Source organism: Macaca mulatta, chromosome 13, assembly GCF_049350105.2.
Source record: "Macaca mulatta isolate MMU2019108-1 chromosome 13, T2T-MMU8v2.0, whole genome shotgun sequence".
In the NCBI taxonomy this organism is placed as follows: Eukaryota; Metazoa; Chordata; class Mammalia; order Primates; family Cercopithecidae; genus Macaca; species Macaca mulatta.
The window spans coordinates 104992289-105280646 of record NC_133418.1 but is presented as its reverse complement, the minus strand read 5'-3'; the positions used below and the strand labels follow the sequence as shown (position 1 = coordinate 105280646).

At 42.3% G+C, this 288358-nt stretch overlaps 4 protein-coding genes, 1 long non-coding RNA gene and 1 pseudogene across 10 annotated transcripts; 1 reads left to right on the top strand and 5 right to left on the bottom strand.

Moving 5' to 3' along the window:
* Positions 1 to 71080: 71080 nt before the first annotated feature.
* LOC106992323 (CDGSH iron-sulfur domain-containing protein 1 pseudogene) lies at positions 71081 to 71406 on the top strand (annotated as a pseudogene).
* Positions 71407 to 141727: 70321 nt separating this feature from the next.
* Positions 141728 to 146833, bottom strand: TTC32 (tetratricopeptide repeat domain 32). Its single transcript, NM_001257581.1, has 3 exons — positions 146567 to 146833; positions 142851 to 143017; positions 141728 to 142108 (listed from the first exon to the last, which is right to left on the bottom strand). Exons 1-3 carry the CDS (start codon positions 146716 to 146718, stop codon positions 141969 to 141971), a joined length of 459 nt encoding a protein of 152 aa, NP_001244510.1. The 5' UTR covers positions 146719 to 146833; the 3' UTR covers positions 141728 to 141968.
* A 7091-nt stretch (positions 146834 to 153924) lies between these two features.
* Positions 153925 to 223579, bottom strand: WDR35 (WD repeat domain 35). Of its 6 annotated transcripts, XM_015111777.3 has the most exons (29): positions 223420 to 223579; positions 222591 to 222708; positions 215101 to 215172; positions 213325 to 213417; positions 211031 to 211159; positions 207799 to 207932; positions 206747 to 206912; positions 205828 to 205973; positions 201812 to 201937; positions 199112 to 199297; positions 195317 to 195349; positions 193595 to 193655; positions 187640 to 187784; positions 185369 to 185438; positions 182079 to 182132; positions 180406 to 180515; positions 179733 to 179943; positions 174596 to 174676; positions 171132 to 171268; positions 170290 to 170493; positions 168772 to 168918; positions 167994 to 168126; positions 165922 to 166032; positions 164799 to 164963; positions 163785 to 163925; positions 162914 to 163070; positions 157737 to 157977; positions 157238 to 157402; positions 153925 to 154876 (listed from the first exon to the last, which is right to left on the bottom strand). In XM_015111777.3, exons 1-28 carry the CDS (start codon positions 223441 to 223443, stop codon positions 157252 to 157254), a joined length of 3546 nt encoding a protein of 1181 aa, XP_014967263.1. In that variant the 5' UTR covers positions 223444 to 223579; the 3' UTR covers positions 153925 to 154876; positions 157238 to 157251. The 6 variants fall into 6 exon arrangements, 5 of the variants coding, with proteins under 5 accessions (XP_014967263.1, XP_077816229.1, XP_077816228.1 ...); XM_077960103.1 differs by lacking the exon at positions 195317 to 195349; XM_077960102.1 differs by lacking the exon at positions 153925 to 154876 and having other exon boundaries at positions 156939 to 157402.
* Positions 223580 to 225546: 1967 nt separating this feature from the next.
* On the bottom strand, positions 225547 to 247349 carry MATN3 (matrilin 3). Its single transcript, XM_077960105.1, has 8 exons — positions 246502 to 247349; positions 239769 to 240335; positions 237189 to 237314; positions 235979 to 236104; positions 233789 to 233914; positions 230526 to 230651; positions 227706 to 227814; positions 225547 to 226604 (listed from the first exon to the last, which is right to left on the bottom strand). The coding sequence occupies exons 1-8, from the start codon at positions 246725 to 246727 to the stop codon at positions 226547 to 226549; spliced, it is 1464 nt and encodes a 487-aa protein (XP_077816231.1). The 5' UTR covers positions 246728 to 247349; the 3' UTR covers positions 225547 to 226546.
* A 4576-nt stretch (positions 247350 to 251925) lies between these two features.
* LOC106992856 (uncharacterized) lies at positions 251926 to 254971 on the bottom strand. The gene is made up of 2 exons (XR_001438947.3): positions 253379 to 254971; positions 251926 to 252900 (listed from the first exon to the last, which is right to left on the bottom strand). It is a non-coding gene; the product is annotated as an uncharacterized LOC106992856 (long non-coding RNA).
* An 11070-nt stretch (positions 254972 to 266041) lies between these two features.
* LAPTM4A (lysosomal protein transmembrane 4 alpha) lies at positions 266042 to 284391 on the bottom strand. The gene is given in 7 exon segments (NM_001261172.1): positions 266042 to 266544; positions 267597 to 267695; positions 268248 to 268343; positions 270569 to 270691; positions 270792 to 270868; positions 274123 to 274243; positions 284129 to 284391. Coding segments are annotated over 7 exon segments (702 nt in total). The 5' UTR covers positions 284240 to 284391; the 3' UTR covers positions 266042 to 266469.
* Between the last annotated feature and the right edge of the window lie 3967 nt (positions 284392 to 288358).

Genomic DNA, 288358 nt, shown 5'->3' with positions numbered 1-288358 from the left:
GCTACATGGAGAGCCTGCCCTCTCTGTGGCCTAATAAGGTTGTTGTTTTTTTTCCTGTGCTCCAAAGGGCAAAGCCAGGTGGCAGCCCCAAAAACAACACCTCTTCTCTTCCCAAGACCCTTGGTTTAATGTGGGCAGCTCCAGGTGCCTGAGTTTGGGCCACTGCCTCATGTGCCTGATTCACCATCTCTGACATGTGGTTTCTCTGTCTATTCAGAGGATTGGCTGGGCTGTCCCAGGGAGCCTGGGCCATACTTAACTCTGTGGTGAAAGGCGCAGCAGACATGCCTTGAATAAGCCCCCACAAGTCACGGACCATGTTAAACACTTCATATATATTGTCTCATTTGATCTTCACAAATTCCTACAAAGTAATAGATCTTATCCCCATTTTAAGGGTGAAAAAACTGAGGCTTAAAAAACACACCATTTCCATCTTACCACAGCTGCCTCCCTGTGTGAAAAGAGAGCTACATAAATTATTTAAGAAAATTAAGATTCATGGATTTCAGAGCTGAAAGAAACTTCAAATAACATCTTTTCCAATTTATTTACTATACAGTTGGTGAACTCGAAGTCAAAAGAGAAAAACTGACTTGCCCAAAGTTGCACAGAACTAGGAAAGAATGCTATTGTGTGCATTCTGGGCTCCAGCCCATCATAATTTGGAGGCATTTTAAACAAAGGCAAGATTAACAATAAAGAAGGGGCTGTTCCTAACAGTGATGTACATGGCTAACTGGGGAAAAAGCCCCCAGCTCCCTACTCCTGCATGCCTCAAACTCCTGGGTGGTTTCCATGAACATGAAAAGGATGCTGCTACTTGCAGGTAATGAGTAAACTCTTGTGTGGTGTCCACATATCTGTCATGTTGAGACCTGGGTTTCATCAACATGTCACCCATTGAAGGCCCAACCTTTGCTTTCTTCACTCTGCACAACCCAATGCCAAGCATGCAGAGAACACACTGGCCACGGTCAAGAAACGAAAGGACTTTGCTAAAACTGGAATGTAAATTAGGAATTATAAACAGAATGTCAGCTTGGATAAACTCTTTCAACTTACCAGCAGACCTTGTCCACAATGTCAATTAGGAGGAAAATAAAAGGAAATTAGGAGAAACAATGAGAAAAAAGGAACAGAGGAGCAAAGAAAGGACAGACAGTGAATTAAAAAAAGACCTCAGAGGGTGTCACTCAGTGATAACCTGGTACCCAAAGTCTGGTCAATGGCTCTTTATGATGAAATCCCAAACATACCCCATCTCCGGTGAACCATTAAACCTGGAGAGAGGGCTTGATGAGAAGCTGAACCAGCAGCAATGTTTCAAGGCCAATGATGTTAGACCCTCTGATCCCCCAACTCTCCATCCAGCTCCTATCAGTCTACAGGCACTCAAAGCCCTAAAAACCATCCAACTTAAGGTTGACAAGCCTAGGCCCTAACCAATAAGAAGCAGATTAGGGCTGGGAGCGGTAGCTCATGCCTGTAATCCCAGCACTTTGGGAGGCTGAGGCGGGCAGATCATGAAGTCAGGAGATTAAGACCAGTCTGGCCAACATGGTGAAACCCCGCCTCTACTAAAAATACAAAAATTAGCTGGGTGTGGCAGCGTGTGCCTGTAGTCTCAGCTACTCAGGAGGCTAAGGCAGGACCATCGCTTGAACCTGGGAGGCGGAGGTTACAGTGAGCCGAGATGGTGCCATGGCACTCTACCCTGGCAACAGAGTAAGACACTGTCTCAAAAAAAAGAAGAAAAAGAAGAAGTATGAAACCCCATATACTCCATCAAAAGGGGAGGTCATTCTAACCTAAGCCCAGTATCCTGTGGGTCTGGGTGTGCCCATGATTTCAAATATCCATCAGGATAAAAATAAAGTGTATACAGAGAATAGCATAATGCCTGGCACATAGTAGGAACTTGTAATAGTAGTTATGACTATTTACAGTCTATGCCAGGCATGGCAGAGACTAATGTACTAAATATATTTTCTTTTCCTCTTGGGCACACAGACCATACACCAGCCTCCTCTGCAGTGAGGCATGCCCACGTGTTTGAGTGCTGGCCCATGGACTGTGGGCAGAAGTGCTGCACTCCACTTCTAGGTCTAGTCCATTAAAACCTTCCATGTGTCATTCTCCTTTTCCCGCATCTGTCAGCCAGACACAGAAACCCGGCACAGCAATCCACAGCCCCAGGGTAAGGCAAAGCCACAGACGGAAGGAGCCAATGTCCCTAAATGAACATATCTAATGCCACCTGGAGAGACACCAGGAACATCATATTGGACTCTGTGTGAGTGGGAAATAAGCTTTCTGCTATATTAAGCCACTGAGATTTGGGGATTTGTTTGTTATAACCATGCAAACACTAACATTACTTACCCTAACGTAGACCTTAAGCTTGGTTTCCTGAAAAGACTCCACAAGGATTGAAGCCCTACTCTTTCTGAGTGACAATTCTGATGAAGCTCTGGCCTTCTGTCAGGCCCCTGGAAGCTTCTCTGTGAGACCTGATTACCGCCAGAAGTCCTTTTTCCACTGAGACAGACCTGTCTGACACTACTTCTGTAACTCCTGCCAATCCAAGAGCTATCTGCCCAAAGACAGGCTGGCACATCCTCAGCTCACCCTGCTCTACACCTGCCAGGCTTAGCTGGCTTCTAGAAATGCCTCACAGCTGAGTTAGGGGTAAGAACAAGGTTTATGCCTTGACTCTTAAGGGGTGGCAAGAAGTAATAAAGAGACCACTAGGTACAGTGCCAGTCAAAATCAAAAGGAAAAATGCCAAGCCATGTGTTATAATGTTATAATGTGGAAGCATAGGTCATAGTCCAAGAGCAGAGCTGTAGACACATTCATTACATGTTTATTCATTCAAAAATGTATACAGCAACTGCTGTGGGGTAGGTACAAATCACCAATGAGTGTTATTCATTGAGTCAAAGACGTATTTGCCATTGTAGCTCTGCCCATTTGTACTTCCTTTCCTTCTCTTCCCAGTACAGTTGTTCTTGGATCACACATCTACTACTTCTAATTGGCCTTGGTTATCCATACATGGTTAGTCTATGGATTAATTTGAATTGGAGAATGCAATGCAGCAAATGGAAAACCTTATTACATGTGAATTCTTCTTTAAAATCCTCATTTTCTTTTATACCACACACTATGAACATTCAATGACTCAATCTTCTACTCCTGTGAATTTTCCCTGACCCTTTAATGCTGGCATTTGAATGGCTGCCGTGTGCCTTCTTAGGAAAAAATGTGTCACCTGCAACTTGTTTTTTTCTAAAGGAGGCTCTGTTTATTTACTGCACACGAATGCCACTATATTCCTCAGCACCTCCTGGATTTCACCAGTCAGCATCTACGGGCACAAATGACAACTTTGACTAACATTATTTGACTCCTTCTTATCTCTCACCTTCTGATGGAACCATTGAGCTCAATGCAATGTTATTTTCATTCAGAACACAGCTTAGGACAATGTGGAGTAACAGCTACAAGCATAACTCTTGCATTCAAAAATCAACTTTGGCCAGGCGCGATGGCTCACACATTTTGAGAGGCTGGGGCGGGCAGATCACCTGAGATCAGGAGTTCAAGACCAGCCTGGCCAACATGGTGAAACCCTGTCTCTACTAAAAATACAAAAAGTAGCTAGGCATGATGGCAGGCACCTGTAATCCCAGCTACTGGGGAGGCTGAGGCAGGAGAAATGCTTGAACGCAGGAGGTGGAGGTTGCAGTGAGCTGAGATTGCACCACCGCACTCCAGCCCAGGTGGCAGAACAAGACCCTGTCTGAAAAAAAAAAAAAAAAACTCAACTTTAACTTGGCAATTCACCAACAATCCCTGTATGATGGCAGGAAGTCTCACTCTGCTTCAGATTGTCAGCTGTTGGGGGCTCATGGTTAAGTTAGTTAACCTATCTGAGCTTCCTTTTTTGTTTCATGTTGTGTTGTGTTTTCATTTGAAAAATGGGGACGAGTATATTCTTTGCATATCTACTCATGTTGTTTTGATGATCAAAGAAGATAAAATGGGACAGGATGGGGCTATCATTCAGTTGCTCCCTAAGCCAAATATGCCCCTCAATACGTTCTCACAGATGCTCGTAGTTCCTATCTCTTGTGCAAAACCCAGTACAGACTAATTTTCCCCTTTTCTAAATATTAACCTAGTGGTCCATTTGTTTACTCTTCTCTAGCTGTAAGGACTGCACAGTTTAGCACTTTATCTCTAAAGCATTTTATGCACTAAATTCCTGTTGGCTAATTGGGGTGTGTGTGGGTGTGTGTGTGGATGTGTATGTGTGTGGCCGACGGGCCTTCCACACTAAACTGGCAAGGACTATCTCATACTCATCTGAGTCGTTTCCCCAGTATATGTGCATGTGTGGCCCTTAACTGGGGTCCACATAGAAAGGGCATCTAAATAAACCTTTGGAGTGAGGGAAACTAGGAAACTTCATAAAGCGTATGTTGCCTGAGTTAAATCTCAAAAGATGAAAAGACATTAGCCAAACAAGGAACAGCATATGAAAAGACCAGGAAGCTCAGAGCAACTCAAGAGCTGATGCTCAGTAAGGGTGGGCAGTGAGGGCCAAGCCTCAACAGAGTAGGCTGATGGTAGAGAAGAGTAGAGACCTACAGATGGGCAGGTGCAGGAGGCCAATGGCTACAGCTGCCACTGACCAAGAATGGAGGAAGAATCTGGAAAACACGTGATCTTCAGCATAGGCTACAGCCTTTTTACATTCTGAATCCTGTTATTCTGCTCCTCTTTGTCCCCATGGTGGTAACTCAGAAAGCCCCTCAATACCACCCCAAGCTTCTCACATCCGGCATCCAGCCCAGACATAGGAATTAGACCAGCAGAGGCCCAGGGCAGAGGTGGGTGCCCAGGCTAACCAGTGGGTACCCCCTTCTTGAGTGTACTCTGTATCCCTGCCAGCCAGAGGAGAGCCCCACATTACTTCAGCCCCTGCCTTCTTTGTGTTCCATATTCATATTTTCTTGACACAAACCATACAAAGTTTCAACACTTGGAGACTGCAAAGTAAACCATTTGTACATACCAGGTCTGGTAACACTTTAAATAATAGGGCAGTTAGTTAATGCTGCACTACAATAAAAATTCCTGTCCAAGTACACATTATGTCCTCATTAATGCCAAGTGAGTTCAGAGTGATTAATGTTATGACAATAAATAACTGGGAAATCATTATGACCACCAGACTGCAGCACAGTGGGGCCCAGAGCAGCCTAGGCTTCTGCTACTCTCTGAACACACTAGGGTGCTGCCTGCCCCTCCATCAGGCACACTCAAGCCCCTCCAAAGCACAGCTCCAGTGAGCATGGGGCTGTGCCAGAGAGCTGAGGCTAGTGAGCCCTACTCATGAGGCCAATCTTGAGTTACCGGGGAAGAGAGGACAAGATTATCAGAACATGCCCTCTCCTCCAATGGAAAGAGAGCATGTGTTGGAAGCTGGAAACCAGGCCCTCAGTTCCATGGGCAGAAAGGCTCTCATCAACCTCCTGGTAGAGACCAAGGGAGGGAAAGCTGGGCCAGCTCTAGCTGCACTGGGCACCATCAGGAGGGGCTCAGAGAAGTGGGTAGGTCTCTCATGAGGGACAGTGGAGGGTGTGGCCAAGGAAAAGGAGACTCACAGCCCAAGAAGTTCAGGTAGAGACAGAGGACCTTGTCTTCAGGAAGTTTCTCTCAGGGCAGTAAATGAAAACTGGCTTTGTGGTTGGTCAAAGAAATAGGGCAGTTGTGCTCTTTCCCAGCATCTAAGGCACGTGGGGGCTGGTCCCTGGAATAGGAGATAAACTGGTACTCACTCAGTATCCTTGAAGTTGGAGATGCCAGGCTAGCAAATAAAATGCTGACAACAGGGGATGAGAACCAGATTAGAAAAAAAAAAAAAGATAACTTTACAAACCATAGAAACTGGCATCTGAGCCTTTAGGGTATAGAGAAGGCTTGATAACCCAAAGAGCAGCTTCAGCTCCTCTCCAGCTCATCCCACAAAGCCCACTTTGCACCCTTTGCCTAAATGGCTATGGACTCTGTCTTGGTCTATGGGAGGCCTTAGGCTGCTGGCATATGCCAGACCTTATAGGAGTTCTTATTTTTGGCTTTTGTCCTTCTCAGTTTCTCTGAAGCGGGTTTGATCTGGCCTGCTATGAGCTCCTCTAGCCTTTGGGGATTTTGTGACTAGCACAGTACCTGAAATATAGTAGATACTCAGCACATGATGGAATCGGGCTCTGGGTAGAAGGCCAGAACTCCCCAGCCTGTCTTTCATTGAATGGACCACCACCTCCAACATTGCTGACCCTCTACTTACCCCTGCCCAGCGTCTTCTCAAAGCACAGCCCCTCAGGAGTGGGCATTTAGGCTAAGACTGGAGCCCCAGATGGACATGGGGGTGAGGAAGGGTGGGCTTACTCCAAAGTGGGAAAGTCCAGCTCAGAGTTTCCACTCAGTCATCAAAAGTCAACCCTATTGATTAATGAAGATGCTGGGTTGATGAAGAAGTGAGGACAGAAGTGGCTAGAAGTCAGTGTTGACTTTTCAAACAACCATAAATTCCATAAGGGTGACAAAAGAGCCTGCTCTGTAATCTTGTTCATTATTTACACTAAAACCTAATTAAAGTCATTATGTTTTTTGTTCATTAAACAAACTTACAATTACAGACACCAAGACACCAAGCTGAGAGCCTCAGGCTCAGCCAGAGCCCAACATCCAACCATCTTTTGAGTCAAACTTTCCCTGGAAAGAAAGACTGCAGAGAAACAGAATAGGACAAGAAGCTGGGACAAGAAAAGTATCACAAAACTCCCCTGAAGTACCTGTCTCCTCTATTCTGCCTCTTTCTACAAAGCAAGAACAAAGAATTCCTTTCCAAGTCCCATTTCATTTCAAGGGAACTGGATCCATATCAAGATGAACACAAAGTAAATGGAAACCTGCTTTGTGGTTGGTCAAAAAAATAGGCAGCTGTGCTCTCTCTCAGCAACTCAAAGCCATGTGGGGGCTGATCCACGGGATAGGACTAAGCATAAGAGTCCATTTAACTGACCAACATTTCTAGATGCATCCCATGAACAGTGTCCAATGGAGAGCCTGGGGGTGGAGCGGAAAAATTAGATCTATCTCTAAAGTCACTGGCACTCTACTAAGGGTAACGGGAAGGTAATCTAGTTATAAGGCCAATTGTGAACAAGAGACCAAAAAGGACATTATATATTAAAGTGTCAATTCAAAAAATGCAGTGGCTCACGCCTGTAATTCCAGCACTTTGGGAGACCAAGGTGGTCAGATCATGAGGTCAGAAGTTCAAGTCCAGCCTGGCCAACATAGTGAAACCCCATCTCTACTAAAAAATACAAAAAACAAAAATAAGCCAGGCATGGTGGCATGCACCTGTAGTCCCGGTTACTCGGGAGGCTGAGGCAGGAGAATTGCTTGAACCTGGGAGGCAGAGGTTGTGGTGAGCCAAGATCGTACCACTGCACTCCAGCCTGGGCAACAGTTGAAGTTGTCTCAAAAACAAAAAAAAACGTAACACTTATAAACATGTATGCACTAAACATCAGAGCTCCCATATTTGAAAGGCAAAATAAACAGTTCCATAAAAATAGTTAGATAACTTTAAATACCTTATTTTCAATAATGGATAGAATACCTAGACAGAGGATCAATGCAGAAATAGGAAACTTTAACAATATGTAAGAGCACTAAGATCTGTTTCTCAAAGCACAGTTGCTCAGGAATGGGAATCCAGGCTGAGACTGGAGCCTCAAATGGACATGGTAGTGAGAAAGGGTGAGCTCTTACTCTAAGGTAGGAAAGACCAGCTTAGAGTTTCCATTTTGGCATTAGAAGTCAATCCTATTGATTAATGAACATGCTGTGTAGATATACCATTGATACAGAACATTCCACCCAAAATTAGCAAAATGAATGCACAGTCTTCTCAAATGCACATGGAACATTCTCAAGGAGAGACCACATGTTAGGCCACAAAATGAGTCTCAATAAATTTTAAAATATTGAAATCATACAAATGATGATTCTTCTTACCACAAAGGAATAAATCTAGAAATCAATAACAGAAGAAAATCTAGAAAGTTCACAAATATGTGGAGATTAAAGAATATACTTCTTTTAAAACGAATTGTATTATGCATATATAATACAACATGTTATAAGATGCATATATAAATAGTAAAATGGATACTATAGCGAAACATACTAATATGTCCACATCTCCTATAAGCACCCATTTTCCTCCCTATGGCAAGAGCATCTGTAATCTACTCATTTAGCAAAAACCCTAAATACAATACATTATTATCAACCATAGTCCTCATGTTGCACATTCAATTTTTCAGTTTCTTCATCCTACATCCTTTGACCTATATCTCCCCATTTCTTTCCCCCACCAGTCCCTGCTCAACCCTGATAACCACTGTTTTATTCTATGTATATATTTAACTTTTTAGGGTCCACATATAAGTGGGATCATGGAATATTTTTCTTTCTGTGTGTAGCTTATTTCACTGAGCATAATGTGCTCCAGAACCATCCATGTTGTGGCAAATGACAATAGCTAAAATATGGAAACAATATATCCTTAAACAAGCAATGGGTCAAAGAAGAAATCACAATGGAAATTAGAGTACGCATAGAGATGAACGGGGAAAATGCACAACATATCAAAACATGGGATACAATGGGGCAGTGCTCAGAAGAAAATTGATAGCACCTATATTAGAAAATTTAAAAAAAATCTTAAATGAGTAAGCTAACTTTACACCTTAAGGAACTAGAAAAAGATGAGCAAATCAAATCTATAGTTAGCCAAAGGATTAGCAGAGCAGAAATAAATAGAAAAACAATAGAGAGAATCAATAAAAGCAAAAGTTGGTTCTTTGAAAAGATCAACAAAATTGGCAAACCTTTAGGTAGACTAATGAAAAAAAAGAGAGAATATGCAAATAAAGTCAGAAATGAAAGTAAGAACATGATCATCAACCCTAACAAAATAGAAAAGATTATAAGAATACTATGAGCAATAGAAAAGATTTAAGAATACTATGAGCAATTGTATGCCAACAAATTAGATAACCTGGATGAAATGGACAAATTCCTAGAAACACATAAATTACCAAAACTCACTCAAGAAAAAGCAGAAAATCTGAACAGACCTACAACAAGAAATTGAGCGGGCTTTTAAGATAGTTGATTAGAGGCATCTCTTACTCACTTCCTTCACTAGGAAGAACCAAAATAGTGAGTAATTACACTTGGAATAGATCACCCAAGAGAGGGCACTGGAATACAACAGGAAAGTGACAGGAAACATGTAAAGCAAGGAAGGAGAGGAAAGTGAGGCAACCTGCTTGGCCAGGATCAGCTGGGAGCCGGGAGAGACTCCTGAATGTAGGAAAAGGGTAAATGAGAGACACTCACCTCAACTCGCAGCCAGGTGTCCATAGCCAGGGGAGAGCTCTTTGACCCTAGCAGAACCTGACACCAACATAGGGAGCTCCCAGGAAACCACATGGAGGTATTGCTCCAGAAAGAGAGCTTACACTGGATCACACAAACCCCTAAATCTTAAGCAGTAGCAGCATGGTACCATTTTGAGTGTCCAGCCCACACCAGACTGCATCCTTGACTGCAGCGTGTGCTGAGGTGAGAGCCATGGGCAACAATCCTACCTGCTGCCCTGCAAAGGGTGGCCACCCGCCTTGGCCTCCCAAAGTGCTGGGATTACAGGCATAAGCCACCAAGCCCAGCCACTATCACTTTCTCAATCTACTTTTGATCAATAAAGTTGGCAAGACATCAAGAAGAGAAACACAAATCTCAAAAAAGAGAGAGAGAGATTGAATCAGTAACCAAAAACCTTCCAACAAAGGAAATCCCTGGGCCACATAACTTCACTGGTGAATTTTACCAAATATTTAAAGTGAAATTAACACCAATTCTTCTTGAAGTCTTCCAAAAAGTAGAAGAGGAAGGAATGCTACCTAACTAATTCTATGAGGCCAGCATTTCCCTGGTACTAAAGCCAGATATAGACATCACATGAAAAGAAAATCACATACCAATATCTCTTATGAATACAGATGCAAAAATATTCAACAAAACACTAGTAAATTGAACGCAGCAGCACATTAAAAAGGAGTAAATACCATGACTAAGTGGGATTTATCCCAGGAATGCAAGGAATGGCTCAACATAAGAAAATAAGAAAATGTAATGTACCACATTATTAGAAGGAAGAATAAAACCACAGTTGCCTCCATTGATGCACAAAAGGCATTTGACAAAATCCAACACCCTTTTCTTATTTAAAAAAAAAAAATGCAGAAAGCTAAGAATAGAGGGGAACTTCTCTAATATAATAAATATCATTTACTGAAAACTCGTTAACATTATGTTTAGTGGTGAAAGACTGAAAAATTTCAGTCTTAGAAATGAGACAAGAATGCCCACTTTCAGCACTGCTAGTCAACATCACGCTGGAATTTCTACCTAGAGAAAATAGGCAAGAAAAAAATGAATAAAAGGCATCCAAATTGGAATAAAAGAAGTAAAACTCTCTTTTTCCATAGATTATATGATCTCATGTAAAGAAAAATCCCAAAGATTTCACAAGAAGCTACTAGAGCTAGTATATAAATTCCATAAAGTTGCAGGGGACGAAATCAACCTACAAAAAATTGACTGTGTTTCTGTACACCAGCAATGAACAATCTGAAATGGAAATTAAGGAAATAATTCCATTTACAATAGTATCCAGAAGAATAGAATACCTAGGAACAAACTTGACAAAGGAGGTAAAAGACTTTTACACAGAAAACTACAAAGCGTTGCTGAAATTAAAGGAGACCTAAGTAAATGGAAAGACATTCTGTGCTCATGGTTCAGAAGATGTAATATTGTTAAAGTGTCAGTACTACTCAAAGAAATCTACATATTCAATACAATCCCCATCAAAATTCCAATGGCCTTTTTTGCATAATGGGAAATTCAATCCTTAAATTCATATGAAATTTCAAGGGGCTCCAAATAGTCAAAACCATCTTGAAAAAGAAGAAAGTTGGAGGACTGACTCTTGCCTATTTCAAAACTTACTATAAAACTATAGTAATCAAGACAGGGTGGTACCGGCATAAGGATAGACACATAGACTTATAGAATAGAGAATCCAGAAATAATCCTATAATTCTATCACTGACTTTTATTTTTAACAACAGTTTCAAGATCATTCAATGGGGAAAGAATATTCACTCCAACTAATGGTTCTGAAACAACTGAATATCCACATGCAAATGAGTCTCATTAGACCCTATCTTATACCATGTACAAAAATTAACTCAAAAGAGATCAATGGCTTACATACATCACCTAAACCTACAAAATTCTTTGAAGAAAACCTAAGCGTAAATCTTCGTGACTGTTGATTTGGCAATGGATTCTTAGTTATGCTTAGATATCTAAGAATAAGCAACAAAAGAAAAAATAAATACATTAGACCTTGTCAAAATTTAAAAAAAAAAAAGTTGTGGATCAAAGAAAGAACATTATCAAGAAAGTAAAAGAAAAACCTACAGAATAAGAGGATATATTTGCAAATCACGTATCTGATAAGGCTCAAAAAGACAAACAATTCAAATAAAAATGGGCAATGGACTTGAATAAACATTCCTCTAAAGAAGATATACGAATGGCCAAACACACATGAAAAGATGTTCAACATCTTAGTCATTAGATAAATGCAAATCAAAATCATGACGAAGTACCACTTCCCAACCACTGGGTGGCAATAATCAAAAGATGAAAAATAACATATTTGCAAGGATATAGATAAATTGGAACCCTCATATGTTGCTGATGAGAATGTAAAATAGTTTAACTGCTGTAAAAAACAGTTTGACAGTTCCTCAAAAAGTTAAATAGAATTGCCATATGACTGCAATTCCACTCCTAGGTGTATACCCAAAGGAATAACAAACAGGGGCTCAAATAAGTACACATACACACATGTTCATGGCAGCATATTCACACAGCCAAAAGGTGGAAACAGCCTAAATGTCCATCAATGGAGGAATGAATAAACAAATTATGACATATACCTACAATGGAATATATGAATTATTCAGCCATAAAAAGAAATGAAGTACTGATGCATGCTATAATGCTGATAAATCTAGAAAACATTATGGTAAGTGAAAGAAACCAGACATGAAAAGTCACATATTGTGTGACTCTATTAATGTGAAATATCCAGAATAGATAAATCCTTAAGGACACAACACAGATTAGTGGATTGGTGGTTTCCAGGAGCTGGAGGTATTGAGTATAATATTAGTTGGATTCTGCAGAGAAACAGTATGTGTGTGTATATATATCCAATGATTTTATACATATATATATATGGGGGAAGAAAGAGTCATTTTAAGAAATTGGCTCACATGATTGTTGACGCTCCCAAGTCTGAATCTGCAGGGCAGGATAGGCTGGAGATTCAGTGAAAAGTTGATATTGCAATCTGAAGACAGTCCAGAGGCAGAATTTCCTCTTCCACAATGTATTAGTCCATTTTCACACTGCTATAAAGAACTTTCCTGAGACTGGGTAATTTATAAAGAAAAAAGGTTTTATTGACTCACAGTTCCACATAGCTGGAAAGGCCTCAGGAAACTCACAATCATGGTGGAAGGCAAAGGAAAAGCAAGTACCTTCTTCACAAGGTGGCAGGAAAGAGAGAGAGTGAGAAGGAGGAACTGTCAAACACTTACAAAACCATCATGTCTTGTGAGAACTCACTCACTATCAAAAGAACAGCATGGGGGAAACCACTCTCATGATCCTATCACCTCTTACCAGGTCCCTCCCTTGACATGCAGGGATTATGGGGATTACAGTTTGAAGTAAGATTTGGATGGGGACAAGGAACCAAACTATATCACTCAGGGTACATCACTCTTTTTCCTGTTAAAGTCTTCAACTTGGATTGATTGGATGGTGCACACCCACATTATAAAGGGCCATTTGCTTGACTCAAAATCTACTGATTTAAATGTTCATCAGATCTTAAACTAATACCTTCACAACAACATCTAAACTGGTGTTTGACCAAAGACTAGGTACCATAGCTTAGCCAAGTTGACACATAAAAGTAACCATCACAGAAGAAATGGGAAAAAAACTATTTAATGGGCATTTCCTTCCCTAGGGTTACCATAACAAAATTCTGCAAACTGGGCAGCTTAAATAGCAGAAATGGATTGGCTTATAATTCTGGGAGCTAGAAGTCTGAGATGGAGGTCTTGGCAAGATTGGTTCCTTCTGAGGGATGTGAGGGTGAAACTGTTCCATGCCTCTCCCCCAGCTTCTGGTGGTTTGCTGACAGTCTTTGGTGTCCCTGTCTTCAGTTGTATCACCTCAATCTCTGCCTTCATTGTCACATGCTTTTCTCCCTATGTGCATGGCTCTGCATCCAAATTTCCTCTTTTAATAAAGACACCAGTCATATTAGATTAAGGCCCATCCCAATGACCTCTTCTTCACTCAGTGCTTCTGAAAGGACCCTATTTCCAAGAAAGGACACTTTCTGATTTACAGGGGGTTGACACTTCAACATCTGAATTCTGGGGGAACGCAATTCAACCCATAACAATGAATAAGGGGATTTGCTTTGGAGCGATAGAAATGTTCTGGGACCAGAAAGAGGTGGACAAAGTTATAAATGTCCTCAATGCCATAAAATTGCTCAATTGAAAATGATGAATTTTATATTGAGTGAATTTTATCTCAATCAATTATTTCAGAAAAGGAAGTGGTGCTTTCAATGGAGCTTGAATGATGGGTGACATCACAGAGACCCAGGTGTTACAGGTGGAAAATGTGGAATAAGCACATATATGAAGAAAGGACACTGCAAGACATAGTCATAGTCAGAGTGCAGAACAGCTGGAGGGTGGGCTTGGCATTGTTCATCACCATATTAACATCCCAAATGGATCACATTACCTGAGAAAGTCGAGAGATATCATCTTCACCTGAGAAGCCACTGCCCTGACCAAGACACATTCTCAAGGGGCTGGCTACTTGTCTAGTCATCCAGGAAAATCATGACTACAAATATATGGGCCTGTTGGCATCTTTGGCTCTTGTAGCTCTCTCTCCTGGGCATAACTGAAGGAGCTACTTTTCTCTTTGAACTTGACAAATCCCCAAAGGAAAATGCAAATCCATGTAATATGTAAAACACATAATGATGCATCTTATGAGGGTGGCAGCAGAGGATAGGAGGGTCTATAATCATCATATAACGTGAAAATTTAAAAGTTTAAATAGTTTATCTCGACCGGCTGCAGTGGCTCATGCCTGTAATCCCAGCACTTTGGGAGGCCAAGGCAGGCAGACCACTTGAGGCCAGGAGTTCAAGACCAGCCTGGGCAACGTGGCAAAACCCCATCTCTACTAAAAATGCAAAACTTAGCTGCACATGATGGCATACACCTGTAATCCCAGCTACTTAGGAGGTTGAGGCATGAGAATCAATTGAACCCGGGAGGTGTGGGTTGCAGTGAGCCGAGATTGCGCCACTGTACTCCAGCCTGGAAGACAGAGTGAGACTCTATCTCAAAAATAAATAAATAAACAGTTTATCTCAATTTTGCTCAAAGTAGCCAGCCCATGAGCTGCTTACTACTACTGGTTTATAATGATGTAAGAAACTTGTGCCAGTAGCTAAATCAATATAATGCTTTGTTCATTGAGAAAGTCTTGCTATGAAAAATTAAAATGTTAGGTATAATAAAGAGTTAGACAGTTGATTTACATTTACATTTTACATTTGCATTTACTAAAGACAGCTGATTTACATCCTGATACAAGGTCCTTATCCCCTTGGAGACAAGTAACAGCCGGTTCCCACACCAGCAGTGGTCTGCAAATTACACCGAAAGTGGTACTGACCTAAATTACCCTTAAAGAGTCCATAAAGTACAGTATTCATGATTTTGTGTATATATGAACATTTTGTGTATATATGAACTGAAATGTTTCTTTGAGAAAGATTGATCTAAAGATCTAGAGCAAAAAAAGAAAAAAGAACAAAAGGAAAGTGACTATCCAAAGATACAGGGCATTTGGAACTTCCTGCCCATCCGTGAGAACTATAAACTGGAAGCCACTCAAATGCCATCAACAGTAGAATAAATAAATTCTGACATATGCATAGAACAAAGATAAAATTAATGAGCTACTATTCGCATCATACAACATGGACGAATCTCACAAATGGAATGCTAAGCAGAAGAAAGATGGCACAAAAGAGCCCATACTTTATTTACATAAAGTTCAAAATCAGTCCAACAGATCTATGATATTAAGGGTAGTGATATTGGTTCCACTTGGGGAGAGAGTGACTGGGAGGAATCTAAGGATTTTAATGTTCTTTTTCTTAACCTGAGTGGAGTGAGGAGAATTCCCTTTGTAAAAATCCATCACACCATGCACTTGTGATGTTCACTCTTCTGTATGTATGTTACACTTCAATAAAAAGTTGTTAAAACATCCTGTCTTTAAGATAACCCTCACATTCCTACCAGTAATTGGAACTTGCATAGAGAGCACCTGCTTTTCTGGAAAGTCCCTGCCACTCTGTCTCTAAGCTTCCAACTATAACCATGATGCATGTCAATAGTGCTGTTTGTTGCGTTGAGGTCTGAAGGCAATGGTGAAGTTGTATCTTAAGTTGTGATTAATGTCTAAAGTCAGCATGTAACATAAATGCACATAAAATGAAAGTCCACTATATACACTCTGAAGCCAAGTGAATTTGTCCATACACATGCACACATCTGTACATATCATAACAGTAGGACTTTGTAAATAACATTTCAGTATTCCCAGAAACCTTCAGCAATCCACAAATATACAAATGCAGACATTTTGGAACAGGCTCCTGGCTTTCTCCTGTATTATATTTTGGAAGAGAGCTCATATTTTCTATGCCCTAGCTTGACACCACAGTTAACAGTCTTTTTGACTTTCACTGGAGTTTTATCTCTCTGTTGATGAGAGACAAGTTTTCTCACTAGTTGGAGCATTCTCAGCAAGAGCCTCCCAAATTCCTTTTCTATTCCCCAGATAAAATATGTAATGAACTCTTCCACATCACAGAGCCAAGTCAGTGCTAAGCTCAACAGTCTAATCTTCAAATTTTTCAAAACTTTGATTTTTTTGGCTGTCAGAGCTGCTATGTGCAGCTGTGCAGGTTGTGTACTACACAATTCTAGGAGGGGCCATTCATTTAGAATACTATGAATGGTGTGCCTCCTTCCCCTTCATCTCTCTCTCTCTCTCACACACACACACACACACACACACACACACACAGTTACAGTGTTGTGAGAAGTGGAGAACAACAGTGTACACGGAGATATGAGGGCAGGAGGCCAGTTCAGCTTTGTCTGACCAAATCATTCATGGTCCATTCCAGCATTGCAGTGAGTCCCATTCAAACTCTTCTCTCAACAGGATTGTAAATAACCACAAGCTTTGGGCCTCTAGTCAAAACTGTAACTGTTAAATTTACAAGAGCATGCTGTAATCCCCAGGAGGTTAATCACCAATTCCCCCTCCCTAGGGCACAAGTGAAAGTCATAGGTCAGGCAGGGTGAAGGTGCTATCTCTCTCTCTGCCCAGGCCTGCTCCTCCTCATTCATTCTGTGGCTCCTCTGCCATCTGTGATCTCCTTTATCCCCTCTGGATCCATGCAGGACCTTGTCCCATTTTACTCTGTCTCATGCTGGTCCATGTCCCTGAGTGTGTCACTTCATTGTATCAGGATTGATAGAATTATTGGACTAAATTCTCAGTCTGTTATTTCTCTGAGTTCAGTTTTGAAAGCACAAAGCCTTTGTTTTCCCAACCCAGCCTGCTACATTGCATTTCTACTGTTACAGTTGTCTGTAACCAGATACTAATCCCTGCTGTCCAAATTCACATAGAGCAAGGAATTCTATAGGTGTGGCCCAGTGCAAACTTATTGTACTCATGCCCCTGCAAGAAAAGCTTCTGGGATTCATCTTGCCTGAAACCTCTCTCCAGGCTCCCATTCCTCCAGAGTTGCTCTCCCTTTCACACATCCAGACACCCCTTCTGCCACTGAAGGATGCGCACTTAGAGCCAGGTGCTGCCTCATTCAGGGTTTTTCTGTAGGATCATGTCACTTACGCAATTACATTATGAACTTCTCCCTTCCCTTAAAGGGGAGGAAAGTTAAAGAAGATGCAAACATCAACTGTAAATGTCGCTGATTGTCCGCCACTGAGCTCCCATTTCAGGGCCGGCTAACGGGGTGGGCTGGAGGCTGCCTTTGAGGGCCAGGTAAAGGGTCCAAGCCATGTGCTCCGGGGCAGCTTAGAAATCCCCCTGGGAGAACTCACCCAAGTATGAGTTGTGCTCTCTAAGTGTCACCTGTATTAAATAGCCTCTGCTGAGGCCCAACAGCCCTGTCTCCAGCAGCCCTGCTCTCCTGGCCCTAGAGAAGCCCACCTGGGCACTGGCAGCCCCAGTGTTGTGGCCAGGCTAAACCATGAGCAGCAAAGACAGAGTCCCTCCGGAGAGTGGTCCCTCTGGGAACTCAGGCTGTTTGGATCCAAAGCAGAGCAGACTGGCTCTGTGATGTCTTCAGAGAAGAATTTGAGGGCCTTGAGCATGCCAAGACCTGCCTTCTACATGCTGTGATGGGACCCAAGTGTCCTCTAGAAGCCATGAAAAGAGCCAACTCAGCCCCTGTTTTCTAGTATGGAGCTCGGGGAAAACTTCTATGTGCTGTCTTCCCATCACAAGCACCTGGGATGGAAGATGCATATCCCCTAGGCCTTCTAGCAAAGAATTAAAAGCTGTTTGGAAGACTGTCTGCAAAAATGTCTGATGTTTAAGTCTAGTGGGTAGAGCCTGAGACTATGGCCTGTCCCTAGGAAGAAGCACTTGGGATTTGAGGAAAGCACTGCTTCCACATTCAGGAATGCTAGGACGAGTCTTGCCACTTGCAGAGAATCTGAGTCATGACCTTTTCCTTCCTAAGATGTCATCCCTTCATTTAAAAAAGGAGAGGATGATCCAAATTGGCAGTTCATAAACAGCATGCATTAGAATCTACTTGGGAGCTTTTTAAATGCCTAAGCCAGGCCCCCACCTCCAGCATATCTTAGGTGGCCTAGGCATGGGAAGTTAAAAAATTTCTGCAGCTGACTCTGACGTGTCCCCAACAACCTGTAGTTCCATGAACAGAACTTAACATTCTACTCAAGCAAATGTGGCCATGGCATGATATTGTAGTTAGGTCAATTTCCTGACATCAGCCTAGTTAAGGTACTTTGGTTATGCCCAAGTAAAAGCTGCACATTAGAGACAAAACCACATCCCCAAGGCTGAGCTTGAAGATCACAGGACATTGATGAGGCCACAGCCATCTCCGCACAGGCCAGCACAGCTAGGTTCAAAACAAAAGTATCCCTTACCTGTCTCTCCTTCCATGACTCCCAAGATCCCTGCTCTCATCCCTTCCCCAACCTGGTGCAGTCCTCTCTTCCCATCACTCAATGGGGAAGGAGAGGCTGTGTTTCTTCCACTATAGTGGCACCACTTGCTATCCAGTTACCCAGGTTTGAAATCTCTAAGTCTCCTCGGCCTTCACCCTCCGTGAATTCTATTTCAAGCCTCTCCATCTCAATGCCACTGTATTTCTGGGTCAACTTCTCCCTTGCCAGGAATAAAACAAAAGCCCACAGATAGATGTCCTTCCAGCCACTCTCCCAATCTGTCCTCTGGGATGAACTTTTCAAACTGGGGTTCTGACTTCAGGGATCCCTGCTCTGGCATGTAAAACACCGTGGGAGGGAGTATATTTGTACATTTTTACAGAGGATCCACTGCTTTCATCAGACTCTCAAAAGAGTTTCTGGCCTCACAAAAACAGATGAAAGTATCTACCAGGCTGCACCCCACTCTGTGTTCTGACCAAGGAGGTCTTGAAGGCAGGAACCACATCTTCACCATCTCTGTTTCCCTGTGGTCTGGCACAGTGTCTAGCACCAAGGAGGAAGTTCCAGGGGTATTGAATTGAATTACTAGCCACAGCCCAGCATGATTTCAGCAACATAGGAGTAATGCCTTAAAGAACTCTCCCTTGTGGGCTGGAAACACACAGAAAACTCTTGGCCCTCTCCTAGCAAGATAACAGCCTTTAACTCTGAAGGAAACATTCCATGTGCATCAGCTTTGCCAATGAAAGTGAGCCAAGCAAAGGTGTCTCCAGCCCGTAGAAGAGCCTTGAGGACACCGTGCCAGCTGCAGCAGGTGATCCACTCTCAGACATGACTGAGCACCATAGCAGTGCCAAACCACCTGCCCATTCAACAAGCTACAGAATCCCAGGCCTCCTGTTGGATCAGTGGGTCAGATCCAAAACTCCCCACCAGCCCCAAAGCTATCTGCCAATCATTACTCCAGTCTTGTGCTCCCCTACAGACGCCAAGCTGTATGCGTCTTGTTCAGAGATGTTTATAGCTCAAGTTCCAGAGACAACTTGGAGGGCTCTCAGGCTGTAATCTACTTAAGACAAAAATCCATGACATCTCCTTGGAATCCTGCAGCTTCCCAAGGGACATTCCAACTGTACATAAGAATATTTGATTTTCCTGCATGTTATACTTCCAGGTAAGAAATCATAAAGGTAGAACAGAAGATGGCTGGACATGATAAGAATGCAAAACATGTATTTGCTAAGGGGGAAACAAGAGTCATGGAATCCTAATTCCTCAGGTTGATTCCAGCACTGCAAGCCAAGTACAAAGAGATTTACAGAGGAACCAAAGTTTGCCTCATCTACGTGGTGTCTTCCCCCAGACAACAGGCGGTCAAAGCCAATTGCTCAGCCCATAGCATGGCTATTACCTTCAATGCCCAGGATCCCTGAACTTAGCCTCTTCTGGACTGCAATGGTGAATAGCAAGGGTCCCAGCTGAAGCCTATGTGGGAATCCAGACATGTTCAGGGCAGAATTCCCAGAACTCTAACGGCCTAAAGAGCCGAATTTCCTTCAGGGAGAGAATTCATCCTAAGGCAAGACTCAGCAATGGAGACTCAGATATGAAATTTCCACATCTTAGCAAAGGAGTGATTCTGAATGTACTCTGGTTCTGATCCTCAGATCTCTTCCCCATCTAGTCCTATAGATTTATATCTGTTGTCTTTAAACTTTTTAAGACAAGCTGGTAACTGGAAAGGGCACAGACCAGCCTTCAGTTTCAGGCTAGGAGGGCCCCTGCACATCAGTGCTGCAGCTAGCAAGGACCACAGTTCCTGATGAGAGGAGCCAGGTAGCAGGAGTGACCACAGGAAGCTGTGGAGCCCACATAAGATGACAACAGAGTCCAAAGCCATGTTCGGGTGGCATGCCAGGACCCCATGATGAGAGGGAAACTCAGTGAGGGGGAGGCAGTTCCTGGAAGAAACAGAAGCACAAAGTAGCTACTAGACATGCTCAGGAGCACACCAGAGACATCCAGGGGAATCCAGAAATATTCACTGGAAACTTTGCAAGAGAGTCAAGAACCTATAAACAGACAGGAAGGGTAGTAAAATTCCAATTGTTGTTATTAATATGAATTTCTCTGTATGCACAGGTTAGAAAATTGATAGAATCTCAAGTCATAATAGAAAAACCACGGTTGATGGACTTACTCTTTTGACAGCCTACATGGGCCTTCTGTGGCCTTACTTTCCTAATACAAAGGTGGGAATCACTGTTTGAAAACAGGTGAATACAGGCTCAGCCACTTCTCCGTAAGCCACTTGTAGTGAGCCCTTGACCCCTGAATCATTTGGGTAATTCAGCATCTGGGCTGCAGGTGAAGAGGGACTTTGGTGAGAGTACCTAGATGCCATTTCCATCACAGGGTACTAAAGGGGTCTTTAGGGGTCTGTGTGGGCTAGAGCCCTAGTGCCTTCCTGCTGAGCAATGGAAAGTTATTTGTGATCACTGTCTCCTGAGCCATCATCCTCAACCTTCAGCTCCTCCTTCCCCTGCCCACACAATCTTGGGATATGAGAGAAGGATCATGTTGATCACAGAATGGTAGCAGAGCACCATTCATTCATTCAATCACTCACTATTTAGTAAATATGTCCCACATGTCAGGCACTAACCAGGCTCCAACTCACACACAAACGATACAGTTGTACTCCCTGCCATCAGGGAGCTTACAGTCTAGTGGGGCAGACAGGCATTAAACAAGAAGACACAAAAGAACCACAAAGTGTGATGAGGATTTCAAAGGAAAAGAACAGGTCTCTATAGGAGAGGACAGCAACAGAAAAACTGCTCAGGATTAGGGTGTCATGGAAGTCCCTTGCAGAAATGCTACTTATCCTGAGATGTGAAGATAAGTAGGGTCGGTGTGGGGGAAAGCATGCCTCAAGGCAAAAGGCCCTTGAAGCCAAAAGGAGGATCCTGCCCCTGAAAGGAGACATGGAACAAAGCATCATTTGCAAAGAGAAGAGCAGCAAGAGAGGGGGTCAAAGGGGAGTCTGGACCACCGGAATGAGGCCTTGGAGGCCATAGCAAGAGCTGCGCATTTTGTCCTTACGCAAAGGGAAGTCAACACAGAGAAGTTACATGACAATTTATTCATATAAGCATCAGTCTGGCTGCTTGGGGATGGTAGGTTGGATGGGGCTCTAAAATAGAACCAAGGAGATCAGTAAGTTGCAAAGAAGTTCAAGAGAGAGATGATGGCGGCCAGGCCAAGGTAGAGACCATAGTAAAGAAATGGATAAGTTTGAAAATATTTGAAGATAGCATCAACAGAATTAGTGGTGAATTGGCATGGGGACAACCAAGGGGGAAGCAGGAAGGATGATGCCTCAGTTTCCCAGTGGACTAGCTGGGCAATTAGAGATGTCATGTATTGAGACTGAGACTGAGGTGGAGCAGGTTTGAGAGAGAACATCAGGTTCTTCCTTTGGGGCCTCTTCAGTTTGAGCCTGTGAGACTTCCAAGTGGAGGGGCTAAGAAGGCAATTGTCGTGCGAGTTTCAAGTTCAGAAACTGGAAGAATTTAGGAGTTGCTGGCACATAGTTGGACCCTGGGGCATGGGAGGCCTGTTCAAACTTTCAAGGTATTTTCCCAGTTCACAATTACCCAACCTCACAGCGACGCCTGCAGGTAAGAAGGCACAGCGCCACTGCCCTCAGCCCACACCTTTTCACTTTTATCACCCTCTCCTTATAGGCCTCCATGATTCCTTGTCACCCAGAAGATAAAGTTCAAATATCTTAGCCTGCAATTCAAGGCCCTCTGGGATCTGGCCTCCACCTTCCTTATCTCCCTATTGCCTTACATGTGTCTCTGCACCAGCAAACTGGCCTCTTGACTGTTCCTGACACACCAATCCCTTCCAGCCCTTTGCTCACAGGGGCCTTTGCTCACAGGGGCCCTTACCTGGGCTTCCCTCCTCCCTATGCTACAGTCAAATACTACTGAGGTAGAAACACAAGATATGGGATAAGCTTCAGTCTAGAGGAGGCTGCAGCAAAGGACAGGGCATCGGACCCCTGGTCCACCTCTGTGAGCACAGAAAGGATTCAAGGCAACATGACTCTCTTTACCCATCCATAAAATGGAGCTGAATCAGGCTAGTTTTTCTAGGCAAAAAACAGGTCACAAAATGTCCAATTTTAAGATTATTCTTGATGTCTCTTTGCCAGGTTACCCTTATCTGAGAAACAAAATTCACTTCCAAAATCAACTCTCCATAAATTGCATTTGGGAGAAACTCTTACATAACTTAAGATATAATTAAGGGGAAAACAAAAAATGGGGGTGGTGGGCAAAAGGGTATGGATAAGCTGATTGTACCCATAGATTGAAAGGATTCTATTGATAAATTAAAAGCTGGCTTTTGGCCTTATTTAAAAAAAAAAAAAATTCTTCCCATTAGGGTGCTTGAGATGCCTAGAGATAGGGTTGGAGATAAATCTGGTACTTTCCATGACAGGCTGGCCCTGTAGACAGATTCTGCTTCATGACTTCAGGCCCAGTAGGTGGGGAGCCCAAGGCAATGCCCATGCCAACAGATCACCTGTGCATTTAGGCAGTAGCTTTTTGTCTTTGTCTTTGGTGCTCACTGCCAGCTGGCATTACCTTCATGGGCTCTACTTTCTGATGGGGACTGGAATGGAGCAGAGGGCTTCCCATAGGATAAAGTATTCTCTGCCTATATCTCCAGCTTCACATAGACCACTCTCTCCCTAGCCCCCAGAGCTCCAGCTGTGTAAACCTCTCAGTTTCTTGAACTCACCATGCCTGTTCTTGTCCAGGCACGTTTGCTCTGCTGTTCCCATTGCTGCAAAACATTCTGCCCCTTTTCTGGGCTCCCTGGTGACATGCTATCCTTTCATGACCTCCTGGATTAGGTTACGGGTCCTCTTCAGGTCTCTGGCCTCAGCCTACACTCTCGCACCCTGCTTCTCACTCCTCCAGGCTGCTGACCTTGCCACACCTCAGGCTTATAGAGAGAAGGCCTGTGTCTGCCTGGGGCACGGTGGCCTCCGTGGTGCCTAGACATGGTGATACTTCCTGCATATTTACTGATAAACATGTGAAGGAGAGTGCAAACTGCACTCAGCTCTTCTCTCATTCTAAAGAGCCACAGGAAAAGGCCAAGGCTCTGAGATTAACCGGGTGAGCCTCAGAAGTCATTGGATTCGTCAAGATCTAGAAGTGGAGGATTATCACATGAGAAATGAGAGTCATGGAAGTTAGTTGCGAAACTTTGCAAACTTTTTGTACTAGCAGATTCAGTCTTCCCATCAGGATGGAGGTGTCTTTGTGGTGGACTGTCTCTTCCTGCTTGTACCTCTCCCAGGATATGGTAATAACATGGTTTGGCTGTGTCCCCACCCAAGCCTCATATTGAATTGTATTCCCATAATTCCCACATGTTGTGGGAGGGACCCAATGAGAGATAATTTGAATCATGGGGGCAGTTTCCCCATACTGTTCTCATGGTAGTGAATAAGTCTCACGAGATCTGATGGATGTATCAGGGGTTTCTGCTTTTGCATCCTCCTCCTTTTCTCTTGCTGCTGCCATGTAAGAAGTGCCTTTTGCCCCTGAGCCCCTCCATGATTCTGCGGCCTCCCTAGCCATGTGGAACTGTAAGTCCAATTAAACCTCTTTTTCTTCCCAGTCTCTAGTATGTCTTTATCAGAAGACATAAACAGACTAATACAGTAAATTGGTACCAGTAGAGTGGGGTGTTGCTGAAAAGATACCTGAAAATGTGGAAGCAACTTCGGAACTGGGTAACAGGCAGAGATTGGAACAATTTGGAGGGCTCAGAAGAAGACATGAAAATGTGGGAAAGTTTGGAACTTCCTAGAGACTTGTTGAATGGCTCTGACAAAAATGCTGATAGTGATATGAACAATAAGGTCCAGACTGAGGTGGTCTCAGATGGAGATGAGGAACTTGTTGGGAAGAGTCACCTATGCTCTTTTAGCAAAGAGACTGGTGACAAGTGTTAACATAGTTGACAAGAGTCACCTATGCTCTTTTAGCAGAGACTGGTAGCATTTTGCCCCTGCCCTAGAGATTTGTGGAACTTCAAACTTGAGAGAGATAATTTAGGGTACCTGGCAGAAGAAATCTCTAAGCAGTAAAGCATTCAAGAGATGACTTGGGTGCTGTTAAAAGCGTTCGATTTTAAAAGGGAAGCAGAGCATCAAAGCTTGGAAAATTTGTATCCTGACAATGCAACAGAAAAGAAAACCCCATTTTCTGAGGAGAGATTCAAGCCTGCTGCAGAAATTTGCATAAGTAACGAAGAGCCCAATGTTAATCCCTGAAACAATAGGGAAACTGTCTCCGGGGTATGTCAGAGGTCTTCAAGGAAGCCCCTCCCATCACAGGCAAAGAGGCCTAGAAGAAAATGGTTTCCTGGGCCAGGCCCAGGGTCCCTTTGCTGTATGCAGCTTAGGGACTTGGTTCCCTGTGTCACAGCTGCTCCAGCCATGACTGAAAGGGGCCAACATGGGGCTCGGGCCATGACTTCAGAGGGTGCAAGCCCCAAGCCTTGGCAGCTTCCACGTGATGTCGAGCCTGCCAGTGCACCGAAGTAAAGAATTGGGGTGAGGGAACCTCTGCCAAGATTTCACAGGATGTATGAAAATGCCTGGATGTCAGGAAGAAGTCTGTTGCAGGGGCGGGGCTCTCATGGAGTACCTCTGCTAGGGCAGTGCAGAGGGGAAATGTGAGGTTGGAGCCCCCACACAGAGTCCTTACTGGGGCACCACCTAGTGGAACTCTGAGAAGAGGACCACCATCCTCCAAACCCGGAATGGTAGATGCACCTACAGCTTGCACCACGTGCCCAGAAAAGCCACAGACACTCAACACCAGCTCATAAAAGAAGCTGGGAGGGAGGTTGCACCAGGGGGGCCAAGCTGCCCAAGACCATGGGAAACCACGTCTTGCATCAGCGTGACCTGGATGTGAGACATGGAGTCACAGGAGATCATTTTGGAGCTCTGAGATATGACTGCCCTGCTGGATTTTAGGCTTGCGTGGGCCCTGTAGCCCCTTTGTTTTGGCCAATTTCTCCCATCTGGAACAGCTGTATTCACCCAGTACCTGTACCTTCATTGTATCTAGGAAGTAACTAGCTTGTTTTTGATTTTATAGGCTCATAAGCAGAAGGGACTTGCCTTGTCTCAGATGAAACTTTGGACTGTGGACTTTTGGGTTAATGCTGAAATGAGTTAAGACTTTGGGGGACTGTTGGGAAGGCATGATTGGTTTTGAAATGTGAGGACATGAGATTTGGAGGGGCCAGGGGCAGAATATGGTTCAGCTCTGTGTCCCCACCCAAATCTCATCTTGAATTGTATTTCCATAATTCCCACGTGTTGTGGGAGGGATCTGGTGGGAGATAATTTGAGTCATGGGGGCAGTTTCCCCCATACTGTTCTTGTGGTAATGAATAAGTCTCACAAGATCTGATGGTTTTATCATCTGCCTCATTTTCTCTTGCTGCTGCCATGTAAGAAGTGCCTTTCACCTCCTGCCGTGATTCTGAGGCCTCCCCAGCCGTGTGGAACTGTAAGTCCAATTAAAACTCTTTTTCTTCCCATGCTCGGGTATGTCTTTATCAGCAGTGAGAAAACAGACTAATACAAGGAAGCACACAGCACTGCAAAGCTTGGCAAATGCCATGAAAGCACGAGGCTCATGTGGGACTGTCACAGGCAGACTTCTCTTGGGGGTCATTTGAAACTTTTTCTGAACCCACAATTCCCATCGGTGAGAATATTCACAAACATATACATATATATACACATATATCCAATGTATATCTCATATATGAAATATATAACTTTAGTATCATTCCATTATAATTGCTATAAATATCACCTCCTCTTTTTCTGCCCCCACGAGTTCCTATTTCTCTGATTCTCCAAGCCTCATGCCAATCCCATTTGCCTCTGTTCTCTTATTTCCATGCTGCAGCAGATGTTTGGGGTCAGATCACTGTCTTTGGAAGGCAGTGTTTGGAGGAAAAGTATTCGCCAAAAGACCTGGCTCTACTGCTACAATGGGCAGCCAGGCACCTGCAGAGGGCTTGGTCAGGACAACAGCAGCTCACCTCCCTGGCATGGACTCCTAACAGGCCCCTCAGTGTCAGCCAGATGCAGCCCCAGCCATTTGCCTTTCCTGCCCCCGCTGCCCCCACACCTTCCCTTGTCCCCATCTACTACCCTGCCTGCTGAGAATGCTCACGCAAAATCCACCCCCACTGCAGGAAGCCTTCCCTAATCACTATCCTTCAAAACACACACACACACACACACACACACACCCCATATACACACTGCAGACTAACACATACCAGACACACACCATACACACACTGTAAACACATACCACACACACAACCCACACTACAAACACATACCACACATACACACCATATGCACACTACAAACACATACCACACACACATGGTATGTGGGGCCAGGGGCAGAATGATGTGGTTCGGCTCTGTGTCCCCACCCAAATCTCATCTTGAATTGTACTCCCATAATTCCCACGTGTTGTGGGAGGGACCTGGTGGGAGAATTTGAGTCATGGGGGCACTACAAACACATATCACACACACACCCCATATACACACTACAAACACATACCACACACACACACTCCATACACACACTACAAACTACGAACACATACCACACACACACACCCCACACTACAAACACATACCACACATACACCCCACACTACACACACCACACACACCCCCCACACTATGAACACATACCACACACACACCCCACACTACAAACACATACCACACACACACCCCACACTACAAACACATACCACACACACACCCCACACTACACACATCACACACACCCCCCACACTACAAACACATACCACACACACACCCCACACTACACACACCACACACACCGCCCACACTACAAACACATACCACACACACACCGCATACACACACTACAAACACACACCACACACGCACCCCATATGCACACTACAAACACATACCACACACACACCCCATACACACACTACAAACACACACCACACACACACCCCATATGCACACTACAAACACATACCACACACACACACCCCACACTACAAACACAGACCACACACACATACTCCACACTACAAACACAGACCACACATACACACCCCACACTGCAAACACATACCACACACACACCCCACACTAAAAACACACACCACACACACACCCCATACACACACTACGAACTATGAACACATACCACACACACCCTACACACTACAAACACACACCACACACACCCCATACACACACTACGAACACATACCACACACACACACCCCACACTGCAAACACATACCACACACACACCCCACACTACAAACACACACCACACACACACCCCATATGCACACTGCAAGCACATACCACACACACACACCCCACACTACACACACCACACACACACCCCACACTACAAATACATACCACACACACACACTATATGCACACTACAAACACACACCACACACACCCCGCACTACAAATACATACCACACACACACCTCATACACACACTACAAACACATACCACACACACCCCCCACACTACACACACCACACACACACCCCACACTACACACCACATACACACACCCCATACAAACACTACAAACACATACCACACACACACCTCATATGCAAACTATAAACACATACCACACACACACACCATATGCACACTACACATACGACACACACCATACACACAACACACACACTATACACGCATACACTGCACAACCACAACAGATAAATACACCCCACACATACCATATCCACACTACACACACACCATACTGCATACAAACATACCAAGTATACCATGTACACACTGCACACAAATACATACCATATACACATTATACACAAATCACATACATGCAGTATACACACCACACACCTAACACACAAAGCACATGCAATACATACAGTACAAACACCATGAAAACGTATACACGACACACACACTATACACAAATACACCCCACAGTCACATACCACACATATACATATACATACTACACACATTGTAAGCACCATACACACATTACATGCCACACACATGCTACCACATACACACACACACACACACACACACACATCCCTCCCACCATCCAGGCAACGATGGCTTCCCTTTTTCCCAAAATCTGACCACACTAACTGCGGCTCTCCATGGAAAGCACCCGGAATAGTACCTGGCAAACGTGGCCTTCTCTTTCCCCACCTGGGGCCTGAACACACCTGGTCTGTAGCCGGGGTTGCCCTACCTCTCCACAGAGCAAGAACCTGAGGGGCTTAGGTGGAGAGTGAGTTGACAACCACATTCAGATAACCAGGAAAATACCCAAGAGCGGGCAGGCCACACTCGGGGATGGTTTGAGGATGATATGCAGATGACGCCACTCACCCCTGCAATGCTGCTTCACTCTTCAGAACCAGCACGGCCCCAACTTATCAACAGTATTTCATCCAAGCAAATGAGAGGCAGATTCCTTAATAAAGAAACAAAACAAAAGAGACCCGTGCACTGGGAGTAGGATGCTGGTTCTGACCTGACTCTGCCATGAACTCCCTGAATGACCTTGGACAAATCACTTGAGCTGCCCGGACCTCAGTTTGCACCATATGTAAAAGAGGAATCGTTTTTCCCTGGGCCCTCTCCCAGGATGGCTGTGATTACCCACGGAACAAGCAACAACTAAAGGCTTGCAAAGTTAAAGTGCCAAACAGAAATCTTCCTGGGAGAGGCTGCAACTTCCTCAACCCCTGAGAGGTGACAAGGTAGATACCAGCAATCAGACTTACCTCCCAATCTAAGTCCAGGCATATGGTTCCCCCAATGCCATAAAGGGAAAGATAGGAAATTACTTTTTCCCTAAGGACACTGAACTAGGCAGATAGCCAACCTATTGTTATTCAATATCAGAATCAAAAATCCTGAGAGACCTCGATACCCCTCCTAACAGTGTCAAAACTGGAACAATCTTAACATGCACACACACACATACACACACACACACAATGCTTTCACTTTCATCATCCCTGGGCATCCCACTCAGGGCATAAAGCATGCCTGGGAACAAGAATCACAGGTTTCCTACCTCACTGGAGACTTCACAATGACCCAGAGCCCCTAAGAGTTCCAAATACAGTCCAGGCTCCCAGAGCCAAGGCAGTGACTGGCCAGAGCCTCCCCATTTAGGGGTACTGACCTGAGTGCCATCTACCCGTCAAAGTGCTTGAGACCACAACAGCAACCCCTGAAGGTGAGGCTGATTAAAGAGGGTTACGTGAACTGCCGAATTAAGCCATCCAAAATTGGATAAAGCGATTGCGAAATCTGTTTTGAGTCAACCTATACATGTCTCATTGCAGGAAAATGTCTCGGTAAGAGTTCATGGAGAAAAAAAGTCTGGCAACTCATTGTTGGCTGACCTTCCTGGGCTCCTAATATTTAGTTCCCCAAAAGGCATCTTAGCCATGTAATTTCCAATATGGGAACAATTTGAGTTGCAATTAGGCAAATCTCTGAAGGTTCTGCCACTGATTTGTTCATTCTCTCAATATTATTCTATAGGACACACTAAAATACTGCACCAGGTTCACGCAGAGGACAATTAGGACTGCTGCATGTCAGGTTACAGAGGCTGGGTAAACACATCCACATCGCTGTTCAGGAATGGTGTCGTTAGGCCTGCAGAGCTGGGCACGGGGCCCTCTACCCCAAAGGACACCTACTAATGGCTCTGTGGGGGACAGAGGCTGTTAGCAACCCAGAGCTTTGGGCTGCGGCGATGGCAGGTCCAGAGCAAGTGGAGAGGGGGTCAGGGTAGCTAGCAGCTGGAATGCAACCCTGGAGATTGTAGATGAAGCAAAGCTAACGGACAACCCCTGGCAGTAACATTAGATTTTGTTAAAAGCCACATTTTCACTGAGCACCTCCTCTGCATCAGGCTCAAGTCAGGCCCCAGGGACACTGAGATGAAAAAGACATAGCTCTTGACCTCAAGAAGCCCAGTGGGAGGGCATATCAGCAAGCCCAATTATGATAAAAGATAAATTACAATCAAGATACTATTTTCAAAAGTGCCAAGAAAGCACAGAAAAGGAAGAGTTTGATTCTGCTTGCAGGGTGAGAATAAGCTTCCCACAGAAGGACATATTTGAGCAGGCCTCGATGCAAGGCTAAGAGTACGGCAGGTAGAGAGGAGAGAAATGGCCATTTTACAGGAGCATTTTCCATGCCTAGTTGGGATGAGTTGGCACTTTCTGAGCTGTAAGTGCCTCCCAAGGACTGAGTCATGTTCCTCTTCGGTCTTCAGTTTGTCTCAGACCTCCAGGGAGAAGAAACTGTCATTCCAGCCCCCTTTGAGGCATATTTGGCTTTCCCTGGACTCCTGTTATGATCTGCTCTTTGTCCCCAGGTGACTAGTTTACCTCCAGCGAAAAGGAATGTCTGGATTCTCCTCTAAGTCCTTTGCACAAACTGCAGAAGCTGTGTCATCCCATCCTGATGAAGCCCATGCCTCTGACCAGATTCTTCTAGAACTCAAGCATAGGTGAGGGCAAAGTCAGCCTTGACTGGGGACCTGCAGAGCAAGGCCTGAGTCAGGTTTATCTTTGTTTTTCCTTTGCCCCGACGCCTACTCACACCCAGCTCTCAGGATCAAGTGTATGGGTGAGTGAAGAAGCCCAAGTCAATAGCATGGCAGAGCCTGGATGGTTAAGGGAGCATTCAAGTCTCAACCTTGGGATCTGGTTAAGGGGCTAAATCACAAGCAGGAGAGATAGGGAAAATGGGCAATTAGTCTCAGGAACGAAAGGCAGAGGTGAGTTGTGTCAGGGCCATGTGTGGAGAGAGATTCAGGGACCATGTGGATCTGGAAGCCAGGAAGGAGAGTGGGTCACAACCGGGCAAACCCAGCTTCCCAGAGCAGGAGCCCCTTAGGAAGTGTGCAGGGCGACTGCGGAGGCAGAATCAGCAACTCAGCACGGCTCTGCGTGGTGGGCTCCTGCTAAGAACCACCTTCCCAGCCTCCCTGACTGCTATAGGCACCATGGGATCACACTGGGAGTCAATGTGCACTTTGTAAACAAAGTTCCCTTCCCCAACGCAGGAGTACCTCTTCCTCCACGAATTTCCTTTGGCATCTTCCTGCAGGTGACATGGACAGGCAGCTGCCACTTTCCGCCCATGAAGAAACCCTGAGGAGGAGGAAAACTACCCAGGAACACTGCATGACAACTGCAGCAGCCCCACCCTCCACCCCTGGGCCTCTTGCTTAACTGAGAAATATAAGCCCTATTTGTTTAAACCAACTATTCCACTTTTTTTTTTCATGCAGCCAAATTCACTCCCTGATACACCTGACACTGGGCAGGTACTTGGTAAATGCGCATGGATGCTCCTGAGTCATCAGATAGCAGGGAAGATGCAGATGATATCTGTGGATGAAATGCGTTGCCTTGGCTTCCAGCTGCGTGATGCTGTTCGAACCTCAAATCAGCCTCACAGGCACCCCTTCTCCTCCTCTTTCTCCTTCACACACACACATCTCCTCTGAGCGCAAAGAGGCTACCATTCCTGCAAGAGAATCTGCCTTCCAATCGCAAGGTCACTCATCAGGGTACCGCCTAAACCCGGGATTATCTCTCAATGATGTTCTAGGAGGGACAAAGCAAGAGCTCTCACTCACCTATACGTCCCTGAGCCAGGCCCTTTGTGCCTCCCTGTCCCAGTCTCCTCATCTGGTAAATGGGGTTAAAATTATTCCATAAGTTTTAGATGGAAAAAAAATGCTCCTTTTGGAAGTAAGAGTTTATTTCTGTCATGGTTAGGATTTTCTCATTTGTTTCTGGCTGAATGAAAGGTCTGCTGCTTCTTAATGATACTCCCGGTGCTAGGCATGGTGGCTCATGCCTGTAATCCCAGCACTTTGGGAGGCCAAGGCAGGTGGATCACTTGAGCCCAGGAATTTGAGACCAGCCTGGGCAACATAGCAAGACCCCCCCTACAAAAATAAGAATAAAACAATTAGCTGATATGGGGGTGCACACCTGTAGTCCTAGCTACTCTGGAGACTAAGGCAGGAGGATCACTTGAGCCCAGGAGTTTGAGGTCACAGTGAGCTATGATCCTGCCACTACACTCCAGCCTAGGTGACAGAGTAAGACCCTATCTCTAAAAATAAATTTAAAAGAAAATTAAGGATACTCCCAGATCATAAAATTATTCTGCCAAGATGCTTGTGGCTTCGCTTAGGGATACAGGTACCCCAAAGCAGACAGTCACTTGTCCGGTATCTCCTGAGTCACTACCAACACACAGCCCAACCCCATCCAGACGGTAACCAGACCTGTGCCTTCCTAACCCAAATACAGGATCTGAGGGTTAGCTGGGGGTGAGGATAGGAGCCTGAGCCTTCTTGCAGGTCTCACTGACCAGTGCCCCAGCCCTCCAAGGTCTCCCCTTGACAGGCCTCAAAATGAAAACGCCTAATCCTACACAGGGTACAAGACACATCACAAGCCACGCAGATGTCACTGGCCATTTTCAAAAGCCCATGTTGGACATGGCTGTACCCAGAAAGCCTAAGGACTCCAAGAAATACCACTGGGGACTGATCACATCTGATTCTCTCAGTGACCCACTGACCCTAAGTACAGTGTCCAGTGTCTATAATGGTGCCTAGAGTTGGGCTGTCCTTCCCCCAAGGAGGCCTGCTCAGTGGGTGGGTCAGTACACAAATAACTGGGCACAGAAAGAGCCTGAAAGTCAGGCCCACCCATGCTGGGGGAAAGGCCCAGAGCAGGGAGAAAGCACTTTTTCCAGGAAATCAGGAAGACCATCATGAAGATTTCCACAGCACGGATCATTCTGAAGGAGGCAACAGCATGAGCAAGGGTGGGAAGCAGGAAAACAAGCAGCATCAGCAAGAAATGGAGGGCTCAGTCCCAGAACCCCTAGTGCTGATGGTGAGCAAGGAGAGTGGGTGAGGAAGGCACACTGGGGTCCACGGAGGGCCAGAAGTTGGCCTATGTCAGGAGATGACATTGATGCAGGGGGACATGCCAAAGATGGTCCTTGACAAGATGGATCTGGTAGAGGATAGAAAGGGAGGGTGGAAGCAGGGGTCAGAGAGAGCTTTGGGGTCATCCTGCTGGGCTCTGAGCTAGGATGCTGACAGCAGAAACAGATGGGAGAGAGGTCTTATGGTGGGAGAATTGATCAGCCAGAGCCGCACTCTGAAAATGGGGAGTGGCACAAAGAAAATAGAGAATACCCAGCATTTGGTTTGGGTGCCTAAGCGCATAGTGGTTCAACGAAAACCCTCAGGAGCTAAAGAAAATATCAAGTTAGGGAGACGATGGTGAGCCGTGCAGAGGGAGCAGCCCCTCCTGCAGCACCACACTTTCCCAAGGGTACAGACCACACTCTCCTCCATGTTGGAGCTATTTGAGACCACATCTGTCCCCCCTCCAGGTGTCACGCAGAGCTTCCCCCATCCCTCAACTCTGGTCCAATGCCTGTTACAGCCTTTGACAGGCAGTTGATTCAGGGATGTTTGGTCATTTATGGGTCGAGATCCATGAAGTCACTTTAATGGGCAACACAAATGTGTTCCCGCCTCTGGTGACTGGAGCCCAGCACTGTCTTGATGGGAAAAAAATGGGACCCTCCCTTGATAGCAGGGGCCACTTAGCTCCATGGAATCAACCTCTTCTTGCTTCAATGTCACTGCCGGGTGGAGGAGGGCCGGATCTGAGCATCTGTTTCTTTATAGGCATTGGCCATGGGGATTCCCTTTTGGCCAAGAACCAGAGTCCCATACCATGATGATTTCCAGCTTCTTTTCCATTGATTAACAAGCTGCAGAGGGTGTCACAATAAAAACCAATGCTACCACAGACCCATTCATTGTAGCTCCTCCTAAGCCCAATCAGCAGCAGGTAGGGTGACAAACCATTCCAATTTGCCTGGGAGTCCCCAGTTTCAGCACCAAAAGTCACCCATTGCAGGGAAATCCTCGGTCCCAAGCGAAAGTGAACAGTTGGTCACCTTAGCTGCAGAAGAGCTCTCTGATGTTCAGACAGGAGCAACCCTGAGGGGTTTCTTAGTTTGTGCTCCCAGCTGCTGTGGAAACACAAGCAGACAGCCAGCAGAGGCACTGCCCTGGGCTGCTGAGTCTCCCCACCACAGACTCAGGCCCTCTGTAGCCTCTTCGAGGGCTACAATGCCTTGTCCTTTGCCTCCACCCGCTATGAGATTAAGCCCTTCCTCAGAGGCGCACCAGAAGGCTGGGCACACAATATGTGCTCTGTAAGGAATGGTCAATTGTCTTAGGAAGTCTGTCCCTCCGCCCCTCCGATCTTTGCTTTTCTCCTCTCAGAGAAAGGCACTTGGTTCTACCGGAATGCCACAACCAAGAATTAATTCCCAGGACAAATCCAGGTTTCTGTTGCCGATTCACTGACACTCAGTCCATCCAAACCCAGTTCCTTTGGTAAACCATTTAATCATGAGGTTTGTATATGAGAGTTTCATAATGAGACATTTTACACTTTTTTTGTTTGTTTGTTTGTTTCCGAGATGGAGTCTCGTTCTGTCTCCCTGGCTAGTGTGCAGTGGCGTGATCTTGGCTCACTGCAACCTCTGCCTCCTGGGTTCAAGTGATTCTCCTGCCTCAGCCTCCCAAGTAACTGGGATTACAGGAACCCGCCACCAAGCCCAGCTAATTTTTTATATTTTTAGTAGAGATGGGGTCTCAGCGTGTTAGCTGGGATGGTCTCAATCTCCTGACCTCGTGATCAGGAGATCTTCTGACCTCATGATCTGCCCACCTCAGCCTCCCAAAGTCCTGGGATTACAGGCGTGAGCCACTGCACCGTCTTTACATCTGTTTTCTAAGAAAAGAAGCCATGTGTTTCCAAGAGCAAACTGACTTGGTACCCTCGATAATGGAGTCCTGCTAAGGGGACTTCCAGGGAAAGGAGAGTCCTCTTCATTCTGTAAGGAGTGGAAAAGTGAGAGGCATGCAAAGGGCTGAATGCTGCACCACGGGGACACACAAACTCACCACAAAGCAGGTGCTTTGCGTTTTTAATAAATGTTTTTATTTTGAAATAATTTTAAACTTACAGAAAAAGTGCAAAGGTAGTACATGGAATTTGCCAATGTTCCCTGTTGTTAATATTCTTACATTTCCACAATATATTCATCAAAACTAAAAACTAGCATTGATTGGCTACAATAAGCTTTTTTTCCTTCAAATTTCACCAGTTTTTCCAATGTCCCTTTTCTGTTCCAGGATCCAACTCAGGGTTCACTTTGCAAAAAAAAACCTTGTGTCTTCTTAGGTTCCTCTGGTCTGTAACAGTTTCTCAGACTTTCCTTGCTGTTTATGTCCTTGACAGTTTTGGGACACCCCGGTCAGGTATTTTGTAGAGTACCCCTCAATTTGGGCTTGTCTGATGTTTATCTCATGATTAGACTGAGGCTATAGGTTTTGGAGGAAAAATACCACGGAAGTGAAGTGCCTTCCTCTCCATAGCCAGTGAGGCTACATGCTGTCAACATGACTTACCTCTCATGATTTGAACTTGGTCCCCTAGCCAAGGTAGTATCTGCCAGTTTCTCCACCATGGAACAGAGCAGGATTTTTCAAATATCTCCCTTTCCAAACCTTCCTGGGGGAAAGCAGCAACAATGGATTCTGTGTTCATCCAACTCCCTTGGCCGTGACTACTTGTCCTGGGGTGACAAGCATTTGTCAAAGTTCCCCCATGACCAGGCTAGAAATCTGATCAACCTCACACAGAACCTAAAGTGGTCCCACTCCACCAGGAATTACATAACAACAAAGTAGCCCTGGTCCAAGAGAAAACTGCAGTCCTTGGACTGATGTCCTGAAAGAAAGCCCATACCGTTGACCCTCTAACAACATGGGTTTGAACCGTGTGGTTCCACTTATATGTGGATTTTTCTTCAACCAAACACAGACTGAAAATAAGAGTATTCACAGGATGTGAAACCTGCATATACAAAGGGCCAACGTTTTTGTATATGGAGGTTCCATAAGACCAACGGAGGGACTTGAGTATATGTGGATTTGGGTATACTCCAGGGTCCTGGAATCAGTCCTTGAGTATACCAAGGGACAACTGTAGTTGCAAGAAAAAAATACGTATATTTACATTTGTATTAGTCCATTTTCACACTGCTATAAAGAACTTCCCTGAGACTAGGTAATTTATAAAGGAAAGAGGTTTAATTGACACACAGTTCCGCATGGCTGGGGAGGCCTCAGGAAACTTATGATCATGGCAAAAGGGGAAGCAGTCACCTTCTTCACAATGTGGTAGGAGAGAGAGAACAAAGGAGGAACTTCCAAACACTTATAAAACCATCAGATCTCATGAGAATTCACTCACTAGCACAAGAACAGCATGGAGGACCCATCCCCATGATCCAGTCACCTTCCTCCCTTGACACATGGGGATTACGCGTCCCTTCTTTGACACGTGGAAATTACAATTCGAGATAAGATTTAGGTGGGGACACAGAACCAAACCATATCAACAACTATTATGTTGCTCTGAGAACATGAATCTTCTCCAGCCTCAGTAAATGTCGGTTGAATTGAACTAGGTGTATCCAGTTCCTTCTACTCTCTCGCTGTGCCTCTCTCCTCTTTATTCCCCTCTTTTGCTTTTTGTTCCCTGTCTTGGTCCCTTAAGTGGTTATTACAGAATACAGTTTAATATTTAATTATTATGCTTCTTAAAAAGAGTTATCTCTCTGCTATCCTTCATTTACAAAAGAGAAAGTTGGGAGAGTTTCACTTCCATCTCCAAAAGAAATGGCTGGATTGCTCTACGCATGTGTGATTATTGGTGTTTGTTTTCTGGAACTGGAAGTGGGAACACACTTTCTAATATGTGATCTGGTGAGTGACAGAGTATTTGACGCCAGGGTTGTTTGGTCACCACATCCAAACCTGACTCCAGTAGGGAAGGGGACATTAAAAATACCTTCCTGCTGCTTCTGAGTTTATCTTGGGAGGAAATTTCAAGTGTTGTTGCTTAAAATTGGAGATGACCTCAGATCTCATCCAGTCCAACTACCTAGCTCTACAGACGGGAAATCTAAAACCAGCTTGTACAAGGTCACTTAGCAAGTGAGTGGCTGTGGAACAAGAGCCCAGCAGTTTGCATTCCCACTCTAGTGATCTTTCTACTATATCAGGGTTGATTATTTCATGAATAAAACAACTACTTTTCCCCACACAGCTGTTTATGAGTAAGTTAGGGCATTAAAAAATCCCACACAGGCCCTTTTCCTATACAAACAGTGCTACAAACAGTTTCCAATTTAATCAAAATGCATCTCAGAGTCTAACCAAACTAAACAAAACCCAGGTTGGAATTAGCACCACTTTGAACATCATACCCAGACCCTGGCTCCACCTACTCCTCACATTGCCCAAGCCCAGGTTAAGGCGCTCAGACATGAGCCTGGACTCCATAAGATAAACCTTACACTTTGGGGTTATTGCTCAGTAATGTGACTGTTCTTGATGTGGGAATGCAAATGACTTGGCTGCAGAGATTTTATAGGCCTGGGAATGAAGGGGCTGGCAGCCACTGACTTAGCTCCACATCAAGCAGCCCACCAAGGTGTTGGAACTAGGAGCAGGGTCGGCAGCGAAGGTGGCCTCTCAGGGACATTACACAGGTTCTGGAAGTCCTTCAGGAAACTGAAGCTAAGGGGTTCTCCTGCCAGTCTCCAGATATCCAGCACATCTGTCTGTCCTATCAGCTTTTCTGCTATTTCCTATACTCACCCAAATATGATGGAAGAGCAGGAATTTAGAAAAGACCCAGAGAAAAGTAATAAAGCCTGAGAATGGCTCCGGCCAGCTGTGTGGACAGTTACACTCCAGCATGTGGCAAGCCTGGAGAAGAACATGCAGGACAAGGGCTAAGGCTCTGCTCCAGACACCCTATGCTAGGCGGCGTCCGCGGCCACCACTGAGTTATATGCTGTCACTACACAGCATTAGAAATGACAAAGATGCCAATGTCATTGTCAATAACTCTGAATACATTCCACCCACATCACCAGTTGGGTTTGGCTGGCTTATCCTCTTGAGAGATTGCCCAGAGTCACTCACTAAAGATGACAGTCAGGTATTGCCATGGTAGAAACTCCAATGCAGGTAGACCCAGCTGACCATATGAGCCCAACCTCGGTGTCCAAGCAAGGATTCCTTGATGTTGAGTCTGGCAGGCCCCCTGTGTAATTTGTACTCTAGGTCCCAACAGATAGCAAAGTCACCTTAGATGGCAACAGCATCTAAGGGATATCAAACAAATTGTTATTTTAAAACCTAGGCAGCCAGGCATGGTGGCTAACGCCTGTAATCCCAGCATTTTGGGAGGCAGAGGTGGGCGGATCATGAGGTCAGGAATTCGAGACCAGCCTGGCCAACATGGTGAAACCCCGTCTCTACTACAAATATAAAAATCAGCCAGGCATGATGGTGGGTGCCTGTAATCCTAGGTACTCAAGAGGCAGAGGCAGGAGAATTGTTTGAACCCAGGAGGCGGGGGTTGCAGTGAGTCAACACTGTGCCATTATACTGCAGCCTGAATGGATGACAGAGTGAGACTCCATCACACACACACACACACACACACACACACACACACACACAGAAAAAAAAAAAACCCTAGGCTCTCAAACAAAAGCCCAAAGGCTCTCCATTGCCATTACAAATTTCATATATACTCGTTAGTAAAACTCTCTACAGTCTCAGCTCAACCCACTTTTTCATATGCTGGAGACCCACTTGCCCCCAGCATGTACCCTGTACTACAGCCCCATCAGACTTCCTTCCTAGTCCTTTTACCAGGAATTCTCTTCTGCCATCAAAGCCATCTCCCTTTGCTGACGGCTGAGCTCTTATTCATCCTCCAAACCCACCAAAAACTTCCTCCAAGAAGTCTTTTTCATCATCTCTGGACCATATTCTCTGCAAAACACCCAAAGAATTTCTTTTGTATCTATTTTATGGTTCTGAAGCTCATAAACATCAAATTGTATTAGCATCAGCAATTTCCCTAAATAGGAACTAAGCTCCTGCTTCCAGTCATATATATAGAAAGCAAAACAGAAAGATCTGAGTCCTCAAGACCCTAGGGATAAAAGACTTTCACACTCTCTTCTATTCACACAATTATAATTCAGCTTCATTTTTTTGTCTTAATAAAAAGCATTTGCAATGTTGCTAATGTTCCTCTGGGCCTGTAAACATTTTTACTCCAAACACGTCAGCTGCAAATGTTGGAGCCCCACTCAGAGAAAGAACAAGAAATCCAGATATGCTTCTAGCCAACAGCTAGGGTGGGAGCTGAGACCTCACTTTGAGCAAGTCACCCAGCACCTGGGTGGGCATGTGCAATCCAACACAGGCAGACCCAAACTAGTAAAATGAGGCGGTGAAGACAGGATGTTTTTGTTCTTTTAAAAAAGGGCCCCCAATGTTACATATAAAGCCCCATGAAATATTTCACAGCTCACATCAAGAAGCAGAAAGCACCTTGATATTCAGACCCTTGACTGCTGCCAGGGTCCAAAGCAGCCCCTCAGCCTCAACTTCACGCTTGCCAGAGAACAAAGCCAACTAGACCATGTGAAACCCGGATGCCTTCGCCACCTCTTAGCTGCCTAGGGGGATAATTAAATTAAAAATATAATGACTTTACAGCAGAAGGAAGTTTATCCAAACCACACATGAAAAGCAGATTTCTGATTTCATAGTCACACCTCTGTACTGCTTGGTTAAAGACCAAACAATTGTGAAATGTAGAGAAGAACGATGAGCAAGTCGTGAATGTGGGTTTCTGTTTCCCAGCAATCTTTTTCAGACTTCAGAAATACCTACGTTTCTGAAGATATGAGTGTCTAAGTATAATGAGAATATGTTTGGATTTCACACATTCTTATTTTACAGCAGAAATCCTTGATAAGTGAGGGAGTTCTGTGAAAGCTGAAAAATCATTAGCTTTGACAATAGATCTATAAATAGAAGGCACAGAAATCATGAATATGCTAATGGATTTTCCCTGCTATGGCCTTGCGGTATTGAGGTTTAAGCCCTAACATGTACATCAATTGGTGCCAAGTTTAACCATCCTGCAATCTTCAGCAGGAATCTCTGCTGTACATGAAACAAGCGGTATGAATCACAGATGTTAGGGGAGGGTCCAGGATTTCTGAACAAGAAAACTGTGTCCCTGCAGAGTTTTGATGATTTAGTACTTGGGTAAATGTTCTCTCTAAAATGGACCGATAATCAGGTGGTTCAAAGGTTATGAGTGCAATAGAACTTTAAATATTTTCTAGCTTAACATATTACATAAGGATAAATCAGTCAACAGACATTTATGGATCCAAGGAGTATCTATAATAAATGGGTCTTGACTTTACTGGAATGTAAGCCCTATGAGGGCAAGGATGTATCCATCATGGAGTGGATAAAAGAGTGATGGGCACATGGTAGGTGTTGATACTTATCTATTGGAAGAATTGGGTGGTTGATTCATTAATTAATTAAACCATATTACTGAAGGAGAATATCATTTCAGGGGGTCCCCAGCTGTCCTAGGAAATATGACACCAACTAAACACATGGAACTTGCTGTAAAGAAAGCCAGCAGAGGGAAGACTTACCTGTTTCCAGTACAGTAACCCTGCTGAAAGAGCAATGGTGGGCAGTTGAGTTACCCCTCATTCATTCACTCAACACTCAACAACCGAGTTCTTACTGTGCTCCCAGCTCCAGGTCAGAACTATAGAACTATAGAAATGGCCAGAACACCACTGTCAGAAATAGCATCTTTAACCCATCCATCCAACCCATCCATAACGGGCTCTGAATGCCTGTCCAGCCGAGATGGGAGGTAAGGGTGTGGGATGCCCATAGAGAAGTGCAGGTCCCAGTCATCTCATAGGAGCTGGATGTCCAGCCAATGCACAATATGGGCAAATGTGTCCCTTTGACTTCTGCTGTTCCTCAGGTCCATGTGTTTTGCCCCAGGGACGTGCAAAAATCTGAAGGGAGATCACAGATGTTGCACAGGAACAGAATGTGTGTGTAACAAAGCAAATGAAGGCATCTTGGAAAGCTGGAAAGGACCAAGTCACAAAGGACCTTGGATGCAGAAAGAAGAAAAGAAGCAAAAATTTAAAGTTATAAGGAATTTTGGGCAGAGCGGTTAAGGAGACAGACTTTCGATCAAATTGACTTGGGTTAGAATCCAAGTTTTGCAGATTAGCAGTAATGGGATGTTGAACAAGTTAAACTCATTCAATCTCAGTTTCCTTGTCTGTAAAACAGAGGCAATGCTATGAATGCCTTGTAGAGTCATTACCTGTCCCTAGTAAGCTTCCAATAAACTGTAGCTAATTTACAAATGGCAGCTTGGTATCAGGTAGCTGAAAGTACCTACATACCCTGTTCTTATCTCCCTGCCACACACACATCACTCAATTCCTACTTCAGTTCATGGTAGACACTCTGCCTGAATTCCAGGCCCCCTTGTCTGCTGTAATCAGTTCACCTCCTGATGCTATCTGCTCTGGGAAGCTTTCCTTGGTTAGCTCAGCAGAGTGTGATCTCTCCTATCTGAGAACCCATAATGCTACATTTCTACATCTCTGCGATGCAATTCTGCCTTGTACCATAGAAATCTATGTTCTCTTTTTTTTTTTTTTTTTTTTTTTTTTTTTTTTTTTGAGACGGAGTCTGGCTCTGTCACCCAGGCTGGAGTGCAGTGGCGCGATCTCGGCTCACTGCAAGCTCCGCCTCCCGGGTTTACGCCATTCTCCTGCCTCAGCCTCCCGAGTAGCTGGGACTACAGGCGCCCGCCACCTCGCCCGGCTAGTTTTTTGTATTTTTTAGTAGAGACGGGGTTTCACCGTGTTAGCCAGGATGGTCTCGATCTCCTGACCTCGTGATCCGCCCGTCTCGGCCTCCCAAAGTGCTGGGATTACAGGCTTGAGGCACCGCGCCCGGCCCTATGTTCTCTTTAAATCTGCTCCATCAGACTAAAACTTCTTTGAGAGCTACCACCCTTTACACCTTCATAGCCCCCACTGTGACTCACACATAGCCAGCTTTGATGCATGTCTATCTGATTGAGTCCAGATCTCCAACAGTTTTGCAGGTGAGGAAACTGGACTCAAGATCTTCCAGCCCATCGGGGTAGAATAGAGGCCTTTGGTCTCATGCTCCCATGCCTAAGCTCTGTTTCAGAACCATCAGTGAGACATTTCATTTGATCATGGAATGGAGCAGTCCTGCAGACCAAGCTCTAGTCCTGGGAAGGAGCAGAGGCAGTGGGAAAGGCTGAAGGCTCCACTGTGGTATGGGAGCAGCAATGCCAAGCTCCCAGTTGGTAACGGAGTATTGGCCTTGACTGTGGTCCTGCCTCTGGAAACAAGACCCAGCCTTCACTGCAACCCTGATAACATCTCACCTGAAGGCAGCACAGGCAGGCCTAACTAAGGCTCCCACCCTTGGGGGGTCGGCCAGCAGCATCCAGAAGTGCATGGAACAACCCAGGCTGCATCCTCCCTCCTCCATGTTCCTTCAAGAGTCCCTTCGTCCTTGCTGCTCCAACCCACCTGTTCCAGCCTGGCCAAAGGGATGCTTCTGAAACATGGATCCAACCACCTTACTTCTCTGGCTGCAAACCCCTGCTTCACCCCATCCCACTGGATTGCTCACGGAACTGAGTTGAAACAGTGTGAGGATAGAATATGGGGTTTCCATGTATGACCAGGTGGAATCACTCTGTCTCTATGCACCCAGGCCTACTTGACTCCCCAATCTATGTCTCCCTGGAAGCTCCATCCATGCAACTATTCATCTGTACATCTGTGCATTCAACTCACATTTACTGGAAAGGGAATCTCATGAGAATGAAAGGACTGGGGAAATTAAGGGGTGATACTATTTGAGCTAGGTTCTAGCCCTGGCTCTATGCTAACCCACCATGAGTTGTTACATGCTCTAAGCTCTGGTTTAGGGGGTCCCTTTCTTCAGTCACACCAAGTGTCCTGTTTGAAATGGGTGTGGGGACCTCACTCAGTCCCCTCTCTTCCTCTGAAGGTCCCGAGGAAAAGGATCAGCCAGATTCTGAAGTGACCCTGCTCTGACCACCTGGGTTCCGCGATCCTAAATGACCTGGCTGCTGGTCAGAAGCTCAGTTCCATAGAGAACACAGTTTTTACAGCAGAGCAGGGAGCCACTGACTGGGCCCCTCCTGACCCACAGAGTTTCCCCAACTGGCATGAATAAAATAACTCCAGCACTTGTACAGAAACTAAAGAGTCCAAAACAGCATAATGGGTGCTATGATGGAAGGGAACAAGGTTCCGGGGTAGGGACAAGGGAGAGGAATTAGGAATAGGAACAATAAGGTGTGACCAGGGTAGAGGTCCTGCAGTCCTGGGACAGGGAATCCAGGTCAGAGAAAGGGAGGTGGTAGAGCCAGTCTCAGACGAGCTCATAGGGAGGCAACACTGGGGTTGGGCCTTGGATGACAAAGATGACAGCTACTGTTTATTGTGCATCTACTGGGCACTGGGCAATATAAATGCATTATCTCTCATCCTTACTAAAACCCTAGATGATAGGAAGTATGAATTCCATTTTACTGATAAGGAAATTGAGGTCGAGATAAGTTCTCTGGTAGCCTGGTCTGTTAATGTCAAAGATAGGATTTGAACTCAAGTGCATCTCATTCCAGAGCCCATGCTCCTTCGCTGCACAGGACCTGGATAGGGAAGGAGTGCAGAGGGCAGCCCAAAGGCGGGCTCCCTGCAGAGCAAAAGCCTGGAGGCAAGACCAGAGAATAGCCATTGGTATAAAGGAGGTTGTGCGTGGACCGAGGACAGAAACTCGTCTCTACCCTGGGAAAAAGGCACACTGCCTCACTCAGCCCTAGAGAAAGCCTGGTGGCTTGCTCCTCCCCACAACCCCAGTCCCTGTCCCAGGTTGTTTACCTCCAGTGCTTATGGAAATATAAGTGCTCTCACCTGACTCGGGGGAGTGCAAGGAACCAGGCAGGAGCACACTCTGTGAACCTTCGGCCCACACAGCACCATGCCTCCAGGGGACAGCCAGCCCCCAGGGTTCCAGACAGCTCATCCAGACATTTCCATCTGATGCTATGCAAATGGCTGAGCCTGCCACCACCATCAGGGCCACCACGCCATGCTGGGAGTTTTCATGAAGCAGTTTCCAAACCTGCCTTTAGGCAGACATGGCCACCCCCCCAGATCCCAGCTCCACCAGCAGATCCCAGCTGCAGGGCACTGGGAAGGGGCAAGTCAGCACTCACAGCTGAAATCCACCTCTGGAGTACAGTTCTTCCCAGAGCCACAGCACCTCCTGCCCATGGCAGGCCTCTCGAAGGCCACGCTAACACCTGCCCACTTCTAGAAGCTGCATGCCAGAGAGGCTAACGCCCCCAGTTAACCCACAAAGACCCACACCGTGAGCCAAGCCACCAGCTAATTAAAACACTCTGCGAGTGACTTCCACGCAGATGGAAAAAAAAAACTGAAACAACACAGAACAAAGGAAAGGAGAGATTTCTGTTTGGGTCCTGGCTCTCACTATACCAGCCGTGTGACCTCCGGCAAGCCACTTATTCTCTGATCTTTCCTATCTAATGGTAGTAATATCCAACATTTATTTTTTAAATTTGTAGATCACAATGTACTTTTACATAAACTATTTTATTGAAGGTAATCCTCACAAAACCTTGCGAGATAAGAACTATTTACCCCATTTTGCAGATGAGGAGCACCAGGGTCAGAGAGGTCAACCTCCATATTGAAGCCACACAGCCAGTAAGTCTGGCCTGGAACCAGATCCCCAATAGCCTGCCCTCCCTGCTGCATCCACCTCCCACAGCCTACTTGGGAAGACCCTCCCTTGTCAAGGCTGCCCAGACATCTTGTCAACCATCAAGGCATTCTCCCTCTCATCACTTCAATATCTGGCTTTCTGCATCCTGATTTTCTATAGTCTGGAACCCTTGGGACAGCTGGAAGGCTGTCCTGCAGGTACATTCACTGTTCACCATTCAAGCCCCCAAAATAGAACATTCTCTTCCACTCAACCTCTGCTAGACCAAATGCCACCACCAACAGGTCCCCAAAGACAAAAAGTGGGAGAAAAACTTCTGGGTCAGCTGTAGGAATGTGTGGTTAAAGTAGGACAGGAAAGTTGAGAGTTTAATCTAGAAATAGGACCCTATACAGAAAAAAAGAGAGGAGGGGCGTGATCCTATCAGCAACTGGCCAAGTTGGCCACAGTTGACAATACTGACATAAGAACACATTCTCTGATGTCCTCGGAGAGGGTGATAGGACCATCCAGCTGCTGTTGCACGCGCCAGGGACCACACCTGGCTCTGCAGCCCTCTGGGCACTCTGCCTGCCAGGTCTCGTGGGCAGTGCTGACTCACAGAGGCCAGACCGAGGGGACAGCCTGGCCCGGCTCTCAGCACGTCTGACTCACTGTCTCCTCCTGAGCCACTGTACGACATTCCTTCTCCAAGAAACAACATCCATCTTTTTTTTTTTAACTGGCAGAAGAGCTTTTTCATGTTCTTGGGACTGTAAACCAAGCATCGAATTTTCCGCAACTTTTTCTAGTAAGTGTGCCTTGTGGGAAAGTTAAAAACAAGTCCATTTTTGGGCCTAAACATTGTCATAACTCCTGAGCTGCCTTAGTTTCTCCCGAGGTCATTCACCTAGGGGAGGCCAAAAGCAAGGATGTTTCAGAGAGATCATGGATCAAGGTAGGCATAAGATTAGGTAGTCAGTTTTGCTTGAATGAGTGTTTAATATTTAATAGAAATCCACATGTCAGTCACTGAGTAGTCATTGTGCATGTATTTCTCTAGGCCCTACCATAGGCCTGCAGCGTCAGAATTGTCATCTCTGTTTTAAAGCTGTGGAAACTGAGGCTCAGAAAGGTTAAGCAACTTGTTCAAAGTTAAGCATTGGAGCCAAGATTTAAGCTCAGGTCTATCTAACCCCAAAGCTTCTATACCTTAATTAAACCACACAGCTTCTTTCCTGTCAGCCCCCATACATCCAGGCTGAGAGCAGGTCATTCTCCTTCAATTCGTACATGCCTGGAGGTTACTGAGCATGCCAAAGAGTTTCTATGAAGAGAATCCCTTGACCTCCATCTCTTTGGCCAAGCTGTCTGTTCCTACCATCCTACCCCTCCTGATTCCTGAGGCTAACGCCCCCGGCTGCATCTCCTGGAAAAGGCAACGAGTAAAAAATAACAGTTCCTACGGCCACTGCCCAGCCAGTCAAGCAATGTGTCCTTCTGGGAAGTTACTAACCTCTACCAGCCTATATAAGAGCCCATCCTCAAAGCCCTACATGGACCCACAAAAGCAAACCTTGTACCTAGGGCCCCTGTAGGGCACAGATGGTGCTTAGGAGTAAGTCTGCTCATTGCAGATGGCATGCTGATGGGCAGATGGCCAGGTGGGCACTGCACATGTGCAGAGAGCTCATCCTGGATGCTTTGTTTACCCCTTGGACCCACCCTCCACTGTTCTCTGGCCTGGAGGCCAACCTGGGGCTGGATGAATGGGCTCCCTTGCCCTTTGTCCTCCAGCTGGGTCTGGCCAGTGGAAGGTGCTGGCACTGTAGCAGAGGGCAGGAGGTGAGTAAGACCAGGCCACTTGCCCAGCTCCTCTCAGGCAGCCTCTCCTGAGCCACACAGCTGCAAGTATAGGTACGGCTGCAACTCTCCACCCCTGCCACCCATCGCCCCCTGAGAGCTTCATCATCCCTTTCTAATGGCCCTTGCTCTTCTTACACTTTGAAAATAGGCACCCCATTAAACTCTCCACAGTTACTTCCATCTGTTCCTGCCAGGTCCCCAGCTCATTCAGAGTGGTTTAGTGCAAAGGCGCCGCCTTGAGTAAAGGAAGTGTGGGGTAAGCCAAGGCTATTTTGATGGCTTTTCTTTGACTTTTATCATCATCAAAATCAGGAAATTCTAGATGCTGTTCTTAGTGCATTTGCTGTGCATTAAATTGTCGGCTACAATTCAGAAGTACTGGCACTTCTGTCAGCCACAGCTTCAATTCCCTGGCAGTAAATTCCTTGAGTAAAGAGAGAGGCCTTGGCCTCACAGCCTTCCCAGGATCCACAAGGTGCCCACTCACACTTGGAATACTTGCCAGGTAACATCAGACTCAAAGCAACATTCTGCAAAGAGCATGTTTGTTGGATTTAAGAATAAAATTTTTATTGAGATCCATTATCTTCCCAGTCTCCATTAAAATTGACTTGCTCTTAGTCTGTACAGATTTATTCTTAATGGAAGAGATAAGAAAAAGACCAAGACCCAATTCCTACCCTCAAGAAGCTCACAGATAAATGAATGCAGTGTAACAGGAGCAATAAGAACACAAAAGCGACTCTCACACTGCCTGGAGGTCCCAAGGAAGGCTTCACAGAGGAGGTGGCATCCAAGATGATGTTTGAAGGGTGGCAAGGAGCTCAGCATATGAATAAGATGAATGAGGGCATTCCAGGTGGTGGGCACAGCATATGTAAAGGTATGAAGGCATGAAAGGGTATATGTTGTTCTGGGGGCCAGAAGTAAAACATAATGACAAGAAGTTGAAGTATGTTTTGGGGGCTGATAGTCATCAAACTGGAGAGTCAGGCCAAGGCCCTGCAGCCATTCTTAGAATCCAGAAGGAAGAATGAAATACTTGTAAACTAAAGTATAAACGATTGTCAGCCAAGAACCGTGGGTAAGGCTTTCTTAGCAACATTTCAAAATGGCCTTTTTATAAAATGACATTTCAACATGGTCTTCCTAATGACAAAGGAAAACCTGATCAATTCGTTTCTGGGTTAAAATTTATGCTCCAGAAAAATGTGACCTAAAGAGTAAGAAAATTAAGGTTACATATTTTGAAGTGATTTAAGTAATAGATATGGTTGAGTACACATATTCTGTAAACTAGTGTGTATCTGTGCCAACTGGTTGGAAATGGCTCTTAAAAATGGAGATTGGATGCATGGTGGGATGGATGGATGGGTAGGAGATGAATTTATGCATGCATGGATGGATGGGTAGATGGATGATTAGAGAGGGAAGGAAGAAAGGAAGGAAAAGGAATGAAAGAACACAGTGAACGAATTCAGAGGTAAATGACTGAGAGATGGATGAAAACAAATGGATGTTCCCAAAGCATTCATCACTCCCCGCCATTAAGCCTCCTCCTAACCCAGTGAATGAGCTCTGCCTATTGCCACAGAAACAAAATAATTTGGAAATGGCCAATTGAATTAGAAGCCAAGTTCAAAACTCCCAGAACACTGAGAACACACAGTGAAGACCCCTGCACAATCCCACAGATAACTGGAGAGAGGCCCGATATGCCCATTCTTGCCTCTCCCTGGCCCTGCTCCCCTGGACAATGTGAGGATCACATGTGGGGATCCTGCAAGAGAAAAGTGCCCTGGGGAACATCCCAGACTGTAAATTCCAAGGAACATTACAACCAATTGAAGGAAACTCTTGCAATTTTGTGAGCCACAAATGGCTCCAAGGAAAGTCTGGGTCAGTTTTCAGACCTGGCAATAACTTCCTTCATGGCAGAAGGATGGTGGCCATGAAAAGGCCAGTTTTTCCTTCCCCATTTTCCCAAAGGAATGGGCCCTGAGCCGGGAAGGTTGTGTTTTCCCCACCTGTGGTTTTCTGTTCAAGCCAAGTCAATAAACTGAAATACAGCTTTGGTTCAGATGATCCTCGAGGAGGAAAACAGCAATTTTGCCTTCAAAGGGACAGACCAAGGAGCCAGGAAATAAGAGTTATGTTTCCGGGCTGTGCTGAAAGAAGGCTGGGCTGTAGGCTTCAAAGGGCCAAGCTCCCACCAAGTCCAGGGGTAGCTGGGGGCGGCCCAGGCTTTGGCACTTAGGGGCACCTGTCATTTAAAGAAGGTGCTAGTTCATGAGTAGGCAAGGCAGATGCTAAAAGGAGACCAGTATCTGCTGGGACAATTAACCTCACCAAGACACAGCTATCTGCTTGTGCCTCCAAGAGTAGAGAAAATGGGGTAACACACTCCCTTAATGGGGTACGAATGGCCAGACATACAGATAAATGGTAGAGGATGTGAGGAGGGAAGAAGGCTGGCCTCAAAATTATGAGGCCTCACTTCCTTCCTTACTTGACTTCCAAGTCCCTTTGTGGCTTTAGGCCAGTGATTCTTCCTTCCTGAGCCTCCATTTCTCATCCATAAAATGGACATGGTCGCACCTGCTCTGCCTATCTCACAGCCCTGATCAAAGAAAGAATGTGAGACTGCTTCAAAGTTTCAGCAAAAATCACCATAGCATGGCCTGTATCAGCTGAACTGCCCCTTGGGGATCTTGTTATCACTGACATTCCTTGCACCTTCAGAAGTGCAGCCAGACTCCTCTCCTCCTGTTCAAATAAGTCTGGCTGCATTCCCCACCTCAACTGAGCTCCCCATTCCAGCCTTGAACCTAGGTCTTCAAGGCCATCATTTCCCAGTGCGCAGATCCCCAAGGATTGTGTACAGCTTCTAACTACCCCAACCCTCAGTCATAACCAAGACACTGCAATGTTTAATGCCGACCCAGTCCAATTAATCCCCTGCATCTTCCTAGGCACAGTGCTATGGAGAAAGACATTTAACGGCCTTCAAGACACAGAGAAGCCCACATTCCCCTCCACCCAGGGAAAATCTGCAAGATGCCAAAACGTTTATTTTTCTAGGATTAACACAATGACAGGGAATCAGCCATATATACTGTTGAACATGACGAGCCAAATATTTTTCTGTAATTTTTACAATAATATGAGGAAAGCTGAAAAAGAAAAAAAGAAAAAAAAAAAAAAGAAAGCAGCTGGTGTTAGGCTAGTCTTCGTAAGTTCCAGCCTCCAAAAATAACAGCCGTTCCCATGAATTACCAACAACACTGCAGGACAGTTGCTTGATATAAGAAATGGAACATATTAACAGGAGCTTCCTGAAAAAAAGGGGCTTAGGGAGGACAGACTGACCTAAGACAGAGGATGCTGGGGAGGCCACAAGCTCTCTGCCCCAGCCCCTATGACGTGGTCTCCCCAAGCCTCCTGCAAAGCAAAAGAGGTCACAGGCGATGCCGCCGGAACGCACACTGATTTCAAGCACTCAGAATGTGGGCAGGTGGGGATGGGGACTCAAGCCGGGAGGAGGGCATCTGGATTGGGTCACACAAGTCCCACAGCACTGCCAGACAACTTACTCACTGTGTTGCTCTTTCCAGACCTTGAAACCTGATAAAGTGATGTGGAAGAGACAAACACGAAACTAGAGTCTAAGGAGAGATGAGGGTCAGAAAAGAAGTTCAAAGGAAGAGAAGGTGGGGGCAGACATGGTCAGGGCCTGGCAGCAAGGGGTTCATCTTCTAGGGCCCCCACTCTCTCCCAGCCTCTGGATGAGTCTAGTAGGGGAGGTATGTTGTGAGGAGGAGGAAGAAAATCAAGCGCTCTGGGCTGAGAATGCAGAGTAGAGTGCTGGGATGGCTTCCCCACTCCCTGCTTCTCTAGCCTTGGATCAGTCACTGGCGCACCCTTGGGCCAAGGTGTCCTCAACCTCATAGGGTGCTGTAGAGATGAAGTGGGAGTGAGATAATTACAGCAATGCCACAGAAGGCTGGAAGCTAGTGTCTAGGAGCCAGCTGCTCCTTCAGCCCTGCACTAAGGGAGGTCACGTGAGGAGTATGAAGAGGACCCTTGTGGACTAGCCAGAGGGGACCCCAGGAACAGCAAGCCTGCTGCTTCCCAGCCTCCCAAAAAGAGCTTTCCCCTGGACTGTGCCCCAGGGAACTGGAGCCCCAGCTGACAACTGCTTCTGTAGAATAAGAGATGACATTTGTTCAGAGCCTCAGAGGACAGATCCAGGGCCACTAGCGGAAGCTTCCTGGAGTCAGACATCTGCTTGGCAGAAAGAAGGACTTTCTATCAGTCAACACAAAGCTGGCAGCCCCTTCCCCACCTGCTCTCCAGGAATTTGCCCAACTTTATTCTCACACTTATACTCTCTTCTCCCTCAGGGCCTTATTTTTAAAAAGGGACCTGGAAAAAGAAGGATCTTGAAGAGCAAATGGCTAGGGAGAAAGGAGCTGATCCTATTGGGCCCTGGACACAGGAAATCCTCAGGCTAATGGAGGGGAGTTGAGGCAGAAACACCCAAGGCTGGGCTTGGGTTAGGAAAGCTGCACAAAGCAGCTGCCTAGAGGGACTAGTGGAAGAAACCCTGGAGGGACCAGTGGATGAGGCCTTGGAGGGGTCAGTGGAAGAGATGCTACAGGAGCCAGGGTCAGAGGAGTGAGGGAGAAGAAAGGACCAGGAAAGAGGGCTCCCAGCAGGAGGTGAGTCCAGAGACTCAGTGCTGGCCCCAGCCTGCCTTTCCTGCAAGTTGTGTAAACCCAAGTGAGATGTTGAGTGGAAAAGATGGCAAGCACTACAGGGACAAGAGACAAGGCCCTGCTACACCCTGCCAAGTGCTGGAGTAAAGGAACAAATCAGACACAGCCCGCAATAATGCCCCCCAGGAAGAATTCCCATTTAACAGATGAGAAAACTGAGACTCTGAGAGATTGAGTGCCCAGCCATCAAAGAATTCCTGGTCTTTAGGTTCATGGGAGCCAGTGTGGGGAGGGAGAGCGGTCCTGCCCACCCCCCAATACCTCCCGCTAGCAGTAGGCAGTTTCCACTGGAGAGCCAGGGATTTGAGGGAAGCATGAGGCAAACACCAAATGTTTTACCAGTGGAAATAAAATTGAAAATGTCCCTGGAACCCACTTCATCCAGAATTTCCAGGGGAGGTTTGGTGTGAGTGAGTCACCAAGAACACAATGGCTGGTTCCGAGGGCCAGGCCAGCTGAGCTCGGTGGATATTTAAACAGAGCTTGGGGAAAAGATGGTCAAAAACATTCGCCTGTGCCTGCTGAAAACTGAAAGGGTTGCCTCCACCCTGCCTGAACCCACTGACTGCAGGCGGCTGGGCAGGCCCCATGCGGCTCTCAGAGGCTGGACAAGGACAGGGGGAAACCCAGAAAACAGTGAGGGCAGTAAATCTCTGCCTGCCCGCGACAGTTCTCTGGCACCTTCAGCGTCCTTTTCCTCTCTAAGGGGAAAAAAAAGTACATAACAAATAACAGCCCCCAAGATCCGAAGAGTTATTAGGCAAGCTTAGTGCTGTGCCCGCTCTCTTTCTCCCCAACAAAATGTGAGTTTTTCCACGATACCTCCAGCCAGTGCCTTGTGATGGCACCGCCACCCTCTCACAAGCTCCCTTCTCCTTCACGGAACAAACATTGGAGATGGATCAGCAGGCAGGATCATCCTGTCCTGTCCCCAAACTCCACCACATGCAAGTACCTCTGAAAGAGAAAACCCCAACCCTACAAGGGAGAAGATGGCCTGACGTCTAAGGACAATTTCCCCTTAACAGCTCAAGAAACTATCCCAGACAATGAGAATAACTAACAGTAAGTTACACCAACCATGTGCCATCATTTAAGCCTAACAACAGCCCCTCCAGAAAGAATTCTTCTTTAGCAGATAAGAAAACTGAGGCTTGAAGAAATTGAGTGCCCCAGTCAAGAAAGCACTGATAGTGAAAGAATAAGTAGCATATTGAAGCATTAAAACCTGCCACTTCCCTATACTGTCTCTCCTTGTTCTCAATACATCCCCGAGCCTCGACAGAAGTGAGCTCTCCAAGCATGCAGACTGTGGAAATGTCTCTGACATTCAGGAGCATACTAGACTAGCATCCATATATCCTGGGTCCAAAAACCTAGGAGTCACCCTTAATCAGGCTTAGTGGCCATTGTAAAATAATAATAATAAAATATTCACCATAATAATTATTATTACTATGAAGTCTTCCTCGGTGCAGCAAAAATCCTGGGCTACTGAACGTCCCCATGTAGAGAGAATCCAAAGGTCCCATCTTAAGCCTAAGGGGCAGAAAGCACCCTCCATTCTGACTCTCCAGGTGAGATGAGCTGAACAAATGAAAAGCTCTCAACTCCCAAAGATTCCAGTTGCAGATCTACACCAGGCCCAGTATCCTGCCTCACTCCGGCCCCAGTCAGAACGCCACCCCCTACCATGGCCCCCAAGTCCTCCGATCTCAGGGATCGGACATTTACCCTCCCTCTGAAAACGAAGGGCCCCCAAAGCCAGCTCTCAGTCAAGCCTCAGCCTTTCCTGCTCCTGGGCCACTGCTGGGCTCGGAGGCACTGCAATGCTGAGGGCATCCACCGCAGACTTTCCTCTATCAGGCCATGCACAGAGTAGATGAAGTTGGCATCATATAGATGGAGGTCTTACTTGTAATCCTGAGCCTCAGTTCTTCTGTCAATTGGGCACAAAACTAGTACCCACCCCCAGGGCCATCGTGAAGATGAAAACATATTAATGCTCTAAACCATGGGATGGTGATTAATAAAGATTACCTATGAATGTGAGAATGCTTAAAGCTGAAGACTCAATAGACCAGAAGATCAAGGCTAGTCTGCCCCCGATGACACCACTTCGCATCCATTTATCCATCCCCACCTTGAAGTCACCCCTCAGTCCAGTGTTCACTTTCAGATCCCCAGAGACACAGCTCCACTAAGAATGAATTCATTCATTCAGGACCTGGGGCAAGAGGACAGGTGAAAGTCTGTGACCCACCCCTCCTTTTCCCATCTCCCATTCCAGTGGAGTCCCACACCATGAAGGGCCTCGTATATAAGTCTATAGACCCCTCCTTAAGCCCATACATTCAAGCTCAGTTCATATGCTGCCACCCCTCAGACTTAGAAATGCCTTCATGGGTGGCTCAGGAAAGACCCCATCGAGACTCCATGCAGGCCTCAGGGCCACTGGAGCAGAGGAGTCCAGGGTCCCTGGTACCAGGAGTACAGTGGAGAAACCTAGGGTCAGACTCCAGTTGGGAAAGTTGCTTTGGTCCCTTGTCCCCTGGGAAAGGGCAAGGCTGGAGGAAGCCCAGAGCAGGGACACAAAAGCACCGTGACTAGGGTAGTTGCTTTCCCTCGTTTACTCAATACATTCTCTGGGAACCCTGTGTGCCCCGGAAATACCAAGGTGAATAAGGCCCAAGACCTGCCTACAAGGAGTTCTCAGTCTGGGGATGTGACGAAGTCCTCGTAATTGCAGTAAAGTGAGCCCTGTGGGAGAGATGTGAACCACAGCAACCAAGTTCAGAGGTGGGGCAGCTCCAGACAGCAGCAAACCTCTGGGCAGGAGGAAGGGGAGTCCTGCGGGCAGAGAATAGAAGCAAGGGTACTCTGAGAAAGGACAGCACAGGCCAAGTTGTGCAGGAATGTGGGCCTGGGCTCCAGCACCATTCGGGAAGGCAGAGCCCAGGAGGAGGAAGAGTTGAAGATGAGGCTCAAAAAGCAGAGAGGCAGAGAACCAAGCAGGGCTCCTGTGCTAGGGAGCACTATGGAGTCTCCAGACTCTCAAATTCCAGTCTGGCCCTCCACACACACAGTCTACTCTACCTGCTCAGCAGAGAACCTTCCCTGTCTTGCTTATGGGCTCCATCCTCCCTCCCAGCTCAGTGCCAATACAGCACCAAGAATGTCCATGGCCACCTCATCACCACATCTGCAAGGGTGACATCACAAGCCATCTGCAGCCCTGGACAACACAGCCCCGTTGGCCTGATTATGAAGCTGTGATTAGATGCAGGGGCCAGGCCTAGGGCTGATGGCTGGAGCCCAGCTGGCCCCAGCTGGAAAGCCAGCTGCCCTTCCCAGCCAGCGCCTTTCCCCTCCTGAAGCACATCCCATGCTACCCAGGAATTAGCTAGGGAGGGACACTGTGAAAAACCAATGCCTCTGAAACTTGGGGAAATATCACAACTACAGATTTAGAAATCCCCAGAATATAGAAGGCAGAGACTTATATGACCTTGACTGAGCTATCTTCCTATAGCCAATGATGCCTTCAACTGCGCAATGGACTGCGGGACTAGGGTATGGAAGGTGGGTGACATGCCTGCCACCATCTTCTTTCAATCAATAAGCCCTAGACCGGCTTCATCCCTTTCCAAACACCACCTTCTCACCTGCACCTGCCTCCACGGCCTCTGGCCTGGCCACACACAGCTCCTCAGTACACTGACTGCTGCACTCAAAAGAGTCTTCTCACTACTCAGTGAGTCCCTTCTCACTCATCCCCCCAGCAGAGAAACACCCTAGGTACCAAGCCAAGCCTCAGTGGGTCAAAGACAAGGAGGGAGGAACCTGGTGCGCTCAGGAAAGAGCATGACAGGACCCAGTGTGGGAGAAGCAGAGGGGCAAAGTGGACATAGTAGCCTGGGGTCAGGTCACCAAGAGCATCTCATACCAGGTGGAGAATCACTGCTGCCTTAGCACTCCACCCCCAACCCTTGCCAAGCATGTTACATTTCAAGATCTACTCATAGAGGGTAGAGGCCACCCTAGGACATCCTCTGGACTTCTGGAGAGGTTACAGGAGCTTTCTGGAGCTATATGGCAAAAATGCCCTCAGCTTTCAGAATCTAAGTCAAAGTCACCTGCTCTCTGGAGATTTTTTTGACTTCCCAGCTCTTTCTTTGCCCCACTGTACCTGCAAGAAGGTTATCATAGCACTGCGCTTAATCTGGTAGTTCTATCTTCCCACACACCTTAGGTCTTTCGAGTGGAAAGACTATGTCTTATTTATCTTTGTATCTCCAGAGCCCAGTAAAGTGACTAGCATGACATGTTTATTCAAAGGGTGGATGGATGGATGGATGGATGGATGGATGGATGGATGGATGGATGACAGACTCTGCATTTCACAGCAGTCATAGATTCAATGAACATATCTTCAAATTACCACTTGCCAAAAAGTTAAAGTGGATAAAAGCACTGAACCCAATTATCATGGTTTTTCCAGGTACCCTACCTTCTGTCTGCCCATCCCACTGGTGCTCAAAACCCTTGGCAGATTCCTCTGTAGAGCTGAGTTGGGGCATCAGGCCCAGCCTCCCAAAGACATCATGGGAGAGGAAGAGCCACGACTGGATCCTGGCACCAGAACAACCCTTCGGTAATTACACGTTTCCAGACAGACATAAATAGACAGATTAGCCTTTCTGCATTTTTCTCATAAAAATAACAACAGTTCCTAAGCACACTGGCATGAGCATGGACATTAAGCATTGCAACCTGCTGTTCTTGGCAGGCAAGGGCTGGCCTTCCTTGCTGTTTCCCCCTACACCGCCTCCCCCTCCAGGCTCTTGGAGGGCTCCTCACGCCTGGCTCTGTCCACCCCTATCGCCCCAGAGCAGGTTGGCAGCCAAGCCCTGAGACTGGCTAAGGGCTTTTATGAGCATCATGTCCATGCTTTGCTGTTCTCTTGGCTGGATCTTTATCTGCTTTTAGTCATTATGTAACTAAAAATCCTGTACACACGGTGAAACAATTATATGCCCCTTTCTGTACTAGGGAGAAAGTTTGCTTTATTTCTGCCCTAACCCAGAAGAAGAGCACTCTTAACAGTGAAGCCCCTAACGTTATACACACACTTAATGTAATCTCTCTGCCTTTCCTTCTGCTCTGGCCCTCTTCCTCCTCCCGTAATTCTCTCTCTCTCTCTCTCTCTCTCATCCTCAGACTCCCATGCTGAACCTGTTCACGACCATGGCCCAAGGACCGAGGCACCTTCACTTTGCCTCCCACTCTCTTCCACAACTGACCTGCCTCTAAGGCCTCAGGGCTCAAGAATCAGACCCTGCAGTACTGATCACCAGACCCTCCTCCCTAAGGCCCATGGATCCCACAAGCTAAAATAAGTCCTATCCTCATCGTCCTGGCAGATACTGACCCATCAGGCCTCTGGCCACAAGGTCAACTGTCTGCAACTAACCATCAGATGGCCATTGCTCCTTGGGGGAGACAAATGATGACTAGAACTGCTTGCAGGCCATAAAAAGCTTGATTTTATCTTCCATGTGATGCTATTACTCCTCATGGCCTCCCTCAGAAAGACCCAGAACAAGAGGTGAGACCTTGTATCAGGCTACATGCCACATACCCAGTCAACTACACAAGGTATCTCTCAACAGGGCTATGACATTCAATGAAAAAGAAGAGGAATTTGAAGTCAGAGGCCTTCAGTTCAAGTCCCAGCTCCACCTCTCACTAGTTGGTAGATTCAGGCAAGTCACTTCTCTTCTCTGAAACACATAAGCAAAAATGGTGGTATTGTGCCAAATCATCAACGTGTGTGTGTGTGTCCTATTACTACACAATGCGGTGTCCCATGCCATTTTCACTTACAATGCAGCTTAGTAATTATTTCACATAAGTACATAAAGCTTTCTTGTTTTTTTCCACAGCTATGTAGTATTCATTTGTATAGATATAATTTTTTAAATAAATAAGTAATCCCCAATCAATTTATTTTTAAGCTATTTTCAGTCTTTGACTCTCTCCATCAATGCTGCAGTGAACAACGTTGTAAAAATATCATTTAAAACACTGCAAATATATCTGCAGATTAAAGCACAGATATAAAATTACTGAGTCAAAGGGCATATGCATTTTTAAATTTAATAGGCTTTGTCCAATTACCCTCATAGATGTCGAATCAATTTGCACTTCCACTAGAAAGGCATGCATGCTCGTTTCCCATATTCTTGAAAACACAGTTTTTCACATAACATTTAATCATTGCCAAATGTTGATGAAAATTTGTATCTCAGTATAATTTACATGACTCTTATTTTTAACGGGTGTGAGAATCTTTTCATATTTTTGACCGTGTGTATTTCCTTTTCTATATGTTTATAATATTTTTTCATTGTTTATTTAGCTATTGGGTTGTCAGTATTCAGGAGCTTTTAACCTGAAGCTGCAGAGAGAACACAAACCCCCAGAAATTGAGTACAAATGTTATGTAAGCGTGTGTTCATTTCTCTTGAAAATGTGTTTATTGCTTTTATCAAATTCTCAAAGGGTTTGTGACCTTTAAAAGTTAACAACAAGTGAATGAGATGGCCATCAAGAACTCTTCAAGAGTTAACAACTGTTCTCATGGATCTATGAAGGCTGCAGAGTTTAGGTGCTGAGCATTAGTAAGCACCTATCTGTGTGCCCAGTACTGGCTCAGTGGGGTCATAGGATACTCTAAAGGATTGGCTTTGCAAATCCAAAATGAGTCTTCTACACATGTTTCACTTGCAGTTTAGACACAATATTTACAGGTAGAAGGGTGATCTATTTAAACATAGGTACCATGATGAATGTGGGATTCTGATGATAACTCTAGTCCTACTGTCAGTTTCAGTAACCACAATCAACTTGCTCCTGGAGGTTCAATACTGCCCTTGACATTTGCTTCTCTGGAATCCCATCATTCCCAGTGAAATCAAGAAAACCCTTCCTATGTCAATTTCTCCCCCTATCAACTCCTGCCTGCAGCAAACAACCATTACAAAGTCTTGCAAGAATGCCAGTACTTCTCCCACCAATGTACAGTGTTTCTCAACTACTTTGTATAAAAGAGTGGTATCTGTGTGAACCCTCCTGTAAGGGGCTGGGTGAGCAGGCTGCATATGATAAATCCATTTCAGCATTCCTATCTCTTTAAGCCTTGGGATTTCTTTGTCTGCAGTATGCCAAGGAAGTTCTGACGTGTGAGTTTCATTTCACTCAGGACACCACTGAGTCCAAGTTTAAGTCAGAAAAAAAAAGCAAATTGCCAGAGTCACGCTGAGCTGCTCAAGCTAACAAATTAGATCAAGAATCTGGTAAATACATGCATCATGATACATTTGTCCCAATCCAACATTACATAACCTCCTCCCTAGACTGTCACCTTGTAATTTTTCTTGCATGTATTCTTTCTCCTCCTGGATCATACTTTGTTCTCAACCCTCTTGGGCATGCTAGGATCTGACTTAGTTTTGAATCTGCAAATAATGAGAGGTAGTGAGAATATGTCTTAAGGGGATTTAGCATCTCCTTACAAGGTCCTTAAGCAAGTGGAAAGTAGTTTCCTCAGACAGCAGTGGAGAAGGTTGCTTCTAATGGCAAAGTAGGCACAGAGAGATTCGGGATGTGAGGCCAAGCTTTTCTGAATCAGCCCAATCTACCCAAATGTCTCCACACCTATTCTCAATGTCTCACTCTTTCTTAAACAATGTCCTCACTTTAACATAAGACCTGGTATGGCTGTAAATTACATTGTGTTATTATCTGCAACTTCATAATTGAACTTTGTAACACACTAAGTTACAAGACAAGCAACAATTATTTGAAGGCAGTTACAGAAGCACTCTGATTCTCTGATCATGACTTGTACCCTGAGATTATTCATTTCTCTTATTCCAGTGCAATCAGAAATGGCCAGCCTGCCCACCCTTGCAAGTCTCACTCCTCGTTGCCACCACGACATTCTATAGCAGTCACCATGTAGTGTGCCAAAGCCTTGCCCTTCATAGGTTCTTTATTCCAGGCAACTTCAGGTGCCTTTTAAAAACCACTGTTTGCCATGGTAGGCCATGCATTGTCAATATTCCATTTTCTTTTGAGAAAGAAGCCATCACTAGCTCCAAACCTAATCTGCACAGATAACCAACCCATTCTTCTCATCTTTAAATGTCTGCTTTCTAGGAGCACTTGCAGTGCCAAATACTGAATCAGTCAGGAGCCAGTCAGGAAAACAGAAATCTCTTCAGTTATATTAAGCAGGATATTGTTTCATGCAAAAATGCAGGTGTTTATAAAACTGTTAGGATAATATTAGGAAAGACCACCATCAGTTCTTAGGAACACATGAAGGATAACCAGAGCAGGAACATGCCCAGAGATCACTATAATACCTCCCTTCTTCCTAGATTCAACAGACTGAATGATGATAAACTTCTCATTTTCCATTACAATTTTTTAATTGAAAGATTAACAATAAAATTAGAAATGTGGTAAAAATACAAAGCTATTTTAACATTGCAAACTTAACAGTATTATATACCTTAGAAAAGCAAAACCAAAAATGAGCTAATGTAACTATCTCAGGCTTTGGAATAGCCGAGACTTTGGGTCTCAGGTCTAGGAAGGGCTTGGCTTTCTAACATCTCAAAGTAGTGCTCTTTGTCACTCGGTCATTTGACTCTGGCTTTTGCTTTAATTTTTTTTTCAGTGAAATCCACAAGTGGCTTGTCCATGGTACTGGGATTTCCAGCAACTTCTTCAGATGCATAAAACTCTTTTGGCCTTTCTGCCACTGAGGTTGTTGCCTTTTTAGAGAAAAGCTTTTTATCTCTGACAATCGCTTTCTACTAATCTGTGGGAAAAGGCCTCTGTTGTCTTCTCATAAACCCTAAAAATGGGTCTGTGGGGCCATGACACTCCAGAATGTTCTGTGCTTGTGTACAGCCCAGGAATTCCCATAAACTAGCAATGACTTCCCCAAGGCATCCTCAGTCATTAACACCTGTATTAGTAAGGGTTCTCCAAAGAAAGAGTACCAACAGGATGTGTATACATATAAAAACATAGACAGAGGGATGTATTTATTTTAAGGAATTGGTTCAAGCAGTTGTGGAGGCTTGACAAGTACAAAATCTACAGGATCTGACAGCAGCTGGAGATCCCAGGATGAACTGCAGTGTGAGTCCAAAAGTCACCTGCTACAGAATTCCTCCTTGCTTCAAGGTCAGTCTTTGCTCTTAAGATCTTCAACTGATCAGACAAAGCCCACTCACATTATGGGGGGTGGTCTGCTTTACTCCAAGCCTACTGATTTAAATGTTAATCTCCTCTTTAAAAATACCTTCATGGAAGTATCTAGAATAATGTTCCACCAAATATCTGAGCACCATGGCCAAATTGGCACAGAAAATTTGCCATCACAACACCTCCTTCAAGAATCCCTTTCTAGGGAGCAAGCCACTGAACAGTCTCAGAACGTAGCCTTCCTCCCACGCAGCATCCCATGCCTTCAGGGTGCTATGGTGTTTTACAAACATGTCAATCTCACCTACTTGAATCTGCACACCTCAATGGCAGAATTACTTCCGATTCATCTCTGTAGCCTGTTACCAGCCCAAACCTGACAGAGATGGCTCAGTAAGTGTTTGCTGGTTGAAAGAATGAATGATCACTGCAGGAGCTGGGGAAAGCTGATCCTACTTCCTCTCTCAAGAGGGTCTTGCTTCTCTCAAAACATCTTTTCAATAGACATTTGAACATGCAAAGTAGAGTTTTAAGGCAACCTGGTGTGGTTTCTTCATGGGAAGACAAGGTACACAAGAGGCCAGTTAAAGATAATAGCACACCAACCTCACTTAATACCAAGTTGGTACTACAAATAGTGCCTTGAGTAACCCACTGTAAGTCTTTCTACTGATCATTTCTAACCAATGAGGGAAGCACTTTAGGTATCTTGGATAAAAGCACCTTGAAGTCAGGATCTGAACACTGTGACAGGCCCTCTTGCGTCTCACTCTGGACCAGATTCTGAGCTGGTTTCTTTCTGGATGTCAGATCTGAAAATCCTGCAAACTAAACACATCTGATTCCCAAACCATCTCCTTGCAGTCAGGAATGGTCCGTGCAGTGATGTATTCATGGAGGGGCTCCCACGGTTCCCAGCCCTGCCAAATCACTGACATGCTTCCCCAGACACTGTGAATGGTGCCAGCAAGTCCCACTGGAAGCTGAGTCTCCTCGTGTCCTGATTCTGTTCTGTCTTCAGACAGACTCAGAAGGGAACATGAGCATGAAAAACACACAAATGTGGCCATCAGCCAGGGACATCAGAGCCTAACCCACTTCTTCTTGGGGTGAAGACAGACCCAGCATTGACAGCTGAGGGAGGTGTGATTTCCCCAGCAAAGTCCAGGCTTCCTCACTGGGAGCTTTAGAAACCTCCAGGTATGAAGGTTACTTGACAGGTGTTGAGTATAAGATCAGGGATCCATGAGGCCAGGAGGGTCAAAGAAGAAAAGGGAGCCTGGGCTAGGGAATGGTCTGAGGGTGAAGGACCTCTCCCCACCACTTTCATTTCTGGACTATTTGATGAAGGAAGGAGCAACCATTGCTCTTCACTGGTGTGGGGGGAAAATACAGGTCTGGGAGATCTGCCTCTGATTAGCTGAGTGGCTCTCAGCAAGCTCCTTAAAAGTCCTGGTTTGTGTCACAGTGGAGGGGAGGTGATGGAGGACAGGCAGTCCTCGGGTGATTAATGGTGTCTGGGTTTCCACCTCCAGAATTAGTGCTCTAACTCTCTTCTGAGAACTGGATGCAAGAGTCTTTAGCTGGAGAGGTGCTCCCTTTCACTCCCCACCCACACACCCTGCTAAGCGTAGAGCCAGGCACACAGATTTCTCCATCAACAGCTCTTGGATTGATGAAGAAAAGGCTTTTAAAGGGAAAATATTGTTTTTCATTGACTAGTGTGGGTTAGCAACAAATGAAGTTCCCGGACCCTGAATTCCAAATGGAATTCACACGGGTCAGGTGCTTTCCTTGGTGGTGTTCTGCCTGGGGTGTCTTCTCCTGAGAACAAGGCCTATACCTTCTCCTGTGTTACCCTCTTAGCCAAGAACAGGACCAGACACCAGCTGGGTGCTTGAAGAAGCTCCGGGGTGGAGGGGCAGACATAGACGAAGGGACAGATAGAGACACTGAGTGTGTTTCTGAAAGAACACCCAGCCTCTGTAGACCCTGCCTTGGCCTGAACTGGATTTCCCTTTCCTACTTATCACCCAGCCTTTGCTCTGCAGGGAAATATATGGGTGAGCTGAGAGCCACACATACTTCCCCAGTGAGCTTCAGCTCGCCCCCTCACCATCAATCTCCAGGAGGCTGGCTCCCCAAGTGGCTCATTGTTTCTGGTTTTATCTGAAACAAAAATAGACTCTTGCAAACATTCCAGTCTTGAGGTCATCAGTTCACAGGCCTCATCCAGCCCTGGCTGAGGTTCCTCCCCCGAGCTCACTCAGGAAACTGTGGCTGCCTGGGCACAGCTGGCTTCACTGCCATTGTGGCTTATTCAACACAGCATGTTCTTCCCTCAGGCCTTTGAGATGGTCCTTGGATATGAAGCTGTTCACAGACAGCAATGCCAAGCACTCAGACATCTTAAATAGCTGCTAAGACACAGACCTCCAGGGCCAATCATGTCCCTTTTGGGGAATGACTCAGTTACCACTCAGGAGAGCCACCATGCCTTCTCAGGGCCCCCAGGGCATACTGCATTGACAGGGCTTTCTTCCCAGAATTCATTCCATGCTATGGGTGTTTATCTATATATCTTGCCCTGTCATTGGAGGGGAAGCTTCTGGTGGGTAGGAGCCAGGTCTGATTCAGCCCCAGGACCTTGCCAGGGAATATAACCAAATTCCTCCTAGACAATTTTGTTAAAAGAGGCCTCATTGGGAAATATGTATTCATTGATTTATTCATTCATTCATTTATGGAAGGATCGACTAAAGGACACCCACTCGTGCTATAGATTCTGGAATGTTCATATTTAATTTGGCCAGGTCGTCAAGAGCTGTTTGTCCAGCCTGTATCCCTTGACCACCACCTCCCATTCTTTTTTCCTGACTTGGATATTGTCACTGTGGCCTCTGCTTGCATCGGGAGCTGGTGTGAGAAAAAGCCATTGGGAGACACTCCGACTGAGTTTTGGAAGGAAAGCCCTCCAGTTCTTGGCACTGTGCCCCATTTTTGTCTAAGATTTTTCCTAAGAATCTGGTTTGCTGTCATCCTATGGGTGCTGCTACTGCTCAGATTTCCCTATTTACCTTTGCTGCTAAGTTTATAGCGTAATTGCCGGTCCATCATTGGGAATGCATACACAGGAATGCATTTTGAGGATTAATCTTACCTCCGACATTTTTCTTTTCTTTTCTTTTCTTTTTTTTTTTTTGAGACAGAGTCTCGCTCTGTCGCCCGGGCTGGAGTGCAGTCGCACAATCTCGGCTCACTGCAAGCTCCGCCTGCCGGGTTCTCGCCATTCCCATGCCTCAGCCTCCCGAGTAGCTGGGACTACAGGTGCCCACTACCACGCCCGGCTAATTTTTTGTATTTTTAGTACGGACGGGGTTTCACTGCGTTAGCCAGGATGGTCTCGATCTCCTGACCTCGTGATCCGCCCACCTTGGCCTCCCAAAGTGCTGGGATTACAGGCGTGAGCCACTGTGCCCGGCCGACATTTTTATTTTCATACCCCTATTTTCCCTTTACCCAACCCCCTATATTTTATTGTATCTTGCTGTTTATAAACTGCCTCAGGTTTCTTTTGAGACAAGTTGAGATCTAAATTAATTAATAGATTAACTTATTTTAAAGCTTTATTAGGCCAGGTGCGATTGCCTATAACCCCAGCACTTTGAGAGGCCAAGGCAGGCAGATGGTTTGAGCTCAAGAGTACCAGACCAGCCTAGGCAATCTGACAAAACCCTTTTTCTACAAAAAAAAAATTAGCTGGATTAGCTAGTCGTGGTGGCACACTCCTGTATTTCCAGCTACTCAGGAGGCTGAGGCAAGAGAAGTGCCCAGAAGGCTGAGGTTGTAGTGAGCTGAGATAGCACCTTTGCAATCCAGCCTGGTCAACAGAAGTGAAATCTTGTCTCAAAAAAAAAAAAAATTAAATTAAAATTTAAAAAAAATTTAAGTTTTATCAATGAGGGTAGGTCAAGTTTAGCTACATAATAAATAATCCCAATATCTCAGTGGTTTAACAGCACAAAGATCAATGTGTGAATTTATTTATAACACTCCCTTATTTATCTCTCACACAGCATTGCTAGGAGCTATGCTCCAGGCCATCACCATTAGAGGCTGCAACCTGACAGAAACTTCTATTTGACATACGCTTCCATGATCACTGCAGCAGAAAGGGGAGGGTAAGCATGCATTGGCTCTTAGAGATGCCACACATTACTTCTGCTCACCTTTCACTGGCCCAAGTATGTCATATGGCCATAACTGATTACAAGCAGAGCAGAGAAGTACAAAACTACAATCTACCTGAAAGGTGGAACACCAGAATATTCATGAATTCTGTTAATGGTAAACACAATGCAAGGGCAATCATATAATATACCATTCAAATTGGGACACTTTTGAGAGTGGAAGGAGGAGCTAACAATAAGAAAAACTAAATAATTTTCATAAGATTTATGTATTGCCTAGCAAATTGATTTTTTTTATTGATAGAACATAAAATTATTCTATTCAAAAACTAACTTTAAAAATAAAATTTCTGACCAGGCGCAGTGGCTCACGTCTGTAATCCCAGCACATTGGGAGGTCAATGAGGGCAGATCACCTGAGGCCAGGAGTACAAGACCAGCCTGGCCAACATGGTGAAACTCTGTTTCTACTAAAAATACAAAAATTAGCCGGGCATGGTGGCACGTGCCTGTAATCCCAGCTACTCAGGAGGCTGAGACAGAAGAATGGCTTCAACCCGGGAGGTGGAGGTTGCAATGAGCTGAGATCATGCCTTTGTACTCCAGCCTGGGTGACAGAGCGAGACTCCACCTCAAAAAAAAATAAAAAATAAATACAATTTATTCTAAAACTATAATATAGACTTGTGTACATCCAGTCAAAAAATTATGTTGTAAAGATGTCAACAACAGATACTGGGGACTACTAGAGGTGGGAGGAAGGGAGAGGGGCAAAGGTTGAAAAACTGTTGGGTTCTATGCCCAGCATATGGGTGACCAGATCATTCATACCCCAAACCTCAGCATGACTCAATATAGCCAGGTAACAAACATGCACATGTACCCCCTGAATCTAAAATAAAAGTTAGAAAAAAAAAGTTTTAAACCCATAAAATAAAATAAAATAAAATTATCCTATCTTTTCCAACTAGAAAAAGAGACAGAGATTTTGGAAATTGTGAAGAAAAAAGACTTTCTACTCAACAGAAAAACTGAAAAAGAATATAAATAAATAATCACTGCCAAGGAAATATAGTTAATCAATATGAAAAATGCTCAACTTCATTCTTTTTTTTTTTTGAGACGAAGTCTCGCTCTGTCTCCCAGGCTGGAGTGCAGTGGCGCGATCTCAGCTCACTGCAAGCTCTGCCTCCCGGGTTCACACCATTCTCCTGCCTCAGCCGCCCGAGTAGCTGGGACTACAGGTGCCCGCCACCACACCTGGCTAATTTTTTGTATTTTTAGTAGAGACGGGGTTTCACTGTGTTAGCCAGGATGGTCTTGATCTCCTGACCTCGTGATCCGCCTGCATCGCAGATTGAAAATTTTTTTTCATTTAATCTTTATGTTGATCATCTTAACATTAAAAAATAATGTAAACAGAATAATTTATGTTTGGTATGGATTTGCATATTTAATTCTGCTTCCTAGACATATCACCCTCTAATATTGTATCACCAAATTTTTCTGAAGATTGTAATTTTTTCAAGCTGATCTTATCATTTTAGACTTTGCCAAAAAATTGCCTGAAATTTTCTTCAAACTGCATATTATGATTAATAAATTTGAGATCACTGATTCTTTGAATTGACCCTTCTTTGTAGAGTGCAATTTTTTTAATTGAGAAAACATTTTGCCTCTTGGTACTGAGATATCCGGAAAGCTTGGAGAAATTTTAGTGAAATTGAGGATATTGTCCATTTTAATTATTTTTCATATTGAAAAGAGTAAATATTTCACTTCAAGTATTTTCACAGATACTTTCCTTTTGCGTCAGAGTAGTTTTCCTTGCCAAAACATATCAAATAAGTTGTCTCTATGATTCTTTTGAGTGGTTCACCAGTTTTACATGTTCGAGATCATAGGCTAACTCAACTTCGTTCCACCATATGGTGGAATACAAATTTACTTAACTACCATGTGAGCACCATTACAAGATTTGCCCCATAAATCAAGATATTTCAAAGCACTTAGAGAATTTGAATATTAAGTGTGGTACACCATTTTAGCTGTTGTGATTTAATTTTTTTCAGCTTCTCCCTTGCTTTTGTAGAGATAAATCTCAGTGCCTTCCTATTTACAGGGCTTGTTTTTAGTAGTCACAATTCAAAAAAAGATTCATAAGCTGATGTCTTAAGATGAACCCCTTACTTAATTTTGGTTAAATATCTCCAGCTGGTTTTAAACAAAATGAACCAAAATTTAGAGAATTTGTTTACACAAAAGCTCTACAACATTTTAAGACACAAGTTGATTCACAAAGTAGTTCTTTAAAAATTCAAAGATTTCTAAAATCCGACAATAGGCAGGAAACAGAAAAGTGTACACGGTCATGCTAAACTATTATTTTGCACTCAAAATCAGTTCAGTTTTCTGAATACATATAAAATTACTTAATTTTTCACAACTACAGTTTCTAATTCAACTGATGGGGGAAAAAATGACATTTGGAAACAGTTATTAAGTATGTGTGCACCCAACCAACTTCAAGTACATTCTGAGTCTATTGATATCTTAATTTAGCAAGAAAACTATTTCCTCTACAACACTGTGTTCCACCAAAATTTGTATTTTTATTATCATTGAAGAAAATCTCCAATATTCAATGTCTTAACATTCATTTCATCTGTTTCACTTTTGACAAAATGAACTTACAAAAGCATTACAAGCATACCTCAGAGATATTGCAAGTCCAGTTCCAGACCACTGCAATAAAGCAAATATTGCAATAAAGTGACTCACATGAATTTCTTGGTTTCTCAGGGCATATAAAAGTTATGCTTATACTATACTGTAGTCTATTAAATGTGCAATAGCATTATGTCTGAAAAATACTTTATAGCTAAAAAATGCTAATGATTATCTGAGCCTTCAGTGAGTTGTAATCTTTTTGCTGGTGGAGGGTCTTACCTCAGTGTTGATGGCTGCTGAATGATTAGGGTGGTGATTGTTGAAGGCTGGTGTGGCTGTGGCAATTTCTTAAAATAAGACAACAATGAAGTTTGCCTCATCAATCAACTCTTCCTTTCACAAAAGATTTCTCTGTAGCATGTGATGCTGCTTGATAGTGTTTTATCCACAATAGGACAACTTTCAAAATTGAAGTCAATCCTCCCAAACCCTGCTGTTACTTTATCAACTAAGTTTATCTAATATTCTAAATCCCTTTTTGTCATTTCAACATCACAGAATCTTCACTAGGAGTAGATTTCATCTCAAGAAATCACTTTTTTGCTCACACCTAAGAAGCAACTTCTCTTCCATTGAAGTTTTATCATCATATTGCTACAATTCAGTCACATATTTAGGCTCCAAGTCTAATTCTAGTTCCCTTGCTATTTCCACCAAATCTGCAGTTACTTTCTCTACTCAAGACTTGAACCGTCAAAGTCATTCCTGAGAATTGGAATCAACGTCTTCTAAATTCCTGTTAATGTTGATATTTTGACCTCCTCCAATGCATCACAAATGCTGTTAATGGCATCTAGAATGGTGAATGCTTCCTGGGCAGTTTTCAACTTGCTTTGCCAAGATTCAGCAGAGTAATCACTATCTATGGCAGCTATAGATTTACAAACTATATTTCTTAAATAATAAGATATGAAAGTCAAAATTACTTCTTGACCCATGGGCTGCAGAATGGATGTTTTGTTAACAGACATGAAAACAATATTAATCTCCTTGTACATCTCTATCAGAGCTCTTGGGTGACTAGACACATTGTCAATTAGTAGTAATATTTATAAAGGAATCATTTTTTCTGAGCAATAGGTCTCAAGAGTGGGCTTAAAATATTCAGCAAACCATGCTATAAACAGATGTGCTATTATCCAGGCTTGATTCTTCCATTTCTAGAGCACAAGCAGAGTTGATTTAGCATAATTTTTATGGGCTCTAGGACTTTCAGAATGGTAAATAAGCATTGGCATCAACTTAATGTCACCAGTTGCACTGGCCCCTAACAATAGAGTCAGCCTATCCTTTGAAGCTTTGAACCCAGGCATCGACTTCTCCTCTCTAGCTATGAAGGTCCTAGATGGCATCTTCTTCCAATAGAAGGCTGTTTTGTCTACCTGGAAAATCTGTTGTTTAGTGTTGCTGAGGCAGGAAGCGGGACTCAACTCCAGAGGCAGGGCTTGGACATCAGTCCAAATTGAGGACTAACTAAAACAGGGACTGGGTAGAAGCAGCTTTCCATAAGGTACACCCAGCAGTGTGCCATGTCAGTTTACCATTGCATGGCAACACTCAGGAGTTACCACCCCTTTCCATGGCAATGACTCGACAACCCAGAAGTTACTACCCTTTCTGTAGAAATTTCTGCACAAACTGCTCCTTAATCTGCATGCAATTAAAAGTAGGTATAAACATGACTACAGAACTGCCCCCATGCTGCTACTCTCTGCCTATGGGGTTGCCCTGCTCTGCAAGAACAGTCATGGAGCTATAACACTGCCACTTCAAAAAAGCTGTGTTCTTCTACCTACCACTGGCTCACCCTTGAATTCTTTCCTGGGAGAAGCCAAGAACCCTCACAGGCTCAGCCCCAGTTTGGGGCTCACCTGTCCTGCATCATAGCCACCTTCATGAATTATCTTAGCTAGATTTTCTGGATAATTTGCTGCAGTTTTTATACCAGCACTTGCTACTTTTATGTTATGGAGATGGCTTCATTCCCAAAACCTCATGAACCAACCTTTATTAGCTTTCAACTTTTCTTCTGCTGTTCATAGAAGGTAGGTATTACTTAACGTTCTATCTGGAAAAGGAGCTGGATAAGGGAGCTCCTTGTATTATAGCAAAGCAGCCTACATTTTATGTGACATAGTTCATTATTAACTCTAGGTATAAAGAAAGAAGCTAAAGATGCACATCGTTGTTCCTAGAGCAGCCACCAAAATAATACTGCTAAACATATAGCTAAAAATTCAATACAAAAATCAAAATGGAATATTTTAAAAATCCAATTAACTCAACAAAGGAAGGAAAAGAGAAAAAGTGGGACATAAAACAGAAGCAACAAATACCTAAAAATGGTAAAATGGCAGACCTAAATCCAACTATATTAACAATTATATTGAATGAAAATGTACTAGACACTACAATTATAAGGCCAATATAGTTGGGATGGATTAAAAAAGAAAAAAGTTTCAACCATAGTCTGTCTGTGAAATGAAACATAAATATAAAAATAGGTTGAGGAATCCATTTGTGCCCGGTATCCTAGTGCACATGCCTTGCAAGCGGCGATGCCATGAGTCTGACTTCCAGTTCCAGCTTACAAGTTGAATGGATCACAGCATTTACTATTGCTGCTGGGACAGCTGCAATTGGTTATCTAACTTACAAAAGACTTTATGATAAAGATCCCAAAATACAGCTATGATCAACCTTCACATCCAGAAAGACAACCCCAAGATAGTACATGCTTTTGACATGGAGGATTTGGGAGATAAAGCTGTGTACTGCCATTGTTGGAGGTCCAGAAAGTTCCCATTCTGTGATAGTTCTCACACAAAACACCACAAACAGACTGGAGACAACGTGGGACCTCTGATCGTCAAGAAAAAAGAAACTTAAATGGACACTTTTGATGCTGCATATCAACTTGTCGTGAAGTTACCTGATTGCTTAATTAGAATGACTACCACCTCTGTTTAATTCACCTCCCCTGGGTTCTAAATGTGGTATATTGCAAACTGCAGCTTTCACATTCGTGGCATTTGTCTTACTTGTTGAAGTGTCGTGGTGCACATTTGTTTAAACAAAATAAAAAAGGAAAAAAGAAAAACCAACCTCATGGCCTGTGGGTTATTTTGGTCTTGTTTAAGGATCCGTTTCTTTAAAATATTGACATAAAGAGTTGTATCTTATATAGAATATAGTTGCATCTTGAAGTCAACATATTAAATTATTCTCAAAATTTAAAAAACAGGTTGAAAGTAAAGGAATGAAAAAAATAACTATGGAAACACATATCATAAAAAAAGCTGGAGGGGCTACATGCACATCAGATAAAACAGACTTCAAGAAAAAGAGTGTCAGCAGAAAGAAGAAGGGACATTTTGTAATGATTAAGGATTCAATTCCACATAACAAGGCTAAATGTGCCTGCAGGTGATAGCAAGCTTTAAAACAAATGAATCAAAACTTAACAGAAGTCAAAGAAGTAGTCAAATCTACACACAGAGTTGGAGATTTTATCATCCCCTCAGCTACTGATAAAACTGTTAAAACAAAAAATCAGTACAGGTATAAAAGATCTGAATGATGCTATCAAACATCTTGGTCAAATAGGCACTTACAGAACACTACATCCACAACTATAGACTACATTATTCTTTTTAAATGCTATGGAGTATTCACCATATGCTGGACCATGACAGGTCTAAATATATTTCAAAATATTAAAATATTATGGAGTATGTTCTTTAACCACAATAAAATTACATTGGAAATCAACATTAATATGAAAGCTAGAAGTGCCCCCAAAAGGGAAATTAGAAATATTTTGAATTGAATAAAAATGAAAACACAATGTATCAAAATTTGTGAGATGCAGTTAGAGTGTTCAGATGAAATTTCTTAGCTTTACATGCTTATATCAGAAAGGAAGAAAGGTATGGAATCAGTGTTATAAGGTTTCACTTTAAGCTAGAAGAAAAGAGCAAATTAAACCCAAAGTAGATAGAAGGATAGAAATAATAAAGGTAAGAACAGAAATCAATTGAATAGGAAATAGAAGTAGAACACTGAAAATTAGATCTTTGAGAAGATGAATAGAATTGATAAAATTCTCACAGGAAGGATCAAGAAAAAAGAAAATACAGATTACTAATATCAGATTTGAAAGAGCTGATAGTGCTACAAACTCTATAGATATCAAAAAGATAATAATGGAATATTATGCATAATGGTTCACTAATAAGTTTGCACCTTATGTGAAATGGGCAAATTTCTTGAAAAGCACAACTTGCCAAAACTGACAAGGGTGAAATAGAACATTTGAATAGCCTTATACAGATCAAGGAAATTGAATTTGGTATCAAAAACATTTCCAGAAAGAAAAACTTCAAGCTCAAGATTCCACCGCTGAATTTGATCAAATATTTAAGCAAGAAATAACATCGATTACATGTAAACTTTCAGAAAATAGAGAAAGGAACATTTGCCAGCTCTTTTAATGAGTCTAGCATACTCTGATATATCAAAGCCTGAAAAAAAAAAATACGAGAAAATTCTCCATTAACACAAATGCAATAATCCTTAACAAAATATTAGCAAATAGAGTTCATCCGTATATGAAAAGAATCATTCATTGTGAACCAGTGGGCTTATTATAGGAATGCAAGATTGATTTAGTATTTGAAAATCAAATAAATTCACCATACTAACAGAATAAAAGAGAAAACCCATGTGATTATCTCAAAATGTAGAGAAAAAGCATTTGTCAGCATTCAAAATCCACTTAAGGTTTTTTTTTTTTGTTTTGTTTTTTTTTTTTGAGACGGAGTCTCGCTCTGTCACCCAGGCTGGAGTGCAGTGGCCGGATCTCAGCTCACTGCAAGCTCCGCCTCCCGGGTTCACGCCATTCTCCTGCCTCAGCCTCCCGAGTAGCTGGGACTACAGGCGCCTGCCACCTCGCCCGGCTAAGTTTTTGTATTTTTAGTAGAGACGGGGTTTCACTGTGTTACCCAGGATGGTCTCGATCTCCTGACCTCGTGATCCGCCCGTCTCGGCCTCCCAAAGTGCTGGGATTACAGGCTTGAGCCACCGCGCCCGGCCTCACTTAAGGTTTTAAGATAATACACACACAGTGTATGCGGAATCAAAGAAAAATTTGTTCAGTCTGATAAAGGGCAGCTACGAAAAATATCTACCAGTGTCATACTTAATGCTGAAACACTGAACACTTCTCCCCTACTACTGGTCACAGGACCAGGATATCCCATTTTCAACACTTCTATTTAACATCATACTGGAGGTCCTCACCAGTTCAATACAGAAAAGAAAGAAAAGGCATAAAGACTGGAAAGGGAGAAGTAAAGTTTTTCCTTTTCACAGATGACCTGATTGTTTAATTATCAAAACTTAATATCGACAATAAAACTACTAGAATATGTGAGATTAGCAATGTCAGAGGATATATCAATACATATAATCAATTGTATTTCTAGGTAGCAACGTTGAACGATTGGAAAATGAAATTAAAGAAATAGTTTCTTTCATAATTATGTCAAAAAGAAACATACTTAGGAACAAATTTGACATCAGTATTGCAAAACTTCTCAATGAACACTTAAAAATGTTCTGCTGAAGTAAATTGCACTGCTTAGGTTAACTGAAAGCCTTAAAAAGTATCCAAAAAAGACATTATGTGCTTGGCATGCACTTTCAAAATCTATTGAATAAATGCTAATGAATACTTAATACATTCCAGGCACTGGAGATACAACAGTTAAAGTCCTGACCTCGTGAAGTTTACATCCTACTTAGAGAAGTAGCCAATAAAAAGGCAAATTATCCTACAATATATCAAGCGCTGATAATTGCTATGAAGAAAAATAAAACTTGGTAAGGGAGAAGACAGTAATGCAGGAAGACTCTTTTATATAATAGTGAAAGCCTTATTTACTTATTTAAGACAAGGTCTCACTCTGTTGCCCAAGCTGGAGTGCAGTGGCACGATCACAGGTCACTTCAGCTGCAAACTCCTGAGCTCAAGGAGTCCTCCCACCTCAGCCTCCCAAGTAGCTAGGACTACAGGCATGTGCCACCATAGCCAGCTAACTTTTTAAATATTTTCTTAGAGACAGAGTCTCACTATGTTGCCCTGGCTGGTCTGAACTCCTGGGCTTAAGCCATTCTCCTGCCTTGGCCTCCCAAAGTGCTGGGATTACAGGTGTAAGCCTCTGCACCTGGCCAAAAGCCTAATTGATAAGGGTGAAAAAAAAAAACATAGAGCAGAAGCCTAAGGAAAATGAGAGAATGAGCTATGTATGTTAAGCAGAGATGAGAATTACAGGCAGAGGGAATAGCAGGTACAGGGGTCCTGAGGCATGAGGGTGCCAGTTTGAGAAACAGTGTAACAATTAGAGTCACCAGAGTGCAGGGAGGTGAGCAAGAGGAAGAGTAAATGACAGCAGAGGGGTAAAGTCTCAGGGACCTCAGTCATGTCAGGATTGGGGATTTTCCTGTGGACGTTATGCAAAGCCACAGGAGCGTGCCATGACCTGGGTGTTTTAAAAGAATCTCTCTGTTGCTATGAAGAGAATGAAGTTTAGGGCACCAAGGATGGGAATGGGGTGGGGAGCACAGGCTTTTTAACACCTAAAGAGAGAGGTCAGTGACGGTACTAGAGGGGCCCAGAAGCTCTGGGGAAAAGTATTCTTTGTGTTCTAAATACACACCAGAGACACAGCCATGACACATAAGACTTGGAGTATGGGATTAGAGAAAAACAATGTTGAGGATTTTTCCTGAGCAGCCGAAGAATAAAGTATTTTTAAAACTGTAGGCCAGGCGCGGTGGCTCACGCCTGTAATCCTAGATCTTTGGGAGGCCGAGGCAGGTGGATCACGAGGTCAGGAGATCGAGACTATCCTGGCTAACATGGTGAAACCCTGTCTCTACTGAAAACACAAAAAATTAGCTGGGTACAGTGGCGAGTGCCTGTAGTCCCAGCTACTCAGGAGGCTGAGGCAGGAGAATGGTGTGAACCCGGGAGGTGGAGCTTGCAGTGAGCCAAGATTGCGCCACTGCACTCCAACCTGGGTGACAGAGCAAAACACTGTCTCAAAAAAAAAAAAAAAAAAAAAAAAAAACTGTAGGAAGTGCATGTTTGAAATAGAAAATCCAAAGGTATATTTTGTACTGGTCCCTTGTGAGATTCAAGTGGAGATCTAAAGTGGAGACAGCTGACTATGCAAGTCTGGAGTTCAGGGGACCAGGTTTTGAGAAGGTAAATTTGAGGAGCCATCAGCCTACCGACAGGGTGATCATATAACTTAGCTTTCAAACTGGGACTTTTGCTGAGACTGAAAGGTGGTGCTAATTATGCCCAGCATTGGGCAAAAACTAGAACTCTCCCAGGCAAACCAGGACATAGGGTCATCCTACCACAGAGGGTGTTAGAACCATGAGACTAGGTGAGATGCTTGAGGAAATTAGGTTGGATTGAGAAGACAAACATTACAATGCCTAAAAATCCAAAGATGACAGGGGCCAGCAAAGGTCAGTCAGTAGAGCTGAGAGACTGCTGTCCTGGAAGCCAAGTAAAGAACGGGATTTTCAGTAAGAGACAGTGATCGACTGCATCAAATGCTGCTGGCATGTGATGGAAGTGAGAGGATGGATGAGAACTGGATGACAATGAAAGCTAAACTCCGACCCACAGAAAAGAAAGTGTCTGTACACTCTAAAAGCTTCATTCTTTTTAATATTCAGGGTTGAAGTAGAAAAATATTAGAGAATGCACATAGTTTTCACTTTAAAGAGAAATAATTCAAATCCTTCTTTAAAAATACACTATCCAAAATGGAATGCTTTGGCCGGGTATGGTGGCTCACACCTGTAACCCCAGCACTTTGGGAGGCTGAGGCAGGTGGATCACTTGAAGTCAGGAGTTTGAGACCAGGCTGGTCAACATGGCGAAACCCCGTCTCTACTAAAAATACAAAAAAATTAGCCTGGCGTGGTAGCACACACCTTTAATCCCAGATACTGGGGAGGCTGAGGCAAGAGAATGGCTTGAACCTGGGGGATGGATGTTGCAGTGAGTCGAGAAGGCGCCACTGCACTCCAGCCAGGATGACAGAGCAAGAATCCATGTCAAAAAAAAAAAAATGTGTTTTATGGTCAAAGAAAGATTTTTAAAATGGCAAAAAGTAATGATAGAAACATTTAATATAGCACTTAAGATGTGCCAGCCACTGTTCTTAGTGATTTACATGTATTAACTCATTTAATCCCTACAAGACATGGACTATTTTGCTCTCCTCCCATTTTAGAGGAGAAGAAGCCCAGGTAAAGGAAGGTGAAATAACCTCCCCAAGTCCCCATGAATAGTAAGTGACAAAGCCAGCATGAGAACCTGGGTAGGTTGGCTCCAGAGACTGTGCTCCTAGCCCCATCTGTGCTTAGTGCCCCTAAAGCAGGGATATATTCACAGTAGGAGAGAAATTTTTCAAAAATTGACCCTAAGGTGTTGAAAACAGTCATATTTCCAAAGTCACCAAGCTAGGACACAGAATACACACTTGGTGCTTGCTGCCACAATAGATCCACTAGGCCAAGGACCAGAGCTTTCTAACCCCACTTGTATGAGTCCATTCTTGCATTGCTATAAAGAACTACCTGAGACTGGGTAATTTATAAAGAAGAGGTTTAGTTTGCTCGCGGTTCCACAGGCTGTGCAGGAAGCATGGCTGGGGAGGTATCAGGAAACTTACAATCATGGTGGAAGGCAAAGGGGAAGCAGGCCTTTTTTTTTTTTTTTTTTTTTTTAACGTGGCCAGAGAAGGAGGAAGAGAGAGAAGGGGGAGGTGCTACACACTTTTAAACAACCAGGTCTCATGAGAACTCATTCACTATCATGAGAACAGCAAGGGGATATCTGCCCCCCTGATCCAGTCATCTCCCATCAGTCCCCTCCTCCAACATTGGGGATTACAATTCAACATGAGATTTGGGCAGGGACACAAATCCAAACCATATCACCACTCATCTGGGTCAGAACTTCATTTGCTTCAGGTGCATCAGAGTTCAACACCTTCCAGCTTCCCCTTTCTTTCTGGAGTTCTGAGAAGACACGAATCTTCCTAAAAACTCGACTAACTGGCTAAACTCGACTAACTGGCTGCTCACCAGGATCATGACATCCTGGCATGGTTGTTATCAGCCAATAGATGTGCCCACAATGGGGCAAGATCCACCTAGAACGTGATTACATAATCTAATAGGGCTGGGTTTTTCCCCACTCAAAAACAATCATGAAGATCCCTTTATCTCCCAATGGATTTGAAGATAATTTATGATTTTTTTTATGAATGCATAGTTTTCCTATGTAGTATGAGCCATAATTTAACTAGTACCCTTGTTTAAACATTTAGGGATTTTTTTCCAGTTTTTCATTAATCAGAAATTCATAAATATTATCATGTATTCCCATATAACTTTCCCCACTGGAAGAGTTTCCTTTTTAGGGTGACTTTTTCAAAGCAGATTGTTGGGTAAAAGGATATGGGCATTTTATATTTTGATACTGGTCAGACTGCCTTACAAATAGGTTGGATTAATTTACACTGGCATTAACTAAGCACTTCTCAAGACCTTAGCTAATACTGATTTTTTTTACCCAATCTGTTTACCTTCGCCATTAGACAAAATATGATATTTCATGTTTAATTAGCATTTTTCATCATTAGCGATGTTGAACATCCTTTTCACATGTTCCTGACCACTTTATTTCCTCTTTTATAAATTACCTATTTAATTTTCCATTAGTCTGTGTGGGTTGTTCTTTCTCCTTTTGCTTTGTAATGGCCTTGTGTATACTGGGCTGATTAACTCTGCCATAAATCATGCAAATATCTTTCCCAGTTTCTCATTTAGGCTTTAAATATTAATAGTATTTTTACAGGGCAGATACTTTTTAGCTTTATTAAATACAACTTACATATTAGGAACCTGTAGGAGATTTTCTTCTGATTAAAAGATTAAATATTAAAGTTAAATCAGACCCATATACTCTGAAATAGCCCACGCATAACGCAACCTTCCCTCCAGGAGCAGTGGTCTAAGCTCTGGGGAGAGCAAAGATAGTGATTAGATGTGTTCTGGTGGCATGGTACCTCTGGTCTCTATACTTTTCTCCTTCTCAGCCTCTTCTCTTTGGGCCCCAAAACTCTCACTAAAGCTTGATGGGAGCCGTTTGTATGATCATCTCCCTTCCAAGCCTCCTGCCTTTTTAAGCTGATGTACATTCAAAGCCTTAGCTTTAGCGTTAGCCCTGGAATTTAGCCCTCTGCCTTTTTGCATTTGTGTGAATAATCCTTAAGAACCACCAAGCACCAGCATAAGTGTGGCCTGTGTTGGATGACAAGCCCATTGAAGGGCCTCTCTGATTAACAATGGAGTTGCTGTGTGCCATCCCAAAAAGACAGAAAAGACAGGAAGACAGAGACAGACTGACCAGCAAGGGAAAAGCCCAGGGTGGGCCTCTGCCAGCTTGCAGTCCTGCCCCAGCCTCGTTTTGACTATGGTAAATGGAGGCTGTCATCTGTGAACAGGCCTAGTCCTCTGCCAACAAAGCCCAATCATTGCCAAACCTCAAAGGCCTCCAAGTACGCTGTGGCCAGAGCCCACTCGAAAAGATGACTTCACCAGCATAGGGTAGAGCCAAGAACCAAAATACTTTGTCTTCTGCTGTTTATTTTAAAATCGTGATTATGTGTTCCCTCTTCTTTCAGGGACATCAAACATGTAGTAACATTGTACAGGGACTTCTGGAGGCCTGGCCATTGGCACGAGCACAGAGGAGATGTCAGGCAGGTGCTGGGAACAGTGTATCCTTGGCAGATGTTCAAAGGGCTGACCACACTTGGCTAGCCTTGCTATCCAAAAAGTGTGTCTAGTCCTAAGGCCATGGCCATCTGGGAACGGTCAGGCAGCACATGGTTCCCAACCCCCAAGAATACTGCTTCACCTGCTGCCTCCTCAAGAGGAAGCTGGCAAAGGTCAAGATGGGGAGCAGAACTTCTCTGACCTTTCATGCTCTTCCAGACCTACACTTCTTTACCCTGTTCATGCAAATCCTGGCTCTTTGGAGGCTCATACTGTCAAGAAATACTACCCACGACCACTCCCTATCACTGCTGTCTGCCAACCTCCTAGACATTCTCTTCATTCATTAAAAACTCCAGGATCTGGCTAACAATTATCTCTACCAACCAAAGTCCCTGGGTGACCTCAACAGCTCCAAGAATGACCTAGTCAGCACCAGGCTTCTTCTACTTTCTTCAGCTTCTCATCAGCAGTGATCTCAACCTCCTCCTCACTTTAACTGTCATTCCTATTGTTACACCCTAGGCCTTGTCTTTATCTGTACTTTTCTACATCCAAAATCTTAAATTCAGTCACCCTGGTTTCCAACCACAGCCTCTCATCCCTCCAGCTCACTCACCTGAATGCATTCTTGCTATATAAATATGCTCCTCCTTTGTGAATTCTTCCACCTCACAGGCACCACCAGCCCTGATTTCTTTCTTTCTCCCGCTCTCCCTTCCTTCCTTCTAGTCTTTACTTTTTGCCCCACCCACTTGAGATTCCAGGGTTTAACACCTAAATCCTTCTCTTGTCAATATTCTCAAATCAAACGCTTGTCCCTCTGCAACCATCTCACAAAACTGCGACCCAGGATCATTTGAACTCTCCCGTTCCATATGCCTAAATCAAGTGGCTAAACCCTACTGAAGAAATTAACTCACCCCTAGGTTTCAAGTTACTGCAAATGCCTGGTCACCAACTTATTCCACAGTGCTTTCATTTTCCAGAGGAGCTAGTACAAATGTTCTCCATTCTCAAACGCTAGACTCTGTCCCCACGCTCTTTCAGCTCTCAGTCCCAGGAGACGACCTCACCCCACTTCACAGAAATGATGGCAGCCACTGGATGAGACACTTGTCAGCAGCATACCAGCAAGCCTACCAGCTGTCCCCTCTGCCCCTTCCTTTCTCACCCCCACTAAAAGGGGAGAAAGTTTCTCTTTTTTTTTTTTTTCCCCAAGGCTAATCCTTCCTCATGTTCTTTCTCCTATCGCTTTCTCCTTCAGTGTCTCATCTCTTGATCATGGGCTGTCTCTAGCGCCTCTGTCTTGCTATTGGCTCTTTGCCATCAGCACTTAAACACACTCCAGTCTGCCCTGACTTTAAGCAAACAAAAACAAAACAGCCTTCCTCTGCCCCAGATTCCACCCCAAACCTCCTCAAACTCATTTCTCTAGTTCATAGTCAGACACTGTTAACATTTTTTATTCTAGAATAAAACACAGATACAGAAAACCAATAGAAATGGATAGCTGAACGAGTAACCTAGTCAAGGTGTTCAAAAAATTGCATTTTTCCAGTTAGAAGCCCCTGGTGCTCCATTCCAATCATAACTTCCCCTTCCCCAAGAAGGAACCTCTCTTCCGACTTTCAGAGTGGTCACTTCCTCGTGTGTTTGTGTAGCTACACCACCAAAAGTGCATCCCTAGGCACTACAATTTAATCTGGCCCATTGTTTATTTAATATATCCTGTGTTTATTATCTACACGTTTCCTCATGATCCTTTTATGTTTTTAATAGTGTACTGGTAAAAGAATGCTGGTCATTTGACCTGTAGGGTTTCTCACGGTCTCTAGGTTTGGTTGATTGAACACTCATGTTGCTCTCGTGTTCTTCTACGTTTCTGTAAATTGGTAGCTGAGTCTAGTGGCTTGATCAGGCTCAGATTTGATCCATTTAGCAAGACTGTAAGTGATGGTGTTTCTTTCATCAGGAAGCATTTAATATCTGGTTGACTTTGTGCAATGTTTGTATCCAACAATGTTCAATGCCTAGCTCCTAATCCTGTTATTTTCTTTCTAGCTTGAATATTTCTAGAAAAGATGCCTCCTCTAATTTGGTTATATGGTGGTACAGTTGGTATACAAAAGGCAGAATAAGTGCTTGGTTCTTTCCTTTATCCAGTTGTCAAGGTAATCAATTTGTTTCTTATCCTTCCAATGTGGCCAAGTAGTTTTGGGGTTTTTTTTGTTTTGTTTTGTTTTTGTTTTGTTTTTGTTTTTGAAGTATTATTGTAAACTCATGGATTCCTATGGTTTGCCAGTAGGAGCCTCTTCAAATTGGCTCCTGTCCCCTTTGACACCACCCGCTTGGTCTTCGATAGCTTCCGTACTATCTGGCATGACAAGACGTTCCAGATTTATCTCATGTTTACTGTTCCAGACCCAGAATTAGCCATTTCTCCTAGAAGCCTTGATTTGTTTTAATGGAAAACAAGTTTTCAGGACCATGATCTTCATGATAGGGATGCTCATGGCTACTTAGTCACACTTCTTAAAATGGTTACCTTCACTCCCCAGTTCCCATCTACTCCTTAGGCCATCCAACTTCTGCCACCACCACTTCCTTGAAAATATTCTTACCAATTGCTAAATGACATTGGCATTTCTGAGTCTCCATCCACAACTGACATAATCAACCACTCCTTTCTTCTCAAAACACTCAGGAACATTTATTTCTATGACACCATCATCTTCTCATTTTCCTCCTTTCCTTTTTTCTAATTTTTTTCTTTTTCCCCTTTTTCCTATTTGTTTTCATTTTTCTCCTTTTTTTTCTTTTCTTTTTTTATTATACTTTAAGTTCTAGGGTACCTGTGCACAACGTGCAGGCTTGTTACATATGTATACCTGTGCCATGCTGGTGTGCTGCACCCATTAACTCATCATTTACATTAGGTATATTGCCTAATGCTATCCCTCTCCCCTCCCCCACTCCACGACAGGCCCCGGTGTGTGATGTTCCCCACCCTGTGTCCAAGTGTTCTCATTGTTCAATTCCCACATATGAGTGAGAACACACAGTTTTTGGCTTTTTGTCCTTGCGATAGTTTGCTGAGAATTATGGTTTCCAGTTTCATCTACATCCCTACAAAGGACATGAACTCATCCTTTTTTATGGCTGCAGAGTATTCCATATTGTATATGTGCCATATTTTCTTAATCCAATCTATCATTGATGGACATTTGGGTTGGTTCCAAGTCTTTGCTATTGTGAATAGTGCCGCAATAAACATATGTGTGCATGTGTCTTTATAGCAGCATGATTTATAATCCTTTGGGTATATAACCAGTAATGGGATGGCTGGGTCAAATGGTATTTCTAGTTCTAGATCCTTGAGGAATCGCCACACTGTCTTCCATAATGGTTGAACTAGTTTACAGTCCCACCAATAGTGTAAAAGTGTTCCTATTTCTCCACATCCTCTCCAGCACCTGTTGTCTTCTGACTTTTTAATGATCGCCATTCTAACTGGTGTGAGATGGTATCGCATTGTAGTTTTGATTTGCATTTCTCTGATGGCCAGTGATGATGAGCATCTTTTCATGTGTCTGTTGGCTGCATAAATGTCTTCTTTTGAGAACTGTCTGTTCATATCCTTTGCCCACTTTTGATGGGGTTGTTTTTTTCTTGTAAATTTGTTTGAGTTCTTTGTAGATTCTGGATATGAGCCCTTTGTCAGATGAGTAGATTGCAAAAATTTTCTTCCATTCTGTAGGTTGCCTGTTCACTCTGATGGTAGTTTCTTTTGCTGTGCAGAAGCTCTTTAGTTTAATTAGATCCCATTTGTCGATTTTGGCTTTTGTTGCCATTGCTTTTGGTGTTTTAGACATGAAGTCCTTGCCCATGCCTATGTCCTGAATAGTATTGCCTAGGTTTTCTCCTAGGGTTTTTATGGTTTTAGGTCTAACATTTAAGTCTTTAATCCATCTTGAATTAATTTTTGTATAAGGTGTAAGGAAAGGATCCAGTTTCAGCTTTCTACATACAGCTAGCCAGTTTTCCCAGCACCATTTACTAAATAGGGAATCGTTTCCCCATTTCTTGTTTTTGTCAGGTTTGTCAAAAATCAGATGGTTGTAGATGTGTGGTATTATTTCTTATGGCTCCGTTCTGTTCCATTTGTCTATATCTCCCCTATATATCCTGCACCTGGCTCAGAGGGTCCCAAGCCCACAGAACCTCGCTCATTGCTAGCACAGCAGTCTGAGATGGAACTGCAAGGCGGCAGCGAGGCTGGGGGAGGGGTGCCCGCCATTGCTGAGGCTTGAGTAGGTAAACAAAGTGGCAGGGAAGCTCAAACTGGGTGAAGTCCACCGCAGCTCAAGGAGGCCTGCCTGCCTCTGTAGACTCCACCTATGGAGTCATTATGTAATGGGTACATAATCAAATGAAGTCAAAAATAAAGATGTTCTTTGAAACCAATGAGAACAAAGACATAACATACCAGAATCTCTGGGACACATTTAAAGCGGTGTGTAGAGGGAAATTTATAGCACTCAATGCCCACAAGAGAAAGCAGGAAAGATCTAATGATCTTTGAGCCTATGTGTGTCTCTGCACATGAGATGGGTCTCCTAAATACAGCACATTGATGGGTCTTGACTCTTTATCCAATTTGCCAGTCTGTGTCTTTTAACTGGAGCATTTAGCCCATTTACATTTAAGGTTAATATTGTTATGTGTGAATTTGATCCTGTCATTATGATGTTAGCTGGTTATTTTGCTCATTAATTGATGTAGTTTATTCCTAGCAACAATAGCCTTTACAATTAGGCATGTTTTTGCAGTGGGCTGGTACTGGTTGTTCCTTTCCATGTGTAGTGCTTCCTTTAGAAGCTCTTGTAGAGCAGGCCTGGTGGTGACAAAATCTCTCAGCATTTGCTTGTCTGTAAAGGATTTTATTTATCCTTCACTTACGAAGCTTAGTTTGGCTGGATATGAAATTCTGGATTGAAAATTCTTTTCTATAAGAATGTTGAGTATTGGCCCCCACTCTCTTCTGGCTTGTAGAGTTTCTGCCGAGAGATCCGCTGTTAGTCTGATGGGCTTCCCTTTGTGGGTAACCTGACCTTTCTGGCTGCCCTTAACATTTTTTCCTTCATTTCAACTTTGTTGAATCTGACAATTATGTGTCTTGGAGTTGTGCTTCTCGAGGAGTATCTTTGTGCTTCTCGAGGCATTCTCTGTATTTCCTGAATTTGAATGTTGGCCTGCCTTGCTAGGTTGGGGAAGTTCTCCTGGATAATATCCTGCAGAGTGTTTTCCAACTTGGTTCCATTCTCCCCTTCACTTTCAGGTACACCAATCAGACATAGATTTGGTCTTTTCACATAGTCCCATGTTTCTTGGAGGCTTTGTTCATTTCTTTTTACTCTTTTTTCTCTAAACTTCTCTTCTCACTTCATTTCATTCATTTGATCTTCAATCACTGATCCCCTTTCTTCCAGCTAATCGAATCGGCTACTGAAGCTTGTGCATTCGTCATGTTGTTCTCGTCCCATGGTTTTCAGCTCCATCAGGTCATTTAAGGACTTCCCTGCACTGGTTATTCTAGTTAGCCATTTGTCTAATCTTTTTTCAAGGTTTTTAGCTTCTTTGCGATGGGTTCAAATTTCCTCCTTTAGCTCGGAGAAGTTTGATCATCTGAAGCCTTCTTCTCTCAACTTGTCAAAGTCATTCTCCATCCAGCTTCGTTCCGTTGCTGGCGATGAGCTGCGTTCCTTTGGAGGAGGAGAGGTGCTCTGATTTTTAGAATTTTCAGCTTTTCTGCTCTGTTTTTCCCCCATCTTTATGGTTTTATCTACCTTTGGTCTTTGATGATGGTAACGTACAGATGGGGTTTTGGTGTGGATGTCCTTTCTGTTTGTTAGTTTTCCTTCTAACAGTCAGGACCCTCAGCTGCAGGTCTGTTTGAGTTTGCTGGAGGTCCACTCCAGACCCTGTTTGCCTGGGTATCAGCAGTGGAGGCTGCAGAACAGCAAATATTGCTGAACAGCAAATGTTGCTACCTGATCGTTCTTCTGGAAGCTTCATCTCAGAGGGGTACCCCACTGTGTGAGGTGTCAGTCTGCCCCTACTTGGGGGTGCCTCCCAGTTAGGCTACTCAGGGGTCAGGAACCCACTTGAGGAGGCAGTCTGTCTGTTCTCAGATCTCAAACTCCATGCTGGGAGAATCACTACTCTCTTCAAAGCTGTCAGACAGGGACATTTAAGTCTGCAGATATTTCTGCTGCCTTTTGTTTGGCTATGCCCTGCCCCCATAGGTGGAGTCTACAGAGGCAGGCAGGCCTCCTTGAGCTGCGGTCGGCTCCACCCAGTTTGAGCTTCCCTGCCACTTTGTTTACCTACTCAAGCCTCAGCAATGGCAGGCACCCCTCCCCCAGCCTCGCTGCCGCCTTGCAGTTCCATCTCAGACTGCTGTGCTAGCAATAAGCAAGGTGCTGTGGGCTTGGGACCCTCCGAGCCAGGTGCAGGATATAATCTCCTGGTGTGCCATTTGCTAAGACCATTGGAAAAGCACAGTATTTGGGTGGGAGTGACCCGATTTTCCAGGTGCCGTCTGTTACAGCTTCCCTTGGCCACGAAAGGGAATTCCCTGACCCCTTGCACTCCCCGGGTGAGGCGATGCCTCACCCTGCTTCAGCTCATGCTCGGTGGGCTGCACCCACTGTCCTGCACCCACTGTCCGACAAGTCCCAGTGAGATGAACCCAGTACCTCAGCCGGAAATACAGAAATCACCCATCTTCTGCATCACTCATGCTGGGAACTGTAGACTGGACCTGTTCCTATTCAGCCATCTTAGAACCCTCATTTTCCTCCTTTTCAAGTGTTCCTTCTCATTCTCCGTTGTGACCTGTTTGTCCTTTGCCAAGCTCTTAAATGCTGTGGCCTTGAGATGATTAAGGGTGTCCTAAGACTTTCTTCTTATCAGACCATCCCCCCTCTCTGATCTATACCACCTACTCCGTGGTTGAAATTAATTTATATGTTGATAATTCTCAAGTCAGTATCTCCTGTTAAGATCTCTTCTCAAACAGAAGACCAGCTATCCACCTCTTCACTCAGATGTCCCACCTGAGATTTCCAGGTACCCATCACATCCCCAGTCTCTAGCGTGCTGCTGATGCAATGATTCAGATCTCAGTAATTGGTGTCTCTGTCTACCTGGTTGCCTGAATCTGATTTTAGTCACCTTTGACTCATTCTTTCCCTTCACCCCCATAATCCAGTCAAAACTGAAAGTGACTCCCTCCATGGTCCCTCCTAGCTGTCTAGCATCTGCCCCCCTCTCTCCACCCACACCACACTTACCCCAGCTCATGCTGCCTTCAACCTGCTCATCTCAGCCACACTCTCCCATGTGGCCTTCCTGCCTCTGGTGTGGCCCCTCCAGTCCATTCTCTACACCACAGCCAGAGCAATCTTCCTGAAATACAAACTAGATCATGTCATTCTACTGTTTAAAACAATGCCCTTAGCATAAAGCCCAAAATTTTTTGTAAGATGATTTTTACAAAGCCCAGCATAATCTGGTTCTTGTGTGCTCCCCTCTGATAATTGCCACTTTTCACTACCCACAACTCATTCCAACATCCAGCTTAATGAACTTTGATCACTTTAAATGGCACCATTATTTCCTCCAGGAAGCCTCCCCTGTGCCCCCAAGTTTGAGTCTGATGCTTCTTTCAACACGAATTTGTGGCTTCAAAATTCCCAGTCCATTTATCTGCATTCCTCACTCTCCCCACTACAGCAGAGTTTCTCCTTGTTGACAAAACTCATGCCACAGCTGCCTTATCAATTGTTAACTCACAGACCCCTTCCTCTGGGTCCACCATGTACCCCTCTGAATGCCCAGGTTCTGTACTTAGATGATCCTTCACATTCAGCAGACTTTCCTTAGGCAGAGACAGGCTGCCCATACTGGAAAGGCCTTCTAGAAACATCGTTTTACAGAGGAGGAAACTAAGGCCCCAAGAAGGGGCCTTTCAGAACCCCCTCAGAGAAGTGGTGGTTGAGATAATATAAGAATCCAGATCCATCCAAGGGATTTTGCCTTCTACCAGCAACCCCATGAGAGCTGCTCCAGGAGGCCTTAGGGAAGGGAATGGGCCATTAGAGCTTCCTTAGTTCAAAATAATCTAAAGCCATATTGGTGCAGAAATCTTACAAAACTATAGCTGCTGACCCCAACTGGAGTCTACTTTGCTCAGTGTTGGGACTAAATCAAAAGGCATAGCCCAGTCCAGAAGACAGACTGGCCTAGCCAGTTCTAAAGGACATGAAGCACCCCTACCCCTCTTGGCGACCAAGGAACTCCTCTAATCAATCATGTGGCACAGACAGAAACATAGATGTAGTCACAGGAGCCAGGTGAATCTTGTTGAGACTAAAGATGCTGGATCAGCCTAACAGAAGGTAGAACAAACAATTGAAGAGGCAGAGAGACCACAAGTTTTGGTCCCTGACATGGCACAGTCCAGACCAGATTCCCCTGCTAACTGCTTGGCCTCCCCTAGGTCAAACCAGAACAGGGGCTAGATGACAAAGAATGGATTGTGGCTTGTCCGTGAAATCTGCAGACCACAGATTTCCACAGACCACCATCACAGACCACACTTGGAGAAGCAAGCATTCTCCTTGTCCCACCGAGATGGAGAAAGCATGGGTTCTTGGGTCAGATTCCCCAAAATAGGCCCTGAAATGAGAGTTTGCATGCAAGCGATTTCTTAAGGAAGTCTGACTGGGAGAAACTGCTAAGAACAGAGGAGGAAAGAAATAGAGTTTGATTGTAGGCAGAGACCCACAGAGAACACTCTGAGTCTGATCCTGCTTTAAGACTCCTCAGGATTGACAAACCTTCAGCAAGGGCTTTCATAACCCCTTTCCTCACAGTCACTGGTGTCCGGGGAGAGGTAACTGCCCACTCATTTCTGGCTTCTGTGCAAAGTAAAGTAGCACCAGTAGCCCAAGGGTATGAAGGCAGTCCTTCAAAGAAGAGCTGCAAGCTCCAAGTGCTGGGGATTGGAAACAAGAGAATATCCAGGACAGTGGTACACAAAATGGACAGGGGCAGGGGGAGTGGGTGGTGCATCGTCATTGTATCAAATAACACGTAACATCATAGGGTGACCCAACTAAAACCAAGCTGGAATTCACAGTCTTTCTGGCCACATGAGTAGAAGTCTGGTCATTGCTCTTGGAATCTGTTTAAATGAGCTGGTATATATGGAAGCTGTTTAGGAGTAAAGGGATGCAGAGATTCCTGGGGAGACAGATAGGGTAAGGAGGGGAATGGGAAACCATACCAGGGAATGATGTGGTGACTGTCTCCCCCTCCAGCCCAAGACAGGGTTCTGGATCTCTGTCACTTGTAGCCAGAGTTCTAAGGAATGCACTTTATCAGTTTGCTAGGAGGGGGATCATGAGTGAATGGACAAAAAAAGGCTTCACAAATAACAAATGTTGTATTACTTCCAAGTCACATTTGATGGTCTGGAAAAAAACACTGAAGAGTACACATAATGGTCATTCAGTGAATATCTATTGAGTGGATGAATCAAACTGGCCAAAGGAGGAGGAGGAAGAAGAAAAAAAGGAAGAAGAAGAAGCGGAAAAAGGAGGGAAGGAAAGAAGAAGAGGTGCGAGTAAGAGGAAAAAGAAGGAAGGGAAGGGAAGGGAAGGGAAGAAGGGGGGTGGGGAGAAAGGGAGGAGAAGGAGAAACCCACACACAGAACTCATTGTATCTGAAAATTCTAGGGCTAGGTCTAAATTCAGGCATGGCTGATTCAGGTCCTCAGAAGCTGTGGACGGGACCGTATCTCTTACCAAACTTTGGTGCTACTTGTCTCTGTGTCACCTTCATTCTCAGGCTCTGTCTGAAGTAGCAATGCTGCCACCAGTGGCTCTCAGTGAACATCCTACCAGCTTAGCACCCTAATGGCCCTTTCCTCATAGCTCCAATAGAAGTCCCATGATTGGTTCTGATTCACTGACTTGAATCATATCTGCCTATTCTTGAACCAATGACTGTGGCCAGGGAGATGGAATAAGCTGATCGGCCAACCCTGGGTCACACGTTCACTCTTGAAGCAGCTTACAGGTGGGTGGAGGTCATTTGCTCGTCCCACCTGAACTGCATGAAATGAGCATGGGGGAAGGGGATTTCTCCCAAAGGAGAGCTGGGGTGCTGCTTGTTGAAGTAGAAAAACGAGGTGCTGGACATGCAAAAATCACAGTCTCCTATGTTCCCGTGTGATACCAAGACTGCTTCTGCAGCGGAAATGGCAGAAAGAAGGGTAGACCCTTAACTTCCATAAGTGATGCACTTAGATGTCTATGAACTATAGAGTCAAGGAAATTCAAATGTTTGTACCAGATCCAGGCTTTCTCTTGAATCACAGGTAACTGTTTCTCCAACTTCCATTAGTTTTCTCCCACTTGATGAGCCATTTTGAACCATTAGAGAAGCTGTTAAAATGGTTTCAGGAGCTGCCTGGTGTTGTTTTCTTATAGAACTCCTGGTGAATTCATTTACACCATTGGAGTGAGTCCCTGCTGAATCCAACATTCTTTCTTCCAATTTATCCAAAACTTCGAACATTCATGTTCACACCCAGTTTCTCTACACATCTATCTCCAGCAATAGTTTTTGGCATTCTTTAATGGTCATTCTTTTTCCCACCAGAACCAAGTGTTGAATCACCTCAGAGCAGTTACAGTGTCCTTGATGATGAACAGAGAATGTGACAGTGGCCCTGAGGTGTGGGCAGCTTGCTGAATGCTGAAGGTCTCTGAGAGAGACCCCTGTGGCCTCTGCCTCCCAGGATCTACTCACCCTTCTGCTGACAAGTGTATTCTCTCCTCCACTCCTAGATCCTGGGTTTTGATGGAGCTTCTCACCATAATTAGGGCTGGAGCCTATAATGTAAGCCTAAAAACCAACTAGATTATCACAGCTCCCCAGTCACAACAATTAATTTGGGACCCAGTCAGAAATAATGAGAGGCAAGGAGACACTGGCAGAATTTTCTGGGAAAGAGACTGCTGCTATTACTATTTCCTGCTGGACTTGAATGTGAGGGAATATCAGGTTGGGAGCTAAGGCTGCCATTTAGTACCCTAAGAGACGGATCTGGCCTCCAAATGGAGTCAACCCAAAGGAAGTGGAGTTTAAGGTGAGGAAGAGGGAGAGATGAGAGAAAGGCTGGACCCTGGTGACACTGATTGAGTGAGGTGCCACCTGAAGCCAGCCCAACCTCTGCCTTTTAAGAGAAGTGAGTTGATAAGTTCTCTTTTTCCTCACCCTGGTTTGTGCTGGATTTCTCTCCCTGGAGAGCAAAAGTTCCCAAGTAGATACAACCCTGTTGTAGTTCAATACCCTCTCAGTCCCCACCAGGCCATGGGTTGACATCTGGTCACATTAACAACAGCACAATGGAGGCTCTTAGCTTCCATGCACTGCACAGGGACTCAGAACCCCTCCAAGTCTCTTTCCCTTATTTCTTAGTGAAGATTTCCCCAGTGGATGTCTCATATGTTCAGGAATAATTTTGGTCACGTTCTTTCCTGACATTCTCTTATAAAATGACTGTGGCCAGAGGAGTGGGATGAGACATTGACCTCATTCTGATCGTGGGCAGGGCTGGGAGGAGAGTGAGTATAGCTGGCAGCCTCCATAAGGAACACTCAGTTCACATGGAGGAGAGGACATCCATGGAGAAGAAGGGAGCACTGTTGCCAGAAAAACAGAGAAGAGCAACCTGAACACACAAACGAGGGGGCACGCCATGGGTAGAAGAGCAAGAAGTGCTGAGACCACCCACGGATGAGGACAGGAAAGCCTGGGGGAGGGAACAAATATGCCAGTGGTCACTGGGTGAGGAGGTAGTGGGGTTCAGACTCAGGCCCAGGGGCCCAGGGTGCTCCCCCTGCTCACCCACGCCTTTGCTGGAGAGCAGTGCACAATTTAGCAAGAGTCAGGAATGTGTGAAAGTTCACACTGCCAGTTCTGCCCAATCCACAGTCAAGTTCAAGTGTGTTTCTGGATGGGGAGCAAAGGCAAGATCTGTCTGACAACACCAACTTCCCCCAACCTGAGTGCTAGCCCCCAAGGCTTCCTGCAATATAAACTGCCATGGAACCCTGGCCTAGACCCCTGCCAGGGGTCTATGGAATTACAACGTGGGGCAGGCTTAATCCAAACACTTCCGACTCACCGCACTGCAGCCATGCCCTGTGGGCTCTGATCACACAATTCTCTCACTCTTGATAAGCTCATTCCCCTTCTCCTTTAGACTCTCCTCTCTCCTATCATCCCGGAATTCCCTTGCTCATTTTTATAACCTAAGATCTTTCCTCTTCTTTCTCTAAGACTTTTCTTCTTCAAATCCCACCCCAATGTTCAAATCTGAGACTTCTCAATAGAAAGAACCCCAAATTGGAAGCAGGAGGCATGGGGGAAGGAGCTGATCCTGGTGCTGCCTCCTTGGATGACCTTGAGCCAATTCCCACACCTCTCTGGGCTCCAGCTTGCTCTTCCCAAGGCATTGCAGGCAAACGCTGGGATTCCCCATGTCATCTGGCCCACTATGAGCACAAAAGATGCCCCATCTTCCACCACCCCGATCCCAAGCCTCTGTCCCTCACACCAGGGCTGCCTTCTGTCCTCCAGTTAGACCTGAATGATGGGAAGAGATGTTCTTGCCCCTGGAGACTGGGCAATCCAGGGCTGGCTGTCTCTGTTTTAAAAATAAACCATATGATTCTTTCAGATTTGGGGGTTGAAGAGCAAAGAGAAAGAGGATATAAGAGAAGCTTCAGGGCTGATTGCCAAAAATGTTTCCCACCCTCCAATTTCTTAAACTAGGAGCATCTCAAGGGGAAGCTGACCACATGGTCTTGATTTACTAAAACTTCACTCATCAGGCTGGTATCCTTTCAAACGTATTGGACAGCCAACAGGCGAGAAGCTTTTCAAAGCCCCTCCCCCTCCGTACTGGGGCTGGCAGGTGGCCAGGAGGGAGGCCCCAGAGCAGAAGCACTTGTGTACCCACCCCCAGGGGGCTGTTCCTGCTGGGTTACAATCTCCCCACTGAACCAGAAGAAAGCTCTACTGAGGATCACACATGGCACAGATGTGTTCACACATGGCTCCAAAGTCCGAATGGAAGTCTTGGCACTGGACCCAGGTGGGATGGACACACATGTGTGCCCAAGGGTACAGATGAGAATATGGGCAGGACCACACACAGCCAGCCCCCTATGGGTGTCATCTCCCCACACAGGCACACATGTGCTCTCTTGCTCTCTCTCTCTCACACACACACAGACACACACACACACACAGAGGCAATGGTCCCTGCATGCTGGAGAGGCACATCCAGAGAACTCAGTCTCTGCCCACAGCTAGAACATCTTGGACTTTCAAACTCCTCGTAAATTAGCTGTTGAATCTGTGCACAGGCTCTTGCTACACACACTGAAAGACAGCAAAAGCATAAACCCACTGGAATCTAGCACCAAAATGTATTTTCCACCAAAGGATCTTCATTCTTCTCTGTGAGCTGATGAGAGGCCATGTTTCCTGGGTTCTGGCAGAGACCTGCCTGAGTATATCTTCTGTCCCATCCAGCAGTGTCTGCACCCCACATACCCAGCCTAACACAATTTCACTCACAGGCTGCAAATCAGCATATCAGCTCTGTCCTGGGGACACAGCCTCGCTGCCAGAGGATTCCTAGGGCTCTGTGGGGCTCAGTCTATACCCAAAACTGTGAGCACCAAAGTGTAAGTCAACCAAGGCATTCCCCAGAGACATCTTGCTAAGGGAGGGAGTGCAGCGCCCGCAGGGAAGCTGAAGTTCTTTTCCTGATTGGGAAACATACTGCTGGTGACAGCAGAAAGAGTCAAACCCAGCAACTGATTGTTTCCCAGGTGAGAAGCTCCAGAATATGCTGCTGTCCAGTCAGAAAGGGCTTGCTGCCTCCCTAAACACCTTCCAGCTACATTCACTCTCAGAAAAACTCAGGGGTGAGATTCATGGATGATGGCTCTGAAAAGGGTGTAGTCCATTATGAGTTTCCAAATGGGAAGCGGAGGCCTAGAGAGGAGAAGGCAGTCCTGTTCAAAGCAGCGCAGAGCTGGGCCATGAAGCCAGGCTAGTCCAGCAACTGAGAGCACAGGCTTTCAGGACACGTAGTCCTGAGGTCAATTCAAATTCCCCTATAGCCAGGAGTTAACACCTACTTATCTAGGACTAGAATCCTTATTGACAAGAATACCACTAACTCATGGAGCTAAGTGAGAATTAAACAAGACACTACATAAAAGAAGCCAGTATGCAGTAGGAGTGTAATAAACGCTGATTTCTGCCCCTTCTCACTCCCACGTTCTTCCACCACTCTGAGCACAGCTTTGGCTGCTTTTTGAGTGCTTGACTAGATGATGCTTTAAAGGTCTGGTCCACAACCCAAATGTCCATCAATGATAGACTGGGTTAAGAAAATGTGGCACATATACACCATGGAATACAATGCAGCCATAAAAAAGGATGAGTTCATGTCCTTTGTAGGGACATGAATGAAGCTGAAAACCATCATTCTCAGCAAACTATTGCAAGGGCAGAAAACCATACACCGCATGTTCTCACTCATAGGTGGGAATTGAACAATAAGAACACTTGGACACGGGGTGAGGAACATCACACACCGGGGCCTGTCGTGGGGTGGGGGAGGAGGAGGGATAGCATTAGGAGATATACCTAATGTAAATGACAAGTTAATGGGTGCAGCACACCAACATGGCACATGTATACATATGTAACAAACCTGCACGTTGTGCACATGTACCCTAGAACTTAAAGAATAAAAAAAAAATTTTTTTGTCCAAACTGAAAAGGTGGCTCAGGAGGATGGAAGCATAGCAACTCAGCCCCTTCTGGGCCAAGGCCAGGTAGAGCCCAACATTTCCAGGACTCATCACCACCAGGTAGAGCCCAGAGCCTATTTCTCTCTCCCTCTTACACTCTGATCCTGAAAGAACAGTGGTATCAAGACCAGAGACGACTCCTCATTTGGCTTTGGTGGCCCTTCTTGAGTAGAGGAAGAGGCATCCTGACTCACAGCATCATGCAGTCCCAGGTGTGGCTGAGGGGCTGCAGGGCCCTTAGTGGCTGCAGATCCTGAAGGGCTCCATGGGGCCAGGGGGAGCACACAGGCTCTGTGGTCCCAGAAGGCAGAGCCAGGACCCAAGCAGTACAGGCTATTGTCAGGTTACAGGGGCATCATACTGCCAAATCTGCACTGCTTCTCAGGTTGCAAGATGCTTCCATGTCTATCTTCTCAGCTCAGGGTGTGGTGGGACATCTCGAAAGGCAGTGACTCCAAGATAAATCCTAGCAGAGGATGACCACCCGCCTACGACCACACTAAGAATTCCTCTAGTGGGTAAAGGTAGGAGGTGGCTTGGTGATCCCTCCCAGACCCAAGTGTCTGTGAGACCATCAGAGGGTTAGAGTTCAACTCTATCAAAAGTTTAGGGCGCTAAATGGATAACCCCAAAGATCACATAAGAGGCTAGTTGCTTCTGTGGAGTTCAGAAAAGCCACCTACTTTCTTTCGGTCAGATGTGTCCAACAATTTAGCTGCTACACCCCAGGTAGGAAAAGTCTAGCTAAAATTCCAGGCCTCCTTCCCCAACCCAGAAATTGAAAACGAACTTGCAAAATGGGAGCCCAGGAGAGCAAGATCTACAGCACTGACCCAGTGAGGAAACTAGGCCACCCAATGGGGGACTACCTGCGATTGGCGCCTGCAAGTGAAGCATTCCAGGCTGAGCCTCCCGGGACACACACATCTCTGTCCGCTCAGTCTCCACACCATTAACAAGCGGAGATTTCCCTAGGCTGATCCTCACCAGGTTCATTGGGCAGAAGGAAGTCGACTTTCCAAAGACAAAGAAAGTCACTTCGTCTGGGAATTTGACATAGCCAAAGTGGGCCATCTTTCTTCTCTATATTCTAAGACCTTTATGGCAGGGCTAGGGAGGTGTGTATAAAGAGGTCAAGGCTGAGTGTGGTGGCTCACACTTGTAATCTCAGCACTCTGGGAGGCCAAGGCAGGAAGATCACTTGAGTCTAGGAGTTTGCATCTGCGGTAAGCTGTAATGCCACTGCACTCCAGCCTTGGCAACAGAGCACAACCCTTTCTCTATTAAAAGAGGGACAGGTCACAGGGTGAGAATGGACACTCAGGGCCATTCTAGTCCAAGGCCCCATCCAGTACTGTGATGCTTGGGCCTTTCTGCAGCAGGAGCAGAGACCACGGAATTGACTCTGCCAGTGACCAGGACTCATGAATGATTGCAATTCAGAAATGTTCCTCCATTGTGTTGAAATCTGCCTTCCATTTTCCCCACTGTATCTTCATTTACTCACAAATATTAATCATCTAAGCAAACACGACACCTGCCCAATCAGTCTAGAATTTTAATAGAACAACTATGGCCTCCTGAATCCCCAACTGCCTGTACCTCCCTCTGTCCCTCTACCTTCATCTCCTTCAGTTTCTCCTGCTGTCAAATGGCTTGGCTGGACTCTGCAGAAGAGTTGGGAGACCTTGAGAACATACCCCGAAGCGTTTGGTCATAAGATATTTGAGGACCAGGGCCCTGCCAGGCCACAGCTACCCTAGGTCATCGAAGGGATGACCTGAAGAGAATAGGTCTCCCAAGGGCCTAAACAAGCCCACTTGGCTGAGAAGAAAAAGTTCAGGGAATGGAGGTCATCACACAGTCAACAACTAGTGTTTCAACCACACGGGAGAGAAAGGACACTCCCATGAAGACATTAGTCCATCTCTTTCCTTCGTTCTTGGGTCTTAGGGGAGCTCTGGTGCCATTTGGGGTTTATTTTGTTTTGCTCGGGTAGGGATGAGGGAAGAATCAAATTGACATATATTGTGATGTCCTTATATGTGACCCACGCTGGTTTTCAAACAATGTCTGATGAAGCCCTGGGGAGTGCACAGAGCCCTTTAAGGGATGCTGGGGAGAGGATTCTAGGGACAAGGTATGCTACACCCAGAGGCATAAATGTCTTCTCCGTGCCCCTGCCCTATCAAAAGAACAGCTCTGAGTTTATCTTTACTATATGTGAGGCTTTTTGTTTGAAGAAAGTCCTCCTCGGATCTTTTCAGATGCCCTTGCTTTTTAAAACAGAAAATTTTTAAAGGACCTGAATTTCTGAATTGTAATCATTTCTGAATCATTTCTGAATTGCAATCATACATGAGTCCTGGTCACTGGCAGTGTCAATTTCATGGCCTCTGCTCCTGCTACAGAGAGACCCAAGCATGGGCCACCGAATGGGTTGGTGCTGTCTCCTGACCTTCCCACCAGTTCTTTTCATCTAATTTAGCAAAGCTCAAGGATCCCTTAAGGGTAAAAAGTGCTACACAAGAATCCTGAAAGGAGGTGGGGGGCGAAAATGAATGGCAATTATTTCCTAATTGTAAACCATAAGATATGCAAATAGAGGGGCTTTTCCACATATGGAAACCACACAGTCCAGGCCTTGGCCAGGACACCTGAGACCTGGGCAGGTACCTCTGCCGGATTGTTCCCAGGATGACTGATGACCCCACATCACCAAGCCCAGCTTCGAGGCCCACTACCAGGCCCTACTAATGCTTCACTGCCCCAAGCCCACCTGTGGAATTGAACATAGAGTTTATCTTAAACAGAGTCACCTGGCTGGGGTATGGAATCCTTCAACGATCCCAGGCCGGAAAGCCCTGGGCAGGGCCCCAGGTAGTGGCTGAGTTGGTGTGAGGAGGAGACATAGTATCAGCGTCTAGCAAGTGCTCAAATCAATCACGAATAATTTTCTGGAAGCAGCTGAAGGCCATACATATTCTTCAGCCATCAGATGTGGACTGTACGTTGTTTCTAAACTTATTTCGTTTTCTCTTTTGCCAAAAAAAAAAAGAAAAAAAAAAAAAGACACAAGTTTTGGACCATGAAAACCGCCCTGCTTCCTCTGCTCCGCAGCCCTGGGTTTCCCAGCGCCTGGGCTTTTATTGGTGTTTTGTCTGCACTGGGCTTTGGCCACGTAAATGTGAACACAATGAGATAACTCACAAATCCTCTGGCTGCCTCATGGCTGAAGGCTAGTGCCTCTGAGAGTCAGCAGAAATAGGCAGACAGGCGAGCACCCCAAACAAGTGGCCATGAGCTGGCAGACAGCATGTTCCCCAAACCAGGGGGGGTCAGACCAGGGGTCTGGAATGCGGTAGCTTGAGAAAGTGGGACAAGATCCACCAACACTGTTGGGATGAGGGACTTGCCTCACAGGCATCGTGGCTCTGGGCACTGGGTGTCTCTCGTGAGCTACCCTGTCCCCTCCCAGCCACCAACTACCCCCACCATGCTGAGATGCCCTCTGCTCTGCCCCTATCCTAACCCACCCCCATCATCTATTAGGAACACACGTTGGTGGGGGAGACTAGTTGGGGCTAAGGATAGGACCAGTTACGTCAATGAAGGGGCCCAACGCAAGATGAAAATGTAGGTCTTCTTGTTCAAAACTTCCTCAGAATTTCAAGATGGCAAAAGTCCCAGCCTCTTTCAAGCATGGATGCCCACGAACTCAAGGGAACAAGACAGAGACACGAGTAAGAGTGGGAACATCATGTGGGGTCTCTGTGATCAGGGCTGAGTCACAGTGCTCTGTTTCTGAAATGCCCCCAGGCAAAGCAATAGTTCCAAGAGAAGTTCCACTTAGGAAAAGACTTTCTCAAGCTCATGATGCAGTGAGTAGCACTGATGCAACTCCCAGGCAAGGCCAGCCCTCATCCCATGCTGGCAGGGCCACTGGGGATGCTGCGGCCATGAGCTCAGCCCTCTGGTGGCCTGGGAGGTCCAGGCGTGAGCTTCAGATCCAGCACCTCACCCAGCTGCTGCGGCTACCCACAGAGGGTGAGAGGTCATCCTTACATGCCCAGGAGGGTCAGCACCAGGCAGCCCATCCCCTCCCAGCCACCAACTACCCCCACCATGCAGCCTCCAAGGAGGCACCAGGGCATCTCAGCAGCACATGCTCAGTGATGCAGGGAGGTCAGAGGTAGGTCACAGGCTGGGAAGGCCATTAATGACTCAGGTACCCTATAAGCACCAGGTCTCTGGGAAGCTGCCCTGCGGCCCATCACCAATCCCTCCAAACCCTGGCTCCTCCCCTCCTTTGTCCAAAGAGGCAACATGAAGTCAGGCAAAGAAGTCTGATCTCAGCCACATCACTGACCCACTGTGTGATTCTCGAAAGACACCCCTCTCTCAGAGACTGTTTCTTCTAAAGTAAAACTCAAAGTTGGGTTATATGATGGCAAAGGCACTGCTGGTTCCAACATCACAATTCTTTCTGAGAGAACAAGTTATATTGGCTTTCAGGGATGGAGGTTCAAGTCCTCTTGAGAACACGTGGAGGGATGGGGATGCATCACTTTACCTCCTTCCTGGCGTTTCTGGAGTCAGCCTCCTTGTGAGATCCTAGGGCCTCTCTGCCCAGCCACAGGTCAATGGGAGCATCGCACCACTGTGGTGCCTTCTCACACTGTGGGAGCCGCCCCAGTCCAGGACTTGGCTGTGGAAGCAGCCAGCAACCCATTGTCCAGCTGGCAACGTGTGGGATCTCACACAAAGGGTATGTGGAAATTGCCCATAAAATCACTCTCTTGCTCCCCACCCAGCTCTCATGGACCCCACAGAACAATTTATAAAGCCCAAGTGGGAAAGATTTCATCCACAGCCAACTCCCCACAGGCCCCAGGCTGGAACAGGCTCCAGCCCAGAGGGGCTACTTCACGGCTGGGCGGGCCTCCCTGTGCAGGCCGGAGTGGCACAGCCTGAGAACAAAGACTTGGCAGAAGTGTAGTGCCCCCACAGCCATTTATTACCAATCACCACCCCCGTCACAGAGCCAAGAGTGGTATGATCATACAGTATTTCATAAATTGTGTCCAAATATCTATATTATACAAAGAGATGCCTCTATAAAATTAAAAAGTCAAATAGCACAGAAAGTTGTACGCTGAAGACAAAAAGCCTACCACCTAACATTAAAAGACTTATCTAAGAGAAGGCTGAGTCCCCACTCTACTGCTGGAGGAAAGGTGGCACGACTTGTCCAAGGTCACTCAGCTGATCTGCAATGGAGCTCAGGGCCTCTGACCACCCAAGGCAACTGTTCCCAGTGGACAGCATTTAATATGCTCTGTGTCCTGGTGCTGAGAGATCCAAAGCGTCCCCAGCCTGCTCCTGAACCCCACACAAGCCTGGAGCCCTGGCCCACACTGAAGAAAAATGGAAGCCAGGTCCTGTAGGTCATGCCTATGGTCCTAACATTTTGGGATGCCTAGATAGGAGGATCACCTGAGCCCAAGAGTTTGAGACCAGCCAGGGCAATGTAGCAAGACTGTCTTTACAGAAAATAATAATAATAATAATAATAACTAAGTGTAATGGCACACGCCTGTAGTCCCAACTACATAGGAGGCTAGCATGGGAGGATCGCCTGAGCCCAGGAGGTCAAGGCTGCAGTGAGGTATGATCATGCCACTGCACACCAGCCTCGGTGACAGAGAGAGACTCTGTCTCTACTTAAAAAAACAAAAAGGAGAAAGAAACATGGAAAAGAGGTGGGTTTTGGTTCTGGCCCTTACTTTGCACCTGCGGGGCCTGGTGTCTGACACCATATCCACTGATAGGTTCTTTGCACCACGTGGAGCTCGCTTCACTTTGCCCAAGTGTGTCATTCCTGCTGAGCCCTCCCCAAGCTTCCCCAGTGAAGCCCTACTAGAAACTCTTTGATTCATCCCTAAAGCTCTTAAGCTACAGAACCCAGGTCTGGGCACCCTATCTGGCGCACTGAACACACATCTGCAGATAACATTTAAGCCCCCAAGATTCTGAGCTAGGGCTGATGCCATGGTGCGGAGGGAAGGGGAGAAAGTTTCCAGTCTGACGTCTGGGAGATGGGGCCAGCCCCTGCAATTCAACAAGTTTTCTTGAACAGAGCAGACTCAAGAGCAAAGCACAGCATGTAATGGTTGATTGAGTGGAGAAAAAAGAGATGAATACCTCATTTGTGGACAAGATAAAATTGCTGCACCACTCGGGCCTGAGGAAAACATCCAGCTGACCATGACAAAGGCAGCCTGGGGACCACCAGGGCCAGGCCACCTGCTGGAGATGCATAGGCTGCCCCAGCATGGCAGGTGACAGTGTCCTGAAGGCTCACATTCTGAATGAGAACCCTGCACCATCTTGGCCTGCCCCAGCCAAAGCTGTGTGATCTGGGACTAGCCCTGGGATCATCTGAACCACCAGAAGCACACAGGATTATAGGATAGTGAATTTTAGGAGAGTTCAGTAGAGAAACTTTTATGGCCTTAGACAGAATCATAGAGAAGGGGGGAAAGGGTATCTATGACCTAAACTTCTCCATGTCCTAGGCAAGAGGCCTCTCAGCAGCATCCCTGGCAAGCATCCATCCTCACCTACCTTAAATACTCCCTTCACAGGCAGCCACTCCCCTGGAAGTCAGCACCATCTTTACCTGGAAGGGATATTCCTTTAAATTTTTTTAATTTAGGTTAAAAACCAATCTTTTGGAATTACTGCTGACTGGCTGAAGTCCAGTCTCTTAAAGCAGTTTTTACAACATTTTTTTCTTCTGTAACATGTAACTGATGACCCACAAATGCATATCCATGGGCACCTGTTCATGCATTCATTCGACAAGTTTTGTTGAGCATCTACTAGGTGCAGGCACTGGAGCAGAGTAGAACAGGAAAGACAAAAACTTCTGCTTCCTGAACGCTCTATTTATTATTGTTTATACCATTAATAAGTAAAATATACAGCATATCAAGAGGAGATAAGATTACATATAAATAAAGCAGGGATAAGACAGGGGAGTACTTGGGATACCTGTTTCTATAGAGCAGGCCGGAAGGTCTCATTAGCAAAGGCCTGAAAGGGGAGGGAGGCAGCAAGCCATGCAGACATCAGGGAGAAGAGCAGCCAAGCAGCGGGAGCAGTAAGTGCAAAGGCCCCGAGGCAGCAAAGCTGGGCACAAATGGAATGGGCTTCAGGTTGGGCACTATTCTGTGGAGTTCAGCTGAAACTCCACTCTTAGTTCGCCACCCTGGAAAGAGGTGGGAATGCACAGCAATGAGGACACATTGCAGAGATTAACCTTGCATCTGCTCCGGTTTCTTTATTTTTATTTTTATTTTTTTTAAGATGAAGTTTCACTCTGTTACCCAGGCTGGAGTGCAATGGTACAATCTCGGCTCACTGCAACCTCCGCTTCCCGGGTTCAAGTGATCCTCCTACCTCAGCCTCCTGAGTAGCTGGGATTACAGGCATGTGCCACCAGGCCCAGCTAATTTTTGTATTTTTAGTAAAAACAGGGTTTCACCATGTTGACTAGGCTGGCCTCGAACTCCTGACCTCAAGTAATCTGCCCATCTTGGCCTCCCAAAGTGCTGGGATTACAGGTGTGAGCCACTGCGCCCGGCCCTGCATCTGCTCTGACTTCTTAAAATGCATGACTTCTTTATCATTAGCAACAAATTTGCCAGCAACACACCTCACAATGAAGAAAGCTCCCCAGTGCATTGCCACACGGTGGCTGAGAACAGCTGTCCTAGAGACAAATGCACCCAGCCCCAGCCTGAGGGTGTTTTTTGGGGAAGAGGGGAAACACTCACACCCCGCACTGTCCCCCTTGTCCCCTTCCGGCCCACTCTAGCTTGTCTAGGTCAATCATCCCTCTCCATCCTTTTCTAAATCATGATGTGCAGCCCACAACATGAACGATGGAAACAAGGCACGCTGCACATCCGTTCACACACAACTCGGGTTGCCTTAACCCAGACGCCTGACCTCCATGTTGGGGAGCTGGCGCTCTGGGCTGCCCTCCCCGCTTGTAATTCACGTCACCTCCAATACCAGAAACATGTATCATACAGATCTTTTCCGTTTTTTTTAAGATGTTCCCAAGAAAATCTGCATTTAATTTATGGGCAATTTATAATGGAAATAGACCATATAAAATGTATACAAATGTGTAGACCTGTCTATAGGGCTTGGAAGGAGTCGGTTAAACTTAGCAATAACGAACGTGAAGGGTCTACTTCCCTGCTGCCAGGTAGACATTCAGATTGCCCGGACTTTCATTAAACTTAAACCAGAAAGGGCTCAAGGGCCGAGGTCCAAACATTCCTCAACTCTATGGAGGACGTCAGGACATGTAGCTGACGACAATACATTTCACCAGGATTGCCAAAACCCTGCTTAAGTTGAGAAGATGCCTGCATTGCATTATTGGACAGAGAACGCCAGCCTGTGTACCATAATCAGTTTTCCAGAGAAACAAAGCCATCTCCAATGCCCCGAACCAGCGTGAGGCCACAGGGTTTGCAAAGCAGTCAGCAGAGACACAGGGCACCTCTCTGTCCCCACACCTGGTTCTTCAGGCCTCTAAAGACAGCTGCTGCTCCCAGCACAGGGCCGCCCCGCTTCGGTCAAAGAAGAGTTACGGAGAACCTCAGGGTTGCCAAAAGCTATTTCCAGGGGACTTTGATCATCTGATGGTGTAATCTCTGAAGGGAAACATACTTCATTTAGAAGGTATTCTTTGGTGTCATTCCCAAGGAGAAGGCATACTTGTTTTTGGAATAGCAGAGCACTTACTTTCTCTCTCTTGCTTTTACTTGATCTCCCTCCCGCTCTCTCCCAGCCATGAGCATTCTAACTGTGATGGTGCACAAACAACCGTGCTGAACACACTGAGAAATCACAGAACATGCTGTCGGCCAAAAAAGCATGTTTTCAACAGTGCCCAGTTAGGAGCCAAAATCCTAGATGGCAGCAACACTGAAGCCTAAGGGCCAAAGGCCAGGCTCCAAACTTCCCGGGACTGTTACAGGCCCCCTGCCCCAGCCTCCTGACCTCACTCTGGATGAGACCCCACCGTGGGGGAGGTGGAATACCCTAAAACCCAAATGGGTCCCTAGAATCCTCTGAATGCCATGGTGAAGGGTGGTACATTTAAATAAGATTTTCCTGGCATAGTCAAACACAGTTTAGATCAATTACCTCATTTTTCAACAATGAAAAGATTAAACAGTTGTTAAGGGTTATGAAATGATTTAATATGTTATTAAGCAGAGATGTAAACTATCAAAGTAGAAATTTCCAGAGAGAGACTTAAATATCAATTATATGTGCATCCAATTTGTAGGCAGCTCTTCCCCACACCCCTCCCAGAAGCCCACACCAAGGCCCCTCTGAAGGCAGCTTTGAAAATCCAATTCTTCTGCATTGTTTTCATGAGAATTTTTCATGGCCAGGGGAACCAGGTTCAGAGTGTTCACAACACTTTTTTCCCCTTGAAATGGAGAACAAAATCAAATTTTAGAGAGATTTTGGGGATATATATTCCTGCTGAATGATGGGAAAGGACCATTAAGTACCTTATTTGAAACCAGAGTAGGGCTCTAACTTTTGAACTTTCACTGGTTTTTACTCATTCACTGCTGGCAGCATTTCAAAGGGTAATTTTTTTTTCAAATTACTGTTAAAGGAAAATGAAAAAACAATTCTTTTCTTCATCTGTCTCTTCTCCTAGCGATAAATTTTCAAAATATTGGTTCTTCAGGCTCACTTTACTCCCCAAACAATTTTGTCTAAAAACCTGCAGCCCCTGATACTGACATCTTCTCAATTTGCATAGCACCCGTTTACATAATCAATCAAACAGAGTAAAGCACGCATCCTGTCTCAGTTCACCTCTTGGCCCCTGGACAGGATCCGACAATACAGGCCCCATCACAAGGACAACTCAATAACCCATTTTATCAACTCCAACCACAAAAGGGAAGTTAAGGTGGACCCCGCTGCGTGGGGAGCTCTGGGTCAGTTTTCATAGAACACAGATGTGCCCCCACTTCCCTATTCACTCCAACCAGAGGAAAAATGTAAGAACAACATCAGGAAGATAGACTCAGCAACATTCCCATGTAGTAAAACAAGGCTCCCTGCCCCTGCAGGCCTCCAGACCCCATCTCCTTCCAACAGACCCCAAAAGAACAAGTCAGGGAGGGGGGGCGATACTCCCCAGCTCCTGATGAAAGTCTGGGGGCATTAGCTTAAAGAACATTTGGAAAAATGTTTTGCAGAGTAAATATCTCCCAACCTCAAACTACTGCTGCCCAGTGTCCAGGAAACCAGAAAGCCCATATCATGGCAAGGTTGGATAGCAATTATTAAAAACTGCACACTTCATGCCTTTCATGGGTAGTCAGACTCCCCAAATTAACAGTAAATCCAAACAACCCGAGCATGGATTGGCATCTTCAGAACAGCACTGGAGTCTCACATGCCATGTAACACACTGCAATTCCCTACTTGCAGGAGGAGTGAGCCTCCTGCGTCCTCTGCTGCACTGGGACAGCAGCCCCCACCACAACACTAGCAGCTTGCAGAGTCCCAGGGCTGCACCAGAGAGGTGAAGTGAGCCTCTCTGTGAGGATGGACCTTTGCTCTGCTCAAGGAAGGAAACGGTGCCTGAGCAGCGAACCTTCCCCATTAGCTGTGCATACAAGGACTGTCCTCATAACCCGTTTGTCAGAGCAGTGACTCATCCCTGAGTCTCCAAGAGTGAGGCCGATGGGGCTGGCAGAGGAGCGGCCCTGTGATTTCAAAGTTTCCCCTCCTCTGAACCTCCTTCTCACACTAATTCGGCTACAGATGAGGGAGCTCAAAGTTCTGTTCCTTCTGATGTGTGGCTAGTAGGGAGGGTCTCAGAAGGGGCTTGAGTCTTTCCTTATCCATCCCAGCAAGCTGCACCTGCTGGGCCCCTGGATCCAAAGGTTGGGCATGGATGTAGGTGAGGAGAGACATGGTTCTGGAAGGAACAGAGGCGTGCAGCTCAATCAACCCCATCTAGCGCAGCTTTGCCAGAGGCAAGGTGGATTCTCACCACTGTAAGAGCTCCTCTCCTGTCTCGGCAGAGTTGAGTCCCTGAGCTGTTAATGTAGCAGAATGACACTTAACCACAGGAAGGGCACACGTGGGACCTGAGAGCATCCTCTGGAAGCCACTGTCTGGAACTGCAGGCTCTGTCCTCCAGAAAGGTGCCCTGCACACTCTTCAGAAACGTGGGCAAAGCTCCCTGAGAAAGGCAGCCTCAGGGTTCCATTGGCTGAGAGCAAACACTAAGTCAAGTTGATCTAAGTTGTTCTCCTCCAAGCTTCAGTTTCTGCCATCTGAAAATCTTGTTTGGAGTTTGAAACGGGGCAGAAGTGGAGACGTGGGGATACCAGTGGAGGCACGAGATGGATCGAGGGCTCCACACTTGGGGAGAGGCCCTGGGCAGGTGTGCCCAGCCCTCACTCCAAACCTACCTGGTGTGAGCCACCAATAGATCCTCAGGAGGGAAGCTGGTAGCCCTGTCATGCTGCCCAGGCCAGGATTCCTGAGAGGCAGTAGCCAGAGCTGTCTCTAGAAGTGGCGCCCCCTGTCTGTCCGTACTTACACAGGGCAGCAGACAAAGCTGAGCCCTCTGCTGAAATGAACTGAGCCAAATGCTGATCTTTATTTGGGGGGCATCTTGTAAAAATATTGAATCCAACTGATGCTCTGCTCATGAACAAGCTACAAAAGTGACCCTGGAGGGACTTTTCTCCCACAGGCCAGGAGCAGCGACAGCAGCGGCTCTCACCTTAGCCACCTGGCTGCTCTGCACGCGGGAGGGGCCAACAACCTGCGTGAAGGAAGAGGAGGTGAGAGAGCCACTGGGTCCTGAGCCCCGCCAGAATCCATGGCCCATGGTACCACTGGAAAGATCCAAGGACCCCACGCCCAGTGTCCAGCAAGCCTCAGTTCCTCCAGTGGGCATTTCCAGAATCCCCAAGGCTGCCCGAGAGCCCCTTCACCTCTGCTCTTAATACACAGATGTCATGAAATGCTGGGTGACCTCTGAGGAAGGGATCCGTGCACCCACACTGCAGACTCAGGACAGCGGCCACAATGGTAACAAGTGGGTGGGCAGGACTGTAGCCCATTTCTCCTGCCTCAGCCAGTGTTCTTTCTCACACTAACCACAAGTGTGCATGCACACACACATACACATAGGCACACATGCCCACACACACAGGCTCTCTGTGAGCGACAGGCCCACGCACTCCCTGGCGGCTAGTTACCCGCAGCTGCAGGCTTCCAGAAGAATCACCACTCCCTAGGATGTTCCTGGGAGGGAAAACGTAAGATCGGGGTTTGGATCACCACACTTACCACACTCAGAGCGCCTTGTTGCCGTGTAACCACAGTCCTCTGACCCTTGATGACTCTCAAAACCGTTCTTGTCATATAATACATGAACTATGCATAAACAATTCTGGGTTATGATGTGTTTCCTAAAACTAAGAGAACTTCAGCCATAACACTGACATTTTGTTTCTGGAAATTAAACCCTGGGAACAGTGAAAGCAAAGTCCCTCAATTTATGAATTGTATTTCCGTACATACTTCAATTCCCAGTGCTTGCGGTGAAAGAGAAACACGATTTTGTTTCTGATGGTGTAGCCACTGAGACCAGCGGGCCTGCCCCTCCTAGGTTCTCTGCTTCATACCAGGAAGCCAGGCTCTCCAAATAAGGTCCTCACTAACAACCTGGGTGACCTAATACTTCAGGAAATGACGAGAATAAACCCAAGCAAGATGGATTTGCCCATTGCTCTTGGGAAACAGTCTCCTCCGCCTCTGACCTGTTCCTGGCAGGAAGGGACAAATGCCTGGGAGATGCTGCGACAAGTTTGCCAAGGCCTTGGCAGAGTCCCCAGGCTGGCATCTCAGTATGAACCTTGCCAGTCCCGGGACTTCTGCAGGCAGAAAATGTGCACCCCCAATGCCCAGCAAGCTGCGGGCCCTGCCGATGTGTGCCGGGCTATGAACAAGGGTTGGGGGAGGTTTAATGATTGTAATTGCCAAGTGAGGCAAAGACAAGATTGGATTCTGGTGCAGAGAGGAAGGTTGAGAGAAATGGAGGAAGGTGAAACCAACAAGTGTCCGGACATGCTAGCAGGATTTCAGGATACAGAGCTAGCAAGACACAGGGGTGAGATACACATACAAACTAGAGAGAATGGGGGCATGGGCAAAGGTGGGGGCCAGAAAGGCTTGGAGTAGAGAGGGAAGAGTGGGAAGTTCAGTCAGATGCAAGCTCTGGAGATGAGCAAGGGAGGTGAGAGGTGGGGACGTGGCCCCTAGGATGAGTAGATGTCAGGTGTGTTATTTCCCAGCAGGGACTGCCCTCCTTCTCCTTCCTCCAGGACAAACCCTCCCTCCCCACTGGCCCTGCTCAAATTCCGCCTCCTCCAGGAAGCTTTCCCTGAACTGCTCAACCGGCAATGAACTTCTTCCTCTCTCCTCTAATTTCTACAGCACACCTCAGCCATCAGTTCAGGACCACCACAAGGTGTGCACAGGCATCTCACAAGTTTGCAGAAATGCCTTCGTAGATTGTGTTCTTCTGGAAGAAAGATCACTTTGTACACATGTACCTCCCTGCAGTGTGGCTTAACCCAGGTCCAGGTACACCAAGACTTCAGGAGGGGCCCACCAACCCAGAGGGAGGCTGGCATGGGAGCAGGACAAACCATCCAGCCCCACACCCACCCCAGCCCCTATCCATGACTCCACCAGCCAGGACTCTGCCTGCCTTCCCAGGCCTTGGCACAGGAACTCCAGCTTCTAGCACCTTCTCCAAGGCTCCTGCACCCTGCCTGGAAGGCAGCCCCTTGCCCCCAACCTCCTCCCAGAACTCCTCAGTTCCCCACACCACCAGGCTTCCACAGCTGAAGGCCATAGCTTATTAAAGTCAGACGTGCAGTGCCCCGTGCCACACTTCCTGGGCATCACCACTTCCACACAGCCCCACTCCCAGGAGGCTACACATTCAGCCCCAGGGGCAACCTGTCTGGTCAGGGAGGCTAAAAGCAGCCCTATCACAGCGAACGAGCAAGCCCACTCTTACAAAACCAGAGTGGAGCCACGGGGGCGTGGGGACAAGAGGCAGGGAGCGCTGGGCAGGGCTGTGGTCTTGGTCCTTCCTACTGAGGAGGAAAGTGGGAAAGAGGGCTCAGGCTTCCACTGTCAGTGGGGATGCTGGGGGTGGCCTCCAAAGAGGACACCTGCCTGTAAGAAGCCAGAGCCAGTCCTAGGCCCCTGAGTCAGCAGCACAGACACAAAAAGAAAACATGCTAACTTGTTAACTGAGTCACTTGTAATGGGGACAAACATTCACATTATAAAATAATCTCCATTGGCAAAAGGGCCTCTTCAGGAATTAACAAACTCCTCTTTGAACATGTAAGTGTCCTGGAAGAGCTAAGTGAGGCCATTCCCTGGAATCACACTACCCATGTGTTAGTCACTCACCCTTAGTGTGAATCAGCTTGATCAGGCTGCTTTCCTGCTGCCTTCTGCTAGAATTCAACTTTCTGAAAAAATAGATTTGTTTGGGAAGTGATGCGGGCTGGGTCATTTTGGAACACAGAGCACAATACGAGGTTTGGAAGCAGCGGGAAGAGAAAGAGGAGTTGTTCAGCCAGAGGGCCAAGTAAGGAGACAAAAGCTAGGGGTCATAGTGGGAGGCTCAAGAGGGCAGAGTCCAGGGGCGGGAGCAGTCCCCCAGGTTTGGGCACTGGATTTGCTTGCTGGGGCTGCCACAACAATGCCACACAGACGGAGCAGCTTAAACAGCAGATGTGCATGGCCTCTTGCCTCCCTGGTGTGTCCAATGTCCCCGCTTTACAAGGACACCTGTCACATTGGATTAGGGGCCCACCTGACTTCACTATGACCTTGCCTTAACTAACTGTGTCTTCAACCACTGTATTTCCTTATTTGAAATTTTTTATTTCCTTATTTCATCACATTCTGAGTTATTGGAGGTTAGAACATCAACATGTGAATTTGGGGATATCACGACTTAGCCTGTGATCAGCACCTTTTCTGGGGTGAAACTGAGGCAGAGGAGAAAGCCCCAATCAGCTGAGTAACCCTTGAGCAAGTCATTGTCCTGTGTGGCCTCAGCTGACTCACCTGTGGCGTGGATGGCCCGGGGATGGTGGCTGATGGTCTCTTCCACCTGCCTCCCAGCACATTCAGATGGTCCAGTGAGGACTCCCTGCACCTGTGAGGCGCGGGCCCATGGGCGGTGGTTTTTCCACGGTGCTCAGCAATGCTCACGTGACTAGACCTCAGCGGCTCTTCAATCCCTGCTGGATAAGGCATAGGGCCTCGTTATCAGCACTCCCAAGCCCCAGGGAGGGAGAGCTAGGGCACAAAAGTAATAGCTGACACCAAGAGACCTGGAGGCTCCTTAAACAGGTAAGCCTCCAAGACCACATAGCCGAGACCTCCACTATATTAGTCTCTTTTCACACTGCTATAAAGAACTGCCCGAGACTGGGTAATTTGTAAGTAAAGTAGGTTTAATTGACTCACAGTTGCCGCATGGCTGGGAGGCCTCAGGAAATTTACAATCATGGCGGAAGGGGAAAGCGAGGCAGCCTCACTTCACATGGTGGCAGGTAAGAGGAAGAGACGGGGGAATGTGCCAAACACTTTTAAACCATCAGATCTCGTGAGAACTCACTCACTATCACGAGAACAAACAGCAGCGGGGAACCGCCCTCCTGATCCAATCACTTCCCACCAGGTCCTTCCCTGACACATGAGGATTAAAATTCAACATGAGATTTGGGTGGAGACACAGGGCGAAACCATATCATCCACAGGAAAGCATGCTCTTACACAGTCTGGATACATCCTGCTGTTGTCTGCAAACAGCTTTCATTTACAGGGAGCAACAGCACCATCTCCGGCTGAGTCAGGCCCGTCTGCCTTCAGAACAGAGCCTGGCCAAGGGGCCACCTCCCCGCGCGGAACAGGCCAGCACGCAATAGGCGCTCAAGGAGCCAGGGACGGAGGCGAGGGCGGCCCACTCGTGGAGCGAGGGCGACACCCAGTGGCCATGTGGAAAATGACCTGCTCGAACCCAAAGGTGGGTGGCAGCAGCGCCTGATCCGCCAGCCTCAGGCCAGGAGGAGGTGGCCGAGTCCGATTTGAGTCCCATGTCCTCTGGACTGCAAGTTGAGACTCCCGGTCCCAGGAGGGACAGCAAGGCCTCCTCCAGCTTCACAGGCCATCTGACGACCTGCGCAGCTGTTTAAAGAGCAAACCGCGCATGAGCTAGGCCGCTTGGCCCCTCCCTTTCAGACCCCTCAGGCCGCCTGCGGACAGCCTGACTCACCCTCTAAGGGCCTTCTTGCCCGCCCTGGGAACACACACCGCAGGGTCCAGGGACTGGCGTCAGGGGCAGAGCGAACTCAGCGCCACCTGGGCTCCAGGCCTGGCTCTGCTCCAGGACCTGGACAAGCCCCACCCCTCCCCGATTCCCATCCCTGAAGCCAGGGACACTGGGGTTATAGCGAACCACTTCTGAGGACATGTGCAGCTAAGGGTGAGCAACTTGTTTTTTGTTTGTGTTTTGTGTGTGTGTAGTTTGGTTTTGTTTTTTTGAGATGTAGTCTCACTCTGTCGCCCGCGCTGTAGTGCAATGGCGCGATCTCGGCTCACTGCAGCCTCTGCCTCCCAGGTTCCAACGATTCTCTTGCCTCAGCCTCCCGAGTAGCTGGGATTACAGGTGCGTGCCACCACACCAGGCTAATTTTTGTATTTTTAATAGAGAGGGGATTTCATCATGTTAGCCAGATTGGTCACAAACTCCTGGCCTCAAGTGATCCACCCGCCTGGGGCCTCCCAAGTGCTGGGATTACAGGCGTGAGCCACCGCATCCTGGGTGAGCAACTTGTCTTCAAGACCCCGAGCCTTGATATCAGACAGAGCTGGGTTCAAATCCGATCTCTGCCCCTCCCAGCTCTGCAGCCTTGGGCATTTCTCTATGGGGCCTTTCCTCTCTTGGGTTACCACGGAGATTCAATGATGGCAGGTGGGTAAAGCTCGCTTCGTGGAACCTTTCCCATAACAGGTACTCAGTGGTGGCAGGCTCTTCTGTAGCTTGGTCTGCATAGCAGCACCACAGAAAACAGCTGCACCATATCTCAGGCAGCCCCAGGTATGTGGAATTAAGTGATCAAGATCAGAGACATCTCCCGCCTCTGCTGTTCTGCAGAGCCTGTGCCGTTCATCTCACACAGCCCTGATCACAGCCGCACCCCAACACATACACACGCAAGCTGCCCAGGGCCCCTCGCTGACTGCCTCAGGATCAAGTTCACACTGATCCTCCCAACCCAGCACAATTCTCCAGCCTGGAACCCCAAGTATCCATCCTAGAAGCTCCTGTCCCCTGTTGCCCTCATCCCCACCCTCCAGCTGCCTGGAGAAGACTGGGAAAGCCCAGAGAAGAGCAGGGCAGGCCCCTCTACTTGCTCCCTTACTCAGGCAGGTCCAAGGCAGAGCCCTGGAGTCCAGGGACAGAGGATAGGGCAGGTCCTAGCCCCGCCCAGCTCAGAAGCACTCAGTGGAGAGGAAGGAAGGGCTCAAGAAGCTAAAAGGATGTGGTTGTTAGTGCCTTGGACAGAACCAACAGACCAAGCTCAGAGCCACTTCTTAGGCAGTGTGTGTCAAGTAAATCTTACTTTCAAGCCCTGGGAAGATGAACCCTCCTGCTAGGGGTAGGGGTGGGCATTCCTGTTGTGCTAGGGGCTGTGGCCTCCCAAGACCCAGCCTTACAGTATGGCTGGAGAACTACCCCTCCCACTAAGTGTCCTCATCCTCCCTCAGCCACAGCCTGAGATGAGCCCAAAGGACCTTTCCACTCAGTGACTTTAGATAAGGAGAAACAGAGGCCTGGAGACTGGAGGGGAATTGCCCAAAACCACAGAGCAAGTAAATGGTAGAAGCAGGTGAAATTGTTTAATATTATTTTATTTGACCCAGTATATCCAAAATATTATCATCTTGACACAATATGAAAATGTTAGAGGTACTTTACATTATTTTATTTATACCAACTCTTCAAAATCTGGTATATCTTTAACACTTACTCATCTCAATTTGGGTGCTAAATTTTCATCGAAAATACTTTATCTGTATTTAGATTTCATAAATTTTGCAGTGGCAGATTCGCATATGTTAAACGTGAATTCGTTGTTCCAAACAAAGTGCTCACATGAAGTGTGAGTTCACTTCACCCACTCCACGGCCCTACCTCAAAATTTTTTAGTAACTGAATTGTTGGCGTTGGGTTTGTTGTTGTTATTGTTGTTGTTGTTGGAGATAGGGTGTTGCTCTGTCACCCAGGCTGGAGTGCAGTGGTGAGATCATAGCTCACTGCAGCCTTGACTTCCCAGGCTCAAGCAATCCTCCCACCTCAGCTTCCTGAGTAGCTGGGACCACAGGCGTGCACCACCATCCCCAGCTAATTTTTTTCTATTTTTTGTAGACATGAGGTCTCACGATGTTATCCAGGTTGATCTTGAACTCCTGGACTCAAGTGATCCTCCCACCTGGGCCTTCCAAAGTGCTGAGATTGTAGGTGTGAGCCACTGTACCCAGCCAGTATTTTTTATTTTAAATGAATTCAAATGAGAAATTCATTTCCTCAGTAACACTCGTGACACTTCAAGCGTTCAGTAGTTGCATGTGCTAGTGTCTATCAGTGGACAAGCTAGCACTAGATCTTTTTGCAGAATTCTTAAATGAGACCATACCCAGATATACAGCACTTAGAAATCCATGCCTTGGCCGGGCACAGTGGCTCACGCCTGTAATTCCAGCACTTTGAGAGGCTGAGGTGGGCGAATCACCTGAGATTAGGAGTTCGAGACCACCCTGGCCAACACAGTGAAACCCCGTCTCTACTATAAATGCAAAAATCAGCTGGGCATGGTGGTGCCTGCCTGTAATCCCAGCTACTCAGGAGGCTGAAGCAGGAGAATTGCTTGAACCTGGGAGGCAGAGGCTGCAGTGAGCCAAGATTGTACCACTACACTCCAGCCTGGGCAACAGAGTGAGACTGTGTCTCAAAAAAGAAACGAAATCATGTCTTTTCTTGTCCTGTCCAAGAACTCAGTTTCTACAGGCTTCATGTTGTAGGGTGGTGTGTCCCAAATCCCTCCAGCTAATTTATGGGTATAAGTAACAGTTAAAGCATCAAGAGAAGTAGCAACCAAATAGAAATGAAAGTATGGTACAATTTCTGTTCATGTAGCCACTACCCCTAAAGAGGCAACACTTGTAAAGCATCCATGGAGTAAAACCAGTCTGCAGATCTCAACAACTCAAGGGCGCAAAGCAGAGACCATGGAGCTGCAGCAACAGGATGCTATTCAGACTGTTGGGAGGCCCACATGTAACTCATTTGAGAGCACAAGGTTAATAAGTGGCACAGCCAGAACTAGAGGCTCAGTCATTGCACTCGCGGTCTGAGCTCACAAAGTGTGAGCTCACTTCACCCACTCCATTCCTACAGCCTCAGAGTTCCCCGTGGAAGTCTCAGGTGCACACCAGAGAGGCCTCTTGGGGAAAGGTTCCACCTGGTCTCATAGCCTAGGAGACAAAGAACCCTGGATTAGGATCTCAACTCTACCCTGAATAAGCCTGTGCCCTCATATCCTTCCCACCTACAAAATGGTGGCTGTGTCCCTGTTCTAGGCCCGCTGCAACAAAGCATCACAAACTTGGTGGCTTCAAACAACAGAAATTTATTCTCTCCCAGTTCCGGAGGCCAGAAATCTGACATCAACTTGTGGAAAGGGCCTCCAAAGCCTTGAGGAATCTTTCCTGGCCTCTTCCAGCTTTTGGCGAATCCAGGTGTTCCTTGACTTGCGGCAGCAGAACTCCAGTCTCTGCCTCCGTCTTCCCATCGCTGCTGTTCACTCCTATCCCAAGTCTCCCTCTGCCTTTCTCTTAAAAGAACACTTACGTTGGATTTAGGATCCACCCAGATAATCCAGATAAACTCTACTTCTCAAACTCTCAATTACTTCTACAAAGGCTATTTTTCCAAATAAGGTCACATTCACAGGTTCTAAGGGTTAGGTAATGAACATATCTTTGGGGCAGAGTTGGGGGTGTGGGGGGAGGCACACTGTTCAACCCATGGTAAGGAGTTTGGACCACGTGAATTCCAGGTCTCACTCGCTCTGAAAACACACAAAAATGGCAAAGGGCAACTATCTCTACCACATAAAGAATGCATCCAAGTGTGTCAGGTCAACATCAATATCCCAAGAAATGGACAGTTCACACATACAATTAGAAGATGCTCTAATTAGCAAGCAGACACACGTGGGAGTTTTGCCTTTCTAACGTCAGAGAGATGCAAACTAAAACAAATCTTAGATTTTTTTTAATCTCAGTAAACTAAAACCCAATGCTGGCAAGGATGTGATGAAACCAAGACTTAAACATGGATCTGCCATTTATTCCCTGGGACTGGCTCAGGGTAGGCACCTATTGATTTGACCTGCCGATGGATGGTTAATTGGCAAAACTCTTTCTTTGGGGGAAAACTGTGGCCATATATTCCAAGAACCTTGAAAATAAAGATGGCTATTGGCTGAAAATTCCTCATCTGTACTGAGAATTTATCCTAAGGAAATCATCCTTGTGAACAAATATTTGTCTCAGCATTATTTATAACATCTAAATAGTGCAAGCAACCTAAGCATTCAAGAGAATGGGAACAATTCTGCACAGAAGTTCTGCAGCCGTGAAACTGATGTTAAAACCGGGAGAACAGATCAGGTTAGTTGAATAAATTAGGACCACTGAGGAGGAGGAAGGGGAGGTTTAGGGGTGCCAGCGATGCTTTGATGTGGGTGATCAAGAACATGATGTGATTGCTGTAGAATTATTTCCTTAAACTGTGCATTTGTATTATGCATTTTTTATGCTTAAAACACATTTTAGGAAAAACCGAAGATAGATTTTTTTCTTTTTAAGAGTTGAATCCAAGAACCCTAGGACACTCTTAATTTGTCCCAGAAGTGTGAAGTCCACCTAGGGCATAGCAGTGAAGGGCTCCCAGAACCGTACAGTGAGTTTTGAGGCTGGGGTGCCAGGGTGAAGTGCAGCTCATCCTGGCAGAGCGCACCTGGCCAGGCTTCCACACCTAGTGGAGTACCTGGCAGGCCTCTCGGATAAAGCCCCGGTCAGCGCGTGCCCCGCTGCAGCCCAGGTGTGGAGTCCCCACTGCGGCCCCTTGCTTGCAGGGCAGGTGTGGCTCAATCGTCCCACTCCCCGCCCCCTCCTCCTCCTCCTCGCCGTGCCCAACCTGCCGACTGCTCCTACCTAGGCTCTTCTTTCTGCCCCTGTGGCCATGGCCCCAAGCGACCCTCTCGCTCAGCCCAGGCCAGTGAAGGATGGGATGCAAGTGCTCGCCAACCCCCCTGTTTCCAACGTGGAGTTCCCAGAGGGCAGCAGGGAGGGGCCGCGCCTTCTCTAACTGACCTGAACTGACCCAGGCTTCACAAGTTTGTGGAGAGCAGCTGCCCCGCCAGCATCTTCCGGATGAAGCTCTCTAGACAACAAAGACTTCTACGCGGAAGTTACTGGTGACAGGGGAAGGACTCATGGGTTTTTGCGGCCCAATGTCCTCATAACAACCTCCTGGCCCCCAGCCCACCCAGTTTCCCTGCCAGCCCGCCCAACCCAAAAAGGCCTGCCTGGGGTCCAGCAAGGACAGAGAATCGAGCAGCCGCCCCCCACAGCATGCCTCCCAGCATCGGTTCTCCCACCCATCTGCCCGTCCCCACCCGCCATGAGACACCCTGGGTCTGCTTCCCTAGGATCAGCTCTCACCGTTGCCTTAAGTGATCCTGGTGCCAAGGACTCTGAGGACCTCCGGGCTCCTCCAGGCTGGCAGGTGACCATACTCCTTCCACTGCAGACCCCTGGATGCCCAGCTGTCCCACCCCGTGGCCCCCCGCTGTGGCTACGTGTTGTCTGAAGACGCCTGGGGAAACCCTGTGTTCAGGGCCGCTGTACTGGCCTGTCATGTGGTCAACCAGGTGAGCAAGCTCCTGAGATGCCCTGTTCAACTGCCCCAGGAAACAGGTGTCAAGACTCATATGGAAGAAATCTGGCCCTGCCCTCAGCACTGAGGACATCTGGGGAATCCAGCATCCCCTCCTGGATGCAGATCGCTTCCGTTTGGCACAGGCTGTCTTCACAGCTGCAGAGTCCTCTTGTGTCTAAGAGCAGAGACCACAATTCTATCTTTGCCTTGCTGGGGTTGACCTCTAATGAATACAGCACCTTTGTGAAGTGGACCAAAAAAAAAAAGGCACTTCCAGTTGGCTGTAACTGACAGCTGGGGACTGCCAAAGCCTGGCAGGAGGCCCAACGCTGTAGCAGTTTAGAGGAAGCTGCCTGCAGGCACGTTGCACTCAGGTGAGGCGTGGGGTAGAACTGCAGGTGAGAGCAATCAGGAGCCTCAGGTGGGATAGCAGGGTTTAACCTGGCTACAATGGCAGCAAGGTGGACAGGGAGATTGGAGCCCCAGCTATGCCTGGATTTAGGAGTCCAAAGGTGTAAGGAGCTAGCAGGAGCACTTGAACAGAACAGAGGTGAGATTAGCGTCAGATCACTAAATCCTGAGTCTCTTCTGTGCATCTACCTGCTCTATTTCATCATGCTCCCTTCCCTGCACACCTCCAGCTGTCTATCTACTAACCAGAGACCTGTACCTCAGTCCCACTGAGCCAGGTGGGACTGAGCCAAACCTCCCTATTCAATTCTTGCCTCGTCTTCCCTGGGACTTCGGTGCTCTTTTGCCCGTCTTCCAGGATAATATATGGTTTTCCCTCAGTGTGAACATCAAAGTGTCTGGGTTCATGGAACCTGGCGAAGAAACCACCTACAGCTATACCGTGTCCTGTCCATATTTCACATGGGCCTCGAGGGAGATTCTCTGAAGAGAACTACATGGAGGTGAGCACAGGTAACCCCAGCCAGAATGCCGGGTCTCCTGGGGCCAAAACTACCTCCTTCATTCTATGAAGTGAGGCCACACTTGATATTTTCATGGAACCAAGTGCCTTAGTACTTAAGCCTTATCAGCCATAAAATAGACCCTTTTCTGGAAACAAGATCTGATTAAGTTAAAAGGAAAGGAAATCAGAATGTCGAAGAGATCTCTGCACTCCTATGGTGATTGCAGCACTCTTCACAATGAGATGGAATCCACCTAAGTGCCCCTCCGTCCCATGAATGGATAAAATGTGAGATAGATATATTAGATACACACACATACACACAGGAATACCATTCAGCCACTTTTAAAAAAAATGAAATCCTGTCCCTTGCAGCAACGTGGATGAACCTGGAGGTCATTATGTTAAGTGAAACAAGCTGGGTACAGAAAGACAAATACCACATGACCCTACTCATTTGTGGAATCTGAAAAAGCTGATCTCAGAAGTAGAAACTATAGAATAGTGGTTCCAGGAGGCTGGGAAGTGTAGGAGAGAGGTTAAAAGGTACAAAATTACAGTTAGGAGGAATAAGTTCTAATGTTCTATTGTACAGTAGGGTGACTATGGTTAACAATAGTATATTGTATATTTATAATTATATAAGAGGATTTTGAATGCTCTTACCACAAAGAAATGATAAAGGTTTGAGGTGATGGATACACATTACCCTGACTGGATCATTGCACATTGTAAACTTCACACTGTACCCCATAAATATGTATAGTTTCTATGAGTCAATTAAAAATACAACTTCAAGTCTTGATTTAGGTTGGCAGGGGAGTGTTTCAGGCAAAGCAACAGAGGCCTAAAGGTAGGTGGGCTGCACACAGTCATCACCCAACCATGTGGCTCATTGCTGTTGCCCTGGGCTCAGAAGTAGCATCAAAGCTGGTGCCCTAACCGGGCCCTCGGCCCTTAGGATATCTCAGGAGAACCTTGGTCCCAATAAGAAAGGCCATTCCTATTAATGATGCGATCTTTAGGCTGCATCCCTGCTCCAGGAGATGTAACTGGGTCTGTGTGGTTATCTGCTGGACCAGGTCCTGGGAATCTGCATTTACAACCATGTAGTGGAGGGAGCCCAAAGGAGAGGCTAAGACCCTCGTAAATGGAAGAGGGGAGGGGAGTCAGCAGACAGAGCTGCATGAAGAGCCTGCTTTTTGGCAGGTGTCTGTGAGGATCAAAGTGCTCGTGGTTTGTGAAGCCCGGGACCCTAAGCAATGGATATCAGCGTTGGCTGGATGCACTCCCCATGGTAGGACTGAGGACTGACCAAGCAATCCCTGGCCAGCCCAGATGGACCTGCCCACCACTCCCATACAGTTGCAGGTAGCCTGCAGGCGACATCACAGTCTTCAAATTCCCTGTAGCCTATTGAGATCCTGGAGACAGGAGCCCCACCTGTCTCATCTTGCCTACCTGGGGAGGTGCCCCTGTCTTTGCCAGTCTTGCCTCCAACTGGGAGCCTCTTCTGCCAGTCCTGTCCTCTGACCCCTGCTCACACCGAGCCAGGACGTGGAGGGACAGTGAGGGTTGCTGAGTACAGCTGTGTAGCTTGTACAGCCTGCATGACTCCAAGCAGTGGCCCTGTGTCTGGTATTTTTGGGGGGAGATTCCAGTCAGCCTTGATCTTTGGGCCTTTTAGTGTTCTCTTATCAACTTAGTAAAAGATCTGGTTGCCTTACATTTGAGAGGAAGTGAGAGAAGCAAGTACCTCTTTTTTTGTAAGAACAAGTGAGTGAACAAGTCCCTTTTTCCTGCCTTGCATTCAACTCCTTAGATCTCAAACTTGATTGCATGGTCAACCCTGCTTCTGTCTGCCAGGCTCAGGAACCACTTACAAGCTCTAGCAGTTGGTGTTCCAGCATCCCACAGGGAGGAAGGTTATGCTGGTGATCCACGTGGCCGATCTGGGCTATGGCTTCAACAGCTCTGGGGTCTGCATGTTCCTGCATTAGCCCTACTCCAGCAACGAGGCTGAAGTCACCTGGGTGAGTTTCTTCTACCCCACTCTAACCCTTGGGAGAGCGAGAGAGGAGACAGATCAGGAGGACGTTCTTTAACTGACATTTGTGAGCTCTGAGCACAGATTACTATTAGGTTGATGCAAAAGTAATCTCAGCTTGGTCAAATAGCTTAAACCTGCTTTTATCTTTATGAGCAATTCTAACCAAAATGGCCATGTCCCAGGGAGCAAATAGATGAATGTTTTCAGGATTGAGGCATCTGGTCTTAAAGGAAGTTTATTTCATCTCAACTCCTCTATCGTCTTCTCTAGGTTTTAACGTAACTCGATACCCGCCTCTCTCTAAAGAGTGCCCCTGGGTAGGACCCAGGTGTGATCTCATGGGGTGGTATAACATCACAACTGTAACTCCAGCTAGAAATTTGTCTCAATCCCAACTGGGTGGCCAGCGATGGTTTTCTAGGGAAGGCAGTTGGCGAAGTGCCTCATCCACAGTGCACCTCTCATCTGCTGCCTCTTTGTTTCTCCTAGAGTGACATCATGGTGTCTGTGGTGCAAGCTATAGCATCCACCTACTCTTGGAGCACAGGTGGTCACTGATTGGCATGTGACCAAGTTGATGGTAGTCAAAACAGAACGCCTTTCATGCCCACAAGGTTCAGTGTTACTATGTTCCCTGCCACTTTAGCTGAAGGCATGCAGGCTTAGGATGATCCTTTGGTGTGAACTAAGCCCCAGAGAGGACCATGGGGAGAGTGCCTGCTACATCTTAGTGTGCACAGCAGGAATACTGACTTGGCACAGAGGCTCAAGTTTTAGCAAGTACAGCCCATCCCATCTGGGCCAGCTTCTACCTTTAGGCCTCAATATGCCCATAGACTGATTCAGTTTGAGTTCTGATCACTTGTAGGCTGTAACTAAGGGCTGGGTACGTGGATTCAGACTTCTGTCAAAAGTATGATCTTGATATTTAGAAGTAAAAGCTTCAGAACATCAACTTACTAGCCTATCATCTAAATAAAGCTTAAAAACATGATATAGACATTCCTTTAGAACTATTATTCAGGCTGGGTACAGTGGCTCATGCCTGTAATCCCAACACTTTGGGAGACTGAGGCAGGCAGTTCACATGAGGTCAGGAGTTTGAGACCAGCCTGGCCAGCATGGTGAAACCCCATCTCTATTAAAAAATACAGACATTAGCTGGATTTGGTGGTACACGCCTGTAATCCCAGCTACTCAGGAGGCTGAGGCAGGAGAATCACTTGAACCCAGGAGGCGGAGGTTGCAGTGAGTTGAGATCATGCCACTGCACTCCAACCTGGGCAACAGAGCGAGACTCTGTCTCCCAGCGGGGGGGAAAAAGAACTATCATTCAGACTCTCATGTGATTGGATAACTTTCGGTCCTGAGGAGAGACAACAGTAGTAAGGATTCTTTTGACCTCCATGAGCCTATAATCTACACAAAGAAGACTGTGGTTAGCCCTCACATGCGAGCTTATTTTTTTATGTTCAGCTACTTAAGCCAACATACAAAGGGACAAAGCTGGGTAAACTGCACTCGAACCTGGGATGGAAAGGCTAGTATGTTAGTGGTTATTTGCATGAGGAATGGCTGACAATTCTTGACCCATGCTGCTGGGTTGCCCTCGGGTTTATGAATGGGCTTATGTTCTCACAGTGGCCCTCGCTGATCCCATCCTTCCTGTGGCTCCCCACTCGGCCTTGTTCTTGAGTTACTGGCTAAGGAAGAATTGACTCTTTAAGAGACAAGATCATCTTTGAGGGGATAGGGGAGAAGATTATCGAAGGACACAGACACCCCTAGTCCTTTCTAGTCCCTTCACATGAAAGAGAAAACAGGATGCTCTTAGCTCTGAAGACTTAATTAAGGGAGACTGGGAGAGTCTGTTGCCGGTAAACCACAGGCCTGTAACAGATGAGAACTTCCAACAGACATAGTCCCTGGGCAAGACTCTTCAGCATCACCTTTGGAGCTGTCTTCCCTGGTGACCAGTTAGTGGCAATAGGGATCAGAACTGTGCTCTATCCTATTTCAGAAGTGGATGAACCTGGGTATAAGATTTGGGAAATTCCCTTTCCAGATGGAACACAAGGGTTTGTGCTTGAAGTGTCCTTGATGACACAAATGTGATTAAAGAGGTAAGCTAGTGCTCATGTCCATGTAAGAAGCTGTCAGTTTGGACAGATCCTCTGCCCAGCAGACAGCTTACCAGATAGTGTTATCTGCTGGGCAGGTAACATACTTCATAGGCAGAGCTCTCACCCACCCCACCCTCACAGGTCATTAAATTACATGAGCATGTCTTATCTAATCCAGCTTGGCAGGCTGGAGCAGTTTGAAACACTGTAAAGGAGAGACCAGTAGCCACTCAAGTGCGTGACCAGAGTGGACATCCTCATCGGATTGAGGTCTCAAGCCCCCCATCCAGGTGGTGGGCACACAAGGACAGGGCCTACTCTGCTATGCTGTCCAGCCTGAGCAGATGCTGTAAGGGGGTAGGAGACTGTGCTAGGGTCACTACCCAGAAGTAGCTTTGTAAATTCAGCAGCCTTTTGCTCAGCATGGCTCTAAGCTATTTTCAACCTGAAATAATTGAAAGGATCAGAATCCAGTTTTAAAGAGTTTATTCAAGCAAAAAGCTGGGAATGATCATACATACTCCATTTCAGAGAAATGGAGTAAGTGCTCCAAAGTTAAAAGTTAAGGTCTTGCTTATATAGGCAAAAAAGAAATTTAGTAGGATTTTATCATTTTCTATGCAAGGCTACTGTATGAGTTACAATTTAGTTTGTTTTCTTTTAAATAAGCTTGTTTTCTTTACAGCTTGTTTTCATTTCCTTTCCAATTTAAGAGTAGTTAACATTCCATCTTAGACAATCCCATAGCCACGAAGTCTTTGTGTGGAAGAGGAAAGAGGGAAGTTAGTCTGTACCAAATATCAACAGTTAAGAGGGAAGTGGTCTTCCCTGGCACCCTTTAGTCGTTTACAACATTTTACAAAAGTGTAGGTAAGAAAAATGACCAATCTGTAATCAGAAACAAAGTTACAGCTGCATGTATGTTTCTGTGGCTCAGGTCCTATAATCACATTCCCTTAAGGCTCAAAATGTTTTAAGGTTCTAACAGCTTAGATTTTGAATTACTTATTTTTACTCTATCCATCACTTGCAGACTGTTCCTGTGATATCTTCTAGTACATGAACAGGAATGAAACCTACTATGTCCTCCACGTGAACTATATACTGAGCGTGGGTGCAGATGGGAAACCATTCTCCTATCCTGCAGAAATGGAATATACTTTCGAGGATGTTGGTAAGTACACCACGTAAGGTGCTGGTCCTGGACTCATAGATGGTCTTGGTGCCCAACAAATTGCATTGGCTCTGCCCAAACAACAGCTGTGGAAGCCCCTCCCATGGGGGGGCTCCCACTGGGGCTACACAGAACTAACTCCTCACAAGTGGCTTGTCTGCACGCTGGGATCGGAAGCCCAGTATAGAAGCAGCTGTTGGAAGACACATAAAGTAATAACAGAGAATGGGTGGCTGCTCATACAATCAGCAATTAGACTTCACTTAAATCATGCCAGGAATGACATGAACAGGACTCAAGGTGCCCCATACAGTCTTCCCTCCCAGGTGCCACCACCCCTGAAATGTTAACCTTGGTAGACTTCTCATGTCAAGGTCATGGTAAGGGTAGCCAGTGGTATCAAGACCTTGGTATATATCAGACATGGCCCTCTTCCCAGCAAGGTCATTAGGTACCCAATGTAGAGATAGCAGGGAAAGGATATAAGAAGAACAGGGAGGTTCAGGTGAGTCATCTTTTGCCTACGACTAGGCCTCTGCCTATAGGTTTTACATCTCCAGGAAGTAACAAAACAGGTGTATTGTCTTCCTTCCTATAGCTCTGCTAGGTGTCATCCTCTTAAGGTCACTAGGATTCTAGTGTTGAAGGCTTGCTGCCACACAGATGGCACTGTTCTATCCTCCAAGCACTTTCAGGGTGCCCTCTAGTGGGTCTGAATCCTGGTTCCACTGCGAACTTTAGGCAAGGAGCTTAGCATTATCCAATCCTCATTTTCTCCAACTACTGGCCCCCTCTAAGGAGGCTGAAGAGTGAAAGCATGTTGAACACCAAGATGCTCTCCAAAGATGGAGTCCTTCTCTTCTGAGCCCCACAGCTCTGCAAGATGGGTAGAACTCAAGGTGGCATTAGGCTCTGAGAGGAGCTCCATCACACAGCTGGCATGGTATGGAGCTGGACCAGAGCCCAAGTCCCCTATCTCCCCACTGTCTTAACCAAAAGCTTACACTTCAGAACCCAAGGCTGACAGCACAGACCTCACACAGCTGTGACCCGAGAAACTGCCATTGCTGATCTAGTGCCAGAACTGCTTCCCCATCCCTGGCTCTCCTACTGACTTCCCACGAGATAAGCCTTTTGTTTAAAAAAGCGGCCTTCTCGGCCATGCGCAGTGGCTCACATTGTAACCTCAGCACTTTGGGAGGCTGAGGCAGGTGGATTACTTGAGGCCAGGAGTTCGAGATCAGCCTGGCCAACATGGTGAAAACCCATCTGTACTAAAAATAAAAAATAAAAATAAAAGGCAGGGCGTGATGGCACACACCTGTAATCACAGCTACCCAGGAGGCACAAGAATTGCTTGAACCCAAGTTGCAGAGGTTGCAGTGAGCCTGTTTGTACTCCTGTACTCCAGCCTGGGTGACACAGTGTCTCAAAAAAAAAAAAAAAAAAAAAAAGACTGGCCGGACACGGTGGCTCACACCTGTACCAGCACTTTGGGAGGCTGAGCGGGGTAGATCACCTGGGGTCAGGAGTTTGAAACCAACCTGGCCAATATGGTGAAACCCTGTCTCTATTAAAAATACAAAAATTAGCCAGGAGTGGTGGCATATATCTGTAGTCCCAGCTACTCAGGAGGCTGAGGTGGGAGAGCCTCTTGAACCCTGGAGGTGGAGGTTGCAGTGAGCCGAGATCACGCAATTGCACTCCAGCCTGGGCAACAAGAATGAAACTCCATCTCAAAAAAAAAAAAAGGAGGCTTCTTGGGCTGACCAAGGTGGTTCCTATAGTCCCAGCACTTTGGGAGGCCTAGGCAGAAGGATTCCTTGAGCCCGAAGGTTCAAGACCAGCTTGGGCAAGATAGTGGGACCCTGTCTCTATAAAAAAAATTTTTAAATTACCATGGCATGCCTGTAGTCCCATCTACTCATGAGGCTAAGGCAGGAGGATCGCTTGAGCCCAGGAGATGGAGGCTGCAGCGAGCTATGATTGTGCCACTGCACTCCAGCCTGGGCGAGAGTGAGACACTGAATCAAAAATAAAAGCCATCTCACTTAAGGGCCTTCACACTAGGGCTCCAGTGGAAAAGTAAAAGGGCCAAAGGGGAGTGATGAGAAATGAATACTTGGGAAAGAATAGGCCTCCAACAAGATTCTTCAGTCTTGGTATGCCAAGGCTGGACAATAAGGAGAATCGGACCCCAACCTGAGTCCCATTTACCCATTCTGTACTTTTCACAGAACTTCCCCAGGTCATTGGCACCTGTGACAGTGAGAACCTATACTTGACCATCCCAGTAACTGACCTGCTCTCCTGTTGGGAGCTCTACATGGGACACCAGCTGCCATGCATTTATCCCTCTTCAGACCTCACTGGTGAGAAGCCGGGCTTCTGGGTCCCCATGATGCTTTGTCCCACCTCCCAACCCTGCTGATCCCAATCTAGAACCACAGCACCGCCCCCATCCTGCATGAAGAAGGCCTTGTGCATCTGCCTTGGTGAGATCTTTCCGGGCTCACTGGTCTCTACCCTCTGGGGAGATGATCGAGACCAGCTCACACTGCTGTGTGTCACATCCATACCTTCTAGGGGAAAACTAACCCCCCTCACCTCCTATGTGAAGTCTTAGGCTTCAGAGCCCATTTCAAATGCTGTTTCTCCTATAACCACATAGCCTACCAACCAGAGGATCTCCTTTCTGGTTCTTCCCTCTCCCGCAACTTTTTCCTTTTGAACTCTCGTAATCAGAGCCATAATCATATTCTGCCTTCCACTAGTTACTTGTCCTTGACTGTTTCTTTATTTTCCCTTCTGAGCTGACTTTCTTGAAGGCAGGGCCCCCAGCCTGATCACCATACCTCATGTGGTAGTATACAGGTTTTGCCTTCTGCCCTTCAAATAATACATATAAAAATGAACGAAATTCAATATTTATCCACAACCTAGTTGATGGCCTAAGAATACATTTTAAATGGGTATGTCTGAGGTCACTTGTGACAAGCCCTGGGGTCAGGAGCCAAGTCCTACCTCAAGGAGCAGCATAGAGGCCTAGTCCAGCCTAGTCCAAGGACTGCCAGATAAAATAGAGAACAGGCTTTGATCAAAATATGGCTGGAAACAGGATGGTTGTGAGAACTATGGTTGTGTTCCTAGTGTGCTTCCCTAGTGGGACTGTGGCCATCTCTACCATGATGGCCACAGACCTTCCATTGACATGTGCAAGGCCACACTGAAGGACCACACCTGTAAGCCAACAGAGTCTAGCAAGAACCAAGCTGCCTTCCAGTTTGACATCACCAGCCGTGTTATCTCAGTGAGGGTGAGTAAGGCAAAAGGGCCACCTGCTCCTGCCAGGCCTTAGTGTACCATCTAAGCTTTTGCTTCTCAGTCCTGTGTTATTGTTCCATTTTCAAACTGCTGATAAAGACACACCTGAGACTGGGCAATTTACAAAAGAAAAAGGGTTAATGGACCCACAGTTCCACGTGGCTGCGGAGGCCTCATGATCATGTCAGAAGGTGAAAGGTATGTCTCACATGGCAGCAGATGAGAAGAGAGAACTTGTGCAGGGTAACTCCCCTTTACAAAACCATCAGATCTCATGAGACTTATTCACTATCACAAGAATAGCACAGGAAAGACCTGCCCCCATGATTCAATTACCTCCCACTGGGTTCCTTCTACAACATGTGGGAATTGTGGGAGCTACAATCCAAGATGAGATTTGGGTGGAGACACAGCCAAACCATATCACCCGTGTTCTCCATATGCTCTAAAATCCTGGGTTATTTAGTTTGAAGGTGACTTTATTATATATGAAAAGGGAATCATGTATGAGAAGGAAACCCTTGCTGTGAAGGGCTGGCCCACAATTACGAGCTGTCCAGACTACAGGTGAGATGGCCGCTGTATGAATGGAAGTCACCTGTGCCCCTGAACTTCATCTCACTGTTGTCCCCACCCCCCTCCTCAGGAAATTCCAGCTGACTAGGGAAGAGAATCCCAATGTATAGTTTGCAGCAGGAACTCAAAACATCAGTGACAGTGCCCCAAAATGCTTCAGTTTCCATGTTCTTTTTCATTTTTGATGTCCTATTTTACTTCCTTACCTAATACTTATTATATTGGAGGTATGATGTAAATTGGAGTAATATTGACAGACCTTCTTCTTTGATAGACTAAGCAATGTTGCTAGAAACAAATCATCGCATAACTAGATCATGATCCACCATGCACATAGCCCACCAACCAATGGAGAAGACCAGCAGAACAGATAGTAGACTATCTCTTCCAGCCTTAAGCCCCAGTGCTGTCATTCCGAAGTTGAGACTTTGAAGTCTCTTTGTCCCCCTGGTCCAGAGTCTCTTTGCCTCATCTTGTCCATGAACTAGAGTTCCCTTGAGTCCTTTCTTGCTCTGCAGTTCTACAAACCAGTGAGCCTGATCTTGCCTCCATGCTTGTCCTAGGCTGATGCTGCTCTGCTACTACTCAGTTAAAGAAACATTGGCCCAAGAGGACAGGCACAAGGATGGGTGGAGGAAGAAAGCTGTTGTGCCACCAGGAGATGGCACGGTGGTATGGCAGTCCCAGATCCGAGGTCAAGGGGTGGCTGGGGAACAGAGGGAGAACTTTGAGTATTTCTGCCTGGGTGCCCTAGGCTTGACATTCTCTCATTCAGCAGGGCCTCGGAGGGAGCAGACAGACACTGGAGATCCAGGCAAGAGTAGCTAAAGGTAAGGGGTGTTCTGGAGTTTACTTTGGGGAACAAAGGGCAGAAGAAGAAAGTTGTCCATGAGTTCACCAAGCCCCTCCTCTCTTAAGATGAGTCATTCAGTTTCACCATGGGGAGATGGTCATTGTGAATCAGCCATAGTCAACACTCTTTGAGGCAGAACTGATGAGCTTTGCAGATGCCTCAGCAGAATTACTCCTGGACAAGTGTTGGGTGTCAGAGTCACCAGAATTTGATGGCAGCCCCCAGTGGAATGTCATAGTAAATATGTATCCTCAGCTAGCAGCTGAGAGGGCAGAACCAGAACCCCAATCCTACCAGATATAGCCCAAGATTCTGTAAGAATATCTTATGTGCCAGAGCAAGATCCCCAAAGTGAGGACCTGATATGGTTAGGCTGTGTCCCCACCCAAAATCTCATCTTGAATTATCCCCACAATCCCCACATGTCAAGGGTGGGACCAAGGGTGGAGGTATGAGGGCAGTTTCCCCCATGCTGTTCTTCATGATAGTGACTCTGACGAGATCTGATGGTTTTATAAGTGTCTGACATGTCCCCTGCTTGCACTCCCTCCGTCCTACCACCCTGCGAAGAAGGTGTCTGCTTCTCATTTGCCTTCTGCCATGATTGTAAGTTTCCTGAGGCCTCCACAGCCATGCAGAACTGTGAATCCATTAAACCTCTTTCCTTTATAAATTACCCAGTCTCGGGTATTTCTTTATAGCAGTGTGAGAAGGGACTAATACAGGACCCAGTCTCCCAATAGATCTGAGTGTCATCTGAGCCTACCAAAAGAGACTTCCATCACTTCTGTGCAGCTTCTCAGTTAGGAACTTCCCCTGACTTCTAATAGCCTCAAGCCCCTGCCCCAGTCCTACTCACACTTCCTTGTGTATAAGAAAGGGTCAGCTAGTCCTCACCAGTCCTGGGATAACTACTGGAATGGACACAAGGTTTCTCCAGAGTGCCTCACTCCTTGTTTGTCTCCAAATTCTTCCTGACAGCTGCAAAAAGAATAACCTGTTGGAGGTAGACTTTTCCCCTATCTCCCAGGGTGAGAGGGTCCTAAACCCCTCATTGATCAAGAAGCTGGTGAAGTTTGTGGCATCCAGATTCAAAGAGGTGAGATCTCAGAGAACCAGAAAGGGCTAAATAGGAACCTAGATTCCCAGTTATATGGCCAGTATGAGGACACTGAGCAAAGTCCCTGGGAGCCCCAGGTCCCAAGTACTTCCTAGACTTTTATAAAGAGATCTGGATGACAGGTCCTTCTTGGTGACTTGGCATCAACATTTAGAAGTCAAGTCTGACAGATGGCAACTGGTAACCAGATTAAGCATGGAGGGTGGGGACAAGGCAGTGTAGCATGAGTGGGACCCTAGCTGATCCTCTGCTTAGTCAGTTGTTGCCTGTGTGACCTAAACAGGTCACGTCTCCTTTTTGAACCTTACCACCTTCTGCAAAATGGAGCATTAACATTAAAGTCACTGAAGACTTCAGAAGTAATAGTAAAGCATCCAGTAAGTAGACTTCCTAATAGGAAAGGAAACTGACTCATTCCCGACCAACACCCTCAGAATAACCCCATTTCATGCCTAGATGCAGGAGGAAGCTCATTGTCTTCCCCATCCCATTCTCACACTTTAACTCCTCCTCTTGTCTCCTTGAAGAAAGCCTGCCCTCTTACTAAAGCCAGGTGGGATGAGGTCCCATAAGGCTTCTGTCTTAGGACAAAGTGTGGGTGGGAAGGAATTGGTGTTGGGTCACTCTTGGTTTCCCAAGGCCCTGACATGGGAACTTTTGTTCCTGCTAGAACAGAATGGCCTCTGCCTGCACAGAGCTTGAGATGCTGTGGAAGCTTCCAGATCCTTGGCCCCTTAAGGTTTGTCCTGCTGTAATGCTTAGTCTTCTGCTGTTCACCCACTTCTATTCTCAGGTGTATCTGTACCACCTGACCCAATCCTGCCTACACTTGGACCCTGATGGGCATTGTAGTGGCCAGTACTATCCAGAGGAGAGAGGAGGAGGTAAGAGCAGGCCCCTAGCCACGTATCCAGTAGCAACACTGAGACGTTTCGCCCCAAAGGTCCTGCCCACAAAGTCCTCTGCACTTTCTCCCTCTGTCCCTCCAAACAAAGTCAACCTTCTGAAAGCTGCCTCAAGTCCTGACCAGATGGCACCCTCCTGCAGAAGTCCTGAACAGCACTCTGCACATCATGCCTACGTCTCAGCCTGAGGAACTCTTGAAGAGGCCTTTCTTCCAGAGCTGAGTGAGTTCTAAGAGCTCTTTGGCCAAAAACCCCTGGCTCTTGCCCATCACACTTGCCTAGTGTCTGGCTATGATAATTTTCAGGCGTTTTATGAAACATTTAACAAGTCTGATTACCTTTCTAGGAGACAGTCCTAGAATAGAGGTCATATGAACCCAGATCTTAGTCCTCCTGCCTCAGTGACTCCCTCACTCCATACACACCTTGAACTCAGGCCACAAGAGAGCACTTGACCATCTGGCTCTGGTTCCAGTGACTCCAGGACTTATATGCCCATACGCCAGAAGATCAAGATCTGAGTGGGAACTGTGGAAAGCATGTCACATGAGCCCCTGCCGCCCTTGAAACTCTGCCTTCCTCCTCCTTAAGGAACAGTACCTGAAGGTACTGGCGGTGGCCCTGGCTGGCCATCTTGCTTCCTGGTCATGGTGATGGCCACTGTGCTGGTCCTGTCCAAGATGACCTGTACATCATTCCATGAATGACACGTGACAACAGATTCCCAGTGTAATAAGCACATTTAACCCAGCACATGTCAGCCCCACTGTTCTGTTGGAAGTGTTCTGTTTCACTGATCTTGCCTCTCCTAAAACAAGGGACAACAACTGGCACTCTGCTGCAGAGGCCCTTGAAGCCTGTTGGAATTTTAGTGAAATGAGATGCCTGACTTAAGCCGTGTTGCCTGGCTTCTCAAGTACCAGCAGACCTATTACTAGCAAGGAAGAAAGAAAGAATGGTTATTGCATCCTAGAGGCATTTAGTGGAGGAGAAAACTGCCCTGGTACCACCGTAGCCCTAAGTGCTGCCCAGAGTTCTGAGCTCTCAATGAGCACTTGGAACACGTCTGCCTGCAGCCTCCCTACCCTTTCTTATGACTTGTCCTACTTGTCAAGCCCAGGTTGTCCCACTTCTCCACATGAGTCTTTCAGTGACATCTGTGTGACCATCTCCACCCCCTGGGTAAATGCTCTGTGCTGGGAGTCCATAGAACACAGTCTGACTTAGAGATTCTCTGGCATGACTTTCTTCCCCATTGTGTGCGCTGATGGCCTTAGATGTAGGCCTCTTGTTTGGGGCCCTTCCTGGCCAGACCCTGAGGCAGCCTCCAAGGAGGGTGGTAAGAATGGTTCCCTAGAGCCCAGTTATGGAGTCTGCCTCCTTTCCAGATCATGCTGTAATGGACTGAGATCTCAACTCGGCCCACACTCTTTCCTGGCCTACACAGCCGTCTCAGAAGGGCAATGTTTCTCGCTGTTAAAGCGGGTGGTCCCTCTTGCTAACCTAGCGGAGCAATCAGGTACTGGTTAGCTGTAAGGCCTGGGAAGTGGGGGGTGTACCCATTGGCCTTGGTGATGAAGACAGCCAGGTCTCCAAGTCCCAGCCGGGACTCCTGCTGGGCCATAAAGGCTTCAATATGCTGGCTTCTCCCCCACTGAGGACCTCAGGCCCCAGTTCATTATCAGGATTTTAGAAATACCAAGAGCATCAAAAGAACAGAAAAGAGGCCCTTAAGGGACCCCTAATAAGATAGAATTTGCATGTCCTCATTGGACTAGAACCCGAACTGCTTTAAAAAGCAAAAGGCCCTTGGTACAATCTGATGGATGTGAGTGTACAGAGAAGAGAAAACACCTCTGAGAGGAGTGAGAGGCCTCAGTAAGGAAGTTGCAATCTGGAGCCACCTGGACGGCTCAGAGCTCTATAAGCAGGAGAAGCCAAGGGCATAACACACAGTAGTGCAGGTGTCAGCCAGGAATCAAGGCTATGACAGCTGGAGTCTGGGGCCAAGAACTGCGGGGGGGAAGGAGAAATGCTTGTTCCCCCAACTCCTATCTCCTGCCATGGGTGTGGACCTCTACTAGCTATGACATTCCTACCATCTCTCTGCCTCTTCCCTCTCTCTTCTCTCTGCCCCACCCTGGGGCAGACACAGTGACTTCCCTGATGCTAGGGGGAGGGGATGGTGTGGGTTAGTGTAAAAAAAAAAAAAGAAAAAAACAAGCTGCATAGCTCAGCCCCTTCCTGTCTCCCCTCACTCTCCTGGGGGTGCCTGCTTTCAGAGTCTGTGCAGCTCGTCTCCTTCTTACCATAAACCCTACCTGAGCAGCAGCAGCTGCCACCCACACCCTCCCCTGCCCTCACGGCAGTGCCTGCCACATCCAGGACCATGTCCGAATTCTGAGGCTCTGTTGTTTGAGTTCCCCCTCTAAGCTGCATCCTGCAACCCAGTCCTATTCCCAAAGAAGCCCAACATCCCCTCTGGATCTGCCTGTCTGCATTACCATTTGGTTCAAAACCCAATGCTGTTTACTGGGCCTCTCAGGACACCAGAGAGGCTGGGTTGGGGAGGACTGGTAGGCAAGCAGTCCCCTCCATTCTGCTAATGCCTGGGACATGAAAGTTGTTCCTGTTTCCATGAAACTTGTATCTTTAATGTTCCTTTTGACTTGAGCTAATTCTGAGTAAGTTTTTGACCCTTGCACCTAAATTTGGCCCGAGGCAGAAACAGCGGGGATTGGCTTCTCTGATGGCTGAGTCACTTGTCTTCCTGTTTTCTCCCTCATGTTCCACTTCTTGTAGGCGTGAATTAAAGTAGAACCAGGCAGGCAGCACTCTCCTGTTGGTGACCAGCGTTCCACAGTAAAATGGGGTGTGACAGCAGCTGGCAGAGCAGCAGCCTGCCTGGGGCTGTGGGCCACATCCCCCCCTCTACCCCAACCAAGCAGCCAGCCCTGCCCTGGTGCCAGGCGCCAATCAGCTGAGCAAAACAGGCTGAACTCAGGCCCTGCAAGGCCAGGACGGTGCCTGTCAAGAACTCCTATTCCCTCCAGGGCAAAAAGAGGGAGGACCAAGGCTTGCGCTGAGCCGAGGGGCTTCCCAGGATGCGAGACTTTGTTTCAAAACTGAGCCCTGGGCAAAATGGGGCAAGTTGGTCACCCTCCACGGAGTTTAGGTTTAAGGAAAAGAATCTGGGACCCTCTAGCTTTGACTCCAGTCTAACATAACTCTGTGATTGTCCCTTTAGTAAAACAGAAATAATGTCAGTCTTGAAAGAATGTCATGAGGCTTACTTGGGGACACATGGAAATGGCAGGCATTTGTCTTACTGGAAGGTTCTCCAGTTTCCCCACCCCCTATTCCAGGTAGGTTGCTGTCCTCAGTACCTGAGGTTTTGTGTGAAATCACCATTCTCCTTCCCATGATTGTAAGTCAGATTACAAGCAGCATTTGAAATGTGATTAGGTCTATGTCCCTTGTCCCAACATTCTTTATGCCAGCTTTCATTCCCACAGCTCCAGCTGGAGACATGCACCCTGCAACTTAGCTGCACCTTGGGGTGTCCTGTCTACTGCAGGATGTCTTCAGTGCCTGTAACATTCTTCTCCAAATTAGGTTTCTGGGCCTTTGCATATTTCATCACAGGGCTGGGCCCATGGGACTCCAATCTGGGAGGATGATCCTGGGCACAAAATTGAATCTTGAAATAGCTCTAAGCTTTGCCATCAGGATTAATGAAAGTAAGTGTACACCGGGGAATGCTTCACTAACTGGAAATCACTATCATTCTTAAACTGAGAACCGGAAGGGCTAGATGTGGTCATAATTCTGTTAACCAACTGCATAACCTTTAAGCCAGAACCTTTACCTGTAAAATAAAGAAGTAGATGATTTCTCTAGTTCCTTCCCACTCAAGTGTCCTATGACTGATTAAAATTGTATGTCCATTAAGCAATTCAAAAGAAATTATGTCTGGCTATCTGAAAGCTCACAGCCAGCCCAAGGAGGAAGCGCACTAAAGGCAAGGCCCGGCTACTCCCCAGCCCAGGACTGCTTGCTGCTGTGTTAATTGACGATGATGGAACAAAGCGCATTTTATGAGAGTTCATGAGTAGGAAGTCCAAGGAGCCTATACATTAGTCACGTCTGAAAATCTTCCTTGCTGGTCCTGCAAGCCAGAGGAGCTGGCCACTGCCACTTGCCCAGATGAAGGACATATCGATCCAGAAAAGGGAACAGTTAGCCAACATTGCTTTATTTGCTCAATCGCAATAAAAACTTTTTCCAGGGAGAAAACCCACATAAAACTATTGGAGACAGAATTCTGGATCAAGTCAGGCCACAACATAAAATTACATGGTAACAATGGTCTCCAATTTGAGAGAAGCAGCATAATGTGCCCCAACCTCCCACAAAAACCTCAAACCCTTGAGAGACTCGGGAAAACAAAAGAAGGTCATCTTCCATCAGCCCTTTCCCCCTCTCTCCTTCTCCCCAGACTCCCTTATGCTTGTACAGGGCAGGGAGGGGAAAGGAAAACTGATCAGTTACCCTGGGGCGTCAATCACCCTGTTGAAACTGGTCTGAGTGCCAGAGAGACAACCAGCATGGCTCCTGCCTTCAGGGTCCACATCTTGAAGAGGGAGACAAACACATGAAATGGAAAAGCATCCTGGAATTAGATGCTGGGCCAGATGAACTGGAAGTAGTGCTCAAATTTGAGTGTGCCTTAGACTCCCCAGGGGCCTTGTTAAAACACAGATGGCTGGATTCACTTGGTTTGGGGTAGGGCCGATATTCTGCAGTTCTAACACCGTCCTAGGTGCTGCTGGTCCATAGATCATGCGCTGAGAACCAGTGCTACAGACAGTGCTCCCCATACCTTAATGTGCATACGAACCACACTAAGTCTGGGGGCCTGGGTAAAGTATAAGCTGATTCAGCAGGTCTGGTACAGGGCTGAGGGTCTGCATTTCTAACAAGCTCCCAGGTGATGCCAATGCTGCCAGTCCATGGTCCCCATTCAGTAGCAAGGGTGCTCCATCTAGACCAGAGTGCGATGGAAGTTAGAGAATGAGATGAGTTTGGGTTGATATTGGCAGGGAAGGTTAATGGTAGTTCCTGGGACTTGGGCTGGTCCCTGAAGAATGAGCACGATTTAAATAAATGAAAAGGCTATATTCTGGGAGAGAAACTTGAGCACAGACAGGGCAGTGGGATTGAGAATAGCAAGGATAGAGGAGTGGATACTGGCCATTGTCACAGATGAGTGACAGACCGAGGCTTGGGGCCCTGCATGCAGGCGCCTCACTCCGTCTGCCTCCACCCCACCCTCCCCAAGCAAGAGGCTGGTGCAGTTCCAGTAAGTCTACTGGCAGCCAGTCTTCATAATGGAAATAATTATTGTTCTGCGAGTCCCAGACTGACAGCTCCCAATCCTGCCTGCTCAGCCAACTGGGTTATTTTTTCACCTGGCTTGTTAGTAATGGTTTGTTGTTCAGCAGCATGAAGTGACTCCCACTTTTCCTTTCCAATCTCAAGTCAGAGAAGCCTCAGTTCTCCAAGAGTTGAGTGTCTCGAAGCCACATAGGGTGGTTATGAATTTCTCAGCAGGCAGCCAGAGCAACGAGCATGTTCTATACGGTGCTTAGTCATGGGTTCCTCTCCTGATCCAGTGAGGGCCATGATCAGATAAAGGAATAATAGCCCCTTCTTTCCCCTCCCCTGCCTCGGAAGTCTTTCGTTTTCAGGTTTGTTCTAACAAAAGGCTCATCTTTTCTTCAACAGAGTTGCATTTGTAGGTACAGAAACATGAGAGCTCATGTGCAAAAAGCCTGTCATTTGAAAATGAAACTAATATTTATTGGGTTTCCCAGCAATGCTGTAACAAGGCACTACAAACTGAGTGGCTTATAACAGAAATTTTCTCAGTCTTGGAGACTGGGAAGTCCAAAACCAAGGTGTTGGCAAGGCCATGCTCCCTCTGAAGCCTCTAGGGGATGGACCTCACCCCTGGGGAGCTGGAAACCCTTCCTTGTTTTTTCCAGTTTCTGGCATCCCTGAGTGTTCCTTGGCTTGTGGCAGAACCACTCCAGTCTCAACCTCTGTCTTCACAAGACATTCTCCCCAGTGTCTGTGTCCAAATTTCCTTTTCCTTGTAAGGACATCAGTCACACAAGGTATCTGTAAGGACCCACCCTACTCCACCTGCATCTTCTTAACTAATTAGATCTGTCATAACTTTATTCCCAAATAAGGTCACATTCTGAGGTACTGGTAGTTAAAACTCCAACATATCTTTTTGGGGGGCCCAATTCAACTCCTAACAGGTACCTTCATAGTTTATAACGTTATATTATCTGCTGAATTTGACCTTGTCTTTTAGAGGGGCTTTTTCCTCTAAACTAGAATAGCCACTCAGGTGAACAGAACTAACAGTAATTTTTTTAAGATGTGACTAGCAGCAATAGGAAAGGGAGCCTTTAACCCTTTGTTTCTAGTTATTCTGGCTAAAAATGGTTAGCTCTAGAGAAAAATATGAAAGGCGGGGGGTCTTTTTATTTATACCTCCTGCATTTTTTTATTACCATAGCCATGTATTAATTGTATATCAAGAAATTGGCAAGCACTTTTCATGCGGCTTTAAAACTTATGTGTCAAAGCAGAATAAGGTAGACTTCTAAGTTCTTACACAAAAGAATGTTCAAAATAATGTGATTTAAATTACTAAATATGTATACCATAATTCTGTGCATATACCTGCATACATGTGCCCATGTATTTGTACAAAGAAAAAGGCCTAGAAGGATAGACAGGAACTGCTTTTTACCTTATAATCTGCAGGTTTTGCCACTTTTAAAAGGAGTACTTTTTGCATGTGTTTAAATTTAATGTGATGACCTTCCCTATACTTCAGCCAGAGCTCAATTAAGCCTCCACAGACTCCAAACAAGAATTGTTGAATAGTTTAAAGATATAGGCGGGCCGGGCACGGTGGCTCACACCTGTAATCCCAGCACTTTGGAAGGCCGAGGCAGGCGGATCATGAGGTCAGGAGTTTGAGACCAGCCTGACCAACATGGTGAAACTCTGTATTTACTAAAAATACAAAAATGAGCTGGGCTTGGTGGCACATGCCTGTAATCCCAGCTACTCAGGAGGCTGAGGCAGGAGAATCCCTTGAACCCAAGAGGTGGAGGTTGTAGTGAGCTGAGATCACGCCACTGCACTCCAGCCTGGGCGACAGAGCGAGACTCCGTCTCCAAAAAAAAAAAAAAAAAAAAAAAAAAGAAATAGGTAACAGAAGAAAAAAAAAAAAAACTGAAGCTTTTCAGTCCCCCTTGGCTCTTATTCCTGCTAGAAATAATGTGACTATGTAATAATAAATTCTGCTTAAGGGTTGTATTAGTCCGTTTTCACACTGCTATAAGGAACTGCCCGAGTCTGGGTAATTTATAAAGAAAAGAGGTTTAATTGACTCACAGTTCAGCAAGGCTGGGAAGGCCGCAGGAAACTTACAATCATGGCAGAAGGGGAAGTCAGACGCCTTCCTCACAAGGCGGTAGAAAGAAGAATGACAGAAGGAGGAACTTGCCAAACACTTAAAAACCATCAGATCTCGTGAGAACTCACTCACTATCACGAGAACAGCATCCGGGAAACCGCACCATGATTCAATCACCTCCACCTGGTCTCTCCCTTGACACGAGGGGATTATGGGGCTTACAATTCAAGATGAGATTTTGGGTGGGGGCACAGCCAAACCATACCAAGGGTTTTTTGTTGTTTCTTCAGTAGTAGGGCCAAAATGTTTTTTAAAGTTAAGCATGATTCTTACAAGAATATAGAATGAAAACCTGAAAAATGTTTAACTCATTAATAGAGAACCGCCAGCGTGGTAAAAGAGCATTAGCATAACTGAGTACTTATGGCCCATGAGGAAAGAATTTGAGAATAAAGTTGCTAGGTTAAATACAAAACTGGTTAAAGTTCTTCAGGGCAATACAGCCAAAACCTTCGGGGTTATCTTTTCTACCAGAGTTCATTTGCATCTCCTCTGGACAAAAATCTGCAAGTTATGTGCAACCTCCCAGAGTCTGGGCCCTAATCAAGAGTAAACAGAAAATCAAAGGCACACACACGGCCCCCCGAGAGAATTAAACAGTCGTTGACTGGGTCTGCTGGTATGATATTGAAATGACATGCAAATCCTTTTGCCTTATTTCTAAGTATTGGATGCTTTTTTTGACGTAAGATAAAATTTACATATTGGCAGCTGTAGCAATCTAGTTTCCAAATGGAGTTTGCTCTTAAAATTAATCTGCTTTTCACCATATTTTGTGTCTGTTTTTAATAAGAAAAATTACCACCAAGCAATGTGGGCATTGCAATAACATTCCATTATTTAAAAACGTATTTTAACATTATTTTGATTCTCACTTTGCTGGGTACTAAAACATTTTATGAGCAATTTAAATTTTGTATCAGTACCAAAAAAAAAAAAAAAAAAAATAGTCCACATATCTGCTGTGAGTTGATGCCAGCAGCAAAAACACTGATACCCAAGGCAGTTTCAAATATTTATAGGGATTTTGGACATAACCTTGCACAAGTTACTGAATTTCTTAGCTTCATCCTCTATGCAAAATAAGACCTTCACTAAACTGCTGTATTTATAATTTTGTGATGACACATATAAACCTGGAATCACACTGCTGTGTTCCTATTTTACTTTTATATCCACATTCATAATTTGAGTTTCAGGGCTTCCTTACAGGTTGCTTGCTTTATAATTTGTCTTGCTACGTGATGTGTTCTTTTACCTTGTGATTTTAAAAAGGATAAACTATGTGTTTTAATTGTATCAATTGCTTTGTTTTTCCAAAAACAGAAATTATACTTATCCTTCTCTCCTTTCTGTAGAGTGAAATGGTGTCCTTTGAAGTCCCCTAACATTAGATATGAAATTTAACAAATCTCTCTCTCCTTCTCTTACCAACTGCCATTTTAAATTATGGGCATTCTGTTCTCACAATTTACTGTCACTTTTAAAAAATACAGAAAACACCAAAATGTGAACTTATATAGAAATTGTTAAAATTACACACCTAGCTTAAATAGCAAATATTCAGTCAACTTTTCACTGTGCTCTTGAAAAGCTATTCCACGTTTGTCAACAATTTGTTTAGCATAGCAATATGTTAACCTAAACACACTAAATTCAGCATCCATTTCAGGCAGAGATGAGCTGTCTGATTTACTCAACACGTTTCTAGTTAGAGAACATCACATGAGACAAAGTGGAATCGTGCCACATATTTGGATGAAGCCAGAAGCAGCACCTTTTAGGATTCTTAGATCTGTTTTGTGCATGAGCTGTTTTTGAAGCACTCTCATGTTTAGTCATTAATTTGCATAAAATTTTTTCTGTGTTGTAACTTTAAGTGCAGTTTGCATTCAAGACCAGGATACCCAAAAACCTTGAAAAAATCGTGCCGAAACTCTGTATTTACCTTCAAACCACTGAACTGTATACTTTAAATGGGTGAACTACATGATATGTGAATTATTCTCAATAAAACAAAAAACTGCATAGTAAACATTTATGCTCAGCCTAGGCAATGTGGTGAAACCCCATCTCTACAAAATATACAAAAATTAGCTGGGCATGATGGTGCATGCCTATAGTCCAAGCTACTTAGGAGGCTGAGGTGGGAGGATCACCTGAGCCCAGGGAGGTCAAGCCTGCAGTGAGCTGTCATCAAGCCACTGCAATCCAGCCTGGGCAATAGAGTGAGACCTTGTCTCAAAAAAGAAAAAAAAAATCATGCTATTATGGTTTATATAGGAACTGTTTACTTTCAAGTTAAATTTTTAAGGGGGCTGGACTTGGCAGAAAGGGAGACACTGAGACACGAATCAGTGTAAATGCTGAGTGGTAGGTGGGGTTGAAATATATCAGGCCCACCGAGAAAGATTTAAGACCTGCAAAATGGCAGGGAGCCAAGACTACATTTAGGATTGAGAGGGTAGAGAAGCCAGTGAAAACAGAAAACCAAAAAAGAGCAAAAGAGCAAGTAGATAATGACTAAAGACTGACTTGGATATTTGCTTTGCTATCATAAAGGGTTTTATTCAGTTCCAAATTTCAGAAAAAAAATAGCTCCACACTTTCCAACTACGGTTAGGAGTAATATTCTAAACTCAAAAGTAACTTAAATCCATTTTATCCTATCTTACCTCATTTTGTGAAAGAGAAACCTTAAACCACAATTCTTTTGTTTTTACAAAGGAAAAAAATGGAAAACATACTTTTCTACTAGAAAAAGGAAATAACAAATACTGAAATGTGGGAAATATGAATGGTAATGAATGTCTTTTAAGGTAAATATCCAGGGTATTATTTGGTCAGTCAGAAACTTAGAATCTGAATAATGCCTAAAGTTTCAATGCTAAACAAGGTAAATGAATTATTCTTTATTTCCAGTAACAAGACAAGAGAAAATGAATGCCTGGGTCTCCAATCAGCAACTGCTGATTCTAAACTTCAGTGACTGTTTTTTTTTTCTGATAAAGGATGAAGAAATTTTGAATAAAATCTAACCACATGAAAATTTTAAACAATTTTTCCTTTTCATATTCCATCTGATCCCCGTCAAGAGTAAAGAGAATATGAGTCAAGAGAAAATAAAATTAAACATTAAGCATTTGCTTCTCTGGGTGGAATGGCTTAAAGCTTTCCCTCCCAAGGTCTAGGGAACTTTTTAAAGAGTTTTCCTAAGAGGGATTTTTCTACATTTTCATGCAATTTTAGAACTTTTTTTAGATTTCCAATATAAGATAAACCATTTTGGAAAGTGTGGATAATTCCAGAAACACACTTTATTTCTAGGCCATGAAACTTAATTTCCTCTTAATATTCACTTACCTATAGCCCAAATTCTCCATGTATTTTGCCAGATATTGCTTATGAGCTACAAACAGGGCAATTACTTTTTCTGCCTCATGAGATTACTCATACACATACAAAAAAAAATATTTTAAGGCTGCTGATGATTACATCTGAGGCCACAGAAGTTACTCTGCGCCTTCCTCTGGAGACACGAAGCAAAGACACTTTCCTTTCTCCTGATTAGGGTAATTTCCACTACAGAACAGCTTTTCCATAGCAGTAACAAACTAGTTTGGGAGATCTGAGATGCAGGGTCTAAATCTCTAGAAGCCAAACAATAAAGAACAAAAAATATAGATAGCATATGGCTGCCTTTAGTTTGTTTTCCCTTCAAGTTCTTCCCGGTGTTTGATGGCCTCATAAGGGCCTAATTGTTGGCAGCACCCAAATAAGAGATTTTTTTTAAGCTTTATATTTAGTAAGTGCTTTTTGTCATTTCCTCACTTTTTTATACATTCCTACCTGATCACCAAATTATTATGATTTGAACAGTGCTTGGCTTATAGTATTCAGTAAATGTTGATAACAATTGCCATTATCCAGAGACAGAAAACTATGTTCAATATTTAAATCTTAACCCATTTTATCAATGATTACTTGAGAAAATCAAGTGTAATTCAAGCTGAACTCTTTCAAATTGTTCTCTGGTAGGACATGTTTATTTTTAACCCTAAATATTATGTCCCACTAGCCTAGCTATATACAACAGCCTTACTCTCAAAGCCAATGCTAGGGGGAGAAAATGGACAGGTGACTAGATTAAAAGAACTGAGAGAGACATTAAAAATAAAAAATGCAATGAAACCTGATTGACTCTAGATCCAAATAAAAATCTATACACTTTGGAATATGGGCTGGATATGGCTGACATTACAGAATTATTCATTTTATTAGGTATTATAATGGTGTTGTGGTTATAAAGGAGGATGTCTTCAATCTTAGAAAATGTAGGCTGAAATATTTAGGGGCAAAGTACTGTGACCTCGGCACCTTATTTTCAAATGGTTCAGCAAAAAGTTATATATTTAAATAGAAAAAGCAAATATGGCACAATATTAACAACTCATGAATTTAACTGAAGAGTTTATTTTATTATACTTTCAACTTTTCTGTAGATGTAACATTTTTTAAATAGTTGAGAATAAAAAAATCACAAAAATAGTTTTACTGAGGAAAACACCACACATTCCTTTTTACTGTAATATTTAATATAATAATATACACTTATACATTGGTATTATTTACACTTCATAAAAAAAATCCATTCAACCTGAAATTACCTTAAACACACTATTTAACTTTCAGTGCTAATGTATTAATTTCTTAAATATAAATCAAAATAGCTCAATATCTATTTTAAATTACTGATAACTAGATGCAGATGTAAGGATCATGAATCAATACTTCCATTAAGTTAAAAATCTCAATAATTTTTTTCAACATTTCTTCTTTGTTTTTCTTCTTTGTCTAGAATAGTCTGTTTTAAGCTCAAAGTAGCATCTTGAAATCCAGGATTTAAGTCTAAGACCTTCTTGAAATCTTCCAAAGCATCATCAAAATATCCTGTACCAGAACCCAAAAAATGGAAAAGAGAAAAGAAACTGAGTATTTCTATATATTATTCATGGCAAAGCTTTGATACACGTACTTTTGCTTTTATATTTATGAGCTTTCAGTCACTTCTAGTAAAGGAACTTTTTTATCTTAATAATATAGAGATGTGTATATCAAAGTAATTTTGTGTGCCCTTAGGGAATAATACACCTAAAATTAGTTATGGGTTTATTTATTGAGATTTAACAGGTAAATATTATCAATCATCTTAAAATTTTAACAAAACTGTATCGCCTGTTTTACATAACTGCAGTAAAATTAAGAAACAGGAAACTAATTTTCTTTTTGACACTTTAAATGAGAAACAGTACCTATGGTCCCTTTAATCCAAGAATCTAAACTTCACTTTCTATTGTCTTGTGTGTCTTCAAAGATTTTAACTCAGAAAAGTTTCACAGGCGATCATCTGAATTGCCTTCATTTCACAGCTGGGAATGCACAAGCACAAAGTAATGGGGTCACCCTGGCTCCTGCGCCCAGGTCCAATTCCCACCCCAGTGCTCTGCTGTGATCTATAACGCCTATCAAAAGCCTAAAATAAACTCAGGGACACTTCCTTTGTTCCAAGCTCTAAACCTAAATTTCACAGAACTTTAAAATTTGATTACTACGTTAGTTTTACAATATTTGAGACCTCTGAAGTAACAGAATACAGTCAATGACAAAACCCAAAAAGAAAAAAAATTCTTACCCAGCCTATACAGTATCAACCCTCTGTTGTAATATGGAACTTCAAAATTGGGTTGGACTTCTATGGCAGATGTGTAGTCATCCATGGCTTCATAAAAATCAACCCTGAAGTACTTGATTTGCCCCCTGTTGTTATATGCAGTAGCCAAATCCTCAGGGCTGCATTTGCTTTAAACAAAAAGTTCACATTAAAAACACTGTGTTACCAAATTCCTCTCATTTCCACTTTCATTCTCTTTTGGGTATTGTCAAACTTCACAGCCTTATAACATGCAGCATCAACACTGAAAATCCAAGCTGAAGAAAAACCATACAAATAAATAAAGAGCTAAAAGCAATTTCTGTGTAACCCTGTTATCTACTTTTGTAGGGTTATACCACTACAATGTCAACCTGAAAAGCATACTAACTTTCTAGTGCGTTCACTAACAACTTGTCCTGCTGAATATAACATTAAAATGATTCTTCATTTTTCTAAGCACACACCAGCAGGGCAAAGAAGACAGATCAGTTAAATGCTAAGCAATGAGGGAAAACCCCAAGTATGCTATGGACATGTCACAATGTGAATCAATTTCATTCTCAAATTTTTAAGTGATCTTAAAACAATGAGATTTGAAATCATTTTCCACCAATAAAGAACTAAAGTTAACGCTAGGTGAAAATTCAACATGCTATGATCCCCAGGAAGTTATCTCTGGGGACAGAGTTGCCCTCCCTCCAGCCTCAGCTGGCATCCTCCCCAATGCCACGCTGGCTTCCTGCTAGGAGGGTGGGCTCCTTTAGCCCCCTCAGGGCTTCAGTCAGTTTGGATGTCCTTTGTGCGGAACTGGCTCTGCACCTGAGGGCACTAGAGGTTGCCCAAAGAGCTTTAAATTAGCAGCCTTTCCTGGGCTGGACACCCAGGTAGCTCTGACCAGCCGCCAGCTCAACAGGTCACAGCCCCTGGCCGCCCTGAACCTTTCTATGCACAGGACAAATAGTCTGCACAGAGAGCATTAGTGGCTCTGCTCTGAGTCAGGGATAATTCTGTTTCCCTTTCTTTTTTCCCAAAGCAATTCTCAAATTAGAACCAAACACAGAACTCATCTGTCACTTCTTTGTAATACCCCGTAGTAAAAAGTATAGTCCTCCAAAAATATCTGTGAATGCAGTTAGTGTAAGTAAAAGGTACTTCTCTTGAGTAGTGTCTTGAGATTTCAGACAGGCACTGTAACTACTGCTACCCTAAGAGGCACTCACAGCCCAAGGGCCTCCTTCAGCCAAGTTTGCTAACGATGGAGAGGAACTGTTGCAATTTTAGAAATTGTCTATTCTATGAGCTGTGATAGAGACTGGGTGTAAGGATACTTCTGAATGCCACTAAGCACCCCTGTTAAAACCTAGATTACAAGAGGGCACCACTCCCCTTCACCTATGTCTGACATGACACTAGTTGAACTGCTCCCAGTAGAGAGTTTGAAGAAAAACGCAATCTCAGGATGCCAGTAAGGTTTTAGTCATTAAATCGAAGTTTCAGAATTATTGTTATAAGTTTTTAATACTAATTATATATTCGTAATATATTCAGAGTATCATAAAATGTTAGATTTAGAATTAGATCTTATTAAATCAACTTCTAAAAGGCTTTTTCATGTGGAAATTTTGTTTCATATTTTAAAGAAATGGACCAACAGTTGAAGCTGAAATATTTTGTAATATTAAAATTTTTGTAATGATAGCATTTATTATAATGGAATTCATTTAAGTTACCTAGCCCAAATGTGAATTTTTAGGATTTGCTAACTTTCGCAAAAAAAATAGTATTTTGGAAATTAGGTTTATGACTAAAGCTATACTTTAGATATTAAAAGAAAACATCACAAACTGTTCAAAACGCAAGGCATTCAAAAATTGCAAATATTGTTTCAAAATGATTCAGTGACCCAATACTTAAAAAATAAATGTAAGCTCCAGAATATAAATCGAAGGGAAAAAGTTGAAATGACAGAATTCAGTTTCAATCCATGAGTTCCTAGAATTTTACCAAAGCTTATTTTACAGATGAAAAACAGGCTGAGACATTAGCCATGTGGCAGTGCCAAGACTGGAATTCAAATCCCTTCGACTGGGCTATGACAAACTGTCTTTCCTGTGCTGGTAAGGCATAGCTATTACATTTGCTACAGACACTTGTGTTCTTAGGCTGAGATGTGCAAAGAAGGAAGAATAACAAGACTAGACAGCATCAGTATACCTGGTGCTTATGAATACTTTTTTAAATCTACTAGATAAGTCTATTCTTAGAGCTCGAAACATGAATAGTTTAGCTTTCTAAAGGTGCATTGAGGAAAGTAGATGGTATCATCTTATTATCTGTTCAGAAACGTCTATTATTATTCTCGTGTGTTATTGAAATGAGAAGGTAATTTTATCTTTCCGGTTTAATTTCATACAAGTGTAACAAACAGGGTAAGAATCAAGTCCTCAGTGAAGCCTCATACAAAAGACAAGCTGGCATCCTGTCTAGAAAACTCAACTCCACAACAGACAACTCACAACTGTTCAAAAAGCTGTTCAATCAACCCCTCTGTTCTTTTCTCATCCTGGTCCACTCCGTACCATCAACAAGCCCCATCAAGCAAGACTTGGAGTATAAACAAATGCTACACATCCAGGCACAAGCCGAAAAGATGCTTTGGGTAAGCAGATAGTAGCAGGTGAATCTGCTAACATCACAAAAAGAAAGCTAGCCAATCATTATGTGCTTCCTGGTGAAAGTATACACGTGTACCCACCTAAAAAGTAGTCTTGCCATGATACTGAATCTGAATTCAATTGGATCAAACCTCAAGGTTTAACTACCAATTCACAGCAGTATGAGACAGATGACCACATTAAATGACAGAAGAGATTCAGTCAGCAAGTCCAAAACGCGGAATCTCAAAGGACACAAGAATCGGTTTCCTTAACAAAGGAAAAACTGTGTTGGGAAGAGAAGGTGGAGAGACTTAAAAAGACTTGCTGTGTATCCTGACTTGAACCAACTGCGAAAAGCGAACCAAAGAACAAAACACCTTATTAGTCGATCAGAAAGGTTCCAACACTGACTACTTGATATTAAGTAACTATTCGATGATACGGAAGTTCCTTCTGAAACACCCATGGATGAATACTATGGGCAAACTGATAATGCTTAAGCCAAGCGATAAACACCTAGACGTTCGTTATGCTCTTTTCTACATAAACGTTTTTCATACCACCACCAAAAGCCAGCGCTGTGACACTGAGGTGGGAGTCGCGGTACCGTGGCCCTACGCAGCCGTGACCCCTTCCCTTCCCAGGTCGCGGATTTCCCGCCAGCTAAAATCACAAGTGGAAAATCCCTATCTGTCCTAAGTCTTTGGGTGGGAATGAGGAACGTGGAAGGAGAGACGGCGGGGTGAAAAGCGGCGGCCCGCGTCCGAGGAGCCCTCAGGGAGTTCGGTTCCCGGAAGCTCCCCGCACCGTCGCGGCAGACGGCTCTTCGCGGGTGGGCTCCCTCCCCGCGTTCTCCGCCGCCCTCATCCTAGGCCTCGCCTAGGCCTTTCTAGAAAGACGAACGTCGGCCCGCTCAGTCCTAGTGCTGGGTTACGACACTCGCCGCCCGTGAGCTCCAGCAGCGAAAACACGAGCCCAGAGAGCCGCAACGTAGCCTCCACCCGGGATCGCTGCGGCCCCAGGTCTCGCGATAGTTACCTCCCGGGACTCTCGCCGCTGGAGGCCGCGCAGGCGCACTGGCGAATGTAAGCGGAGTACAGCGTCTCGGCCTCCGCGTACTCGCCCTTGTTGAAATGAGCCTGGGCGAGTGTTAGGGTTGCGTGGCTTTTTTCCCCCTGCTGTCCTTCCATAGCAGCCAAGGCCTAGTTTTCGGTGTAGAATGGGTGTTGACCTCTGAGCGGCCAAAGGTGGCACCACAAAGCCACTTCCGCACCCTGGACTCTACTTTGACAGCCAATCTTGGCGCTAGGTTTGTGACTTCTGGGGACCCGTCGTCTCGCGAGATAACTGTTCCGCTGCAGGGAGGGCGTTTGCAGTGCGCCCTGTGAAGTATGTTGTTACCGCGCTTGGACCCTCCTTCCTCGTTTGTTAGAAGAGGCGCAGATGCGTGGTCTCAAAGTGATTTCCAAGTCCCTTGTCTGATGGTGCGAGACACTATCCGTTTGTTACAGTGGATTGGGGGCCGATGACGCTGGAGGTGGGAGAAGCCACGGTTCTGTTTCTTAATGGCGAATTAGCCTGCGGGCTTCCTGTCGCTCCCTTGCCTTTCAGCGTCCACTACTTAGCAAAACTCCGCGTTTAGGGTGTTCTCAGCAGGCTTTGTCTACCCTGAAACGCTTTGGGTCGACATTCCACCAGGTCTGTTCCGCGGTCTAAACGTCTCTACCTTTTTTGATTCTCTAGAATTGTGTTACGATTAGTAGTATATTGTGTCGAGAGTCTGGAATCTTTGATGTTAGTTATATTCCCTGTTTATGGCAAAGGGAAATCTAAAAAGTTATTAGTTACATTACGTTTAATTCAAATTAAAATTATGTAAGAACAGTTGCCACCCACGCTACCCTACATGCCTGCTGTGTATCTTTTCGGGGTCTGTCAATTCTGTTTTGCTTCCGAAAGTACTTGAGCCCTTTCCGTCAGAAAAAGTAAAGATGAAAAATATATTTGGAGCATGATACTTGCATGCAGAAGTCTTAACAGGACATAAATTGTGTGCTTTTTGGCTGCTTTCATTAGATTTTTAATTTTTTCCATTTACCACCACTGAAAAAATACAAATACAGTGGATTAATGTTAAATAAACACTGATAGAAATTGAAAGATTGGAAAACTACAAAAAATAAACTGGCATTTCTGGTGTAAGCAAATGGACAGCTCAATAGAACAAAAGCCCAGAAACATGCCCCAAATAGGCTGTATTTTGTAAAAGACATGTAACATATATGGAGAAAAGGACAGATTATTCAAATGAGTGCTATTGGGAGGATTAACCATTTGGGGTAAAATACATTTAAGCATTTAAGCTCCCAGTTGACATAATATTCATTCCAGGTGATTTAAGAGATTAAATAAATAAAAATTTTTTTAAGAAAATTTTTTTCAGTTCCCATTTATTTTTGCTTCTTGGGGCAGTGTCATCTTTTCAATATTAAAAAAAAAACACGAAACAGAAATCTGAAGTGTAGGATAGAAGAAAACCAAGTGTGTGTGGGGGGAAGCAACAGCAAAAGGAAGATGAGATGTTGCCAAAAAAAAAAAAAATGGAGGGGTAGTTCCCCTCTCCTCTGGGGAATGACTCAAACACTGATGTGGCAGTATACACTATTCTACATAAAGCCAGAGATGTTATTTCTTTTGAGAGATAAGAAAAGGTGGAGATGGCCGGGCGCTGTGACTTATGCCTGTAATCGCAGCACTTTGGGAGGCCGAGGCGGGCGGATCACCTGGGTCAGGAGTTCGAGAACAGCCCGGCCAACATGGCAAAACCCCGTCTCTACTAAAAATGCAAAAAATTAGCCGGGCATAGTGGCAGGTGCCTGTAATCACAGCCTACTCCGCAGTCTGAGGCACGAGAATCCCTTGAACTTGGGTGGAAGTGGTTGGCAGTGAGCCAATTTTTGTATTTTTTGTAGGGATGTAGTTTCCCCATGTTGTCCAATCTAATCTCTAACTCCTGGGTTCAAGACATCTGCCCACCTCAGCCTCCCAAAGTGCTAGGACTACAGGCATGAGCCCCTGCACCTGAGTAGAAGTTATGCTTTGTTCTGTTCAAGGAACAACAGGGATATTTATGTGTCTAAAAACCAGTGATCTAAGAGGAAAATAGCAGTATATGTAATGAAAATTGGGGGTTTGGGAAGGGGGGTTCTAAATAGGAGTAAAAATCTTAACCTTTTTTGTGCTATGGCACCTTTGCAAGTGTGGTGAAGCCTATGTCGTTTCAGTGTTTTCAAGTGTTTTAAAACAGGATTACAAAGGAAAGCAATTATATTAAACAGTTGGAATATTAACAGATTTATAAAAAAGTAAAACATGTTAACATTAAATATCAAGAACCAATGGCAAACACAAAGCTAGCAGAGGAATAAAATAATACAAAATCAAAACAGATAAAACAGAAAAATGGAATCAACAAAACCAAAAGTTGGTTCTTAAAAAGATTAACAAAAATTAGTAAAATTTGGGCTAAATTGACTAAGAAAAAAAAGACTCAGATTACTGAAATCAGAAATGAAAATGGGAACATTACCATCAATTCTACAGAAATAAAGAGGATTATAAGAGAGTACTATGAACAATTGTGTGCCGAAAAATGGGACAAACTAGATGAACAAATGCCTAGAAACAAAAAACCTACCAAGATTGTATCATGAAGAAATAGAAAATATGAATAGACCTGTGTAGTATTCTGTTCCACGCTGCTAGTAAAGATATACCCAAGACTGGGTTTTTTGTTTTTTTAAGAAAAAAGAGGTTTAATGGACTCACAGTTCCACGTGGCTGGGGAAGCCTCACAATCATGGCAGAAAGCAAACGGCGTGTCTTACATGGCGGCAGACAAGAGAAAATGAAAGAACAGTGAAGGGAGAAATCCCTTATAACACCATCAGATTTTGTGAGACTTATTCACTATCACGAGAACAGTATGGGGGAAACTGCCCCCATGATTCAATTATCTCCCACCAGCTCCCTCCCACAACATGTGGGAATTATGGGAGCTACTGTTCAAGATGAGATTTGGGTGAGGACACAGACAAACCATATTAACCTGTAATTTGTAAGGAGATTCAATCAGTAATCTAAAAATAACCTCTTGACAAAGAAAAGCCCTGGACCTGGTGGCTGCACTGATGAATTCTACTAAATGTTTAAGGAAGAACCAACACGAGTCCTTCTTAAACTCTTCCAAAACACTGAAAAGGAAAGAAAACTCTAAATCACTCTATAAAGCGAGCACTGCTCTGACACCAAAGCCAAACACAGACACTAGAAGAAAACTGCAGATCAATATCATTTATGACTTTGATGCAAAAATCTTCAATAAAATACTAGCAAATTGAATTTAGTCGCATAATTAAAGGATTATACACCATGACCAAGTGGAATTTATTCCTAGAAATGCAAGGATAATTCAACACATGAAAATCAATCAATAGCAGTTGAGGAAAAAAAATCAATGTAATACAGCACAGTAACAGAATGGAGGGAAAAAACTTTATGATCACCTCCATTTAGGTAGAGAAAGCATTTGACAAAATTCAAAACCCTTTCATGACAAAAACACTCAAGCAGGGAATAGAAGGGGTCTGCCTCAACATAATAAAAGACGTGTATAAAACACAGTGAACATCATATTCAATGGTGAAAAACTGAAAGATTATCCTACAAAATCAGGAACAAGACAAGGAAGCTCACTTTCGTACTCCTATTCAACACAGCACTGGAAGTTCTAGCCACAGTAATTAAGCGAGAAAATAATTTAAAAATAAGCCATCCACATTGGAAAGGAAGAGGTAAAATTATCTCTTCACAAATGATATGCTCTTACATATAGATAACACTAAATATTCTATTTAAAAATGGTTATAACTAATAAATGAATTCAGCAAGGTAGGAGGATATGAAAGTAGGAGGATATGAAATCAACATGCAAAAATCAATTGCATTTTTATTCACTAACAATGAAGCTATCCCAAAAGGGGAAATTAAGAAAATTCCAGCCAGGCACGGTGGCTCACACCTGTAATCCCAGCACTTTGGGAGGCCAAGATGGGTGGATCACTTGAGGTCAGAAGTTTGAAACCAGCCTGGCCAACATGGCAAAACCCTGTATCTATGAAAAATACAAAAATTAATCACATGTGGTGGCAGGCACCTGTAATCCCAGTTACTCAAGGGGCTGAGGCAGGAGACTCGCTTGAACCTGGGAGGTGGAGGTTGCAGTGAGCCAAGACTGTGCCTCGCACCACTGCACTCCGGCCGGGGCAACAGAGCAAGACTCCCTCTCAAAAAAAGAAAGAAAAAAGAAAACAATTCCGTCTACAGTAACATCAAGAACAAAAAAAATATTTAGGAATTAACCAAGAAAGTAAAAGAGTTGTACAATTAAAACTATAAAACATTGCTAAAAGAAATTAAAGAAGACAAATGGAAAGACATCTCATGTTCATGGATTAGAAGACAATATTGTTTAGATGTTAATATTATATAAACCAATCTTCAGATTCTATGGAATCCTTATCAAAATCCCAATGATGTTTTTGCAGAAATAGAAAACTCCATCCTAAAATTCATATGGAATTACAAGGGCTCTCAAATAGCCAAAATAATTTTGGAAAAAGAACAAAGTTTAAGGACTCACTCCTGATTTCAAAACTTACTACAAAGCTACATTACCCAAAACAAGTGTGTTATTGGCATAAAGACAGTTTTTTAAACAAATGGTGCTAGGAAAATTGGATATCCACTGCAAAATAATGAAGTTGGACTGTTACAACACATACAAAAATTAAATCAAAATGGATCATGACCTAAATGTAAGAATTAAATTACGAACTCTTAGGAAAAAACATATGGCAAAAACTTAGCAACACTGAATTTGGCAATGATTTTGTGAATATGACATCAGTGGCACAGGCAACAAAAGAAAAAACTAGACAAATTGGGCTTGATGAGAATTTAAAAACTTTTGTGCATAAAAGACACCGTCAGAGTAAAAAAGCAACCCACGGAATAAAACAAAATATTTACAAGTCATATATCTGATAAGGGATTAATACCCAGAATATACAAAGAACTTCCAAAAACAACAACAACAAAGCAAAACAACCCAATGTAGAAATGGGCAAAGGATTTGAATAGACTTTTCTCTAAAGAAGATACACATATGGCCAATAAGAACATGAAAAAATGCTCAATGTCACTAATAATTAGGAAAATGCAAATCGAAGCTACAATCAAATACCACTTCTCACCATTCCAGTAGGATGGAAACTATTAAGAAGAAATAAGTATTGGTGAGGATGTGAAGAAACTGGAATCTTTGTGCACTATTGGTGAGAATGTAAAATGGTGCAATCACATGGTATGACACTTCTTCAAATACTAAGAATAAAATTACTATTTGATTCAGCAATTCCACTTCTAAGTATATACCCAAAATATCTGACAGCATGGTCTTAAAGAGATATTTACACATCCAGGTTCATAGCGGTATTGTTTGCACTAGGTAAAAGGTGGAAGCAATCCAAGTGTCTATCAACAGATGAGTGGATAAGCGAAATGTGGTATACTCATACAATGGAATATTATTCAGTCTTTAAAAGAACAGAAATTCTGCCACATGTTACAACATGGATGAACCTTGAGGACATTACATGAAGTGAATTAAGCCAACCACAAAAAGACTGAATGATTCCGTTTTTATGAGGTACCTAGAGTAGTCAAATTCATAAAGACAGAAAGTAGAATGTGGTTGCCAGGGACAGCTTTAAGGGGGATAGGGAGTTACTGTTCAATGAGCATACAGTTTCAGTTTTGCAAGATAAAGAATTCTGAGATGGATGGATGGATGGTGGTGGTGGTGGTGGTAGTGGTGAAATATGTACAATATGAATGTATTTAATAAATATAGTTAATTCCACTTTAACTGTACACTTAAAATGATTAATATAGGCAAGGTGCAAGAGTTCATGCCTGTAATCCCAGCACTTTGGGAAGCTGAGGCGGGAGGATTACTGTGCTCAGGAGTTTGAGGCTGCAGTGAGCTATGATTGTGCCACTGCACTCCAGCCTGGGCGACAGAGCTAGACCATGTCTTGTAAAATATTAAATTTAAAAACAATTAAAAATGGTTAAGATAGTAAATTTTATGCCATGTGTATTTCATCACATAAAAAATAGGGAAAAATCAAGTGGCAAGTGTGTTTTCTATAAGAGATCATCACAACATTGCATTGAAGTCATTATTACTGTATTTCTATTAATTGATTTTGTTGCATCCACTGCAGTTTCTGCTTTATAAAGGTGGTTGCTATGAGCATAGATATTAGGTGTTATGTCTACAGATACTCTTAGATGTTACATTGTTATTGTGAATAGCAGTTTTTAGCATTATCAAGTATTCTTGCTTGTAGTACTTAACTCACCACATCAACAAATTGAAGAAAAATCTCAACAGATGTAGAAAATTCAGTTAATAAAATTCAACTCCCTAGCAAACTAGGACAAGAAGACATACTTGTTAAAACCTACCGACAAAATGTCTACAGAAAATATAATAAGCAATGATTTCTTAAAATATTGAAAAATTTCCTTTGAGATTAAGAATAAGACAAGGATGCCCAGTATCATCACTTTAATTATTCAGCATTGTTTTGGGTATCCTAGCCAATGCAATAAGATGATAAAAAGAAATAACAGATATGACAATTGAGAAGTATTTTTTTAAAAAAAAGCAGTCATTAAGCACGGTTATATGGTTGTATATGTAAAAAAGAAGTGCAAAGGACTGAGAGTGACAAAACATTTTTGAAGAAGAAAAACAAAGTAGGACTTGTACCAGATAGCAGGACCTATTTTAAAAACTATAATAACTGAGACATTCTGCTTTGGGCCAAAGAAAGACAAACAGATCAATGGAACAGAAAAAGAAACCAGAAATTGGTACCTGCATATATGGACTTGTTTTTTTGTTTTGTTTTGTTTTTGGGTTTTTTTTTTTTTTTTCATATAATTGCACATCAGTGTGGAAAGGGTGGACTTCAATCAGCTGGAGGTATAATTTAATTTTTTTTAACTTTAGAGAAATATCTTAGGAGCTGGTAGCTCTCATTATAAAGACATAATACAGCAATTTATTCAGTCTCTTGGGGTTTTTTCCCCCTTGTTTGGTAGCAAAAGTGGTACTGTATATCTATTGTACCTCCTGCTCCCTCTTCCCCTTCTCCACTCTGGAGCCCAATACCCTCCTAACCAACCCCCATCAGCATACTTAAATCAAGACAAAGCAAACACCATGTTCTCCATAAGTTATAAAGAAAACGTGGAATAAACACAAGTTATTTTTTCTTCAATGTTTATTATTTTCGCATTTTTTCACTTAATACTACATAAAATCTAAGATCTCAGCTCTTGGAATACAGAAAAATAATTTCAAAGTGTACTTTAGCAAAATAATTTATAATGAAATTAGCATTTGTGAATTAAGCATGTCAACATTACTGTGTTGCTTGTTAGGCACACTGCTTATTTGTACAGCTTCATCAGTCAGTTCCATCATTTCAATACTTTGGCCCACCACACCACTTTGAAACATGTAATTAAGGGCAAGTTTTATAATAAAAAAACAACTTGGCATTACTCAAAGGGAGTCAGTACATGTTTTTTGCAAGGAGAACAACATAACTGTTTAATGATGCTGTCTTCAGTATACTACCTAATTCTGTTTATGCAACTTCTCACCGGGTAATTGTTTTTTATGGTCAATTTTGCTTTTCTTTGTCCCCCTAGTCAAGGGAGAGTTTGTTAGTGTTGTTATCTTGAAATTGCCTTCATGTCGAATAAAACCAACTAGATCAATTCATAATACAGGTTTTTTCTCTAGTACTATTTACATACAAGACAAAGGTCCCCAAGACATTATGGCAGATCATTAAAACTTTAACAGATATAGATACCAAAGAGGCATAAGCTTTTACAAAAGTAAAAAAGATGTGTCTGTCCATATACATACGCACACACACACACACATATACATATATGATAATTAGGTCCACAAGGTATGAGAGGTTGTTTTAAAAGATACTGGTTTCTGGATCCAACTGAATTAGAAATATCAACTACATATTGTTTAAATATCAACTAGATCCAGCAACTCAGAATCTACCTGGAGTAATTCATTGGTGGGAAAATTCTAGAGCTCAGGCAGCACAGAATTAGGGGGAAATGAGAAGGCTCCAAAAGAGAGTTTCCAAAGTTAGGTGAAGTCTGAGGAGTCAACAGGTGATCCTAGAATTAAAGCAAATGAAAGTGTAACCAACAAATCACAGTAAGGGGCCAGAGGCATGACAATCAAATGAATTCTCAGCTGATTCCTGAGATAGGAAAGGGAAGGAAGAAATACTCAAGCATTCAACCATGGACCAAGAATTGCAGCTCTGACCAAACTGTCCTGCAGGAACCTTTCAGACAGGCAAAGCTAGTAAGTGTGCCATCCCTACAACCCTGAACATTTCTCTTTCCTTGATGAAGCAGAGAACAGTCTCATCCCTAAAAATAGAAGTCCTGTGGAAAGATGTAAGTTCAACAGGAGATGTATTGTCTTAGACTTCTTTGTTAGAATGTGATTTTCTGATTTGGGGAAATTTTCCATTCTGGTATAGAAGAAAACAAATGAGAAAGCTGAAATTCATTGTGTTAAATTTAGATAAGTAAGTTAGTAACTTAGGAGACATATTAGACAAAAGTTAATAGAGCATGTATGTGTGACCACAGATAGAAAGGAGAAAGAGATATCAAATATTCATGAAGCATTCAAAATATGAAAAGCCACAAAGATATCAAATATTCATGACACACTAAGTATGCATGAGACATATAAAGCCCTCAATATGTGTGAGAAGTTGATTCAGTTACCCACTGGTGACACTCATTCTGGCCTGTCCTTACCCAAGAAATACAATAAAATTCATGGCTGCTCAGCAGACTAATAGGCAAGCTATTACTGTGGTAAAAGTGTACTGGCCCCTGAGACCCTTCTAGAGAACAAGTGTACGTCGTTGGCCTCAGGCACATTTCATCTGATTGAGTTGTCTGGCTCAAACGGCCACTCTGGTCCTCCTTGTAACCCCACTATTAGGGGAAAGCTTATGTGACAGAGTGTGAGTCAGGACATAAAAACATTACATAACCTATGATTCAGGTGTTGTGGTCTTTCCACCTCACTGGCACGCTACACTAACAGTGTTAATCTATCATTGCTTTCTCCTTGTTCCTCACTGTGTATTGCAAATTGGTTTAATAAACCAATGTATTTTGAGAATTTTTATTTGGTTTGTAAGGCTTTCTGTTCCTTGACCTCTGGGATAGCTTGCTAGGTAATGTATTTAGAGGCTACCATTGTACAAAGGTAATTTTCCACAAGGTACATGAAGAGAGACAGAGACCTCAAAGACTTCTGGTCTCCTCTTTTTATGTAGGCCTATGAGCCCACTATCTATCCTAAGCTCATCTAGGCTCTAAATCTCTTCTCATAGCTCACTATTCCCAATCTGCAACATGCTGAACTTGCCTTGGTCTCTACAAGACAAAAACATCAGATTGAGAAAGTGTATTGTAGCTGCAATAACAAAGTTGCGTATCTCTATGTATTGCCTCTACTAAAGGTAAGCCAAACCTCAATAAAATAATCTTGATGAAATAGTGCAAAGTTCTGTCTTTAGCCACAAAATGGGAATTCATGAGAAATAAACAGAGAACATTATTTGCTATATAAAAGACATAAGAAATGGTCCATTACAGATCACAACTGTTTATCTTCTAAATTAATAATCCATGAAAACAGATGCATATCAAGAAAGAATCACTCCCTCAACAATACTTGTGTAAATAAAGGGTCCAGCTTAGTGACAATGTTTCAATAGAAGCTATAACTACAAAATGGATATTTTTGTTTGTTATTTTCATTATAAATAGAGCCAAGTTTTCTGCACAATCATATGAAAGTGTAAATTCCAAATGCCATCTCTTGAATGAAACTAAAAGGACAGGTTTTAAAATAGAGGAATAGGGCTATTAGAAACAATTTATTGTTTCTAATGTCTTATTTAAGACATTGTAAAAAATGTCTTAAAATGCCATCGCCTCACTTCTGAATATATAATAAAGAAGACATTCAACGCTTATTTAATTAACTATGGCTACAGAGAAAGCTCATTTCGCTATTACAATTGTTTAACTTCCTTGTAACATGGGTTATAAAAATTCTCTAAATTCAACTTTGCCCCACTCCCATGCCTCCCCTGCTCCCCACTCCCTTCAAGATTTTTTAATGAATTCAGTTACCTTGACATTGTGAGAAAAATATTTATTTGGAATATTCCCATGGTATCATGTAACCAAATACAAGATAGACAAAAGAGAGAGGCAGACAGAAAATATGGTTGATTTTCATACATTTATATGAAAATCAGCCTTATTATTTCACAGTTGTATTGCTTTAAAAAATTATTTTATTAACATGTATTTTGTGCAAAAATTCAACTATAAATAATGAGGCTTATTTTCATACAAAACTCATAGAAATAAACCTTATTACACATACAGCATATAGCCATGTATATATGTTACCTATATTTTACAGTTACATACAGTTTATCATTCCTTTAAGCCACTGGACTATGGCATAAGGGGCAGAAGCTGTAGTGGCTTATTTCCTGGGCAAGGACACCATGCTTGCATACACTGCACATCCAGAATTGATACTCAGTGATCGGGCTTCCTGTGGCAACGCATGTTGGCAGTTTCCCTTCTCCACTGTAAAACAAGGGGAGAAACAATTCATTATACTTTAAAACTTCTCATTAGTCTAACTTAATTTATTTAATACACTTAAAAAAACCTAAAGAATAAAAATTCCAAGATTAATGTCAAATACTTTCATTTAAAAAAGTTTTTTCAAGAAAAAACCTTTCTTACAATGAAAAAATAAAAGCATGAATACACTTGTAAGAATAAATAAAATAGGGTATAATGTTAATGTGAATTGCTTCAAAATTTAGTGCTTTACTTCCTACATTAAACATTGCACATCTAGAAATCCAAGCTTCTAATAAGGTAGAATGACATCCACTAATTAAAATTAGCCTACCCTTCCATAAGGCTGTCCAATTCAGGTTTTCTGTTATCTTTTGAAGTATGTTTGGTGAATATTTCTAAAGCGAGGTCTTCATACTGCTGTTTCTGTTCTGAACTGAGGGTCTCTAAAGATTTAAGTTTAATGAAAGCTTTTGAACAAGTCCCAAAGGCTCTGCTGGCACATGCGCAGAGTGCTAGCAGAGAGTAGATCTCCACAGGAGGGATGATGTCTTCATAGTCTTTCAGATGAAGAGCTAAGAAAACAGGACAATGTGGGTTTTTAAAAATAATTATTATGGTATTATAAACATGCATAAGGAAGAATCTAAGTTAAGGTGTTTTCGTTGAACTTGCATGAACAAACTGAAAGCAAACAGTGTTGAGAGATGGGAGCGCTAGGAGGAGGAACTAGGCTACATGATACCCAAGGGTCTGTGAAGCTGGCTAACAGCTCATCCTGTGAAAAGAACCACCACCAAATGCTACACATGGCTGTGCCAGCTCAGAAATACACACACACACACACACACACACAATTTTGGTGTCAATTTTTCTTCAATTTATGTTAGAAATTTCTGTGGCACTTCAGAAACAGCAAATGAGTATTATACTATGTTAGTCATAAACTGCAAGATAATACCAGGTTTCCTTTTGTTAAAAAAAAAAAAAAAGCAAAACAATATAAGCAAAACAGTATAAAATAATATGTTTTTTTCTTTGTGTTTCTTTGGACAGATCATTGCTTTTGTATTACTGATTTTGTTGTTTGTCTCACTGAAACAATAGGATTTTGTGAAAAAGTGAAAATGAGTCTCCAAGTTGTCAGTTCAGACAATTCGAGTTACAGCATCTTATTTGCAATTATACTGGAGATAAAAATCTTTCTTTAAAATGCACTATAGACTTGGGCCTGTCGGGGGTGGGGACTAGGGGCGGCATAGCATTAGGAGAAATACCTAATGTAGATGACGGTTGAGGGGTGCAGCAAACCACCATGGCACATGTATACCTATGCAACAAACCTGCACGCTCTGCACATGTACCCCAGAACTTAAAGTATAATTTAAAAATGCAGACTTAATATTCGATTTAATATTAAGACAATATTAGACTTGACATTAGATTTATAACCAATTTGTATCTTTTTCTTCTCTAGACCTTGGAATCTTAAAAATACTTTGTTATAGTATGTCAAAAATTTCATAAAACAAGCTTAAAACAATATATTCAAGTGTTTTACAATCAGAATCCTATAAACTGGTTCTGGGGTCAAGTATTTACAACAAAGTTTAGTAGAATAAATGTATATAAAATGTAATCATTCAGTTATAATAAACAATATCCTCTAATTTCATATCCAAAGCATAATAGGTTCAAGGGTAATACTTTACAGGTTATACATTGTTTCAGATCATTTTACCACTGACAAAAAAAAAAATGAGGCATATAGAGATCTTCACCCAGTAGGTGAAGCATCTCAAGTTAAAGATCTAACTGTTCTTTTAAGTCTAAAAATGGTGTATAAATTGAATACGATACAGCTATTTTAAAAAGTGTATAATTTATATCATATACTAGTCAAAACTAAATGAAGGTCAGTTATAAAATAAACAAATAGAAAAATAATTTTTATATATAATAACCAATTAGAAAAAAAATTATACAACCTCATTGTTAATGACAACAATGTTATCATTAACATTGTTAATGTTAGGAATAAACTGAAAAATAAACGTTTAGAGCCAACAAGAAGAAAACTACAAATCTTTAGAAACACAGATACACAAGTGATTTCTAAAATGGACATTTCTGACAAATATCACATGTTCTCACTCATATGTGGGATCTAAAAAAGTTGACCTTGCAGAGCTTGCAGTGAGCCGAGATTGCGCCACTGTACTCTAGCCAGGGCGACAGAGCAAGACTCTGTCTCAAAAAAAAAAAAAAAAAAAAAAAAGTTGACCTTGGCTGGCAACGTGGCCGAATAGGAACAGCTCCCAGCAAGATCGACGCAAAGGTGAGTGATTTCTGCATTTGGTTCATCTCATTGGGACTGATTGGACAGTGGGTGAAGCCCAAGGAGGATGAGCCAAAGCAGGGTGGGGCGTCACCTAACCTGGGAAGTGCAAGGGCATGGGGAAATAAATCCCTCTCCCAGCCAAGGGAAGCCATTAGGGACTGTACCATGCACTCCAGCCCAGATACTGCACTTTTAACACAGTCTTCACAACCTGCAGACCAGGAGATTCCTTCCGGTGCCCATGCCACCAGGGCCCTGGGTTTCCAGCACAAAACTGGGCGGCCATTTGGGCTGACACCAAGCTAGCTGCAGGAGTTTTTTTTCATACCCCAGTGGCACCTGGAACACCAGCGAGACAGAACCGTTCACTCCCCCGGAAAGGGGGCTGAAGCCAGGGAGCCAAGTGGTCTGGCTCAGCAGGTCCCACCCCCACGGAGCCCAGTAAGCTCAAGATTCACTGGCTTGAAAGTCTCGTGGTTAGCACAGCAGTCTGAGCTCAACCTGGGATGCTTGAGCTTGGTGGGGGAAGGGGCATCCACCATTGCTGAGGCTTAAGTAGGTGGTTTCACCCTCACAGTGTAAACAAAGCTGCTGGGAAGTTGAAACTGGGCGGAGCCCACCCCAGCTCGGCAAGGCCCCTGCAGCCAGACCGCCTCCTCTCCAGGCAGGACAACTCTGAAAAAAAGCCAGCAGCCCCAATCAGGGACTTATAGATAAAACTTCCACCTCCCTGGGACAGAGTACCTGGGGGAAGGGGCGGTTGTGGGCGCAGCTTCAGCAGACTTAGATGTCCCTAACTGGCAGCTCTGAAGACAGCAGCGGATCAACCAGCACAGCGTTCGAGCTCTGATAAGGGACAGACTGCCTCCTCAAGTGTGTCTCTGACCCCCGTGTATCCTGACTAGGAGACATCTCCTAGTGGGTCCCTGACCCCCACGTATCCTGACTAGGAGACACCTCCCAGTAGGGGCCAACAGAGACCACATACAGGAGAGCATTGGCTGGTATCTGGCAGGTGCCCCTCTGGGACAAAGCTTCCAAAGGAGGAATAGGCAGCAATCTCTGCTGGTCTGCAGCCTCCACTGGTGATATCCAGGCAAACAGGGTCTGGAGTGGACCTCCAGCAAACTCCAGCAGACCTGCAGCAGAGGGGCCTGACTGTTAGAAGGAAAACTAACAAACAGAAAGGAATAGCATCAACATCAACAAAAAGGATGTCTACTCAGAGACCCCATCCAAAGGTCACTGACTTCAAAGACCAAAGGTAGATAAATCCATGAAGATGGGGAGAAACCAGCACAAAAAGGCTGAAAATTCCAAAAACCAAAATGCCTCTTCTCCTACAAAGGATCACAACTCCTCGCCAGCAAGGGAACAAAACTGGATGGAGAATGAGTTTGATTAATTGACAGAAGCAGGTTTCAGAAGGTGGGTAATAACAAACTCCTCCCAGCTAAAGGAGCATGTTCTAACCCAATGCAAGGAAGCTAAGAACCTTGAAAAAAGGTTAGACGAATTGCTAACTAGAATTACCAGTTTTGAGAAGAACATAAATGACCTGATGGAGCTGAAAAACACAGCACAAAAACTTTGTGAAGCATACACAAGTATCAATAGCCAAATTGATCAAGCAGAAGAAAGGATATCAAAGATTGAAGATCAACTCAATGAAATAAAGCAAGAAAACAAGATTAGAGTAAAAAGAGTGAAAAGACGTGAACAAAGCCTCAAGAAATACGGGACTATGTGAAAAGGCCAAATCCACGTTTGATTGGTGTACTTGAAAGTGATGGGGAGAATGGAACCAAGCTGGAAAACATTCTTCAGGATATTATCCAGGAGAATTTCCCCAACCTAGCAAGGCAGGCCAACATTCAAATTCAGGAAATATAGAGAACACCACAAAGATACTCCTTGAGAAGAGCAACCCCAAGACACATATCGTCAGATTCACCAAGGCTGAAATGAAGGAAAAAATGTTAAGGGCAACCAGAGAGAAAGGTCGGATTACCCAAAAAGGGAAGCCCATCGGACTAACAGCAGATCTCTCGGCAGAAACCCTACAAGCCAGAAGAGAGTGGGGGCCAATATTCAACATTCTTAAAGAATTTTCAACCCAGAATTTCATATCCAGTCAAACTAAGCTTCATAAGCAAAGGAGAAATAAAATCAATGTGCAAAAATAACAAGCATTCCTCTACCCCAATGTCATGACAGTGCTTGCCACAGCCAAGCTGAAAGACCAGTAATGATTTAGTCATTCATATGCTTTGGCTTATAACATAATTATCATAATTACACTCTCTGGAGTTCATATATCTAAACTCTAGAATATTGTTATTGTTAAGAAGAGATTGAGATCCTGATTACTACATGTAAATAATCTTCTATCAATTACAGTACACAAATACCATGCAATATTAGGTAGAATGTTTACACAGATCTCTGTTTAAGAATGAGGAAAGAACTATAATATACTGCTGAGGGGAAAAAATCATAATCCTGTATGTAGAAACATCTAAAAGGAAGTTTCCCCAAACCGTAGCAACGATTACCTCTGAGTTATAGGATTATTTTATAAATTATTAGATTATTTTACTTTTTCTTCATATTTTTGTTTTGGTTGAAATTATTAAAGTATCACTTTTATAAAACACAAGATAAATGCTATAGCAATGTATATGTAAAATATGGAAATATTTTAAAACATGGTTTTGAAAAAGTACATAAAAGTATGCCATGTTATACTCCCAATATTGTAAAGAATAAAATTATCTTAATGTATGTATTAAATATATTTTATGATTTTAAATATATGTATTAAGTATATTTAATATATACATGTATATATATTTTTCTCCAAAAAAATACTTGGCTATGAAGTATTTAACTTTGAATGGCTAGCCATATGAATGCTATACATGTTCTTTTTGCTTATCTCAAATTTCTGACGTTTCTGTGAACTATGTGTTTTCTCTGCATTAAAAAAAAAACTTCAAAAATGGGTATGCATAAGACAAATTATATATAGCATAATCTCAAACGTAAGAAAATAAATCCATAGGAAAAAATGTTATTGAAGGCCACATAAAGGCAAATTGAAGAAGCTGGCCCTTCACACTCAATTTATAATATTCAGACATACTATACACATTAGGTGACATGCCCACCTGTCTTCAGTGCAGTGTCCACATATCCCTCATAGAGCTGCCTCTGTGCAAGTATAAAGAAGTGGTAAGCCTCTGCCCCTCTCCATGCATTATCTGTGAAACGATCTGTTGTAGACAGAACTTCCTCTTCCAGCAAACCAGCCAAAGCAGAAGTGGCCTACAAGTAAAGTCAGCCCACACTTTGCATCAGTACAAACACACACACAGCATCAACTCCCGAATAACAACAGTCATTAAAGTATCTAAACGAGCAGATTTTATCATTACTAAACTATGATTACAGACTTTTTTTTAAGAGATGAGGTATTACTGTCACCCAAGCTGGAATGCAGTTGCAAGGTCATAGCTCACTGCAGTCTCAAACTCACGGACTCAAGTGATCCTCCCACCTAAGCCTCCCTAGTCACTGAGATTACTGGTGTGAGCCACTGCACCCAAAACAGACTTAATTTTTTAGTATAATTCATAGTTTGTTAAACTGGTATGAATAAATTTTAAAATATAACTAATTAGATTTTAAGTTAATCAGACATTCTTTTACGCATTAAAATAATATATCTAGGAAAGTTTTAAAACTCACTGATGAGAAAGGAGGATTTCCCAGGTAAGTAAAATTTTTTAACAAAAATAAGACATTAAAGCAAAGACTACAGATTAGTATTATAGAAAAACAATTTCAATATTTCTAGGTAGAAATTTCTAAATTTGAATACTAATTCTAAATCAGTCATTATTTTTCTTCATATCATTTAAAGAAACAAATGCAGACACGCAAATTAAATGACCTGTCCGTAAGAGAAGTTTGACAGTCTCTTTCTCTTTTTTCTTAAACACTTCGGATGATTTAATGTTATTTAACCTGCTACTTTACCTCTGAACTTTTTCCTTTAACTTTTCCTCGCTGGGCATTCTTCATCTGTTCATGATATTGCTCTATAAGTAAGGCTGAGAGTACATAGAGCTTCTTGACACGTAAAGGTTTACTTCCTTTCTTTGCCTCTTCATCTGCAATCTTAAACATTTTTAAAAATTGAGGGAAGTTACTTCTTATCTATATTTGTACAAATATAATCATTTCCAAAACTAACAAATTTGATTCCCTAAAAAAGGAGGAAAATCAGTAAGATGGAATATAAATACCACCTATTTAAGATAAATATTTTAAAACCTATCTTCGTTTCATTAGTACCTATACATATTTAGTTCTTTCCTTAGTGTTTAGCCCTAGGAGTTGCAACTCAGATCACTCTTAGAAAATGAGAGGTGCTGTTAGATAACTACATCAGAATAAAGAAAGTGTTGATGAAATACTGGTATTTTCCATAACACAAAGATTTTTAAAATAATGTTCCAAGTACACAAAGAAATCATGGTGTTAACACGGTGCATTCTTCAGAAGCTGAAACTTATTTAAATGATTTTGAGAGAAATTTTTCCTTTTTCATTAAATTAAACGGGAATAGAATAGAACGTAAAATGTGTATACATTAATACTATACTAATTATCTTCTCTCCAAATAAATATTATGTAAAGTGTAATATTTAAAACTTGTACATTTAAAACAACTCAAAACTCTATTATCAACAAAATTTAATTCCCTGTTGTAGAAATTTGTACTTTGTAGTTTCAGCACTTTCTTTAACTCTTTGTTAACTCCAGTATTCAACATACAATTGTTTAGGTATTAGTAAGTTGCTAATATTAATAAACATCTTTGTTGGTAAAAGGCAGTAACACTAAAATAATGTATACAGAAGCAATAAAACCAGAGTGGTTTTTTTGTAATAAATATTTGTTTCCAAAGAAAATGGAGAATGTGCTCTTTCATATATTAAAATATTGTGACTGGAACAAATCAAATATTCACCAAGATTTTTACATTACCTTAAACATCAGTTTAGCAGCATCAAAAAAGTAATTGGCTTTCCGATAGAGTTCTATGGCATCAAGAGTTTTATTCTTTTCCAGTAAATGAGATGCATACCTAGCTAATAGAGATCCAATTTCTTTCATACTATGATTTTGAGCCAATTCAACAGCTTTGTTCCACTAGGAGAAAAATTACACCATTCAGTCACCCAAGTATTTACAGTCACATATATCATAAAATTCACACAAGAAAGCTTTAACTTTATAATAAAAGCCCAATTTCCAAATTAAAAATGGTTATATTTTTAAAATAGCATTTAAAATCACAGCAACACAAGTTCTATAAGCATACGTCAAAATGATTAAGTGAACTCTAAGACTCTGATTTGCTTAAGAAATACATGTGAAAATGAAAGTTTCAAAGTTTATAATTATATTAATCTTGTAATTCTCATCTTACAAAACGTCAAGCAAGAAAAAGATATACTTGTTTACATTGTATAATAAAACAAAATATGCAATTTCAGTTGTGAAAAAATCCTACCAGATTTGACATTTAAAAATTATTTTTATAAAGCAAATGAGGTTTTTAAAATACTTTAAGAAAAATATTAAAAGAATACATTGATTGTCAATAGTTTCTGTAATAACTCTGTACTTTTAGTTTAATTTCAGCTCTTAAAAATATCAAATGTATGTTTTCTATAAAGGAAAAGGAAAACAGATTTGCCAAAATAAATATTGATAAAGTAACTCGATTCCTTCCTCAGGCAATGACCGACTATTAACTGGTCCTTCTTTGGAAACAAAACCCAACCCTAATAAAATGCAGAAAATTATGAAATTACTTCCAGACAAAAACTTGCCAGACTAAAAGCACAGGGTTTGTTCATGCTCCCATACTGAGCTGGCTATAAGTGGGTCACCCCTCACGGTAGCACTTTAAGAGGTAAGTGTAACTTTCTTGGTCCTCAATTAAGAGAATACCTGCCTGGCTCCTTTCATAAAATTCATGTCAGGCTCTCCAACCCTTACGTTGCCAATAATCTTTAAAAGATCACTAGGGTGACTTTAATTTGGCTTGACTTAAAAATTCCTAAGACAACAAGCTGCACAGACAGAAAGTTTCAGTTCCTACTTGGTTGAGATGTACGCAGGTATCTACCGCTGCCTTTGGTTGATTACATTTCAAAAATGCAGTCACTGCTTGTTCACACATCCCAACTCTGACAAACATTTGTGCTATTTCCTGTACAAACAAAACAATACTATCAGATTTCATAGAGCAAAGGAATTACTTATATTTTAATTTAACAAAACTCCGTAGGGACGTATGAGTATTAAATTTACTGGTAGTTACAGATTTTTCTTGTAAACAGACGCAAGGGCAGAGGGTACAATTGAGAACGGATGCTAAGGCCTCACTTCTATAAAACCAGAGCTTCACTGGCTCAAGCTGTGGATGTGATTTTTAACAAGGCCCTGAAGACACTGCACTCCTTTCTTTTCTCAGTTCAGTAGCTAGTACACAGAAATGTCAAGCTCCAAAACAAATCCCCCACAACTGCGTGAAAAAAACCTTTATGTCAATTGGTGGTATACTCAGGGCTAATTATTAACTAGAGACTTAAGGGAAATCTCACATCCATAGAGTCCTCAAATACCTCTGTAAAGAAATGTCCTAGAGAAGTCTGCCATTAATCAATTCAGGAAGCTAGACCCAAAACAGAGCTCCCTTGGAAAGTGGTGGCAGTAAGGAAGAACCACCACCACCACCACCACCACCACCACCACCACCACCACCACCACCACCACAAATCTTACTTGTTCAGCTGCACTGGCCATTTTCAGAACACCATTTTTTTTCTTTCAGAATATCTAATTAGCCAGAGGTCTTCCCTCCCCAACCCTTCTACAATATTTTTAGAAGTATGAAAATATATTTTATATCCAACTATCTTTTTAAAAGCAATGCTTATATTTTTCTGATTATAAGGGAATATATTCTAATTGTAAAAAAAAAAATTACAAAACATGAAAAAGTGAAATTACTCATAATCTTATCATTTATAAGAAACCTCTCTCAATAGTCTGGTGTAATTTCTTAACATCTTTGTCCTATGAATATATATGTATATGTTTATGTTGTACACAATCATACAATACATAATTTTGTATCCCATATTTCCTATTTAAATATTATGTACACTTTCCCACAATATTAAAAATTCCTCTATAACTCTATTTAAAACTTATAATACTAAAATCTTTACTATTTTAGTTATTTAATTATTATTATAGTTATAATTACTTAGTATTTACTCAGGAATATTACTATTCTGGATACCCTACAGCAAAATGTTTGTTGGCGTCATAAGACACATCTAACAGGCAACACTAATGGAGGATACACTCTTCGCTATACCCCAGGGTTCTGAGTAATTTCAGTTTCTTTCCTACTCAAGAAAACCCATAGGATTGAAAATAAGGGGGAGTGAAAATACCATTACAGAGATAACTGCTCAAATTCACAATAGGGAAAACTGAATTGCCATAATTCTATACTTATCTATTAGCTAATAGGCAAAATCTTTGAAGTAGAACTCACAACTGATATACATTCAGACTCTGCAGTTGAGAGCCGCCAGCTGTACAAGTATTGTACAGCTCAGTGATTTACATATTAAACACATAAAATACAAACTTATTTACAGTATTCAACAATTAATTAAGAGGCTCTAAAAGAACATTCGAAAGCAAGAGAACTCTTTCGATTTCTCTTTTAACTTGAAATACTTTATTGTTATATAACATAATAAAAGTTGAGCAATCATTTTAAACTTAAGTTACAGCAAATTTCAAACAATTTCAGATTATTTTGAAGCAAATCTCTAGCAACATATCATTTCGTCTGTAAATATTTCATGTATTCAGCTAACATTTAAAAAGCAACTTTATAAATCTTAACAGACAACATGAGACTGTGATAATGTTAAAGTAGTAGGAATGTGACTGACTTTCCCCCTCCATTTTCAAGCATTCTATATAATTTATATATTGTTTTATAATTAAAAGCATCATTCCATATCTAAGAAACTGTAAAATTATAGATTTTTAATTTTCTTTATTGTGGGAGATATTTCCTGACTATAACATAAAATTTTATAAAGTAACCTAACAATTCCAAAACCTAAAGTTTGCAATACCTACTGGAAGTAACTTGTGGTTTTCTGGAAGCGAAACGGCAAGGTTCTCTAATCCCTCATAATCCTCTAACATATAGTAACATTCAGCTAAGCGTTCCTGGTTCCGCCCTTGTACATAATATTGTACAGCATTCAACCTACAGAAAGAAAAAAGGAAAAACTTTTAGAACTAATGTGAATCTCCTGATAAATAAGCCCTTTCAACCAAAATGTTCCTTCATCAGAATTCCCAGTGCTAGTATTACTGTTCATTATCTTCAGCTCCAGAGTAACTTTCAAACATATAAATGGGGAAAAAAATCTAAAGCATATTCTAGTTGTAACATTCCTTGGCTATTCTTAAGAAATACCACTGCTTTACTCCCAAACACCGACATAAATAAGCATACTAATCAAAATGAAAAGAACAAAAGTCAATGATTTCTGAAAATAATATATAATAAAGCAAATAAAAACATTTATTAAACTTTGTTCAAAAATAAGTCATAAAACATTGTAGAATTATATACTCACAGTATCTCTTTGACTACTATCAAAGTAGTCTCAAAGAGAAAACTGCGTGGAGCTAAGTGCAAGTTTTGTGTTTATACACTCCAAATTTTTGTAGTGCTCATCTCACAACTTCACAGGATCTCTGCCTTTCCAAGATGAATCTAGAGGTATCTGCATCTTAGAATTCAAGAACATGATCTTAATTTCCCCAGGATTACTTCCTAGAGAAGTACTCAGGCAGCTACTAAGTGTTGCACAAATGCTTGAGGAGCTCCAGGTAAGTTACATACCACTTTTGTCGATCAGCAAAGTAGTCTCCAATGGCATTGTTGGCTTGTTCCATGAGACTGTCATCTGCATCACCAGATCCAGTTTTCAGGAGCTGGAGTACTCTAAACCAATCCCCTAATTTCAGCCGGAGGCCAATAGCAAGATCCCTACAAACAAAGGCATTCATTCATTCATCTATTTGACAAATATTTACCAAGAGCCTACTATGTGTTAGACACAGTTCTAGGTGCTGAGACTACACAGCAGTGAACAATGTCAAACATTTTAGAAACTTAGCCTGACTAGGTAAGAGGAAATGAGGAGCACCTGGAGGTTATGGTTTGAATGTGTGTCCCCTCCAAAATTCATGTTACAACTTAATCTCCATTGTGATAGTATTAAGAGGTGGGGTTTTGGGGAAGTCATTATGTCTGCCCTTATGAATTCATTAACACCCTTATAAAAGACTCTTCAGAGAATTTGCCCCTTTTGCCCTTTTCACTTTCCACTGTGTAAAGGCATAACATTCAAAGCACCATCTTGGAAGTAAGACAGGGCCCTCAACAGACACTAAACCTGTTGATGCCTTGACCTTAGACTTCCTAGTCTCCAGAACTGTGAGAAAAATATTTCCATTCTTTATAAATTATCCAGTCTCAGGTATCTTGTTATAGCAGTCCAAATGGTCTAAGATACCAGACTAGGGAAAAGAAAACAATGTTGTGCCTTTACTTTCCTGGACTTTCAATTTATTTAGCAAAATAATGATTTAAATAATAATCATTTCTTTTCAGCAATGTCTTAGACGTGATCAGGTTTATTTCAAAACAAAACACGGTGTAAACACATGTGGTTTTATAATTCTTTTCAGAGCCTAAGTCGTATTAGAGATCTCCTGGGAGTATAAATAACATTAATGAAAATGAGATACAATGTTAACAGCTGAAATGAAGTTCAGACAGACTCTCCACCTTGAGGTTCAGTGGCTAAGATTCTCTGCTTTCACAGCAGCTGCCTGGGTTTGATTCCTGGCGAGGGAGACAGGCCTTACAGTTCTTTAATTCAAAAGAAGAAATATTTATGAAGTTCATACATTATTTTATATAAATCAAAAATGAAATCTAAAGAACTAATCTCACTCCCTAACTACTTCTGATTTTTATTTTATGCCTCTTGACAACAGAAAATTAAATAATGACCTAAACAAACAAAGAAAGAAAGAACTGGAATAATGAGCTATGTCATAAATCTGAAAGATCTCAGTCTCTGTTGTTCTATCATTTTTTCCCACCAAATAAAAAGAAAACCTCCCATAGCCAGCCATTATTAAATTTAAAAACAGAGAATAAAACTGCCTCCAGACTATGAAACACAAATAAATGAGGGGCATGTAGAATATCTAGGTTGTAATCCAAACGTAAAATTAATTTCTGAAAGAAACTGTATGACACACCTAATCTATTTATAGTCCCCATTTGTAAAAAATACAATGATGAACTGACAGAGCACTCAGGGATGCCTGCACCTTCGTAATTTACCTTCTGTCCATCTCGAGATACGTTCTTTCAGCCTCTTCAAACCTGCCAAAGTAGCCAACAACTTCAGCCTGTTTCATTGACTCACTCAGTAGTTTGCCCAAGCGCTTCACAAACTTAATGCCTTGGTAATCTTTGCAGCGCACAAATGCTTGCTCTGCAGTGTATAGATCCAGTTTCTGAAGAGCTGCTTCAGCCAGTAGGCGCCTTTATTTTAAAAGAAACAAAAACATAAATGCATATTGCAAATTACTGATAAACTAGTCTTGAATCACAATTATCAATTATTATGTCTATTGTTTCTAGAGAAACATGGTGGAAAGTAACACATGCAAACATTTTTCAAATTATATTCTGCTTATTTTGAGGACTTCCAAATCTAAAATGAATTTCTATATTTTTTTTTTTTTTTTTTTTGAGATGGAGTCTCGCTCTGTTGCCCAGGCTGGAGTGCAGTGGCCGGATCTCAGCTCACTGCAAGCTCCGCCTCCCGGGTTCACGCCATTCTCCTGCCTCAGCCTCCCGAGCAGCTGGGACTACAGGCGCCCGCCACCTCGCCCAGCTAGTTTTTTTTTTTGTATTTTTTTAGTAGAGACGGGGTTTCACTGGGTTAGCCAGGATGGTCTCGATCTCCTGACCTCGTGATCCGCCCACCTCGGCCTCCCAAAGTGCTGGGATTACAGGCTTGAGCCACAGCGCCCGGCCAAATTTCTATATTTTAAAAAGAAGAGCAAGAATGGAAGTTTGTTCCCATCACGAGGATAGTAGGGGAGCAGACGGACAGAGCTGAGACTTTAAAAGCCTACACCTGACATCTTGGGAGAGTTTGCTTTTTTTTTAAATACCAAAGTCGGGGGTGTGGATTGTCCTCTATGAACTGAGATGCATCTTTAATTCCAACCTTCTCAATCAGTGCTCGGCTATCTCGCAGAGACCGAATCTCAAAGTTAATTAGGTAATCCTTGTTTGGATGTTCTGGATCCTGAAAGTAAAGATGGAAATAAAAAAAAATTCAAATACTTGCTGTTAGAGTATGTGTTTCTTTTTTATATTAAAAACCAGAACAAAACAAAACAAGAAAAAAAACAGCATCGTATTGTGAGCAAAATAAGGAAGAGAAATCTTCATGTTTGGGTCTTCTGAGTTATTTGAAAAACACCCAAAACCCACAAGTGAAGTCCCTCCTGAGGCAATCAGGTAGCCTATGAGGAAAAGGGGACAGAGGAAAATGGCAGAAGGGGTCCCTCACAGTTAAGCATCCCTGTTTCCCTCTGCTCAGATTGATTTTTCACCTTAAATAAGATAACATATCTCAAAGATTCAGCACAATGCCTAGCTGTCCTATTTACAGTATTCAATATTCATTATCTCAGAACTGATCTAACGCTCTCCTGCTTCAGAACTTTGAACAGGTAAACCATCGTGACTGAATCACAGCACCCCAACTCTTTTCCGGCAACTGAATTACTTATTCATCTCCTCAACTCTTCTACCTGAGGCCAAGAATTGTGTCTTATTGGCTCTTAATAGTTGCTGAATTGATGAACAGATGAACTTTGGGTAAATCATTTTACCATTGAGAGCCTTCTTTATCTAAAAAACTTCACAAAATTCAATATAATCATCAATTACAGCAACAACACCACAGGCATTTTCATGCATTCTAGAGCTTAAGGCAATTGGAAATTTATCAGCCTTTCTTGAAAAACACTACTAATGATGAAATCCAGCCAACTAAAAGATTAATCAAAATTAAGAACTTATGTACAGAGAAAATGTAGTAAAAAGCTTTGAATTCATTTAAATATTAAGACTAAACAACTGGAAATTAGGATTATAAGACAAAATTAAAATGTTCTAAATCTTGACCATGTAAAAATAATATATCCACAAAAGGAAAAACAGAAGAAAATGTAAGAATGTTATCTTTTAGAGTGGAAAGACAATACTATTAAAAATTAAAATATAATTTAGACTAATAACTTCCTGTTTTTTCATAATTTTTCTTCTCAACCCAGGAAAATGGTATTGTTTGTAGTGGAAAAATACTATCAAAAAGTCTAGAATTCCTTTAAACTCACTTTCAGGTTATCTAATTAAATTAACACTAAAAAAGTAGATTGTACAATGATGCCATTTTTATAAAATTACTTCTGTTCATCCATCTAAATCTATCAAATCCATATTTCCATATATAACGTGCAGCTGTTAGGAATGATGTTCTGATGTTTAATCTAATGGTAATAACGAAAATATCTGAGTTGTGGGATTTACGGTTTTTTTAAACTTTTTTCAGTACTTTTCTGTACTGCTTGAATTCTACATAACTGTGCCATTTTTTTAAGCAATAAAGTATTCATTTTTAAAAATCAATTTAACCAACACTTTCTGAAAACCAACTCTATATCAGATGTTTGCTAGAGGTTAGGGATTCAAGAAGCTCACTCTCTATCAAACCATTAAATATATAAAAACAGACAAAATTTCAGTCACCTTAGTTTGACTCTACCCATTTATGACTGCTTTTTTAAAGGGCACTGGAAAAACCACATATTCGGGGAGAAAAAAAAAAGAAAGAAAGAAACACGGTCTTCTTTCCCTGAATCTTTTTGGGAAAGAAGACAAGCAGGAAACATGTTCTGGCTGGGCATGGTGGCTCACACCTGTAATCCTAACATTTTGGGAGGCAAAGCGAGAGTTTCACTTGAACCCAGGAGTTCAAGACCAGCCTTGGCCAACATGGCGAAACCCCATCTCTACAAAAAAAAAAGAAAAAAACACAAAAAATTAGCCAAGCATGGTGGCCTGTGCCTGGGACCCCAGCTACTCATGAGGCTGAGGTGGGAGGATCACTTGAGCTGGGGAGGCAGAGGCTACAGTGAGCCATGATGGCACCACTGCACTCCAGCCTGGGTGACAGAGAGAAACCCTGCTGAAAAAAAAAAAAAAAAAGACAACTTTCTTCACATGTGAGGAAAAGGAAAAAATATTATCTGGTGGTACTGTATTCAAGTTAAACAGGCAATGAAATAAGTTCATTAGTTTTACAAGTCATATACCTTAAACAAGGACAAGAAAAGTGCTATCCATATAGAGGAGAGTCAAATAGTCAAATCTGGAGGTTACATAATCCTAGGTAATAACAGCCCAGACTCCATTTTTGATGGCTGGCTGCTGACAGCTTTTAAACCTCACCCCTTCTTCTTCCCCTCTGCCTCATATGGGGCAAGCTAATGAGAAAGTCCAGATGCTCCTTACTTTGGGGCGCCAGTGAGTTTCAAACCACATAAGTCCCTATCCATTAAAATCCTTACCCCAGACCCACTCCCTAACTACTAAACAACAAAAAAACAACAAAAACACCCTCGAGCCAGTCTCCTGTCCCTGTGCTTTCCAGACATTTCAGACAGCTTGAGAAGCCTGCCCTTCTCTCTCCTAAAAAACCTCATTATGGAAGATACATTCTTGGTGTCTCTATGGTATCATCAATCTTTACATCCAAACCAAATTTTGGGTGGGGGCCCATCCTGTTGCTGCATGGTGGTTACGATATAGAAAAATGAAACTGGTTCACAAGAAAAGAGCCATAATTTACATATCAAACCCAAATATGAAAACCTGTTTCAAATTGCCACTAACTTCTGGAAATTTTAAATCTACTATCTCAATTCAAAAACTATATATATTACATAGAAAAAGTTAATGCTTTGACTAAAATGAAGGTAAAACTTATCTCAGTATATTCTTAGAGAAAAAAAATTCTCAAACGATGGTCAATGAAGGCCAATGCAGGGGTTCAAAATCATGTCTTGAATTTAAAAAAAGAATTATTTTACAAATCCTGAAAAAATGGAAAGACAGATCTCTAAAAAAAAGTTACTCGAGTATCTTAGAACTAGAAAAAGGCTAAACTCCTAAATAGTTCTTCAGTACATCATTATTACTACAAAAACAGTAACAGCAATTAGCACTCTTTTTTTTAAGCTCTCGCTTGGCCGTAGCATTGTGCTAATTGCTTTTCACACATTATCTTAAATGATGACAATCCTATAAGTAGTCGTATTATCCATATTTTATAAAGGCAATAACTGAGACTCATACATTTTTAACACCATTTACAGGAAAGGAAAGTGAAGCTCAAAAAGATGAGGGCACCCACCTAAAGGCTGAACAATAAGAGAGCAGGGCTGGGCCTGAGATACATCTGACTCCTGGGTCCACACTGCTAACCAGGATACTACACTGCCTGGTCCAGAAATAAATAATCCCCAGTCAAGCTAGCAACAGAAATGTAATTTTTAGGAATTACCTTTAATATCTCATCCAAAAGAACAGATTTAATTTCTAAATCCTCAAAATTACAAATATATCCAGAGGTCTGAATGGGTTCCTTTAAAGACAAAAACAAATATTATGTTTCATTATGTAAAATTTCCTCTCTTCTAACAGATCATGCTTTTAAATTTTATTATCAGAGGTTTCAGGTAAACAGAAGAGAGAATGTCATTAAAACCTATATACCCATAACCTAAGTAATTAACATTATGGTAAATATGCTTCATTTAACTTCTTGGCTGAAGTATTATAAAGTAAGTGCAGTAAATTACGAACATCATGATATTTTACCCCTAACTATTTCGTACATATCTTTAAAACATAAGAATTTTCTCTTACATGGCCACATTACTATGATCACACCTTATATAATTAATATTAATTCCCTAATAGCATGTAATATTCAATTCAATTTTCTCAATTAATAAAAAGTCTTACATAGCTTGAAAATTCTAATTCATGCAATTCAATATTAAAGTTAATTCTTCATAAAACTGATAAATGCTATATTTGTATGTAAGCCCATCTATCAAAGAAATCCCACACCACACTGAACAGTCTCTCCTCTGTAACATGAACCAGAGTGCATTCCCGATATATTTCCTACTCTTAAGACTTATTTGCCAATATGTAAGTGCATGAGACTGTTATACGTCTGCCTCTTATCTTAGTGTTATACAGGCTTGTTGAAGTAAAAAATAGGATATGCATATTATAAAGTAAAGTAGCTACCCTAGATCTTTAGTAGAAAAAAAGGTATCAATATTATATAGACAAAAATAAATAAACTGCCAATATACTTAATACCTCTAAGAATACTGTAAAAAAAATAGAATAATGTTGTCTGGTAATAGAAACAGTATCAGATTGCAATTTTTAAAACTATGTGTATGTATATATTTCATAAAGTAGAAAGTAACCAAAATCCAAATGAAATAACATTTCAAATTTGTAACTCTGAAAGTTGGTCCTTCACATATGATTCAGAAATTATAATAAAAAGAAGACACCAAAAAGATGAAAACAAGAGGTAAAAATGGAATCATATTTAGTTTGACTTTAGTATGTTTAAGAATGAGGCTCTTGTATGCATACTATAAGTGTTTTGAGGGTTTTTAAATGTTTTTCAGACTGGGCCTGATGGCTCATGCCTTTAATCCCAGCACTTTGGAAGGCTGAGACAAGAGGATCATTTCTGGCCTAGAGTTTGAGATCAGCTTGGCCAACACAGTGAAACACCATCTTTAAAAAAATAATAAAATAAAATAACTTTTTTTTTTTTTTTTTGAGACGGAGTCTCGCTCTGTTGCCCAGGCTGGAGTGCAGTGGCCGGATCTCGGCTCACTGCAAGCTCCGTCTCCTGGGTTCACACCATTCTCCTGCCTCAGCCTCCCAAGTAGCTGGGACTACAGGCACCCGCCACCTCGCCCGGCTAGTTTTTTGTATTGTTTTAGTAGAGACGGGGTTTCATCGGGTTAGCCAGGATGGTCTCGATCTCCTGACCTCGTGATCCGCCCGTCTCAGCCTCCCAAAGTGCTGGGATTACAGGCTTGAGCCACCGCACCCGGCCAAAAAAGTTGTTTTTCTTTTAAAAATTACAAATTGTTGAATAAAATATTCAAGTTACATAAGAAAATTTCATAAAACCCCTTTATTACCTTAAAAAAGGGTTGTATTACATAAAGGTAAATAATATGCTTTAAGAGCAAAAAACAAAGAATCAGAACAAAATTTAATTTAAAAAGGAAGCATATATAATAAGATATTTCTTATAGGGTATAGGGGCCTTTTGTATACCTCGATTATTTTGATACTATATGTAAATCAAATATATTTGTATAAACATGTTTATCATTAGAAATTTTTTTTATTTTTGGCTAGACAGTGCAACAAAACAAGATAATCAAAAGATAAACTCACGAAAGTTGATCTATGGAAAAAAAAATACTACCAAAGAGAAAGGGAGAAAGATGGAGAGAGAGAAATAAAAAACTAAGAGTTTCAAAAATAATCTGATTATTAATGCATAAGTAAATACACACATTCATGCAATTCAGATTTTAAAAATTCAACTTCTGCTGGAATTAACCAATTTTCTTTAGTTTCCAAAATTCATTAGCTAACTATTCACACACTTCATTTAAATACGAAGTTTCAGACCAGCAGGGTCTCACCTAAGCAGTATACAAGATATTTCTTTTTATTAAAAAGTTTCCAAAGCTTTAATAATCTATACTACACCAAGAAATATTGGCACCTTTATTCAGCACACAAATCAGAAGGCCTCATAATATGTACCACATAATGAATATCCTGAAGTACCCTTATTTGTCCTACAATTTTAGTGTATTGTGACATACTGAGGTTTGCATATACCTAAGTGAATTTAGGGATTACATTACCTAATTTTAGCTAACCCTCACAAACTGGACAAGCGGCTTAAAAAGCTTCTTGCAAAGAATTTGTAAATTAAAAGTAATATTAATAATGCAAGCACAAGCCAACAAGGAAAGGTAGAACAGACACCTCTCTTACTCCTAGTACAGATCCTTGTGTCAGTCATATTATGACATGAAAACAATGACAATCCTATCAGTTCTGACCAAAAGTCAGCAAGGTCAAAGTTATCAAGTAGACTATTTGAAACGTGAGACTTTTATCCACTAAGTTAACAAAACCTTGCTCTAAAATCTGCATTATGCGGACATACTAGCTAATGTAACATTAGCATGAACCATAGCAATTAGCATGACTTATAAAAATAAAGTTATATCATCCAGTAAAATTTATTTTTCTCATTCTTTTAAAATTTCTATTTTGGCCCATGATTCATAATATATTAATATGGTAGGTCATGTAAATAATTTCTAAATAAATATGTATATATAAAAGCATATATTCAAAAGTTTGGGAGCACCTTGTTTGAAAAAGAAGCAAATGTACAAAAATGAGAGTCTGATTGATGAAATTATGAGATATGAAAGAAACGTGAATATGAAATTGTAGTGCCAATGAGAAGGAAGAGCCAAGAAAAAGAACAAAAGAGCACAATCAGTACCTTCACAGGGTCACTGGAGAGGAAAATGATCAAGCAGGGAATATCAACATTAAATATTCATCTCCTAATTCTCAAAAAAAATGTACTTTATCAGTGAATTAAAACTTCGCACACAGATGGCATCTTTTTCTCTCAAATAATCTGAAGACTTACAGCTTAAATAAAGGTATGAATTTAGAATTCTTAACAACACTCAAAAGGATAAAAATATATTCTACTATTACCTGTCAAACAATAACTTATCTCCTAAACAATAACACAGAATACTATGTCCTGAAGGAACATACTATTAAATGTAGCTCAGCAGATCCTGTAAAACAGATCTTCTCTGATTTGAAGAGATCATGTTCTTACATGATCAATTAGCAGCTAGAAAAGCAAATGAGCAGAGCAGCTAAACCAGTTGCGACCACAGAAAGCCAGTGTCCTTGTGAATGAAAAGAACAGAACAGCATCATTTATAAAGAAATCCAGACAGTGGGAAGGTTGTAAGAAATCCATCTAGCTCTAAATCTAACAGAAATCGAACTACATGCCAAACCAGAAAACAAATTCAAATTAAAAAATAGTATGTTTTTAAAAGGTTGTTCTGTTAAAACTACTTAAGAAACTCTTTCCACCAGGCAAAAATTTCACTTGTACCAGACTGACCATGTGTGCTATAGACACATTATGAGCAGCCAGATATAACAAACATTCTCCCTTTTCCAGGCATATGATTTGTGACTTAGTATGAGCAGGGCAAAGGATAGAAAAGACTCTTAACATTCAAAAAGTATTCTACTCCCATCCTCAAGGTTATCCTGTGATTACCTGTCAAATTCCCACAATTGTTTTGTGGCAAGGATTAAATTTCCCTTGGACCCCTGAAAGAAGCCCATGCTTACAGGTCAAATGCAACAGCCCTGAATCTGAATGCCTTTCCTTTGAACCATTTCTCAGGGTCGAAGAATCACAAAGATCCTAAGACTTGCAAAAGCCTTAACAGAACCTTTGACAGCACTTTACATCAGGGCATTTTACATCCAAAATTCCTGAGAAGGGCTCAAACGGGGAAATGTGAAAATAATTTAGGATATGAAAGGAGCAAACAGTTTACCACTAAATAAATTACTCCAGAAACCCTTTGGCAGCTCAGGGGCCCAAGCATGCAATTTCTTCCCAAGAAGGAAGCTATACATGCAAACAAATGGAAATTAACGATATAAAGCATTTATTAACTTATTCCTTATTATTTACAAGAGTAGAGTGCAGCAGGAGTACAGAAAATTCCAAATTTTAATCCATTACTAATTCAAAAGTCATTTAAAAGATTTATCTTCTTAATGATATTTTGATTAGATTACCACTCAGATTATTTTGTATTTCCTAAATACAACAGCTGACAGTTGGCCAGAGTCAACTAAGTGACAGGAAAATCCAGAGCATAGAAATTAGCTGATGTGAGCCACAAGCAGAAAATCAAAATATAACCTTAAAAATGGGAACAGAGGGGGCTTCCTCATACCCAAAAAAGAGATTAATCACTGCCTGGACTTGCATACTTTCAAGAATATCTGGGTTAAGAAAGAACACATATTTGTGAGCAATATGATAAATGTAAACAGAAATAAGACAAAGTAAGCACAGAATAAAGTGAATAAAGAGACAGAAAAGAATGAATGGACAAGGAAATTTGAAAACTGTATTTTTTTTATTAGGTTCTTTTAAGAAATTCTGGTAGATAAGACTACTGACTTTCTTTGTTTTCTTAAGTTTGACAAGGAAAAAAAAGGACTAGTGACCATGGCTCCACCTTTTTAGAACAGATAAATAAATGCCTAGGAAGTACTTTTCGGAGAAACTAGAGAATATTTAATAGATAAGCATTTTCTCACCTAAGACCGAATATTTTTAAAATCCACAGAAATGTTCCTATTTATTTTCAGAAATTCATGCTGCCATGTTGGCACTGCTGTTCAACAAACTTCTTAAAGAAACAAGGGGGAATCATCCAGGTTTTTATATTTGGCTCATTATTTATAGACTGTTAACACTCATTGCTTGTTTTTACCTCAGGATCCAAGTTTCTGAAAACATACATTCTTGTCTTCTCCATCATTGCAAACAAATCAGGATTATCTTTGGCCCACTTCATATCCCAGACATCTCTTCGCTCCAATTTTAACAACTCTCCAACTACTTGCTGTCCTGTACTGTCCGTTACTCGAGCATCCAAGTCAAAGAAAGTCAGAACTCCTGAGATATCTATGATAGCAAGACGGCTAAAAATAATGCAATTGGAGAAAAGGAAAAAACTATAAAATTACTATCAGCAATCATGAGAATAATTACCTACAGCCATTCTTCTTCAAAATCAGATTATCAGAAGCCTGGAATACAGTAGAAATGGCTTAAATTTTTTTAAATAAATTTGATACAAGATATGGACTGCTCTCCATTTTGCTCTCTTCTGAGGAAAATGTATCCAAAGAGATGAAACCAACGGGTATTAAATATAAAATAATCTCAATGCTTTTAAGTTTTATGAGTAAAAATTATACTAGTACTTCCATATGCCCCATTAAAGATATTTAAACCAAATGCAGTATAAAATAAAACCATACTGAATTTTAAGACAAGTTCAATAGACACACCCATCTTCACATTTATTACATATAAATCTAACAATCCCAACTGATAATTCCTAAGTCTAACATCTACATGAGCAGAGTTTTCAGGCTTACCTAGAGTTGCAATTCAAGGATAACTGGTAGCCTCGACAATTAAGGGAATATTTTTGAATCAAACCAACATTAGGTAGACTGTATCTCTGAATGGTGCCAGATTCACGACCCTATGGAAATTACTTTTGATTACTTAATTAAGCATACGTGTATCATAATATTAAACTACAACTATCTCTCTATATGTCTATACATTTGTCTTAAAACCAAAGTGATGTCACAGCAAATTCTCAATTCTAATAACGAATCATGTTCTTAAGTATATATTTATCTACTAATTTAATTAAACCTTTTTCAAACAGCTGAAGTATTCTAATTTTTTTTCATGTAATACTTTAGTAATACACAAATTCTTCTATCACAAGGAAAAAAATCTAAAGTTATTTATATTTGTTATCTAGGTTAATATTCAGGGCACATTAAAAGCTAAAACATAAAGTACTTGTTGAGTTAAATTACATACATATATGAAAAATCAACAGAAGATCATATGAAATAACTGTTATGAAAGTCTAGGTTTTTATCCTATAGCCATCCATCTGATACTAGTTTTTAGCAAAAGGAAAGATGATCTGAATGCAGTGATACCATGAGTATTAGTTTAAATATGTTTGAAAAAAAAAGCAGCATATAATTGTCTACACAACTCAGGGCAAATCTTAAAGTTGACAGATCAACAGTAAGTACAATGCCATGAGAGAACTGTGGGTTTTAAACCTTGGCTGCCTCAGGCCATGGCAATGGGACAAAGTGGAAGCCTCCACACAGCTGATCTTTACCTCTCCTCTTTTTAATCAGAGAACCACTGCTTTTGCAGCTGGGTCTCATGAGGGCTTATCAGAAACAAGGAAATACTATAGAAATATTATGCTCTTAAGATTTTCCTCCCATAAAATTAGCTAATGGCTGAGGAATGTAACTAGAACTGGAATATATACTATTAAGGTTTTGTTTACATAATTCAAATGCAATAACTCCAGCAGCATTACTGTATTAAAGTAAATATTTATTTCTAAAATTAATATTTTCAAATCTTAGAGGTCAAGAGAAGACACTATGTCATTGATTCTATCTGAAAAATTCAGCTGAAATTTGCCATAGGTTTCTCTATTTTACTGGCTGGCAAACATGTTACCTCGTCATTCTAAGTCTTACGAAAGTAGCTGAGCCAAAGCACTTTCTCCAACATAAAATACCCGGCTACACAGAGGAAGAAACTTTCTAATACCTACTACCACCATGCAATCTGCCCCACATCCATCAACCTCCCACAGGACTCATTCCACTCAGTGTTAGAAACTGTAAGTGTAGCCTGTCTTCTCGTCTGGTCATCATTCTATTGCTTTCATAAATAGCTATTTTTGCAAATGGTTAATAATTTGTGAGGAAAGCTTTAAAACTTTCTTATTTCTTATACTGAACTTATATTCAGGGTACAGTAAAACTTGGGGTGCCCATAAGATGATATTCAAAACTTTACTGTAATTTTTTTTTTTAGAGACAGGGTTTCACTGTGTTCTCAGTCTGGTTAGCAACTCCTGGCCTCAAGCAATCCTCCTGCTTCAGCTTCTCAAGTAATTGTGATTACAGACATGGGGCACACATCTGGCTCCTAGAGTATTTTTATAATTTAAACAATTATTATTCATAAAATAAGTTTTTGCAAAACTTACCACAATCAATATCTTATCTGATGCAGTTATGGCACAAATTGGATCCCTTGTGCCCTAAAATAAGTTAATCAATCATTACTATTCAACAAACATTTATTGAATAACTAATCTGGTACAAGGTAATATGCAATTCACTAAGCAGTCAATGTTTATTAACTTAACCAACATTTATTTACTGAGCACCTACTATGTGCCAAACACTGAACTAAGCACTAGAGATATTCCGATGAAATCTTTACCCTCAGAGATTACTCAAAAGTCTATTGGGGAAGACAGTGAACTAAACACCTCCTTGCAGGACAGTATGATAAAAGAAGAGGTAGAAACAGAGGTTATGAGAGCACAGAGAAAGGAGTATCTAACTTACACCAAGACAGGCAAAAAGCTGAGCTCAGGCCTAAAAGAGAAACAGACAGCAGAAGGGTCAGCACATATTAAATTGAGGAAATGTAGGAAGGCATTGCACTGCAACAACCTGGACAAGTCTCTAGGGCATTACATTTAGTGAAAAAAGCCAACCTCAAAAGGTGACATACTATATGATTCTATTCATAAAACATTCTCCAAGTAACAAAACTACAGAGATGGAGAACATATTAGTGATTGCGAGGGGACAAGGATGGGGCTGGGCCCAGCTACTTGGGAGGCTGAGGCAGGAGAATCGCTTGAACCCAGGAGGCGGAGGTTGCAGTGAGCTGAGATCACGCCACTGCACTCCAGCCTGGGCAACAGTGCAAGACTCTGTCTCAGAAAAAAAAAAAAAGAAAAAGAAAAAGAAAAGAAAAGAAAAAGAAAAAGAAAAGAAAATAGAAAAGAAAAGAAAAGAAGAGATAAGATCCCTTATGGTGATAAAACTAGATAAACCTACACACACACCTATTAGCACATATAAAAACGGCTGAAAACTGAATAAGCTCATAGTCTAGTTACAGTACTGTGCCAACGTCAGTTTCCTGGTTTTGATACTCTACCGCACGTATATAAGATGTCACCACTGAAGAAAGCTGAGTAATGGGACTCTTTCTGCAATTTTCTATTAGCCTACAATTATTTCAAGATAAAATGTTTTTTATTAAAAATTTAAAAAACCAGTGTGATATATTCAGGAAATCTCAAGTTGTTTGCCACAGCTGGTATCTGAGGAATATGCTGGGAAGTGGGCCAGGGAGGCGGAGTAGTTGTGGCTATTTATACTTTACTCTGAAAAATATGGGGACTTACAGAAAGCTTATAAATGGGGAGGAACTATATGTAACATGATTAGATTTATATTTTAGAAAGGTTGTAATGGTCAGAAGTATGATAAATGGACTGGCATAGTGGGGATGGGGAAAACTGAAAGTAGAGAGACTATTCTGTTCAATATGGTAGCCACTAACCTGATGTCACCATTTAAATGTAAACTTCCATTAATGAGAGTGAAATACAATTTAAAATTCAGTTCTTCAGCTGAACTAGCGATATTTTAAGTACTCAATAGCCACATATGGCTAGTGGCTACTGCACTGGAGAACAAAGATATATAGTATTTCCATTATCACAAGAAGTTCTATTGGGCAGTGCTAGATGGAAATTATTGCAGTGATGTAGGCAGAAACTAATAGCAGACCAAACTGATACAGAGATGGAAAGGGGAAGGCCAATTTGAAAGAAATTTAAGAGACAGAATCAAGATGACTTGGTGATTTATTAGACATGGAAAGCAAGAGAAAATGAGTTCTCATGATTCTTGCGGAGATAGTGAAGCCAACCACTGATATATAGAATATATATGGAGAAATGAATTGGGAGGGAAGCTGAGTTCAGCCTCAGACAGATTAAACTTGGGGTGCTTTTGAGCTGCTCAATTTCTTGCTATCCAGACGGCAAGAAATACGTTATTCAGAAATCAAAAAAACTCAACATTGGAAAAATACATATTAGAGTCATTGGCATATGGTTAAAGGGGTGGATTTCAATAAGAACACTAAGAAGAGTGTATTAATAGGTTTTTTTTTTAAAAAAAAAAAAAAAGGGTAGATGGCTTAGGGCTAGACATTAGGGAACATCACAATAAGTGATGCACAGATGAACCCTTGACAAAGAAGGCTCAGAAGGAAAAGCTAGAGACAAAGCCAGGAGTGTGGTTTCATGAAAGCCAAGAAGAAAAAAGTAGTCATTAAAAATATTAAATGTAATGTGTAGATCAAATAATACAAAGACAGAAAAAGACCTATTGGACTCGGCAATTCAAAGTCTTCTGAAAACCAGAATGCAATGAAGTGCAGATGGAATGCACAGTAGGGGAAAGATGAATACAGAATAATCTTTCAAGAAACTCAGCTATGAAAGGAGGAAGAGAGAACGCCGTAGCTGGAAGAAAATACATGATTGACAATGGAAACTTCTGTTGTTTTTAAGATGGCATCTATTTTAATTGATGTGAGGGTACAGGGGAAAAGCTGGTTGATGATGAATCAATTTCCCAAAAGTTCCCTATCAAAGAGACTGTTTCTTATTCACCAGTAGATTCCCAGTACCTACTCCAATGTCTCACACTTAATAGACATTCAGAAAATACTTAATTAAAAAAATGGACGGATACATAGATGACTAGATGAACTCTTGCATGTTCTAGCAGATACATCACTAGATCTGCTGTAAAAAAATGAAGCTTGAACCCTTGCTTTGTTACTTAATCATTTTATGATCCTGAGTAAATCAGTGAACTTCTCTATCAGTTTTCTAACCTATAAGAGAGGAGATGGCATGCTGCTTGACTTACAGAGTTTTGAGCATCGGATAAGAAATGAGACAACAGTTTTATAAACAATAGGCACTACTTTAAATACTCTGAGAAAACCATTTCAAAAACTACTGACTGAAATAGCAAATTATATTAGTTTCTAAACAAAAGCACATTTTCATAAAGAAACAGTTAACTATCTGCAAAATATGTGCACTCACTAATACGCCAGGGATGACAGATCAATCCATGGTAGATGGACAGATAAAGACACAGACAGATGGGAAGGTGTGAGGAGGGGAGGAGGAGTTATGTTTTCCAATATTTTTAGATAATACACTTTTCTAAGTAGTATATTAGCCACTTATCACCATCTACCATCTTTATTTCAGTCCAAGAATTTTTAAGATCTAGGAAAAGGTTTTCAGAAGAGAATTATTTTAAATAATTGCTAAAATAATATCCTATTCACTGGGAACAAATTATTTTTCAGGTTTCAAAATAAAATTATAATATTTCAAATCTACAGATATTAACATTTTCTAGAAAAATTAAAATCACCTACTTGAATGGCTTTACTATAATCAAGCACACCATCCATTGATCCAGAAGGGGTATCATCAACATGATAAATTCTGCAAAAAAGATCAGAATTTCAAAGAAAGTTTAAGTATAATTTATACTATTTCATAATCTCTAGAATAAACGACTAGATAACATCAATTAATACTTTTATTTATATAAAAATTCTGATTATTTTAGAGCATTCTCAACACAGTTAAATCTTAATGAAGATAAAAATTATCTACCAGGTGTTTACTAGTTATACAAATGATATGCTCCTGAAAGCTGTACCAAAAACATATCTGAACATTGAATCATATATTCCCAATGAATTTCATTAAGCCCAGAGAGATATTTTACCTTACGCTCCATATGAACATCAGTGAAGAGTAACATCTAATTCACTAGCTTTCTCTGTTGTTTCTCCATAATTTCTCTTCTATCAGTGTGTTTAATGAAAGTAAACTTAAGTGGATTTAGGAGGTTCTAACTAATGGAACTTCTGCACTGAAGTAAAGAAGCTTTTCCTACCCTTTCCTGTATTAGGAAGAGGTATCACTTCTGGACATCCACTGTCTCTCTAGTACCGGTACCTGTATTATTATTTTTTAAATAAATTTAAGGGGTATAAAAGTACAGTTCTGTTATATGGATATATTGAGTAGTGGTGATGTCTGGGCTTTTAGTGCAACCATGACCCAAGTAATGTACATTGTACACATTAAGTAATTTCTTATCCCTTACCCCCTACAACCCTCCCACCCTTCTGAGTCTCCAATGTCTATTATTCCACATTCTATGTCCATGTGTACACATTATTTAGCTTCCACTGGTGACCTTTGGCAAATAATTTAAGCTCATGTGTCTGTTTCCTCTCTGTAAAACAAGAATAATGAGCACTGATTAGATTTATGAAAGTGTCTCGCACATAAGAAGTACCCAATAAATGTTGGCTGTTATCACCATCATCAACTGTACTTTAGAGATGAGGAAACTGAGTTCTAGGGGGAACCTGCTCAAAGTTATTCAAACCAGCACACATATCCCAGGTAGAAATATAAGGAAATGCTGCCTTCTTGATTTAAACAAAAGTCAGAATCTCTTTAGCAGACTACAAGCAGACACTCTGGAGAGGATAGGCTTTTTGCCCCAACTTTGTCCTAAGATCTATGTTCTCCCACAAGATTGTAGGCCTCTGCTCATTACTGCTACCACGGTAAGTCCTACCAGCATGAGGACTACAACATACTGCCCTCAAAGAAGCCAAAGGTTCTTTCCATTTGGTCTTCCAGCAACACTGAGAACACAAGATATAACATTTTTCAATGTTTTTTTCCTGCCTCCACATGAATTCGCATACCCAACATACTTTTACTGAGGATCCACCTCCTAACCTAGCACATGAGTGAGTCTTAAAGGGAAGACAAGGGGAGTCTGCATTAAGATCTCAAGGGTGTGAAGGAAGATAATGATTTGAAAAAACACCTAGCATTTCTGTCATGACTCTACCACTCACTTCCGCCAACACAGGCCTATGTTCCCATTAAGAATCCTTAGGTTAAAACATTCAACAAAATGCTTTACTTACAGGCTTAGAGTAACAGCAGCAGAACAGCAAACACAGAGTATCACTAATGGAGACAACAAACTTACAAAACACCGTAAATGCTTCTTCAGTTTGAGGGGAATCCCTCTCTCCTGGCTTCTAACCTATCTACTATGTGGCAGAGCCCTTTTTACCCCACTTACTAGAAGTAATTCCAACTCCAGACTCCTTGGAAATCAGGGCAAGAAAAAGAAGCTAAGTCCCCAGTTCACCCCACCTAAAGACTTCTTCCATATGTGTGTCTAAAGGCCTGCCTTTCCTCTGGTCACTGATATTAGAATCACCCCACCCTCTTGGGAAGACCTATACCACTAACGTATAGGAATAAAGCCTTAGTTAGATCCTTGGATCTCAAGCAAACAATCATATTTTAGTATAGCATATTAACTCTAATCTGGTGGGAAGGGTGAGTGAGGACAGCCATTTCCTTATAAAAACACAGCCTTCCAATCTTTATCTCTAAGGGCTTTCTTTGATTACACCATGCCACCTCTCTTTATTTTAATAAATTTAAACACATAAATTTTAAAGATAATCAAATTAATTGAAAAAACATTTCTACTAATCAAGACACTACAGTTATTAAGCATGACAATTTATAATTACTATGTCTGACTTAAATGTGGTATGGTTGAGCTACTAAAAAGTATGTATCAAAAGATATACCTTTCTCTCCCTTCTTTTCGAGACCGTGTGATCTGATTAATTTCCAATGCTGTGAGCTTCTTTGCCACACGATATTGCCAGGTATAAAATGCTTCTTTCGAGGCTGCTATCACATGGGTTTTTGTCATTGCAACAAACAGTGGTACTGTTAAAAATAACATTAAGATAATTTACAGTTATACAGAATTGCAAAATGTTTGTGCTGCAAAGGCCTTTAGCAATCACGGAGTTCAACGCCTTATTTTACAGGCAATATACCCCCACATAGTCTCAAAATACCCACACACGGTCTCTGAAATCAGAAAAGAATCAAAAGCTTGTAGAATCATACAAAAATACTAACTCAAAATAAATCAAAGACTCAATTGCAAGAGCTAAAACCATAAACACTAAAAAGAAAACTTGGGAGTACATCTTTATGACCTTTGGTCAGGCAATAATTGGCTTCTTAGATATGACACCAAAAACACAAATGACAAGAGAAAAATTAGACAAATTGGAGTTCATTAAAATTAAAAACATTTGTGCTTCAAGGGACACTATCAAGAAAGAAAAGAAAAATCTCCCAAGTCCCTTCCTAAGGAATATATTCTTCTAAACAAATAATTTTTAAATTCCTAATATGTATTGGAAATATATTCTCCCAAGCAAATAGTTCTTTTCATCTGCCCCATTTCTTAGAGAATATTTAATTGAACTCCTACTGTATATCCTTTTATGAAGTAGATAGTCTCATCAAATCCATCTTATAGATAAATAAACAGAGGTTTAAAGAAGTAGAACAACTTGCCCAAGGTCACAAAACACAAAATAAACAACATAAAATTAAACACTCATACAAAATACATAAAAGCAAAAAACTCCTTCAAAAACAGATTATACTGTTTTCTGAATTCATGAACAATCAAAACAGTGTAAAACTTAATTTTTCTATTATAAATACTATGCAATGTAATCATTAATATGGCCGGAATAAAGACATAATGTTACTAGGAGGTACCATTTATAGAATTCTTGCCAGAGTGCAGACAAAGGGCATGGGAGGCAGCAAGAGACTTAGAAACTGAACAAAGAATTAGAAACTAGTCTGATAGTTCGATGTTAACTGAGTGTGTTAACAACTCAGGGATTCAAATTCAATAATTTTTATATGCTAAATAACTCAGTCCAACTGAGTAATTTTTTTAAAAATTCTTTTTTCACTGTAACTGTCAAGATTTTTTCATTCAAAATACTATTACCAACCTCTGGAGGGAGCTCAAAGCCTTTCTTGGAAGGAGCACTTTGCTGAAAGCCATGCATGGAGAATGACAGCAAAGCCTCCAGGGTGTGCTCCTGCCAGGTCAGGCTGCACTCTCCTTTCCCTGACCTGGTCTTCACTAAATCTTAAGACATTTGTTAAATATTCAGTAAATTCCACTATGGATACTCGAATGCTGGTAACTATTACGCCCTTACTGTAATTTGAAGCAAGTTTGTATACCTTAACTGCTTTCTAATAAAATATCATGTTTTCCTAAGTATGTAAAAGCATTCTTCCAACCAATGTTTACCTACAATTATAAATTACACTCATGTTCCTTTCTTTTTGATAGAACCTAAATACTCACAAGGGTTTATCATTAGCCTGACTACTTCAAAATTAAAATGTTAGTGGTTCAAGGTAAGAGTCAGACTTCTTGGATTCAAATGACAGGCACTTGCTAATTCTGTGGTCTTGAATAAATTATTTGTTCTCTCTGAACGTCAGTTTACTTACTGTAAGTTGCAGATAATAATAATGCCAACCCTACAGAGCTGTTTTAAAATTTAAGAGAGATAACAATATAAATATCATATAAACATATAGCATAGCACAGAGCCTGGCATAGAGTAAATGCTTAATAATACTTTTAAAAGACAGTATTTATTGAATGTTTAAAAATATACGACAGGCAGTGTTCTAAATATATAACATATATTAACTCACAAATTCCCTATAAGGTAAGCATTATTATCCTCATTCAGCAGATAAAGAAACTGAGGAATGTGAATTTGCCCATATCACACAGCTAGAAAGTAGTAGAGCTGGACACAAACCTGGTCAATCTGGCTCCAGAAACTGCTCTTAACTACTAGAGCAGACTGACCCTCACTAAGGATTAAGAAGTATTAGTTAGACATGGTTGCTATTATTCTTTTCATTTTTATCACCTACATAGGATTTTATAATAAAACTATATATAAATTCTCAGTTACTACAAAAAATACAAATATATCTGAAAAATATGTTCTTTTGAATCAGTAAGTTGGTGATTTCAGCAAATTCATATGGGTAGATAATCCTATCTATATATATTTTGCTAGATCTTTATTAAGATTCATCCCACCTAGACTAAGCTTCTACGAAAAGCAAAACAAAATTGTAACAGATACACTGTTTTAGGACAAGAACACAGCCTAGATGAAAGCCCTCCATGCCCTTTTTGACTGTTCAATATCTGAAAAGAAAAAAATTTGAAATATCTAGAAAGGTTATTGGATTTTTTTTTTTTTTTTTTTTTTTTTTTTTTTTTTGAGGCGGGTTCTTGCTGTGTCATCCAGGCTGGAGTGCAGTGGCACGATCTTGGCTCAGTGCAACGTCTGCCTCCTGGGTTCAAGAGATTCTCCTGCCTCCGCCTCTCGAGTAGCTGGGATTACAGGTGCATGCCACCACGCCTGGCTAATTTTTGTATTTTTAGTAGAGATGGGGTTTTGCCATGTTGGCCAGGCTGGTCTCGAACTCCTGACCTCAGGTGATCTACCCGTCTCAGCCTCCCAAAGTGCTGGGATTACAGGAGTGAGCCACCGTGCCCAGCTTGGAAAAAAAGTTTTTAAGAAAATAATTATGCTTTCATTAACTGAACTTTGTAATGCTAATAGGCAGTCATTACTAGCCAAGCAAGAATGTAAAAGAATTTAAAACAATCTTGGAATTCACATATAAATAAAACCTGCTTGTAATATTTTAATGCTAAGGCCTGAAATAAATGCCGACATCTGTAATGTTCACCCACTTTCCCATTTATTCATTTCTCAGTCCTTTCAAGTGCCGGTGAATTGAAATTTCACTGAAATGTTTTCATCAAATTAACTCTCTCTGAAATATATGGAAAACCTAGTGCACATGTTAGATACCATCACTAGAAAGCTGCCCATGTGCTCCCACTAAAACGGCTGCAGCATAGGCAAACGGGTACTTGATGGCCACTTTCCATGCCTTCATTCCTCTGCAAATGCCGTTTTCTTTCCTTGAAATGTCACCTAAAGAAATACTTATTTTTCGAATTTCAGCTCAAATGAAACCTTCTCTAAGTAGAAAGATGTCTCTGACATCCTTACACACCAATAGCCATTTGCCTGGCACCCAGGGCAATACCTCGCACGCACCCAGGGCAATACCTCGCACGCACCCAGGGCAATACCTCGCACGCACCCAGGGCAATACCTCGCACGCACCCAGGGCAATACCTAGCACGCACCCAGGGCAATACCTAGCACGCACCCAGGGCAGTACCTCGCACGCAGTAGGGAAGCAGTAAATCACCGTTCAATGAATTAACTAGGTTTTAATTATTTGTTCAGAAATCCCACAGGAAATGTTATAATTAATTTCTTATTATTCCCAGTGACCAGTAGTACCTGAAACAGTGTATACTCATTGATAGTTCGCTAAATAAATGAATCATCATTTTTTATTTACATGATAGAAAATTTCCATGCATTCAATAAACATTTATTATGGGCCAAGGCAGTGTTAGGTCATGGGGATACAGAAGTTAATTACACATAGAGCTTTAAAAAGTTCAGTCTAGTGGGGAAGATAGATAAGAAAATTGATAAGCACGGTGCAGGTTAAGAGGTATTTTGGATGGAAGCACACCAAAGGTATTATGAGTGCTCAAGAAAAGAGCACCAAAAAAGGATACCTAACTCTCATGTGTAGAGTATAACAGAGTACCACAAACTACACTTCTATAACAATCTATAAAGTTCTTTTTTAAAGTTTCTACAAAAATTGTAAAGAGGAAGAGTAGATGGTAAAAGAAAAATAATAAATCCTAAATTCTAGAAGAGTAGCACTCATATATTTTTTTTGTTTTAGCCTCCAGTCCTCATAAACATTTGGCATAGAAACTTTAAAAAGGAATTTTACAGGATATGTATGAAACAAAAATGTTGAGTCTTTGGCTGTGTTCGCTGCAGGCCAATGAAAGAACTGTTTGTTAAAATCTCAGCCAGCGAGACTACAAAAAAAAAAGTTTTGAGACTCAAAAATACAAATAATCATGCCCTCAAGTATTTGCCATTTTATGAAGAAGGATTTACATTTGCTTTATTTTAAAAAACAGTCTAGGCCGGGCGCGGTGGCTCAAGCCTGTAATCCCAGCACTTTGGGAGGCCGAGACGGGCGGATCACGAGGTCAGGAGATCGAGACCATCCTGGCTAACACCGTGAAACCCCGTCTCTACTAAAAATACAAAAAAAAACTAGCCGGGCGAGGTGGCGGGCGCCTGTAGTCCCAGCTACTCCGGAGGCTGAGGCAGGAGAATGGCGTAAACCCGGGAGGCGGAGCTTGCAGTGAGCTGAGATCCGGCCACTGCACTCCAGCCCGGGCTACAGAGCAAGACTCCGTCTCAAAAAAAAAAAAAAAAAAAAAAAAAAAAACAGTCTACCTGTGATAAAAATTACTTTGAGATTAACCCTATCACCATTATGATTCTATGTTAAAACTTTAGATATTAAAAGAAAAAGTATATAATCTGAAGACTGACAAAATTTACCTCTTAAAGACTGTTATGCTTCTAGTAAACAAGAGATATTTATGTGAAGAGAGTCTGTAATAATTTTAAGCTAAGCTTTTTAACAAGGAACATTAATGTGTATATATATATGTGTGTATATAAACATATACATATATAAAACATATAAACATGTCTATGTAGCAATGAATGTAAGACACGAAGTTGAAATGTGGCAATATATCTAAGTGAGTAGGTTATCAAGACCCTATAAAGTCTTTGAGGTCATTATTTCTCATATTTGCTTTTATCACCCAAAGAGCTTAGCAAAATGCAAACACTCAAAAGGCAACAGGCATTAATATTTAATTGCTTAGGCTAAATGTCCAATCTGAAAAAAAATGACTAGTTCTCAGGTTCTCAGGAATAATGCAATGGGTTTTTAATTTCTTAGATTTAATAATTTTTGCAATACTGTATCCAATATACTACCATACACATTAAAAGAAAATCATTACTTTTGGAAGTTACAGTGAAATGGCAACAAAATACTTGTTAATGATTTTTAATAATCTACTTAGAATAAGATTTGGAATTTTTAATGGGTTACTTTTATAGTTATTGGGTAGAGGGAATAGTAAATCTAAAGTAACAAATGTCCTTTGAAAACAAAGAGTCAGGAATTTTTTAAACTGTCCCTATTAATAGACTCATTTCATTAGAAAAATCTGGAAAGGGCAAACTCACTTTTACAAGCAGCTGAAGTGTTTTTATGGAAGAGAGGTATTTACAAGCAGTTTATTAATAATAAAAGTGGTTTAATAGCAAAATTCTTTCTATAATCCTGTTTATTACATACTAATCATTACACTGCATACCAATTCCTACACAATTATATTTCCCATTTAAAGCGAATGATGGTACCATAGCAGTTGTGAAATTATAGTGGATTTTAGATAGAGTAACCTTATAATTTACTGTCTTAACCAGGATGCTTTTGAGAGCAAAATGGGGTATTAAGAATTCTATCATGGTAACAGATATAAACTGGTACTGGATCTGACAAAGTAGGAAGTACGGTCTTCCTCGTTTTAGAAAACACCATTCTAATTAATAATACCAGTGTTAGGTTTTTAAATTAGTGTTACAAATAAAATCTGATTGGAAAAGAAATAAATATTAACATTTCCTTACCAATATCAATGTATTTGGGATCCAAGGGAGTACCAATAGAATTACAAAGAACTAGCACAAACTGTGAACAAATAAAACAAAAAGTATCAGATCTCCTGCTTATGAATAATAAAGGAAATGTGCTTAATATAATCATGCTTATCTCTTTTTCAAACATTGTTAACTGGGAAATAACTGATGAAACTGTTAGGTACAAAAAATAGCAGACAAAAAGAAAAATGATTTACAGCATTAAAGATCAATTAATACTAAACCAAGGCTGCTTTCTCAATGTAATGGAGTAAATGGTTTTCAAGAAGACACAAGAAACACAAGTACTCTAGCTATTTTTCAACATTTATACAAGCGGTCTTCAAAAAGTTTATGGAAAATGTGTATTGTGAAAAAATACGCATGGATTTAAAAATTGTTTGCATCAAAATAAACGTGTACTAACTTGTTAAAACATGTCTGAACAGGATCTAGTTTGAAGCACTAAGAAGGAGATGGTAGCAGTTTGAAAAAAAGCCCTGGAAAGCAACATTAATTCTGCTAAAATTGAAGCAAGAAAAAACATCAAATTTATGGTGCAGCTTGGGTGGAAGAATGGTGAAATCATCAATCCTTTATGAAAAGCTTATGGGGACAATGCCCCAAAGAAATCAGCAGTTTACAAATGGACAACTCATTTTCCAAAGGGACAAGACAAAGTAAAGATGAAACCTGCAACAGCAGACCATCCATGTCGATTTGCAAGGAAAAAATTAATCTCATCTTGTTTCTGCCCTAATTGAAGAGGACTAACAATTAACAGCAGAAACAATAGTCAACACCATAGACATCTCAGTTGGTTCAGTTCACACAATTCTGACTGAAAAATTTAAGTTAAGCCAACTTCCCACTCGATGGGTGCCAAATCGGTTGCACCCAGATCAGCTGCGCACAGGAGCAGAGCAGTCAACAGAAATTTCAAACAGGTGGTATCAAGAACCTGAGGAATTTCTTCAAAAATTGCAACAGGAGATGAAACATGGCTTTACCTGTATGATCCTGAATGCAAGGCACAATCAAAACAATGGTTACCAAGAGGTGGAAATGGTCCAGTCAAAGCAAAAGCAGACTGCCAAGAGCAAAGGTCATGGCGACAGTTTTCAGGGATGCTCAAGGCATTTTGCTTGTTGACTTTCTGAAGGGCCAAAGGGCAATAATGTCCACTTATTATGAGAATGTCTTGAGAAAGTTAGCCAAAGCTTTAGCAGAAAAATGCCTGGGAAAACTTCACCAGTCTCGCCCCAGCATGACAATGCTCCTGCTCATTCTATTCATCAAACAAGGGCAATTTTGCAAGAGTTTCAGCGGGAAATCATTAGGCATCCACTTTACAGTACTGATTTGGCTTCAGGCTTCCTTTTGTTTCCTAATCTTAAAAAATCCTTAAAGGGTACCCATTTATCTTTAGTTAATAATGTAAAAAAGACTGCATTGACATGGTTAAATTCCTAGGACCCTCAGTTCTTTAGGGATGGACTATAAGATCTGGTATCATTGCTTACAAAAATGTCTTGACCTTGATGGAGCTTATGTTGAAAAATAAAGTTTCTATTTTTATTTTTATCTGTTAATTACATTTTTCCATGAACTTTCTGAAGTCCCCTCATATTTCTAAAGTTTCTGATCAGCTATAACCTCAAAACTCATTTTTATCCTATGATCAGTTATATAAGAGCTAATTTCATTTGTTACCGTTGCACCAAATGTCTCCATCTCGTTCTCCTCCTTGGAAGCAATATATAAATGACATGAGAAATTCAGAAAAATTCAGTTAACTCAAAAAAGACATGATTCAACCTAATGAAAATGGCTTATAGACAAATAATCATCAATGACCAATATTAGGAAAATAATCAAGCATAATGCACATTTTACATCATATTGTTTTAAAGTGATCATTTCCTTTTTCTTACTGTTAGTCTCTGTTTCTGTATCTTGTACTAAGAATATTATTCTACTTAGATGTTTTTCCTGACTAGAACAATTTCAAATAAACCAGTTCTTTATGCACTATTAACTCACTTTCTTTTTTCAGCATTCGATTAAAATTTGTTTAATTACTCAAAACATCTCAGGTACCCCATAGACAATATACATCTACTATTACCCATAACATTTTTTAAAAACTAAAAAGAACTCACTGAATTAATTTCATAAATATAAACCAAATAATAAAAATTATATTTTAAAAAATCATAATTTACTCTTCTACTACTTAAAATAAGCTTATTTACTGTCACAAAATACCACAAATAAATTGCATTTTTTAAATATATGTTTCATTTTTATCAGTTATACATGCTAGTAGTTTCAAAAATCAAATAGATCCACAAGGCTTCTTACTAAAAAATGGCAGTTCCCCCTAAGTTCACATTTCCTGCTCCCTTTACCGATCCTTTTGCTATTACCTCCACAAATCTAAGTAACATGTTTACACTGCTACTTGTTTTATTTCAATTTAGTCCATTAGCTCTTGCCTCCCCACTACAAATGACAAGTCTTTAGCTTCCTTTCATTCCCTTTTCTACCCCATCCCTTCCACACAGGGGCACATTTCCATCCCTCTCTCTATTTTTAATGCCATTTTGTCAGATCAAAATTTAGGGTTGAGTATGTTTATTATACTTCAGTTAAAAGGTGTTTTAAGTTTTAAAAGGGTGATTACATCATTTTGACTATGTAAATGCTATTCACAACTCAGTTGTCAAGTATATCATGATTTATTTTCTTCTCAAGCATATTCTTTCTCTGTAGTTGATAACTGTATTTTTTCTCTTTGATTCATCTTCTAGGGGCTTATTACTAACGCAAATCCCCAATAATCCCTGAATTATGTATATCTTGCTGCAAGGGCTCAAACATATCAGGTAGTCTATTAATGTCATCCCCCTGAATTTCTCTTGGAGCCTTCTAACCTTCTCTCATCTGACTCACTGGACATGCTGCACCACAGTCAGCTGGTACACTCTTCCTCACTGGTGTCTACTCTACTGTTTCTTCTGCTTTCTTGGTTTATTCCTCATTTTGTTAGACTATTTCCTAAAGTAACTTCCTAAGATAGGGAAGCTTGGAAGGGAAATTTTTAGTGAGTTACACATCTAAAAATGTCTGTATTCCACTTATTTATTTATTTACTTACTTACTTTGAGGCAAAGTATCACTCTGTCGCCCAGGCTGGAGTGCAGTAGCGTGATTTCGGCCCACTGCAACCTCCGCCTCCTGGGTTCAAGCAGTTCTCCTGCTTCAACCTCCTGAGTAGCTGGGACTACAGGCGCACGCTGCCATGCCTGGCTATTTTTTCTATTTTAGTAGAGATGGGGTTTCACCGTGTTGCCCAGGCTGGTCTCGAACTCCTGAGCTCAGGCAATCCACCCACCTTGGCCTCCCAAAGTGGTCTGTTCACTCTTTTTAGAAATATTGTTGAAATGCTAAGCTTCCGGGACTGGTCCTCTAATTTTATCCTTTCACTCCTATTTTCCATTTCCTTGTCCTTTTGCTTCACTTTACAGGTGTTTTCCTTCATTTTACCTTCTAATCCTCCAGCCAAAGTTTTCATTATGGTCATCATACTTCTAGTTTCCAAAAACTTCCTCTTCTATAGTATCCTTTTCTTATTTGATGGATGTAATATCTCTTAACTCTCTGAAGGTAATACTGATGGTTCTTTCGAAACAATTTTTTTTCTTTTGAGATAGAGTCTCACTTTCGCCCAGGTTGGAGTGCAATGGCACGATCCTGGCTCACTGCAACCTCCGCCTCCCGGGTTCAAGCAATTCTCCTGCCTCAGCCTCCTGAGTAGCTGGGATTACAGGCGTGCGCCACCATGCCCAGCTAATTTTGTAAATTTAGTAGAGACAGGGTTTCACCATGTTAGCCAGGCTGATCTCGAACTCCTGACCTCAGGTAATCCGCCCGCCTCGATCTCTCAAAGTGCTGGGATTATAGGCGTGAGCCATCACGTCTAGCCCCAAAATAATGTTTTTCAGACGTGTCCTTCCTGCATAGTCTTTGCTTCTTCCAAGTTCATTTCTACTTGTGTTTAGCTGCCTTTCTCAAATGTCTGGTAATCTTTGTCTAACTGCTTATATTTAAGAGTCAGACATTGAAACGCTGTTTGGAACAGAGTTGTCTATAAGTGAGCCTCACTGACTGGTGTCTTTACTGTAAGGTGATGTAAGGTGATGGGCAGGGCTACTTCCTTGGGGACTCCCGATCTCAGTATCTTTAGAAGGCTTTTCTCTTGAACAGGTCGAGTTCTCTTGAGAAGACTTCCCACCTCAAAGCTCAATGCTTGGCTGCCAGTGTTCTGGGAACCAGGTAGGAAAAGAAGACTGGGGTCATGTTGAATAGGAAACTTTTAATGTAATTGTCCTGTTTTCAGCAGAGTTCCCCCATCCTCAGCTCTGCTTGAAGCTCTTCAGCGCAGACTCTTTGATCCTCTCTGGAAAGTAAACCCCAGTTGTTGCAGGTGGCAGAAGGGCAGCTGCCTACGGACTCAGTATAGGGGAGTGGGATCTCCTTCTTATGTTTTTTTAAAAAGTTTTCTCTTTTCTGCATAATCTCTGGTACTTCCAAATTGCTTTTATGCTTGTTTCTTTCTCCTACCAGGTACCCCCAAGTCCTGTGCCTCTTTGGGATCCCGTGATATAAGCCAGTTGCCTCTGTTTTCTCCCTGAATGGCTTATGATTCAGCTTTCTTAGGTCTGCTAAGGTAATTACCGCTAATCCACCTACTCTAACCTACAAAATGTTGTTGCCATTTCCTTTCCCTTTCTGGTCCCTATGGGCTTATGACTTTTTAAGAAACATCTTTACTGTCATTTAGCAAGTTTCAGGAGAGAACACCATCAAACATGGCTGTTCAAAGAGTCACCTTTAAGAAAAAACTCTTTACTTTTTAACGGAATAAAATAATTGATAACACAGCTAAAGACATCGGTAGTCCTTTTCAGAAATATTTACATACTTCTGCAAATATTTAAGTTGTTAGTATACTTTTTTAAAAGACATACTTATATTATTTATGTTATGCTATGATATATTAATTTTTAAAGCAATATAACTCCAAATAAAAGTAGATTTCTCAATGTCAAAAGCTACCCAAACTGTCATAAGTGTTCATTGCTGCATAATTTCTTCAGCATTTATGCATAGTAGACATCTGGATGTTCATTTTTGCTCATGAAATTTTAACTTGAAAAAGGACTGTGGTATTTTAAATATATTTCAGAAACAAAAAGCTTCAGTATTGAACCAGTCAGTATGAATTGCCGTGTGATTAGCTGCTTGAAGAAAAAAAAATCAGGGACACGGCATCAATGGAGTCACAGAGTTTTCCAAAATTGGTCTAGACCAGTATGGCCAACAGACCCAATGTTTTGATGTACTTGCCAGTGTAGAGGCCATGCTTGAGAAGGTAGAAAAATATAACCCAATTCTGCCAAGCAGTTAGCCCATCTATGTCTTAAGATATCAAGAAACACCTACCTGAGGATGATTTTCATCAGCTTTTGTAGCCAAAATGCAGAAATCGCCACAGGTAGTAATAGAAATGAGACCCTTCACATATTTAACATGTTTTTCATTGTTTTTTGTATCCCAGAAGACAACACAGTGCTCTGGACGATCAGGTCTGGTATATGCATAAACCACAGTATTTGAGCAATAACCCCACTAGGAAGAAAGGAAGGAGGAAAGGGAAGGAGTTTGAAAGGCAGAAGAATTATTTAGCATTAGGAAGGAAAATTGTATTATTTTATTTTTACTCTCGAAATATTGCAGATATTTATCACTGCTGACAAAATATATTCTTCAGAAATAGAAGACAGATTCAACCTTTTATAAAAATAATAGAGATTTATAAAACAAAGAATGTACTGCAAATATAAATTTAGTTTGTCTAACTTTCCTTATTTTAATTGGTAAGATTTAAGCTTCAATGGTAAAAAAATTTCAATTATCAATAATAGCTGCTGGAGAGGGGACAACAGGTAGCATGATCCCTGTCAAAGTTTCAATTCTGGATCTCCAAGTCAAAATTCAAAAATAGTCACTTTGCCTTTTTACCCCATCCATATTTTTTATATTTGCTTTTATCAGAGTAATATATTCACATAATATATGGTCAAATAATCCTACCTGGCTTATTTAAAACAAAAGCAAATGCAGAACCCCCTGCCAAATTTCCTGTCTGGAATGGCCGTGCACAACTTCTGTCACTGCAACTGCTCCGGCATTTATTTCTGAATCACATTATCTATTGATTATGGAACTTACACACTTACAGCTTTCCCTTCTAATCCTCCCAACATGTTTATATTTAATTTTGAATTAAAAAATGAAAATATATAAATTATATTAAAAATATAAAAAATAAAATAATATGTTGATATTACCATGATTGTGTCTACCATTCAAACTAAGCTAAACCATGTTTAGCTTTTTGTATCCTGATTACTTTCTAAAATACATTTTTTACTTTAAAATAGTTTTAGATGGACAGAAAAGTTGCAAAGATAGCACAGAGTTCCCATATACCCCTCATCCATTTCCCTTATTGTTAACATTTTACATTACCGTGGTATATTTGTCACAACTAGGAAATCAACATCATACTTTATTTAGATTTCATTAGTTTTTCCCGAATGTCCTTTTACTATTCCAGAATCCCATTTGGGATACTTAGACTTAGTCATGTCACCTTAGGCTCCTCTGGGGTGTGACAATTTCTCAGTCTTTCCTTGTTTTTAATGACCTCAACAGTTTTGAGGAGTACTGGTCAAGTATTTTGTAGACTGTCCCTCAATTTGGGTTTGTCTGATGTTTTTCTCATGCTTAGATTGGACTTCAGGTTTTTAGGAAGACCAGCACAGAACTGAAGTGCACTTCTTTATCATGCCATATCAGGGGGTATGTGATATCCACATGGCATTCCTAATGATGTTAACCTTTATCACTTGGCCAAGGTTGGATTGCCAAGTTTCACCAATATAAAGCTACTTTATTTTTTTCCCCTCTCCATACCCTACTCTTTGGAAACTAAGTGTAGCCACACTCAAGCCAGGGGAACAGGGGACTATGTTCCACCTCCTGGAGAAGGCAATACCTAAGTAAACTGGAATAATTCTGTAAGGAAGATTTGTTTCTTCTCTCCCATTTATTTATTTATTCAAATAATCCATCTATATCAGCATCAACTCTTGGGCATTTATACTTTGGGTCACAATAAAATAATACATCATTTATTTGATTCTTCAAAGTGCTCCAGCTTTGGCCATTGGGAGGCTCTTTCATGTTCTTTTGACATTCCCCCATCCTTTTGTTGTCTGAGCACTTCCTTACTTGCTGGGACTATAAACTGTTTCAGGCTTACCTTGTATTTTCCCTGCCCTAGTCCTAGAATCAGCCATTTCTCTAAGGTCCTTTACCTTTTAAAAATTAAATATAGAAGATTTTTATAACAAATAGTCTACCAGATCAATCTCATATTTGAGAGCTTGCTTTTGGATCAAATGTTAAATTCAAGATAAAATACTGATTATATATTACGTTGCTTATTCTCATTTTCTCCTTCTAATCTATTCTCTGCCCTTCTCTACCCTGCTGTGAGCCTTGCAGCCTAGTTTCTATGAACTCCATCACCTGGGCTACCTGGCCATCTGGCTCCCCGTTGGGTTTCGCCAATAGAAAGCACCAGCAAGTGGAGAGGTGAGTTGGAATATTTATTCCCCAAATCCCTCTCTGCCTGGCCGGTTGGCACGGTCTGGGCTCCTGCAGAGCAGCCCCTCTTGCACAGCCACAGCTCTTGTGGGTTCCAGGAGCCTGACTCCCTTGTCTTGCCCCTTCAGGCCCAGGGCTGGTGATGGCTTCTCATTGATGCTAATCTTTGGGTGCTACTTTTTATCATTCCTTGCTGTTCCCCTTAGTCCTGCCCATATCTCTGTAATAAGCCTTTCATCAGTCTCTCTTCAATTACTCCTTTGAGTGTACCATCTATTTCTGGCTAAGACATTGACTCATGGAGTAATTTTACTAACTATATATAGTATTCTAGAAAAGTTTACTAGGTCTGAGGTCTTTACACAAAAAGGCTTCCTTTCTGCTAGCTCCTAAAACAAGAGAGCTTTGAATACACTTTGAGCGATAGTAAGAAACACTGTTTATTTTACAACTGCTGTTAATATTTACCTTATAATTAGGTCGAATGTTTGCAAAATATATAAAGGAATCAACAGCTAGTGCAATTTTCAGTCCACCTCCTTCCCAAGATAGTGCAGATATTTCCTTCCCAGGAACTTTCAAAGTACCCAGATGCTGAAAAAGAAAGTTATCTTTAACCTAAAGTATAACAATTAAATACAAATTACCACCAATCACTTCATAGAGGTCAAAAGTGGTATGAACATTATTTTGTGAAAAGTTACTACTCACTTTAAAATCACGTTTCTTGAATTTTTATAATGAAAAACATGCATATAAGAAAAACTTACAAACTATATCCAAAGAATTCAATAGCAAATTTCATCAAATCTAAAATGCCATAGACTGAAACATGCATTTTTATGTACAACTAAGGAAAGGAAAAAACACATTGCTAATTAAAATATAGCAACTTTGATTATAAGATGCCTCCTCATTTTAAGTTGTAAAAAATTACATTTCTTAGAATCAATGAAATATTATATTAGCAAATTCAATCATAAAATCTTGTCTTTCTCTTTCATCCCCTCACACCCAACTAGTCACCAAATCCTATTGCTTTTACTCCTTTCCACTCTCTATAATTACCTTTTTAATGGATTGAATTGTGGTAATAGCTTCCTAACTTTAAGTCTTACCTTTCATCTGTTTCCTTACTCTCTCCCTCTGCCCTCTCAATTCAATCTCTACTCTGCTGTCACAACTATCTTTCTGGAACACAGATCTAATCATAACTTACCCTGCTTTTTAAAAGGTTTAATAACTTTTAAAAATCAGTAACTCCCCACCATCACATTCTTTAGCATGGCATACAATGCCTGTTTCCCATCTTATCCAAAACCATAGTATGTGGCTTAATATCCCACTATTTAGCCATAACTGCTGTGTGCCTGCTCATGAAGGAACTACTCTGCCTCCACACCTTTGGCCTATACAATATCCCTTCTGCCTGAAATCCCCCTCTCCTTTCCTCACAGCTCCCCTGTCCTTACTGGTCCTTGTCCTCCTGGAGCACGCCTATTCATCCATCAAGATACAGCTCAAATACTGCTTCCTCAATGAGTCCTGCCTTCTTCTCCGACTCTATGGTTCCAGAGAATTAGAGAATGTGCTCCTTAAGAGTATAACTGCATCATATTCACATTTATTTCCCTTTCCATTAATAGATTATTTGATAAACTGATAGTCAATATGTATCTCCAATAAATATACATTCAAATTAATTTTTTCATATACTAATAGTACTTGTTATGACCAAATTAATGAGTGAATAAATGAATACAAATACTTTTTTAATGTGGCTATAAAACAACCAAGCATTTTTAATCTATACCTTTCATTTGACAGAATGATATAATCCCAAAATTTCAATGAACTTTGCTGGTATCCCTTGTTCTAAGCAGATATCCTCTAGGGTCAAATTTAATGTTACTATAGTTTGAATGTCTGTCCTCTCCAAAACTCAGGTTGAAATTAATTGCCATTTTGACACTATTGAGAGATGAGACCTTTCGGCAGTGATCAGCGCCTGAGGCCCTCATGGCTGGGACTACTGCCATTTTACAAAGGGGAATTAGGTCTCCTCTTATCTCTCTGTTGCACTCTCTTTGCCCTTCTTCCTTCCACCATGCAATCATGCAGCAGGAAAGCCCTCACCAGATGTCAGCAGCTCAATACTGGACTTCTCATCCTCCAAAACTGTAAGCCAATAAGTTTCTATTAACATACACTATGCAGTCTGGTATTCTTCATAGCAGCACATAATAGAGTAAGACAAATGTATTGAGCTCCATTTTGCCAAGGAAACCAATGGAAGAAAAAACCCAAAGTTTTAACCTAGGAGGGTCTGATCTATCTGTCTTGCTACCTGTATGAAATTAAAGGGGAACCAGCAAGCTCTCTACATCCATAAGAGGAGAAGAATACGGCCATCTTCTAACTACAAACCAGCCAGGATGTGGCAGTAGCAAGGAAAGAAAACCACCTTTTAGTAAGCCTTCATTACGTGCCAGGCACTGTGTAGGCATTTCCTCATTGTAATCTCCTTTAATCTTTACAACAGCACCATGACATATTTCCTTTATTTCTGAAAATAACTAAACTGTGTCTTAGAGGCTAAATAACTTCTCTATGTCAAACTACACTGTAGAAAATGAATTCAATGCCAGATCAACTTGACTACAAACCCTATGCTCTGTTATCTCCTACCATGGCTAAGACCACAGTGCAAAAACCAGGAGCCCCTGGCCCTCAGAATTTAAAAGCAAATTCTTCTCTGAGGTTTCCTTAAGTTTAAATCGTTAAGTTTAAATTGTTAGATAACTTCCATCCAGGTTATCTTTCCTACCTTAACAATAACACAGATCCAAATAATTCCCCATATATTCACTCACTCAGAAAATACTGACTACTATGCCCTGAGGAACTATGCTAGATATTTTTAGTTACAGCTAGACCAAAACCCACTTACAGTTTCAGTTTAACACTTAACACATTGTTTTGCAAGATAAAAAAACAGACTTTAGAACCCATGTTTTTCTACCTGGGGAAGGCTGAACTAACAAAAATAAGCAGATAAAACATGATGATAAGGCCAGGTGCGGTGGCTCAAGCCTGTAATCCCAGCACTTTGGGAGGCCGAGACGGGCGGATCACGAGGTCAGGAGATCGAGACCATCCTGGCTAACACGGTGAAATCCTGTCTCTACTAAAAATACAAGAAAATTAGCCGGGCGAGGTGGCGGGCGCCTGTAGTCCCAGCTACTTGGGAGGCTGAGGCAGGAGAATGGCGTCAACCCGGGGGGCGGAGCTTGCAGTGAGCCGAGATCGCGCCACTGCACTCCAGCCTGGGGCACAGAGCAAGACTCTGTCTCAAAAACAAACAAACAAACAAAAAAAAAGGTGATAAATAAGTAAATGGCAATCAACAAAAATAACCAATAAAGAACATTAATTAAGAAGGAGGTTATAAATATAGAAATAATTAGAACGCAGATTTTTAATTATCTAGGAACCTTGAAAACTATGCTTTTTTTTTCCCTTCACTTTTACATCTACCAGAAATATTGTCGTTTGACAATGTATAGAGAGCATCTACTTTCTACAGTACATTCTACTGGGTAACTTTGAGATACTGATTCAAAAGCATCAGAAGACATCATTTCTTGCCCTAAAAGAAATTATTAAAATACACAAAAATAATATTTAAACAACTGGTACAGGCTTTTATGCAGCCAAAAATACATATCACTGTAGTCTATGGTGAATTTATAAAAGCCAACAGGGTATCCAAAAGGGACAAAATATAGTATTGGGTTAGAAAATAAGATATTCAAAAAACGTATTAAGCTTAGTTATTAATAAGCTCTCACTTTCTAAATTATTTAAAATTCACAATATATTAATTCTCCTACTTGACATTTTCCAATGCTACTTCTGAAAATTCTCTTTTAAAATTAAATTTATTTAAAATACTATTGAGAAGGATAATACCCATATGTACATTTATGAAAACAATGCTTGTATTTTAATGTAGCATCACTGAAGATTAATTATTAAATTTTCTTCAAATAATTGATTACTTTGCAACAAATGAAAAGTATTAGAAGTTTGGAGGAAGGACAGACAGATATGTATGTTTAACATCTAAACACATGTAAAATGTCACACTAAAAATCCGAAAAATTAATCTGAAACAACTATATTACACTAAATACTACTCAAAAGCTGGCTATGAAAAGAGACACATATTCGGATCACAGAGAATTCAAAATAACTGCTCCACGGTGACTTCTTATGTCAAACTTCTCGTTTTCTGAATGTATAAAATTGTAACTTTTATTTTATAATTATAAAACTACAAGATTATGAAATTCCATGATAAAATACAACAAATGAAATGTCCCTAAAAGAAATTATACCATTTCCTTTGTTCTTTTTTCCCCTACCTTACTCACTGCACATTTAAATAGAAAGAAAGAAAGAACAAATTTGAATGCATTTACCTCACCAAACGGAGTGTAAAACTGCACAATGTTCACATCTTTGTCCTGCGCGGCCGCCTTCTGGAAGCCCGCCACAGCTAACACACTGCCCATGTGGTTCCACTGGATGCCTACTACGTACATGCCAGTGTCAATCAAAACGGGATCTAGTCAAAAAGAGAAAAATGAGGTCACTGTGGGAAAATACGTAGCCTACAGAATGTTATACTCTTAACAACAACTTTTAAATACTTTTAAAACTTTCCACGTTTTTAAAAAAACAGGGCTGGATACAATGGCTCACGCCTATAATCCCAACACTTTAGGAGGCTGAGGCGGGCGAATCACTTGAGTCCAGGAGTTCACGATCAGCCTGGGCAACATGGCGAAACTCTGTCTCTACAAAAAATATAAAAATTAGCCAGGGGTGGTGATGCACACTTGTGATCCCAGCTCCTCAGGAGGCTGAGATGGGTGGATCCCTGAAGCCCTGGAGGCCAAGGCTGCAGTGAGCCAAAAATGCACCACTGCACTCCAGCCTTGGCAACAGAGCAAGACCCTGTCGCAAAAAAAAAAAAAAAAAAAGTTAAAAATTAGAAATTGAGGCCGGGCACTGTGGCTCACGCCTGTAATCCCAGCACTTTGGGAGGCTGAGGCAGGTGGATCACGAGCTCAGGAGATCAAGACCATCCTGGCTAACATGGTGAAACCCCATCTCTACTAAAAATACAAAAAATTAGTCAGGTGTGGTGGCATGCACCTGTAGTCCCAGCTACACGGGAGGCTGAGGTAGGAAAATCGTTTGATCCCAGGAGGTAGAAGTTGCAGTGAGCCAAGATCGTGCCACTGCACTCCAGCCTGGGTGACAGAGTGAGACTCTATCTCAAAAAGAAAAAAATAAATAAATTTTAAAAAGTTTTTAAACAGAAAAATTCCTTACTTTGGTCATTCTCATGTCTCATTATTTGGCATCTTCCATTGTCGAAGCAAACAGCAAGGCAAGGGCAATCAGGCTCCACATAGCCTTCTGTGCCATGGTACCAATGAATCCCAGCAATGCTGATAGCTCCAGTGACATTCACCAAACAACTCAGCTTCATTTTCATCTAAATAAAATTGTCTAGATTTAATATTTTACGTTTTAAAACAGAACAGTATAGATACAATCTCAATAGAGTATTGTAGAAAGAATGCTGAAAATACAATCTAAAAATCAGGTGGCAAATTAAAGCTTAATCACTTTACTGGTATACAGGCCATGGACAAATCACCTAAATGTCCATTTTCCCCACATGTAAAAAATGAGGATTAAAAAACACTGAGTTTTTATGAGACTCAAATAACAAGTATATGAAAGTACTTTGAAAACAGCAAAATGTCATATAAAAGTTCATTATTTTACTTCCACCAGTGAGTGGATTTACTTAGTGTCCTAAACCTTGCTAAAAAACAAAACTGTCCCATCAGTAATCATAGATTATAGCTAAACCTTGCAAAGCCAGAATTTTTCTTCAGATTATGCTGCCTGATCCTATTCTATTTTACCTTCTTTCCAGGGATTGATTTTTCTCACTTACCAGTTAAGTCTGTCATTCTTTTTACAAACAACCATTGGTAGCTTGCTACAAAAATACCCTTTGGTATCTACATGTAAACTTTGGCTTCAGATACCAGAAGACACTTAAAAAACTTAAACTGCACATCGCCCTACTCATTATCCCTCTGCTTAAATGCACTGACATCTTGTCCTTTCTACCTACCAAAAAAAATTGGAACTAAAAGTTACACTCTAACTTGTGGCACTAATTTGCTTTGAGAAAACCAAAATTTTATTTAATTTAAAAAAAACTTAGATGATTGGGAAAAAGAAAAAAAATCTGAATTGACTTTAATTACACGAACCATCATAACAAATAAATGTATATACAAAGATGAATGATATGTACAATCATATAAAATTATATAAACAAGACTGATGATACACATACTTACTATAAAATTTCCTTGATTATCATAAATGTGTATTTCCCCATTTGCCATTCCAAAAAGTAAGACTTTACTGTCCGCAGACCATGTTACATGGGATAGCTGTATACCCTTCAGGTCTTTTCCCCAAATACGATTGCCTAAAACAAAACATTATTAAAAGTTGTTCAAGGCCATGATCCTCCAACAACTGCTTTCGAAATGTTTGTTTTCCTAAAGATCTTGCAAATTCTTCACAGCATTCATGCATTCATTCAATTTATTTGGCCAATAAATATTTACTGAGCACCTATATGTGCCAAATACCTGAAAAGACATTTGAAATAGTAGCTGTTTCAAACTTTCTCCCCTTTCTTCTAAACTCTGATGCTGGATCTCACTCCCAATTAGCAGTTGAGCCCATCTTCTACTTTGGAAAGAAAATAAAAGCACCCAAAAAACAAATTCCTCATTCCCATCTTCAACAATTCAGAACATAACTGAATCCATGCTTACACTTTCTGCTTTACCCACTAATACAAAAGAAGAGGTATTTCCCCAGTCAGTCCCCTGTCTAAGGCTAATTCCTCTATGTATTCTCTGATCTAATCCCTTCCTACCTTTGCAAAGATCTCCCTTTACTGACTCCTCTCATTTTCTCTTTCCCATTAAACTCTTCACTCCAGGGCCTTTCTTATGTGGATTTAAACACATGCAGATCTATTTCTCTTTGAAACCACCACCTTAAATAAAGTAAAATAAAATAAAATAAACACTTTTATTAACCCCAAGTTCCCCCTGTAACTACTATCTATCTCTACCATTCCTTTCCCAATCAAACTTCATGAAAGAGTTCTTCACACCTATAGTCTCCACTTCAACTCCGAGTCAACCCTTAACCCCTCCCAATCTGGCTTCTGCCCCACAACTCCATTGAAACTGCCTACAACATACACTATTTGGGTGATGGTTATATACTAATAGTCCAGACCTCACCAATATTCAATATATCCATATAACAAACCTGCACTTGTACCCCCTAAATCTATAAAAATAATAAATAAAAAAAGAAGAAACCAAACCTGTTGACACCTTGATCTTGGACTTCCAGAGTCTAGAGCTCCGAGAAAATAAATTTCTGTTGTTTAAGAAAAAGAAAGAAACTGCCTTCATGGACGTCACTGATGGCCTGTTGCTAAAGTCAATTGACACATTTTTTTTTTTACCACTCCCTCCTTCTTGAACTCTCTTTGCTGCCATTAGCCCATATACTCCTTTATCTCCAAGACTCCTACTTTTTAACATCCTTCTTCTGCCCATCCCTGAAATGTTGCTGATTTTTTTTCCCCCCACCGGGACAGGGTCTCACTCTGTTGCCCAGGCTAGAGTGTAGTGGTAAGATCATGGCTCACTGCAGCCTCAACCTCTCAGGCTCAAGCAATCCTCCTACTTTGGCCTCCCAGGTGATTGAGACTACAGGAGTGTGCCACCACACCCAGATAATTTACTTTTTTATTTTCAGCAGAGACAAGGTCTTGCTATGTTGTCCAAGCTGGTCTCAAACTCCTGAGCTCAAACAATCCTCCTGCTTTGGCCTCCCAAAGGCAGGCATAAGCCACCATCCCCAGCCTAAATGTTGCTGATTCTTAACTCTACAAATGCCCTTTAGTTTTGTTCAACTATTTCAATGGTTTAAATTACCATGCATATGCTGGTGGTTCCCAAAATTTTGTGTTCAGCACAGATATTTTTGAGCTGCAGATATGTATGTCTAACTATGGTCTGGATAGATTTACTTGAATGGCCTATGGCATGACAAAATCAACATATCCAATAGAGAAATTTTCCCTTAAAATCATTCTTTCTCCACACTATTTTAATGAAAGGCATTGCCATCCATCCAGCTGCCCAAGCTAAAACTCTGGATACTGCCCTGGGGACTTCCATCCTCTCATCCCCAATCTTAACTATTCTGCCTCCTGAGTATGTCTAAAATCTACTTACTTCCATTCCCTTGTCATTACCTGGATGGCTATTATCCACCATAATCTCTCACCTGAATTGCCAGAGTAGTTTCCTGATACAGCTGCCCATTATATTTCTTTCCTTTCTCTATTCTTCATATGTAGCACAGAGCTTTTTCTAAGGAACAAGCTTATCACATTGCTCCCATTCTTCAAACTTTTCATTGGCCTCCTAACTGCTGTTGGACTTAAGTCCAAACACCTTAATATAAATTATGATCTGCATGATCTGGCCTCTGTTTCTCTCTCTAGATTTACTGCATAATACTCTTCACCTTTAGTATCATACCCTACTGATAATCATCTTTTTTCAATGGCCCAAACATAGCTAAGTGCAACTCCTCTGGACCTCCTCAAATGCTATTTCTTAGGGCTGAGACATTCTACACACCAATCTACCTTGTGGCTAATGCCTCAGCATCAGCATCACTCCCTCCAGGAAGCCCTTCCTGATCCCTCCAAGTCTGCATTAGGTGGCCACTTCTACATGCTCCTGTATTTTCCCCATCTTAGCGCTTATCACAGGGTATTGTAATTTCTTGGTTACTTATCCATCTCTCCTAATCTAGGTCTGGTCATTGCTGTACTCTCAGTTCCTAAAATGATAGCTGTTGCTTTATAGGCTCTCAGAAACATTTGTTGAATACATGAAGTTACACATACATACACACACACACAGAGAGAGAGAGAGAGCGCGCGCACGCACGCGAGAGAGAAAATAAAAATGATTTTAAAATATATTATTTCTCTACAGAATTTCAAATTAAAACAAAGGTGCAGACTCTCAGAAGACCCAGTTTTATCTATTACTAGAATTTGAAAAATGTGGGTTTTTAAGGCTATAAACTACAACCAACAATGACATGTTCAGTTCTAATAAAAATGACCACAGACTTTTTGAAACTAAGGTCTACGTATTTGTACAGACTAACCAATATAAAGAGAAATTACATAATAAGGCAGACATGTTTAAAATAATGCTGAAAAGTTAATTCACTTTTTTCAATGCCACTGCAGAAAATAAAAAATAGACTTTTTTCCTTGAATATACATAAAAACAGATGGTTAAAACCAAAGAACAGTTCTTGAACGTCATCAAATTGTATATCAAATATTTTCTTTTTATGTCTATTTTTCAATCAGAATGCTAACATATGATAACTAACTTAAATCTCTAAAGAAGAAAACTGTCAGCCAGATATTGATCTTAGTTCTATGTCCAATCAATGCATTACCATCCACTGAACCAACTATCACAGCCCCATCTTCATATACAATGCAGATCTTCTGTCCGTCAGCATTCCAGCTCATACTGCGAACAACTGATTTATTTCGATTGTTGATCATCTCCTCAAACCAAGAGCCTGTTTTCACAAATTTAAAAAATTATAAGTCAAAACTTTCACATATATTAAATAGTACTTAAGAATTGAAAGCAATCTGTAAAGTACACCGTGGGATAAATAACTGCAAAGTTTTCTACAACCCGAGACATTAAACTATAAAACTTCCAAATCCAACAAAAACACAATGAAAAATTAACTTGGGCTTAACTGATAACTGCTTCAAAGATTATCACAGAAAACATAATAAATGCCCATCCTTTGTTTCCTCTTTCTTTTTTTTTTTTTTTTTTTTTTTTTTTTGAGACGGAGTCTTGCTCTGTCACCCAGGCTGGAGTGCAGTGGCCGGATCTCAGCTCACTGCAAGCTCCACCTCCCGGGTTCACGCCATTCTCCTGCCTCAGCCTCCCAAGTAGCTGGGACTACAGACGCCCGCCACCTCGCCCGGCTAGTTTTTTTGTATTTTTAGTAGAGACGGGGTTTCACCGTGTTAGCCAGGATGGTCTTGATCTCCTGACCTCGTGATCCGCCCGTCTCGGCCTCCCAAAGTGCTGGGATTACAGGCTTGAGCCACCGCGCCCGGCCTGTTTCCTCTTTCTTTCTTTCCCTGTCTCTTTCTTTCTGTCAATTAAAAAATAAACTTAATCTGCTTTTTCAGAACCAAAACTACTGCTTCTTCTGAAAGCCTAACTTTTCCCACTTGAACAATATGGTTCAGATCATAACCAAGAAAAAAACTCCAAGTAACAATAACTTTATATGTACACATAAACTCTCCAATGAATAATTACGAGCATATTAAATACAGCACATTAGTTACTATCACAAAGAGAATGAAGCCAAAAAACACACAGCATATTAGGTAAAACCCTAAGTAAGCCTGCTTGAAAAAATTCTAATCAGTTTATATTACATTAGTGATACCACATCTCTAATGCTGAATGACAAAAATATTCTAGTTGTATGCAGGGTAGGAATGAGATGTAACTTGTCTTTTAGCATAACCAAATTACAGGCAAAAAAAACAGGTTATTCGGTTTTTGTTTTTCTTAAAGGCTTTTTGACATACCAACATAGGAAACTCTGGCCTGCAGCCAACAAAATAATCATGTAATTTGGAATAACTGGTCAGAGCAGGGTAACAGAATCCAGACTGAGACCCAGAGAAGACCTGAAGACCTACCTTGGAAACAAAGTTTACTCCAGTCCACTGAACTTTCACATTCTATCCCCTACACACACACATACACATACTTTTTTAAAAATTAAAGTATTATAGCATATCTTTAATGAAGACTTTTTAAATGGTATGCCCTGCCATTTAAAACAGCACACATGAACTTTTCAAAACAGCACACATAAAGTTTTCAAAACAGCACACATGAACTAAGGCACCCTTCCCTTTTGAAGATGATGGCTACAGGCCTCAGGAGAACATGTATGATGAGCTGTTTTTCTCGTAAAAGTGGTATATCTAAGTTAATCCTTCTTTTACTCTCCCTTTCTGTTGTAGACAAGAGGCACAAACCGTGAACCAGTATTCAGAGTTGAGATAAAATCTGTATCCATAAAAGAAAAGGAAACTAACTGGCCCATGCAGGAAATGAATTATTCCCTTTGACTTCTTACTAAATGTGTTTTCATCTACTGAGATAACTCTAGCCACTCATTTATTCATTCATTCAACAAATATTTATTGAACGTGTACACTGTGCTATGTATTATAAAAGGTTCTACATATAAAACGATGAACAAACAGTCATTTCCCCTTTCCCCTCAGAACTTACAGTCTACTCAGGGACCAATATTAAATACACACTTACATACACATAAATGTAATTATAAACTGGAACTACCTAGGAAGTAATTCTTATTGGAAATCTGGGGGAAAAAAAAGAGCTATCTCAAGTAGAAGCTATTCTTCTGCTAAGAGTCTAACTTCATTTTGGAGATAGCTAACAATCACCTAATTCACTTTCTTAATAACAGGGTTAAAGTAAAAAAAAAAAAAAAAAAAGTGAAAAGTAGGTAGCAATAAATCCAGAAATATTACCACTGTGCAGTCAGGATGAACTCCTGTTGTTAGTAAAAGGGGTCTATTTTGGAGATGTTGTTTATCCATCCAAATACTGTAAGATAGATGCCAACATGTGAAAAATTAAATAAGCTCTCCTAGTAATATATACCTTTATATAACATCCATACAATGATAAGCCCGTTTTCATCACTGGTAGTCAACTTCTGATACTGCTCATTCCATGTTACAACTTGAACAGAACCTAGAACATTATAAAACAATTTAGAAACTTAAAGGTTACAATTGATTTCAAATTTATATTTTTATATAAACACCAAGATCACGTTAAAATCAATATGGTTCCTGCACAGATAACTAGTCTTTAATATTCCTTAAAACCTATTCATAGGATGCAGTTATTGATATCACTAATTTTCTATAACAATGCATAATACTGTTTGTCATATCTATCCCTATTTCATCCCAGTGAAGACACCTAACATGGCGAGCTGCAAGAACTACCATATACCTGATGACAGAAACAAATACAAGCATGGTTTACCCAATTGGCCTGACTCCCAAAAATAATGATGTCCAAAGGACACAATATTAGGTACTTGTTTAGGAAATTTTTATCATTTTTGGTAGATATGTCCCATAATCTCTCTTCTGCCCACCCCTCACCCCTGTTTTCCATTCTATTGATAAAACACTCTTGAGCATATCTTAAACCTCCAGGGTACGTGAATAATTGATGACTTTTAATTTTTTAATCCATAAATACTTTAGTGTACATGTCCTAAAAATAAAGACATTCTCTTCCATAACCATATTACAAATTAGGAAGTTTAACACTGATATACTATTATCTAACTCACAGTCCATATACAAATTTTATCAATTGTCTAAATAATGTCCTTTATAGACACTTGTTTTTCTCATTCCAAGATCCAATCTAGGATTATACAATGCATTTATATGTTATACGTCTCAATCTTTAGTCTTTTTTTTTTCTTGAGACAAGATCTTGCCCTGTCACCAAGGCTGGAATGCAGTGGCACAATTGTGGCTCAATGCAGCCTCAAACTCCTGACCTCAAGGGATCCTCCCACCTCAGCCTCCTGAGTACCTGGGACTACAGGTGCACAGCGCCACACCTGGTTAGTTTTTTTTTATTTTTTGTAGAAACAGGGTCTCATTATGTTGCCCAGGGTGGTTCCAAAATCCTAGCCTCATGCAATCCTCCCACTTTGGCCTCCCAAAGTGCTTGAACTATAGGTGTGAGCCACTACGCCCAGTCTCTTCAGTCTCCTTTAATCTGGAATCATAGGACAGATTCTAAAAAGGATTATATATATAACATCCATAGACAGGAGTATTTTCAATATATAAAATAACAGCTACTTTCTTCTAGATTTATTTAAGATGTTGTTTAATCATGTAAAAGTTGAATGACTCTACATTGTATTACTTATGTCTCAACAGAAATGATTACAAACAGCTCCCAACTTACAATGGTACTACTTAAATGGCTTCTCAGTGGTGGGAATGCAATGCGCATTCAGTAGAAAACGTACTTCGATTGCCCATACAACTACTCTGTTTTTCACTTTCAATACAGAAATCAATAAATTACATAAGATATTCAACATTTTATTATAAAATAGGTTTTATGTCAGATGATTGTGCCCAACTGTAGGCTAGTGTTTTCTGGGCACATTTAAGGTAAACTAGGCAGAGCTATGATGTTCAGTAGGTTAGCTGTATTAAATACATTTTCAACTTACAATGGGTTTATTGGAACATATCCCCATCATAACTCAAAGAGCATCTGTACTTTAAATATTACCATTATTTAAAATGTTGACATTTCTGCATTAAGTAGAAACTTCCTAAATGTCTAAATACCACTCAAACATGACTTAAAAGAAATTGCATGACTCACCACTATGACCTTCAAGAGTCTGATTCATAGAAAGGTTACTGGGGGCTGCAAGGCCCCTCAATTTTGCATCATCTAAAACAAAACAAAACAAACTACTATGATAAACATATAAAAGTGACATATTATAAGATTTTGACTCTTTTTGTATTCCTGGGCAGTATTAATCATTTTTCTAAGTATGCCTCATTCTGATCTATTTTTCTCATGGTATAAACATAAACAATAACACATACCCCTTGCAAAGACATTCTGGTAAAATAAAGCAAAATACATAAATGAACATTGTTTACTCATACATTACATATATTAATAATCATCACTGCTTTTTATGCCTTTCCAAAAGACCACAAATAGAAATATTTATGGCCTACAGATTGCAAACTCTACAGCTTACAAGGGATCAAAACAGCATAGACTTTGAAAATGGGTTTTTGCCAGATTACACAGAATCTTATATTCACTCATTTATTCATTCATTCAACAAATATTTATTGAATGTGTACACTGTGCTATGCATTATAAAAGGTTCTACATATAAAATGATAAACAAAACAGTCATTTCCCCTTTCTCCTCAGAGCTTACAGTGTGAGGGACCAATATTAAATACATAGTCACACACACATAAATGTAACTATAAACTGGGAATGTGAAAGCATAATAAGAAATAGTAGCAGAAGTGACTTAATTTAGATTGATGGGGAACCAGGGAAGGCTATCAGAAGAATTGGTATTTAAGCTGAGACTGAGAGGTAAACTGGAGATAGCCAGGACAGGTAGAGAAAGAAGGGGAGTATTCCAGGCTAGGACACAGCAATGTAAAGGCTCTGAGGTAGACGCCTAGAGCCCTTGACAAAATCTAAGAAGGCCTATGTGGATGAACAGGGGAGAAAATTGCATCAAACAGGGCTGGAGTGATAGGTACAAGAAAAATTATGAAGTATTTGTAGAAAATAAGAATTTAGGCCGGGCGCGGTGGCTCAAGCCTGTAATCCCAGCACTTTGGGAGGCCGAGGCGGGTGGATCACGAGGTCAGGAGATCGAGACTATCCTGGCTAACATGGTGAAACACCGTCTCTACTAAAAATACAAAAAACTAGCCGGGCGTGGTGGTGGGCGCCTGTAGTCTCAGCTACTTGGGAGGCTGAGGCGGGAGAATGGCGTGAACCCGGGAGGCGGAGCTTGCAGTGAGCCGAGATCACGCCACTGCACTCCAGCCTGGGAGACACAGCGAGACTCCGTCTCAAAAAAAAAAAAAAAAAAAAAAAAAAAGAATTTTAGACTTTATCCAAAGTGCAATGAAAACCTCTAAAAATGTCTTAAAAATGTACTAACCATACTACAGAGAATAATATTAAAATGTCATCTCAATAAATTAATCTTGGCTTAGAAATCTGTTACACATAAAACATAGCATTTAAAATTTTCATTTAAATTACAAATTTTATGAAAATCTTAAGAATTTCTGAGGATGGGAATTATACCAATGCTAAAGAAAATTCTACTTTCAGATAACGAGTATCTTAAAATATTATGAAAAATATCCTTTATTCTGAAAACACTGTCAGGAAAAAATACCTAATTTCCTCTAAAATCACTAGTTCCAATTACCCAGTTGTTTTGGTAACACAAGAGTACACATGTACAGTTTAACAATGCAATCATCTGTCAAGATAGAATAAATGTTGCTGACACACACGTTAGGTTGAACATAAATTTTTTAACATAGGGTTCTTTCACTCATTTAATCTTTTAAAAATTGTAAAACATACTTAAACATCATTATAATATTCTAAAATATTTGGTGGAAACATTTTTCTTAACTTCTAGAACTGAAAAATCCATTCTGATGCATATATATATATTATATATACACACATATTCTGATGTCACTATAACCTAACTAAGTGAAATGGGTGATATGCGATTTAGATTAACCATCCATGTTTTCCCTCTGTTAGACCATAAGGTAGCATATTCTTGGCAAAATACATGCTGACAGTTAAGAATAGGCTTTGAAATTCAGCTTGATATATTGGACAAATATCATCCACATCTGAAAAGGTCTCTTGCTGGAAGCAACTCCATAACTCGATCATGTAAAAAATATTCATAAAACCCACCCGAAAGTTCTCAGATGTCCATAAAAAGGCCAAAAGTTTTAAATGATGTAGAGTAAAGCCAGGATTAATATCCCAAGATTCCATCCAGTTACATTACTAGACTCCAGATAGCCAATAAGGTAATGAAACCAAACTGGTATGTGAACAAAAATCTGGTAATACTAACATAAATCTTCTAAAAGCACATAACAGTAATCCTTAGATTTAAAAGGCATGATCAAAGAAGTCACCAATAAAATAAAGCATTTTAAACTCATGTAAAGAAATTTCAGAATGAAATCAGTTATTCCAACAATTCAAAGTACATCAAAAAGTCCAAAGAACACTTTTAAAAAATTAAGGTATAATAACGCAACTGAAAATAAAAGGTATGATACAGAAGAACAGAAGATCATGCTAATAACACCAATAACCAAACACACTAAATCTTTGAAAGTCTTTCTCTTAGAAAAGCATGACTGACAATGCTTTTGTTTGCATTCATAAAAGTTGTCAGCAGCCCAATTTCAACAGAAATTCCTGTTATGTGCTGCAAAATAAGCTTGAAACCTATAATCAAAATATACAGAAGATTGTTTTGCAACACATAGGGATAATACAATTCTGAGAAAGAGATGGTACCACATTCGCCAGACTTTCTGGCAGGATCACCTGGTTGCCTTGCTTCTCTGTGTGAATGACTGACTACAAAGGACTCTGTATGCACCCCTGGGTCTAACTAAGGACACCTTACCTGAGATTTCTGGTAAATTTTGTTGTCCTGGGCATATTGGAAAGTTGAGGCAATGTCAATGCCTGCAGGTACTGGAGGACTGCACAGTCAGCTACAGTTGGCTTGCATGGCCCTATATACTTTCTCTGTGATGGAAATGTTGGCTTCCAGGGCTATTTCCTCTCATGAGGATGAGAGGATGAGGCCTTGGCAGTCAAAGCAGGAAAAGCAAGAAATGCCACCTCAATCCTAGTCAGGGTCATCACCCTCAAACCTTACCACAAGCAACTCCAACCCAGAGTCATCACCCTCAAACCCCACCACAAGCAGCTCCCACCCAGGACCATCACCCTCAAACCCTACCACAAGCAGCTCCCACCCAGGACCATTACCCTCAAACCCTACCACAAGCAGCTCCCACCCAGGACCATCACCCTCAAACCCTACCACAAGCACAAGCAGCTCCCATCCAGGGCCATCACCCTCAAACCCTACCACAAGCAGCTCCCACCCAGGGCCATCACCCTCAAACCCTACCACAAGCAGCTCCAACCCAGACTGTCAGCCCTTAAAATTCCTTTTGGCAAGGAAATGACATAATCTGGTCCCTTTAAAAGAAGAAAAAATAAGGACCGGGCGTGGTGGCTCACGCCTGTAATCTCAGCACTTTGGGAGGCCGAGGTGGGCTGATCACTTGAGGTCAGGAGATCAAGACCATCCTGGCTAACACGGTGAAACTCTGTCTCTACTAAAACAAAAAAAGAAAAAAAAATTAGCTGGGCGTGGTGGCACGCGCCTGTAATCCCAGCTACTCAGGAGGCTGAGACAGGAGAATCACTTGAACCCGGGAGGTGGAAGTTGCAATGAGCCGAGATCGCACCACTACACTCCAGCCTGGGCAACAGAGGGAGATCCCATCTCAAAAAACAAAACAAAAAACCAAAAAACCTGACACTGGCTAGAGTGTCAAGAACTAAGAGGAAGCCAGAGACAATGGAAGGAGGGAAACTGACTCTCACAATAGACCAGGTGAGGGATGATGGTAGCTGGAGCTATAGAGGGAGCAGGGGAGACAAAGGAAAGGATGGGTTCAAGATACACTTTGGAGACAAAAGCAACAGGATTGCTGATGCAGATGTTGTTAACGGAAGAAAAGAGAAGATTTCCAGCTTGAGCAAATGAGTGAAACTGAGACATTTGCTGAAATGGAGACAATTGAATGAGATTTGGAAGAATATCAAGAGTTCAGTTTTGAACACAGTAAGTATGAGATACCTGTGAAAAACTCCAGTGGAGACACCCACATCTGAAAAATCAGGACTGGGCTGGAGATATAAATGTGGGGCTCTTCACCTCATACCACAGATGGCATTTAAGGGCATGAGAATGAAAGAATAAATAGAGCAAGTGAATAGAGAGCCCAGAAGCAAGTTCTCAGGAATTCTAATAGAAGAGGGAAATCTAGCAAAGAGACTGAGGACTGACCAGAGAAGGAGAGAAAAGTAGTATGCCTAAATATAACAATAACTTAAACATTCTGAATTCTCTTGTCTTGAAAAATAATGTTTCAAGTCAAATCCTGATGAGTCAATAAAAGCTGTCCATTAGATTTAGAACATGAAAGTCACTGGTGAGGGAGAGAAAAGGAGAGAGGACTGATACTGAAAGGAGAGAGAGAGGATAAATTGGAAGAGAGGTACCTGAGAAGGTGAAGGGAGATGGGCTCCAGCAAAACACTGGAAGCTGGCCTGTGAGAGAAATAAACCTGATATAAAAAGATGGATTGCTGGTTCTAATTCCTTTCCTTCTAGAGCAGGGGACTGAAAACTGGAAATGCAACTTGGTGCAAACTTTCTGGAGGGTAATTTGCATACACATATTAGGAAACTGTATAAATGTACATATTAGGAACCTGTATAAATGTACACACTCTTTGATCTAGTGAATGCCATTTCTAGAGATTTATCCTAGAAAGTATTAACAATTTATGCAAAGATTTGGATACAAAGATATAGTTGCTTTAATAGTAAAAATGTGGAGACATCTAAATGTCCAATACTAGAATTGGTTAAGCAAATTATGATATATTAATACCAATATAATGAAATACTAAATAGACATTAAAAATGATGTCATACAAGATGATTTATTGATGTAGAGGATTGCTGTATTATATTGCTGTACCCAAGATACAAAACATTATACTTAAAATGTTGCATCTTTAGCACAACACAGTGCTTGATATAAAGCAGGCATGCAAGATCTATGATAGTTACTGGAGGGTTCTGCTGAATCAACATTATTTGTATTAAATACAATATACTGATCTTGTTAGAATCTCGCAGCCATATTCCTCATATTTATTTCTTTCAGCACAATTCATAATCATTAAGTTCGAAAACAAATACTTTACTCCATTTTCCAAACCTCCGAAGAATCGACTTCCCATCTTGCTCACTAATTTCAAAGAATACTCTAGCCACAGCTTATCAAAAGGTTAGAGAAGAAAAAGAAGTTTGTTTTTTAAAAAAGCCTTCAATGTTAAACAAAATGAATGCATTTCTTAATGTAAGTTAAAACTTGCAGGCCAGGCACAATGGCTCAAGCCTGTAATCCCAACACTTTGGGAAGCCGAGGCGGGCGGATCACGAGGTCAGGAGATTGAGACCATCCTGGCTAACACGGTGAAACCCCGTCTCTACTAAAAATACAAAAAATTAGCCAAGCCTTCTGGCGGACGCCTGTAGTCCCAGCTACTTGGGAGGCTGAGGCAGGAGAATGGCGTGAACCCGGGAGGCGGAGCTTGCAGTGAGCAGAGATCGCACCACTGCACTCCAGCCTGGGCGACAGAGTGAGACTCTGTCGCAAAACAAAAACAAAAACTTGCTATGTATTGTAAGCAAAAGTATGTATATATACAGACACATATATATGCACATACACATATACATATAGATACATTTAAGAAATATATATATTTTTATATATAAGAATTTATAAACTATATATTTTTAAACTTTATATATAATATATAAACTTTATATATATTTTAAACTTTATACATAAACTTTATATATATTTCAAACTTTATATATATAAAGTTTTTCAGAGAAAAACTTTCTTTTAACATAGTTTTAAAAAACTAAAGCACTGACAGATTGAACTATAAAACAGCCTAAGCCAAACTTTAATTGGTACTCTTCTTAGGCTGTCCACTAGCACTCTGTGTAGTGGTTAAAAACAAGGACTTGAATGTGAGACAAACTTAGTTTCACATCCTTGCTCTGCCACTTACTGGCTGCGTGACCTAGGGCAATTATTAACTGCTCAGAGCCTCAATTTTTTCACCTAGAATACCTACTGCCCAAGATTATTGTGAAGTCAAATAAGATTGTGAAGGTTAAACATCCGGTATATGGAAAATCGTCAATGAGTATTTAAATTATTCATACCACATTCAAAGCTGTAAGGTAATGCTATTCAAAGTGGGGTCTGAGGACGAGCAACTTAGCTTCACTAGAAATGGAAATTCTCAGGCCCCATCATGGGTCCACTGTGTGGGGGTAGAGCATGAAATCCATCTTAATAATCTCTTCCAGTGATTCTTATACCTAGTACAGTTTGAGAAGCTATGTTGTAAGGAATCCAAAAATGTAATGCAGTTTAATCCCCTACATTTTCATTTTATGGAAGAGTAAACTAAAGTAGTAAGATCCTTAGCCACTTGTTGAAAGTCATTCAGTAGTCTTGTGGCAGAGCAGAGATTTAACCCTAATTGCCTTATCTAGATCTTCAATCTAGTGCAGCACTGGGGGGCTAAAGAAGTAGGAAGCTGGCCGGGCGCGGTGGCTCAAGCCTGTAATCCCAGCACTTTGGGAGGCCGAGGCGGGTGGATCACGAGGTCAGGAGATCGAGACTATCCTGGCTAACATGGTGAAACCCCGTCTCTACTAAAAATACAAAAAACTAGCCGGGCGTGGTGGCGGGCGCCTGTAGTCTCAGCTACTTGGGAGGCTGAGGCGGGAGAATGGCGTGAACCCGGGAGGCGGAGCTTGCAGTGAGCCGAGATCACGCCACTGCACTCCAGCCTGGGAGACACAGCGAGACTCCGTCTCAAAAAAAAAAAAAAAAAAAAAAAAAAAAAGAAGTAGGAAGCTGTTTGCTGTGATTCCAGACAACTAGATAAAGAAAGAAATCAAACTGCAAAAACAAGGGATCCACTAATAGAAATGTAAAACATATCCCATTTTCTGTTCTTGGACACTAGGTCAATAATTATTAATGTATCTAATAAGCAGAAAGGATAGGCCTGTAAATAATCCGCCAGATTTTCTTACTGAAATGTTGACTCACAGGATTTGTATTAGACTCCTAATAATATAGTACAATAATTAGACATAGCATAACACAGTGACTTATTTTCATTCGTCCTTATTTTTCATTCTCCATTAATAACTCAGCAAAAACCATCTGATGTTTACATTCAACATTCTCTGAACTTTATTGCAAACATACTCCAGAAAAAACACCATAAAATGTTGGTTTTCCCTTTAAAATAATCAGAATTGCATACTGACAGATACCATGAGTAAATCGCATGAACAAATAACAGCCAATTTTCTACCAATTTCAAACATGTGGGCTTGCATTCATTTACCTGTCTGCGTCTCTAATTTCAAAACTTTCAGTAATCCATCTTCACCACCGCATGCTATGAACCCTTGTTCCTTGTTCCAGGATACACACTTCAGCTTCACGTTATTGGGAATGGAAATCTGTAAAAGCAACCATAGCCGCACTAGCAACTTTTCACGAAGGAGGTGGGAAATAAGTCTGCAGGAGATGACGGCTGAAGAAAATCTTCCAAGAAGAAAAACGGACGGTCTTGCAGAAAAAAACGAGCTGTTGTGAAATGGGCATGGTCCCTTGAACTGACTCGGGCTCTAGCATTTGGGAAAGACGGAAAGAAGTGCACAAAAGAGAAGGATAGTGACTGCGGAGGAAGCCAACGCCAGAGTCACCGGATGGATTTTTTAAAGGGAGGGCGGGGAGCGGGTATAAATCCATACCACCAGTCCCTCTTTCTTTTCACCCACAACACTTAGGCTATCCTATTGTTATTTCTTTTCTCTTGCCCAATGTTTCGTGGTGATCCAAAGGGTTTAAATCACGTGGATCAGCAAGAAGTGGAGGAAGAAAGATAGAGTAGCACAGGGCGACTTATCCTCCAGCCACCCAAAAGGACCTAGCCAGGGGCAGGAATGGGAGAGAGCTACGAGAGGGCAGCGGGCTCGGCCAAGGTCTGTCTGGGGCTCTGTGAACCGCAGGAGGAGGTCGGAGGCTGGACCCGGCGGGAAGGATGGCCGCGGAATGCCGAAGCCACGATCAGGACCGGGTGAAGCAGCCTGGCTCCTCTGGAAGGCAGCGGGAATCGCCGCAGGCTGCGGGAATGGCGGGGAAACGAGGACGCCCCGCAGGAAACTCACTTTCTTGGTCAGGTAGAAGAACATCGTGGGATTCCCTAGAGGGTCACGACGGCTGCTAAGGCCCTCGACAGGTAACGGTTCTACGTTTCCAATCCGGAGTACCACCAGCTGCGAGAAGCTCCCGTCGCCCTGGCAACCGCGATGTTGCCCGGTCGCATCCGGGGCTCCGCGGGGCACTTCCGGTGACGCCCTCGCACCGGGTACCGGCGTAGTGCGCCTGCGCGGACGTCGGAGGGTTGGGGGCGCCGGGTGCGAGGCGGTAGCTGGGTAGTCCTGTTTCCTGGCGTCTCGGCCTTTCTGCTCTCCGCAAGGAGCTGGGTCGCCACCTGTCCCTGCCAGCCGTGCACTCGCTCTCTGCGCCCTGTCTCGTGGTCACTGCCGCCCTCCCTCCCGCCACACCTCTGTTGATCGCGATGGAGCCGCTCCTCAGATGGCAGTACTATAAACCTAGGAGGAAAGGCGCCCGTTCGAATGAGGGCAAATTATTTAGTATTTTGTAAGTTCCAAAGTTCCAACATTCTTGAAAGGGAAAAACCTTTTACTGTATTTGATAGGCTGGCGCCCCGGGCCAGATGAAAGTGCAAATGTGCGTAACCCTTCTCTGTGTCTTTGGGGATTGGACAACCTTTAGAGCAATTTAGGAATAGAAGATTTTGTTTATTCCGCTTGTTTTGACATTTTTTAACAGTTTAATTAAGTTAATACCGCAACCCCGAGGGTCCTTTTCAAGGAATTTGTATAAACGTTGGGTAATTAATAGCATACAATTGCTACTGGGGCATAGCCTCCCGTTTTACAATATTTGAGCGTTTGATGCTTTCTCGTCTAGAGTCGACTGTTACATATTCTCTTCTTTTTCTTACCTTATTTCTTTCTTCATTGTCCTTTGTCCTTTTTGAATGCCTGAGAGTTACAAAGCCTCAAAATATAAGGCATAGGGCAGAAATCCAAGTAGAACCAATCTCATGAAATTATTTGGTCTCACCCATGTTTTTATTTCTGGCTTTCCCCTTTACCCTACTCTAGCATGTAATTTATGCATCAGTAGTTAATTTCTCCACTTGGAGTCTTTTACCATCTCAGACAAAAATAAAACATAAAAATCCTCCAATCCTTTGACCTCGGTGATTTGTCTCACCCAGCACAATCTATTACAGAATTGACAATAGTCTCTAGTGCCTTTCCTAACAAATCTAAACTCCATCCAAAATCAGATCTTCCCTCAATCCTAAATGTTTTCACTAGGGAGCCCCCACCTTAAGTAAGGCAGTATGCTTTCTGCGGGGCAACCTTCCATCCGGCTCTGCTTCCCAAGCCACTTTATGTATTCCGTGATGGTCCCACCCTCTTAACAGGCCAGTTGTGCCTAGCCAAACCAACACAAATCAGTCTCCCTGAGGAATTATTTCCAAACTTAACCCAATCCCATTCAGATAATACGTTTGTTTTCTATTGTTTGTGTGTCTGTTGAAGATACGTTGGCCCCTGCCCATAGGCTCCCTATACTGGACGCATGAGACAAATAAGTATTATCTAACCCAGGAGTTTCCAATAAACTGGCCAAGACATGATTAGTTGAAGCTAGTTACTAATGGTGACACTTGAAACTCACCTCTCTTTAAATATTTTTCCCTTCTTGCACATGAACTCTCATTTATTCCTTCTATACCACCATTCCTCTGTGGTATATTAATACGTATTACTGATGTGGGGCTCAAACAAGTCTGGAAAATACTACTGTAGCTCTGTGTCATACCTTTTCAAATTTTTTGAAAAGTAACAGATGTTTTATATATTTCCTTGGTATATTTAGTTTTTGTTCCTTCCTTAAAGTTTATATTTTATATTTACATGTGTAGGTTATATTTGCTTTTCAGGAGCTTATATTAATGTAAAGGTCATCATTATTTTATCCAAATTTAGGTAATTTTATATTGAAGCCTTTCTTTTGAACCTGAACTTACACTTTTAGCCTCAAGAGTGTGAGGTTAAACTATAGGAGGAGTATCAAACTTCTGTCTTTTGATAAGAAACTGTTGAATGTCAAAATAATTGTTAATTCAGTATAATTTAAAGAAATATGTTTAATAGACAAAATTGATGAGTCATCAAAAACCAGACATGATAATATGTAAAGGTAATAACTTTTATTAAAGACAATACAAACCAAAAAAAGAATTGAGCAGTGCAAAATTTAAAGGACTGTTTTGTTCTAAAAGTTGCAAGTTTCAAAGCCAAAAGAATTATATGTATCTAATATATAAGTAAAAATGTTAGACTTTCACGCCTGTAATCCCAGCACTTTGGGAGGCTGAGGCAGGCAGATCACTAACATTAAAAAGACAACATTAGATTTTATCGATTTATAGCAATTTTATAAATATATATAACTTTATCACTTGGATCCTGAAGCAAAATAATGAAGTCAATTTAGGATTTCTTGTACTTGGTATAAAGTTTAACACCCTAAATTCACAACTAGTGCTCTTTAGTAGTACATTTCTTTCAAAGACCAGAATGAATTAAAAATGGCAATGTAATGTTCACTTGATCTGTGTTAACTATTTTTAGATATGTGTATTGCAAGCTATTATTGATCACATCTTCAATAATACTGCAACAAAATAAGCAAAAAACAAAAAGTGTTAAATAGTTCAAAATTACATTGATCTCAGTTACATGAAGTTGTACGTGTAAATACCTTGTACAATTTGCACTCTCAGTAATAAGATTGATTTATATTATAAATACTATCAAAAGAAACTAGACCTAAAGTTTCCATCGTGAATATGGTTGTCTAATATAAACATTTAAAAATTAAATGGCTCAATTAGTAGATAAGGAAACGTTAAACTTTTCATTCTATTTCCTACCAATCATTTCACAGTCATAACTTAGAGACACTAAAGTTTGCTCTTAATAAGGATCTGCATATTTATTTCCTTGGAAAAATCATTCTGATTCTCCAGAAGATCTTCATACAATTTATCAGGTAATATTCAAGCATTAATACAGGTAATGGCAAATTATTAGCAAGAACATTGGCAATAACAGGTGTGCAAAAGAATGTATGAGTATTAAGTGTATACCAAGCTGTCCCCATTTCCAGGTGAGAAATTGGAGCAATTTAACGATGTATTTGTCCATATTCATTTACTTGCAACTTCTCCAAAATGCCATCAAGTGGCAAGTTGTTAAGGCCAACACCATTTAGTTTTACACATTAGAAAATATAAACACACTTTCAAACACTTCAACACAAGATAAAACGATAATGTCCTATGATAAGTGGAAAAAAAGCAAAACTGCTTTCTCACCAAAAGTTGAATTCAGTCTAAAAGTCAAACATCCTGTTCTTGGCAGAGAGCACAATAAAAGTATTCAGATGTTTTTGTTCATAGAAAATGTAATTGGAGCAGCATCTTAGTGTGAGGGATGGGGGAAACAATGTTTATGATGTCTTGATTAAAGGGATAGTTGGGTTGTCCCTTTGTTTGGCTCTCTCAAGATTCTGCTCTTCTAAGAAATGCACCTTAGTAGATCTAGGGTAAATGAGAAGTATGCCTTTCTTGTGAAAAGTTAGGAGAATGGTGAAACGAAATGAAAGATGGGAAAAGAAGATGCCAACTGATTCCAAGTAGTGTCCTAAGCAAGTGAAGGATTTGGAAATTGATTCTTTCCAATTATCTATACCTCCCTTAAAAGTCTCTGCATATGCCTAGATGGCACCTACCACAATCTGAATTCCGCTCCTCTAGGGTACATAGGAACAGAGTTGTTAACTTGAACTGTTCTGAGAAACTTTTCCCGAGTTACTCCTTTGGAGAAAGAATTGATTTTGAAAGTTTCTGAGATTGTATCGTGTTACATTTTAAAGTCTGCTTTTTGACTACTTGGCTAGTTAAAGTGTACAACTGTGTAATCTGAGATATCCCCCATTAATCAGCTGACTTGCCTTGTACATTTACAGATTCTGAACTAAGAAAGCCATATTAAGGGATCATTAGCATAAATGTTCCATCTGTTATGTAAGAGCATATACAGTTATGGAAAAGCACTAGGGAACAAAATAGGCAGCTTTTACATGTAAATATTGAATGGGTGAAACAGTCTATTAAATCATTAGAAAAGAACTCTAATTTTTTTTAAGTTGTGTATTACTACTGCTCATACTAAAACCTAACAAATAAGTCACTTGCCTGTGGAATGTCTTAAAGTGTTTGGCTCAATTGTAGTACCTAGGCTGGCTCCAGGCAGAAGCAGAAAACCATCCAGAAAGGATATGTTTAGTGTTCAGTCTTTGAAGAGACGAGCTGACCTTCTCCTGGAATGCCAGCGTAGCTTCACATCCACAAACATCTTCAGTAGAAACGAGTCTTCGTGCTTCCTCAATGGCTGAAGACAACGACAGTACACAAATATACTATCTAGGAATAGCTATATAGGAATCATAACAAATCAGGAAATCCACAACTGAATATTTCCACCGTTAAGACTTACCTAAGTGCATTTCCCAAGAGTTAAAGGGATATATGAACAAACAAAAAGATGAGAAAATACTTATCACAGAAAAATTCATCTTAGGAGACATTGGGAAAAATGTTTATAATTGTCAAAGCTGAGTGATTCTTAAATAAGGGTTCATTATTTTATTCTCTGTACTTTTGTGATTGCCAGAAATTATTCATGATAAAAAGTAAATTTAGAAAAACATGGTTGGTATAGAGGGAGGCCAGGGATATAGAGATAAGACAGTGTTCATGTGATACTGTGTAATTAAGAAAGGAAAATGGGCCTGCTGCAGTGCCTTATTCCTATAATGCCAGCACTTTTGGAGGCTGAGGCAGAAGGATCACTTGAGGCAAGGAGTTCAAGACCACCCTGGGCAACAAAGAAAGGCTCTGACTCTACAAAAAAGTAAAATAGCCAGGCATAGTGGCACAAAACTGTAATCCCAGCTACTCAAGAGGCTGAGGCAGAGGATCACTTGAGCCCAGGAGTTCAAGGCTGCAGTGAGCCATGATCACACCACTGCACTCCAGTCTGGGTCACAGAGTAAGACCCTGTCTCTTAAAAATAAATAAAATAAAACTAGGACAATAGTACTCTATTTGTATGGCCAAAAGGTATCAAAGGTGAAAACCAGGGCCAGGCACGGTGGCTCACACCTGAAATCCCAGCACTTTGGGAGGCTAAGGTGGGTGGATCGCTTGAGGTCAGGAGTTCGAGACCAGCCTGGACAACATAGTGAAACCCTGTCTCTAATAAAAACACAAAAATAAGCTGGGCATGGTGGCACACGCCTGTAATCCCAGCTACTCTGGAGGCTGAGGCAGGAGAATCGCTTGAACCCAGGAGGCAGAGGTTGCAGTGAGCTGAGGTCGCACCACTGCACTCCAATCTGGGTGACAGAGTGAACGCCGTCTCAAAAAACAAACAAAAAAAAGATAAAAATTGGTTAAGTCCTGATTTCCTGTAGAGGGCTGTTATTCTATTGAATGGTTTGAAGTGAGAGTCGTAGTTCTTACCAATAAATACTTTGGAACTGAAAATTCAGGTTTCTATTGACATTTAGCCAAATATAAGAGGTGATAAAAGTAATTCCTATTTCTTTCTGTAATTCAGTGAGGCAGCTACTCCTTTTCAGTATCAGGGCTCCTCCTAAAGTTTTGAATAGAAATAAGAGTAACTTCCCAGGTCTGAAGACTGGTGTATCATCTTCCAATGGAGTAATTCCATTGCCCGAGGACAGGAAATGGTCCTTTGCTGCAACATTTTTACTCTAACATTTTACAAAGATCCAATATAGGGATGGGAGATCATAAATTCATTAAATATAATCTATCATCTATCCACCTGTCTAAATCCTATTGAACCTTTTAGGGACAGCCAGTCCAAATCCCATCTTAATCAGTCAATAAACCAGGAAGTATCTATTGAATATCAACTACCTGTCCATGATCCCTGTATCCATAAGACGGGTACTTATAATACTTGTTCAGTGTCTGTCTTGCCTGATAGTCTCTAAGCTCTAGGAGGGCATGGGCTGAGTAGGATATTCTAATTAAAACACTTCACAGAAAATTGTAAACCTGGATTGTAGAAAAATTGAAAGTTGAGAAATGGATCTGAAACTCCATTTCTCAAACCTGGGTTGTAGCAAAATTGAAAGTTGAGAAATGGAGAAATGGTGCTTATAATAGCACCAGAAGGAATAAAATAGTTAGGAATAAATATTTTTAAAAGTACAAGACTTATACACTGAAAACTACAAAACAATTTTGAAAGAAATTAAAGAAGACCTAAAATAAAATTAAATTAAATTAAAATAAAATACATACCATGTTAATGGAATGAAAGACTGTTAAAATGGCAGTACTCCCCAGGAAAAGATGCCTCACCTCATTAGTAACCAGGAAATGAAAAAAGCATCCACTAGATTGGCAAAAATGTAATTCAGCAAAACCAGATGTTGGCAAGAATGTGGTTCTTGGATTCTGACAAGCAAAAGCATTGAGGGGAGGGTGGAAACGAGTGAGTGCAGGGCATGCTCCTGGACCATCAAACAGCCCACTGTGGCTGGACCAGGATGCAGGAAGAATCAGTGAATCTGGGGGCAAATGTAGTAGAAAAGTTTTAAAAGCCAGGATGAGAGAAGTAGTTACCATGGGCTGAGGGGAGCGGGTGATGAGCAGTTATTGTTTCATTGGTACAGAGTTTTATTTTGGGATGATAAAAAATTTCTGGAGATGGATAGTGGTGGTTGTTGCCCAACAATGTAAATGTACTTAATGCCACCGAACTATACACTTGAAAATAATTGAAATGGTAAATTTTATGTGTATTTTACCACAATAAAAAAATCCAGATTTAGGCAGAAAGTTTAATTATTAAGAAAAATGTGAAAAAGAGAGAAGACAGAAACAGCTCATGGAGGGTAGGCTGCCTGGTGGAGGGGTATCACTGTTTTATTCTGTAGACCAGTGGGAGCCACTGGAGAATTCTGACAAGGAGAAAGAATCACAACTGTGTCTTAGAAAGAAAAAGGCTCGCTCCTGAAAAAATTTTTCTACCGAAGGAAATGGGCTTAAAGGGCTGATCCTCACCTGAGCATGTTTTCTTGTCCTCATTTAAGGTGTAGCCAGGATAACAATCACAGTGGTACGATGCGGCGCCATCACTCACACAAATGTGCTGGCAACCATGAGAGCCTAGAGCACACTTGTCACGGACTGACCGCACATGGTGCAGGAAAGAAAATATTCACACATTAAATAGAAAAGTAAACACAAATGTCTGAGAGAAGAAGTTTCCATTTGGTCCCCGCAAGTGCTGAGAATGCAGTAGTAGTCAGTAGTCAGCAACAGGCCCCATGCTGCAGGAGCAAGCCTGTTTTCTCTTCCCATACCTCTCATCCCTTTGGCCTCACATCACACACATTCCTTTCCTTTATATCTCTCGCAGATATCTAAGGGTACCTTTTCTTTTTTTCTACCCACAGCATTGGGTGGCACTGAGTCTTGACTGTATTCCAGAACTTACCTCCAGCCTTTCCTGCTTCCATCATCCCCAGCTACTCATGGATAATCATCATCACCACCAAAAATAATGTTTGAGGGACCTAGTCATACATGGAACTAAGTTTGATGCTGCACAAAAAGCACTATATTGACCAAGTGCCTGCCTTCATAGCTTACAAAGCGGAACAGAAAACATTGACCTGGAGACACACGCACACACACACAAGCACAGATGGGAAAATGATACAGTATTAGTAATGATGATGTGTATGATTAGAGAGTGAAGTACGTACTATCTATCACAAATAACATTTCAGGGACAAATGCAATTTGCCCAAATTTGAGTGGAGAGCAGAGCAAAGTGCCATACTCATCTCATGTTCAGACTGGCCTAGGACAAATAAAACAGCAATTCTCCTTTAAAACCCAGAAAGCCTTCCTAGAAGACATAGGTTCCTCCTCTGCCATTGCAGGAACCAAAACAGTTTATTTCCCTCTAACTTTCCTCTTAAATGTCATTTCACATGCAGAACCTTTTGTGGCTTACTAATGCCTATAGAATAGCTTTGTGTGAAATGCAAGGCAATATATAATCTATACATAAAGTGCCTTTCTAACCTTAATATGGCTATTCCCTTTCAGTGCTACAATTTAGATTTTTTTTTTTTCAGCAAAATGCCTTCTAGCAGGGTGTTTCATTTTTTTCACCTCATTCCAGCTTAGTACCCACTCTACAGGTAGCAAATGGACATCCTTCCAGCCCCTGGGCCTGATCTGGGGCTCCACGTTAAATTTACAAGCCTTCCTACCACTAGCAAGGGAAAAGCAGACCATTAGAAGGGATCCGATCCATGGGATGTTCCTCAGCTTTATAGCAGTATTCACTATTACTTTAAAACATATAAATAGGCCAGGCACAGTGGCTCACACCTGTAATCCCAGCACAAGGCAGGTGTATTGCTTGAGCTCAGGAATTCAAGACAAGCTTGGACAAAATGTCAAAACCCCATCTCTACAAAAAATACAAAAATTAGCCAGGTGTGGTGGCATGCGCCTGTAGTCCTAGCTACTCAGGAGGCTGAGGTGGGAGAATCACTTGAGCCTGGGAGGTAGAGGCTGTAGTGAGCCGAGATCACACCACCACACGCTAGCCTGGGTGACAGAGTGAGACCCTGTCTCAAAAAAGAGAAGAAAAAAAAAAAAAAAATATATATATATATATAAAACTAACTTTCCCACTAGTATGTCTTTCTCTTCTGTCCCTCTTCACTCTCCTGTGCTTTGTACACTAAGACAGTATGGCTTAGTGGTTAACAGCCTATGTAACCACTAGAGCAAGTACCTGGGTTTGAACCCTGGGTCTGCTACTTGCTAGTGGAGTAACCATGGGCAGATTACTTAATCAGTTTCCTTCTAAAGTTGCTGTCAGTATTAAGGGGCATTAGTGTAGCTAAAATGCCTAGAATCCTGCATGGCCTACAGTAGGCTTTGAAGAATACGGGATACTGGCATCTGGCAGTGTTGTCTGCCTTCACTAAAAATTTTCTTTGATTTATGTTTTTTTAAAAAATAAATTGCTTCACTGTATTCCATACTATCTGTTAGTTTGAATGGAAATTTGTTTTTGGTTTGTTTTCCCAGGTCTTCAATGTTCCTGGCAGCTTAAAGTACCAACTGGGACACTTGTCACTAGTTCGAGAAATACAGCCATAGGTGAATTCTCTCCACCCCAACCTTCTTAGTCATCCTGCCCTGAACAAATTAGCTCAAGCCAGTCCCTGGCCAGTGCCACTTTCCACTTCTCTCCATTGAAACCTTCATCCTCCTTCAAGGCCCAACACCAGCCCTTCGCAGATGCCCACCTCCCCAGCCTCTACAGCCCTTCGTTTCCATCCGTCCCTCTCCCTGGCTCGGTCTCTGCTTTCCTAAGGAGCCGGCTGTCTGTTCACCCAGGCTTAACTTGCTCAGAGGCAGAAACTTAGGCTTCTTTATATGCTCACAATGCTTAGTGCCATCCTGGGAACAAAGTAGGTGCCCAGTATTTTTTTATTGGTTTCACCCATGGGACTGGGTGACATGCCATTTCCCTTTGTCTTGATGAAGTCTGTATCTCCTCAAGGGAGAGGAAAATAAACATCAAATCTAAAACACATTCAATATGCCAAAGCTAAACAACACCTTGAGAGCTTGGAATTTCTCTCGGGAGTGTTTTTACATTTATAAATGCCACCCTGTCCTGCCAGTAAGTTTAAATCAGTTTAATGAGGATTAACAGCACTGGCCTGGGTTCATTGGCCAACGTATAAGGCTGAGTTTCACCGATGATTGATCGTCTAGAAACTGCCAGGGAGTGACCGGCCTCAAACTTACTGGAAGATCTGTGTGGGTCTAATTCATGCATTCACAAAGTCTTCTTTACTAAAATCATCCAGCTTTAAGATTAACACTACAGAAAAGTTCCAGGCCAAGTTTTAACTGGAAAAAGATCAGTTCATCCTATCACACCAAATAGTTACTGTCCAGCTGATTTCCACTAAAGTTTTCTCTTTGCTTAAAAGTCTTCAGTGTACAGAGCTATAATATTTTCCTGGATAAGGACCCTACATTTAATTAGCTTTTCTCATATCCCCCACTCCCTACCTATTTCCCAGTAATTTTCTGAAGTAATCTATGTTTGCTCCAGTGAGCTCACCACCCTCTGAGCAATGTGTGCCTTCATCTAAAAGTGTGGTTGAATGTCTGAACCTTGATTCCTTAAGTTACCTTTAAAAACCTCTTTGCTGGTTAGTTGCAAGTTGGTTTCACTGTAAAAGACCCAAGAATGAAAGAATTTTTTGAATGGATCTTACCTGAACATGTTTTTTTATCTGCATTCAGAGTGTAGCCATCATAGCATTCACAATGATAGGACCCTGTTCTGTCATTCACACAAATGTGCTGACACCCATGGGTACCCAAAGCACATTTATCTTGAGCTGTGAAACAAAAATTCAGGAGACAAGAAATAAAAGGTGGAAGAATATTTTATTACCCATGGATAGAAACCTTATTTGCAGCTGGAAACATATGAGGAAAACTTACTGGAAACTATTCAAAGCCATTGGCACTGTTTTTTTCTAACTAGAAGTTAACTGAGTTAAGTGAAATCCTGCACATACAATAATTAGTCTCTGACCTTCCACAATTGCTTTTCAAAATCATCAGTATTGAGTTTTTATAACCTAAGTATCTCATAAATACTTTCTAAAGCACTCCTTGTAGCCTTATTGTACTTATCCCAACTCAGCAGGACACCAACAGTTGTGTGGCTGATTACGCTAGATTCAGAAAAACACAGAATTAGAGTTTGAAGAAATTGTAGTTCAACCCTCTCCTGTTTTTTTAAATGAGGGAAAGGAGCACAAGGGAGACCAATTGATTCAGAGCAGCATAAAAACTCAAGACGCAAATTTTCATTCAATGCACTTTCCTCTGTACTGATATATATATATATATATATATATATATATATATATATATATATTTTTTTTTTTTTTTTTTTTTTTTTTTTTTTTGAGACGGAGTCTCGCTCTGTCGCCCAGGCTGGAGTGCAGTGGCCGGATCTCAGCTCACTGCAAGCTCCACCTCCCGGGTTTACGCCATTCTCCCGCCTCAGCCTCCCGAGTAGCTGGTACTACAGGCGCCCGCCACCTCGCCCGGCTAGTTTTTTTTTTTTGTATTTTTAGTAGAGACGGGGTTTCACCGTGTTAGCCAGGATGGTCTCGATCTCCTGACCTCGTGATCCGCCCATCTCGGCCTCCCAAAGTGCTGGGATTACAGGCTTGAGCCACCGCGCCCGGCCCTGATATATTTTTAAACTATTTTTTACTTTTAAACTTTTCATCTGAGATAATTTCAGATTTATGAAAAAGTTGCAGCCGGGCACAGTGGCTCACGCCTATAATCCCAACACTTTGGGAGGCCGAGAAGGGCGGATCACGAGGTCAGGAGATGGAGACCATCCTGGCTAACAAAGTGAAACCCCATCTCTACTAAAAATACAAAAAAAAAAATTAGCCAGGCCTGGTGGCAGGCGCCTGTAGTCCCAGCTACTCAGGAGGCTGAGGCAGGAGAATGGCATGAACCCGGGAGGTGGAGCTTGCAGTAAGCCGAGATCGCGCCACTGCACTCCAGCCTGGGTGACTCCATCTCAAAAAGAAAAAAACGTTGTAAAAACAGTGCAAAAAATTCCTGTACTTCACCTTGTTTCCCCAAACAGTAATTTACATAACCATAGTATGATTATCAAGCCAGAAATTAACATTGATACAATATGATTTACTAATCTACAGACTTTATTCAAACGTTGCCATTAATGTCCTTTTTCTGGTCCAGGATCCAATCCAGGATTCCACATTGCATTCAGTTTCACATCTCCTTCATCCTCTCTAATCTGGGACACTTCCTAAGTCTTTCTTTATCTTTTATGACTTTCATGCTTCTGAGAAGTACTGGAAAACTATTTTGTGAACTGAGAATGTCTCTCAGGTTGGGTTTGCCTAATCTTTCCTCATGAAGAGACCTGAATTTTTAGCAAGAATACTACAGGTGTGCTGTTGTGTCCACAGTATTGAGCCCAGCATGTCAGGTCATCCATGATGTCACTATGTGTCATCACTGATGATGTTAACTTTGATCACTTGGTTAAGGTGATGTCTGCCAATTTCTCCACTGTAAAGTTACTGTATTTCCCTTTGTAGGCAACAAGTACCTTGTGGGTTGTTATGTGATTTCAACCTACTAAATTGTCTGTAGCATTTGGGAAAGATTGTTTGGGCTGGATGCAGAGAAGGAAATGAGCAACACATTTATATATTTGGGCGGAGATACATACATGTTACCATTTCTGACGTTTTGGATAAAACTTAAAAATGGGAAAAGCTTATGGTAGCAAGAGAGGAAAACACACCAACTTCCCAGTCAATGTGACCTGCCCTTTCATCACTGGGTAGGTAGGCAGACAGCTAAGTAGCAGTCGTAAAGACTCCTCCCTCACTTACCTGAACAAGATTTCCTGTCTTCATTCAAGGTATAACCTTCATAGCACTCACAATGATAAGAGCCACTTCTGTCGTTCACACAGATGTGCTCACATCCGTGGATGTTAAGAGCACACTTATCAAGAGCTATCAAAAGATGATTGGGACAAATGTAAATGCATGCAGAGCATGGCAGAAATAAATAATTATGGGCCACGCCACTTACACACACACACACACACACACACACACCCCACTAATGAAACAAGGGAGGGGCAGCTGGGAGTTGGGAGCCAACCCTCTGGTCTTGGCTCTTTCACTAAGAGATCCTGTGGCATGGGTACGTTTTCTCCCTTACGTACATCTCAATTTCCTTATCTATAAAATTAAGTTATCTCTCAGCTTTCTTCCTCCCAAAAACTTTTTTCTAGGATTAAAAACAAAAAAAAATCTAATTCCCATTCTTCATTGACTTCATGTACGTATCTATGTACCAGACCAGTGAGGACCCCTCTAACTTTTTTGCTACTTCTAGATTCCATGAGCATCTATGACTATAGAGAGGAAGAGGGTAGCTTGTATGTAATTAAATAAAATCCAGGAAAAATTTCAAACCCTCAAAAGGACTAAGAATCTTGGACCCTTTTCTTTTCCTTTTTTTGTGTGTGTTTTTTGCTTTTTGTTTTCTGTGAGACAAGGTCTCCCTCTGCGGCAGTGCAGCAGAGGCTTTATCATAGCTCACTGCAGCCTCGGTCTCCTGGTCTCAAACAATCCTCCCCCCTCAGCCTCCCAAGTAACTAGGACTACAGGCATGCACCACCACACCTGGCTTATTTTTTTTATTATTATTTTTTGTAGAGATGGGGGTCTCACTATGTTGCCCAGGCTAATCTCGAATTAGCCTCAAACTATCCTACCAGCTCCACCCTCCCAAGATGCGGGAATTATAGGCCTGAGCTACCGCACTCAGCCCAGACCTCTTTCTTAGTAGCCTTTTCCCCTACGGTTTTATTTAAAACTTAAAAAGTATGGAAATAAGCTGATTTATGTATCATTTCACTTTTCTCCCTAAGCTCCTTTTCAGGGAAAACTGCTGATGAACAACAGTAAACCAGCCAAAAGGCAGTTAGGTAAAAAGGGGTCAAAGAGTCACAGCACAAGGCCAGTCCAAAACCTGGAGCATAGGTTTCCAAGCATTTGATTCAGTCACGACCCCCTACACAGGTCTCACCTGAACACGTTTTCTTGTCGGCATTCAAGGTGTATCCTTGGCTACACTCACAGTGGTGCTTGCCTTCCCCATCACTGATGCAGACATGCTGGCACTGGTGTGTTCCAAGCACACAGGGGTCCAACGCTGTGCAGAGGAAGTTTACAACAGTCAGCACTGACACTTAGGAAACATCTGAGATACCTTCTTCCATGTCAGTAGACATTGCTCTCCGGGCTCCTTTCTGAGTCTATCTTTACTTCACTATAAAAAAGGGTTATTTGTTTTCTGCCTCTGGCTTATTAGAAATGCTCCTCTTAAACTAGAAATGTTACTAATGTAAAAGCACACATCTTGCTATATAGACTTTCTCAAGGGAGAGAGGGAATTTGGAGTTTGGAGCTGAAGCCAAGCACATAGGCCAGGCAATTGGATGTTTTATTTGGCTTATCCACCTCCCCATGAAAAAAAAAAGATTTGTGCTTCCCCACCACAAGAAATGGGAGAACAATAAAGCACAGCCTGAAGTGACGCAAGCTACTTGTCCCATGGCAGCCAGAATCTGACTTCCAAGGTTCTATAGTCTGTGTCTAAACAGAATTCTCACACAAGTATGGGTCTAAGCCTAGAATAAACTCACAGGTGGGCAGTGATACATCTTTGAACATACAAATGGTAGAGGACAGTCTGGGTAACTGTCTTCTGAATATGTAAGGTGGGTGAAGTCATCCATATGCTAAATTCATAGTGAACTCATATGCTAATACAAACAAGTTAAAAGAAAAGAACAAAATAAATGGGATTACATTAGCTAAATTACATCTCCATCTTGTTGCTCCTGGAGCCATTTATATCTCACTGGATATTTTTTTCCTAGTGCTTTTGAAAGATGAATCAATGAATTTAGTCATTTCTGAGAAACCAAGGAGGACTGTTGGAGGAGGCGGGCCCTCCTGTGGCAGGTAACCCAACCTCCACTGCCCTTGGCAACAGGACAAGGCTAATATTTTTCCAAGAAGGGCCTCTTCATGGAATGATCTTTCCAACCCGTTGACTACAACAAGCTGCCACTCAGTCTTTTTTCCATAGAGAGGACATTTTTTCCCCCAGAACAAGCAGGTCTTTTGTACCAGAAGGAAAAGATTGCCACTCACCACTTGTTACTTTATAGCCTTCGAAGCCCAACCCCAGGTGCTAGCTTTGAAACCCAACTTTGCCACAGACCAACATGTTGATGGAAAAGCTCTCACCCACAAGCATGGAGTAGACGAGTGATTTCCTGGGAGAAAGAAAGCCACTTTCTTTTTGGAAATGAATGAATGCCAAGTAGATGCCACCAAAGCCAGTGATGGCTTGTGAAAGCCCAGTGTCCTGGGACAGGAAAGACAAGGGGATCCCAGCCGAGTCTGACTGCAATGAGGCCAAACGTTGCCCCAGAGCAAGACTTCATCTCCCTTTTCCTGACAAACCATTGATGGCTGGGTTTCACATTAACTTAGATTAAAAGTCTCCTTGAAATTTACAATTGTAATTAATTATTGGTTCATTTGTTTGTCTCATCTCCATCCCCAAAATGTTACTTAATGGTAAGGAGGGATTACCTTTATCTTTGTATCATCAGAGATCAATAAATACATGCTGAATAAATAAGTGTGGAATAAATTATATTGCAAAAAGGTATCTGTGTTTAAAAATTCACCTGAACTAGAAATTTGTCCACAACTGCTTGGATATTCATATAGAGGCATCAAAAGATTCTCCCCAGATAATAAAAAAATAAAGCATGAGTCCCACAGATCATAATTCTGATCAGTGACTAAAAATAAATTCCAGTATTAAATGGATCTGTAGTCCTAGATTTGGTCAGTTCATGCTAAATTCCAATAAAATTAGCATGTTCTTATTCAAATTCCATCCTAAAGGATGGAAGGAGTAGCAGAGTAACGGAATGATTTTTTAAGATCACCTTGCTTTCTTTCAAGTGAGCTGAAACCCTAATCTGCCTGCTCCCTGAATCCTGTTCTTCAACAAAGAGTAATCAGATAAAGAGCCCAGTCTGAAAACCAGAGCATTCACTCAATGCACGCTCGGGCTGACGGTGACATTGGAATAGAGGCCTGCTGACTCCCCCAGGGACAGACGCTGCTCCCTGTCTTCTGCAGGAGAACAAACAGAGTTCTGTTAGATCTAGAGATGGTAAAACTAAAAAAATATGTATCGGGGGAAAAAACGTAGTGGTGGGGCAGAGGGGACAGGACAGGCATCTTGAGTTTTGTTTTTCCTGACCCTGACAGGGAACAGCAGGGTCATTTATCCTGGATATTTGCAGACCTTCACAGTTCTAACGCAAACATGAAGATTTTATGAGCAAACCAAATTCCATATAATGCAGCTCTATATTCCTAAACCAATAGAGTGTGTTTAGGTTGGTCACACACATGTGTGCACGCGCACACGCACATACACACACACAGGATATATTTAAGTTTTTCATTAAATTTCCACACACACACAAAAAAAGAATAATACTCTTTTTCTCTGGGTACATAATGTCTGAACATAACATCCTTTCTAGATGGAAGCAAAGACTGACCAACTTACCACAGAAGGTTTCCTGGAATCTAGAGGAAAGTTTCTCAATGACCCCATAAGTCTCCACGTAGAAAACATGCTCTTCTAGGGGCTCACTGGCCATCATCTTGAGGGACTGCATGTCGGCCCGGTCCACGCCCACAGCGTAGAGCTCAATACCAGATGCTCGGGCCCGAGCCGCCACCTCGTTCACCTGGTCCTGGGGCCTACCATCTGTCACAATAATGGCCACCTTAGGGATGTTAGAAGAGGGCCCTCGAGCCCCTGCCTCCGCTGTGAAGACTTCATCCATTGCTGTCTGGATGGCCAGCCCTGACATGGTGCCTGTTGACAAAGGTGTGATTCGACCCACAGCCTGCTTCAGGGACTGCTTATCTGTGTAGGCTTGGAGTTGGAACTCGATCTTCACAGTGCTAGCATAGTTCACCACTGCCACCCGCGTGTCAGCCGGCCCAATGTCCAGAGTGTCAATTATCCGGGAGACAAAAGTTTTCACTTTGGTGAATTCCAGGGGCCGTACACTACGAGAACTATCAATGAGAAACACCAGGTCCAAGGGCCTGCTCTTACAAACACCTGCAAAAGACCAGGCAATGATCAGATCACAGTTAGAAATGCGATAATCCTCCCTTCCAGAGAACTCTGGGATTCCAGGAGGCCAGGCAAGGCAGCATCTCCTGACCCCAACATCGCCACTGCCTGCGACCTTCCCCAAGACCATTGGGGTGTTGAAAGCACCAAGGACTTCAGAATTCCCTAGTGAGAATTCACCTAGAGGTGTGAAGTTTCCCCAAATACCTCACCTGCAGGCTGGCTGAACCCTGAAATTTCACTTAGAACCTCATCCCTCTGCTTAAGTTTTGCTCCCAAGGACCCTCATGATTCCTGAGAATTAAAGGATTCTAGATGTTTCTTAAGCACCTTGGCTATCTGGAGCAATTGGACAATGTGTCCCTGAACCATGTAAAAGGCCTTGGGCCCTCAGGGACAGCCTCACTGCCAACCACTGTGCCCAGGCCTCAGGCAATGGAAGTCTGAGGCAAGGCACTCAGGGGCTCTTCTGGTGGACCCCCTCTTTTACTCCACTTCCAAGTGGGTGAAAACTGCTCCAGAGTATCCCTGAATCCCCCCTCCATCTGGCCATCATTCCTGTTTAGTGAATTTGGGGGCTCACTGAAGCCTGAAAATTGTCACTCAAGGCTCTTTCCTTTCCTAATTAAAAGTAGAAATAGGGACCCGGGTGCAGTGGCTCACGTCTGTAATCCCAGCACTTGGGAGGCTGGGTGGATCAGCTGAGGTCAGGAGTTCGAGACCAGCCTGGCCAACATGGTGAAACCCCGTCTCTACTAAAACTACAAAAATTAGCAGGGCATGGTGGCATGCGCCTGTAATCCCAGCTACTCGAGAGACTGAGGCAGGAGAATCGCTTGAACCTGGGAGGTGGAGGTTGCAGTGAGCTGAGATCACGCCATTGCACTCCAGCCTGGGTGACAAGAGCGAGACTTCATCTCAAAAAAAAAAAAAAAAAAAAAGGTAGAAAGAAGGATGCCAACTTAATCTTGTATCTGTTTGGTGCACTTCCATCTTCGTGAGCATGTCTCGTAAGAAGCAGGGATTGTGATCTGGTATCTACCCTACTGCCCCATCAAACTCTCTTGGTCATCTCTCTTTCACGTATTCATTCACCAGAAACATTTTTTGAGGGCCTACCTGTACGAAGTCCTGGAGCTACAAAAGCAAATAAGCCAGATTCCCCACCTTCAAGGAACTTATCTCTTTTCTACATAAAAGTACCTGACATACTATAGTATCACAGTACATCAGTACGTTTTAGTGTTCATCTATTCTTTCCCAGTCTTTCCTGTTTCCCCCAACCCCTGTTTGCACACCCTCTCTCCTCGATACAAAAATCAAATCCACAAGTCAGGACGAGACAAGAAAAAAGCCAATTACTAAACTTCTTTTTCTCTTTTCTTTTTTTTTTTTTTTGAGGTGGAGTCTTGCTCTGTCATCCAGACTGGAGTGCAGTGATGCGGTCTCGGCTCACTGCAACCTCTGCCTCCCGGGTTCAAGCAATTCTCCTGCCTCAGCCTCCTGAGTAGCTAGGACTGCAGGTGCGCACCACCACACCCAGCTAATTTTTTTGGTTTTAGTAGAGATGGGGTTTCACCATGTTGGCCAGGCTTGGCTCAAACTCCTTACCTCAGATGATTCTCCCACCTCGGCCTCCCAAAGTGCTGGGATTACAGGTGTGAGCCACGGTGCCCAGCCCTAAACTTCTTTTTCAAGCCATTCCCCCTTCTCACCCAACACACATGCACATGCAAACAGGCGTTACACGCATGCAGCCCTCAATGGAAATGAGGTCCTGGGGCATGAAGTGTCATTCAAGGCTCTTTCCTTTCCTAATAAGGAGGCAGAAGTTGACGCTACTCTAAGAAGGTAATTTACTTAGTGAGTAGGAAAAAAAAGGTAGATTCAAAATTAATGCCTAGACTAAGCACTTTATAGGAAAAAAAAAAAAAAAAAAAAAAAAAACAACACCTTACCTGGAACAGCCGACCTTATGTCTCTGTCTAGTTTTCTTTTAAAAGCAGAAAATTATCTTCTTATTTTTAGCCTGCTGCTTGGAGGTATTTAATTAACAAAAATAAAATCTTCCTTTCAGTAACACTTTAGGAATCACAAGGTACCAACACATCAACCCTGTGAAACTGGAGGTGCAGAGGTGGTTTTTATACCCATTTTACAGGTGAGAAACCTGAGGTTCAAGGAGTTGTGAGAACTAGAAAGTGGTAGAGCATGGATTGGACTCCAGGTTTCCAGACTCCAAGCCCCTGGGCGCTTGCTACTGAATCCCAGTTACCTCTCTCTGAGGCAACATTTTCCTCCACAAAAGTCAACATTCTCTCATGTATTCAGTAAACATCCTGCTTGTTGACTTTGAGCCACAGCCCTGAAATATGCTGTACGTCATGTATTTAGTTAAGTCAAAAGGAATTAAACCCAGGCGCAGTGGCTTGCGCCTGTAATCCCAGCATTTTGAGAGGCCGAGGGAGAAGGATCACTTGAGCTCAGGAGTTCTAGACCAGTCTGGGCAACATAGGGAGATCTCATCTCTACAAAAAATTTAAAAATTAGCCAGGCATGGTGGCAGGCACCTGTAGTCCCAGCTTCTCAGGGGGCTGAGGCAGGAGGATCACTTAAAGCTAGAGAGTCAAGACTGCAGTGAGCCACGATCGCACCACTACACTCCAGCCTGGATGATAGAATGAGACCCTGTCTCTAAAAGCAAAAAAAAAAAAAAAAGGAATTAAAATTCTTTCTTTAAAAAAAAAAAAAACTCCAGCAGCCATAAAAAAGAATGAGTTCATGTCCTTTGCAGGGACATAAAGGCTGGAAGCCATCATTCTCAGCAGACTGTCACAGATACCACATGTTCTCACTCATAAGTGGGAGTTGAACAATGAGAACACGTGGACATAGGGAGGGGAACATCACACACCAGAGCCAGTCAGGGGTGGGGGACAAGGGGAGGGAGAACATTAGGACAAATGCCTAGTCTATGTGGGGCTTAAAACCTAGATGATGGGTTGATAGGTGTAGCAAACTACCAGGGCACATATATAACTATGTAACAAACATGTACATTCTGCACATGTATCCCAGAACTTAAAGTAAAATAATAATAATAATAAAGATCTGAATAGGAAATATTTGTCATCTATTGTCTCTAAGGTTAGCCACTATCAGACTTCAAAAGAACCTTGGTCTCTACAGTCTTTTATCTTAACCTGAACATTTCCTTTTTATGGATCCCAGGTCTTTAGACAAACTCAACCAATTGTCAACCAGAAAATGTTTAAATTTACCTATAGCCCGGAAGCCCCGCCCCCCCACCCACCACAGGCTTTGAGTTGTCCCACCTTTTAGGACCAAACCAATGTATTTCTTAAATGTATTTGATTGATGTCTCATGCCTCCTTAAATTGTATAAAAACAAGCTGCACCCTGGCCACCTTGGGCACATGTTCTCAGGACTCTTGAGGGCTGTGTCACGGGCCATGGTCACTCATGTTTGTCTCAGAATAAATCTCTTCAAATATTTAAAAAAAAAAAAAAAAAACTCCAGAATTTTACTTCATTCCTAAAGTCCCATAGATCTAGAGCTAGGATGAAGAATTATGTTGAAAATCTTTCCTGGAGATGGGTCAAAGTATTTTTGCATAATTAGAAAAAGAAAGGATGGGGGCAACAAGAAGATATGAACTCCATAATTGACAGTGCTTTCACCAACACCCAAATGGTGTCCTTATAAATATCACAGCTATGTTCTTATAACTACATGTGCATGATTCCTTCCTTCTCCACTTGGTTATTCACACCGAATCCTCTATTCGGGGTGTGGTATGCAGAATAATGCCCCCCCAAAGACATCCACATCCTAATTCCAGAAACGTGTTGCTTTTACATGGCAAAGGGCAGAGACTTTGCAGGTGTGATTAAGTTAAAGACCTCTACATGAGAGGTTATCCTGGATTATTCAGTGAGTCAATGTAATTATAAAGTAGAAGAGGAAGGCAGAGGAAAGAAATGTGAGTAACTCAATGTGAGAAGGCCTCAACCTGCTTTAGCTGGCTCTGATGATGGAAGAAAAAAGCCATAAGCTAAGGAACTCAGCAGCCTTCATGTGCTGGAAAGGGAAGGGAAATGGCGTCTCCCCTAGAGACTCCTGAAAGGAATGCAGCCCTGCCAACACCTTAATCTTAGCCCAGTGAGACCAGTGTCAGACTTCTGACCCACAGAACTCTCAGATAATAAATGTGTGTTGTTTTAAGCCACTAAATTCACGGTAAGTTGTTACAGCGGCCGTAGAAAACTAATACCTGAGGGAGGCTTGACCAGGGTGGCAGAAAATTCTGTGAACATCTGGTTCCTTCCTGATTGGTACTCACTCGGCATCAGTCATTAGTTGTTTTTGAATCTCACTCCCATTTACTAAATAGCAGCAATTTGGTTCCCAAGAACAAAGAAAGAATCTGAATCTCCTAAAATGTTCCCATACTCACAATACCACTGAGTCCTTATAGTCCTGCTTCCATAGCAAAGCTTAGCAATTTCTGGTTGCTAAAAGGAGAGAATTTGGAACAGAGTGGAATCTGGCTTTTTTTAAATTTTTTTTTTGAGACAGAGTCTCGCTCTGTCGCCCAGGCTGGAGTGCGGTGGTGAGATCTCAGCTCACTGCAAGCTCCACCTCCCGGGTTCACACCATTCTCCCGCCTCAGCCTCCTGAGTAGCTGGGGCTACAGGCACCGGCCACGACGCCCGGCTAATTTTTTGTATTTTTAGTAGAGATGGGGTTTCACCGTGTTAGCCAGGATGGTCTCGATCTCCTGACCTCGTGATCTGCCTGCCTCGGCCTCCCAAAGTGCTTGGATTACAGGCGTGAGCCACGACGCCAGGCTGGAATCTGGCATATATTAAGGGATTATCATTCATGATCAGTTTCGAATTCCAGGTAATAAAAGACTAGTGCAGCTCAGGGGGTCATGGCCACCTGATGCTGAATCTCTCCTTCCTTTTCTAGTCCCATCCCAGAGGGAGGCGGGTCAGGACTAGAGTAAGGTTAACTTCCAGAAGAAAGACTTTCCCTCAATTCCCGGCCTGCAGCAACCAGCCACCAGCTGAATCTAACCCTGTGGACCCCAGCACCTCCTGCCTCAGCAGCAATGCTTTTGCATTTCAAATCTGCCACTTCAAATACGGGGACTGAGTATTTGAGTCAGGAAGAAGTCCCTTGAGCTCCTTCTCAGCTCATCCAGAAAGATGCAGTAGGGGATAGACAATTCAAATCAGCCTGAGGCATGCAGCGTGGCTGGCCAGATGAGACTGCATACCCAGAAATGGCCTGGCACAGACTCTCTTTAGCAAGACTGAAGCTGGGCTTTTTGGAAATGAAGATACAGTCTTATGTAAACCATATTAAGAGGTTGGTAGGCTAGGGCGGTAGAAAGAGACCCTGCTTGGGATTTCGGAGCCCTGAATTTTATTGTGGGCTCTGACACTGATTCACAGAGTCCCTTCACCTTGATACGCCTCAGTTTCCCTTCATGTGCTGTCAGGGGCTGTGTCAAACGACCTGCCCGCTTCGCTACACTATGAGCTTTGCTCTGCTTCAAGAATCAATTGCTGACCAAAAAGAGAAATAGAATTGTTCGCCAAAGACCCAGAACGTCTTGGTCCTGGGGTATCCAGCGGCTCCTCGGGTCTCCTCCTGGTCTCACACCCCCATCCTTTACCTTCCAGTCTGAGGCAGCCTGAGGGCTGTGGGAGGGGAGGAAGGATCACGCCCTGATATTGGATGGAGATAGAGGGATTCCATGAGAACTAACAGCAGTCTCGGGAAGGGTTTGCTCACTGAATGGAGAGGTCAGGATTGGGACAGAGCTGGGCAGCAGCCCCTGCGCTCCCCAGCTGCCCTGTGCTCCTGGCCAAATCACAGGGGAGGTTGCCGGAGTGAGAGCTTCAGGAGACCCACATTCTAGCCTGGACACATGAGTGATACGGGGCATCTCCCTCCCCTTCTCTGGACCTCAGTTTCCCCTACAGGATTCATCCCGGAGGGGCCTCTCTCTCCCGCACCACGGTCGGCCTGAGGCCGGGATGTAGCGCGCTTGCTGGATGCCCCGGGCTTCTCCTCCTCCTTCGATGCTCACACGTCCCTCCCGCTGCCCGCCTGTACCTGCACCGCTGGCGCGGCCGGGCTCGCTGGCCCCGGAAGCGGGCGCGCCGTCGGGAGCCACAGAAGAGGGGCGGCGTCCAGGGCTGCCCTCGGGACCTCGGGTCCCCAGTCTCCGAAAGCCCGGGCGGGCCACGGGGTCGGGGGCGGCGAGGGGCAGCAGCAGCAGCAGCGGCCAGAGCAGCAGGAGGAGTCCCGGGAGGCGGCGCGCGGGGGCCGGGCGCGGCATGGTGGGCTCCGCGGGCCTGGCGGTGTCCGTCGGGGGCCGGGAGCCCACGCGAGGCGCAGATTTAAAGGTCCCGCGGCCTCGGGCTCCGCCCCGTCCAGCCCCGCCCCGGGGCCTAGAGCGCCAGGCAGGCCCGGGGAACCCAGCCCAAGGCCAACAAGGAGCCTTGTCCGCGCATTCCAGCGGCAGAAACGGAATGTCCGAGCGAGGCGGCCAGCGGCGCGGTGGTCACCTCCCGCCCCTGCCCTGAGCCCCGAGCTGGCTGCAGCTGGGTGGGCTCGGCTGCTGTCGCAACCTCCCTCCTCCGAGTAACACCAGGGCAGTGGGGGCAGCCATCCGCTGCTGCAGCCTGCCCGGCCCTCCACTCTCCCTCCCACCCCAGCGGGGCCTGCGCCCCAGGTCCGGGATGGGGACCCCTGGGCTCTGCCTTCCCTTCCGCCACTGGGTCGCCCGCCTGGGGCTGAAGATGAAACCCGGTTCCTCACTCTACATTCTTTTTCTCAGCCAAGTAACCCAAGTTTTGCTGTGGGCTCTTGGTTTAAAAAAAAAAAGAAAGAAAAGGCCTCACAGATTCTAGGGGCATGAATAAGAACGCTTTCATCCGAGCTTCAAATATCCACAAACATTTGAACTTATATTCCCGGGAATAGAAAGTCAAACATACATTCCCCAGAGAGCCCCGTTAGCTGGAAGGACAGCCTGTACCAACGCAGGCTTCAAAGGCTCTCCCGAGACCCCATTTCCTCTCCGGAAGAGTTATCATGGTACAGGGCTGGAGGCTGCCAGGGGACCCCCATGGAACTCACTGTCTATGAGAAGGAGATTTGCATAAATGCGGTATCTGTCTACGGGAACGTGGTGGATTTAGGAAACAGACACTGACTGCCTGCGGAGACCGGAAGACTTCTAAAACCAGGTGACATTTGAGCCGAGTCTTAAAACAATGAGCGCGAGTTCCAACAGAACCTATCTGGTCGTCCTATTTCACTATTTCCCCTCTCCAAGCGATCCTCCTCGCAGGATCCTAACCCTCACTTCTCATATTTGTACCCCACGTTAGTAGTAGCATTATACACAATAGCCAAGAGGCGGAAGCAACCCAGTGTCTCTCTTTGTATGAATGGAAAAGCAAAATGCAGTATCTACGGACAATGGAATACTATTCAGCCTTAAAAGGGAGGACATTTTGGCACATGCTACAGCATGGATGAACCTTGAGGGTATTATGTTAAGTGAAATAAGCTAGTCACAAAAAGACAAATACTGTATGATTCCATTTATATGGGGAATCTAGAGTAGCCAAATTCATAGAGACAGAAAGAATGGTTACCAGGAGCTGAGGGGAAGTGAGGATGGGGAGTTAGTTGTATAATGTATCAATGACATTGGGCAGTGATAGTCACTGCCTGAGAGAAAATGTTGCTCAACTCCCAGTGAAAACTCACCAATTTAGAAGGACCTTAGAAGAAACGAGAAGTTTGTAATAATGGGAAAAGGACACTAAGAAGTCTGAAAGAAACTATGCCAAGAAGAGGAGGGATTGATAAACACGGTATTTGCAAGCTCCGGTGGACATTTGTCATTTGTCTTGCTTTTAGGATGATCCCCAAAGCCTTTGAACCCTTCATTAGTCAGGGTTCTTGAGAGAAACGAAACCAATAAATTTTATATATACATACATATATAGAGAGGGTGGGGGGAGTAATTGAGATTACGAGGGATTGGCTCATGCAATTATGAAGGCTGAGAAGTACACAATCTGCTGTCTGCAAGCTGGGGGCCCAGGAAAGCCAGTGGTCCAGTCCAAGCCTGAAGGCCCAAAAGCAAGAGAGCCAATGACATAAGGCCCAGTCTGAGTCCAGAGACCCAAGAACCAGGAATGCTGATGTCCAAGGACAGGAGAAGGTGGTTGGCCCAGCTCGAGCAGAGAACACATTTACCTTCCACTGTCTTTTTGCTCTATTCAGGCCCTCAACAGATTGGATGATGCCCACTCCACTCACATTGATGAGAGTGATCTTCTTTGCTCAGTCTACTGATTCAAATGCTAATCTCTTCCAGAAACATCCTCCCAGACACACCCAGAAATAATACTTAATAGCTACCTGAGCATCCATTAGCCCCGTCAAGATGACACATTAAAATTCACCATCACAAATACCTTCCTAAATTTAGGGATTTCCAACTTCATGAGTCAGCACCTCCCCAAGTTGACTCCAAGAACTTGCTTCCCCAGTGTCTGTTGCAGCTGGGATGTACGTAAGGGGTCCAGACTTCATCGATCATATGTGGTGTCTATGCCAAGCAGCAGTGACTCTGGGTCTCCCATAGAGCAAACCTGCAATATAATTTTGGGAATGGTTGATGACTGTGTGGCTTCCAAGTTTGATTCTTAAACCTTTCCAGAAATTATTTGACCCACTTATATCCAGGGCTACATATGGATGGTGCAGGTGTACACTGCACAACTTCACAGGGGCACTTTTCACATTCGTAGTCAATACATGTTGGTTATAACATTTGGAATTCCACTTCAACTGGGGAGTGATGTTTCTGAGGAATGGTTGGCTTTTCCATTTGCACTTTAAGCTAGTAGTGGGGCAAATAATACCCTTAATATATACTTTTTCTGTTTATTCTTTTTTATTATTATTATTATTATTATAAATAGGGTCTCATTCTGCCACCCAGGCTGGAGTGCAGTGGTGCCATCAGAGCTCACTGCAACCTCAACCTCCCAGGTTCAAGCAATTCTTCTGCCTCAGCCTCCCGAGTAGCTGGGACCACAGGTGTGCACCACCACGCCCAACTAATTTTTTTTTATTGTTTGTAGAGACAGGGTATAATTATGTTGCCCAGGCTGATTTTGAACTCCTGGGCTCAAGCGATCCTCCCACCACAGTTTGCCAAAATGCTAGGATTACACATGTGAGCCACCACGCTCAGCATCTTTTTCAGCTTATTCTAGCAGGAATGGGTTCCGTTCGCACCAACAATGAGGATATATTAATCTTGTGATATTTTCCTATTGCATACCACTGGGGGGCACTGTTTTAAAGAGCTCAAAATAAAAATCTCAGCTCCTAGGTGAATGTCCCTACACATTCGTTGTCAATAACTCAGACAATTTCAGATGCTGGTGTATGAAAGTCATGCCATCTTGAATGACATAGAAATTGTCTGATAAGTTTGTATCTCCAGTGTTCACACTGCAAGACAGTTGTCTTACATCTGACGTCCAAAGATTGTAAAATAAAATAAAGGTAGCTCTTCCAACAGAGGAATTCAGGTGGCTGCAGGGTCTTCTTGCATGTCACCAACTCAACTGGCTGCTGGCCCATATGGTAACTTTGCTTTCAGGTGGTTACATGGGAATACTGCAAAAGCTATGTTTCTCTACCACTGCATATTATCTTATACTACTTGGTCAAGATAAAGACTAGAATAATTTTTTGATAACCTAAAGACTTAGGTCATTAAAAAACCAAACAAAGGTTTTTTGAACTATTCAAAAATTTAAGAAATACAATAAAGATTTATATATACACTTTACATTGCTTTTAGAATTTTATTATTTTAAAATAGGTAATACATGTACTCGGTCTAAACTTTGAAAAAAGAAACCAACCAAATGTTAGGATTACTTTCAACTTTGCACCACTTCTTACAAGCAATACATTCAACATGTTGGGAGAATTATTTTTCTCACAACTAAGATTTCAGCAGTAGAATAAGACTTGCAAGCTACTTAAGGAAGCACTTTTCTCCTGCTTTGCTGCCCTTAATGTGTGGATTTTGTTCCCAAGGCTGCTGGAACTCCAAGTATCATGTTGGCATTCCAGGATGAAGGAAGAGGGAAGGCCAAAGGCCAAAGAGCAAAGGACCAAAAGAGGTTTGCTGCTGACATCTCATGGCCATGCCTGGCCACAAGGGAGTCTTGGAAGGTAAGTTTTTAGCTTCTTTGATCCACAGTGAAGAAGGCAAAGGAAAACATGGATTGGAATGGGAGTTGACAGCTAACCTGTGGCATATATTACAGTATACAGTAAAAAGGAACTATCCCAACCACGCTTGCCAATGACACCACTGTTGCCAATGTCTTGCATGTGCATAGACTTGTAGGTGTAAACATTGAAAAATACGTGTGCAGACATCCACTGTTCTATTGAAGGAAGACATATGTTTCCAACTTTAGACCAAAAAAACCTACCCCCAAACAAGTTGAAAAGGCCTTCGATTCCATGGATGCATTGGAGAAAATGTTGTCAAAAGATGTCCCAAGGCTTCTTAAATCTGATAAATGACAGACCATGTACTTGGAGAAAAAATTTGTTTTGTTTTATTTTCAAAACTATCTCAGTCCCAAAGTGGAAGTCTTTTCCAGAAAGTATAGAACTCTTTACCTATGTTTTTTGCAACTTACCCACCTGAAAAAAAGTTATGAAAAATGAATATGTTCAATAGCCTACAAGTTGTATTGCCATCTTTGTTTCTTAATTGCCACAGGGATTAAGATAGTACAAATTATGGATTGGTACTATACACTAATATTTATGCTATTAAATATATATTTCTAGACTGGGTGTGGTAGCTCATGCCTGTAATCCCAGGACTTTGGGAGGTGGGAGGATCGCTTGAGCCCAGCAGTTCAAGACCAGCCTGGGCAACATAGTGAGACTCCATCTTTATGAAAAATTTTTTAAAAATTAGCCGGATGTGGTGGCACACACCTGTGGTCCCAACTACTCAGGAGACTGAGGTAGGAGGACTGCTTCAGCTCAGGAGGTTGAGGCTACAGTAAGCCATGATTGTAGCACTGCACTCTAGCCTGGGCGACAGAGTGAGACCCTGTCTCAATCTATCAGTCAGTCAATATTTCTGTGAATAAGCAGAAAACATGGAAACTAAATCTAAACTCTTCTGTTTTAAGGCCTGTGCCTATTTTTAATATGAAATTCTTAGCTATATGAGAGTAGCCTGCGAGTGAGATGAGGTTGAAGGCAAAGTTTGGCTTGCTCTAAAAAAAGAAGAAAAAAAAACACTATTTCTGAAACATAGCAAGCACATTTCATCATTGCCAGTAAGTTCTGAAGAGGGCTATTAATGACCTACTATTATTAACTAACATTTACAACTTAAGACATACTTCTATTCAAAATAGTAGAATCAATATTTGAAAGAGCAACTCATAACACTTTTGCTTCCTTTAATAAAAGATTGGTTTTAATTTTTATTGTTTCATTTTAGAAGTACAAGCATGAGCATTAAGTTTCACTGGTAAATAAAAATATAATTATCAAGTCAGCCAATTCACTGTAATGTCTTCCCCAGATTCTCTGAAACCATATTGTAAATTAGGTTTTTCAAATGTTTTACCACAATTCACTATAACAACTACATTTTATATTATGAGCCAATTACTGCACAAATACATAATACATATATACAACAGAAACGAGTTTTATAAAGCAATATTGACAACATATGTGATGCACTCTAATGATTCCTATTTTTTTCAACTCCATTCATTTCTATTTCATTTTCTTAAAAATCTGGCTATAAACATCTAAATAGAATTCATGATTCACTAATGTTTGAAAACCCCTGTATTAAATAGATTTTTTTTCTGCTGCTTCTGCCCTTTCAATCTATTACAAGTGTCCAGTTTGTTGCTTCAGTGGGCCTTACTCACTTTGTAATTATTTAATATGTATTAAATGCATTTATTCCATCAGACTGCACTAGAGTGTAGGCTCCAGGAGGGCAGAGGCAATGCTTGCATTGTTTGCTACTAAATTCCAAGAAATTCTACCTTACCACATGCAGGTTCACAACCTGTGTTAGGACTGAGACTTCAGGAAATGGGAGATCATAGAACAGAGCTGATATTCAGCCTTTCCTTGGCAGACTAGTCAACAGGCATGATAGATTGTTTGTAGGAAGAGAAATAGCTTGGCACTACTTTTTCCAGGAATCGAGTGGTGGCGAGGAAAGGCTTTGGTCTGTTTCGCTTCACTGACCGACGACAGACTGGCTCCACAGACCATCTCTTCCTTGGCCTTCTCCAGCAGTGGAGTGAGATCCTGCTCCAACACCAGGCTCCTTCTAGGGAAGGAGTTCGGGGGAGACGCAGCCTCAAGTGTAATGTCTGTTTCAGCACATTGGCATCTGAGCATCTGTGGAAATTAAAACTATTTAACCAAGGCTAGAAAGTAATAAGAGTTGCTTTAAAAAAAAAATTCACTGTAATATTGCTATAATGTTTCTTACAATTCTAAAAAACTATTTATTAGTCAACTTTGGCTAGGTTATGCTATGGTAACAAATGGCCTCACATCTCATGTTCTTATAACGAATCTTTTTTTTTTTTTTTTTGAGACGGAGTCTAGCTCTGTTGCCCAGTCTGGAGTGCAGTGGTGCCATCTTGGCTCACTGCAAGCTCTGCCTCCCCGGTTCACGCCTTTCTCCTGCCTCAGCCTCCTGAGTAGCTGGTACTACAGGAGCCCGCCACCATGCCTGGCTAATTTTTTGGTATTTTTAGTAGAGATGGGGTTTCAACGTGTTAGCCAGGATGGTCTCAATCTCCTGACCTCGTGATCTGCCCATCTCGGCCTCCCAAAGTGAGGAGCGAGCCACTGGCGCCCAGCCAAGAACCTTTATTGCTTGCTGTGTTATGTGTTCCTGCATAGGTTGGCTGCAGCTCTCCTCCATGGCTTCTTCATTGAGGCACCCAGACACAGGAGCAGGTCCAATCTGGAATGTGCTGCTCTTGAGGCAAAGGAAGGAAAAAAGATGGTGGAATCATGCATCTGCAAGAATGTGGCAAATCAATTTCACTCATGTTATTGGCTGAAGCAAGTCACGTGGCCAAGCCTGATGGCAGCAGTTGGGGAATATTAATATCAACTTTTTGCTGGAGAAACGGCAAATATTTTGGAAACTATAACAGGATCTGGCACAATTTACTTAGACATTGCTTATGATGGGCATAGATGGGTGCCCTCAGGGGGCCCTTCTCTTAGAAGATTCAAGAACCCTTCGTCTCTCATTCCAGGTTGGCTTCTCCTCAAGAGGCTACTCGTGCTGGCTGATCGAATCCTAACCACTTTCAGTTTTTCAGCTTCGTAAGTAGATAGCCTTGGTGGAGCAATTTCTTTGTTCTTGTTGACTGGTGTCCTGCCAGTAGGGAAACCGTGCTAGCTCTCAGTTCAGGCCACATGGGAAGCATGGTTGGAATCTGCTTCCAACAAGTTGTCACTCCCAGGAGTCATGCCCTTTCTTGACTTCGGGTTGTGCAGAGCCTGGCTCTAAAATCTCCCAGGACACACACAAGGCCATGGATCCCAAGATATATTTTTTTTCCACATCCTGGACTTACTAATTTATGACAAAACATGCAGTTGTGCTATTTACAGAAACCTCCAATGGAAGCCTTTTCATATCTCTCAGAGGTTCAGTTTGTCCAACCCTGGGTGCAAAGGAAACAAAGGGGAAGGAGGCCTGTAGTCCCCATGCCCTGATGCAGTGGTCCTGCAACTGAACTGTGAGAATCACCCGGGAGGCCTTATCAAAGACAGATTCCTGGGGCCCCACCCTATATGTCCTGAATCAGATGGTTGGGTTCTGGACCCATGAATTTCCAGTTTCTGGAGGTGTATTAGTCTGTTCTCATGCTGCTAATAAAGACTTACCTGAGTGAGACTGGGCAATTTATAAAGAAAAGAGGTTCAATGGACTCACAGTTCCACATGGCTGGGGAGCCCTCACAATCATGGCAGAAGCTAAAAGAGAAGCAAAGGCACATCTTACATGGTAGCAGGCAAGAAAGCTTATGCAGGGGAGCTCCAATTTATAAAACCATCAGATCTCATGAGACTTATTCACTACAAGAACAGTATGGGGGAAACCACTCCCATGACTCAATTGTCTCTGACTGGCCCCAACCTCAACACATGGGGATTATTACAATTCAAGGTAAGATTTGGGTGGGGACACAGCCAAACCATATCATTCCACCCCTGGCCCCTCCCAAATCTCATGTACTCATATTTCAAAACCAATCATGCCTTCCCAACAGTCCCCTAAAGTTTTAACTCATTTCAGCATTAACTCAAAAGTCCACAGTCCAAAGTCTCATCTGAAAGAAGGTAAGTCCCTTCAGCCTATGAGCCTGTAAGATCAAAAGCAACTTAGTTACTTCCTAGATACAAGGGTGGTACAGACAATGAGTAAATACACCTGTGCCAAATGGGAGAAACTGACCAAAATGAAAGGGCTAGAGGCCCCATGCAAGTCCAAAATCCAGGGGAGGGGTAGTCAAATCTTAAAGCTCCAAAATGATCTCCTTTTACTCTGTGTCTCACATTCCAGGTCACACTGATGCAAGAGGTAGGTTCCCATGGTCTTGAGCAGCTCCACCCCCATGGCTTTGCAGGGTACAGCCTCCTCTTGGTTGCTCTCACAGGCTGACACTGAGTGTCTGCAGTTTTTCCGGGTGCATAGCGCAAGCTGTCAGTGGATCTACCATTCTGGGGTCTGGAGGATAGAGCCCTCTTCTCACAGCTCCACTAGGCAGTGCCCCAGTGGGGACTCTGTGTAGGGGCTCGTACCCCACATTTCCCTTCTGCACTGCCCTAGTAGAAATTTTCCATGAGGGCCCTGCCCCTGCAGCAAACTTTTATCTGGACATCCAGGCATTTCCATACATTCTCTGAAATCTAGGTGGAGGTTCTCAAACCTCAATTCTTGATTTCTATGCACCTGCAGGCTCAACACCACATGGAAGCCAACAAGGCTTGGGGCTTGCACCATCTGAAGCAATGGCCTGAGCTCTATGTTGGCCCCTTTTAGCCACAGGTGGGATGCAGGGCACCAAGTACCCAGACTGCACAAAGCAGCAAGGCCCTGGGCTGGGGCCACAAAAACATTTTTTCCTCCTAGGCCTCTGGGCCTGTGGTGGAAGGGGCTGCCATGAAGACCTCTGACATGCCCTGGATATATTTTCCCCATTGTTGTGGTGGTTAACATTTGGCTCCTCATCACTTATGCAAATTTCTGCAGTGGTTTGATTTTCTCCTCAGGAAATGGGTTTTTCTTTTGTATTGTATCATCAGGCTGCAAATTTTTGGAACTTGCATGCTCTGCTTCCCTTTTAAATATAAGTTCCTATTCCAAACCATATCTTTGTGAATACATAAAACAAAATACTTTTAACAGCACCCAAGTCACCTCTTGAACACTCTGCTGCTTAGAAATTTCTTCCATCAGATGCCCTGAATCATCTTTCTCAAGTTAAAAATTCCAAAAATCTCTAGGACAGGGGGAAAATGCCACCAGTCTCTTTGCTAAAGCATAGCAAGAGTCACTTTTGCTACAGTTCCCAATAAGTTCCTCATATCCATCTGAGACCACCTCAGCCTGGATTTTATTGTCCATATCACTATCAGCAATTTTGTCAAAACCATTCAACAAGTCTCTAGGAAGTTCCACACTTTCCCACATTTTTTTGTCTTCTTCTGAGCCCTCCAAACTGTTCCAACCTCTGCCTGTTACCCAGTTCCAAAGTCACTTCCGCATTTTTGAGTATCTATTCAGCAGCAATTTACCAATACCAATACCAGTACTGGTATACTACCAGTACCAATTTACTGTATTAGTCTGTTCTCATGCTGCTAATAAACGCATACCTGAGACTGGGTAATTTATAAAGGAAAGAGGTTTAATGGACTTACAGTTTCACATAGCTGGGGAGCCCGCATAATCATGGCGGGAGGCAAAGGTGAAGCAAAGGCACATGTTACGTGGTGGCAGGCAAGAGCACTTGTGCAGGGGAACTCCCATTTATAAAACCATCACATCTCATGAGACTTATTCACTACCATGAGAACAGTATGGGGGAAACTGCCCCCATGATTAAATTATCTCTGCCTGGCCCCACCCTTGACATGTGGGGATTATTACAATTCAAAGGGAGATTTGTGTGGGGACACAGCCAAACCATATCAGGAGGCAACTGCTATGCTGAGGGAGTTTGTCCTGCAGTTTGCAGTATCTGGTTCAAATGATCTTGGCAACAGGCCTGTATCTGCAGTAAGAGCAGGTGCAAGGAAATGGCCACCAGCAAGGAAACTGCACAGTGGCCCCATGTCTTTGTTATGAACGGGACTTGTTGAGCATCTGAATTTGTGGTCATGACACATCTGGGGCCAGGGAGTGACTATCCTCCCTACTCCTTCTCTCCACACCGCACTTCTCAACAGCTGCCACTTCTTAACCCATTTCTTCCTGCCTCCCCCCTACCATCTTGGGGAAAGTGCTTTTCCTGCCTCCCCTGCACTATCCTGAGGAAAGTGCTCTCCTAAGTGCATAATGGCTCAGATCACCAAGCCCAGAGGTCTCTGAGAGTTTAGACCACCCTGTTGTTGGTAGGAGCTCCGGTGTTAGTTCCTTCGTCCCAGGTTGTCCTGTAGTCCTGATTCTACACTGTCTCTCATTTGCCACTTCCTTTTCTTCTTTCCACACTCTATGCAGTGTGGAAATCCACAGGCTTTTTTCTAAATCAGTTTTTAAAAAGGTAAATCGATTTTTTTTCTTAGTATGAAAGTAACATATACTTTACTATATAGAATGGAGAAAATGTAGATAAGCAAAAGAATGGAAAGACCATCCATAGACTGCACCCAAAGGTAAGCTATGTGGTATTATCTCTTTTGTCTCTGCTTATATATTCATACATTTTATTAAAAATGAGACCATGCTATGTTGTAGGGTTATAACTTGCTTTCTGTACTTAACATACAGTGAACACTTTTCTGTTATATTCTTCAAATACATCATTTTAAATGACTGTACTATATTTCATTGTATATTTCACTTACTTAACCAATTTTCCATTGTAGGACATGTAGTTTCTACTTGTTTTTAATTGCAAGCTGTGCTTCACTGAATCTCTTTTTGTGAATCTTTGTGAATTACTATTATTTCCCTAGAAGAAATTACTAGAAATGGAAGGGATGAAACGACTAGATCTTCTTTGATACCTTGTGTACCATCTATGTTAGGAGTCTTGCCTACCAGTGTGGTTTCAGCTACCATCTCTATATTGCTAATTTCCAGATCTGTCTCTTGTCCCAATCCTAATCCCAAGCAATAAAACTACAATTTTAACTCTGCTTTTGGACTCCTCTATTCAAAGGTCACAAAAATACCTCATGCTCAATCATAACCAAGAATGAACTCATCTTCCTTTTTCTTTAAAAAAAAAAAAAAAAAAGCTCACTCCTTTATCCCCCTTTTATTCCACTATTCTTCTGACCATACAGGCATGAAAAATCTTGGTGACCTCCTTCCTCTCTTGATCCTTTCATATTAAGTTGCCAAGTCTTTGATTGACATCTCTACCAGTTCAAGTCCTATCCAACTCTCAAGGCCTATCTCAAATCTGCTCACTGTAGGAAGCTTACCTTCCCTTTTCCAGCCAGACAGGATCCCTCAAGGAGGGAGAAGAGAGGACAGAGGAAATATTTGAAGAGATAATGACTGAAATTTTTCCAAACATGATGAAATCTATAAACGTACAGATTTAAGAATCTCAATGAACCTTAAAACAAGAAGCATGAAAAAACAAAAAGCCAGCATCAAGGAACATCATAAACAAATTGTTCAAAATCAGAGCTGTAAGAGAAAATTTTCATTACCCCCCCCCCCAAAAAAAGGTTCCATACAGAGAAAGAAAGTCAAGGAGGACAGTAAATTTCTCAGAAACAATGTGTTCAAGAAGACCGTGAAGTAACATCGTTAAAGTACTGAAAGAAAAAAGCAAAAACAAATGAAAAAAACCTGTCCACTAGGAAGATAGCTTTTGAAAAACAAAGGTTTGTGGGGGTTTTTTTTTTTGTTTTTTTGAGACAGAGCCTCGCTCTGTCACCCAGGCTGGAGTGCAGTGGAGTGACCTGGGGTCACTGCAACCTCCACCTCCCAGGTTCAAGTGATTCTCCTGCCTCAGCCTCCCGAGTAGCTGGGGTTACAGGCACGCACCACCACGCCCAGCTAATTTTTGTATTTTTAGTAGAGATGGGGTTTCACCAAGTTGGTCAGTCTGGTCTCAAACTCCTGACCTCGTGATCTGCCCACCTCAGCCTCCCAAAGTGGGTAAAAATATTTTTAGATATACAAAACCCAAAAGAACTTATCAACAGCAGAATCACACTGTAAAAAATGTTAAAGAAAGTCTTTCTGGCAGAAGAAAAATTATACCAGATGAAAATATGGATCTACAGAAAGGAATGAAGAACACCAAAAATGGTAACTAAAAGGGTACCTATGTAGTTTTATAAATTATCTTTTTATCTTTAAAAGATCATAAACTGGCTGGATGTGGTGGCTCACACTTGTAATCTCAGCACTTCTGGAGACCAAGGAGGGAGGATTGCTTGAGGACAGGTAATTGAGGCTGCAGTGAGCTATAATTGCGCCATTGCACTTCAGTCTGAGTGATAGAGCAAGACCCTGTCTCTAAAAAATAATTAATAGAAGATAGTTTAACCAAAAGTGAAGAGTCACAGAAGGTCAAAGAAGGAATCTGCAATCTCATTTGCAATCTGAATTACTTACTGAATTCATATAACTAGTGGGAGGGCCAGGAATATAAATCAAGTTCTCTGATGGAACCTAACCAAATGATGACAGATACACTAGTCCCCGCTTATCTGTGGTTTTGCTTTCCAAAGTTTCAGTTATCTGTGGGGGACTAAGTCCAAAAATGCTAAATGGAAAATTCCAGAAGTAATCCATAGGCTTTAAAAAAATAATTTATAAATTTTAAATTGCATGCCATTCTGAGTAACATGATAAACTCTCACATTGTCCTGCTGTGTACTGCCCTGGACGTGACTCACTCCTTTGTCCAGTGCATCCATGCTGCATGTGTTACCCACCTATTGGGCACTTCGTAATCATCTTGGTTTGTCAGATCAACAGATCACGAGAAGAAAGGTGGGTACAGTATGATGTTTTGAGAGAAAGAGATAGAGGGAAATCACATTCACATAACTTTTATTAAATTGTTGTAATTGTTCTATTTTCTTGTTATTGCTTTTCATCTCTTACTCTAATTTATAAATTAAACTTTATCATAGGTATGTATGTTTAGGAAAAAGCATAGTATATAGAGGGTTCTGTACTACATATCCATGGTTTCGGGCACCCACTGGGTTCTTAGAGTATATCCCCCCAGATAAGTGGGGGACTACTGTACAAAGCTCCTTTCTAACAGACAAGAAACAAAGTTACTCTTTCTCTGGTTTCCAGGTCAAATACTTTTCTTCTCCCTCTCCAGCCCTTCCTCCAGCCATTCCTTGCTCTCATACACCCTCATAATATTTGCACAGTGATTTATGGTCTGCCAACCCTTCCAGGTCTGTTACCTCACTTGATCCTAAGAACAACTCCAAGTACATAGGTCAGTTATTTGCATATTTCTGATTTTATAGATGCAAAAACTGAAGCTCAGATCCTAAATTTCCCAGGGTCAGAGTGTAATCGCTGGGTGAAGACAGGAATTGAATTTCAACCTTCTGATGCCAAACTGTGTTCATTCCACCATCCCAGTGTTGCCTCTCTCTTGTGTGCCTGCAATTCCACATTATCTGGCAACACTCATCTTGTTTCTAAATTATTTTCTCATATCCAAAGTCATGACATTTACAGAAAAAGCAACCTCAGAAAAGCAAAGGTACAGCTTTTTCTTTCAGTCAACTCTTGGACTTATTTATAACACATTCCTTCTTTGAAAGCAGGAGTTCTGAAAATAGCACATCTATCCTTTGCCTATTAAGGGATAGTGGAACAGTTAGGCTCAGAACAAAGCTAATTCCACGATAACTGTGAACAAATTAGCCACAGACTGAAAAACAGCAAAAGTCACCAAACAGAGGGAAGAAAATGTACAATTTATCAATGAAAGATCTCTTGGTTTCCAAACTTTTAAGTGTAGTGTGTGTACTGGTATATTCCCAATTATATTGAAAATGATCTATTAGCAGTATAAAATTTGTGGGGTGGAGAGAAATTCTTTCATTCAGAAAACATTTAATTCCCCCCCTCCCCCCAGCTTTTTGTGAGTCACTGTGCCAAACGTAGATGGGAAAAGAGAGTAAGAGGTCCTCATCTCCAACTTGTTCCTTAACAGGGACACAGTATAACATGGGCTATAGTGGAGTTGCATCCTAGGTACTGAAAAGGATTTTATTTCTTTTTTAATTATGAAGCTTAGTTTGGCTGGATATGAAGTTCTTGGTTGGAATTTTTCTTTAGAATGCTGAATATAGGTCCCCAATCTCTTCTGGCTTGTAGGGTTTCTGCTGAAAGGTCTGCTGTTAACCTGATGTAGCTGATCTGCCCCTTCTCTCTAGCTGCCTTTTATATTTTTTCTTTCACATTGACCTTGTATTTTCAGTAGAGACAGGGTTTGGCCATATTGTCCAGGCCGGTCTCCAACTCCTGGCCTCAAGCAGTCCACCCGCCTTGGCCTCCCAAAGTGCTGGGATTATAGGCGTGAGCCACTGTGTCCAGCCTGAGTTCTGAAATTGAATCAGTAATAATAATAATACTCCTACCAACTGGAAAAAGTCCCAAACAGATTCACAGCCAAATTCTACCAGACATACAAAGAGCTGATACCAATCCTACAAAAACTATTCCAAATACTCGAGAATTCCTCCCTAACTCATCCTATGAGGCCAGCATCATTCTCATACCAAAACCTGGCAGAGACACAACAAAAAAAGAAAACTTCAGGCCAATATCCCTGATGAACATAAATAAGGATACCTGAAAATGAGGAGTCAACTTTGGAACTGGGTAACAGGCAAGAGTGTGTGTGCAGGGGAACTGCCTTTTATGAACCAAAACCCAGCAACACATCAAAAAGCCAATCCACTGTGATCAAGTGGGCTTTATTCCTGGGATGCAAGGTTGATTCAGTATATGGAAATCAATACATGTAATTCATCACATAAATAGAACTAAAAACAAAGCCACATGATCATCTCGATAGACACAGAAAATGCTTTCAATAAAATTCAACATCCCTTCATGGCAAAAACCCTTAAAAACTATGAGGCATCAAAAGAACACAACCTCAAAACACTAAGAATTACCTATGACAAATCCACAGCCAACAATAAACTGAATTGGCAAAAGCTGGAAGCATTCTGCTTGAGAACTGGAACAAGACAAGGATGCCCACTCTCACCTCTCCTATTCAACACAATACTGTAAGTCCTATTGAGAACAATCAGGCAAGAGAAAAAAAAAATAAAAAGCATCCAAATAGGAAGAGAGGAAGTCAAAATATCTCTTTTCACAGAAAATGTGATTCTAAACTTAGAAAACCCCATAGTCTCTGCCTCAAGGCTCCAAGATATGATAAACTGCAGCAGTCTCAGGATATAAAATCAATACACAAAAATCAGTAGCATTTCTATACAACAATAACATCCAAGCTGAGAGTCAAATCAAGAATGCAATCCCATTCACAATAGCCACAAAAGACTTAAAGTAGCTAGAAATACAGCTAACCAGGAAGGTGAAAGATCTCTATAATGAGAATTACAAAACACTGCTGACAGAAATCAGAGATGACATAAACAAATGGAAAAACATTCCATGCTCACAGATAGGAAGAATCAATATTGTGTTTTTTTTTTGAGACGGAGTCTCCCTCTGCGGCCCAGGCTGGCGTGCAGTGGCCAGATCTCAGCTCACTGCAAGCTCTGCCTCCCGGGTTCACGCCATTCTCCTGCCTCAGCCTCCCGAGCAGCTGGGACTACAGGCGCCCGCCACCTTGCCCGGCTAATTTTTTGTATTTTTTAGTAGAGACGGGGTTTCACCGGGTTAGCCAGGATGGTCTCAATCTCCTGACCTCGTGATCCGCCCCTCTCGGCCTCCCAAAGTGCTGGGATTACAGGCTTGAGCCACCGCGCCCGGCGAATCAATATTGTTAAAATGGCCATATTGTCCAAAGCAATTTACAGATTCAATGCTACTCCTATTAAACTACCAATGGCATTTTCACGAAATTAGAAAAAACTATTTTAAAATTCATATGGAACCAAAAAAAGCCCGAATAGCCAAGGCAATCCTAAGCAAAAAGAACAAAGCTGAAGGCATCACACTATCCAACTTCCAACTACACTACAAGACTACAGTAATCAAAACAGCATGGTACTGGTACAAAAACAGACGGACCAATGGAACCAAATAAGAGAACCCAGAAGTAAAGCCACACAACCTACAGCCATCTGATCTTCAATAAAGTTGACAAAAACAATGGGGAAAGGACTCTATTCAATAAATGGTGCTGGGATAACTGGTTAGCCAATGCAGAATAGAACTGGACACCTTCACCATATATAAAAATAACTTAAGATGGATTAAAGACTTCTATTAGTCTGTTCTCACACTGCTATAAAGAAATAGCTGAGACTGAGTAATTTCTTAAGAACAGAGGTTTAACTGGCTCAGTCCACAGGCTGTACAGGAAGCATGGCAGCATCAGCTTCTGCGGAGGCATCAGGGAGCGTTCAATCATGGCGGAAGGCAAAGGGAAAGCCAGGCATCTTACATTGCAGGAGCAGGAGCAAGAGAGAGAAGGGGGAGGTGCTATACACACAGATCTCGCAATAATTCACTATCACGAGAACAGTAGCAAGAAGGATGATGTTAAACCATGATAGCCGGGCACGCTGGCTCATGCCTCTAATCCCAGCACTTTGGGAGGCTGAGCCGGTCGGATCACCTAAGATCGGGAGTTTGAGACCAGCCCGACCAACACGGAGAAACCTCGTCTCCACTAAAAATACAAAATTAGCCAGGCGTTGTGGCACATGCCTGTAATCTCAGCTACTAGGGAGGCTGAGGCAAGAGAATCACTTGAACCTGCGACGCGGAGGTTGCAGTGAGCCGAGATTACGCAATTGCACTACAGCCTGGGCAACAAGAGCAAAACTCCGTCTCAAAACAAAACAAAACAAAAACATGAGAAACCGCCCCCATGATCCAATCACCTCCCATCAGGCACCACCTCCAACGTTGGGGATTACAGTTCAACATTAGATTCAGGTGGGGACACAAATCCAAACCATATCAAGACTTACATGTAAAACCTAACTAAGAAAAAAACAAATCAACAAAAAAAATCCCTAGAAGGACACCTAAGAAATACCATTCTGGATGTAGGCCCTGGCAAAGATTTCATGAGGAAGACACCAAAAGCAATTGCAACAAAAACAAAAATTGACAAATGGGACCGAATTAAACTAAAGAGCTTCTCTGCTCAGCAAAAGAAACTTATCAACAGAGTAACTAGACAACCTACAAAATGGAAGAAAATATTTGCAAACTATGGATCTGGCAAAGGTCTAATTTTCAGAATCTATAAGGAACTTAAGCAAAAAACAAAACAACACACACAAAAAAAACATTAAAGTGGCAGAGGAGGCTGGGGCATACTGGCTCACACCTGTAATCTCAGCAATTTGGGAGGCTGAGGGTGGAACACTTGAGGTCAGGAGTTCAGGACCAGCCTGGCTAACATGGTGAAACCCCATCTCTACTAAAAATATGAAAATTAGCCGGGCGTGGTGGTGCACACCTGTAGTTCCAGCTACTAGGGAGGCTAAGGCAGGAGAATCGCTTGAACCTGGGAGGTGGAGGCCGCAGAGAGCCAAGATTGTGCCACTGCACTCAAGCCTAGGTGACAGAGAGAAAGACCATCTCAAAAAAAAACAAAAAACAAAAAACAAAACAAAAAAACCAACATTGGTAAAGGATATGAACAGACACTTCTCAAAAGACATATACACAGTCAATAAGTAAATGAAAAAACGTTCAACATCACTCATCATTAGAGAAATGCTAATAAACAGAGAAATGCATCTCACCCCAGGCAGAATGGCTATGATTAAAAAGTAAAAAGAAACAGATGCTGGCAAGGTTGCAGAGAAAAGGGAACACTTATACACTGTTGGTGGGAATGTAAATTAGTCCCACCACTGTGTAAAGCAGCATAGGGATTTCTCAAACTTAAAACATTTTACCATTCAACCCAGCAATCCTATTACCAGGTATATACCTAAAGGAATATAAATCATACTCCCATAAAGACACATGCATACATATGTTCATCACAGCACTATTCACAATAGCAAAGGCATGGAATCAACCTAAATACCCATCAACAGTGGACTGGATAATGAAAATCTGGTACATATATACTATGGAATACTACAGTCATAAAAAAGAACAAGATCATGTCCTTTGCAGGAGCATGGATGGAGCTGGAGACTATTATCCTAGGCAATATACAGGTACAGAAATCCAAAAACTCACTTATAAGTGGGAGTTAAACATTAAGTACACCATGGACACAAAGGCAGCAGCAAAAGATACCAGGGCCTAAGAGTAGAGGGTGAGGATCAAAAAACTAGCTATCAGGTACTGTGCTCACAACCTGGATGACAAAACATTGACAAAACCCCTGCAATACACAATTTACCCATGTTACAAACCTGCACATGTACTCTCTGAACCTAGAAAGTTGGAAAGAAAAAAAAATAAGACATAAAAAAAAAAGACTGTTACAGCTATCATTTTTCAAACCACCCATATTAATTTCTGTCCTGTGATTCAAGAAATATCTTCACCACAAATTTAAATAGTTTGAGTTAACGGATTAAGAAAATGATTTCTAATTAAATGTGTATCATTGTACAGTTGTCCCTTGGTATCTATGGGGGATTGGTTCCAGGTTCTCCCCCCAGATAGCCAATTCCACAGTTGCTCAAGTCCCTTATAATAAAATGGTATAGTATTTGCATATGACTCATGCGTATCCTCCCATATTTCTAAAATGATCTCTAAATTACTTATAATATTTAATACCATGTAATTAGAGAACAATGACAAGAATAAAAAGTCTGTACAGGTTCAGTACAGACCCAACTATCCATTTTTTCCCCCAAATATTTTCAATCCAGTCAATTGACTTCATGGATACAGAACCCATGAATACGAACGGCCAACTGTATTCTCAAAGTTAACAAAAAACCCTGGCACTCTGAATACACTGTAATGGAAAATGTCAAGGGTTTATCTAAAAAAAAGTTAACAGATTAAAAAAATGACAACCCTAAGTATTTAAAGAGATTTATTAAATCATCTTATCACAAAGATGGAAACATACAAATTAGAAACATGCAACCATCATCTTCCACAGTCAAGTCAAAATGTCAAATATTTTCTTGTTTCGGCAGATGAAAAATTCAGATCTTATACCCAACTACTTATTCACCCTGAATATTTAAGTCAGTCTTCCTGAAAATACCCAGGGTAGCAAATAACAAAATGCAAACTATTATATAAAGAAAGTGCAGTTAAAAAGGAAACTATGTGGCAAGTACCCCCTCTTTCCCTTCCCACCCCCAATTAAAGGCAAACAATGGCACTTTGCTCTTGCTTAACCTAGATTGTCTTCAAGAACTATTAAAATGTAAAAGACTTAACAAAAAAACAAAAAGACGTTTAATACATGTCGAAAAAGCTCCTTAGTGTTTGAAAATAAATGCTTAAACAAAAGACAACATATTTTATATCAAACAAGTTTGAAGAGCCCTGAATTGCAGCATTCTGTAAAATAAACAAGACAAAAAGCTGGTATAGGATTTATTGTCAAAGGCAGAATTTCTTCAGGCAGGTAAGTAAGGAGGTGGTGGCTCTTTTTCAGGCATTTTCACGGCCATTTCATAGGTTGGCAAAACGTACTAAAGAGAGGAAAAAAAAACGGTATCAGATTTAATTCTCCTTTAAAATTCTTTCTAAGATAATTCAGCTTGCAGACTTTATGCCCTAATTAGGGTTACACAAAACCATAAAGAGCTGAAAAAACTGTTAGCTAAAATGTTCCCGAGTAGATGCGTGAATAAGCTGGAATTTTACCAAGATTACGAGCGAAGGGGAGGTTGGGGAGAGGGAGGTGGGGAGAGGGAGGTGAGGAGAGAGAATTCTGCTTCTGGACAAGGATTCCCAGACAGGCAGGCAGTGGGTGTCACTGCTCTGCCTTCGTTCTAGTGTGACTGATAAAGTGCCAGTGCCAATTACAGTTTAGGTGTTGAGGAGTTGGGTTAAACCATGCAATAGGAAACCTCCAATAAGATGCTAGCTCCTGGATCCTGACTTTCATCACAATCAGCTTGTAGTCAGAAGATCATGAACTCATATCATGTCTTTGAGGGTAACAGGCACAACTAGGCAGTGGAGGAGTGGCATTCCAATCTAAGTGACTCCAAGTGTGACAGCCTGGCCCTAGATGGGCCACATATATTTTATATGCTGAAAACCTGGGAAGGTAGTACAGCAGCAATTAGAGAGCTGTGAAAGGTAGGCTTCCCCAAAAGACCCATGAAACCACTGTATTCATCTCCCCAGACAGGTCAGCTCCCCCTTTGGATCATATGGATATTTTTTGAAAACAACACAAGTTTCAGTCAACGGGACTCCCCATCCTTAGAAGCCCCAGGCTACATGGGCCTAACACAGTTGTTTCCTGCCTTGTCTCCCCCACAAACACAACACTCATGAGGACCTCTAATGAATAAACCTAACAGCCAAACTGGATGAGACAAGCGACCCATGTACTCAGGATTCCAAGTGGAAAATGTTGAATCCTGTGGATTTTAAGCTGTTCATAAAAGTACCCAGGGTTCATGCCCAAACCACAGGTTACAGCATGAAAGAGAAAGTCAAGCTCCAGGTTCTTCTCTTGGAACAGTCAATAGTGACTGGCGACCTTTTACTCTATCCAACAGTAGCTAACCTGAGGAGGTGCTTCAAAGGCAGGATACACAGCAATCTCTGGCACATTTCGGTTGTTGATGTATTTATAGCAGTTCCAAACACAGTTGATTAGATAAGCCTGGAAGAATAAAAACAAAGTTGACATCTGCTAGAAACTCAACAAACTACCTGCTCCAAAATGCCGGTGACTTAGAATGCTTTCCCCACACGTCCTCAGTGTATAAGGGAACTGACCTCTGTGTGGACCCAGCATAGGCCAGGCCCTTTCCCTACTTGCTCTCATTTAAATGTCACAAGTTTCATCGCCAACATTTCAGAGAGAAACCAGAGATGGAGTTTCAGTGCAGGTCAGCCAACCCACTGTGCTGCAGAAGAAATTCTGGGTTTCTGAACCTTGGGAATTTTAAAAGATTTTCAATACAAATCGTGAACCCCTTTCAAAAACATAAACAGTAGGTCCTTTCACTTAGAGAAGGATCCTGACAGTTACAACCACTCCTTGGAAACAAGACAGAAAACATTCCCTAGAAGCTATCTGCTAGTGTGCCAGAATAAACACTGTCCCCACAAATCCTCCATCTCCTGTGACTTGAAAGGTGATAGGTGGCAAAAAGGTTTAGATTCACGGTGTCAGTCTCAGTCACCCCTAAAGATTGAGTCAGCAACGTACCTTAAAAATGATGAATAAGGCAAAGAACACCAGAACAATGAACAGGAGGCAGCTGGAGTCCAAGGCCAGGAGGTCATCTTTGTAGGGAAAATCAGGCTATTAAAAAAACACACACACATTTACAAGTCAGCCATTGCATTAGCACTTGCTGATAACCTGAAGAGCATCTGAAGAATACAAAGGCACCAAAGTCAAAAGTGATATTTTAACAAAAATGTATAAGCAGAATTTAATCCAAAGTGCTCTTAAGCCTTACACCATTAATGCATGCTAACAATCACTTACAGTACATTTGTTTGATAACCCACAATACTCCGAAAAGTCTAAATTTAGATCATTTTCTGTTTACTTTTCACTATTTTCCATCTTTCTGACCTTTGGAAAAACACTATCACCTATATGGCACTGGAGATCTGTCCCTGTGTCACTTGCATCATTAACTCAGGAGATGCTCAGGTCTACGTAAGTTCTACAGATAAACTAGGTCATTTTAACGCTATAAGGGGAAAATTATTTTTCTAAATGTCTATCATTTGTCTCAACTCTCATCAGACAGGGGCAAAAAATACATCCACTGGTTACAATGCCAGGCAAGACATAAGTTTTACTCTTGTTCTACTGAAAAGCACCAGCTATATTCACTTAAATACTTATTCAGCCCTGACTGTGTACAAGGCAATGAGCTAAGTTCAGGGAGAAAGGCATTATAAAAGAATTATTTCAGATTTAAAAGCTAGCCAACAGAGGAAATACCTTCCAGTCTGAGGCACTAAGTGAACAAAACAGAGGAGAGAAAACACCAGGGTCTGTAAAAGGAATAATAAATTTTTATGTTCTTTTCTATAAAGCTAATTTAATTTTTTAAAGTTATGCTTGTTTTTAATGGAAATGTCAACACGAAGGCCTAAATAATTACATTTAAAAAGCAACATAAACAGAAATCCCAGAGGACTGAAAAAAATAGAAAAAAAATTAAAAAGAACCCACCACTCCCCAAACCATAGCCAGGTTGTCTCCTTGGGGGAAAAAGCTGTTTTTTTGATCTTCATCTACAAACAAAAAGAAAAACACAGAAGGTGGCAGCTCATGAGAGAATGCTATGCTAAGGGTTTTATTCAGAAGGCAGGGAAGCACCACTTGAAATTTCTCCACCAGAGATAACATGAGCAGAGAGCCACACAGAAGCCGCTGACTGTGGCTGACCAGGCCAACAGGCCCTGCCCCCGGCCACTCTCTCCAGCCTTCCCACCCTTCCTCTGTGTGCCAGCCACCATGGCCAGCTTCTAGTGCCCTCACTATGCTGCTTCTTGCCTCAATGTCTCTTTTATCTGGAACATTGTCTTCTATACTTTCTCTATCTTAATTCCCATTCAAACTCCTGAGTACAATTCAAATCTCACTTCCCAACCCAGGTTTAGTACCCATGTGATATCCACTCCCATAGTAACCTACAATGGTATATCAGTAACTGTCAACTTCCTAATTCCTTTACCAGGAAATAAGCTCCACTGATGCATCACTATGACCTAGCAGAGCACCTTGCACGTAAGAGGAACCAGCTAATGTTTTCTGAATAAATGAATGATGAATTTGGTGGTGTGGAAAATGGGCTAGGCAGGAAATCTGATAGTGGGAAGAAAAGTTCTGAAAGCACTTTGGAAATGAACTGAGGATGACCCTGCCAATTTTCATCTACCTGGATCCCGTATCTCCTTCTGACCACCTCCATGAAGCCCTCCTTGTCCACTCAGTCCAGAGTTTTCTCTGCCCCCTCCATGTGACATTAATCAAAGTTCCTTATTTGCTGCTGCTGTGACAGCTCACGTTTGTTATCACAGGTAACATCTTCATGTATCTGGACTCCCCAAATATTACGGTTTGCTCACTAAAGATGAGGCAGTTATCTTTATATCCACACCATTCACCAACAGTGCCTAGCAAAGGGCTAAAAACATAATAGGCACTGGAATACTTGCTACAGATGTCTGTAAAGACAAAAAGCTAGTCACTTCAAGAGTGCCATACAGAGTCAAATTATTGTACCTTTGGACATTCAAAAACAAAAGCTGAACTACTAGTTCCACAATATCCATTTCTAGGAATTCTTAATACTGAATTATCCAAATGTATGGTAAGAAATTACTCCATTTTCATCTTGCTAGTTTTGTCACAGTAGCTAAGAGAGCAGAAATAACTATTTTAAGACACTTTTAAAAGCAAGTGGAGTAGTTAAAAATAATATCAAAAGGCTGATTCAGAATTTAAATGTAAACATTTTACTCAAAATGAAAAAAATAAGTTTAATGAGCATACACACTTACTAATTGATCCAGATATTCTTTGATTCTTGGCAAATAGGTGAGAGAACTAATAGCAACCAGGCAACTGAGGACAAAGTCAAAAAGCCGGTAACAGAAGAATGGAATCAGCCAACCCACTTGATACTGGAGAAAAAAATAACAACCACAACATTGTATCACATATAGGAAATTACTAAGCTCCCCTAAGATCAAACTCTGAAAGCTGAAAATACAGTATACTTACAGAAATTGCTCCATAAACCAGCATTGAACTGATTATAAACATAAGAACAGAGACGGCAAAAAGAACACAGGCATTATCTAAGAAAACAAAAACAAAAATCTAATTAAGCTACTTACACAACAAAAAGAACAAAACTTCACTTAAAGCTAGCTTTAAAATATTAAATTTAAATATTTTCAAAACTGGCTATAAAAAGATCTAAGGCCAAGAGGGTAAAAGAAAAAAAGTCAAAGACTCAGCATGAAGTAATGAACCTTGAGACACTCACACAAAGCACTTATTTGTTAAATCGCTACAACAACTCACTGACATGGGTTTAGGATGGCACATGAACCACATTCTCTGCTAGAGAAACAAGTCCCTGTGCCCTCATGGGCCCAGGAGTCTGAAGATGTGCAAACATCATTATAATCCAATGTGTCAAGTGCTAAAACAGAGGCAGAAACAATATGCTTCGCCTGAAGCATCAGGAAAAAATACGAAGAAATGACACAAGATGGGTCTTATGAGGTGAGTAGGGTTTAGCTGGAAGGAATGGCTGGCAATTGCTTAAAAGACAGATGTATTAAACTCAGAATGCTACCTACATTACCTCTTGCCCTAGATAAATATTACCTGAAATTCAAAGTTCTCCATTAACCTCGCTTCCCCACCCAACCTCCCAAACACTAAAATTCATTGCTTCCTGCACCCTGGTAACTATGTTACACACACTACTTTCTTCTTTGTTCCAACTCTCCATTAATCCATGCTCACTAATTTTTTCACAAAACAGCTAAGTAATCTCAAGCAATTCTAAACTGTGCCTGACTGACTTACTGAGTTTCTCAGCACAAATCTGTAGTTCATTCTGTGACTCTGGACAGTTTTTTTGTTTTGTTTTGTTTTGTTTTTTTTGAGACAGAGTCTCACTCTATCGTCCAGGCTGGAGTGCAGTGGTGCGATCTCGGCTCACTGCAACCTCTGCCTCTCAGGTTCATGCAATTCTCTTGCCTCAGCCTCCCGAGTAGCTGGAGTTACAGGCAAGCACCACCACATTCAGCTAACTTTTGCATTTCTAGTAGAGACGAGGTTTCACCATGTTGGCCAGGCTGGTATAAACTCCTGACCTCAGGTGATCCGTCTGGGCAGAGATTAAGAAACTGGGGGGGATGGGCATGGCAACCCACACCTGTAATCTCAGTACTCTGGGAGGCTAAAGTGGGAAAATCACTTGAGGCCAGGAATTCAAGACCAGCCTGGGCAATATAATATAGCAAGACCCTATATGTACAAAAGATGTTTTAAAAATTAAAAAAAAAAACTGAGGGCACTAATAATGATGAATGACTAGAACAACTGCTGAATATTCCCTATTGGGTAAATGTATATATAACCTTTTTTTTTTTTTTTTCCTTTGAGACAGTCTCACTCTGTCACCCAGGCTGGAGTGCAGTGGCACAATCTCGGCTCACTGCAACCTCTACCCCTGGGGTTCAAGCTATTCTCTTGCCTCAGCCTCCAGAGTAGCTGGGATTGCAGGCCTGCGCCACACACCCAGCTAATTTTTATATTTTTAATAGAGATGGGGTTTCACCATGTTAGCCAGGCTGGTCTCAAACTCCTGTCCTCAAGTGATTCACCTGCCTCGGCCTCCCAAAGTGATGGGATTACAGGCGTGAGCCATATGCCCAGCATTTATATATAATCTTATCACTGGGCAATCATCAGTATTTGGCACTAAACTAGGAATAGTCCTCTTTACTTTTTTCTTAGAAGATACAGGATAAATGTTAAGAATTTAAAGGACTTCCCCGCTACGACATGCAAACTTTCACTCAGAAGAATTCAGGTAAAAAAAAAAATATATGAAATTAAACAGGTCTTACCAAATTTGAAAGCAAAATTTGTAATTCAAATAATCGGCTTTCAAGAGTCTGCTATGGGCTGGGCACAGTGGCTCATGCCTATAATCTCAGCACTTTGGGAGGCTGAGGTGGGAGGGTCACTTGAAGCCGGGAGTTCAACACCAGCCCGGTAAAAGACAGGGAGAACCCATCTCCACAAAAATTTAGCTACTCAGGCAGTGAGGTGGTAGGATCACTTGAGCTCAGGAATTCTGGGTTACAGTGAGCTATTACTGCATCACTGCACTCCAGTTGGGGCAACAAAGTAAGAACTTTTCTCTAAAAAATTTTTTTAAACAAATAAGTAATATGTGATTTTTAAAATGAAGGGCACTGGCCAGGCACAGTGGCTTACGCCTGTAATCCCAGCACTCTGGGAGGCTGAGGCGGGTGGATCACCTGAGGCTGGGAGTTCTAGACCAACCTGACCAACATGGAGAAACTACTAAAAATACAAAAAATTAGCTGGATGTGGTGACACGTGCCTGTAATCCCAGCTACTCGGGAGGCTGAGGCAGGAGAATCGCTTGAACCCGGGAGGCAGAGGTTGCAGTGAGCCAAGATCGCACCACTGCACTCCAGCCTGGGCAACAAGAGCAAAACTCTGTCTCAAAAAAAAGAAGGGCATTTATCCCATTCATGAGGGTAGAGCCCTCATGGCCTAATGACCACCCAAGGGTCCTACCTCTTAGTATCATCACCTCGGAAGTTAAGCTCCAACATATGAATTTTGGAGGGACACATATATTCTAATCATAGAGCTTTCTTCTCCTTTCTATTAGTAGCTACATTTTAAAAAAGTCTTATGAAGCCTGCATATTTTGATTTCAAGGTACATTTTACACATTTCTCAAAAACCTAATAGTCCATTACAGCTTCTGGCTAGAAATGCTCTATTGTAATCCTCACTGAGCATCTCTGAAAAACCCATCAAAATTCTTGTCAGCAAGAATGACTTAAATATAATTTAACTTGTTACCCTTATTATATAACCATTTTAACTTTCTGAAATGTAACTTAAGCATAATCTCATCAATCTTCTAAATAACTAGTGTGTGTGTGGAGAGAGAGACATGTGCCAAATAACATTTTGGTCCACAATGGACTGTATGATGATGGTTCCGTAACACTGTAATAGTGTATTTACAGTATTACTATGTTTTTCTATCTTTAGATACACACTTATTTGCCACTGTATGACAACTGCCTACAGTATTCAGTACAGTAACCTGCTGCACAGGTTTTAGCCTAGGAGCTTCTACCACATAGCCTAGGTGTACAGTAGGCTATGCTATCTAGGTTGTGTAAGTACACCCTATGACGTTCACACAACAATATCACCCAGTGACATTTCTCAGAATGTGTCCCCATCATTAAACAACACATGACTGTATATAAAAATTAGCAGGGGAGTTTTTTTTTTTTTTTTTCAATTAAACACATACCAGCCATTCTCTCAGATGAATAGTAATTACCGATGACTTCATACTGAATGTTGACAGCTGGCATGGAGTTTGGATGAGTCACTTCCACAGTCAGCAAAATTGCCATCAATAGGTTTACTACCTGGAAAAGGTAACATTCTATCAGTTACATTAATTACCATTATGACACAAACTTAGCACAATCTCAGCACAATCTCTCATATTTAAGATTGTCTTACTTGAAGTAACACAGATATGAAACAGTGGGAGACTAGCTGTGAGATAAAACAATACACAATTACCACTATGAGACTAACTTAAAAATAAATATTTTATAAAGTATAAATAATATTAACCATTTCAGAGATAAGATGTATAACCAATACACTAGAATAAAATTACACAAAAATTAAAACTAAAGAATCATTACAAATGGTTCATGTTCAAAGCTACCTATTTATTCATATACCAATCTCAGAATTTCTGGGTTTGAAGAAGTTACTATTCATCTGTTATATTTATTCATCAGATGCCCAAAACTCCTACACAGCATCTCTCATCTGGTGACAGACAACTCACTATTTCTTCTTGAGCTAGACTCAAATGCTTAAGAGACTTACCAACATTCTGAAAGTCACTTAACTCATCTACTGGTCTTAATTCTTTTTTTTTTTTTTTGGTGATATGGAGTCTCACTCTGTTGTCCAGGCTGGAGTGCAGTGGTACAATCTCAGCTCACCGAAGCCTTCCCTTCCTAGGCTCATGTGATCCTCCCACCTCAGCCACCCAGTAGCTGGGATTACAGGTGCCCACTACCATACCCAGGTGATTTTTGTATTTTTAGTAGAGACAGGGTTTCACTACGTTGGCCAGGCTGGTCTCTAATTTCTGACCTCAAGTGATACGCCCAGCCCCAGCCTCCCAAAGTGCTGGTATTACAGGCATGAGCCACCACACCCGGCCTTAAATCTACTTTTTGAGATAACGTGCTCTCCCTTCTAAATAAGTGCTCCAATACCTGAAAACAGCCTCCAAATACTGTGTTTTCTAGAACAGACATTCAGATCTTTAAGCCATTCCTCTGACTAGCATGTTTCCTAGCTACCTATTTCCCTTTTGTCTTCCTCTTTACATATGCTCCAGTTTGATGGACATATATTAAAATGAGGTAAGGTCAGCCTGGTCAGAACACAAAGAGATCTCAGTTCTCATACGCTGGCTAACAAATTTCAATTAATGCAACCTGAAGTTGTACTGAGGTTTTTTGTTTTTGCTAGAAACAAGGTCTCACCATATTGCCTAGGCTAGTCTTGAACTCTTGGCCTCAAGTGATCCTCCTGCTTTAGCCTCCCAACATGCTAGGATTACAGGCATGAGCCACCACACCCAGCCTGCACTGGCTTTATAAATTTTCTGAATATCACATGAATATCACTCCCTAAAACACCAAGTTCTTTTTCACACGATTGTGCTAAGCTACCACCTGTACCTGTACAGTTGGATTCAGAGGCTTAAGCATAGGCCTTAATATACCTGTAATTGAGTTTCATCTTACTACATTCTTGCCTATGAAGATTTTCTGGATGTAGATTCTGACACACTAGATTTACTGCCTGTCTCGACTTCCTGAATTTAGGATCAGCATGTAATCAGTATCTCTAAGTCACTAACAAAAGACAACAGGGCTGAGGACAAAGCTGCTAGAGGCTGCCCCTTCCCATTAACCAGCAACTTCTGAATAAAATTGTTTAGCTATTCAGAGGAACATCCTGCTGAAATTCCATCATATCTGATGAATCTTCCTAGTCTCCCAGGGCTGTAAATCCATTTCAAAAGGAAATGAGTTGTGCCTATAGTTGTTGGCCAATCCCTGCAGTATCCCAGGAGGCTTCACTGCATTTAAGTACTCGGAAAGAGTACTGTTAATGACTCAAGATAGAAATCTCATGTAGGATTGGAATTAGGTTCCTTACCTAACATAGTGAAGTTCACAGAATTTGCCCTCCCTTCCCTTTGTGAAAATGTGAACATCTGGAATTTTCAAGGGCTATTAAGTTCCTATCAGTAGTATTTTATTTTTATTTAGTTCGTTTTTGAGATGGAGTCTCGCTGTCGCCCAGGCTGGAGCGCAGTGGCGTGATCTCGGTTCACTGCAGCCTCTACCTCCTGGGTTCAAGTGATTCTCCTACCTCAGCCTCCCAAGTAGCTGGGACTTTTTTTTTTTTTTTTTTTGAGACTGAGCCTCACTCTGTCGCCCAGGCTGGAGTGCAGTGGTGCAATCTCAGCTCACTGCAGCTTCCATCTCTTGGGTTCAAGCGATTCTCACACCTCAGCCTCCTGAGTAGCTGGGACTACAGGCACGCGCCATCAAGCCTGGCTAATTTTTGTATTTTTAGTAGAGGTGGGGTTTCACCATGTTGGCCAGGCTAGTCTCAAACTCCTGACCTCAAGTGATCCACCAGCCTCGGCCTCCCAAAGTGCTGGGATTACAGTGTGAGCCACTGTGTCGGCCAGCTATCAAGAGTATTTTAAACAAACTATTATATACTTCTCTCCTGTTTCACCTTGAATGATAAATACACAGGAAATGCATTTTCCTTTTATCAGCTGAAGTCATTTCACTAACATCCGCTAGATAAGCAGATCAAGTTTTATCTTTAGGGTAGGTGATCTAAACAATGCCACAATATCAAATTTGGAATCAACCAATATTTATTGAGAATATACTCTATGACATGTGTATTTACGTATATTACTTCACTTATTCCTCACAACAACCCATGAAGTAAGTATTACTAAAGCCCATGTGTAGATGGGGAAACTAAGATTCAGTAAAGCTATATAACTTGTGTTAAGCTTGCTGAGCTGACAGATGGGAGAATCAGGATACAAGTCTGTTTTTTAAGACATCTCCTTCTCAGCACTACATGATTATTAATAACCATTCCCCAGTAACTCCTGTTTTAAGGTGTTTCCCAAAGAAACCATTATCTAAAGCTATACAATGTTTAGACTTTACTCTCTCTGTTCAGCAGCATGCCTCTTTCCTTGCATTGTTCAGAGGCAAGGCAGGTTATCTTTCAGTTCTTGAGAGGACTTACCAGGAACAATCACTTTTGCAAGCTGGCTCTCCCCACCTGAAGGCTGATTTTTTTTGTTGCCCACATTTGCTGCAATGGGTTTTGGCCAGTGTGTGTGGTATATGAGTATGAGCTAATACAACTAGGTGAATTAATTACTGAACAATCAGATATATCTACTAAAACGCTGTACGTTCTGTGTACGGAAATCAGTTTGAAATCAATTAGGCAAACTCTTCTTTGCTAAACACAGTATAGTCACAGTGAAAAAGCTCTCTGCAGTACAGAAATTCCTTTGTCAAGAAAAGCATGCAAACTCAATTACTAAATGAAGGGAATGACATGTCAAAAAATATTTAGGAGTTCTATTTTCCCTTCTTAAATATTTTTATCACATGAAGGATTTCTAAAAATCTCACACCTATAGTCCCAGCTACTTGGGAGGCTGAGGTGGGAAGGATCGCCTGAGCTCTGGAAACCAGCCTGGGCAACAATAGCAAGACTGTCTCTTAAAAAACAAAAAAACTCTTCTCTTTTCTTCTCTTCCATGGATAAGTCACACACTCATCCACTATTATCTTCTTTTAGTACTAGAGACACTTCAAGTTTCATTTCACTGTGGGTCATACGACTGAATATTAAAAAAAAAAAATCACAGGGCTAATCAAAAGGACCAAGAAATGGTGAAATAAATTTCAGAGCTACTTCAAAAAGTCTTTTTCAAACTTCTTTGAGTTAGTTACATTCCATTAGATCACGTCATTTCATTAGAACCCCAACTTAAATCTTAAAGTATTACACTGGAAAACCCATCCTTGTGACTTAAAAAAAAATTTTTTTGTAGAGACGGAGTCTCACTATGTTGTCCAGTCTGGTCTCGAACTCCTGGCCCCAAGTGATCCTAATGCACTGGCCTCCCAAAGTGCTAGGATGACAGGCATGAGCCACTGCTCCTGGCATCCTTTGATCTTAAAGATATTCACCAATGAACCTTGTGCTCCTATATAAGCCCTGGTAACTTACCTCTGATTAAAGTTGATATTTCTAAATTACATGTTTAGCTTTTTAAAAAATACATAAAATTAACTGTAGTCTTACAATATAAAATTTCTCTGAAAATATCCAACTATGTACTAACTATTACAAAAATTTATTCCTGATTCATTTCCTTTCACTGTATTCAGAAAAGAAAGTTAATAAAAATGTAATTTAAAAAGAATGATTAAGGTGGGGACAGTGGTGTGTGCCTGCAGTCCCAGCTGGTCAGGTGCCTGAGGTGGGAGGATCGCTTGAGCCCAGTTCAAGATTGCAGTGTGCTATAACCGTGCCACTGCACACCAGCACAGGCAACATAGCAAAACCCCATTAAAAAATAAAAAATAAAAAAAAAGAGAGATTAAATTAACTTCTAAACCTGGCAATATGGAGAGGTATAGAATACAGCAATATTTTAGCAGCATGGGCTGTGGATTCACCACTTAATGTGTTAACAGTACTGTGAATTTAACCAGTCAAACCAGGTGGTATGCATTTTTTTGAAAGCTTCCTGTACATCTTACATAAGTGTGTAAAACAAGAAATCTGTTAGATTTGACTTGTTAACAAAATAACTGTATCAGATCCATGGAAGCACAGGGTCTAGAGAGAGGAATTCTTTGTTTTCTTCTTTCACTGCCACACCTATTCCAGAAGATTCTTTGGAGACTTTAAAAAAAATCATTTTTCAGTTTTCCCACAGTAATTTGCCCAGAGCCAGTATCTACTGAGATAATAATTAAAACAGTGCGTCTGGTTTAAGAAGGCATCCAGATAAGGGCTTCCCATGCAGAGAAAGCACCCACAGGAGGGTCAATCTACAGAACTAAGCAAAGTCTGTTATCTGATAAAGATCAAAAGTGACTATCTTTAAAACCTTTTTTAGCCATAAAAAAGGATAAGTTCATGTCCTTCGCAGGGACATGGATGAAGCTGGAAACCATCATTCTCAGCAAACTATCACAAGGACAGAAAACCAAACACCGCATGTTCTCACTCACAGGTGGGAACTGAAAAATGAGAACACTTGGATACAGGGTGGGGAACATCACACACCCACACGGGTGCCTGTACAGGGTGGGAGGGAGGGGGAGGGATAGCATTAGCAGAAATAACTAATGTAAATGACGAGCTGATGGGTGCAGCAAACCAACATGGTACATGTATACCTATGTAACAAACCTGCACGTTGTGCACATGTACCCTAGAACTTAAAAGTATAATTAAAAAAAAAAAAAAGTTTTTTTGCTGTTTACTGTTACATGCAGATACAACTGAGTATTCATAATATTTTTTGGAGGAGACAGTTCATTCAACAAATGTGTAATGAACACCTCAAATGTTTTAATTAATAAGTTAGCCACCACACACATTTTATTTTGAGACAGGGTCTCATTCTGTCACCCAGGATGGAGAGCAGTTAGTTTGATCTAGGATCACTGCAAACTCTGCCTCTCCGGCTCAAGTGATCCTCCCACTTCAGCCTCCCCAGTAGCTGGGACTACTATGTGTGTATCTATACATACACATACACACATACATATATACACATACACACACATATATATTTTGTATTATATATATGTATTATATATATTTTTGTTTTGTTTGGTAGAGAGGGGGTTTCATCATGTTGCTCACGCTGGTCTCGAACTCCTGGGCAATTCACCTGCCTTGGCCTCCCAAAATGCTGGCATTACAGGCGTGAGCCACTGCCCTTATAAAGTAAGACATCACCCTCTTCCCTCCAGGAGAACATCTTGCTGTAGAGAGAAAAATAAGAGAAAAGGACAATCCTACCAATGTGTACTGAGTACTATTTAATAAGTACATACAAGAAGTATCTAGAAACTTTTGCAGGTGCACCGTGGGAAAAACAGATCCCTCTGGCTAGGAAGTAAAGAAAGCTTGGCTGGGCACGGTAGCTCACGCCTGTAATCCCAGCACTTTGGGAGGCCGAAGCAGGTGGATCACGAGGTCAGGAGATCGAGGCCATCCTGGACAATATGGCGAAACTCCGTCTATACTAAAATACTAAAAATTAGTCAGGCATGGTGGTGGGTGCCTGTAGTCCCAGCTATTTGGGAGGCTGGGGCAGGGGAATCGCTTGAACCCGGGAGGCGGAGGTTGCAGTGAGCCGAGATTGCACCACTGCACTCTAGCTTGGCAACAGAGCAAGACTCCATCTCAAAAAAAAAAAAAAAAAAAAAGCTTTACCATGAAAACATGTGAGCTAACCATTAAATTATCTGGACTTGGCAAAATGTGGTTAATGGTTGAAGTTGGGTGATGAATAAATGGGAGGTTTTCGTACTATTTCACTACTTTTGCATGTATGAAAATTTCCTTAACAAAATTTTTAGAAAGTGACTTGGGAGGACAGCAACATTTCAGGGAGAAGGAATAGCATACGCAAAGGTGGAGGCACAAAACTTCCTTTTTTTAAAGAAGGAAACTAACTGAAATATAAACAAGCTATGCTTACTTGAGGTCAGAGGTGAGGGCTGGAAAGGAATAGAACTTAAGGAAATCTGTTTTTACTTCTCTCCCAAACACAGAACTTCAAACTGCTTATGGTTGAGACATTCATGAAAAATTAGCCATATATTAAGTCTAAGAGATAAAATTATTACAAATGCTCAAAATGTAGTCTTGTAGTACACACCATTAACCACAAAGTGTATCTACTACAGCACACTTTCAAGTCCATTTTCAATTATTCAATAAACATTTGAGCGTATACCTCATAAGAAACTTGTTTAAAATCAACTGGCTTCAAATTCTTCAATAAATGATAGAGAAAACAATTTCAGGAATGCCAGAATTTAAACATGAGCTTATTCTGAAATTTCCTGTTACTTCACCAGGTACACTTCTTTTCTATCTAAAATGCCAAAGGCTAACACTTCAGGGCTGGTACCTCCCTCGTTCTGGCTTTCTCTGTGTCCCACAGCCCTATTTTCCATACAATGAATACTTTAGTATATAGTGTTACAATACTTTAACACTAGACCAGTAGAAGCCGTGGCTAGAAAGCAATGAGACTGTTATCAGATACAGTCACTCAGAGCGAGGGAGAGGGGCACCCCCAAGTTCCAAATGACACAGGGGGAATCAGCATCTCAGAAGTCCAGCCCAGGTAATGTAAAAAGAAACATGAATATTCTCCCATGCAGACTGCGAATTATTGCCTCACCAGGAATCAAGGAAGAGAGTACCTCGACAAGGTAGGTAGGGAGAGAAGTGACATTTAATACTCAGTCATCCCCATATTGTTTCTCTTAGTAAAGTAGCTTCTGAGAACAAAATGCACTACTTGGACAGGCCCTCTTTGCTTCGAAGTATTATACTACATTTTGGCCGAAGTGGTCTTGTATCATAAGTGTTACATGTCTCCCCAAGTTGGCAGAGACTCTACATTGCTATGGTATTGAAGCTACACTTTTGAAAGTCATCAACAAAACTATAATAAACAAAACTAATGGCCTTTGTCCAGTACTTATTCTGATTAGAATCTGATATTACTGATCATGTTGCCCTTTTCCTCATCACTGTACCATACGTTTTTCATATCTGTGCTTCAAGTTTTTTGTGATACCATAAACATCTTAAGGGCAGATGCTGTGTTAGACAAGAAACATTTGAGAGTCTAGCGCTTGGCAGGTAATAGGAAAACAAAAGGCAAATGACACTGGCCCCTGTCATTTATTCCTTTTATATGTCCACCAAAGCCTTTTACACTGCAGGTGTCAGTAAATCTCTTAACCAATTTAAGACAGGTTAAATGATTTAAGTAGTTTACAATAAAATGTTTTACACTAATCTGAGAAGTCTATGCAAAGAACAGCTATGGCATCTTTTTAAAATTGTGAAACTAAAGCATGGTCTTCAGAGATATGTGAACCCTTCTCATAACAAGGGCTTACAGTAGAGAACAGATGTAAACTCCTCACTCCTTACTTTGAAAGAATAAACGCCCCTACTGAAGTTTTTCTCTCTGCATTTTGAGTTTCCTGTTTGTAGTTCCCACTTTATCCTGCTATTCTATTCATTTTCCAGCTGAACCCACAGCATCAAAACATCTGCCTGAGAAAAAACTGAAAAGAAATACAGCCAATTACATTCGGATGGTTGAAATAGAAATGGTGGTATTCTCTTCTTGAGGAGTTAGGAATCCTTTTTTCTGTGAGTGGAGGGAAGGATCTGACAAGAAACAGGAAGACTAAGACTGCAGGCGAGAGAGCCAGGCCGATGGATTCTCTTAGTTAAATAGGAAAGAAAGTCATCTTCTGGGGGCGAGGAAGACGGAATTGAGTAAGAGGCTTGAGGATCCTCAAGGTATGAATTATTCATTTAGGGAAATAGAAGGCAGAGCTAAGGACAAACAAAAGAAATTAGACCCAGCCCCTCAGCAAAATGGAGACGATATAAAAGGAAGTTGGAAACATAATGCAGCTGATGGTCATTAACTATATTCAGTTAAAGTTGTTTAGTATCGTTTAGTATTCCAAATCAGTTAAAATACAGAACGAAAGAGTCTCTGAGAGAAAATGTGATATAGTTCTATCAATAAAGCGGTATTTCTGAATATAAAAGTATAGGAAACATGAACATAAACTCAGCACAAGCAAACCTACACATTCGTGTTGTTTTTTAAACGTACATCAGAAACAAGACGGTAAAAAACAACAGGGCAGGTAGGAGTCAAGTGGAGTCAGGTGGTCCTCCGGAGGTGGGCCATGAAACAGTATCTGCCTCATTTAAGATGATTCTCATCTGGCGTTTTTCCAAATGCTTACTAATGATTTCAAGACAATGAGTGGGGAGAAGCAGCAAGTGCAGAGAAAACAGATTGTGTCTGGGATAACTCTTCTCCTCTTTTACAGTTAAGTATCAAAAACTGCACAGTATCACCAACGTCACCCACACAACCACATTCACAAAGTCATTAAAGAAAGTGGCCAAGTCGACCATGTAGGAAGTTTGTCACAGTCTCGGACAAGTCATAATAACCTAAAACTACCTAAACTGAATCCCATATTTGGAAGTCACGGAGAGGTTAGGTTTAACGTGCATGGATACTATAAATGGTGAATTAAAAAAGAAAAATCACAAACGTATTACTAGTGAATCACCAGGCAACAACAGTGTCAACTTGGTTAGGGCAAAATCACACGTATCTTGGAACCCAGGAAATATCAGCATAGGTGGCCAAGATGGAGAGGGCTCTCAATAAAGGTCTGTAAAAACAGCGGATCGGCTACGAAAAGCATCTACTGCGCAGGGAGGAGGCTGCACCAGGACAAAAGCTGGTCAGGCGTCCACTCAGGCATAAGCTATCGCCCCCAAGCGATTCTGGAGACGCAAGAGAGGCGCTGAAACAAAACAAAACAAAGTCCAAAAAACACGGACAACGGGGTTACCGCTGGATCTTTCGCTTTCCCAACGGGAAGACCAATGTCGAAACTAGGCTGCATTTATCAAGGTCCGCTCCTAATTATTTCATTAGGGGAAAAAATTCCAGGGAGCACTGGATAGTAGCAAAGGAGGGGCTGCCTTTCAGATCGCAGAAATACAACAAGAGCCAAAACAGAGGAATTCCCACCAAATCCTAGCATCCTCGTCCCTTCGCCTGCAACGCCTCTACTCTCTCAAGCCCGCTTTTCTCCTCAGATTCTTGCCAAAGAACAATCTCCCCATGCTTACCACCGCCCCCCGCCCCCCACTCCGATTCCTGCACAAGGTTAATTTCCCAAAGTCCCTGGATTTCATGCTGAGTTGGCGCGCCCTAAAAAGCTGCGTCCCTCCAAGTCCCCGCCCCACCCAACACCCCGTTTCCAGTCCCACCCCCTCCGCACCAGGCCCCGCTCCCCAGGCCCCCCAGACATGCGCGCCACGCCCGCCCGCCTTACCATGTACCAGGTCCCCAGGATGATTGTCCCAGTACGGACATGGCAACAGCCGCAGCACCGGGTGCTGTAGAACCGGTCACTGCGGCTCCGTTTAAAAGTCATGGACACCATCGTAACAGGCGGGCCTCTTTCTTGGCCGGGCCCCTGACAAACGTTCTCCACCCGCAGGCAAACTCAAACGGCTCTTTCACGGCCTCCAAAACCCAACGACGCGTCTTCAGGCCAGCCCCCGGCTCAGGCCCCTGCCAGTTTTTTCGCGCCTGCGCACTGAGCACAGCGACTTCGGCTTACCCACCCCTCTTCCTCCACACAGGCCAATGGGGAGCGGAAGGCTGGATGGGCCGGACTTCTGATTGGAAAAACTTAGAGATTGACAAGACCTCACGCCCAATTAGAAGTGCAACTCGCCTCAGCGAGTCTCCGCCTGTTACGTGAGGGCAAGGGCTGGCTCTTGGGCCTATGATAGATGCGGATAGGTATAGCCTCGTAGTTCACTATCCCCGAGATGAGACCCGCAAGAAAAGAGGCATTTAATGGGAAAAGGGAGACACGAGACAGCGCGGATGGCAAAAAGCGGGCACAAGGGGCTTTTCTGAGCAATGTGTGCCACGTACTGCTTGGGAAGCGTCACAGGCTGATAACGTGACCTTTGCGCGCAGCTCGATTATTGCGCGGGCTGGGGGCGGGGCCTGTGAAGAAGGGACCGGGCCAAGCCCAGCCTGGAGAGGTCCTCGGTCCTGTGGCGGAAATGGGAGGCTGCTTGGAGGAGTGGAGGGACTGGATTAACACCCTCCCTTCCCTCCGAAGCCTCCTTGGTGGGGGCGAAGAAAGACCATCCAACCCTGCCAAAGGCAAAAAGATTAAGGATACATGAAAACAAAATAATGTGGAAGAACTGCTTAGCTGCCGGATTTTTAGAGATGAGTGATTTTTTTGTAGGGAAAAATTATGAAACACGTTGAAATGGACAAAAAAATTACTGAATGTCTTCAATGAAAAAACAGCCATAGTTTGGCACACCGAACCGAGCATTCTGTTACTAGGGGGGCTGTCCGCCTTTCTTTGAGGTGCTTTGCAGAACTCTGTAAGACCCCCTCCACTGGACTTGATGTTGTATCTTACCCCTCCTTGGGAAAAGCCATTTTGCATCGATTTGTAAATTCATTCCCCAGTCCTGATGCAACAATATATTTGGGTGCTTTGAATTCTGCTTAGAGCTGGTTCTAACGGCTTACTGGTCCCCTGGTTAATGAGTAAATAAATTTTTTACACGTGTTCGTTTTGCATTTGTTTAAGACCTGTGACTTTACCTTTAAAAAATGTATTTATCATTTAATGCTTTGGTAAACACACTTCTTTTCAGAGAATAGAAAGGGCTTCCCTTCTGCCAGGGCATATTCTTAGCCAGAGACCACAGTGAATTCAGAGTAAAGGTTATTTCTTTGGCATGACTTCTTTGAACACTGCCTGAAATTATGTATGTATTTGTTGATTATCTCCCCAATAAAATACAAATTTTAGGAGGGCAGAGACTATTCGTTCACCACGGAAGGAGTTGTCCATGGAGCTTACTGTCAAACCATCTGGGAAGCAGTAGTTAATCCAGCCCACGCTAAAGGATGAGGTGTGGCTGGCTATTTAACTCAATGAATTATGACATTTCTCTACTTACGTAGGGAGTAGATTATCTTAACCCTGCCTCACAATTACATATCCCTTATTTTGTTCTAGGCACAGATCCAGTCACTTTATTTTGAATCATTTCATCCGTACAACTCACTCAGATAGGTACTTTTATGTTATTTAATTCTACAGAGAAGTTAAATTACATATCCGAGATTGCAAGGCCAGTGTCAGAACTGAGATTAAAACCTGTTGTGCCAATAGTTTCCAAACTTTGCTGCACATTGGCATCACTTGAGAATCTTTAGCAACCACTGATGCCTGCTTACTATTCCAGACCTTCTGATTTAACTGGTATGGGTGAGGCCTGGGCATTGAAAAGTTTGAAAGCTCTCTAGGTGATCCTAATGTGCAGCACTGTTATTCTGTCTTAATATGAAATGTGGCAGACAAAAATAAATACAATACAATAAAAAAGAATACAAAGATAAGATCGGGGAGCCGGGCACGGTGGCTCATGCCTGTAATCCCAGCACTTTGGGAGGCTGACACAGGCAGATCACTTGAGGTCAGGAGTTCGAGACCAGACTGACCAACATGGAGAAACTCCGTCTCTACTAAAAATACAAAAAATTAGCTGGGCGTGGTGGCACATGCCTATAATCCCAGCTACTTGGGAGGCTGAGGCAGGAGAATCGCTGGAACCTGGGAGGTGGAGGTTGCGGTGAGCCGAGATCTCACCATTTCACTCCAGCCTGGGCTACAAGAGCAAAACTGCATCTCAAAAAAAAAAAAAAAAAAAAAAAAAAAAGATCGGGGGAAATTATCTGATTTCTCTAAAAGCTGAAATCAATTCAAAATCAGGCCTACCTAACATGGCATCAGATCAGCTCGTAAGGACTTCTCTCCCTGTACTGGGACTACCCCAGGCAAGGAACCAGGGAGGTGTAAATCATTAGAGACCTGCAACATAAACGCATCTGATAGCAATAATGTAAGTATACCCTGAGAATGACCCTGTATGGTAGATGCACCTGAATGTGTGCTCTGAGCTAGGGAATCTGGGAGTGGCCAACCCAGAGATTTGTTCTGTTTCTATGATAAACATCTTAAACCCCCACCCCCACCCACTGGCCCATCCCTTGGAACATGGCCCATACAGGGTATTAGGGTCCTGAGTTTTGGGTTAAGTGCAGGTTGCCAGGTAGAGGTCACTAGTGGGAGGCTGTTCAGTGAAAATGCTGTATACATTGCATGATGTTTACAGGCAGTTGCGGTTTTCCTGCCCTTGGACCATGCAGTTGTGTTGTCCAGCCCACTGCCAGGGGACAGTAGAAAGGGAGATGTGTTGTTCAATCCACTGCCACTGGACCACTTCTATACATAGCTGGTTCTTCTGTCCAACCCGCTGCCATGGACTCTTCCCCCTCTGTCACTACTGGACTGTAAGCTCCTAATACAAACCCATGTCTCATTTACTGGCTCTCCAGTCTCTTCTTGGCCTCTTGATCCTGGTACCTTCTCTACTGAGGTTAGCAGGAGTTTGGCACAACAATAGCATACATAACTGGATTACAGGAGTGAAATACGGTTATGGAGTTTTGTCTAGATAATTTTTATCTAATATATATAGACCAACTTCTCTGAGAAAATCTTAAGGTACTATTAGCAAAACAACCCATCTTTTGGGGATGGGGAAAGGAAAGTTAACATTTTTAGGAGAAAATAGCTTAGGAAAACTCACAATGAAAGAAATTAGAGTGAGGTTGAAGCTCTTTAGCTAACATAGTGTAACCTATTTTTCTGTTTTATATGTGTTATTCTATTCACATTACTTTAGTTTATTTTTATTGAGGATCTATTATATTCCATGTGATGAGGATACGAGACTGAACAAGACAATATATACCTACTGTGTAGCCACAAAAATCTAAAGTAAAAAAGGTATTTAAAAAAAAAAAAAAAAAAAAGGCCAGGCGCGGTGGTTCAAACCTGTAATCCCAGCACTTTGGGAGGCCGAGATGGGCGGATCATGAGGTCAGGAGATCAAGACCATCCTGGCTAACACGGTGAAACCCCGTCTCTACTAAAAAATACAAAAAAACTAGCCAGGCGAGGTGGCGGGCACCTGTAGTCCCACCTACTCGGGAGGCTGAGGCAGGAGAATGGCGTAAACCCGGGAGGCGGAGCTTGCAGTGAGCCAAGATCCAGCCACTGCACTCCAGCCTGGGTGACAGAGCGAGACTCTGTCTCACAAAAAAAAAAAAAACCAACACAGCAGATATCGTGCCTTTCCATGGAGTGTTTGTAGTCTACAAGGGAAAAACTCAATGAGCATTTTCAGTCTGCATCCCATATCTTAAAGCATTTTTATGTTGACTCTTCCTTAGAGCTAGAAGTTATTTCTTGGCTTCTGATTAACCACCCACTATTTTTTCCTGTGTACTTCTCAGGCAGCTCCTTCTTATTCTTCTTTGTAGTTCCCCCTTCTACTGTCCTTCCCCCTAAATATTGGTGTTCTTGAGGGCTGTGTGTCAGTCTCCTTTCTTTTCTCATTTTAACTTTTCCCAGTTGTCACTTATTTACAAGATGATTCCCCATGTATTC

Excerpts from the sequence above, each read along its gene's own strand:
- TTC32 (NM_001257581.1), bottom strand. The coding sequence starts at position 146,718 with ATGGAAGGACAGCAGGGGGAAAAAAGCCACGCAACCCTAACACTCGCC. Across the intron at positions 143,018-146,566 it reads AGCGGCGAGAGTCCCGGGAG|CAAATGCAGCCCTGAGGATT; the intron begins GTAACTATCGCG and ends TTTTGTTTAAAG. Across the intron at positions 142,109-142,850 it reads GTTGATACTGTATAGGCTGG|GATATTTTGATGATGCTTTG; the intron begins GTAAGAATTTTT and ends GTTCTGGTACAG.
- WDR35 (XM_015111777.3), bottom strand. The coding sequence starts at position 223,443 with ATGTTCTTCTACCTGACCAAGAAA. Across the intron at positions 205,974-206,746 it reads GAGACATGAGAATGACCAAA|ATCCCGTTTTGATTGACACT; the intron begins GTAAGGAATTTT and ends CTTTTTGACTAG. Across the intron at positions 164,964-165,921 it reads CCTGCGTACATCTCAACCAA|TGGAACAAAGCTGTTGAATT; the intron begins GTAGGAACTGAA and ends TTTTTCTCCTAG.
- MATN3 (XM_077960105.1), bottom strand. The coding sequence starts at position 246,727 with ATGCCGCGCCCGGCCCCCGCGCGCCGCCTCCCGGGACTCCTCCTGCTG. Across the intron at positions 237,315-239,768 it reads ATTCCAGGAAACCTTCTGTG|CGTTGGACCCCTGTGTGCTT; the intron begins GTAAGTTGGTCA and ends TCCTCTGCACAG. Across the intron at positions 236,105-237,188 it reads CGACAAGAAAACGTGTTCAG|CTCTTGATAAGTGTGCTCTT; the intron begins GTGAGACCTGTG and ends ATCTTTTGATAG.